The 288,358-nt window shown below is 34.8% G+C and overlaps 1 long non-coding RNA gene, 2 other non-coding genes and 3 pseudogenes across 3 annotated transcripts; 1 reads left to right on the forward strand and 5 right to left on the reverse strand.

Moving 5' to 3' along the window:
• Positions 1 to 331: 331 nt before the first annotated feature.
• Positions 332 to 30,678, reverse strand: LOC149261184 (organic cation/carnitine transporter 4-like; annotated as a pseudogene).
• Positions 30,679 to 42,500: 11,822 nt separating this feature from the next.
• LOC149261185 (organic cation/carnitine transporter 4-like) lies at positions 42,501 to 187,139 on the reverse strand (annotated as a pseudogene).
• On the forward strand, positions 95,957 to 96,882 carry LOC149261186 (uncharacterized). The gene is made up of 3 exons (XR_016248404.1): positions 95,957 to 96,170; positions 96,278 to 96,349; positions 96,445 to 96,882. It is a non-coding gene; the product is annotated as an uncharacterized LOC149261186 (long non-coding RNA).
• TRNAK-UUU (transfer RNA lysine (anticodon UUU)) lies at positions 139,049 to 139,121 on the reverse strand. The gene has a single exon. It is a non-coding gene; the product is annotated as a tRNA-Lys (tRNA).
• A 196-nt stretch (positions 187,140 to 187,335) lies between the features above and the next one.
• LOC149261188 (organic cation/carnitine transporter 4-like) lies at positions 187,336 to 206,416 on the reverse strand (annotated as a pseudogene).
• An 80,037-nt stretch (positions 206,417 to 286,453) lies between these two features.
• Positions 286,454 to 286,526, reverse strand: TRNAK-UUU (transfer RNA lysine (anticodon UUU)). The gene has a single exon. It is a non-coding gene; the product is annotated as a tRNA-Lys (tRNA).
• Between the last annotated feature and the right edge of the window lie 1,832 nt (positions 286,527 to 288,358).

The following is a 288,358-nucleotide window of genomic DNA, read 5'->3' on the forward strand; positions in this document are numbered from 1 at the left end:
ATTACAAACTAATCAAATCCAAATAATACAGAGACAGTGATGCTTGAATTCCTAGGGGAAAAGATACACTGTTCAAGCTAGAGTGCAAGACATGCGTGCAACGGCTAATTGAAGCAATGAAAAAAAATAGGATTTATTGAGGAGGAAGTAGAGCCTTAAATTCAAAATAAAAATGGCTAAAGCGCCTAGTTTAAACTAATAAAAAAGACACAAATACCTGGAATTGGGATTTCATTCGATTTTGTTTCTTTAGCTAGATAGACTAGGCTTGGAACAACAACCACTTCTTTTCTTCTTTCATTTATTTCGCTGCAACACCAGCCCTTCATTTTTACAATGCACCCAACAGAAACACAAGGTTATGAAATGGAATTAGCTCTCGCAAAGGTGAACATAATAGACACTGAAATGAAATTAAATAGAATTGAATTAAACCTAGAGTTGCATTCCAGACTACTGTCGGAAGCAGCTCACATGTGCATATAAATATCAAGTTATACGCCCCCGCCATACCGAATATTCCGACGACTCCACTCGCTAACTGCACGCCAGTGAAGAATCCCATGTGACCAGTGTTGGATCGAGATTCGAACCCTAAACATTGAGTACCGTCGACGTCAAGCTTCCCAACAGACTAGCCAGTCCGCTCAACAGCATGGTGGAGACGAGCATCGCCCTTCTTTCGAATTTGTCGAGCATAGCTGCCGTGAGGGCATAGGTAGGTATTTCTGTGATTGCATTGAGGAAAACACACACATATAAATTAGTACTCAGATTTACCATGTTCAGGCTTAATCCATAATACCCTGCACCACATACGAATCATAATACCCTACACCACATACAAATCAGATGAACCCTATTAAAACCATCCTCATACACGTCACGGGCGACTTGAATACGTCCACCAGGCTTCCCGATGGTTCCTCAGGCTCTGCAGGAGTGTGCTCGTCCCCGTCCAATGCCAACGATACTCCCGCTGGCAGAGATTTCTGTTCTTGGCCGCAATCGATCTCATGACTTTCATGGCATCTTCCAGCCTGCCCTTGACGAGGTACCATCGGGGGGACTCTGATACAAATGGCAGAACGAAAAGGCAATACAAGACCGAAGGAATCGAAGCGACTATGTACAGATATCTCCAGCGACCAGAAAAGTAGCAGAGAGCTGGAAGCAGAGCTATGCCGAGGGAAAAGAAATACAAAGTCAACATGCCAACTCATCCTCTCTTACATGGCCTGACAGGTTCAGTCGCCAAAACGAAGGACGATAGCCGAACGCCGCCAATGCTAATTCTTGTCAATAAACGGAGAATCAAATAAACCCAGAAATTGGGCGAGAAGGCCGTCAAGAAACTGAGGATGGTGTTGCAAATACAGACCAACCTCAGCACTCCCTTCCCTCCCAGCAAAGAATCCGACAATTGCCCAAATATCCCTGCACCCGCATCAGTAAATAAACATCAAGATCCAATAACTGTAAATTCTTAAAGATCTAGCGGCAGCAAAGTGCATATGAAGCTTCAGAGGTAAAATTATCAAAATTACCGATCAAGCACCCGATGAAAAACGCGGACTGCAAAACCCCAACTTTATATTTCTGATCACAAACGAGACCCATTCAGAAACCGTTGAAACTCCGCTCCCTCCGTCCCAGCCCCATGACGCCCGATCCATGGAACACACAGATCCCGTGGAACTGCAGGATTCGAACCCATGCTTCATGGAAAGGAAATCGTCAAAGGGTTTCTCTATGTTGCAGTGCCAGTTGGGCTCATAGTCTGCAAAAATCATGACCATTGTATGAAAGACCTCCAGAGTCCATGCGAGACTGTAGAGCACAAAATGCTTGAGCTGCCATCGTCTGAATTCTCCCGTCCATTTTTGAATTGAGAGTTCATTATTTATTGGTTTTTTAAATTTCAATTCTTACTTTTCTCCTTTTTGGAAAAGGATGGGTTGATGCTTTTGGTTTTTTTAAATTTCTATTCTTGTGCTTTCTATTTTTGAAAAAAGATGTCAAGTATATGTTTTTGCTGTCAGGTTCATGCTTTTTCCATCCACGTTGGGCCAATTCTTTTCTTGTGAGGTTCATTTTGTTGCCATGCTTTTTCCGAAGGGAAATATCAAACACACATCTTGTCAACACGGCTTCAATTTATATTTTTTATTTATTTATTTGCAGTTTATAATTGAGTGTTCATTTAATTTTTATTTTAAAATTTTATTTATTTTTGGGATGTTTGTAGTAGGGTGTTGAAAGGCTTTAGGATTGAAGAGTTTGATGGATATATTATGTTATTTGTTTTTTATTTTATTTAATACTTGTTATATGAAATTTATTGTATATTAATATTATTTTTTATTTAAAATTGCAAAGCAATCTGTATTTAGGGTAAGTGCCTTGACAAATTTGTAAAAACAGATTTTAATAAGTTTTAAAAAGGGCAAGTGGAAAATTGTGTGCGTGCGAATCTTTACAATGAGGAGTGTCCTCCTTGATATATAAGAATATGGGAATTAGTGTAGCCATATAAATGAAATGGCTAGCAAACTCAAATTAACATCAAAACACTCACCTCTCGATATATTTCACAGAGCCAAGCCAAAAAAAAATCATGAACATCTCAAAACTGATAATTAAATTTGTATTTAAAACTCATACTTAATTTGTGTCTTTCATAAAAATTTTCTATTTAATACTCGAGTAGGATTCTTGTCCATTTTACTTTTCTAGGAAATAAACTTACTAAGGGCTTTTAGAAATGTAACTGAATATTGTTTATCAACCCTAATGTAGTTGGATTTGAGATCTAACGTGACATATGAGGGGGTTGGGTGGATGGGAATTTTTTAAACCAATTTGTGTCAACTCAACCCTAATGTAGTTGGATTTGAGATCTAACAGCATATGAGGGGCTTGCGTGGATGGGAATATTTTAAACCAATTTGTGTCAACAACAAGTGAGACATATATTTCTATGAATTATTATTTAGAATTTACATTTCTTCTACTCTTCCATTGTTATAGTTAGCCTAGTGAAAAACATTTTTTTTATTCTTGATTTGCTAACAAGATGTAGCACTGTACAGGACATTTTTTAGCGTGCCAGCTTTCCCTCTTTTGCATGGCTACTATTCTCAACGTCCCATTTTGATATGGCTTCTTGAAACTTATGTTTTTTTTCATACCCACATTTTAATTTGGTCTTAGGTATGTTCTTAATAGTTTTATGAAAGTATGCATTTCACCATGAAAATTACACGTACTTAAATTAAAATCGTATTGAATTAACTTGATTGCATGTTCCTATTTAATATTCATGCAAACTAGTGTGGTACTCAATGGTCGTTGTAGACAATTATGTTCAACCTTTAAACGTGGTATTTGAAATGCACTTTATTTACAGTTCTAGGGATAAAGAAGTAAATGGCATCTCTTACTTTTTTGAATTTCTTCATTGCCACTATTGTTCGACTATTAAATGATTAATGATGTTAATGGATATTTTTAAAAAACATATCAATTTATTAACATCAATAAAAATAAATTATGATAAATTTTTGCCTTAGTCACATTATTATTGTTATGGTATTAATATTTATTAAAAATAGCTACTAATTATGTTTTTTTATCTTAAAATGTTATGTTATCAAAATATTTATGTTTTGTTGCAAATTTTCAAATTAACTTATCAATATATATATATATATATATATATATATATATATATATATATATATATATATATATATATATATATATTAACTGGTTAAGATATAAATATATCTTAATCAGTTAAAAAAGAAAAAAGAAAAAATACAAATCTCATTATAATTAAAACTCAATATAATAAATAAATATTAAAATATTATACAATAAAAAGATAAGACTTAATTAAAGATATATAAAATACACACATTCAAGTTTATAATAAAATTCATGGCTAATACAAATCAGCATAACAAACACAAGCATTCATTGACAAAACACTTTGTAAACATACTTAATCAATTTCAAATAAACAAAGATACAATATACAATTTCAAATGCAATGAAATATAAAATTTAAACACACAACATATAAAACCTACTATGCACTATTTACACTATAAAATTAATTGCAATCACAATTCAATACAACAAACACAGTATTACAATTTCAAGTCACCTACAATACAAATATTCATAAATAAGCGCGCACACACACACACATACACATATATATATCCAATTTCAAATAAAGAAACATACAAAGTACAAGTCAAAATAAACAAACGTACAATATACAAATTCAACTAAGCACACAACATACAATTGTAATAGTGTGTTTGTTTGTTGTATTGAATTGTGATTGTAATTAATTTTCTAGTGTAAATAGTGAGTAGGTTTTTACTTTGTATATTGTGCGTTTGCTTATTTAATATTGCAATGGCATGTTTGAGTGTTTGTATTTGTATCGACTTGAAATTGTATGATATGTGTTTCCTTATTTGGAACTTTATATTATTTGTATTTTTATTTGTATTTGTATTTTGTGTTTGATATTTAAAAATTTAAAATCGTATATTTGCTTATTTAATTTTGTATTGTAGGTGTTGTCTGAAATTGCATATACATGCGAGAATATGTTTTGTCGAATGTTTGTATGTGTAGGTGGCTTTGTGAATGTTTGTAAATGTATGTCTTTAAATTTTATATTCCATTTCATTTGAAATTGTATATTGTATTTTTGTTTATTTGAAATTGATTAAGTATGTTGACTAAGTGTTTTGTCAATGAATGATTGTGTTTGTTATGCTCATTTATATTAGACATGAGTTTTATTGTAAACTTGAACCTGTGTATTTTATATAGATTTAATTAAGTCTTATATTTTTATTGCATAATACTTTAATGTTTATTTATTATATTGAGTTTCAATTATAATGAAATTTGTATTTTTTCTTTTTCTTTTTTAATTGTATTTGGTTAAAATAAATAAAAGCGCGCACACACACAGACATAGATATCAAATTTCAAATAAAGAAACATACAATGTACTAGTCAAAATAAACAAAAATACAATATACAAATTCAAATAAACACACAACATACAACTGTAATATTGTGTTTGTTTGTTGTATTGAATTGTGATTGTAATTAATTTTGTAGCTGTAAATAGTGTGTAGGTTTTTACTTTGTATATTGTGCGTTTGCTTATTTAATGTTGCAATGGCATGTTTGAGTGTTTGTCTTTGTATTGACTTGAAATTGTATGATATGTGTTTCCTTATTTGGAATTGTATATTATGTGTTTTTGTATTTGAAATTGTATTTTGTGTTTGATATTTAAAATTTTAAAATTGTATATTTGCTTATTTAAATTTGTATTCTAGGTGTTTTCTAAAATTGCATAAACATGCGAGAATATGTTTTGTCAAATGTTTGTATGTGTAGGTGGCTTTGTCAATGTTTGTGAATGTATATGTTTAAATTTTATATTCCGTTGCATTTGAAATTGTATATTTTATCTTTGTTTATTTCAAATTGATTAAGTTTGTTTACCAAGTGTTTTGTTAATGAATGCTTTTGTTTGTTATGTTGATTTGTATTAGGCATGAATTTTATTATAAACTTGAACATGTGTATTTTATATAGATTTAATTAAGTCTTATATTTTTAGTGTATAATATTTTAATGTTTATTTATTATAATGAGTTTTAATTATAATTAGATTTGTATTTTTTCTTTTTATTTTTTAATTGTATTTGGTTAAAATAAATAAACACACACACACACATATATCCAATTTCAAATCAAGAAACATACAAAGTACAAGTTAAAATAAATAAACATACAATATACAAGTTCAACTAAACACACAACATACAATTTCATGTCAATAAAAGAAAACACTAAAATATTCTTATGCAACTTTAAATAAAAGTAATTTCGTAATATACAAATTAAAATCTACATTATACATGCACATTCAAATTCATAATTCAATACAACAAACACATGATTACAATTTCAAATTACATACAGATATTTGTAAATAAACATTCATACAACCATTCACGTATATATGCAGTTTCAATAAAATAAACATACAAAATACAAGTTTAAATAAGCAAACACAGAATATACAATTTCGTGTCCAAATACAAAAGAAAATAATCATTGTCAAAACCACTCATATATAAGCAATTTCAAACGAGCAAACACACACTTCAACTAAACACACCGTCAAAACAAGTGACATATACATATAATTCAAGTAAACACAAGCTTACACAATTTGAATTCAAAATATCAAACATAAATACATAAAACATTTGCAAAATCACAAACATATATATACAAATTCAAATAATGTTACATGCAATTCAAGTAAACACAAGCTTAGACAATTTGAATTCAAAATATCAAACATAAATACATAAAACATTTGCAAAATCACAAACATATATATACAAATTCAAATAATGTTATCACTCTCAATATTTAGAGTTATAATATTTCTAGTGAATTAATTAATTCCCTAACACTTTCTAGAAAATGGCTTCACAAATATCTACTCATTAGCAACTAATGATACAAAAAAACCTAACCTCAACAAAATAAATAAAAATTGGTATGATATAGTCAAACAATATTCGCAGTAAAGAAATTTAGAAAGGTAAGAGATACCTTTTTCCTTCTCTATCCCTAGAACTGTAAATAAACTTCATTTCGAATACCAAGTTTGAAGGTTAATAAAAAAAGGGTGTGACAATCTAAAAAAGTTCCAAAATATATTAAGTTCGCGAAGACTAACTCAAATATATTTTACTAAAATCTAGTACTCCTCTGGGTTGTTTGAAACACAATGAAAATTAAAAGTGGTACCATAAGTAACGCATACCTAGATATTTGTTTTTCTTAGTTTTGAATTTTCCATCATGCATAGCCAAAGTGCTAAATATGTAACCATTTCTAGTATTGCTAAATTTTCATGAAAACTAAGTTAAGTATTTTGTGGTGAAAATTTCTACTCTTCAGGCCAATAAAAATTAAAATAAGTACCATAATGTAAGACATGCTAAGGTGGTTTTTTTTATTACTTTTGTGGCAATTTCAAACAACTAAAAATTAAAATAAGTAGCATAATGTAAGACATACTAAGGTGGATCTTATTTGTTAGTTTTCACTTGTTTTGAATTTCCCATTGAGCATAGATGAAGGGCTAAGCACGAAATATAATTTCTTCTATTTCAAAGAACAAAATATTTTGCTCTTGTTTTGAAAAAAGAGCATATCTGCTGAGGAAAACCACACAATAATAAAAAAGAACCTAAAAGAAGAAAAGAAAGAATGCATCTAAAGATGCTAACAACTAATTGTGAAAACACCACAAAAAGATATGCTCTTGTTGAGACAACAAGGAAGAACATTTTATCATAATGCAACACATTACTCATTTTATCATAATGCTTCGATGCAACACATTAACTCATTTAATCATAATGCTTCAATGCAACACATTAACTATTGAAGATGACAACATAACAAAATTCTAGGTTTTGCCATGCAAGGAATATATGTAGTCATGACATGGGAATTTTTATTACGGGTAATCAATGATCAAAGATAAAAGTTGAACTAACTTATAACACTATGCAGAAAATTGTGTGAAATTACCAAACATTGTACTTTATCTACATAGTAAAAGGTTTGAAATTATTTGTAATCTATCATGCCTCAATATTGCATGGTATCAACCTAATAGCATTGTATGAAGGATATTTGTTACCATGGCTTTTTGTAAATTATAAGGGAAATCGTTAATTATTGAAAATGTTGCTTCAAGCTGATAATGTAGCTTAGTTGTTCATTTTAATTCAAACAACTAGAATTGAATAAATGAATCCCCAAAAAATGAGGAAAATACTAACAAACAAGACAACTTCATCAATCACCAAAAACACATCAAGAATATATACCTAAACCAACATTCTTCCTATAACCAACTGAGCTCATTTCCTTAATATCAAGGTCTACAATGAGCATTGACTACCACAATAGTTTTCATGAATATTAAATAGGAAAACACAATCAAGTTAATTCAATTGGCTTTTAATTCTTTTAATTTAAGCATGTGTAATGTTCACCGTGAAATGCATAACCTGAGAAAACTATTAAACACATACCTAAGATGGAACCAAAATGTGGGTAGGAAAAAAAATTCATAAATTTCAAAAAGCCAAGCCATATCAAGTTGGGACATTGAGAATAGTAGCCATGCAAAAGAGGGAAAGCTCACCTGCTAAAAAAATGTTCAAGTCTTCTACAGCACAAAAAAATGTTTTTCACTCGGCTAACTACAAAAATGGAAGAGTAGTGATAGTTGAGAAATGTAAATACTAAATAATAATTCATAGAAATATATATCTGACTTGCAGTTTACACAAATTGGTTTAAAAAAATCCCATTCACCCAACTGCCTCATAGGCAGTTAAATCTCAAAAATCTCAAATCCATCTACGTTAGGGTTGATAAACGATATTCAGTTACATTTCTAAAAGCACTACGTAAGTTTCTTTCTTAAATAAGTAAAATGGACAAGAATCCTATTCCAATAATAAATATAAATTTTTTATGGAAGACAATTTTTTTGAGTTTTAAATACAAATTTAATTAGGAGTTTTAAGATGTTCATGATGTTTTTTTGGCTTGGCTATGTGAAATATATCATGACATGTGTGCTTTTATGTTCATTTGAGTTTGCTAGCCATTTCATTTATATGGCTACACTAATTCCTATATTCCTATCAAGACCAAAGACCCTATCAAGACCAAATTGCATGATTCATTATAAAGATTCGCACACGCGCAAATCCACTTGCCCTTTTTAAAACTTATTAAAAACATTTTTGCATATTTATCAAGATACTTACCCTACATACATATTGCTTTACAATTTTAAATAAAATATTATATTAATATCCATTAAATTTCATATAACAACTATTAAATAAAATAAAAAATAAATAACATAATATATCTCTCCAACTCTCCAATCTTGAAGCCTTTCCCCACCCTATTTCAAACATCCAAAAAATAAATAAAATGTAAAAATGGAAAATAAATAGAAACTGAATTATAAATTCCACATCCATATAATAATGAGTAACCAAAACAAACAAAAACATGAATTGAAGCCCTATTATGCGTTGGATATTTCCCTTCGAAAAAAGCTTTAATTGAAAGAGAAAAAGACAACAAAAGCATTAGCCCAATGTGGACGCAAAAAAAGAACGTGGCAACAAAAGGATCAGCCCAACGTGGATGGAAAAAGCATCAGCGTGAAGGCAAAAAGCATGAACCTGCCAACGAAAGCATCTGCGCAACGTGGATAGAAAAAACATGAACATGGCAACAAAAGCACCAGCGTGGACGGGAAAAACATGAACATGGCAACAAAAGCATGAGCCTGCACGGAAAAATCATGAACCTGGCAACAAAAGTATCTGGGTGGACAAAGAAAGCATGAACCTCACAACAAAAGCATCAACGTGGACGGAAAAAGCATGAACCTGGCAACAAAAGCTTCAGCCCAACCTGGATCGAAGAAGCATGAAGCTGGTAACAAAAGCATCAGCACAACGGAAAAAACATGAACATGGCAACAAAAACATCAGCGTGGATGGAAAAATCATGAACCTGGTAACAACAGCATCAGGGTGGACGGAGAAAGCATAAACGTGGCAACAAAAGCATCAGCGTGGACGGAAAAAGCATGAACCTAGACGGGAAAAGCGTGATCTTGGCGACAAAAGCATTTACGTGGCATTCTTTTCAAAAACAAAAAGCACAATAAAAAGCACAAGAATAGAAATTAAAAAAAAAGCATCAATCCATTCTTTCCAAAATAGGGAAAAGCATGATTCTAGCAACAAAAGCATTTACGTGGCATCTTTTTCAAAAATAGAAAGCACAAGAATAATAAAAAAATGAAAAAGGGCATCAGTCCATTTTTTCCAAAATAGAGAGAAGCGCCAGAATTGAAATTTAAAAAAACAAAAAAAACATGAACCCTCGATTTAGACGCCGTAAAACACTCTTATAGCTGTTGAAGGGAGGGAGTTGGGGAATCCCTATATTAAGTATTTATCGTTTTTTCTCTTATCTCTGGTATGCTTGTGCCAGTATGCTTGTGTCAGTGTCATTTGTGTTTTGGGGGGGGGGAGGAGGAGGAGGCTCTGGTATGCTTGTGTGAGTGTCATTTGTGTTTTGGCTCTATTCTGTATCGATGTTTAGGAGGAGGAGGAGGCTCTGGTATGCTTGTGTGAGTGTCATTTGTGTTTTGGCTCTATTATGTATCGATGTTTAGGAGGAGGAGGAGGCTCTGGTATGCTTGTGTCAGTTTCGTTTGTGTTTTGGTTCTATTCTGTATCGACACAGTCGAGGAGGAGGAGGAGGAGACTCTAGGGCATGGCAGTTGATTTGAGTTAAGTTGTTTAACAGTTTTTGGGAAATGGTATGGATCAAATTCAACTCTATTTGGTTTCATTTTAGTGTTTATTAGGTTCATCTCTACTAATTCCATTTCGTAACATTGTATTTTTGTTAGTTGCATTGTAAATTATTTGGATGAAAGAAAGGTTCACGTTGCAAGGAAATGAATCAAAGAAGAAAATACGAAGTTTCCTAGCCTATCTAGCTAAATAAATGAAATCGAATCCCAATGCCTATCTATCCTTTTGATTAGTTTAAACATAGTACTTTAGCCATTTTTATATTGAATTTAAGCCTCTCCTTCCTCATCAATAATTTCTAGTTTTGCTTCATTCTTTCAATTGGCCTTTGTATGTATGTTTCTAGCTCTAGCTTGACCAATTTATCTTATCCCCTAGGAATTCAAGCATCATTGGCTCTGTATTCTTTTCTTGTATAACCCCTCTTCTTCTTTATTAGATTAACCCATCGTTGTGTCGTGTGTTCTTTGTTCCTTTAACCTGTGGTTTGGTTGTTTGTTTTTCCGTTTTTCTCGGTAACGTGTTTTGTCATGTGCATCACCATGGATTTAAGGCTCTGTTTCCTCAATAATTTTACCTTTGTGCCTAGTACATCAGGCATGGATTTAAGGCTCTATTTCCTCCTCGTGCCACCTGCATCAACCATGGATTTAAGTCTCTGTTTCCTCAATCATTTTACCCTTGTGCTGAGTGCATCAAGCATGGATTTAAGGCTATGTTTCCTTAATAATTTTATTAGTCATGGATTTAAGGTTATGTTTCCTCCTCAGATGTTTCCACTGTACCATTTCTATTAAATTGAATGAAATTTTCATTTAGGGCTCTATTTCCTCCTCAATAATTTTACCCGACATGGATTTAAGGCTCTTTTTACTCCTCAATAATTTTACAAGCCATGGATTTAAGGCTATGTTTCCTCCTCACATGTGTCCACCATAAGAATGAGTTTTCATTTAAAGCAATGTTTCCTCCCCCATAATTTTAACCATACCATTTCTATCCACCTATACCATTTCTATCCACCTGTGTACCAACGCATGTCTTTAGATTCAGATTCAAATTAACTACCTGTGTACGCATGTCTCTTTGTATTGTGTTGTGTGTCAATTAAACCTACTCACCAATGAATTTATTGGCTGCTCAAACTCAATGATGGAACCAACTTCCTGCTTCTATCATCTCAAGCATCTCGAAGTTACCCTTCCTTTCTTTTGACAGGTTTATTAAACCTTCAAATTAATATATATAATATCCATTTTAAAATTAATAATCTACATGCATAGAGCTCAGCTCTGTTCTGTGAGTTACTGGTTTGTGAGTTACTGGTTTATTCAACTTTTATTCAGTTCAGTTCAACTCTTTTGCGTCAATGGAATTCTTAGTTATATATGTATAGTTGTTCGACTTCTTTGGGGATTCTACCATTCCTATCGTTTTTTCGGGGAGATGGTTTAACCCACATAAATTGGAATGGCCTTCTACTTATTTTTCACACAGCTGCCGTAAAAACCTTCCATACATTTTAAAAATTAAATTAATTATATCATTAATTACAATATATAATTGTAATTTATACTATATATATCTTTATTTAAATTATGTTTATTATTTTTTGAGTTATTTCATGAATAACAATATTTGTTTATTTATTTATGATGTGTATATTATTGCAGGTTTGTTTCTAGGAATGACTCATAAATAACTCTTTTACATATATATATTTTTACTTAAATTATGTTTATTACTTTTTGGATTATTTCATGAATAAAAATATTTGTTTATTTATTTATGATGTGTATAATATTGTAGGCATGTTTCTAGGAATAACTGTTTAAATATTCGGTTAGGAAAAGTGGGAAAGAAGGTAAATTTGTTTTCCTTATTTATATATATGATATAAATCATTATTACTTTTATATGAAAAATAAATTGATAATTTTGTTTATATTATTTATAGATGTGATATAAATGATTATTACTTTTATATAAAAAATAAACTGGTACTTTTGTTTTAATTATTATATATGCAATGTAAATTATTATTATTTTTATATAAAAAATAATTTGATAATTTTCCATATATCTTGTTAAAGGAATACATTTTTGTCTAATATTTAAGTGGTATTACATACAGATTTATTTAAACGAAGGACTTCACCTTTAGTTTTTCTATTATTTATGTGATATTGCATGCAAATTTATTTCATTTACTTACATGAAGGACTTCACCTTCTAGTTTTGCTGAAAAGGTTTTTGCCAAAGTAAATATTGATATAGTTATATATTATTCTTTTCTCAAATATTGTAAGAGAATTATGCACACAATTATTAATAAAATTATCTTTTATGGAAGGGATTAAAAGTAGTCCTTCCAAGTGCTCAAGGAGGATGGGGCCCATTCTTCTTTGAGTAGTGTAGTATTTCTTGTTTGTGTTGACTGTATTTCTTTAAACTCATATGCATCACAACACATTTTTTAAAATACATTTACTTTACAACACTTATATTTGAATCATGTCATCTTACAATTAAATGATCATCCATTCATATTATAACACTTATCACAATTGAATTTAAGTCAAAGCTCACTTACATTTAAAATTGTTTAATATTTTTTACACAAATACAAATTATACAATCTTCCACAATGCATTGAAACGCCCAAAGTATCTCTCTAATTAACAAGACCTTCATATTGGATTTTTTTTTTGGCCCTTTTCTATTTCATTGGTTTCTAAAGCTTTTTATATTATATTATTTTAGATATTTATATAATTAGATAAGAGTATACACATATAATTTAGCTTCTTATACATAGTGGGTTAAATTCTGAATACATATTTAGTTATTCGAATTTCTATATATATATATATGTTTGTGATTTTAAAAATGTTTATGTATTTATGTTGATATTTTGAATTCAAATTGTGTACCATATTTGTTTATTTATTTGAAATTGTCAAATCGTGTGTTTAGTTGAATTTGTATATTGTATGTTTATTTATTTCAACTTGTACTTTGTATGTTTATTTATCTGGAATTAGATACGTGTGTGTGTGCGGGCGTGTGCTTATTTATGAATATTTGTATTCTATGTGACTTGAAATTGTAATAGTGTGTTTGTTGTATTGAATTGTGATTGTAATTAATTTTCTAGCATAAATAGTGAGTAGCTTTTTACTTTGTATATTGTGTGTTTGCTTATTTAATGTTGCAATGGCATGCTTGAGTGTTTGTCTTTGTATGACTTGAAATTGTATGATGTGTCTTTCTTATTTGGAATTGTATATTATGTGTTTTTCTATTCGAATTTGTATTTTGTGTTTGATATTTAAAAATCTAAAATTTTATATTTGCTTATTTAAATTTGTATCCTAGGTGTTGTCTGAAATTGCATATACATGTGAGAATATGTTTTTTCAAATGTTTGTATGTGTAGGTGGCTTTGCAAATGTTTGTGAATGTATGTGTTTAAATTTTATATTCCATTGCATTTGAAATTGTATATTGTATCTTTGTTTATTTGAAATTAATTAAGTATGTTTACTATGTGTTTTGTCAATGAACTCTTGTGTTTGTTATGTTGATTTGTATTAGGCATGAATTTTATTATAAACTTGAACGTGTGTATTTTATATAGATTTAATTAAGCATTATCGTTTTATTTTATAATATTTTAATGTTTATTTATTATATCGAGTTTTAATTATAATGAGATTTGTATTTTTTCTTTTTCTTTTTTAACTGTATATAATTAAAATATATTTCTATCATTTTGAAAATGTATAAATTTAATTAAAAGCCAAAATATAAATACTAATCTTATTTAATAATTTTATTTTATTTTTAAATCATATTTTCAACAATATTATTATTATTATTATTATTATTATTATTACTATTATTATTTATTATTTTTTTCCTCGCATTCACCATTTTCCATCTAAATATTAATAAGTTAATTTGAATATTTAAACAAAACATAAATATTTTGATAACATAACATTTTAAGATAAAGAAACATAATTAGTAACTATATTTAATAAATATTACTACCACAACAATAATAATGTGATTAATGAACAATTTTATTATAATTTATTTTCATTAATGTTAATAAATTAATATGTTTTTAAACAGTATCCATTAATATCATTAATCATTTAACATATTAAATCAATATAAGAACTATAATTAATAAATATTACTACCACACCAATAATAATTTGATTGATACAAAATTTTATAAGAATTTATTTTCATTAATGTTAATAAGTTAGTATGTTTTTAAAAAATACCCATTAACATCATTAATCATTTAACATATTAAATCAATATAATTAAATCATCTCCACATGTTGATATGTAGAAGAGCCCATATACAATGAAAAGTTTTTGGGGCATATAAGTTTCCACCTTCACGTGGTTGACCCTGTTATTAGAGATTATTATCTCGATGAAAAGAGGAGCTTCTTTATTTTTTAATGAAAATTAACATAAAACATATTTAAAAATAAACATATTTAGCCATCTTAAAATAGAACATTTCAAACAAATGAACATGAATCAATCACTACATTATTCTATAAGAAAATATTAATTCAATCGAAACTTTTCATGAATAAATTGACCTATTAATATACTAAAGCCTTATAAAGTCTAAACCTTAAACCTGAAAACCTAAACCTTAAACCCTAAACACAAAGCATTTTACGACATTCTAAAAAGAGATTTGTAAGTGTTATTTAAGTGTTTATGAAAATAATTTACTAAAGTGTTATAAACCCTAAACCCTAAACCCTACACCCCAAACCGTAAATCCTAAACCCTAAACCCTAAAACCTAAGAATTTTATAACATTTTAAAAAGCATTTTGTAACTTTTATTTAAGTGTTTTATAAACCCTAAACCCTAAACTATAAACCCTAAACTCGTTGACCTAAACTAAAACCCCAAACCCTAAAACCTAAATCCTAAACCCCAAACTCTAAACCCTAAGCCCTAAATCTACTCTATCTCTACTTCTCTCTCTCCCTCTCTCTCCCTCTCCCACCCCCCTCTCTTGCTCTCTCCCCCTCCCTCTCGCACTCCCCACCCCCCTCTCTTTCCCCACATATCTATCTCTCTGCCCCTCTCCCTTCCCCTCTTTCCCACTCCCTCTCCCTATCCTCCTCTCTCCCCCTCATATCTCTCTATCTCCCTCTCTCTCTCTCTCTCACCCTCCCTTTGTCTCACACCCTCTCTCTCTCTCTCTCACCCTCCCTTTGTCTCACACCCTCTCTCTCTCTCTCTCCCCCTCCACCTCTCTTCTTTCTCCCTCCCTCTCTTTCCCTCTCCCCCTCTACTTCTCTCTTCCCCTAACCCACTCTCTCTCTCTCTCTCTCCCTCCTGTTATCTTCCTCCCACTCCTTCTCCCTCTGCACATTGCCCTCTCCTTCCCTTTCCTCCTCTGCATCCTCCTCCCTCTCCCCTTCGATCTCCTCTCTCTCTACCTATCCTACTCTCTTCCTCTCCCTCTCTCTGACCCTCTACCTCTTGCACTGTCTCTCCTCCTCTCCCTGTCTCTTTCTCTCTCCCTCTACCCCTCCCTCTCTCTCACTCTCTCCCCTTCATTCTCCCGCTCCCCCTCTTTGCACCCACATATCTCTCTTTCTTCCTCTCTTCCTCCCTCTCCCTCTCCTTATCCGCCCTACTGTCTCCCTCTCTCCCCTTCTCTCTCTCACCCCCTCTCTCTCGCTCTCCCTTCTCCTCTCTCTCTAGATCTCCCCCCCTCCCTCTATCTCTCTCTCTAACTCTCTTCCCCTCTCCCTCTCCCCCCCACTCTCTTCCTCTTCCTCTCCCTCCCACTCTCTCTCTCTCTCTCTCTCTCTCTCTCTCTCTCTCTCTCTCTCTCTCTCTCTCTCTCTCTCTCTCTCCGCCTCCTCTCTTACCCCCTCTACCTGTCTTCGCTCACCGCTCTTCCACTCTCTCTCTCTCCCCCGCCCCACACTCTCATTATCTCTCTCACTCTAATTATCACCATCATATCATCAAACAATCTAAAGCATGCCATTTAGCAAACAAAAACATCTTATCAATTAGAAATCAATAATCATCATATTATCTAAGAAAGCCAATCACTATATCATCTAACAAACAATAAAACAAATACATACATAAAAATATACACATTAAATGTGAAAATAAACATATACACATTAACCGTCCAAAAAATGTCAACATAGTATTATCTTTCAATGCAATCCTATTATCTAATTAGCAAAAGCATAACCATCATATCACATAAACAAACAAAAAATACTTTTATTTTAAAAATCACATAAAGTACACCAAGATATGCATATCATTACAAATAAAAAATAATTTCTATACATAAATATCGGTGTGATGTCATCTAACAAATATATCATATTATAAGAAATACAATATATGGGTACATTGAAAAAAAAAATTAAGCCTCTTTTCACATTTAAATATCAAACACATCCATTTCACATATCTTATAAAAATAAAACAATTCTACTCATGAATAAATTATTTTATATCATCCAATTTCCAAATATAAATAGTTACATATATATCCTTTTACATTATAAACAATCAGTCGAAAATTAAAAATTTCAGTTCACAAAAATACTCCTTTCATTATTATATAATTTCAAATCAATAAATAACTATACAAACACAAATATAACTAAACAATTCAAATATTATTTTATTGGGCAAGTAAAAAAAATGTTGGAGCAATAATCTTGCATGGATTTGGTGGCATTGGAAAGACTACCATTGTGGATGCTGGGTTTGCATACCTGTTTGATGCAAACAGAAAAGGATGTAGATTTTCTTTTGTTAAATTGTTTGACAATAGAGCATCAACTCCATATCTATATATATATATATATATATATATATATATATATATATATATATATATATATATATATATATATATATATATATATATTGAAATTGTCAAGGAGAAAGAGAGAAAAATAGCCATTAACATCATTAATCATTTAACATATTAAATCAATATAATTAAATCATCTCCACATGTTGATATGTAAAAGAGCCCATATACAATGAAAAGTTTTTGGGGCATATAAGTTTCCCCCTTCACGTGGTTGACCCTGTTAGTAGAGATTATAATATCGATGAAAAGAGGAGCTTCTTTATTTTTTAATGAAAATTAGCATAACACATATTTAAAAATAAACATATTTAGCCATTTTAAAATAGAACATTTCAAACAAATGAACATGAATCAATCACTACATTACTCTATAAGAAAATATTAATTCAATCGAATCTTTTCATGAATAAATTGACCTATTAATATACTAAAGTCTTATAAAGTCTAAACCTTAAACCTCAAAGCCCAAACCCTAAACACGAAGCATTTTACGACATTCTAAAAAGAGATTTATAAGTGTTATTTAAGTGTTTATTAAAATAATTTATTAAGTGTTATAAACCCTAAACTCTAAACCCTACAACCCAAACCGTAAATCCTAAACCCTAAACCCTAAGCATTTTATAACATTTTAAAAAGAATTTTGTAACTTTTATTTAATTGTTTTATAAACCCTAAACCCTAAACTCTTTGACCTAAACTAAAACCCCAAACCCTAAAACCTAAATTCTAAACCCCAAACCCTAAACCCTAAGCCTAAACCCTAAGCCCTAAATCCACTCTATCTCTACTTCTCTCTCTCCCTCTCTCTCCCTCTCCCACCCCCCTCTATTGCTCTCTCCCCCTCCCTCTCGCACTCCCCTCTCCCTCTCCCCCTCTCTTCCCCCACCTATCTCTCTCTCTGGCCCTCTCCCTTCCCCTCTTTCCCACTCCCTCTCCCTATCCTCCTCTCTCCCCCTGATCTCTCTCTCTCTCTCTCTCTCTCTCTCGCACCCTCCCTTTGTCTCACACCCTCTCTCTCCCTCTCCCCCTCCCCCTCTCTTCTTTCTCCCTCCTCTCTTTCCCTCTCCCCCTCTACTTCTCTCTCCCCCTAACTCTCTCTCTCTCTCTCTCTCTCTCTCTCTCTCTCTCTCTCCTGTTATCTCCCTCCCACTCCTTCTCCCTCTGCCCATTGCCCTCTCCTTCCCTTTCCTCCTCTGCCTCCTCCTCCCTCTCCCCTTCCCTCTCCCTCTCTCTCTCCCTATCCTACTCTCTTCCTCTCCCTCTCTCTGACCCTCTACCTCTTGCACTGTCTCTCCTCCTCTCCCTGTCTCTCTCTCTCAGCCTCTACCCCTCCCCCTCTCTCACTCTCTCCGCTTCATTCTCCCACTCCCCCTCTTTGCACCCACATATCTCTCTTTCTTCCTCTCTTCCTCCTTCTCCCTCTCCTTATCCTCCCTATTGTCTCCCTCTCTCCCCTTCTCTCTCTCACCCCCTCTCTCTCACTCTCCCTTCTCCTCTCTCTCTAAATCTCCCCCCCTCTCCCTCTATCTCTCTCTCTAACTCTCTTCCCCTCTCCCTCTCCCCCCACTCTCTTCCTCTCCCTCTCCCTCCCACTCTCTCCCTCTCCCTCTCTCCCTCTCTCTCTCTCTCTCTCTCTCTCTCTCTCTCTCTCTCTCTCTCTCCGCCTCCTCTCTTACCCCCTCTACCTCTCTTTTCTCACCGCTCTTTCGCTCTCTCTCTCTCTCTCCCGCGCCACACTCTCATTATCTCTCTCACTCTAATTATCACCATCATATCATCAAACAATCTAAAGCATGCCATTTAGCAAACAAAAACATCTTATCAATTAGAAATCAATAATCATCGTATTATCTAAGAAATCCAATCACTATATCATCTAACAAACAATAAAACAAATACATACATAAACATATGCACATTAAATGTGAAAATAAACATATACACATTAACGGTGAAAAAAATGTCAACATAGTATTATCTTTCAATGCAATCCTATTATCTAATTAGCAAAAGCATAACCATCATATCACATAAACAAACAAAAATTACTTTTATTTAAAAAAGCACATAAAGTACACAAAGTTATGCATATCATTACAAATAAAAAACAATGTCTATACATAAATATCAGTTTGATTTCATCTAACAAATATATCATATTATAAAAAATACAATTTATGGGTATATTGAAAGAAACTATTAAGCCTATTTTCACATTTAAATAATCAAACACATCCATTTCACATATCTTATAAAAATAAACCAATTCTACTCATGTATAACTTATTTTATACCATCCAATTTCCAAATATAAATAATTACATATATATCATTTTACATTATAAACAATGAGTCAAAAATTAAAAATTTCAGTTCACGAAAATACTCCTTTCATTATTATATAATTTCAAATCAATAAATAACTATACAAACACAAATATAACTAAACAATTCAAATATAAAAATGTTGGAGCAATAATCTTGCATGGATTTGGTGGCATGGGAAAGACTACCATTATGGATGCTGGGTTTGCATGCCTATTTGATGCAAACAGAAAAGGATGTAGATTTTCTTTTGTTAAATTGTTTGACAATAGAGCATCAACTCCATATATATATATATATATATATATATATATATATATATATATATATATATGAAATTGTCAAGGGGAAAGAGAGAAAAAACAATTAGGAGAGAAGTAGCACAGAACATAATGTTAATGCAGGTTGTTGTTGTCATTCTATTGAACCATTTTTCTTTCATTCTAGTATTGGTGTTTTTTTCTCACTGATAAGAAAGATGAAAATACAACAACAATACATAAATTCCTTATCATCACAACAATCACTATAATTTATAAATTATTTGAATAAATTGCGATACAAGAAAATAAAGAAAAGCATGGCAATCTAAATATTATTTTCATTAAAAAAAGTAGGCAAACACATTTATGATAAAATGGACATTGATTTTATAAGAGATAGATGAATCCACTGGATCAAAGAAATTTCTTCTCCAAAAAAACCCTCCCAATGGTATCCTCGACCATTGTTGGAATCTTCTGTCATGGAGATCAGATGAGATGGTCCAATAGCAAGACTGTTAGTCCCCGTTTCTCTCGAAGGGTCCACTGACGCAGAGGATTTGGGATTTAATTTTAAAAACAAAGAAAATCAGACCAAAAAACCATTGCATTTCAATTTTAAAAGAAGAAAATAAGTGCTAAAAAAGAAGACAGAATGAAGCTATGTCAATGAAATTAAGTGATTATCTGTAACCTATATTCAGAGTGATTGAATACAAAGAGTTGGAAAATAAATTTACCAGATCCAAGCCAAACGATATGATGGAGGATGCATCCCTCCGTTGGCTTTCAAATTCGACAGATTCAGAAAATTCAGATTGAGTGGAGGGAGTCCATCGAAATCCAAATCCAATCTGAAAGTCCTCTCCCATCTTCAATGTGACCCAGTTTACCACTCCCAGTGCCCACTGTGCAGATACCTCTGGCAGATGAGTTTACAACAACATGGACCGCAGGCTCTGAGGAATTGCTTGTCTAGAAAAATGCTTCCAACGGCCACGGTTGGCATCTTCTAAGATGGTCATCTCCCAGATCCAACGGTGAGACTGGCAGGAGGCAGAGGATCTATGACAGGCTAAGGGATTGCAAATGGAAGTTATGACTCTATGGAGACAACTGGGTTTTGTTGATTACTAGCTGCATAGCCATCTGCACATAACATTGTTGTGGAAGAGGCACAGTATTTTTCAATTTCCATCTCTCAGAACATAACTTTGGAGATTTCTTCATCTTTTGAAAGCCATTAGTACGGTTAACACCACCCAACACAATTTTCTTAAATATCCATTCCCAAAACCTTATGGACATTTATGCACCTTTTGAAAAGAATTAAGTAATCAATATGGTGTAACATCCCATACCCAATTTGCATCGCTGTTTTGACTTGATCCAGACTTTTTTTTATACTTCACCTTTTGCTCCAAGCTGCTTTTTAATGGTGAACTGCACCTGTCGAGAAAGAAATCAGGGTGAGAAATGGAACTCAACCCAAAGATTCATATGCATGAGAAGCCTAATCATTAAACACATTTCCCCGGAGTCAGAAGGTGGGACAAATTGCCCACATAGACATCGTTCCATACTCCTCCCAAAATATGCAGGTGGTGCCAATTGTTACTAACCCAGAGGTAAAATCATGTCCATGGAACCTGGATCCATGACAGGCTGAGGATCCTTTCTCTCGATCTCATTTCGATTTCTGTGGAATGACAGATCATCTATGCAGATGATATTATTAAAAAAATCCAAGAAAACAACTAGACACATAGAAAAAACACTTTAATTCACTTGACAGAAATCGAGCTATGTTAATGAAATTTCCAAAATTAAATCAATTTCTCTCTGATTCATTCAGGTCTACCAGAATCATTTACGCGTCATGGAGAGTCGAATGCCTCAGATAAGCTACAAGGGATTAACTCAAAGGTTGATAGTCGAGGGGTTTTGTGAGTGGTGGATTTGAGAAAATTGTTGAGGATCCAGATTCCAGGCCATTCTGTGTGATGGAGAGTAGAATGCCTCAGACAAGCTACAAGGGATTAACTCAAACGTTGACAGTCGAGAGGTATGGTACACAGACATTAATGGCTGCCATTTAGGAGTTTTTGTGAGTGGCGGATTTGAGAAAATTGTTGAGAATCCAGATTCCAAACCATAGTTCTAAGCTTTTTGTTCACATCTTCCTCTTCTATTTATCATCTGTATTCATTCCCATATAAATGCACCCCACAACAACATCATCTATTTCAAAACGACTTGAAAATTCCAAGCAATCACTCGTGTATGTCAAAAAGGTTGTGATCCGTTAAAGGAAGAGCTAATCATAGTTTACCGCAAAAAAGTGTGAGATGCTTTTCTTGAAATTTTCGTACAAATAGTTGGGTTTTCTTTTCTAGAAATGCTTTCCAAGAAATTCTCTACACAACCACGTCATCGGTGTAAATTTGGAATGTTCAGACTTGAATTTTAATTTTTGGTAAATAGTACTTTCTGTAATCTTTGCCCACGCCTTTTCTAGTCCACTGCTTTTGGCGATTAGCCATTCAATTAATATTACATGGTTAACTGGAGAAGCATTGATCATACAGAGACAGCGCGTTATATTTTTCTATATCTCGTTGTTATATTTTTCTATTTCTCTCTTAACGCATTCGATATAATTGACGTTTTTTTGGCTGCAGAATTCAATTAATACTACATGTTAACATCAGAAGCAGTAATTGTAGATAGACAAAGCTCGTTATATTTTTCTATTTCTCTCTTAATTCATTCAATATAATTGATCGTCTTTATTTAGCTTCAATATCATATAATCAAATTACTCTCTTTAAGTTTTATTAATTTTTCAATTGAAAATCGAAAGATTTTTTGATTGGAACTTATATTTTACACAAACAGATACTTTATGTAATATAGCTTAGTGTAAGTTCTTTTTGGTTCTGTTCTTTCTACTATCAACCATTAATATTTCTTCAAAGTTACAAGTGACCGAAAAGAGCTAGTTGTATTTTTCTATTTCTTCCATTTTTATGTATTCAATAATATATATATTGCATATTTTCATTTAGGTTTCAACGTATTTTTTATATGTCTTTATTTAGGTTTCAATAATAATACATTTACTCTTAAGTTTGATATGCATTTTTTAATTTGAAAATCACAAGTTTTTTATATCAAATTATATGTATACTCTTTCAAAAGTGATTGGTAACTCAAAGTTAAGATGAAGTCAAACTTAATTAGATCGATAAACATGTTTCTTCTAAAATAGAATAGGGATTCCAAAAATTTAATTTAATTATTAATTATTACTAGATTTATGGTAGTACCATTAAATATTCGATGACATTTTTAGTGGTATACGCAAATCAAGGACTCAGATTTATGTGCAAGGTAGTTATGCTCTTTTTGTCATTTTAATGAAATTGATTAATTAACAAAATATCATATGAGCAAGTTTCATATTTAATGAGTTATGGTTTTCTTGGCATGTGATATTCAGAAGCCATGACTTTGGCCCATGGTATTTAGCATTCCCTATTTATAGAGTAATAAACTCCATAATAAAGTTTATATAAATATTCATTGATAAAAATCTTCTTCTATGCTTTAAATAAATATATCATTAACCTATAATAATAATAATACTAATAATAATAAAATAGTTAATTTCATAATTTTTTAAATCTTACCAACGTGATATGTATTAACATTCACAAGTCATTTAACTAATATAATTGTGCTATTACCTAAATTTCTATTAAATGTGTTATTTTTTTTTAATATTGATAATTGAAATACATTTTAAATATTTTAAAGCTACATTAATACTAAAGGTTTTAAATATTTGAAAGTACATTTTATAGTGAATTACTACAGTGTTTACCACTTTTTGTTAATGATATGGAGAGAGATAATTTATCTTATTTTGGTTATTCGATTTGTGAAATTAAATTTTTTTTAGTATAGTCTTCTCAAATAACATGCACACTTTTCTTTGTACGGTTTAAAGTGTAGAAAGAATTTTGTGTTTTTTGCTTCTTAATTTGCCTTGCTATTTTTTGTTTGTAGTTTTTAGATATATTTTGTTAGTTTTTTTTAGTTTTTATACAATATTGAAAAACTAAAATTTTATCCTAGAAACGAGAAAGAAAATTCTTAATTTAGAGAATGTATTCCTGAATAATTTCTCTCCCTTGTTGTCTCAACAAGAGCTGCATACCTGGTATATCCTTTGGTTTTTTTTTAATCACTTCACCATCCAATTGCCATTGAGTTGAAGAGAATCTATTCCAATTTGTCACAATTACTTTTACTTACAACGTATGGTAATCATACATATCTTTTTGTGTTGTCATCACACTTAGTTGTTACCATATTTAGATGCATCCTTTCTTTTCTTCTTTTAGGTTCTTTTTTATTATTGACGGGTTTCCCTTAGCATTCTATGCTCCTTTTTCAAAACATGAACAAAATATGCTTTTCTTTGAAAAATAGAAGAAATGATTACATGCTTAGCCCTTCAAATGGGAAATTCAAAACTAATAAAAAAAGTCACCTTAGTATGTCTTACCTTATGGTATTTATTTTAATTTATAATTGTTTGAAATACAAACAAAACTAATCAAAAAACCCACCTTAGTATGCCTTACCATATGGTACTTATTTTGATTTGTAATTGTTTTTAATAGCCCAAAGAGTAGGAATTTACAGTAAAATATCCTTAACTTAGTTTTCGTGAAATTTTTTCAATACTAGAAATGGTTACATATTTAGCTCTTTGGCTATACATGATGGAAAATTCAAAAGTAACAAAAACATATATCTTGGTATGTCTTACTCGATGGTACCCATTTCAATTCTCATTGTGTTTGAAAGAGCCCCGAGGAGTACTAGTTTTTAGTAAAATATCTTTGAGTTAGTTTCTGCGAACTCAATATCTTTTGGAACTTTGTAGATTGTCACACCTTTTTTTTAGATTTACCTTCAAAGCCGGTGTTCGAAATGAAGTTTATATGTAGTTCTAGGGATAGAGAAGGAGAAGATATCTCTCTCTCCCCTCTCCCTCGTGATCCCCATCGCCCTCACTCTAGCTATCTCTCTCTCCCTCCCTCACCCACTCTCTCTCCCTCCCTCTCCACCTCTCCTATCTTTCTCCCCCTCTTCCTCCCCTCTCCCCAAACCTCTCTCCCTCTCACTCCCACTCTCCCTCCCCCTCTCTACTCTCTCATACTCCCTCCCTCCATATTGCCCTCTCTCTCTCTCTCTACCTCTCTCACTCCCTCTCCCTCCATCTCTCTCTCTCTCTCTCTCTCTCTTCTCCTTCTCTCTCTCTCCCCCCCTCTCCCTCTCTCTTTCCCCCTCTCTCCCTCTCCCCCTCTCCCTCTCTCCTCTCTCCCAAGCTCTCCCTTCCTCTCCCTCTCTCTCTACCACTCCCTATCCCCCTCTCATGCCATTTCTCCTTCCCCTTCCCACACCCTCTCCCTCTCTCCATATCCCTCCCCCTTTCCATACCACCACCACACTATCTCTCTCACACACACACACATACTCACACACACATCTCTCTCTCTCTCTCTCTCTCTCTCTCTCTCCCTACCCCTCCCCCTCCTCTTATTCCCTCTCTCTGTCTCTCTCCCTATCACTCTCACACTCCCCCTCTCTTGCTCACTTCCCCTTCCCATATCCCTCTCCAACTATCTCTCCCTTGCTCCCTCTCCATCTCTCTATCTCTCTCCCTCTCTCTCTCCCCCTCCTCTCCCTCCCACTCTCTCCCTCCCCCTCACTTACCCCACCTCTCTCTCTCTCTCTATCCCACTCCCTCCATCTCACCCCTCCCTCTATCTCCCCCTCTACCTCCCTCCCTCTCCCCCTCTCCCTCTAGCTCCTTCCCTCATACTCCCCCTCCCACCCGCTCTCTCTCTCTCTCCCTCTCCTCTTATTATCTCCTTCCCTCTCCCTCTCCCTCTCACTCTCCCCTTGCTATCTCCCTCTCTCACCCTCTCTATCTCTTTCTGCATCTCCTACCTTCTCCTAATCTAATTCCCCCTCTCCCTCCCCCTCCCCCTCCCTCTCTCTCTCTGTCTCCGTCACCCCCCTCTCCCATTCTGCTTCACCACCCCTCCCTCTCTTTGAATCTCTCTCTCTGTCTCCGTCACCCCCCTCTCCCATTCTGCTTCACCACCCCTCCCTCTCTTTGAATCTCTCTCTCGGTCTCTCGCTACCTCCGCCTCCCCACCTTCTCTCTCTCCCTCCCCCTCTCCCCCTCTCTCGCTCTCTCCCCCTCCCGCTCCAGCTCGCGCTCTCCCAATCCTACTTTTCCCTACCCCCTCTCTTCCCCCACCTATATCCCTATCTACTCCTCTCCCTCCCCCTCTCCCTATCATCCTTTCTCTCCCCCGTCTCTCTCTCCTACTCCTCCTCCTCTCTCTCTCTATCTCTCTCTCCCTCTATGCCTCTCTCTCTCTCCCCCTCTCCTCCTCTCTCTCTCTGCCTCTCCCTCTCCCCTTTCCCCTCTCCATCTCTCTTCCCCTCCTTCTCCCACTCCCCCTCTCCATCTCCCACTCGCTCCCCCCTCTTTCTCTCTCTCTCTCCTCCTCCCCCTCCCTCTCCCTCTCTCTCTCTCTCCTCCTCCCCCTCCCTCTCTGTCTCTCTCCCTCATCGCTCTCTCCCTACCCACCTCGCTCTCTCTCCCATCCCCCTCTACATCTAGCTCTCTCTGTCCCTGCCTCCCTCAACCTCTCTCTCTCTCTCTCTCTCTCCCCATCTCCCTCTTTCTCTCTCTCTCCCCCTCTCCAACCCCCTTTCGCTCTCTCTCTCCTCTCCCTCTCTCTCCCCCTCTCCCTCTACCTATCTCTTTCTTTCTCCCTCTCCCTCTCTCTCTCTCTCGATCTCCTCCTTCCCTCCTCTATCCTTATCTCCATCTATCTCCCTCCTCACCCTCCCTCCTCTCTCTCGCTCTCTCTCTTCCTCTCACTTCCTCTTCTTCTCCCTCTACCTCTCCCCCTCTCCCGTCGTCTCACCTTCCCCCACTCCCACCCTCTCCCCCTCTCCATCTCTCTCCACCTAACCCTTCCCGCCCACCCTCTCTCTCCCTCTCTCTCCCTCTCTCACTCTACCTCTCACTCCCTTCCTCACTCTCCCCCTCCTACCCCCACTCCCTTTGTCTCTCTCTCTCCCTCTCCTCCCTCCCTCCACTCTCCCATTATTTCCCCCACTATCCCTCTCCCCCTCCCCCTATCATACTCCCTCCTCCTCTCCCTCCCACTTTCCATCCTCATCCCCCTCTCCTCCCTCTCCCTCTCTCACCATATGCCTCTCCCCTCTCTCGCTCTCTTCACCCCACGCTATCCTCTTCGACTTTGTCTCCCGCTCTCTCTCTCCCCTCTACCTCTCCTTTTCCCTCTCCCTCTCCCTCTCTCTCTCCCTCTCTCCCCCTCCCGCTTGTGCTCCCCTCTCCCTCTCCCCCTCTCTTCTCCCACCTCTCTCTCTCCCTTCCCCTCTCCCTTCCCCTCTTACCCACTCCCTCTCCCTATCCTCCTCTCCCCCCCTCATATCTCTCTCTCTCTCTCTCTCTCTCTCTCTCTCTCGCCCCTGTTATCTGCCTCCCTCTCCCTCTCCCTCTGGCCATCACCCTCTCCTTCCCTTGCCTCCTCCTCCCTCTCCCTCTCTCTCCCTATCCCGCTATCTTCCTCTCTTGCTCCCCCTCTCCCTCTCGCACTCTCTCTCCTCCTCTCACTGTCTCTCTCTCGCTCCCTCTCACCCACCCTCTCCCTCGATCTCTCCCCTTCATGCTCCCACTCCCCCTCTCTGCACCAACATATCTCTCTATGTGCCTCTCCCTCTCCCTCTCCTTATCCTCCCCACTGTCTCCCTCTCCCCCCTTCTCTCTCTCTCCCCCCTCTCTCACTCTCCCTCCTCCTCTCTCTCTAGATCTGCATGCAATACCACATATAGATATTAGAGAAAAAGCGCATATTTTTAATAAAATATAATTTTTTTTATCAATTTCTTTTTTATATAAAAATAATAATCCTTTCTAAATTATATATTTAAAAAATGAAAACAAATTTTGCCTTTCTTCACACGTTTCCTAAAACATATGTAAAACAGTTATATCTGAACCATTTGCAAGAACAAACCTACAATATAACATATAAATATAAGAAAAAAAATGCGAGGCAGTTATTTCTGAGTCATTTGCATAAACAAACTTACAATATAGCATATAAATATAAGAAAAAAAATACACATAATAAAACACGCACGATAGGTTTCTCCACCGAATGTGTGGAAGTAAAAGTAAGAGAGATAAATATCATTTTATCTGGCTTTAACTATCTCCCGGAAAAGCCTCTACGAATGGTAGAGGGCCGCCGTTTCAAATCTACCCGGACTAGCTAACACTGGAGGAGGAAGATAAAGCTGCCGGACTTGATGGGGGCGTTGAATTGAATCCCAAAGAAAGCAAATGTAATGTAACTGATTCGGAGGATTGAAGCGAAAGAGGGCTAGGGCTATACAGAACAGAGAATTTCCAATTTGCGCGAAAGAGCTGAGTTTTAATGTAATGTAACTGATTCTGGAGGATTGAAGCGAAAGAGGGCTATATATAACGGAGAATTCCCAATTGACACGAAATTAATTTTAGAGTATTGAAGTGAAAGATGGCTATATATAACGGAGAATTCCAATTCAAGCGAAAGAGCTGAGTTGGATTTCGATTATTTTTAATTTAAAAGTTGAATAAACCAATGATAGATAAATAAAGAGCAACTCGTACGTATTGAAATTGATTTTAGAGGATTGGAGTGAAAGATGGCTATATATAACGGAGAATTCCAATTGACGCGAAAGAGCTGAGTTGATTTCGATTATTTTTAATTTAAAAGTTGAATAAACCAATGATAGATAAATAAAGAGCAACTCAGATAGTAGTACGTATTATTAATTTGAAAACCTATATTACATATATAACTGAGAATTGCGAGTTGACGCGAAAGAGCTGAGCATGATTGGATTATTATTAATTTAAAAGTTGAAGAAACCAGTGATGATCACTGATAAGAAAGAGTCAGAGCCTCTGCCTTAAATCCACCATGGAAGATGCACACGACCGCACAAGTATAATAGATATTATTAAGAAGGAAACAGAGGCCTAAATCCATGATCCATGGCTGATGCACACGGCACGAGGGAAATAGAAATTACTGAGGAGGAAATAAAAGCTTAAATCCATGGCTGATGCACACAGCAAAAGGGAAACAGAAATTACTAAGGAGGAAATGGAGGCTTAAATCCATGGCTGATGCACAAGGAATTACTAAGGAGGAAATGGAGGCTTAAATCCATGGCTGATGCACAAGGGTAATAGAAATTATTGTGGAGGAAAGAGAGGCTTAAATCCATGGCTGATGTAGAAGAATAAAATTATTGAGGAAGAAACAGAGGCTTAAATCCATGGTCGATGCACTATTGGTTAAACTAATTAGAAAAAAGAGGTTATAGAAGAAAACCACAAACTAAACTAATACACAAAACATTAAACCCAAATACAAAGCTGTGGGAAGTCATTAAAAACCTAGTCCCAATGGTGCTTGAATTCGTAAGGGATAAATTGGTTAAGCTAGAGCCAAAGACGTGTACACAGGGGGATTGGCGCAAGGAAGGAAATATTAAATGTAATAAAAATTATTGAGGAGGAGGAAGCAGAGCCTTAAATTCAATATAAAAATTGCTAAAGCACCATGTTTAAACAGGGCCATCTGTACATACCTGAAATTGGGATTCCATTTCATTTCTTTAGTGACTACGCTTTGCAATGTCAACTACTTCCTTCATTCATTTCCCTGCAACGTCAGCCCTTCCTTTAGCCCTTCCTTCATTCTAATAGCACCAAACAATTTACAAGGCAATGAAATGGAATCAAAGCAACTATCTCCATCCGCCAGAAAAGTAGGAGAGAGCTGGAAGCAGAGCTATCCCGAGGGAAAATAAATACAAAGTCCACATGCCAACTCGTCCTCTCTTAGACGGCCCGACGGGTTCAGTTGCCAAAACGAAGGACGACAGCCCAACGCCGCCAGTGCTAATTCCCGTCAATAAACGGAGAATCAAATAAACCCAGAAATTGAGCGAGAAGGCCGTCAAGAAACCGAGGATGGCGTTGCAAACCAAGCTCAGCACTCCTTCCCTCCCAGCGAAGAATCAGACAATTGCCCAAATATCCCTGCACCGGCATCAGTAAATAAACATCAAGATGCAATAACTGTAACCAACCAAATTCTTAACAATTAGTTGAAATTCTTAATGATCTAGCGGCAGCAAAGTGCATATAAAGCTTCTGAGGTAAAATTATCAAAATTACCGATCAAACAAGCGATGAAAAACACGGACTGCAGAACCCCAACTTTATATTTCTGATCACAAACGAGACCCATTCAGAAACCGTCGAAACTCCGCTCCCTCCGTCAATGGAACACACAGATCCCGTGGAACTGCAGGATTCGAACCCGTGCTTCATGGAAAGGAAATCGTCAAAGGGTTTCTCTATGTTGCGGTGCCAGTTGGGCTCATAGTCTGCAAAGATCATGACCATCGTCTGAAAGGCCTCGAGAGTCCATTGTAGAGCACAAAATGCTTGAGCTGCCATCGTCCGAATTCTCCCGTCCATTTTTGAATTGAGAGTTCATTATTTTTTGGTTCCTTTAAATTCCAATTCTGGCTTTTCTCCTTTTTGAAAAAGGATGGGTTGATGCTTTTTCTTTTTTAAAATTTCTATTCTTGTGCTCTCTATTTTTGAAAAAAGATGCCACGTAAATGTTTTTGTTTCCATTCTTGTGCTTTCTATTTTTGAAAAAAGATGCCACGTAAATGTTTTTGCTGCCAGGTTCATGCTTTTTCCGTTCACGTTGGGCCGATTTTGTTGTTGTGAGGTTCATTTTGTTGCCATGCTTTTTTCCAGGGAAATATCAAAGACACATCTTTTTCGCTTCAATTTATATTTTGTTTTTATTTATTTGAAGTTTATAATTCACTCTTCATTTAAATTTTTTGGGAGGTTTGTAGTAGGGTGTTGAAAGGCTTTAGAATCGAAGAGTTTGAAGGATATATTATGTTATTTGTTTTTTATTTTATTTAATACTTGTTATATGAAATTTATTGGATATTAATATTATTTTTTATTTACAATTGCAAAGCCATATGTATTTAGGGTAAGTGTCTTGACCAATTTCCAAAACCGATTTTAATAAGTTTTAAAAAGGGCAAGTGGAAAATTGTGTGCATGCGAATCTTTACAATGAGGAGTGTCCTCCTTGATATATAAGAATACAGGAAATAGTGTAGCCATATAAATGAAATGGCTAGCAAACTCAAATGAACATCAAAACACTCACCTCTCGATATATTTCACATAGCCAAGCCAAAAAAAAAATCATGAACATCTCAAAGCTCGTAATTAAATTTGTATTTAAAACTCATAATTAATTTGTGTCTTCCATAAAGTTTTTCTATTTATTACTGAAGTAGGATTCTTGTCCATTTTACTTTTCTAGGAAATAAACTTACTAAGATCTTTTAGAAACGTAACTGAATATTGTTTATCAACCCTAATGTAGTTGGATTTTAGATCTAACGACATATGAGGGACATATGAGGGGGTTGGGTGGATGGGAATTTTTTAAACCAATTTGTGTCAACTCAACCCTAATGTAGTTGGATTTGAGATCTAATAGCATATGAGGGGCTTGCGTGGATGGGAATCTTTTAAACCAATTTGTGTCAACAACAAGTCAGATATATATTTCTAGGAATTATTATTTAGTATTTGCATTTCTTCTATTCTTCCATTGTTATAGTTAGCCCAGTGAAAAAAAAAAATTTATGCTTAATTTGCTAACGAGATGTAGCACTGTAGAAGACTTGAGCAATTTTTAGCATGCGAGCTTTCCCTCTTTTGCATGGCTACTATTCTCAACGTCCCATTTTGATATGGCTTCTTGAAACTTATGTTTTTTTCATACCCACATTTTAATTTGATCTTAGGTATGTTCTTAATAATTTTATCAAAGTATGCATTTCACCATGAACATTACACGTGCTTAAATTAAAATCAGATTGAATTAAGTTTATTGCATGTTCCTATTTAATATTCATGCAAACTAGTTTGGTACTCAATGGTCGTTGTAGACATTGATGTTCAACCTTTAAACCCGGTATTCAAAATGCAGTTTATTTATAGTTCTAGGGATAAAGAAGGAAATGGCATCTCTTACTTTTCTCAATTTCTTCATTGCCACTATTGTGACTATATCACACCAATATATATATATATATATATATATATATATATATATATATATATATATATCATACCATTTTTTTTGAGGTTAGTTTTGTTCTGTATCATTAGTTGCTAACAAGTAGATATTTGTGAAGATATTTTCTAGAAATAGTTAGGGAATTAATTAATTCACTGGAAATACTATAACTCTAAATGTAGAGAGTTATAACATTATTGACTATGTGAAAGTTAAGATTCAACAGTAAAATTTGATAGAAAGCAATTGCAGCGTGGATGGGCTTTAATTGATTAAATTTACAAAATCATTTTATGGCTTATTTTCTACCTCATCTTACAGGTGGGATACAAAGATTTACTAAGATTTGGAGTAGCAAAACCATTATTTTGAGTTGGAGAGCTCATACACCATTGATAATGTGAGGGAAAATATTTGACACAATGGTATACATCTTTCTTGGTGATGTTTAATCTTTCTAGCAAGCAAGTAGAGGATGGTTGTTGCTTAGGTTATTATAACATCTAAAATGAATCAACTCTTCACTTGGTTTTGTGTCTGAGAGATAAAAATCCATATCATGGTCAAAACTACAAATAGGAAGAAAATTACTCTTGAGGTTGAGAGGTTAGATACCTTTAACAAAGTTCAAGCCCAAGTTCAATGCAAGGAAACATTTTCTTGAGATCGTAAAAGATTGATATTTGTTAGAAAGAAGTGAGAAGATGATTGTGGCCAATTATAAAATTTATAAGAATCTATACTACTTATTTTCCTTAATCTTCAAGGAGGTAAGAGGGACAACAATATTTAATTTATTGCATTCTCTTGTAAAGACATCAATCCTTTGTAAGCACCAACTTATAGTAATTGTTGGCTCCAACATTAACTCAACCTTCAATAAACCAGGACATGGACTTCAAATCAAGCCCGAGCTAGATATTCAAAGACATAACTCATCCCTAAAACATGGCCTTCAAACATCAGAGCATGTCCTTTGAAACTTGGTCTTCAAACCACATAACTCATCCCCTTAAACTCGGCTTTCGAAATGAAAGTATTCATCCCTGAAAAACATAAATCAAACATACAAAAATTCCTCCCCAAGGAAAAATCCAAAAATCCTTCAAAATATTTGCCAAAGACCTTCCAAGAAAACTACTTCAACACAGATGCACTTCACTTCTTCTTAGTTCATGAGGTATGAACTTCAGACCTTCTCCCTGACTCTACTAAAACTAGAACTAAATTATTGAGTCGAGTGGTTAGAGAAGCTCATTTTCACACCTATTTATTTGTGTTTAGATTTTGGGTTAGGGTTGACTTGTCCACTAGTTGGGATGACTTGTTCAAATGGCATAACATATAGTGAGTATCAAAAAATTCATTTATCCTCAACTTTGAGGAGTTATAAAGAGTGCCATATATAATTGGAAAGGTCTTGGAAACAAATTTCTAACCATATATCTTATGCTCCCATTTGAGCCAGGTATTTGGAGAAAATTAACCTTCGAAGATAGAGTACCTAATCAGTTGGGTCATATTGAAAAATATTTGATATCTCCTCATTCCTATGGAATTAGAGGGAGTTCCATATACCGTTGGAAATCTTTCATAATATCTTATTGGACTATGTAATTTCCTATTTCATTTGGAAAACCTTTCAGATCAACAACAACCATTTTCAACACTCACCAATTCTAAGTTAAACAAATGAACAATATTATATTCTACATGCGTTGTGATGTCCATATGAGTGAGCTAGTAATAGATCTAGTTTTATGGTGATTGGCTTGCAAATACCCATAAGATGAAATTTCAAATGTCAGTGGAACGAGATTATCCTTGTTCATGTTCCAATTTTCTCTCTTCCATTTGGTTACTGCCATTTAATGGGGATTACATTTGTTATAATTCTCGACCCCATTACAAGCAGCTTGTCTGCCATAACACTGATACCAATATTCTTCGTCGTGATTTGGCCTTTCTTTCCTCCATCCCAAGTTACCAAACCCTATATTCACTACGATGTTCATATCATCTAACCTCATATCGAACTCATGGATTCCATGCTGAAGAAAAGAAAAATCCTTTTTCATATATGCATTATAATCTAAAGGTATAATTTAGTGGAGGAAACCAACACATTGATTTGAAGAAAATAAGAAAATAAGCATGAATGGGAGAGATGTTGGCCTCTAAAGGTTGGGAGAAGCAACTATGGTGATGGGAAGCATTTGATCTTAAAATGAAACATGGGCCTAGAATGTAAGGCCTCAAAATAAACAGTCATGTCCAGTGATTCCCAACAGCGTAAGGCCCACCACCCTTGTTGCTATGCTACTTCTTGATGCCATTGATCCTACTCCAAAATTGTACACCCCTTGGGTTTAAGCTCATTTTTGAGAAATTCCTAGTGGTGGTGCTAATCTATTTTTCCTCCTCTTTTTTGCTCCACACATCCTTGGCTACCACCCTTGAATCTTAATCAAGTGCTCAATATTTAGCTAAAAAATAAAAGTTCTCATAATGGCTCAAAACATCAATGACCGTGCCCATCTCGGAAAAAGGATTTGAACGCTACTCGTTTCACTAAAAATTGCGTTCGTATGAGGAAGATATCGCGTTCTGTCCGCTTTGCCAAACAAAAGAAATTAAAAAAAAAATGCATAGTCAACAGTCTGTTGACGTGGCAAGTGATTGTGCAAGGTCAACATTGGTCAACAATCCAATTAGGCTTCGACAAGTGTCATATTTTGGTTGGTTATCAAATGTGGTGATGTGGCATGATTTGTTTGGTTAATGGAGGACCAATGAGGAGGGGACAAGTGGCAAGCCTGAAAGTCGCCACATGTCCCTCCCCAGAGGTCAGCTGAATGCGCAGTGCAAATTTTTTTTTGGCACACCAGGGGGTCAAACACGGGACCTGTACCGAACAACCGCAACACATTTCCATTACACCACTGCATTACAACTTAACCGTTATGTTTACCGCACCTATTTCAAGTTTAATGTAATGAAAGTTGGGGGTTAGGAGGGCCAGTCCGCAGGCTGACCCTCCCATCTAAACGCTCTGTTGGTGGTTACGGTTATATGTATTCAACAGTCACCATAAAATGTGCCACATAAACCATAACCATTAGCATTATGCCATTGCATGTGTCTACCTCCAAGAATGCCACCGAAGTTAACAATTAGTAAAACCGCAGTTTGTGTTAATCACATTTAGTGGTTAATTAAGCACATTTTAAAATTAATTAATTCCGGATTAACTTGGCGAAAATTCTGGTAGACCTCCAAAATTGGTGCCAACTCCAGTTTTAGTAAATTATATAAATGATTTACTAAAGTGTTACAAACCCTAAACCCTAGACCCTAACTAGTTTATAAGATTTTAACAAGCATTTTGTAACTTTACTATAAGTGTTTATGAAAAGAATTTATTAAAGTGTTATAAACCTTTAAAACCTAAAACCTAAATTCTAAACCCTAAACATCAAACCCCCAACCATAAACTCTAAACACTAAGCATTTTATAACCTTTTAAAAAGTGCTTTGTAACTTTTATTTAAGTGTTTATTAAAAGAATTTATTAAAGTGTTATAAACTCTAAACCTTAAAACCTATGTATTTTATAACTTTTTGAAGGGAATTTTCTAACTTTTATTTATGTGTTTATTAAAAAAATTTACTGAAGTGTTATAAACCCTAAACTGTAAACGTTAAACCCTAAGCATTTCATAACATGTTAAAATTTATTTATAATAGTTATAAACCCTAAACCCTAAGCATCTTACAACATTTTAAAAAGAGTTATGTAACTTTTGTTTAAGTTTTTTATTAAATGAATCTACTAAAGTGATATAAACCCTAAACCCGACACCTAAACCCCAAAGCCTAAACCGTACACACTAAACTGTAAACCATATGAATTTTATAACATTTTAAAATTTTTTATGTAAGTTTTATTTATTTTTTTATTAAAATCATTTACTAAAGTCTTATTAACATAAACCCTAAATCCCAAACCCGAAACACCAACCCTAGATCCTAAAGTCTAAAGCCTAAACCCTAACATTTTATAACATTTTAAAAATCATTTTGTAACTTTTATTTAAGTGTTTATTAAAAGAATTTACTAAAGTGTTATACAATCTAAAACCTAAACACTAAACCCCAAAACCCAAACCTCATACCCTAAAACCTAAACCCTAAACCGTAGTCCCTAAATCCCAAACCCTAAACCCTAAGCATTTTATAACATTTAAAAAGAATTTTGAAACTTTTATTTAAGTTTTTACTAAAAGAATTTACTAAAGTCTTATAATCCCTAAACCCTAAATGCTAAACAACAAAAACTAAACCCTAAACCCTAAACCCCAAACCCTAAACCCTAAACCTAAAATCCAAGCATTTTATAACATTTTAAAAAGTGTTTTGTAGTTTTTATTTAACTCTTTATTAACATAATTTACCAACATGTTATTTACTAACATAATTGTGCCTAATGATTAAGAACATGTGTTTCTTCATGTGAGGCCACATGTTCAAATCTAGAGGGGGGGTATGTACACCACAATAGATTTTAGCAATGAAATCGCTACATGAAGACAAACCCTTTGTCACACAAACAAGGTGATCTTGCACATCAATCTGGTGTCCAGGCTTGACCATGACCTTAAAATTAGATTATCGTTATTATTTATCTAGCCCCTCCTAAAAATACATTGTCATATTTCATATTATTATCAATATATATAATGGATATTTACATTAAAGTCTTTAGAAATTTGTTCCAGAAGGTGACGAATTGCCTTCAAATATTGAATTTCGCTACCTAAATTTTATAGTTATGTAATTTCAAGGAAAGATTGAAATCGTTATATATAACCATCACACTTACTATGAAGGATGCCATCCACAAGAATGTGGGGAAGTCTAACACCCTCCTCCCGTATCTACCCAAGTAACCGATCAGTCAGGCTAAATATGCGACGAGAGGCCACTATGATATTATTTGACCTCCTAAGTCATGCTAAGAAAGTGGAACCAATAGAAACACACCGTACATACATCCAACATCAGCATTAGGACCCTTAGGAACCAGCCCAACCTTTTTGCCACCACGGTTCCACTGAAATTTTGGACTACATGACCTCTGGCTCTCATGTTGTGGGCATGGTAGAGTCCAGGGACCTCTGAACACTCTCACAGGGACTATTTTTTTAGTGTTTTGCAAGCATCCCTGATATTTGAGCCACTTTTTCGAGCCCATCGCCCAAGTCACTGCCCAAAATTGAATCACATCTTTAGAACAATAAAATAACAAGGAAATGACAATATAAATGTAATCAATTCAATATGATCTTGACTGGACCCCTACTAACCATAACAAGAATTCCATTAAACATATCATGAATATGTAGTCTACACGTGTAAATAACATATCTTAGCATAAGGGTCTAATAATTAGGTGAGAATCGCTATGAAACATTGATGCCTCAACATGTTAACTTCCATTGTTAACATGTTGAAAAGTGGTTAAGATTCTCCCCTTTTCCCTTCTCTACTAGACTAGAAAAACGCTAACGCACAAGAAGACTTACACCGAGTTGACCAGTTTAGATACTAGCATAGGCACTGATCTAATAGGTTCCCTCAAGTTTCTCTTGTCGGACGAATCATATTTTCCATCTTGCCTTAGCTCAACATATGAAATTTCCCAAGAGAAACAAGGAGACTTAATATTAATAGGTCAATTTATTCATGAAAAGATTTGATTGAATTAATATTTTCTTATATAATAATGTAGTGATTGACTCATGTTCATTTGTTTGAAATGTTATATTTTAAAATAGTTAAATATATTTATTTTTAAATATGTGTTATGATAATTTGCATTGACAATTTAAAAAGCTCCTCCTTGCTTCGAGATCATAATCTCTACTAATAGGGTCAACCACGTGAAGGTGTAAACTTAAATGCCCCAAAAACATTGCATTGTTGATATGGGCTCTTTTACATATCAACATGGAGAGATGATTTAATATATTGATTTAATATGTTAAACCGTTAAAGATGTTAATGGATATTTTTCTTAAACATATTAATTTATCAACATTAATGAAAATAAATTATGATAAAATTTTGCATTAATCACATTATTATTGGTGTGGTAGTAATATTTACTAAAAAATAGTTACTAATTATGTTTTTTTTTTTTTAATCTTAAAATATTATGTGATCAAAAAATTTATGTTTTGTTTCAAATGTTGGAATTAAATTATTAACCTTTAAATGGCAAATGAAAATACAATTAAAAAAGAAAAAAGAAAAAATAAAAATCTCATTATAATTAAAACTCAATATAATAAATAAACATTAAAATATTATACAATAAAAAGATAAGGCTTAATTAAATCTATATAAAATACACACATACAATTTTATAATAAAATTCATGGCTAATACAAATCAACATAAGAAACATAAGCATTCATTGACAAAACATTCTGTAAACATGCTTAATCAATTTCAAATAAGAAAAGATACAATATACAATTTCAAATGCAATGGAATATAAAATTTAAACACATAGATTCACAAGCAATGAGAAAACTACCTACACATACAAACATTTGACAAAAACAGTTTCTCACATGTATATGCAATTTCAAACAACACCTAGAATACAAATTTAAATAAGAAAATATACAATTTTTAACTTTTAAATATCACACACAAAATACAAATTCAAATAGAAAAACACATAATATACAATTCCAAATAAGGAAATACACATTACACAATTTCATGTCAATACAAAAACAAACACTCAAACATGCCATTACAACATTAAATAAGCAAACCCAAAATATAAAACCTACTACACAATATTTACGCTATAAAATTAATTGCAATCACAATTCTATACAACAAACACACTATCACCATTTCAAGTCACCTCTAATACAAATATTCATAAATAAGAATTCACTCACATACACACACACACACATATCTAATTTCAAATAAAGAAACATACAAAGTACATGTTGAGATAAACAAACATGCAATATACAAATTCAACTAAACACACAACATAGAATTTGAAGTCAATAAAAGAAAAGTAAACGCATAATATACAAATTAAAATCTACATTATACATACACATTCAAATTCATAATTCAGTACAACAAACACAGGATTAAAATTTCAAATTACATACAAATATTCATAAATAAACATTCATACAATCATTCATGTATATATGCAATTTCAATAAAATAAACATATAAAATACAAGTTCAAATAAGCAAACACACAATATACATACAGAAGAAAATAATCATTGTCAAAACCTCTCATATATAAGCAATTTCAAACAAGCAAACACACAATTCAAATAAACAAACTATCAAAACCACTCACATATACATGCAATTCAACTAAACACAATTTTACACAATTTCAAATGAACAAAAAAAGATGGTACAAAATTTGAATTCAAAATATCAACACAAATACACATTTTGAAAACCACAACCATATATATACAAATTCAAATATGTAAATATGTATCCTACCATTCAGAATTTAACCAATGTAACAAGCTAATTTATATGTGTATAATCTTATCTAATTATATAAATATATAAACTAATACAATATGAAAAGCTTTAAAAGGCAATGAAAACTGAATAGAAAAGGGCAAAAAAAAAATTCCAATATGAAGGGCTTGTTAATTAGAAAGGCTTGTTAATTAGAAAGATATTTAGTGTTTTTCAATGCACTGTGGAAGATTTTATAATTTGTATTTGTGTAAAAGCTTTTAAACTTTTTTAAATGTAAGTGTGTTTTGGCTTAAATGCAATTGTGATAAGTGTTATAATATGAATGGATGATCATTGAATTGTAACATGACATGCTTCAAATATAAATGCTATAAAATAAATGTATCTTAAAAAAATGTTCTGTGATGCATATGAGTTTAATGAAAATCAATCAACACAAACAAGAAATACTACACTAGTGAAAGAAGAATGGGGCCCCATCCTCCTTGAGCACTTGGAAGGGGTATTTTTAACCTCTTCCATAAAAAGTAACCTTATTAATAATTGTGTGCCTAATTTTCTTACAATATTTGAGAAGAGAATAATATATAACTATATCAATATTTACTTTGGCCAAAACCCTTTCTGCAAAACTAGAAGGTAAAGTCCTTTATGTAAATAAATCTGCATGCAAAACCACATAAATATTAGAAAAACTAGAAGGTGAAGTCCTTAGTGTAAATAAATATGCATGCAATACCACATAAGTATTAGAGAAAAATGTATATTTTTAACCGAGATATATAAAAAATTATCAGTTTATTTTTTCATATAAAAGTAATAATCATTTATATGGCATATATAAATAATGAAAACAAAATTATCAATTTCTTTTTTATATAAAAATAATAATAATAATTTATATCGCATATATAGATAATGAAAACAAAATTATCAATTCTTTTTTATATAAGTAATAATAATTTATATCGCATATACGAAATAAACATACATTAAACTTACATTCCTTCCCACTTTTCGTAAATGTATTTGCTATAACCGTGATTTATGAGTCATTCCTAGAAACAACCATGCAATAATTTTCACGTCATAAATAAATAAACAAATATTGTTATTAATGAAATAATAAACATAATTTGAATAAAATATATATTATGAATTACTATATTATGTAATGATATAATTAATTTGAATTTTAAAATGTATGAGAGGCTTTTCTAGCAGCTGTGTGAAAAATATAAAACAACAAAATTTTAAAATGTATGAGAGGTTTTCGAGCAGCTGTGTGAAAAATATAAAACAACAGATGTGAAAAATATAAAACAACAGATCTAGAGGGCCATTATGTGGCTTAAACTATCCTGGGAAAAAACAGTAGGAATGATAGAGGGCCTAGCTAATACTAGACCAGACTTGGAGGGGTCCATTGAATCCCCAAAGAAGGGAAAGGTTGTAATGTAACTAATTCCAGGGGATTGAAGCTAAAAAGGGCTATACATATATGACAGAGAATTCCAAATTGATGCGAAAGAGCTGAGCTGGATTGGATTATTATTAATGTAAAAGTTGAATAAACCAGTGATGATAAGAAAAAAAGAGTAACTCACAGAACATTGCTATATGTATGTATTATTAAGTTTAATAAACCTGTCAAAAGAAAGGAAGGCTAACCGCAAGATGATAGAAGTGGGAAGTTGGTTCCATTAATGAGTTTGAGTAGTTAAGCTAAATCTGAATCGAGAGACATGCTTACACAGGTGGATAGAAATGATATGGTTAAAATTATGGAGGAGGAAACAAAGCATTAAATGAAAAATTCATTGGTATGGTGGACACATCCATGGCTCGTAAAGGAGGAAAAAGAGCATTAAATTCATACCAGGTAATATAACTAAAGAGGAAACAGAGCCTTAAATGAAAAATTCATTCCATTTAATAGAGGTGGTATGGTGGACACATCTGAGGAGGAAATAGAGGCTTAAATCCATGGCTCATAAAATTATTGAATAGGAAATAGAGCCTTAAATCCATGTCTAATACACTCGGCAAAAGGGTACAATTATTGAGGATACGATCCTTAAATCCATGCCTGTGCACTCGGCACAAGGGTAAAATTATTGAGGAAAATAAAGCCTTAAATCCATGGCTGATGCTTAAAACAATACACAACTAACAAGTTATACCAAAATGGGAAAAAACAACAACCAAACCACAGGTTAAAGGAACAAAGAACACAAGACACAACCATGGGCAAAACTAATAAAGAAAAAGAGGTGTTATACAGGGAAATTACAAACTAATCAAATCCAAATAATACAGAGCCAGTGATGCTTGAATTCCTAGGGGAAAAGATACACTGTTCAAGCTAGAGCGTAAGACATGCGTGCAACGGCTAATTGAAGCAATGAAAAAAAAATAGGATTTATTGAGGAGGAAGTACAGCCTTAAATTCAAAATAAAAATGGCTAAAGCGCCTAGTTTAAACTAATAAAAAAGACACAAATACCTGGAATTGGGATTTCATTCGATTTTGTTTCTTTAGCTAGATAGACTAGGCTTGGAACAACAACCACTTCTTTTCTTCTTTCATTTATTTCCCTGCAACACCAGCCCTTCATTTTTACAATGCACCCAACAGAAACACAAGGTTATGAAATGGAATTAGCTCTCGCAAAGGTGAACATAATAGACACTGAAATGAAATTAAATAGAATTGAATTAAACCTAGAGCTGCATTCCGGACTACTGTCGGAAGCAGCTCGCATGTGTATATAAATATCAAGTTATACGCCCCCGCCATACCGAATATTCTGACGACTCCACTCGCTAACTGCACGCCAGTGAAGAATCCCATGTGACCAGTGTTGGATCGAGATTCGAACCCTAAACATTGAGTACCGTCGACATAAAGCTTCCCAACAGACAAGCCAGTCCGCTCAACAGCATGGTGGAGACGAGCATCGCCCTTCTTCCGAATTTGTCGAGCATAGCTGCCATGAGGGCGTAGGTAGGTATTTCTGTGATTGCATTGAGGAAAACACACACATATAAATTAGTACTCAGATTTACCATGTTCAGGCTTAATCCATAATACCCTGCACCACATACGAATCATAATACCCTACACCACATACAAATCAGATGAACCCTATTAAAACCATCCTCATACACGTCACGGGCGACTTGAATACGTCCACCAGGCTTCCCGATGGTTCCTCAGGCTCTGCAGGAGTGTGCTCGTCCCCGTCCAATGCCAACGATACTCCCGCCGACAGAGATTTCTGTTCTTGGCCGCAATCGATCTCATGACTTTCATGGCATCTTCCAGCCCGCCCTTGACGAGGTACCATCGGGGGGACTCTGATACAAATGGCAGAATGAAAAGGCAATACAAGGCCGAAGGAATCGAAGCGACTATGTACAGATATCTCTAGCTACCAGAAAAGTAGGAGAGAGCTGGAAGCAGAGCTATGCCGAGGGAAAAGAAATACAAAGTCAACATGCGAACTCGTCCTCTCATGTTTTTTTTGTTGCTCCCTCTGTTGATGTCTTTGCTACATGATTGACATATAAAATACATCAGCCTCATATATAAAACATTATTTTTTTATTAAATGAGAAATGTATTTATAATATGGACATATAACATTCAATTAAAAATAATCATCCTTGGTGTGCGAAGAAATAAAAAATTCACTCAAAATGGTGCGCCACAAAACATGAAAGCATTAGCCACAGTGCGTACATCCAGATGACACAGTGCTTTTGGTTCACATACAGAGAAACAAATTGGTTAGTTTTACTTTCAACACAATGCGTCAAGACAACATTGTGCACTGGTTTGTACATATAACCTTTTCACACTAAAATGAAATGTTTTGGCTATCGAATGCAGTAAGCTATATTTTTTTTTATATTATGCATGTGGTGCATTTGGTAAATAAAAACACACTGGGAGTAACTTTTACCGTATGCACTGATGTAAAAATTATATCTTTTCTTGTCCCATTTTCATTTACCAAACGCATCGACATGCATAGTACACCCTATAAATTTAAAAGTCGCATCGCTACCGATGGGAGTCAAACCTGTTGAATGCACCTCGTAGGGGAAAAAAATAGAAAAAAGTGGATTTTTGGACCTAATTTACAATTCTAATCCACTAAAAATTTAAATTAGAGAGAAACATAGACATTACTTGAACATTTACTCATCGAGGAGGCATAGTTGACATGTAAATGAAAAAACCAAATTTCACCATCATTTGAGAAAATTCGAAATCCATGCACTGAGCATGGGGCAGAAGGATGGTGAGAAAGGGAAGCATCAACGATGGGGAACTTGAGTGAGGCAAGAGTAGCACTGATGCTTCAAATCTCTACAACACTGTAAATGGTAAAAATGAAATTTACGACCAATAAGTTTTTTTATTTAAACCTATTTGATGTGTTCTTGTAACAACATCAATGTGTACTATTTCCAAGTGAAACAATTTTTTTTTGTTAAAAACCCTGTAGTGATTCTATTGGTGAGTACGCACCAGGGAATTTGAATACACAAACAACACCGACACTTTGTGTGAATATAAAACTAAAACGAAGAAAAGAATTTTAATATCGACATTTTTTAAATTTAACCTTTTTTTGGTGCTATTAAGTAGTATAAACAGTGGTGCATTGGTAGTTATGTACTGGGGTGTTTGAATACATTAAGAACAATGATACCTCATAGGAATATAACAACGAAATGGTGAAAAGAATTTTACAACCGAGATTTTTTAAATTTTAACCTTTGTCCATTATTATCAACTAGTATAAGGATCGATGTGCCATATATAGGTGGTGCACTATTGTTTTTATTTGCATTAAAAGTAACACTTCAATGGTGCACCACTCTCTACTACGCACTAATTTTAGTTCAATTAACAACACCAATGCATATAATATAATAAGTACATTATTATTTTAAAGTTTAAAACTCCACAATGGTGCACTATATCATGTATGAATTAGGGTATAAATGTACTAGTTTAGCACCGGTTCATCGTTACAGTATAGCACCGTATTGGGAAAAATGAATTTTATGACCAACAATTTTTATAATTGAACCCTTTTCTAGTTCTATCGAGTAGTATATGCACCAGTGCGCATTTTGTACTTAGGGCATTGTTATATCTATATATATCTATATATCTTCCAGGGTGCACCATATGCTATTAAGAACTAGTGTGTTAATGTATTAGGGTCTCATCATTAAAAAAAATCCACTAAAACATCTTCCCATGCAAATCCACTAGTGACCTCCACTAAAAATAGATTTTTAGGCTATTTTAATAGGGGCTTCTGCAAAAACCTCCGCTAGAGGGTATTTTCCTTGTACAGTGGGAAGGGGAGAGAAAGGTAGAGAGAGAGTGAGGGAGAGGAAGAGAAAGAGAGATGGAGGTAAAGAGAGCGAAGGAGAGAGAAATCAAGGCAAGGAGAGGGAAATAGAGAAGGGGGGAGGGAGAGAGCGATGGAGATGGGGAGGGAAAGAGCGAAGAAGAGGGGGGGGGAGGGAGAGGGAGAGGGAGAGAGATGGATGGAGAGGGAGAGAGAGAGAGAGGGATAGAGGGAGGAAGAGGGATAGAGAGGGGGAGAGAGAGAGAGAGAGAGAGAGAGAGAGAGAGAGAGAGAGAGAGAGATAAAAATCAAGAGAAAAATAAGAGAGAAATGGAGAGAGATAGGGGGAAAGTGAGGGGGAGAGGGATATAAATAGTGAGCAAGATGGATATAGAGATACATAGAGGGATATAGTGAGAGAAGGGGGGGAGAGAGAAAGTGATAGAGATTGTGAAAGACAACATGAGAGATAGAGAAGGGGAGAAAGAAAGAGAGAGAAAGATAGAGCAAGAGAGAACGGAAAAGGAGAGAGTAGGAGAGATTGAGAGAGATGGGGAGAGATGGATAGGGGGAGAAATAGATAGAGTAAGTGAGAGAAAGAGAGAGAGAGAGAGCATGGGATAGTGATTGAGAGAGCGCAAGAGTAAGCGAGTAAGAGAGACAGAGAATAGGAGAAATTAGGAGAGAGAGGAAAATATAGGGAGAGCAAGAGAGTAGGACAAGGGGAGAGTAGAAGAGGGGGAGATATAGAGAGGGGGATAGGGAGAGGGAGAGAGAGAAAGAGAGATGAAAAGTAGGAGAAGGAGAGAGGGATAAAGAAAGGGAGTGTGAGAGAGGATGAGAGGGAAAGAGAAAGAGAGAAAGAAATGGGGATAGAGAAAGGGAAATGGATGGAGAGAGAGAGAGAGAGAGAGCGGGAAGAGAGGTAGAAGAGGGAGAGAGTTAGAAAGAGATAGGAAAGAAGGAGAAGGAGAGAGGGAGAGGGAAGGAGGGAGGAAAAGAGAGAGGGAGGGAGGTAGAGGGAAAGATAAAGGGTGAGAGAAAGCTAGAAAGAGGGAGAGGAAGAGAGACAGAGAGAAAGAGAGAAGACAAGAGAGAGAGTGGGTGTGTATGTGTGTGTGTGTGTGTTCGCGTGTGAGAGAGAGATATAGACAAAGGGAGAAAGAGAGAGAGGGAGTGTGTGTGTGTGTGTGAAAGAGAGTGAGAAATATAGAGGGTGAGAGAAAGGGATATCTGGAGAGGAAGAGGTAGAGGAGGATGGATGCGGAGAGAGAGAGTGAGATAGAGTGTGAGCAGGTGAGAGAGTGCAGGAGAGGGAGAGAGAGAGAGAGATAATATGTGTGTGTGTGTGTGAGAGAGAGAGATAGAGAGTGATTGAGAGAGATAGAGAGAGTGAGAATGAGAAGGGAGAGAGAGAGAGAGAGAGAGAGAGAGAGAGAGAGAGAGGTGGAAGGAGAGGGAGAGAGGGAAATAGAGGGGGGGAGAGGGAGGGGAGGTGGTTCCATTCTATTTGAGGAAAAGTGGTTCCTTTCTATTTTAGTGCTTTTTTTTACATAGATGAGTAGAGAATTTGAGATTAGATAGAGAGGTAGAGAGGCAAAAAAGGGTTTTCATTCCATAGTATCCCATGGGCCACAGGTTTCCCTCCTTTATACTTGCATCCATTTCCATTCCGAAAAATAAAATAGAAGTGTAGCCTCTCCTTCCAATCTCATTTTCTCCTATAAGGGTTTCCTATATCACACGGGAGCCTCACTCAATGAACCTATGACATATCACGTGCATTCGTGGCATACTAAACAATACCCCTAATTTGACTACATATTGGAAAATACCTCTAAAAATCGCATTATTTAACTCCCTACCAATACAAACCCAATACACCTTCCCAATTTAAACAACCCCTACTTTCACTACATATTGTAGGTATCCATTTTTTCATTAACATTTTTTATACCCCTTTATAGTTTTTCATTAGCTTTGAGATCCATTTTTTATACCTACCAATATAAAAACCCTTTACCCCCTATATATCCCCCAATATATTATGTCATTTTTTCCTCAATATATATCTCCTAATATGAACCCATGTGCTATGGTATTTCTCCCCTAATGAAGCCCCCATGCCTATATCATATCATATGTTATTATGGTTGTAAGTAATTGTATTTGTGTTTATTCTCTATTTTCCACATTTTATATATTGCATTCTAGAAAATGTAACTTAATAAATCCATAAGTCTAAGGAAAATAACCTTAATATTATAGATTTCATATTTTAAGTATAATTTTATCCGATATATTGTGATGAACTCTCTAGTATAATATACACGATAGTTTATGAGCCATATTGGTATAAAAGCAAGTGGTTATGGATATTTTGTGGGATTTTTTAAGGGGTCTAGATTGGTTTAGGCATAAAGTTGTAAAACCCTAGATATGATCAATAAATCTATTAAAAAACCTCAATATGTGTCAGAGGAGAGGTTCTGAAGGCCAAAGTAATAGGTTGTAGATATCAACCACAACATGAGTCTCCTTATGGCAGCTCTAGAGAACAAGTTGGGAATCAGAGAAGATGTATGTTAAATTAGAGGTCATCTCAAAGGGGAAATTAGATGTAAGGGATAAACCAAACGGGTAAATAAGAAAGAACACAAAAAGGAACAATACAGTTCAAGTGTCATGAACCATTCATTGTCCCTATTGAATATGGAGATAAAGTTTTACATCAAGCCATATAAGGTGATATTGATGCTTTGAGGTTGAATAACTAGTTACAATAGCTAGAGCATTATTTTAGTGTTCCCTACATAGAGGAAGGACATAAAATATGTTTTGCTCATCCAAAATTAGAGGTCCATGCCCTCACTTGGTCAGAAATCCATATGGAAAACTTTAGAGTGGAGGGAGATCCTCTAGTGACTAATTGGGAGGATTTCAAAACTCTAATAAACTCACATTTCTACCCTATTAGGTATGTAGAATACTAGTGGATTCAATGGCATTACTTAAAGCAAAGATAAGAGTTGAGTGTATAGGAGTACTCTGTGAAATTTAGGAAGATGGAAATAGTTTTTGATATCTCCTCAAAGAACCCAAATGTGCTCCTCAAGTATATGAGGGGTTCAAACAACCATCTGTAGAAGTGTTGGGGCCTTCATTTAGAATTTTGTAAGTTTTGAAGATATGAAGAGGGAAAAACATGTGGCAGGAGCAACGGTCAGGTTGTAGGGAAGAAAATGGGGAAAGGAAGCAAGACCATGAAGGCATGGCAAAGTTGCGAAAAGGTGTCACGAACAAGCAAAAACAGTCGAGCGAATAAGGAGGAGGACGAGAAGCAGCTGGGGGGATAAAAAGTCAAATGGAAGTTCGAGCAGTGAAGGAATAGATAAAAGGAGAGAACAACATGAAGAAGAAGGTTGGTATCTGAGGGATTCTGAGGTATAGAAGAACCCGATCAAAAGACTGGAGCAGTGGTGGGAAGACCAAGCTGGGCTTGGTCTCAGATCTGGAACAGTTTGTGGTCACAATATTTTATGTGTTTTTTCATGGATTTATGTCAAATGTATATTGTAATGAATATTTTGTTGATTTAATATGAATGGGTACTTGGACCAGTTGCATAGTATTATTTGCATGTAATGTTGTGATTTATGGGCCTGCTCAAAGGTTTTTAATGTTGAAGGTCTTTCCTCATATCTATATAGTGATATAATGTTATGATGAGTGTACTTATAAAGGAGGGAAGAATGGAAAAAAAACTAAAGGAAGACATCCTTTCTTAGGAGGCAAGGAATCACTTTGAGAAGTGCATAAAGATATGCAAAGGAGAGAAGAAAGCATTAGAATATGAGGAAGAGAAGAAGGATAAGAGGAGGTTTCAAGGCCCATGCATGGTAAGACAAAAGGGGAATTCCTAATTTTTGGCAACAAAAATAGTTATCAAGTTAAGAGGTTATTTGATAGACATATAGTATAGACATACAAAAATAATTTTGTTTTTCATAATTTTTTTTTTTATAAAGAAACACCCTTATCAACAATTCTACACAATAGTGAAAGTGAATGTGGAAGAGGAGTGTAAAAAATTAGCACTGCTTAAGAAAGTGAAGGACATAGATGAGCACATCCAAGTCTTCACTAAATCAATGGTGATAGAAATTTCATAACGAAATATTGCTAAGAAATGTAGCTCATGAAAAAAACTCCCATATTGCAACATGTCATGATATCCTTTTACAATTGTTATTGGTTTGATTTGGATTTTGTTTTTACAAAACATGCCATGTTTTTTAGAAGTTTGATGTATGGCTTGCAAGACTTCTAATGTGACTCCCATGAACTTAGGACATCAATTTTGTCACACTTGTGACAACATGAATTTTTTAAAGATATATAATATGCCCTACTCATTTTAATTGGAACGCAACATTCAATGAACTTGTAACCATAGTTTGATGAACCTGGGACAACTTAGAGAAGGCCAATTATGTCATCACATACTTAGAGAAAGAAAACAAATAATTGAGCGACAAACAAGTCCTCATGGAGCTGGAAGTGCTGAGGGAAAATGACAAAGTGACAAAGAAACACAATTCACTTTGACCCCTATTGAGCAGGAGATAGAAGAGGATAGAGAAACTTGGATTGACAGAGTCAACCTACACCTTGAGAAGCTGCTACAAAAGGGCAACAGAGATAATCAGATGCTCAGACACATGGCCTATCATTACAGGACTCGCAATAGGATTTGCAAATAAAGGATCAAGAAGATGAAAGCTAGGTTAAGACGGGTCATGAAGGGAAAGAAATAGGAGGATAGACTTATAATTTTGGCTAAGACTTCCTTGACTCATAAAATCATATGATGGTTAGGCTTCACACAATTTTTGGGGAAATTTTAACATTTGCAATTTTTGGAAATTTGACACATAGAAAAATCGCCTAGACGTACAACGCCACACCCAATGGAAAAATGGCTTGCATTTTTGGATTTAAGGTAGTGACGACATGCACCCTAGCAAGTTTTAAAGTTTTTGGATCAAAGCTCGGCCACCAAAAGGTAAAAAAACATCTTAAAAATGACCTTTTTGCCACTTTTTGGACACACAGAAGCAGTCTTGGGAGAATCAAGTTATGAGGGTTCAAATGAGCTCCAAATGCAGATATTCCAGGTTTTTGGGAAGTTAGACTTGAATACCTTTCCAATGAGCTATCATGGGATTAATTTGGATGCCTGGAAGGCCTTCAAAAGGGACCTCAAAGTGGCGCTGCGCGTAGAGAAAATTTTGCTCTCGATGCCTATTTTTCCAGTTTTTGACTATGATCATGGATTGTCTCTCATGGTGGATGATTTACTATTGTAAATGATATCATGGCTTGTAAATATGATGGTTAAAAAGTTGTAGAGGGTAGGTTCATTGCTTTAGGAGTTAGCTTGAAGTCAAATGAATCAGTTTTTCACTTTTAGAGGCAAGTTGTTGATGATGCCTATATTCCTGTTCCTTGTTTAGTATCAGTTAAATCAGCTCCTCATCTTAAGGATTCGACCCCTGAAGATGGGAGGAGGTTGAATGCTTGTCTATATCTTCTTCTTCTTTCTCTTTGTGAGGGGTTGGACTTAGTTGGATGCTCAGAGCGTGATTGTACATCATTATAAGCAGTTTTAGCAAGGAGATTAATAAGATTTGCAACTATTTTTATGGTTTAGAGTTTAGGGTTTAGGGTTTGGTGTTTAGAGTTTAGGGTTTAGGTTTTATAATACTTTAGTAAATGATTTTAATAAACACTTAAATAGAAGTTACAATATTTTTTTTAAATGTTATAAAATTATTAGGGTTTAGAGTTTAGGGTTTAGGATTTGGAGTTTAGGTTTTAGCATTTCAGGTTTATAGTTTAGGGTTTACGGCTTATGGTTTACGGTTTACACTTTAGGGTTCAATGTTTATAAATTCTTTTAATAAACACTTAAACAAAAAATACAAAACTCTTTTTGAAATGTTATAAAATTCTTAGGGTTTAGGGTTTAATGTTCATGGTTTGGGGTTTAGGGTTTAGTGTTTATGGTTTGTGATTTAGGGTTTAGGGTTTGGGGTTTAGAGGTTAGGGTTTATGGTTTATAAGACTTTAGTAAATGATTTTAATAAACACTTAAATAAAATTTTCAAAATACTTTTTAAAATGTTATGTTTAGGGCTTAGGGTTTTGGATTTAAGGTTTAGGGTTTAGTATTTATGGTTTAAGGTTTGGGTTTTGGGTTTAGGCTTAAGGTTTAGTGTTTAGGGTCGTCAACATTTTAGTAAATTCTTTTAATAAACACTAAAATAAAAGTTACAAAATAATTTTTAAAATGTTATAAAATGGTTAGGTTCTAGGTTTTTACGGTTTAGGGTTTAGGTTTTGGGGTTGGGTCTAGGGTTTACGTTTTTGGATTTAGGGTTTATGTTTTTATGTTTAGGGTTTAGCATTTAGGGTTTAGGGTTTATAACTCTTTAGTAAATTCTTTTAATAAATACTTAAATAAAAGTTACAAAATTCTTCTTAAACGGTTATAAAATTCTTAAGGTTTACGGTTTAGGGTTTAGGGCTTGTGGTTCAGGTTTTGGGGTTTAGGTTTCAGGGTGTATGGCTTAAGGTTTATAGCAATTTAGTAAATTCTTTTAATAAACACTTAAATAAAAGTTACAAAATGATTTTAAAATTGTTATAAAATGCTTAGGGTATAGGGTTTAGTTTATAGGGTTTAAGATTTATTGTTAAGGGTTTAGGGTTTAGGGTTTGGGGTTTGGGGTAGGGGGTTTAGGGTTTATAAAATTTTATTATGTGTTTTCAATAAACATTTAAAAAAGGTTCTGAACACTTTTTAAAATGCTATTAAATGATTAGTGTTCAGGGTTTAGGTTTTAGGGTTTATGGTTTATGGTTTATGGTTTAGGGTTTAGGTTTTAGGGTTTATGGTTGAGGGTTTATGGTTTGGGGTTTTAGGGTTTATGGTTTCAGGTTTATGGGTTAAGGTTTATAACACTCTATTAAATGTTTTTAATAAACATTTAAATAAAAGTTAGAAAACACTTTTTAAAATGTTGTAAAATTCTTAGGGTTTAGGTTTTAGGGTTTCAGGTGTAGTGCTTGGGTCATAGTGTTTATGTTTTATAACACTTTAGTAAATTATTTTAATAAACACTTAAATAAAAGCTATAAAACAATTCTTAAAATCTAAAAATGAATAAGGTTTAGGGTATAGGGTTTAGGTTTTGGGTTTTATGGTTCAGGGCTTAAGTTTTAGGGTTTATAACAATTTAGTAGATTATTTTAATAAGAAGTTAAATAAAAGTTATGAAACACTTTTCAAAATGTTATAAAACACTTAGGTTTTAGGGTTTAGGTTTTATAGCACTTTAGAAAATGTTTTGCTCTCGATGCCTATTTTTCCAGTTTTTGACTATGATCATGGATTGTCTCTCATGGTGGATGATTTACTATTGTAAATGATATCATGGCTTGTAAATATGATGGTTAAAAAGTTGTAGAGGGTAGGTTCGTTGCTTTAGGAGTTAGCTTGAAGTCAAATGAATCAGTTTTTCACTTTTAGAGGCAAGTTGTTGATGATGCCTATATTCCTGTTCCTTGTTTAGTATCAGTTAAATCAGCTCCTCATCTTAAGGATTCGACCCCTGAAGATGGGAGGAGGTTGAATGCTTGTCTATATCTTCTTCTTCTTTCTCTTTGTGAGGGGTTGGACTTAGTTGGATGCTCAGAGCGTGATTGTACATCATTATAAGCAGTTTTAGCAAGGAGATTAATAAGATTTGCAACTATTTTTATGGTTTAGAGTTTAGGGTTTAGGGTTTGGTGTTTAGAGTTTAGGGTTTAGGTTTTATAATACTTTAGTAAATGATTTTAATAAACACTTAAATAGAAGTTACAATATTTTTTTTAAATGTTATAAAATTATTAGGGTTTAGAGTTTAGGGTTTAGGATTTAGAGTTTAGGTTTTAGCATTTCAGGTTTATAGTTTAGGGTTTACGGCTTATGGTTTACGGTTTACACTTTAGGGTTCAATGTTTATAAATTCTTTTAATAAACACTTAAACAAAAAATACAAAACTCTTTTTGAAATGTTATAAAATTCTTAGGGTTTAGGGTTTAATGTTCATGGTTTGGGGTTTAGGGTTTAGTGTTTATGGTTTGTGATTTAGGGTTTAGGGTTTGGGGTTTATAGGTTAGGGTTTATGGTTTATAAGACTTTAGTAAATGATTTTAATAAACACTTAAATAAAATTTTCAAAATACTTTTTAAAATGTTATGTTTAGGGCTTAGGGTTTTGGATTTAAGGTTTAGGGTTTAGTATTTATGGTTTAAGGTTTGGGTTTTGGGTTTAGGCTTAAGGTTTAGTGTTTAGGGTCGTCAACATTTTAGTAAATTCTTTTAATAAACACTAAAATAAAAGTTACAAAATAATTTTTAAAATGTTATAAAATGGTTAGGTTCTAGGTTTTTACGGTTTAGGGTTTAGGTTTTGGGGTTGGGTCTAGGGTTTACGTTTTTGGATTTAGGGTTTATGTTTTTATGTTTAGGGTTTAGCATTTAGGGTTTAGGGTTTATAACTCTTTAGTAAATTATTTTAATAAATACTTAAATAAAAGTTACAAAATTCTTCTTAAACGGTTATAAAATTCTTAAGGTTTACGGTTTACGGTTTAGGGCTTGTGGTTCAGGTTTTGGGGTTTAGGTTTCAGGGTGTATGGCTTAAGGTTTATAGCAATTTAGTAAATTCTTTTAATAAACACTTAAATAAAAGTTACAAAATGATTTTAAAAATGTTATAAAATGCTTAGGGTATAGGGTTTAGTTTATAGGGTTTAAGATTTATTGTTTAGGGTTTAGGGTTTAGGGTTTGGGGTTTGGGGTTTAGGGTTTAGGGTTTATAAAATTTTATTATGTGTTTTCAATAAACATTTTAAAAAGGTTCTGAACACTTTTTAAAATGCTATTAAATGATTAGTGTTTAGGGTTTAGGTTTTAGGGTTTATGGCTTATGGTTTATGGTTTAGGGTTTAGGTTTTAGGGTTTATGGTTGACGGTTTATGGTTTGGGGGTTTAGGGTTTATGGTTTCAGGTTTATGGGTTAAGGTTTATAACACTCTATTAAATGTTTTTAATAAACATTTAAATAAAAGTTAGAAAACACTTTTTAAAATGTTGTAAAATTCTTAGGGTTTAGGTTTTAGGGTTTCAGGTGTAGTGCTTGGGTCATAGTGTTTATGTTTTATAACACTTTAGTAAATTATTTTAATAAACACTTAAATAAAAGCTATAAAACAATTCTTAAAATCTAAAAATGAATAAGGTTTAGGGTATAGGGTTTAGGTTTTGGGTTTTATGGTTTAGGGCTTAAGTTTTAGGGTTTATAACAATTTAGTAGATTATTTTAATAAGAAGTTAAATAAAAGTTATGAAACACTTTTCAAAATGTTATAAAACACTTAGGTTTTAGGGTTTAGGTTTTATAACACTTTAGAAAATGTTTTTAATAAAAAAATAAATGGAAGTTACAAAATGCTTTTTAAAATGTTATAAAATGATTAGTATTTAGGATTTGGAGTTTGGGGTTTGGGGTTTAGGGTTTAGGGTTCATGTTTTAGGATTTAGGGTTTATAATGATTTAGTAAATTGTTTTAATAAACAATTAAATAAAAGTTAAGAAACTCTTTTTAAAATGTTATAAAATGCTTAGGGTTTAGGGTTTATAAGGGTTCAATAAACGATTTTAATAAATACTTAAATAAAAGCTACAAAACACTTTTTAAAATGTTATAAAATGCTTAGAGTTTAGGATTTAAGGTTTAGCGTTTAGGGTTCCAGGTTTGGGGTTTAGTTTTTAGGGTTTAGTGCTTAGGGTTTATAACACTTTAGTAAATTGTTTTAATAAACACTATAATAAAAGTTACAAAATTATTATGGTTTAGGGATTAGCATTTAGGTTTTTGGGTTTAGGGTTTAGGGTGGTTTAGTGTTTAGGGTTTATGATTTATAAGGCTTTAGTAAATGGTTTTAATCAAGGCTTAAATAAAAGTTACAAAGTTCCTTTTAAAATGATATAAAATGCTTAGGGTTTAGTGTTTACAGTTTGGCATTTGGGATTTAGGGTTTAGGATTTATAAGACCTTGGTAAATGCTTTTAATAAAGACTTAAATAAAAGTTCCAAAACATTTTTTAAACTGATATAAAATGCTTAGGGTTTCAGTATTTGATTTTGGGTTTTAGGTTTAGGGTTTAGGTTCTAGGGTTTATAACACATTAGTAAATGCTTTTAATAAACATTTAGATAAAAGTTACAAAAAGGTTTTTTAAATTTTATAAAATGCCTAGGATTTAGGCTTTAGGCTTTTGGGTTTCAGGTTTAAGTTTAGGATTTAGAGTTTATAACACTTGAGTAAATGCTTTTAATAAACACTTAAATAAAAGTTACGGACTGCGTTTTAAAATGTTATAAAATGCTTAGTATTTATGGTTTGGAGTTAAGGGTTTGAGGTTTATTGTTTGGGGTTTAGGGTTTTGAATTTAGGGTTTATAACAATTTCTTAAAAGCTTTTAATAAACACTAAAATAAAATTTACAAAACAATTTTTAAAATGTTATAAAATGCTTAGCATTTATGGTTTAGGGTTTAGGGTTTGGGTCTTAGGTTTAGGGTTTAGGGTTTTGGGCTTAGGTTTCATGGTTTCGGGTTTATAACACCTTAGTAATTGTTTTAATAAACACTTCAATAAAAGTTACAAAACACTTTTTTAAATGTTATAAAATGCTTAGAGTTTAGTGTCTAGGACTTGGCATTTAGGGTTTATGGTTTAAGGTTTGGGGTTTAGGGTTTAGGATTTAGAGTGTAGTGATTAACCACCACACCTTAAGGGGGCATCCATTGCTACATATCACACATAGTGCATACATCCCGTGGAGCCTCGAGGACTTATGAAGAAAAATAAATGAAAGGAAAAAGGTTTATGAAGAAGGGTGGACAAACAAAGGTCGGGGTATCTCAAGTACCATAAGTTTCTCTGTCCTACATTCACATACCCAGGTGTGGTCTTCCCTTATTATAGATACTCATAAAATTCTTATAGTTTATGGTTTATGGATTAGGGTTTAGGATTTAGTGTTTAGGATATAGGGTTTATAACGCTTTAGTAAATTCTTTTAATAAGAACTTAAATAAAAGTTACAAAACACCCTTTAAATTGTTATAAATTAATTAGAGTTTAGGTTTTTGGGATTAGGGTTTAAAGTTTATAACACTTTAGTAAAAAAAAGTTACAAGACAATTTTTAAAATGTTATGAAATGCATAGGGTTTAGGTTTTAGGGTATAATGTATAGGGTTTGGGGTTTTGGGTTTAGGGTTTAGGGTTTATAACACTTTAGTAAATCATTTTAATAAACACTTAAATAAAAGTTACAAAATGTTTTTTGAAATGTTATAAAAGGCTTAGGGTTTAGCATTTAGGGTTTAGGTTTTTCAGTTTAGGGTTTATAGTTTAGTGTTTAGTTTTTATGGTTTAGGATTTATAACACCTTAGTAAATTATTTTGATAAAAACTTAAGTAAAAGTTACAAAACTATTTTTAGAATGCTATAAAATTCTTAGGGTTTAGGGTGTATAACACTTTAGTAAATCATTTTAATAAACACTTAAATAAAAGTTACAAAATGTTTTTTGAAATGTTATAAAAGGCTTAGGGTTTATCATTTAGGGTTTAGGTTTTTGGGTTTAGGGTTTATAGTTTAGTGTTTAGTTTTTATGGTTTAGGATTTATAACACCTTAGTAAATTATTTTGATAAAAACTTAAGTAAAAGTTACAAAACTATTTTTAGAATGCTATAAAATTCTTAGGGTTTAGGGTTTATAAGTGGTTAGTTAATTATTATAATAAACCACTTAAATAAAAGTTTAAAAACAATTTTTAAAATGTCATAAATTGGTTGGGGTCTAGGGTTTATAAGACTTTAGTAAATCCTCTTAATAAACACTTAATTAAAAGTTAGAATTTTTTTTAAGATGTTATAAAATGCTTAGAGGTCATGGTTTAGGGTTTATGGTTTTGGGTTTGGTGTTTAGAGTTTAGAGTTTAGGGTTTATAACACTTTAGCAAATGATTTTAATAAACACTTAAATAGAAGTTACAATATGTTTTTCAAAATTTTATAAAATTATTAGGGTTTAGTGTTTAGGGTTTAGGGTCTAGGGTTTTTAGTTTAGGGTTTCAAGTTTAGAATTTAGGTTTTAGGGTTCGTGGTTTACAGTTTAGGGTTGATGGTTTATAATGCTTTAGTAAATTCTTTTAATAAACACTTAAATAAAAATTACAAAACACTTTTTAAAATGTTACAAAATTATTAGAGTTTAGGGTTTAATGTTCACGGTTTGGGGATCTAGGGTTAAGGGTTTATGATTTAGGGTTTAGGGTTTGGGGTTTAGAGGTTAGGGTTTAGGTTTTATAAGACTTTAGTAAATTCTTCTAATAAACACTTAAATAAAAGTTTCAAAATACTTTTTAAAATGCTTTAAAATGATTAGGTTTTAGGGTCTAGATTTTGGTATTTAGGGTTTAGGGTTTAGGGTTTAAGGTTTGGAGTTTTGGGTTTATGTTTAGGGTTTAGTGTTTAGGGTCTACAACATTTTGGTAAATTCTTTTAATAAACACTTAAATAAAACATACAATTTTTTTTAAATGTTATAAAATGGTTAGGGTTTATGGTTTACGATTTAGGGTTTAGGGTTTTAGGTTTGGGGTTTAAGGTTTAGGGTTTAGGGTTTATGTTTTCGTGTTTACGGTTTAGGTTTTTGTGTTTATTTTTTAGAGTTTGTAAGGCTTTATTAAATTCTTTTAATAAACACTTAAATAAAAGTTACAAAATTATTCTTAAAATGTTATAAAATTCTTAGGGTTTATGGTTTATGGTTTAGGGTTTAGCTTTTGGGGTTTAGTTTTTAGGGTGCATGGTTTAAGGTTTATAACAATTAGTGAATTATTTTAATAAACACTTAAATAAAAGTTACAAAACGATTTTAAAAATGTTATAAAATTCCTACGGTTTAGGGTTTAGTTTATAGGGTTTAGTATTTTTAGTTTATTTTTTAGGGTTTAGGGTTTAGGGTTTAGATTTTATAAAACCCTAGTAAATTATTTTAATAAACACTTAAATAAAAGTTACAAAATTATTTTTAATAGATCATAAAATGCTTAGGTTTTATGGTTTAGGGTTTATAACACTTTACTAAATTATTTTAATAAACACCTCAATAAGAGTTATAAAGCGCTTGTTAAAATGTTACAAAACAGAGTAGAAATAAGTTTTATATGTTATTGTCTATATTCCTTTCCATTATCCTCTTTATAAATGCCATCATGCGTGCACATCACCATTTTTTGTAGTGACTAACATAGAGAAATGGATTCCATGGAATTCTTTTCCTTTATGATAATGGACCATCAATGGAGAAGGATTTTATTTATGATGTATCCAGGTTGAATAAGAATTATTTCATTTTTTTCACATTTCTAGCTACATATATATAGCATGGATGTAGGTTATGCATTTTGGCAAGAGAGTGGGTGTTTAGGTCAAGAAAAGAGCATGTGATCAAGTAGCTTAACGGCCTATAAGTGGTTGACCAAGCTTCTTGAGCGCTAAGAGAACAGATTTACTAATACATTTGAATTGAAAATTCATGCCTAGCATTTGAGCTCTCAATGCTCGATGCTCAGTTGGGCTTTCGAGGTCTTAAAATACACATTTCTAGTAGCCCTTATGCAAAAAATTTTGCACCAGCTTTCATACTAGAATCATGAAGGCCAAATACTTACATAAACAATTAAATTTCTCACTTCAAATGCTCACCACAAACACCTTCAACAATATCTAATTACTAGTAAATCCACTATCCCCTCCTGTAGCATCAATCCATTCCAACTGACACATCACATAATACACACCAACTTGCTGAACCGATTTTTATTATAAATAAATTTGATTGATAATTTTAGCTTCTTTGACTTCTTCTTAACTTGCACTTTAATCTTTGCATGATTTCTTATTTTCTCTTTTTCTAGCTTTTGTCAAGTCATTTGAATGTGTTATCAAAGTATTCAAACACTTCTCGCCTATTTTTGCAAGAAAAACTAAGCTTAACTGTAAATTTTCGTTATTCTAGAGCTTTATTGGTTTTAGGTATACTTTCTCCATTAGACGCATCATCAAATTTAGCCAAACTTACCAGATCTACCTCTTATATGTCCTTACCACTAATCGCCTACCAACATGTTCATACGTATGATTTCCATTTTCAGTGGTGCTATTTTTGACTGATTCATCTAAATATATCAAATAATGTTAAAATTGTTGAATATATATACCATAAACTCCGTAGGCCCTATTTGCTTCATTCTAGCCTGAAAATGCTTTAAACATAAAATAACCACATGTAAGTCTTTCATTGGCCCTTGGTTCCTTTAACACATGAAAATGCCACAAAACCATTTCCCCGATGCACTTTCCGTTCTATCATAGACCGTTAAATGTCAGAAATATCTTTGTCTCCTTGGCGTGTCATCCCAACCATTTTTACCTATGTGCCTTCATTTTCCCTCTGGGATTTGGCTTACAGGATGATACGTTGTGTATGGTTTCCTTCTAGATTACTACATTGGCTCGTACCTTGTTGTCAATTGCTAACTCATCCCGTTACTCTATCGAGGGAAAATTTTATTGATGGAAATTTATCTTAAAGTTTAGCAACCTTGGCGAATCTTACTAGTCCCTAATATCCTAATTTTAAAATATTTGATGATAATTTTGTAAAAATGTTTATATTTAAAATTATTTTATATTAGACAATATATAATATTGGCATTTTTAAAGGTGAAATTTGTATATTATAAATTTTGGGTGCATTTATTTTTTGAAAAATAGAAATTGACGAATCAGTTTTTTGGAAAAAGCATGGAATATGAGCCCACTTGTGAATATTATCCCCTAAATTTTTCCGTATCATCCATGTGGAACATTTGTTAAACTACTTATGTTACCTTCGAGGTTTGGATTTTAGGATGAATTGTCTGCGACATGTGCTTAGTGCCTCTCCAACTTGTAGATATTCACATGCATGCCTTATAATATCTTCGGGGTTGACCATTCAAGATGATGCCATGCTAACATCATAGACCCTACGTGGTTCCATTTTAGTGGTGACACGTGTCACTAAGATTTGGTCCACTAGGGCACCCAAAAACAACAAATTTTCCTACCATGTGTCCCCCTATACATGTCCATCTACAATCATCACAATGAATTAGATGTTGACACATGTTCTCTTTGAGAGGAGTGAAAAAGGCACCTTGGCTTTTGAATTATGTGTTGAATTCCTTTATAAAATATTAAGGGTCATGGCCATTTTATTTAATGCTATGTTGCACTCCCTGTTAACCCAATTTCAATTTCATTGGCCCTTGATGTTGTACACCTTTCCTATGCTATCTTGGCTTTGAATCATCCTGAGCCTTTTGAGACCTGTGTCACACCTTTAACCATTTGGGAATGACTTTTTGGGTCGATCTCTCGTCATTTCGGGCTTCCACACTAGGCTGCTTGTTGAAACTTTTCAGGGTACCATACGAAATATGCTAGCACTAGAGACTATGGTCATCGAGGCTCTCTACCAATTCTAAATTCTTTAGCTACTTTGTTAGGCCACCTCCACCCAGGCATGATTTAAAAACATCCATGGTTCGTAGACCCTCCTTGAATGATTTGGTGGTGAAACTGGGGGGCTGGGGTTCACTCTTAAGCTCTGCCATCATTCCAATGATCAAAATTATGGAATTACCACTAATATAGGACCCCCCACCTCCTTCTATTAATCCCCGAGTGTTCTTGGCCTTTTGCATTGATGGGTCGGCGGGGACGTGTGGCACTAGATCTGCCACTAAAGTTTCCCAATGTTTAACTCTAATCCTTCACCCAGTCACTCCACCAAGTTTGTCCATATTTGGCCAAATGCCAAAACAAACTCTAACTAAGTCCATCACCATATCTTTTAGTTGCATCCTTTGACTTTAGGGCTTCTCACCTTTGAATGGAAATATGTTCTGATCTAGGAGGGAACCTATAAACTTGTATATACCATTGGAAATATATTTTAGAACTCTATCTATTTGAGTGGGTTCCAAGAGAATTTGAAGTGTTATTAAATATAGGAAATGTATTGAAAATCACTATACCTTATCCATCTATACTTTGGTGATCTTCATTCTTCTTTCCATTTTCCATTATCTTTGTCACATTTTCCTTCAATGGCAACATATTTCTAACTCTAGATCCCCCCATTTGAGGGGACATAGTTGCATTAAGATGAGGAAAAATTTGTGCTCCATTGTTGATGACATTTATTGAGGAAGAGTGCATCACTCAATGTTTGTTGAGATTATAATGAAGCTCTTATAATTTTTGACAAGAATAGAGAGCTCATATTCATTTCTGGACAACAAGATTTAGTGTCTAACCAATAAATCCACAATCATGCTCATACTAGATACCAATTCACTATGTGGAGATAATTTATTCTTCAATATGTGTGCTTTGCACCATTATATAGTTATACTCCTAAATCTATAACCTAATCATGATTCTCCATCTCCACTTGGTGAAACTATATCCTATAATAAGATTGAGTGGGAATAGCAGAGACTATATAGTCCAAATATAATCTCCAACCAATATTAGAATGTGTCCTTATGTATTTTATTTTGTTAGCCACGTGAACCATTTCATGTCAGTGAGTGTTACAGGGTGGCAATCATGACTATCAATCATTACTTGATTGTTATAGTTCCTAGAGCAAGATCGTCCAATGAATGAGTGTGCTAATGCATGAAGATTAAGAATTCCAATCCTACTATATAATGCCTAGAAAAATGAATCATAGGTATGGGGATAAACTATACAATATTGAGAATGGTTTTGTGAATAAAACCTCAAAATTGAATCATATGCTAGTGAAACCAAACTCCAAAACTCATGTATTACATAATGCTCAAAAGAAATAGAAATTACTAGGGCCTTCAAGTTTACAACTACTATTTCCCTTTGATTAAGGGGACTTCTTCCTAGAGGAATGAAACACCTAAAGAGTAAAGAAGGTGTCAAGGGTGATCCTCAAGTTTGTATGAGTATTTTCCTGCATGAACATTGTGTCGAGGATGAGAGGTTATGAGTCTTGAGTAAATCACCACAAAAGCTCCCAACTCCCATGGTCATGGCTTATACTAAGCAAATTTTGCACTAAACACATATCCATATGCATAGAGAAGGATAAAAATTCCAAAATATATGTCTAACATAACACCACATACCCAATAAAAAACAAATTAAGTTTCTTTTTCTTTCCTCAAACCCTATGAGATGTCATCTTTCCCTCATTATATCATATGCCATCTTGATCAAGAATAAAGTCGCATGATGGAAGTGTTAATTCCTTATAATAGAAATAATTAATTTCATAGGATGCCAACCATCGAAGCTTGTCTGTCATTCATAATTGGCACATAATATTACCAAGGAGCCCAACATGTCCTAAATTTATTGCGTATGATTGATATCCGTTCAAGTATGATCTCATAGTTACCATGGAGGAAATAATTGACATGCTCCTCCACTGCAAGTTTATGTTAAGGGAAAATACTTATTCCGCACACTATGGGAGCATGTGGGTGCAACTTTCCATATATACTAATTGTTAGGGAAGGAGCCTCGAAGGCCTTGAAACTCTGAAAATTTTACTAATTGTGGTTGCATGACTACATTTCCTCCAATGTTCCATTTGGCACCAATTTACTAATTCTTCTTTATTGAAGAGGTTAATGTTCACTGGAGGGATGGTTCAAAATTGTTGATTAGCATTAATCCTAATTAATCCTTGTGCTAACTATTCACTTGAGTAAGACAAAAAATAGCTAATATTGTGTTGTCTTAGACTATGACTAACCTTATAAGATTCGAATTTATTTAATGTTCTTACAATAACCCTTTAAAAGTATGTCTTTGGGTGATGTTTTCTTGACCAAGAGTTAAGGTCTTCCTTGAAATATAGACCTACACACTTTGTTCATGAAATGACATTAGGTTTTGAAGAAGAGTGTAAACCTCTTACTAATTATTATAGAGAATTCCTACTCCCAATAAAATGGTTAATTCCACATTTTCATCAAAGTAACTTAAAAAAATGTCAAAACTTGTCATTTTCAATATCTTCAAATAAAATAATTAAAACATATTCATATTTGAATAATTTAGCCTAATTATACCCTATGACACTCATTATCCTTTACTATGATTTTTTGGTAAAAATAAAATATAAAAGTTCTAAAAACATTTTATTTTTCAGATTTTTGAATAATACTATTAAACTGTAATTATGTTCGAGTCCTTTGACATAAACTTCTACCCATCTATTTTGAATGTCAATTAATAATTCTTTGCATATGTTAAATAAAATCAAAATAGTTTGTTATTTTCAAAATTTTTGAAATTAATTTAAAAATTTACAACTTAATTTTAGCATCAAATCCATGAAACATTGATCAAATATTTAAAATTTCAAATCTTTGATTAAGCCCAAAGTTTAAGAAAAAAAATCAATAAACACTATTAAAATACATCTATGTTAATACTCAATAGATTTAAAATCACAATTTAATTTTAGATAATAAATTTTATTTTTCAATTTAATATATAAAAATTATATGGATAAATAAATATATTCGATACTACAACCTAAAATAATAAACATTGAAGAAATATATATTTAAAAAAAATATAAATTAATAATTTTACTAACCTATTTACATAAGAAACTAAACTTTTGCAGTGCATTACTTATAATAAAAATATTGACGCACATTGTACTATCCCGTATGTATATGATAAACAAAATTATATTTGAACTAATAATAAACTTTTTTTTAAAAAATCATTAAAATACAAAATTATATTTCAACTAATAATAAACTTTGTTTAAAAAATCATTAAAATGGTATACTGATATGAGTAATAGACTGCTATCAACATAAATAAAACACAGCAATAATTAGTTGAAACCTTTTCAAATTCTCTTTAAATTCTCTATGCATGTGGGCTGTAATATATTCTTATTTAATTTTTAATGGGTGGTAAGAACGCAATTGTTGAATTTCCCGTAGCAAAAGAAGAAAAGCAATTACCATCTCCGATTTAAATCCTCGGTATCTTGTAAGTTTCCTCTCGTATTCAAACTAAGGATACACCGGGCAGAAGGCATGAAGACTCAAGCACCATCAGAGTTGATTTGAGAGAGAAGCTCTACATACGTGTAAGTCGAAGTTAATGATCCATGTAGAGTTTGAATGTAAATGTGAAACAAAACAAAAATATAATATTTAACAAAATATTTAACAATTACATTCGGTGTAAACTCAAGGTTATATAATGTAGGTAGAGTTTGAATGTAAATATAAAACAAAATAAAAAAATAATATTTAATAAAGTTTAGGTGTAAACTCAATATTAAATAATTGAGGTAAAGTTGAATATAAATATATAACAAAATTAAAATATAATATTTAACAAAAAGATATTTGGCAGTTAATTTAATGAAATGAAGTGCTCATATTAGTTTATAAAAGTTAAACCCAAACTGTTTAAGTTGTTTAATCTCTGCCATCATAAAAAATAAGCCCAGGCCAAAGGCTGTCTACCAATTAGGTGATGGGCAAAATTATTAGTTCCCATTCTCCCCCACATAAATTAGGCTGAAAGACAGAAACTGCTACTTCGCATTCTCCTCCTCACATAAATTAAGCTGAAAGACACTAACATTCCTCCTCACATAAATTAAGCTGAAAGACATTAACATTTAAAATTTCTTAGAGATTCAAGAATTAAGCATCATAACCATGTTGACTCGGCACTGTAAATCCCCATTACAAATATGTTATTATTAATTAATAGATAATTTGTTTAATTTTTAATTTATACTATAAATTTAAAATTTAATAATAAAAAATTTATAATATAGATTTATTCCACGTAATAATAAAATTTCCCAAGTTCAAAATTAAAGTAATAAATTAAGAAAAAACATTAAAAAATGTTTTTTTCTTTTTCATTAAAAAAATGAAATAATATCATTTCACTTTTTTATTATAATAAAATAAAATAATTAGTATAATAAAATAATTAATATTAATATTTATAAATACAGTAATTAGTATTTATTATTATTATTATTGTAACAAAAAAAATTAATAATAATTAATTAAAAATTATATAAACTAATTACAAACTGAACCACAAGGATTTGAAAAACATAAATTTCCATTTTTATAGGGAAATTTTTTTCAAACATATTATTCATTTTCCCCATCGCATAATAATAATAATGAACAATAAACAGTAAATAAAGTGAGGTATACGATGCCCCATTTAAAACTCTTCAAATCTGAAAACGCATAATCAAACTACTTCGTATATCCAAACATATTTGTGCATTTGTGAGGCTAATGCCGAATGCAAAAATGTTCACTACGAATTCAATTCATACCGATTAAGCATATTCAGTTAACCAACTAAGCACTTCGCTCCCATGGATCCTCAAGCCCACTTTCAACATCGAATTTTGCTGCAATAAATCCACGGTACACGAAATGTTTGACGTATCTACACAGAGTTGCAATATGAACGAGGAGATTGCAGAGCTGCTGAGGTTGTGACAGAAGGGAGAATGGTCGCTAGCATGCATTTTGAAGGAGGATTCTGTGCGAGGGAGTCTTCCTGGTACTCTGGAGGGAACAGTCTGTCGTTCATTTGCATGACATAAAATCAGTGTCAAAAGATTCTGCCCTCGCCATAGTTGGAGGATGAGTGGCCAGAAACTTTGCTGTGACAGAAGAAGCGGTTCATAAGATATGTGGATTATCTGAAGAACCCCGAATTTGTTAATTATGACGCCAGTTAGAACGCAAGTTAGAACTGCCCTCAATATGCGAATTATCGTCGGCGATTTATCATGGGATTATCTCTTCATAAGCGCGAGTTATTCCGTGATACGCGAGTTCTCAAAGGCTATGCGCGATATCACCACAGTTATCGTCAGGTACATGGCGGTTATCACCTTATACGCGAGTTCTGAAAGGATATGCAAGTTATCACCACGAATATTCTCTTGATACGCGAGAGTTATCACCAGATACGCTACCCCACAAAGATATGCGACATATAGACCGTTAAAATCGTTCGATACGCTGCTTATGACAGCATGATAAGCCTATCATTACGCGGATATGCGAGGTTTCTTAATTTTATGCGACTGTTTTCAGATGGATATGCGAGTAACCAGCGCAGAATATGCCGCATTCTTCTACATTTTGCGAGAAATCAGAGAGATACGCGACTTATAACCATAGTTAACGCGATATCGCCTCCAATACGCGAATTATCACCTCAAACGCGAGCTATCTAATGATACGCATGTTATCACCACGCGTTATAAGCGTTTGTCAATAAATACGCGTTATCATGAAGGATATGCGGCGCATTATGCTCATTTACCGACATCCATTTAATATAAATATTCCTTTGAATGTCTGTTGTTTCAGTATTGTGTAATAAGTTTCCAGTTAGTGCGTCCCACGTTGGTTACTCTACGAAGCAGCCGAGGAGCTGGAAAATATTTTTAGCAGTGCGAGCGAAGCAACTCGCATAGCGAGGGAGCTAATCAACATAGGCTTTTGCGGCTTCTGCTGTGTGTCTTTTATATATATACAGTAAATAAACAACTGTTTGTTCTTGCAACTTCAAGGGCGCGATCACGAAAACCCCACAACCAACGATCTTAAAATTTTGGACTCCGACCAAAATTTTGGCATGCTATCCGACTCTCGTCAGGCCTTCCACATTGACGCTGGGAAAGTTGCATGTCACGTGTCCCATGTGTAGGATGTCGCCGTTGTCCTCGCCGTCGACCCCTATCTCAGAGCTGGTTTCTGCGCGTCACTCGATGTGTATCCGGAGATGACAGAGACGGAACGAACAGCCGGAGTTAAATTTATTTTGAAGACCATGTTTCCGGAATAGAATTTGTAAGATGCGGTTTTATTTTTTGTTTGTAAGTATTGATGTATACCAATAATAATGGCCGTTAGGTGATTGCGTTGTTCGTTATTCTTAATACTAATTATGGTTTTATATTTATGATTAGCTGGTATTGATAATAATGGGTAGGGTATAGGTTAATTTAATCCGGATGTGATTTTTTTTTATAATAGTGGGCAGGTCATCGTGGCATTATTTGTTAAAATTATAAATTATTGTTTTTTAAAATATAAAGATAGTAAGAATGGATGTGGATCATTTTCATATAGTCATTAAAATATGTATAACCTTTTAAAATATGGTACGAGACGTGTGTTTATATATGGACTTTTTTTAATGTAAAAAATATATATATAATTTTTTTTAAATACTGTAGTGGACATGTGTTAATATGTTTAGCATGCTCTGTTGGTACGATATTATTTTATCGAGGGAAATGGTTGCAAGTTCGAGATGTCAAATGGTAACAAATCTATTCCATGTGATTAGAATGTTGATTCTTGTTTGTGGCTACTTTTAACTCTGATAAAGACTTTATATATTCTACCCAGCATTGCCCCATATATATATATATATATAGCCACTTAAAATGTCAATATTTTTATCCTTCTTGGAGCAGGTTTAATATTTCCAAATTATTTGTTTGTTCCTTTTTTCTTTTTGATATGGACATTGTATTCCTAAGATGTTCTTATTCTTTTAATTCTTAAAGGATTCATCACTCACTTTCAATTCGAAGTTTCGTATATTTCATGTTTGGATTCTAATTTTAATGTACCATTCTAAACACATTTATTTCATTTTACCTTGATGTATTTTTTTCACATTTATTTCATTTTACATTGATGTATTTTTTTCTCTTGGTTCATAAAGTTTTACTTTTTTAAGGATCACCACTTTTCCATGAGAGCCAATGATTCCTTACTAAATGAGATACTTACCATCAACATTTCATGATTTTTGAATATAACTTCACCTCGTAAAGGTTTTTTCTCAAAGGATCTCTACATTTCTTTGAGTTAGTGGTCATATCACAACTTGACAGAGAAATAAAACCACTACCCCATGTGTTACAGAATGACTAATGATTTTTAAATCAAGCCAACAAATTGCATCTCTCTAAAATATGTAAATGTGTTTACTATTGTGCATAACATGCAATATCCAAACATTCAGATTGAGCATGGGTGGAAGTTTTGAATCTTCTCATAATTGAAATGTCGTGAAAATTCATAATCCAAACCAACAACTGGGAAGAGAATCACAATAAAACAATTATATGCAGAGATACATTCATATAATTTAGAAATGTCAAATTCATTTTTCCAACAAAGAACATATCTAAATATCTATCGTCCAAGTATTGCCATCATCTATGCCATATATATATATATATATATATATATATATATATATATATATATATATATATATATACTTTAAATCGATTATATAACTGTTGCTTATGGCTCCAATACTTCGAAGTGAGAAGACATGAAAAACATCGGAAGAACTTGGGAGCACAATAATAGAGCTTAGTGGGAATCTTTTAAGGGGTTGAGTTAATATTTTTATTCCCCGCAGTTGTAGTTAGTAGTTATTGTAGTTAGTAGTTATTGTGGTCATTGTTAGTGTGAGGCTTGGTAGTAAATTTTCCCGGTGGCCTCCCAAGTCTTTGTATTCTCCATCAAACTCTTTGTGAAAACATGTACATACGCTCCTTGTGCCAATGAGTGAGCTTAGTTATGAACAATTTCTTGCTATAATTTTGTGTTCATTTGTTTTTTCACTGCTCTTAGGCTACAAAGGTAGGTACATATTAAGTACTAGTTAGTAATTCAAAAATTGATTCAATGACTCTCGTTCTTATTTATTTTATCGAATATCACTTCATTTTAATTCATTCGATAAAGTGTAAAGGTAGTAAACAATCATTGACTTAATCCATAGTGCTTAATATTTAGCACGAACAAAAGACTACAAACTTGTCATTCAAACTAGACGCTAATAATCTAATAGCTAACATTAGATGTTGTTTGGCCCTCCTCCTCATAGACTTCCCATCAATAGAATTCACAATGGCATTTTTAATGAGCACATGAAAGGAACTCAACATCCCTCCCCCAACTGGGCATCAATTCACCACACCAGTATAACTTTTTATAGTAAACTTCCTATGTTTAAGGAAAAATTCAAGTGAAAATAAAATATTATAACATAATAAGTGTTGGATGGGGAAATATATAATAAATAATGAAATTAATATAAATATAAATTTAATATAATTTTGAATTAGATAATAATCTATATGATTTGGATTAATGGTAAGTAATATTTTGTTCAGATAAACACTCCTTACACTAAATTGACACTTTAAATTCCCTAAAAATTATTTTAACCCAAAAATGCCTTCAAATAAAATAAAATGTTAATTAAAATTTGTAGGCATCTGTCTACAATATAAATTACTAATTAGTATAGATGAATAAGTGTACGACCACTGTCTGACTTTCCATATACATTGCCATTTTTTAACACTCTTTTCACAGCAAATCGCTTTGTGGATTAAGTTCTTTATTTAAAGTATAATCTCCACAAATCAGGATCATCTCGTCTAGTGGTCCATCCATGTGAAAACGAGGATCATCTCGTGTAGTGGTTCATCCATGTGAAAACGAGTAAGGAAAACTAAGATTACCAAAGAAGAGGAAAGGTTGCACAGACCAACATACTCTCTCACAACTAATGGAACACCAATCCTTTATAACTTTGTCATGAAGATATCATACCATATCATGCTATTTTGAGAATACTTGAGAACTAGTGTGCAGTCTTAGCAAGACAATCTATAGAGGACATTGTAGTATAGGTACTTATGGCATCATGCGAAATTTGACATAGAAAAATATCAATTCTTTCTACCAGTCCAATCTCCCGTCACGAATGTTTTGGTTTTTTATTGAAATGAATGCATTGGTTTTAGTGTAATTGTGTTTTGGTTTTTTATTGAAATGAATGCATTGGTTTTAGTGTAATTGTTGGTTTCTAATCTTGTTTTGTTGCTTGGATTAGATGGATTGATTTCATCACAAATTAACATTTCTAATCTTACTTGATATATTGCACTACATGCATTGATTAGAGTGAGATGTTGAGTGTTAATCCTATTTCATTGGTTGCATTAGATGCTTTGATTTTACTGTAGATGTTGATTTCTAAACCTATTTTATTGGTTGCATCAGATGCATTGATTTTGATGTAGATGCTAATTTCTAATCCTATTTGATTTCTTGCATTAGGCTCATTGATGAACATAGATGTTGGTTTCTAATCCTATTGGATTTCTTGCACTAGATGCATTGTTTTCAGTCTGGATGTTGGTTTATTTATGATGTATATTAATTTCAAAGAAATTGTGTTGATTTTAGTGTAGATGTTAGTTTATTTATGATGTATATTAATTTCAAAGAAATTGTATTAATAATACGTGTTTATTTTAGGTTAATCACAAAGAAATTATAGATGATGTGTATTGCATTATGCGTTACAACAACTCAACCATAAATGAAATATTTGAAATTTCATTTTAAGTAAAATGTTTACTTACCTAAAATGTTTGCTTCTTGAGACTATAAACTATTTGTAGTTGACTATATTCTTATTATTCGTGTTTCCATCATTCAGCATTGTTAGCCACTTTGCATTGAAACCAGGTAATGCAAAGCAACTAGAAATGAATTTTACTTGGGGTTTAACATGGTCACAATGAATGACTTTGGAGAAAGCTACCATTAGTTTTGTTACTATATTCTTATTATTCGTGTTTCCATCATTCAGCATTGTTAGCCACTTTGCATTTAAACCAGGTAATCCAAAGCAACTAGAATGAATTTTACTTGGGGTTTAACATAGTCACAATGAATGACTTTGGAGAAAGCTACCATTAGTTTTGTTACTATATTCTTATTATTCGTGTTTCCATCATTCAACATTGTTAGCCACTTTGCATTTAGACCAGGTAATCCAGTGATGATAAGAAAGAGAAACTCATAGAGATATATTTGAAAATTTAATAAACGGGGTAAAAGTAAGGGTTTCAACTGACAAAGTTGAAGTTAGTTCCATTAATGAGGTCGAGCCAATAAATTCATTGGTGGGTTTTAGTTTTAATTAACATTTTAAAATTGTTTTAGGGTGGGTTTTAATTAGTTATTGATAAAAATAGAAGGGTCAAAAACACTAGATTAAAGTAGCACAATACACAGTAGGTTGTATATAAAAGACCACGGATTAATCACTGTACGCAACATGTTATAACCAAAAACCTCAGATTGAACCAATATACAGTGAGTCATACCCAAAAGTGAAAAAACCCACTGGTTAAACCAAGAAAGAACACAATACAAAGTATGTTATGTCCAAAAAATCCCATGGGTTAAACTAATAAAGAAGAGTTTATATGGGAAAACCACACACTAAATTAATACACGACAGGGATTAAAACTAGAAACAAAGCTATGAGAAGTCATTCAAAAATCTAGTGATGATTGAATGAAGCAATGACAGAAAAATTAAATCTAGTAAAAATTATTTATTTGGGAGGCCGATTGGAGCAGTAAAGGAAAAATTAAATATAATAGAAATGATTGAGGAGGTAGCAGAGCCTTAAATTCAATAAAAATGGTTAAGCACCATGTTTAAAGTAATCCAAAGGAGAGATAGATATAGGGCCATCTCTATAAACCTAAAATTGGGATTCGATTTCACGTGTTCAGCCAGGCAATTGGGATCAGCGAGGTAGGCTTTGAACAACAGCAATGTCAACCACCTCTTTCATTCATTTCCCCGCAATGTCAGCACTTCATTCATTCCAATAATTTAAAATACAACAAACAAAAATACAAGGTTATGAAATAGAATTAGTTCTCACACTAGAGCAGAGATGAACATAATAAACACGGAAATGAAATTAAATAGAATTGGATTTTGTCCATACCATTTCATTTCTAAAAGATAATTGATCTCTATGGTTACGCTGGAGTAGGTTAGTAGGCCATGCTAGTGTAGGATATGTTAGCTTATACTAGGTAAGGCTAGGCTAGAGTAGGTTAGGCTATGTCATGCCAGGCTACGTGAGAGTAAGTCGTGCTAGGAGAGTGTACCTAAGGCTAGGCTAGGCTAGACTAGGTCAGAGTAATCTAGGCTAGAGTAGGCTAGGTTAGTCAAGAGTAGGCTAGGCTAGAGTAAGTTAGGCTAGGATAGAGTAAGTTAAGCTAGACTAGACTTCTTTAAGCTAGGCTAGAGTAGGAGTAGGTTAGGCTAGGTTAGGCTAGGTTAAGCTAGATTTGTTTAGTCTATGCTAGAGTAGGTTAGGTTAGGCTAGGCTAGAGTAGGTTATTCTAGAATAGAGTAGGTTAGGCTAGAGTAGGCTAGGTTAGGCTAGGCTACAATAGAGTAGGCTAGGATAGAGTAGGCTAGGGTTTAGGGTTTATAGCACTTTAGTAAATGGTTTTAGTAAACACTTAAATAAAAGTTACAAAACACTTTTTAAAATGTTATAGAATCCTTAGGTTTTAGGGTTTGGGGTTTAGGGCTTAGGGATTAGGTTTTGGAGTTTAGGTTTTAGGGTTTATAAGACCTTAGTAAATGATTTTAGGGTTTATCCTTTAGGCTTTAAGCATTAGGATATAGGGTTTTGGGTTTGGTGTTTAGGGTTTAGGTTTTATAACACTTTAGTAAATTCTTTTAATAAACACTTGAATAAAAGTTACAGAATGCTTTCTAAAATGTTATAAGATTCTTAGTGTTTAGGGTTTACCATTTAGGGTTTACGGTTTGGGATTTAGGGTTTCAGGTTTAGGGTTTAGGTTTTAGAGTTTATGGTTTAGGGTTTATGGTTTATGACTTATAACACTAAAGTTACAAAACTCTTTTTAAAATATTAGAAAAAAAAATAGCATTTAGGGCTTAGGGTTTAGAGTTTATGGTTTAGGGTTTAGGATTTATAACACTTTAGTAAACTCTTTTAATAAACACTTAAATAAAAGTTTAAAATTCTTTTTAAAATGTTTTAAAATGATTAGGGTTTAGGTTTTAGGGTTTGGGGGTTTACGGTTTAGGGTTTCGAGTTTATGGTTTAAGGTTTATAACACTTTAGTAAATGCTTTTAATAAACACTTAAATAAAATTTACAAAACACTTTTTAAAATGTTATAGAATTCTTAGGGTTTAGGTTTTAGGGTGTGTAACACTTGAGTAAATATTTTAATAAACACCTAAATAAAATTTACAAAACAATTTTAAAATATTATAAAATACATAGGGTTTAGGTTTTAGGGTTTTCGGTGTAGGTGTTTGGGGCTTAGGGTTTAGCTTTTATAACACTTTACTACATTATTTTAATAAACACTTCAATAAAAGCTACAAAATGATTTTTAAAATGTTATAAGATGGTTAAGGCCTAGGGTATACGGTATAGGGTTTGGGGTTTATGGTTCAGGGCTTAGGTTTTAGGGTTTACAAAAATTTAGGAAATTATGTTAATAAAAAGTTAAATAAAATTTACAAAACACTGTTCAAAATGCTATAAAATACTTAGGGTTTTGGGTTTTGGGTTCAGGTTCTAGGGTTTATGATTTAGGGTTTATAACACTTTTGAAAATTCTTTTAATAAACACTTAAATGAAAGTTACAAAGTTCTTTTTAAAATGTTATTAAATGATTAGTATTTAGGGTTTGGGGTTTGGGGTTTGTGGTTTAGGGTTTAGGATTCATGTTTTAGGATTTAGGGTTTATAAGGATTTAGTAAATTCTTTTAATAAAAACTTAAATAAAAGTTAAAAAACTATTTTTAAACTTTCTTCAACAACTCTTTCCCCTTCTTATAGCCTACAAAAACTACTCCCCTCCAGTTCTCCAGCTCTAAGAATGAGCACTCCTCTTAGAATATGGACGAGGTGCAACATGGAGCTAAAATTCAAAAATATAAGATCCAATAAAAGCGATAAGTAGAAGGGAGGTTGACTCCTCGACCTCATGCCCATAGTTACCATCAACCTTCACCAAGAAAGCTAATATATAGTCCAGCATCCTACACCTCTATTTAATGCCAACTGGATGGCTACACGTGTCTTCATGTCGAAGACCAACCATAGAGTTTCCATTTAATATTCATCACGTGGGAAGCGTGGCGGGCTCATCCCTCCTCATCACCCTCTTTGATATTGTGCATGAACCCATCACAGAATATCTAAATTTAATTAATACAACTAGTCAATTAAGACTCCTAGATGAATAGTTTACACTATTGCAACCATAATAGTTCTATATTTTGATTTACTAGGTTTGTTTGGTCATTTTTGTAGAGGAGGCACCAAGTGTCAATTTCCCTCCATGTCTGTGATCAGATGCCTATATATATTATCAAACTTTTCTTCCATTAAACTAACAAACCCTTCCATTTCCAAGTGCTTCACTTCTAAGGAACACATATTATTTTTTGTTGCCTTGCTGATTTTTCTCAAATAACAAATTTAGACCACCATCTCTACGTTGTGTCTTGTGGTGTCTTGTCTATTCTTTTTATTCCATTTGTAGGTTCTTCTCCCACATTTAATGCTAGTGAAACCAATGTAAGGTCCCTATTGTCACCTCTCATTAGTTTCTTGCAAGTCTCTTATCATTCTACTGCCTGCATATGCTATATAATCTCTACACAATTGTACATTACACAATGTTGGTTTCCACATCTATCCATGGAAATATCTTGATGCAAGTTCACTTTCACATTCGATCATATTCAAACCTCTCTTTGATGTCTAGGTTCACCCAAACTTGAACCAATGTGAAGGTATACAAACTTGAAAGAGAAAGGAAAGGGACAACAAAGGTGAAAAAATCTCACACTAAATCTAGATTCCTTATATCCAATACCTAAATAACTCATCCATCATGGCCTTGGTGTATGAAAATTAGAATGAATATTGCAAACATTTAAGGGTGTACTCTAATAGATGTTTTGGCCCCTTTATAGGAATATTTCATTGTAACTTTTTCCCTAAATGGAGTAGGTGTTAAATCTATTTTTGCATTCAAAAATGCATTTTAAACAAGAGGAAATCATAATCTCACCTAGAAGTTTATTTTCGAATTTTAGTAAAATAGGCCAAAATTCTTATGCTTTGGTAGATTTAGGTACCTATCTTTCGTGGGATGGGCGTAAATCCACTTGTCAATTATTATAAGGGCACAATAATTACTCATAATTTCAAGGAAGAGACATCATGATAAGTGCCTCTGGTATTTTATATTTATCGAATTTTCCTTCGTGTGTTATCTTAGGTTGTGCAAACAATCTACCAACACCTTATGTGTCCCTAAGACATTAAAAATGGGAGGTGAATTGAAATTGTGCTATCAAATCCATGAATATTTGAATTATTATTTTTGAATTCCACTTTGGGAGTAGAGGGTAAGAAGATATATCAACTAATCATGAACACTCTGCAACAACTAGTATATGATGCCATATTTTAATAGTTATACAAATATGACTCATTTTTGGGTATTCAAAGGAAGTTAAAGGGAAACAATTTTTTTTTCTTGAAATTTTGGAAGAATGATTTGTCATTCATGGAATTTCATATGTCAAATGTTGCAATCAAACAATTTGTTTGTAATAGGGGTATTCTTGGAAGCTAGATTTACTTTTACATTAAAAGCAATACCTTCACCAAGTCAAATTTACATTCTCTCTGGAAATTATTTTACCAATAGGAAACTAAAGATCTTCAGTTCCACAGATGATCAGCTGATCACAATTTTTCTCAAAAGTGAAAGCGTCCAGAAAGTCTTAAATGTAGCATAAAGTTGAAGTGCTTGTTGTTCTCAATCCAATGACATTCGTTTTACCTCGGTCTGACACCATATGCTCAAGTTATTATGTGCTCATTGTTTGGACCAAGAATTAAAAACTCTAGTAGGTTTGTTGACTAGTTAGTTGACTAGGTTGATCATACAGTGAGTCGGCAGAGTGACTATGTAAGGTACGAGCCAATGACAACTTTCTAAGTGTCATCCTCTGGTTCGTCTATTTTTGGCACATTTGATTGGTTCGTGCTAGTTTTATGTGGACCAATAATTGGGTGTCGTGTGGCCCAGTCATGGGTTACCACATGGCACCCTAGGGTCAATTAAAATTTTGGTATGGGTCTCATCAAGGTCTAAGGGATTTGAACCCCTGACCCCCCGCTCCATAATGGAGCACTTTACCAACATTCCACATGGTAGTTCTTACATAGCATAGACCGAACTATTATTTAGAGTTTAAGTTTAGAGCTTTGGGAGGGAGGGGTTGGGCTACCAGCCCCGACCCTTGGTCATGTTCGGTGCCATATGCCTATGAAAAAATGGTGGAGAGGGGCGTGGGTTGTTTAGACTGACCCTGGTCACGACACTAAGCACACGACCTCGACATTCAGCAAAAGGTGCGAAGGTGGAGGAACGCTCGGTAATAGCCTGAGGTCTTGGGTATATTCTCCCCAAAGAGACCATTTTGAATGCACTTGTAGAGGCACTAAGGTAAGGAGGCTAGACCCACATCCTATGCATCATGCACGTGATCTTGGCATCAACATTTAAGGGCCTAGTGCGAAGAGCATGCGGTTAGCCTCACCCTGAGACTTGTGGCGCCCACATGACCACGTGCCCATGTTTTAAGGGCTTGTGTGATGGGGGAAGGCATTAAGATTCAGCCCACAACCCTATTAGGACTATGTGACCACATTTTTCAAACTTAAGGGTTTTTTATTTTTTCCTTTATTTTTTAATTTTAAATATTTTCTTTTAACTTTTATTAATTTTTTTTTCTTGTTTTCTCTAAGTTCTATTTGTATTTATATTTTTAATAATTCCTAATATTTTTTATATTCTTTAATAATAATTCATTATTTCTTGTTTTTCATTGTTATTTTATTTTTTAGAATCAACTTTATTTTGTCTCTCTAACATTCATTTTAAATATAATAATATTTATTTTATTTACTATTGTCATTTAGTCGTTGCATCCCTAGTATATTTATTAGCCTTATTCAAGTTATCCATTTATGTCCTCATGTTCAAAACACATACATACATTTGATATGTGATTTTCTCCTGAAAATATTTGTATAAATCATGAATCACAAAAGGGTACATTCTGATTGTTTGATATGTTTTCATATTTCATTCATAAAATTTATTAATTCCCAATCTAATAAATATATTTAAATATTTGGACAATAAGTATTGATTATAAAAATCTTATTTACAGTAAGAATGTTAAACTCTAATTAAAAAAAATAATTTAAGCACAAGGAAACATCTTTTACTTGTTTGTTAAGTAAAAAAAATTTATACTTTATATTTATCTTTTAACATTAAATATAATTGTATTTTATATAATAATTTCAAATTAATAATTTATTCACATTTATAAAATACTTTTAAAAAATAAATATTAAATATTAATAAAATTAATTTATTTTATATTTTTTTAGTAATTATAAATATTTTTTAATAAGTAAATTAAAATATTTTTCAAATAATTAATTTTTAGACTTAAATTTTAACCATCAAAATATTTATTAAAAATTAGGAGTGAGCCTAAAAGAATATATCAAATAATCATGAAAACTTTGTGACAACTAATATATGATGTAGTAATATAAAATTTCTACAAATATGGCCTTTTTGGGTATTCAAAAAATAGAAGGGGAAACCAATTTTTTCCTTGAAATGTAAGAATAATCATTTGTGATTCATGAATTTGGATGCATCTAGTTTCTCAATAGAGAATTTCCGTTGTAGCACAGATATTATTGGAAGCTATATTTATTTTTACAATAAAAACAATAGCTTCATACAGTCTAATTTACATTTTTGGTAGAAACTATTTGACCAATGGAAAACTAAAAATTCTCAATGCTTTACAATGTTTAACAATGTTTTTATATGATTGACCTTTATTTCTTGTGTGCTCTAAATACAATCATACACCACTAACATTTCACAATTATTATTGGTAATGCTTGCTAACCAAAGTATTATATTTATCAAAGCCTTCTTTTAAATTAAACTCTAACCTCCATTGATTCGCTAAGATTTTTCTTCTTTTTTTGATATTATAAATATTACAATAAATTTAATACTTTGGTTTATATCATATTTAATTATAAGGACATTTAAATAGTATTTAATATGTTTTCATTTTTTTATTCATAAAAATTATTAATTCTCAATCTAAGAAACAACTTTAATTATTTAGCAAATAAGTATTAATTATGAAAATATTTTGTACTGTTAAAATGTTAAATTCTAATTAAAAACATTTTAAACCACAAAGAAGCATCTTTTACTCATGGATGCTCATTAAGTGTTTTTATATCTTGTATTTATCTTTTTTTTTTCTCAATCTATCTACTTCTATTATTATACAAAAAGGAGCAAAAAGTTAGAGCAAGGCCTTGGCCTTGAAAATCTTGCCAAGAAGTTGGCAATTTGCACAAATGTTCATATTCTCAGTTCTTAGTGGACCGCCATCTAAAATTTGGCCTCTTATAAGACCTGAAACATTGTTGAACCTAGACAATATAACACTCGAAACGTTGTTGAACATAGACAAAGTAACACGATGCACAAACGACACAAAGACATGCAGAGACCTGACACTCGCATAATTCAAGACACAAAACAGAGTAGTGTTCCTACTTCTGAAGCTGTCGAGAGCAGAAAACCGGACAAGGTCAATCATCGTCAGTGGTATAGGGTTCCTCAACGACCCTGCAGCCAAACTGTAATGAGTCATCCGAGTCGGAATGAAGAATCATGGAGCCTATTGATTCTCTCTGAGCTGGCTCGCTTGGACCTGCAGAGACAGCTTGATTCGCCATAGAGGAGCTTCCTGTTACTCGACGCTGACTGTCAATTGGAGGCACCCTCCTCTGATCAACCGGAACTTCAGGAAGTGCTTCTCCTTGGCCTCTGAGATCTTCGCATTTTTCAATCGTAACGGAGATGATAAAGGTGGAATTAGCAAGAGTACAGGGGATACGATAGCGAACTATGGGGTGGGCCGCGTGCTCGCAATCATCCCTCCTACCACGCCCGCATCCTCTGCCTCGACCAGATCTGGTAGCAGGGGGACTGTTGCGCCGTGGTTCCAACACTTCCGTGAAAGAGTGTGTCAAAGGGGTTGACCGCTGAGAGATGGCACATCCTCTGGAGCCTCCTCGCCTGCTTAACATCCTGAGCCATTCTTGTGGCATTGCAACCGAACTCCAACTCAGTCGCAGGCCCTTGGAACCCAATTCAGATTGAGACCGAACTCCCTCTAAGTCGCAGGCCCCTGGAACCTGAGCTCGACGTTTGAATAACGTGCTTGAACCTTGAAAGGGGTCGAACTCAGACACGATTGTGGAGTAGCTAAGAATGACACAGACCACAGTGATCCATGAAGCAGCAGAAATGAGTGATGGAGCCGCGGGAATGTGGCATATGTGGTGCACCATTGCACAGTTCACCATGAGGCGGGTGGAGGAGTTAAGAGCCCGCATTAATAACCTTGTGTGAGGCCAGCTCGCTTTTCCTACGCTGAACCCAGTGGCATGCTTGGGCGGACACCTGCCCATGTGACACACCACCTGCCAGCCTTCAATGCCTTCAAACACCCGCATCCGGGATATCTTGTATTTATCTTTAAATGTTAAATATGATTATATTTTATTTAATAATTTGTGGAATAGAAATTATATATATATATATATATATATATATATATATATATATATATATATATATATATATATATATATAAATATATATATATATATATATATATATATAATTAATTTAATATTAATTTATTAAAAAAATGAAATATTAACACATAAATAAATATTTAATATATATATATATATATATATATATATATATATATATATATATAATAATTTTAATAACCAAATTCAAATATTTTTCAAATAACTATGTTTTTGGACCTAAAATTTAACTATAAATTTTTTTATCATATAATTAAAATTGTAAATTCTATATAATTTCCTAAGTTTAAAAGTAAATTATTTGTTTAATATCAATTAATTTAAATTATATTTATCATAATAAAGAAATACTAAATGTTATAATAATGTAAAATTATTTTAGAAATAATTATTCTTAGTTTATTATGAAATTTTGGTAAAATAGACCGAAATGGAAAAATGGGTTTGCTTTGGTAGGTTTAAATACCTATGTTTTCTGGAATGGATGTAAATCTATTTGTTAGTTATTATAAGGGTACATTAATTACTCATTAGTTTGAAGGGATGGGGATCACTATAGGTGTCTCTCCCATTTTATATTTATCGAATTTTAATTCCACATCTTTCCTGGAATGGGTGTAAATCAACTTTTGAGTTATTATAGGGTAAACTAATTACTCATTAATTTGAAGGGATGGGCATCACTATATGTGACTCTGCCATTTTATATTTATTGAATTTTCCTTCATGCGTTCTCCGTAATTGGCCAAACAATCCACCAACACCTTATGTGTCCTTAAAACATGAAATAATAGAGGTATATTCCAATTGTGCTACCAAATCCATGAATATTTGAATTATTATTTATGAATTCAAATTTGGGAGTGATTGTAAGAAGATATATCAAATAACTATGAATGCTCTCCAACAGCGAGTATAAAAGTTCTACAATTATGACATTTTTGGGTATTCAAAATAATGGAAAGGGAAACAAAAAAAATAATTGCTTAAAATGTAGGAAGAAGGATTTGTGATTCATGGAGTTGCATACATCAAATGTTGCAATTGAACAATTTGGTTGTAGTAGGGGTATTCTTGGAGAGTAGATTTTTTTTACAATAAAAAAAACACCTTCACCAAGTCAAATTTACATTATTGGCAAAAATTATTTGACCAATTGAAAACTAAAGACCTTCACTTCCATATAAAGTTTAACCATGTCTTCAAGTGATTGATCTTTATTTTTTGCAAACTTCTAATATCATGATACACCATTAATTACATTTCACATTATTATTGGCATTACTTGCTAACCAATGCATAGTATTTATTAAAGTCTTCTTTGAAATTAAACTAAATCTTCTGTACATTTGCTACCCTTTATCTTTTTTTTTTTTTTAATTATTATTATTATTATAACTATCAAAATAAATTTAATACTTTAGCTTTTAAAATATTCAATTATGAACATATTTGAAATAATCATTAATATGTTTTTATATTTCATTTAGAAAATATATACATTCCCAATGTAACAAACATCTTTAATTATTTAGGCAATAATTATTAATTATAAAAATCTTATTTACTGACACAATGATAAATTATAATTATTTTTTTATTCAATTATGAACATATTTTAAATAATATTTAATACGTTTTCATATTTAATTTATAAAATATATGCATTGCCAATGCAACAAATATCTTTAATTATTTAAACAATAATTATTAATTATAAAAATCTTATTTATAGTCATAATGATAAATTCTAATTATTTTTTTTCCTAAACCACAAAGCAATGTCTATTTATGTTGACCCATTAAATATTTGTATACATTATATTTATCCTGTAACAATAAATGTGATTATATTTTATTTCATAATTTAAGAAATATAAATATGAAATTAATAATTTATTTACATTTATAAAATTATTTTAAAAAATATTGAATATTAAAAAATAAATTTGTTTTCAATTCCTTTTATAATTAGAAATATTTAAATAATTAAATTAAAATAATTTTGAAATAACTAAATTTTTAACTTAATTTCTATGCATCAAAATTTTTATCACGTAATTGAAATAATAATTTCTATTTTAATTCCTTTATTTTAAAAAGTGATTTAAAAATTAAAAATAAAATATCAACTAAGTAAAAACATAATTAAACCAATGATATAATTATTAAATAATATAATAATATAAAATTATTTATTGTTATAACACCATAATTAAATACTATAAAGGATTTGAAAAATAATCATTGTTATTTTATTTTCTTGGAAACTTTTTCCAGAAAAGCATGACCGTTACACCTCTTTTCTAAATAATTATTGTTGTTTTATTTTCTTGGAACTTTCTCCAGAAAAGCATGACCGTTCCACCCTTTTTCTAAATCTGACGGGAGATATGACCGTTCCACTCCTTTCTTTTGCCCAATATTTGATATGGAATTTGGGGATGCTCTGTTGTATGCAATTTGACACTCTGGGATGCTCTGTTGTATGCAATTTGACACCCTGCCATGCTCGGTTGGATTTTCTTCGAACACTCGGAATGCATGCTCAGTACGATTTTCTCAATTTGTCGTTGTTTTTCCCTATAGAAAACTCTTTCCAGTTATATTTGAGGATCGTTTGCTGGATTTTGAAGACGAAATGCATGCTCTGTTGGGTTTTAAGGGTTGCTGTGTTGCATTTTCTTCCATATCAAACTGGTGTTCTTCTGTTGGATTTTCTTCTATATCAAACTAAAGGTATGAAAATTCCTTCCAGTTATCTTATCATCGTTCTTCCTTTGATCATTGTCTGATAACATCTTAAATTCCAATTTAGCTCTCTTTTCCTTGCCTACCATATTTAATTTCTTCGAAGAATAACATGTAATTTCGATATATACTGGACATTGTCGGATAGCATATTAAATTCTAGTTTAGCTCTCTTTTCCTTGCCTACCATATTTAATTTCTTCGAAGAATAACATGTAATTTAGATATATACTGGACATTGAGGTTCAGTTCGAGTGCATGTTTTGGCAAATCATTTAGGGACCACTTGAACAGATAGACATTCATAGCGATGTGTAATCTTTGCGAGATTTTATAATAGGCTGAAGTGCAAATTTAAAGGCAGTGAAAATTTTCAGAGAGATTTGTTGGACTCACCCTATTACCCAAATTTGTAGTTAATAATTAGAACTATCCCCAATACCTTTACTGTTTTAACCACAGCTTCACCAATGTCCAGGTGACTATCAAATGGCTGGTGCTAATCTATATGAATTTTCCCCACAGCTTCACCAACGTCCAGGTGCCTATCAAATGGCTGGTGCTAATATATTTGAAATAGACTGTGAGAGTTTCCGTTGACTTATTCTTTTCGGACATACTTGCAGCCGATGGTATTTTCTGCCAAGAATTTCTCTAGCCTGACTTAATTTAGTACAAAACATTTCATTAGTACGATATTTGGGATTTTAGTATGATATTTGTCTTCCTTATTCTCATTAAACTGAAAGACTGAATCTAAGTATAAATAGATCGTAAACTTTGATAGGAATCACGAGCTGATAATTATAGAAAGATTATAGTCAGTGATGAGTCGAATCTTGGTATGACACGCTCAGAGAAAGGTGACCTACCCAACTATGTTTGGAGATTAGGAATATAGTGAGGCAGTTAGCTACAGAGAAAAGCCACGAGATATGAGTGAACTAGTTTAACAGAGAGAGAGTTGCAGAGAAAAGCCGCCCGATATGTTTATCTTTCTCGTTGAAACAGTCATTACTTATTGCACTGCGTTGCAAGCGTTCAACGATTTGATGTTTCACAATGATCCAACAAGCGATTGGTGTGCCATCTCAATATCTGTTGCTGTTTTCATCGCTGGGCTTCAACTCGACTTAGTTTCCATGAATTGGCCTTTTTTGAAATGATTTTGAATTATGTTTTTTTTATGTTTAGATTAACTCCCTTTCTCAAATTTATTTTGAATTAAGCTTTTGGCTTTTCCATTTTACAGATATATTTTTCATTTAATATATATTCCTTCCCAAGTGAATTTAGATATTAGATATTAGTAATTAATTTCGGCAAAATCAATATTTTGTCGACGCGTTTCGAACCAACCAGTGTGGTTCATCGTCAGGACAAGTTGAAGATCTAACATTAGCTCGATTAAATAGAGTTGCAGAGACTCCAAAGCTATAAGGTAACGGCTAATTTGACTTAATGAACCTGGTCAAACTACTCAAATATTTAATTAATGTTTAAAAAAATAGATAAAATAGGTAAATAAGGAGTTTATTTGTTAATTTAAGGATAATATTAATATTTTAATTATAATGGTCATTATCTAATATATATTCAATGATTTAATATTATTCAATTATTATTTAATTAAATTCGATATATTAATAATTATTTCGAATATTAGAGGATCTATTAATATAATGGTCCTTATAATATGTTTTTAATTGATTTATTATTATTTAATATATTACTAACTAATTATTATTAATAATTTAATAATACTAATAAAATATATATATATATAATTGAATTATTTGTTAGTTTAATATTATTTCAATATCATGGTATTTTATAGTATATATTAAATGATTTACTATTATTATTGCTATCTAATTATTGTGTATTAATTCACTACCATTTTTTATATAATTTAGTTACATTGGATAATTATGTAATAATTTCTTAAGGTCCATTGTAAGTTAGTTATTTATTATTCAAATATAATAGTATTAAACTTATAATATATGCTTATCGAATAATCAATAACTCCTAAATTAACAAATTGTTAAAACTTATTCTTCCTAGAGTTTTGTTATCCTAGGAAATGCCAATTAAGGGTAAGTCCAAGTTATTCATAATAGTATTATTCTTTAATGTCAACTAATCCATATCAGTTCAATAATTCAAAATATTAGGTAACTTAGCCTTAGGTAAATTATTACTATAGGGTTGATGATTATTCTTAAGAATATAACTAAAATCATTGGTCAATCATAACTTATCCTAAAATCTAAGGTAAGGTTCTATTAATAGTCGATATTTATTCAAATATTATTTATCTAAAAGAGATTAAAGTCAATTCGGCTATAGGTCACAATTTATAGGATTGGTCGTATTAGACAATAGTTAAAGGGGCTCAATTAATCAAGAATCAATTATCAAGGTATAATTACTAAATTTAGAAAATGCCTAATATCATAAAAGGTTAAGGTTAATACACTATAAGGAGATTGATTACACTATCAAAACTAGAATAATCAGTCACTCTATTTAATCGAGCTAAGCCTTTAGATCTTACTTGTCCTGACGATGAGGTTGGTTAGAAAGCGTCAAAAGTCTGGTTAGTGATTTTGCCGAAGATTATCTAGTTATGGATCACAGAAGCTAAATTCTTAATAGATATTAGTAATTTTAATTTATTTTAAATAGCTATATTTTCTTTAGGTATTTATGATTTAGTTTATTAATATTATTTAATTAAATTTATCTTATAAAATTTTAAAATTACATAAGTTATTAGTTACACTTTATATTATAGTTTTTAGAGTGTTGATATGTTTAGTTAAAGATTAAGCTAGAGTGTGCTAGATAGAATAAAGTAGACTAAGCTACATAAGAATCAATAGGCTAGGCTAGTTTAGATCAGACTATGGCAAGCTAGAGTGAGTTAGAGTAGGCTAGGCTAGAATAGGCTAAGCTATGCCAAACTAGAGTAGACTAGGCTAGAATAGCTAAGCTATGCTAAACTAGAGTAGACTAGGCTAGGCTAGAGTAGATTAGGCTACTATAGGCTAGGTTAGGCTACAATAATCTAGGGAGGTTATGCTAGAGTAGGTTAGGTTCGAGAAGGTAGGGATAGGCTAAGCTAGGGTAGAGTAGGGAGGGATAAGCTAGGCTAGGCTACGGTAGTTTAGGTTATGTTAGACTAGGTTTAGGCTAAGCTAGGTTACGCTAGGCTAGGTTAGAGTAAGTTAGGTTAGGTAGAGTAGTTAGGTTAGGTTAGGCTAGAGTAGTTAGAGTGGGCTAGGCTAGAGTAGGCTATGTTAGGTTAGGCTAGGGTAGGCTAAGGTAGGAAAGAATAGAGTAGGTTAGGATAAGGTAGGTAGGCTAGTGTAGGGTAAGGTAGGCTAGGTTCTAGGTTAGAGTAGGTTAGGTTAGGCTAGTTTAGGCTAGGTTAGGTTAGAGTAGGTTAGACTAGGCTCGAGTACACTTGACTAGAGTAGGTTAGAGTAGGCTAGGCTGGGGCACGTTAGTTATGTTAGACTATGTTTAGGCTAGGCTAGGTTAGGCTAGGCCAGGTTAGAGTAGTTAGGCTAGGGTAGAGTACGTTATGCTAGGATAAGCTAGACTAGGTTAGAGTAGACTAGGCTAGAGTAGGCTATGTTAGGTTAGACTATGTTAGGCTAGGCTAGAGTAGATTAGGCTATTTCATGCTAGGCTATGTGCGAATAGGTCATGCTAGGAGATAGTAGCTTCAGCTAGGCTACGGAAGAGTAGGTCAGATAGTAGGCTAGCCTATGCAAGAGTAAGCTAGGCTAGAGTAGGCTAGTGTAGGCAATGATCGGGTAAGCTAGGCTAGGTTAGTGTAGAGGAAGTTAGACTAGGTTACACTGGAGTAGGTTAGAGTAGGCCACACTAGTGTAGGACATGTTAGATTAGACTAGGTAAGGCTAGGCTAGAGTAGGTTAAGCTATGTCACGTTAGGCTACATGAGAGTAGGTCATGCTAGGAGAGTGTAGCTAAGGCTAGGCTAGGCCAGTGTAGGATTAGAGTAATCTAGGCTAGAGTAGGCTAGGTTAGTCAAGAGTAGGCTAGGCTAGAGTAAGTTAGCTAGGATAGAGTAGGTTAAGCTAGGCTAGACTTCTTTAGGCTAGGCTAGAGTAGGTTAGGCTAGGCTAGGCTAGGTTAAGCTAGATTAGGTTAGTCTAGGCTAGAGTAGGTTAGGTTAGGCTAGGCAAGAGTAGGCTAGGCTAGAAGTAGGCTAGAGTAGGAAATGATAGGCTAGGCTAGGCTAGGGTAGTGTAGAGGAAGCTAGGCTAGGTTACGTTGGAGTAGGTTGGAGTAGGCCACACTAGTGTAGGACATGTTAGGTTAGACTAGGTAAGGCTAGGCTAGAGTAGGTTAGGCTATGTCACGCTAGGCTACGTGAGAGTAGGTCATGCTAGGAGAGTGTAGCTAAGGCTAGGCTAATCTAGAGTAGGTCAGACTAATCTAGGCTAGAGTAGGCTAGGTTAGTCAAGAGTAGGATGGGCTAGAGTAAGTTAGGCTAGGATAGAGTAGGTTAAGCTAGGCTAGACTTCCTTAGGCTAGGCTAGAGTAGGTTAGGCTAGGCTAGGCTAGGTTAAGCTAGATTAGATTAGTCTAGGCTAGAGTAGGTTAGGTTAGGCTAGGCTAGAGTAGGTTAGGCTAGAATAGAGTAGGTTAGGCTAGAGTAGGCTAGGTTAGGTTAGGCTACAATAGAGTAGGCTAGGATAGAGTAGCATAGGGTAGTATAGGATAGAGTAGGCCAGGCTAGAGTAGCCAGGCTAGAGTAGGTTGGGCTAGAGTAGGCTAGGCTCGCCTAGAGTAGCCTAGAATATGCTAGGCTATAGTAGGTTAGGCTATTGTAGGCTACAATAGTCTAGGCTAGAGTAGGTTAGGCTAGAGTAGGCTAGGCTATAGAGTAGGTTAGGCTAGACTAGAGTAGGTTAGGCTAGAGTAGGCTAGCTTAGGCTAGGCTAGAATAGAGTAGGCTGGGATAGAGTAGGCTAGGGTAGTATATGATAGGGTAGGCCAGTCTAGAGTAGGCTAGGCTAGAGTAGGCTAGGCTAGACTACAGTAGCCTAGAATATGCTAGGCTAGAGTAGGTTAGGTTTTTGTAGGTTACACTAATCTAGGGTAGAGTAGGCTACAATATCCTAGGCTAAAGTAGCCTAGAGTAGGCTATGCTATAATAGGCTAGAGAAGACTAGGCTAGGCTACACTAGTCTAGGTTACACTAGGATAGGCTAGTTTAAGCCAAAGTAGGCTATGGTTGGCTAAGGTAGGCTAGAATACAGTAGTTTTGGCTAGGCTAGGATAAGCCAAGATAGGCTAGGCTAGGCTAGGGTAGAGTATGTCAGGGTAGGCTAGGCTAGAGTAGGTTAGGCTACACCACACTAGGCTAGGGAAGAGTAGGTTAAGTTACGCTAGGCTAGGCTAGGCACGAGTAGGTTAGGATAGGCTAGAGTAGGTTAGGTTAGGATAGGCTAGGGTAGGCGAGATTAGGTCATGCTAGGCGAGAGTAGGTTAGGCTAGGTTAGGCTAGAGTAGGCTAGGTTAGAGTAGGTGATAGTATTCTAGGCTGGAGGGCTCAGCTAGGGAAGAGTAGGCTAGGCTAAGGTAGGATAGGCTAGAGCAAGTTAGGTTAGGCTTTAGTAAGTTAGGCCAAGCCAGGCCAGGCTACTGTAAGTTAGGCTTGGTTAGGCTAGGCTAGATTAGCTTAGTCTAGGCTAGAGTAGGTTAGTGCTAGAGTAGGTAGGGCAAGGCTAGGCTAGAGTAGGTTAGGGAAAAGTAGGTTAGGTTATGTTACATTAGCATAGGATAGAGTAGGTTAGGCTAGAGTCTGCTACGGTAAGCTAGGCTAGGCTATGCTAGAGTAAGTTGGGCTAGGTTAGGCTAGAGTAGGCTAGGCTAGGCTAGGTTAGGCTATGCTAAAGTAGAATGGATTAGTGCAGACTATAGTAGCCAATGATAGGGTAGAGTATGCTAGGTTTGCCAAGGCTAGAAAAGGCTTGGTTATGCTAGAGTAGTTTTGACTAGGTTAGAGTAGGTTAGGCTAAAGTAGACAAAGGCTAGACTAGGCTAAAGTAGGCTAGCGTAGAGTAGGATAGGAAAGGTTAGGATAGAGTAGGCTAGGCTAGGCTAGTCTAGAGTAGGGTAGAGTAGGCTAGAGTAGGGTAGGTTATTGTAGGCTACAGTAGGTTAGTCTACAATAGTATAGGCTAGGCTAGAGTAGAGTAGGCTACGCTTGGGTAGAGTAGGTTAGGCAAGGCTACGCCAGAGTAGGTTATATAAGGCTCCAATAGGATAGGCTATAGTAGGTTAGGCTAGGCTAGTCTCTGCTAGAGTAGCGTAGGCTATGCTAGAGTAATCTAGGCATGGCCACTCTAGGCAATGCTAGTTAAGAGTGGGCTAGGTGAGGCTAGGCTAGGCGAGGCTAGGCTAGGCTATAGTGAGTTAGGCTATGCTATGCTAGGCTAAAGTAGGCTATGCTAGGTTAGGATATGCTACAATAGGCAAGGGTAGGCTAGACTAGGTTAGGTTGGGCTAGAGTAGGATAGGCTATAGTAGGCTAGCGTATAGTAGATTATTTTAGGCTATATTATCTTAGGCAAGGCAAGGTTGGGCTAGAGTAGGTCAGACTTGGCTAGGCTAGGCCATAGTAGGTTAGGATATGCTAGAGTAGGTTAGTCTAGGCTAGGTTAGCCTAGAGTAGGTTAGGCTAGGGTTGGCTAGGCTAGCATAGTATAGGGTAGGGTAGGTCAGACTATGCTGGGCTAGTGTATAGTAGGCTAGGCTAAATAAGTCTTTGATAGGCTATAGCAGGCTAGGCTAAGCTAGAGTAGGCTAGGCTAGGATAGAGTAGCTTAGTTAAGGCTACGCTAGTGTAGGCCAAGCTAGGATAGAGTAGGTTACGTTAGGCCAGTCGAGGCTAGGCTATAGTAGGCAATGTTAGAGTATTATACACCACGATATGCTAGAGTAGTCTAGGCTAGACTAAAGTGGTCTAGGGTAGGCTAGAGTAAGATATGCTAGCTAGGTTAGGCTAGAGTGGACTAGGCTACAATAGTTGAGGCTACGATAGAGCACAATAGATTATGCTAGGCTAGAGTAAGTTATGTTAGGCCACAGTGGGTTAGGTTATGCTCGACTAGTGTAGATTAGGTTAAACTAGGGTGTAGCATTCTAGACTATGCTAGAGTATGTTAGGCTAAACAAGGCTAGACTAGGATATGCTAGGCTAGGTTGCAGTAGCATAGGATAGAGTAATCCAAGGTAGGGTATGGTAGGGTAGAGTAGGCTAGGATATAGGCTATAATAGGTTATGTTGACCCAAATGTGAACCAATGTGAAGGTATACAAACTTGAAAGAGAAAGGAAAGGGACAAAGGAAAAAAAATCTCACACTAAATCTAGATTACTTGTATCCAATACTTAAATAACTCCTCCATCATTATCTTGGTGTATGAAAATTAGAATGAATATTGCAAACATTTGAGGGTGTACTCTAATAGATGTTTTGGCCCCTTTCTAGGAATATTTCATTGTAACTTTTTCCCTAAATGGAGTAGGTGTTAAATCTATTTATGCATTCAAAAATGCATTTTAAATGAGAGGAAATCATAATCTCACCCAAACCTTTATTATCAAATTTTAGTAAAATAGGCCAAAATTCTTATGCTTTGGTAGATTTAAGCACCTATCTTTCATGGGATGGGTGTAAATCCACTTTTCAATTATTATAAGGGCACACTAATTACTCATAATTTGAAGGAAGTGACATCATGATAGGTGCCTCCCCCATTTTATATTTATCGAATTTTCCTTCATGTGTTATCTTAGGTTGTGCAAACAATCTACCAACACCTTACGTGTCCCTAAGACATTATAAAAGGGAGGTGAATTGAAATCATGCTATCAAATCCATGAATATTTGAATTATTATTCTTGAATTCCAATTTGGGAGTAGAGTGTAAGAAGATATATCAAATAATCATGAACACTATCCAACAACTAGTATACGATGGCATATTTTATCAGTTATACAAATATGATTGATTTTGGGTATTCAAAGGAAGTTAAAGGGAAACAATTTTCTTCAATGATTTGTCATTCATGGAATTTCATACTTCAAATGTTGCAATCGACCAATTTGTTTTTAATAGGGGTATTCATTTCACCTCAATCTAACACCATATGCTCATGTTATCATGTGCTCATTGTTTGGCCCAAGAATTAAAAATTCCAGTAGGTTCGTTGACTAGTCAGTCCATTAGGTTGATCATATAGTGAGTTAACATAGTGACTATGTAAGGTACGAGCCAATGATAGCTTGCTAAGTTTCATCCTCTGGTTCATCTATTTTTGGAACATTTGATAGGTTCGTGTTGGTTTTATGTGGACCAATAATTGGGTGTCATGTGGCCTAGTCATGGGCTGCCACATGGCACCCTAGGGATTTGAAACCCGAGCCTCCCACTCCATAATGGAGCATTTCAACAGCATGCCACATGGTAGTTCTTAACATAGCATAGATCAAACTATTATATAAAGTTTAAGTTTAGAGCTTTAGGAGGGAGGGGTTGGGCTACTAGCCCCAACCTCTGGTCATATTTGATGCCATATTCCTATGACAAAATGGTGGAGAGGGACGCAGGACGTTTAGACCAACCCCAGTCACAACACTAATCACATGACCTCAACATTTAGTAGAAGGTGTGAATGTGGAGGAGCACTCAGTAATAGCCCAAGGTCTTGGGTATATGCTCCATCAAGAGACCATTTTGAACACACTTGCGGAGGCACTAAGGCAAGAGGGCCAGACCCATGTCCTATGGATCATGCACATGATCTCGGCATCAACATTTAAGGGCCTAGTGGGATGGGTAGGTGGTTAGCTTCACCTTGAGACTCTTGACGCCGACATGACCACGTACCCATGTTTTAAGGTCTAGTTTGATGGGGGCAGGCATTAAGACTCAGCCCACGACCCTATGAGGACTATGTGACCACATTTTTCAAGCATAAGGGTTATTCATTTTTTCATTTATTTTTTAATTTTAAATATTTTCGTTTAATGTTTATGAAAAAACCTTTTTTTTGTTTCCTCTAAGTTCTATTTGTATTTATATTTTTATTAATTCCTAATAGTTTTTATATTCGTTAATAATAATTCATTTTATTTGGTTTTTTCATTATTATTTTCTTTTTTAAAATAAACTTTATTTTTTCTCTCTAACATTCATTTTAAATATAATAATATTTATTTTACTTACCATTGTGATTTAGTGGTTGCAATTCTACCATATTTATTAGCTTTCTTCAAGCTCTCTAACATTCATTTCAAATATAATAATATTTATTTTATTGACTATTGCCATTTAGTAATTGCATATCTACTATATTTATTATCATTGTTCAAGCCATCCATTCATGTCCTGATTTTCAAAACACATACATACAATCTGATATGTCATTTTCTCTGGAAAATATTTGTATAGATCATACATCACAAAAGCCTACATTCCTAGTATTTAATATGTTTTCATATTTCATTCATAAAATTTATTAATTCCCAGTCTATTAAAGATCTCTAAATATTTGGATAATAAGTATTGATTATAAAAATCTTATTTACAGTAGGAATGTTAAATTCTAATTAAAAAAAAGTAAGAAACAAGGAAACATCTTTTACTTGTTTGTTAAGTCAATTTTTTTTTACTTTATATTTATCTTTTAACATTAAATATAATTGTATTTTATATAATAATTTAGGAAATAGAAATATAATAAATGAATGTATTTGAAATAAACAAGTTATTCACATTTATAATATTTAAAAAAAAAATATTGAATATTAAGAAAAATAATTTATTTTATATTTTTTAATAACTAAATTAAAATATTTTTCAAAATAATTAATTTTTAGACTTAAAATTTAACCATCAAAACATTTATTAAAAATTAGGTGTGACTCTATAAGGATATTCAAATAATCATGAAACTTTGTGAGAAGTAATATATGATGTAGTAATATAAAATTTCTACACATATGGGCTTTTTGGGTATTCAAAATAATAGAAAGGGAAACCAATTTTTTCCAAGAAATGTAAGAATAACCATTTGTGATTCATGAATTTGGATGCATCTAGTTTTTAAATAGAGCATTTTCTTTTTAGCACAGGTATTATTGGAAGCTACATTTATTTTTATAATAAAAACAATAGCTTCATCAAGTCTAATTTAAATTTTTGGTAGAAATTATTTGACCAAGTGAAAGCTAAAAATCTTCAATGTTTAACAATGTTTTTATATGATTTACGTTTATTTCTTTTGTGATTTAAAAACAATCATACACCACTCACATCTCAAAATTATTATTGTTAATGCTTGCTAACCAAAATATTATATTTATTAATCCTTCTTTGAAACTAAACTACAACCTCCATAGATTTGCTAAGATTTTCCTTCTTTTTTCAATATTTTAACTATTACAATAAATTTGGTTTATATCATATTTAATTATAAGGACATTTTAAATAGTATTTAATAAGTTTTCATTTTTTATTCATAAAAATTATTAATTCACGTTCTAAGAAACAACTTTAATTATTTTGCCAATAAGTACTAATTATTAAAGTCTTTTGTGTTAAAATGTTAAATTCTAATTAAAATCAATTTTAAATGACAAAGAAGCATCTTTTACTCATGCATGCTCATTAAATGTTTATATATATATAGATAGTTTAATTTAATTTATAAATTTGTTTAAAAAATGAAATATTAACGAATAAAGAAATATTTAATACTACAAATATTTAATGCTATATATATATATATATATATATATATATTATATATATATATTTCAAATAACTATGTTTTCGGACTTAAACTTAACTATAGATTTTTTTATCACATGATTAAAATTATAAATTCTATATAATTTTCTAAGTTTAAAAGTAAATTAATTGTATAATATCAATTAGTCTAAATTATATTTATAATAATAAAGAATTACAAGATATTAGAATAATGTAAAATTATTTTAGAAATAATTATTGGTAGTTTATTATCAAATTTTGGTAAAACAAACCAAAATGACAAAATGTTTTTTCTTCTGTAGACTTAAGTATCTATGTTTCATGGAATGGATGTAAATCTATTTGTGAGTTATTTTAAGGGTACATTAATTATTCATTAGTTTGAAGGGATGGGGATTACCATAGGTGTCTCTCCCATTTTATATTTATCAAATTTTAATTCCTATCTTTCCTGGAATGGGTGTAAGCATCAGTATATGTGTCTCTGCCATTTTATATTTATTGAATTTTCCTTCATGGGTGCTCCCTAGTTGGCCAAACAATCCACCAACACCTTATGTGTCCTTAAAACATGAAATAACAGAGGTATATTCAAATTGTGCTACCAAATCCATGAATATTTGAATTATTATTTATGAATTCCAATTTAGGAGTGAGTGTAAGAAGATATATCAAATAACTATGGATGCTCTCCAACAACTAGTATAAAAGTTCTACAATTATGACATTTTTCGGTATTCAAAATAATGGAAAGGGACACAAAAAAAAATTGCTTAAAATGTAGGAAGAAGGATTTGTGATTCATGGAGTTGCATACATCAAATGTTGCTTGAAAATTTTGGTTGTAGTAAGGGTATTCTTGTAGAGTAGAATTTTTTTACAATAAAAACAACACCCTCACCAAGTCAAATTTACATTATTGGTAGAAATTATTTGACCAATTGAAAACTAAATACCTTCAATTCCATAAAAAATTTAACCATGTTTTTAGGTGATTGATATTTATTTTTTTCAAGCTTTTAATACCATGATACACCATTAATTGCATTTCAAAATTTTTATTCGTATTTCTTGCTAAGCATTAAAGTCTTCTTTGAAATTAAACTAAATCCTCCCTACATTTGCTACCCTTAATCGTTTTCTTTATTATTATTATTTTAGCTATCAAAATAAATTTAATACTTCAACTTTTAAAATATTCAATTATGAACATATTTGAAATAATATTTAATATGTTTTCATATTTCATTTATAAAATATATACATTCGCATTCTAACAAACATCTTTAATTATTTAGACAATAATTATTAATTATAAAAATCTTATTTATTGTCACAATGATGAATTCTAATTATTTTTTTATTCAATTATGAACATATTTTAAATAATATTTAATATGTTCACATATTTCATCTATAAAATATATGCATTATGAGTGTAACAAATATCTTTAAATATTTAAAAAATAGTTATTAATTATAAAACTTTTATTTATAGTCAGAATGATAAATTATAATTATTTAGTTTTCTAAACCACAAAGCAATGATGTCACGTACACATAAAAAAAAATTTCTTTTTATATTGATTAACTACCATATATATATTTATCAGGATTAACCTCATGGTAATAAGCATGTAAGTCTTTATATGTTACCTTTCACAAGGACTCATCCATATCCATCATACATCAACAGTTATATAATAAAGTAATGAGTTTAAGGGTTGAGTTTCAATATATATATTCGTTGGACATACCATATACAAAGGTTCTCGTAAGGAACCATAAACAAACAATATATAGCATACATGTATGACTTTCCAAAGTCTGCAACGAGTTATATTGCGCATAAATCAAAGGTCTGACAGTCTTTAAAGGCGAGTTATGGCAATTTGTTGACGTGTCTCTGTTCTAATCCCGAGATATCTGTAAAAGGGACGTTGTGTCCGGCCTTGACCTCGGTGGAAAGCAACACCGTCCATCTGGAAAGATCCACGGCCAGCTGCCGTGAGGCCATGTGATCCCAGTGCTCCAAGCACTTACGGATCTGCTACCTTGGACTTAACACTTTCGCGCCCGAATCCATTGAACATGATGTGCCATCGAACGATGGTAAACCTTTCCTGCAGATCAAAGGTTGAGGGTTTAACACGTAGCTGGCAGGTGAGGCGTGGTATATATTATTGAGGTTCTTCATTTTCGGCTTATTATTCCTCCTTTCTCGCTGCGACGGTGTGTCGCAGAGCCATGGCGTTTCACTTACCTCTGCTCCGGCTACTACGTTCAGCTCCAGACCCTTGGTTCATTTCCTCCTTCGCATCAGTTGACACAGGTATAAGATCATACGATTATATTGTTTTCAGTTTATGTCAGTTTCCAGTTTTGCAATGCCATTTCAAAGTTTAACCAGACTCTCGTTGTTTTTCCCTTCTGTCTCAGACGCACAGTGACCGGTGACCACACCTTGTCGGAGATGGGAGCCCTTTCGCTCTTCCTTCTGTTGGGTTACAGGTATGCTCGAATACCATTATGCCGTTATGCCGTTTACTTTTTATTCCCATAGTTTTGTTTTAGGACAACAGCTGAGTGTTAAATTACTCTGACAGGGATACCCGGTGGCATCACCGCGGCATGGAACCCTGTTAACAGTTTTGGGTTTCGACCCGAGTCTTAGATTATAGACTTGTCTAGGAAAAGGTTCAGTCTAAGAGTAATATGCTCAGCCGTGACCATTGATTTGTATAATATTACTTCTGGAAGTCATTCTGCTTTGTATCCGAACAGGTTAAGGGTTTAAGCTTGAATGTTGTTTACGCGGGTTGATACCCTGACTTTGTCAATTAAATAGTTCAAGGGACAGAGCGCGTAAGATTTAATGGTTCCCACCCGTGCATGATGTTATTTCCTTTGTTAAATGCCCTCGTGGCCATAGCTACATATATACGAACTTGTGATACAGGTTTTCACGGTTCTTTTCTAATGAAATGATTTGTATTACTGTTGCTTCAGTATCGAATTTATATATGTGTTTACATTTCAGTTTTATGACCTCTCGTTTGGCTCATTGTAAGCACTCTCTGTTCCTAAAACGGAGTTGAGGCTACATTGCTTATGTGCTCTTGTTTATGACATTCGGTTTCTAACTCTTGCGAGGGTTTTAAGATTTATTGGTTATCTGTTAACTTGCTTTATCCATATACATGCATGCATTTATATTTAACATTCGACATTCTATGCGACTGTAAGGGTTTGCCCAGTCTTTAATACAGTTCTGGTTCACTCATGATTCCGCCGGTGAAGTTGAGGGTTTCCCTCCTTCCACACTCGAGCGAAGTGATAGATTGCATACTCAAGTTTACTCGCATGGGCTCCAACCCGTTTTCATTTTCGTCTGTATTTCTTTATGATTATTAAATCACACACAGCTTGTTCATTTTCTAATACTGGCCGAGAGGCTAACTCGTTTACTGCTGAATACGCACATAGAGTGCCAGGGTTGGCTACTGCTTCACGGCAGGGTGCGCTGTACTTATTCTTTTTGCTTCTTGAGATATCTGAGTATTTATTCCTTTTCGCATGCATATGGTTTACTGTTACATCATTTTCTTGAAATGAGTTATAATGTTGACACTAAATCTGATATAACCCAGTTATCTATTATTTCATATATATCTTTGGTAACCAGACCACTCAAGTTCGGATATTGCTTTTCATACAGTTATCAATGTTTTACCAGTAAATGTATATTCAGGTTACAGGCCATACTCGTATCTGTTCGTTCCTCTATTGCTTACAGTTTATGCTACTGTTTTTCATAACACTGTTTACGAATTTATGCAAATACTCTATTGCTTACAATATATGCTACTTGCTTTCATAACACTGTTTACGAATTTATGCAAATAGCTGTTAGTTCCTTTCACTTTCTCAGCACAGTACAGTGTAATAACATACTAACAGAGGCAACAAGTAGCAACCATACCTGTTATCTGCCAACTTACTGGTAATGCTTGTCAATCCACCCGTCCGTAGGAAGTCCTCGCTGAACTTCCACCCCCAAGCACTTGCAGGTCCTACTCGACCGCAATGGCACTGGTCTTCGCCAGTCAACGCTATCTGGTCCTAACCAGACGTAGCGTGCACAGGAAAATTTCTTTTTCCACTTAAGCTATCTGATCCTAACCAACATAGCATTCCTTCTCCTTTTTTTCTCTGCCATCTGATCCTAACCAGACTTGGCATTTTTCCCCTTTTTCCTCTGGGGACTCAACTACCTCCAGGTAGTTAGGGTAACCGATTCCTCAGTTACTAACCATGATTAATCATAACTCAATTCAAAATGGTACCAACACAACTGTCTTTTTATTAATATAACATTAACAACAGGATTACACGTAATTTAAATAAAGTCTTTATTTCATAATTACTTCACTAGTTACTAGCATTTACTTTTCACAAGGGGTGTTACAAATGATTATTTATGTTGCCCCATTAAATATTTTTATACATTATATTTATCTTGTAACATTAAACGTGATTATATTTTATTTAATAATTTAAGAGATATAAATATGAAATTAATAATTTATTTACATTTATAAATTTATTTTTAAAAATATTAATAAGTATGGAATATTAATAAATAAATTTATTTTTAATTCTTTTATAATTATAAATATTTAAATAATTAAATTAAAATAATTCTGAAACAACTAAACTTTTTGAATTAATCTTTTACCATCAAATTTTTTATCACATGATTAAAATAATAATTTCTATATTAATTTCTTAATTTTAAAAATGAACTTTTTACAAAAATATCAACTAATTAAAACTATATTTAAACCAATGATATAATTATTAAATATTATAGTAATATAAAATTATTAATTCTTATAACACCCTAATTAAATATTATAAAAGATGTCAAGAATAATTATTGTTGTTTTATTTTCAAGCGTGACCGTTCCATCTTTTTTCTAAATCTGACCGTTCCAAAAAAACCATCGCTTTTTCGGAGATATACCGTCCCGCTGCTTTCTTTTGCACAATATTTGATACGGAATTTGGGGATGCTATGTTGCATGCAATTTGAGGACACTCTAGATGTTCTGTTGGATTTTCTTCCCTATCAAATTCGGAATGCATGCTCCCCTGGATTTTCTCAAAATTTGTTGTTGGTTTTTTTATGAAAACTCTTTCCAGTTATATTTGAGGATCTTCTGCTCGATTTTGACGACGCTTTGTTCAAACTGGAAATGCGTGCTTTGTTGGATTTTCTTCTATGTTTGGGATGCTCTGTATTTGAGGATCTTCTGCTGGATTTTGAGGACGGTTTGATCTTTTGAGGACGGTTTGTTCGATCAAACCATTATTTTAGCGGCTGCTCTGCTGCATTTTCTTCCATATCAAACGGGGATCCTCTGTTGGATTGTCCTCTATATCAAACTAAAGGTATGAAACCTCCTTCCAGTTATCTGATCATCGTTCTTTCTTTGATCATTTTCTGATAACATGCTAAATTCGAATTTAGCTCTCTTTTCATTGCGTACCATATCTAATTTCTTCGAGGAATAACATGTAATTTAGATATATACTGGACATTGAGGTTCAGTTCGAATGCATGTTTCCACAAATCATTTGGGGAGCACTGAACAGATAGATATCTATTGGGATGTGTAATCTTTCCGAGATTTTATAATAGGCTGAAGTGCAAATTCAAAGGCAGTGAAAATTTTCAGAGAGATTTGTTGGACTCACCCTATTTCCCAAATTTCTAGTTAATAATTAGAACTATCCCCAATACTTTTACTGTTTTAACCACAGCTTCACCAATGTCCAGGTGCCTATCAAATGGCTAGTGCTAATCTATATGAACTTTCCCCACAGCTTCACCATGTCCAGGTGCCTAAAAAGTGGCTGGTGCTAATATATTTGAAGTAGACTGCGAGAGATTCCGTTGACTTATTCTTTTCAGCATACCTGCAGCCGTTGGTATTTTCTACCAAGAATTTCTTTAGCTTGGCTTAATTTAGTACAAGACATTTCATTAGTATGATATTTGGGTTTTTACTACGATATTTGTCTTCCTTATTCTCATAAAACTGAAAGACTGAATCTAAGTATTAATAGATCGTAAACTTTGATAGGAATCACAAGCTGATAATAATAAAAAGATCACAGCCAGTGATGAGTCGAGTGTTGGTATGATACGCGCAGAGAAAGGTGATCTACCCAACTATGTTTGGAGATTAGCAATATAGTGAGGCAGTTAGCTGCAGAGAAAAACCACGAGATATGAGTGAGCTAGTTCAATAGAGTGAGAGAGTTGCAGAGAAAAGCCACCTGATATGTTTATCCTTCTCATTGAAACAATCATTACTTATTGCACAGCGTTGCAAGCGTTCAACGATTTGATTTTTTAGAATGATCCAACAAGTGATTGGTGTGCAATCTCAATATCTGTTGCTGTTTTCATGGCTGCGCTTTAACTGGATTTAGTTTCCATGAATTGGATTTTTAAAATTGATTTTGAATTATGTTTTTTTTATGTTTAGATCAACTGCTTTTCTCAAATTTATTCTGAATTAAGCTTTTGGATTTTCCATTTTACAGATATATTTCTCATTTAATATATATTCCTTCCTAAATGAATTTAGATATGAGTAAATTTAATTTATTTAAATAAATTTTGTTATATTTTCTTTAGTGATAGTATTTATTTTGATTTATTTTCAAATTATTCGTCTATTAATATTATTTAAGTAAATTTATATTTTAAAATATTTTAAAATTTACATAAATTATATTTTACACTTTATTTTATATGTTTTTTAAGAGTGATTTTGAATAAATTTTTTTATTGAAGGTTAAGCTAGAGTGTGTTAGGATAGAATAAAGTAGACTAAGCTACATAAGAATAGCATAGGCTAGGCTAGTTTAGGATAGAATAAAGTAGACTAAGCTACATAAGAATAGAATAGGCTAGGCTAGTTTAGATTAGACTATGGAAAGCTAAACTAAGTTAGAGTAGGCTAGGTTAGAATAGGCTAAACTATGCCAAACTAGAGTAAACTAGGCTAGAATAGGCTAACCTATACTAATGAAGCCAAAATATAAATAGAAAGACTCAACTTATGAATGTATTATACACACAAAGAAGAAACAATGCACATGAATCAAATGTTTAAAAGTTGAATGGTTAAGCCCTTATATTTTGACATAATAATAATACACTAACGAACCAGGCATGGATTGAGAAGAAGAACAAATCTGAAGGAAAGGAAAGAAGAATACATGTGTTCATTTCAAAATAAAAATCAAGCTATCATAATTTTTTAAACATCCAACAATTATCGATACGACGATACATCTTTCCATAAATTATCATACTTTCGCGAGAGAAGACCAGTTATTTTTGTTTTTTAAAATTACTAATAAACACACAAAAAAATACGACAATGGTTTATGATACAAAAAATGGATTTTGAGTCGATAGAATTTATTGGCACATATCATGCAATGCGGTTTTGTGAGTTTAATTACCACCAAATTACTAAAATAGCCATATAAATTAAACAGTTAGTGAATGTAAGGAATCCTTCAATCCTGAAAACATGCTTATAAACAAAGTTATGTGTTTTATAATCATTATCCCAGTATGAATATGGATATCACCCACTCATCCACACAGAAAACTACCACCAAGAGGTTCTCACTACATCGCTCTGACCACGTCCTATATGCTCCACTACCTTGAGCCTAATTCTTCCCAACATGGAGAAAGGCCCCCCCCAGGTTTCAGTAGTTGAGTTTTAGATGAAAACAATAATTTAACCACCATGGAAAATGTCGTTGATCTCCTTCTCCAAGTTATTCTACTACTCTAGTTACCAATTATAGCCCTATCACAACTCTAGTTTATACCCAGAAAAATTAAAACAATGATCTCTAAAAGAGAACATCGAAATTGAAATGGCCCAATGGAAAATGATTTTGGAGTAGACCAAGCTAATGTATGGGGAGAAGTTACTTCAAAAAATTCACAATAGCTCACTAGAATATCAAGTAAGGAATATTTGAAGAGAGAGTAATATTGTAAAAGGTTCTATTTCCATGACACCTGATCCTTATACCTTGATCAGTCAACCTATTCCATAGATCTTTGTGGATGGAAGCCTCCTATATCTTTGCCCTATGACCAACGAAAACCGTTCCTTCTCATGATTAGAGACTAGCTATATAAACATTATTTCGGCTTGCTGTGAGATCCACATTCAATTTTTTCATCCTTCATAGAGGATAAAGGCCCTTGCAAGTTGGAATTCTCCTCACATAATGATTGTTTCAAGCACCGTAACTCTACCCAACTGAGATCAGTCCCCTTTCATATCTTGCTCCAGGGTACTACATATACGAAAAAAATAGTTATAATTATTCTGCAAATAAATAACACTCTATTATGAAACCAACCCACAAAAAAATAGAAAAGATAGATCAACGCCTTAAAAATTCAACCTCTTTGAGGGGGAAACCTCCTTTACATTACACAAATGAACAATTCTTAGATGTTTCAAATGAAAAAACCTCCTTTCTATATATAGGAGTCCGAGGGGTCACAATATAACCAAGCTGACCAAACAATAATAATATAACGGCACAAAAATAACGATAGTGGGATTCTATGGGGAACAATAATAACAATATGGGGACAATAGGGGCACAAAAATAACAATACGGGATATAATGACAATAGTAATGGGGGAATCACTGGTATTATAAGGACCTAACATGCCCCTCTCCTTCAAAAAAGTGTTTTCGTCAATGTTTGAGTAGTAAAGGATGCTTTTGTATAAATTCTCATCCTCGCATGTGGAACCTTCAATGGGTAAGTTCTTCGACTTGATGAGTACTCTGAAATTGATCGATTCTGTAGCTATCGATTTTGTGTTTCTTTGACTTCTTCTGGCTCCAATATGATTTTTCCTTCCTCATCAAGTTTTGGCAATATTGTTTGAACTGGAAGCTTGTCACATATAACCTTATTTAAGCATGAAATATGGAAAATTTGGTGCACTCGGGAAGCTGCAGGAAGCTCCAATTTGTACGCCATAGTATCTATCTTTTGCAACACCTTGTACAGACCATAATACTTTGGTGATAATTTATTATCCTTCTTAGCTTGCTTGAGGGACATTTTTTTATATGGTTGTAGCCATAGGAATACCCAATCACCTACATCAAAACTTATTTCGATGTGATGTTGATCTTCCTGTTGTTTGATTCTATTCTATGCTAAGGTGATGTTATCCTTTAAGAGTTGGAGAACTTGTTGTTGATGCTCAATGTGATCTTCCACTGCTTGAACCTTAGAATTTTATCTTAAATATGATGTGATGGATGGTGGATGATATCCATAAAGTGCCATAAATGGCGTCATTTTTGTTGCATTATGGAAGGAAGTGTTATGCCACCATTCAACCAAAGGAAACCATTTGACCCATTGTGTTTTTTTATCAGATACGAAGCAACAAAGATATCCTTCCAAACGTTTATTTACCATGTCAATTTTCCCATCAAATTGAGGATGATAAGATGAGATATGAGCTAACTGAGTACCAAGACAATAAAATAATTTTGTCCAAAAATCTCTAGTGAAAATGGGATCTCTGTCGCTTACAAAAATCTTTTGGTTTCCATGTAGCTTTTGAATTGTCTTCATAAATGCAGTAGAAACTGTACTTTCTTTAAATTCATGATATAATGCATGAAAGTGTGCATACTTGGTAAGTCCATCAACTACCACCATGATAACACTCTTTCCTTCAGGCCTGGGTAAACCCGGATAAAATCCATTGAAACCTCCTCCCAAAGCTAGCTTGGAATGGGTAAAGGTTGTAATATTCCTGGGGTCTTAATTGTTTCAACTTTATTTTGTTGGCAAACCAAACATTCTACCACAAACTTTTGAATATCTGATTTAAGCATCGCAAAAAAAAATCTTCTTAACCCTATGGTAGGTTTTCAGAAATCCTTAGTGCCCTCCTAAGGGAGAGGTGTGCAATTCCCTAAGAATCATTTATATGAGTTGAAAATTCTTACATAGGTATAACCGATCCTTGTACCATAACGAATCATTTTTCTAGCTAAATGTATCATAAGTACTGCGATCTTGTTGTATCATTTGAATCAGTGCCCACAACTCCTCGTCATTCTCCTGTTCATCACTAAGTTTGTTTATCAAATCTGGTTGGATAATAGAAATGGCTCAAAGAAATTCTTCCACATCCTCATCCTTTCTTGAGAGTGCATTTGCCACAACATTTTTCTTCCCTTTTTTGTAGATGATTTCAAAGTCATAGCCCAACATCTTTGTGACCCACTTTTTATTCTCTTCTGAAGATAATATTTATTCTAAAATGTATTTAAGGCTATCATGATAATTTTTTACCTTGAAGAGTCTTCCCATTAGGTAGGGTCACCATTTCTTAAGTGCATGTAGTATTGCCAAGATTTTCTTTTTGATAAATAGATTTGTGTAAATACTTTCTTCTTACATTAAAACAACACCAATTCCATTTCCCGAGGCATCACATTCTAGGTTAAAGGTTTTTGTGAAGTCTGGTGTAGCTAAGACAGGTGCTTGGCACCTTACCGCTTTAAGATGTTCAAAGGCCTTCGTTGCTTTTGGAGTTTGTGAGAATGCATCTTTCTTCAATAATATTGTTAGAGGTGCTACTATTCTACCATAAGTCTTAACAAACTTGCAATAATACCCTTTCAACCTGAGAAATCCTCATAGATGCTTTATGGATGTGGGGATTTTCCATTTCTTAATGGTTTTAATTTTTCTAGGGTCTACCTTAACACCTTCATGAGATACAATATGACCCAGATATTCCACCTCTTGTTCTCCGAAGAGACATTTGGAGATTTTTGCATATAATTGTTTCTACTCCAATAGTTTGATAACCATGTCAAGATGTTGTGAATGATACTTCCAAGACTTGTTGTAGATTAGTATATCATCAAAAAATACTGACACAAATTTTCTAAGGAAGGGTTTGAATATGGAATTGATCAAACCTTGAAATGTGGAAGGTGCATTAGTAAGGTCAAAAGGCACGATAAAAAATTCATAATGACCTTCATGATTTCTAAATGTTGTTTTTGGAATGTATTCAATCTTCATTATGATTTGATGATATCCTGAATGTGTTAGGATATTCCGACACATATGATATAGTTAAGTTCAACTTGGTCTAGTTTAGAGTTAGGTATAGAGTTAGGTAAAGTGTGTTTCTTTACCGTTGTACATATTGTAACTTACAATCCGACGGTCACGATATGTAGTGATCCGACAGTTCACTCTCACCTCGGTATTACCGACACTTGATCCGTGGCTTGACACCCGATTGGTCCATGAGTTCTATTTAAAGCGCATGGAGGGTCATTGTTCGGGTAATCCGTGCATGAGAGAAGCTTATGTAAATTTTCATTCTTTGATTAATAAATTGCCTGTAGTACCCACGTTGGGACAGGCCGTGGACTGTTTCCCTCCTTGCACTCTGAGGGTTTTAACCACGTCAAAAATACTGGTGTATTGATTTGAGATCTGGTTGTGAGCGGTGTCCTTTTGGTATTCTTTCTGAGGAACTTACCCTGTAAATTCCTACATGGTATCAGAGCTATTTGAGGGCCGCGTCCGTTGGTGATCCAAATCTGAAGCCGGTAGAACTGCATGCGGCTGTTGTTTCCTAGATCTGTTGTTTCTGACTGCTTTCGGGCCGAGAGGACTGCTCTGTTGCGTTCGGAGCATCTGTTTCAGTGAGGAACCCCTTTCGTTTCACGCGAAAAGGTTTCCGGTAGCCCTAGCTGCGTCATTTTTCAGATCGGGAGGTATACAGTGTTTTTTGCAGTTTACTGTTATTTTCTCTCTGTTTATTTCGGTTTCGGTTTATTTAGCCTTTTTTTTAACCGGATCTATACCTTTCATTTCTGCGTATGCTCTTTGCCCTGCGACTCTGTGCGATCTGGGCAAATCAGAAACAGAAAGGAAGGATTTTTCTCATGCGTATGCTCTTTTCCCTGCACCTTAGTGTGATCTCGGAAAATCAGAAACACTGAGAAAAATATTTAGTTTTTCGGCTAAAGCTAACTTTGAGATTTTTTTTAAAATTTCTAGTTTTTTGGCTAAAGCTAACTTCGAGCCGCAAGGTTCGTTTTTCTTTGCATATTCGTGTTGGGTTTTGTGTTTTGTGATTTGTAGGGAAAAAGAGCTTTCTCAAGGCAAGCACGCAAATCAAGGCCCCCCCCCCTCTCTCTCTCTCTCTCTCTCAAATTTTTTGTATAGATCAATTGGTTCAAAGCTATTTTAAGAGAGTAGAGGTCTTGGGTTCAAGTCTCCATTTTGTGGGGGCGGATTTTTTCATTCCCGCACTTTCGCGCACTTTGCCGGCAACGTTAACAATTTTTTTTCAAAAAGCCATAACTTCTTCATCCGGAAACCTTTTTCAGAGCCGTTTTTTTTAAAACCGCCTATTTTTTCGAGATCTATCCATTGGACCACTTACTTTCAGCATCTTCAGCTTCAGTTCTTTTTCAAAAAATGGAAAGTCCATGCCAAGTCATTCTTGACAGCACTAACTACTTCCAATGGGTAGCCTACATGGGAGATTTACTTAGAAGTAAAGGTCTCTTCAGAATAGCCACAGACCAAGAGAAGAAACCAAAAGATGAAGACAAGGCTGAAAAATGGGAAAATAGAAAAGATCAAGCACGTGGTTTGATAGGAATGTCTATTTCTCCTGATCTTAGATTCCATATTGCAGAACTTGAAACTCCTCATGAAGCATTAGAAAAACTCGCTAAAGTTTTTGGGATTAAAAATGAAATTAGAGCCCATCAACTTGAGAATGAGTTGCTTACTTTGGATCCTAATAATTTTTCTTGCATTGAAGATTTCTTGTCCAAATTCAAGACCCTTAGATATCTCTTGGAAGGTGTTAAAGTTAAGAAAGAAGATGGTAACCTTATTTATTCCATCCTTACTAAGTTGGGACCAGCCTACTCTGTATTTGTTTCCACTTTCCATTCTACAAGGGAAGCTTTCATTTGTCAAGGCAAAGTCTACAAGCCCCCTTCCTTTGACTCCTTTTGTGATTCCTTAATAAGAGAACAAGAAAAACTCTTACATCTTGGTCTTCTTAATCTTGGAAACTCTTCCTCGAAAGCGTTAGCCGCCCAGCAACAACCAAATTCAAAGAATCCTAAGAAGTCATATCCTCAAAAGAATGGTCCTACACGAACTCAGCCTCAAGATGAAAGATCATTTCAGCAAAATGATAAGACCAATAAAAACAAATAGAAGAAGTCTGATAGACATTGTAACTTTTGTAATCGAGATGGCCACTTAGAATCTAAATGCTTTAAGAAGATGGAAGCCTTGGAAGCCGCAATGAAGAAACATAACATCCATGTGGAGCCTACTTCAACTTCAACTTCTGGAATGGCACTTTCTGCATGTCATTATCAATCATCTCAGTCTGGTTATGCATTAAATGTATCTTCTTCTTCTTCTCATTCTCATGAGTGGCTCATTGATTCTGGAGCCTCTTGTCACATGGCCAAAAATCAAGCCATGTTTTCTTCTTTAAATGATTGTAACACCAAAAATATATATATTGGTGATGATAGATCTCTTAATGTTGTAGGGACTGGAACTGTTCATCTAGACAATGGTCAGTTTAATGATGTATTATGTGTTCCAACCTTATCCTGCAACCTTCTATCTGTCTATCAGATAACTCATTCAGGTGAAGGTAAAATTGTTGAATTTTCACCTCATGACGTTGTAATCAAGGATCTAAAAGATCCTAAACAGATTCTAGCTACTGGTCTTGCTGATGATTCCAAAAGGTTGTATAAGTTTCACAACTTTGGGTCATCAAATCTTCCCTCAGTATTTGTTGCTCATAATGATGAAGTGAGCAAACTTTGGCATGAGCGATTTGGTCACTTAAACTATCACTCCCTTCAGCATCTATGTAAAGAAAATATGGTGATAGGTCTTCCTATGGTATCTTGCAGAGATGGTGTTTGTTCCGGATGTGTACTCGGAAAACATCATCGGGACAGTTTTGACAAACGTGCCTCTTGGCACGCCTCAGCCCCTTTACAGCTTGTGCACAGTGATTTATGTGGTCCTCTTCCTGTTGCTTCATTCTCTGGCTGCAAGTACTTCTTAACTTTCATTGATGATTTCTCCAGACGCACTTGGGTATACCTCTTAAAACTCAAGAGCGAAGTATTTAACACTTTTTTGGCCTTCAAAGCCTTTGTTGAAAAACAATCTGGACATCAAATTCTTAAGCTACGAACTGATAATGGTGGAGAATATGTTAAAAACACATTCATCAACTTTTGCACTGAAAATGGAATTCAAATGCAACATACTGTTCCATACACTCCACAACAAAATGGTGTAGCTGAAAGGAAAAATCGCACCTTAAAGGAAATGGCTAATTGTATGCTGCAATCTAAAGGACTCAGTCTTAGTTTTTGGGCCGAAGCAATTAATTGTGCAAATTATATAATCAATCGCACTCCTACTAAGGTTCTAGAGAATATCACTCCAGAAGAAGCTTGGAGTTCCATTAAACCAGATGTAAGTCACTTTCATGTGTTTGGAAGTGAAGCATGGGCCCATATTCCAGATGAAAAGCATAAAGCTTTAGAACCTAAGAGTGAGAAATGCACTTTTGTTGGATATTCTGAAGATGTAAAAGGTTATAGACTTATTCCATTTAAGTCCAAAAATGTTATCATTAGAAGAGATGTAAAATTTGATGAAAATAAATCGGCCTGCGAGCCTAGTCCGGCGGATGTGCCACCGCTTCCTATCTCTTCTACTTTTGAAAACATTTCTTCTTCAGATGATGAAAGTGAGGATGACATTCCTCCCCCACCTTCTCAGGATCCTCAACTTCCAAGATGGGTCCGTGCTACTCGAGATGCAGCAGGTGATCTTGCCGGTGATCCTACAGATCAGCGACGTACACGTTCTCAGTTTGAAAGAGCCTCTTCTTTACTGGCTCAAGCTCCAGTAAATCATGATCCTGACACTTTTGCAGAAGCTTCAGGCCATCCACATTGGGAAGCAGCTATGAATGAAGAATATCATTCATTGATGACAAATGATACATGGGATCTTGTTCCTCTACCAAAGGGACGAAAACTTGTAAGATGTAAATGGGTTTACAGAACCAAGTATGGACCAGATGGCAAAATTGATAAACATAAAGCTCGTCTTGTTGCTAAGGGCTTTTCACAGGTTGAAGGCATTGACTACACTGAAACCTTCGCCCCTGTTGCCAAAATGAACTCTATCCGCCTTGTTCTTTCCCTTGCTGCCTCTTTAAAATGGGAAGTCGATCAGATGGATGTTAAATCTGCCTTCTTGCATGGGGACTTGCAGGAAGAAATCTATATGGAACAACCCATTGGCTTCATACAAACAGACTCCAGCCTTGTGTGTCGACTTAAGAAATCCCTTTATGGTCTCAAGCAAGCTCCTCGGGCTTGGTATGCCAAAATGGATAGCTTTCTCTTAGAATCTGGCTTTTCTAGGTGTCATTCTGACAATACTGTCTACACCAAGAAAGTGGGTGACTCTCTTATCATCCTTGTCCTTTATGTTGATGATCTTATCCTTACTGGTAGTGATCCCAACCTTATAAACCATGTGAAGTCTATCCTTAAAAAGAAATTTGAAATGACAGACTTAGGACACTTACACTATTTTCTCGGTCTTCAAGTCTTGCAATCCAAGGAGGGTATTTCCCTTTCCCAGTCCAAGTATGCTTGTGATATTCTTCGTCATTTTCACATGGAAGACTGTAAGCCAGCCCCTTCTCCCTTTCAATCTGGAGTCAAACTTTCAGTCTCTTGTACTTCTCCTGAAGTTGATGCTACCTTATACCGTCAACTTGTAGGAAAACTCTTGTACTTAACCCATACTCGTCCTGATCTTTCCTTTGCTGTTGGCCTTGTTGCTCGTTTTATGCAAAACCCCCGTGAAAGTCATTGGAAAGCAGCCAAAAAAATACTTCGTTATGTTCGAGGTACAGTACAGTTTGGGATTCATTACAGTGCCAAAGCAGCTCCTCTGTTAGTTGGTTTCACTGATTCTGATTGGGCTGGTGACCCTGATGATCGGAAGTCTACTGCCGGTTATGTCTTCACTCTTGGTTCAGGACCTATTACATGGGCTTGTAAGAAACAGGCTGCCATTTCTCTTTCGTCAGCAGAAGCAGAGTATCGTGGTGCCGTGGAAGCTAGTAAGGAAGCATTGTGGCTTCGTCAGATCCTATCAGAGTTTGGCTTTGAGCAGCAGCATCCAACCACACTTTGGTGTGATAATCAAAGTGCCATTCAGCTATGCAAAGATCCAGTCCAGCATCAGCGCAGCAAACACATCGAACTACACATGCACTTCATCAGAAAGCTCATTCATGACCATGTTCTTGAAGTGCAATATTGTCCAACAGATGATCAGGTTGCAGACATCTTCACAAAGGCTCTCACAGAGGCGAAGTTCACTAAACTTCGATATATGCTTGGAGTTCAGGAAGTTGTCACTAAGGGGGGATAGGCTCTAGTGCCTCCTTCCTTCTCCTATTGTGTCATATTTGTAAATCCTTCAATCCTATCCCAAGTTGTTCTTAAGGGGGGATGTTAGGATATTCCGACACATAGGATATAGTTAAGTTCAACTTGGTCTAGTTTAGAGTTAGGTATAGAGTTAGGTAAAGTGTGTTTCTTTACCGTTGTACATATTGTAACTTACAATCCGACGGTCACGATATGTAGTGATTCGACGGTTCACTCTCACCTCGGTATTACCGACACTTGATCCGTGGCTTGACACCCGATTGGTCCATGAGTTCTATTTAAAGCGCATGGAGGGTCATTGTTCGGGTAATCCGTGCATGAGAGAAGCTTATGTAAATTTTCATTCTTTGATTAATAAATTGCCTGTAGTACCCACGTTGGGACAGGCCGTGGACTGTTTCCCTCCTTGCACTCTGAGGGTTTTAACCACGTCAAAAATACTGGTGTATTGATTTGAGATCTGGTTGTGAGCGGTGTCCTTTTGGTATTCTTTCTGAGGAACTTACCCTGTAAATTCCTACAGAATGAAGATCCAACTTGGTGAAGTAAATTGATCCATGCAATTCATCCAATAATTCATCAATGACAGGAATGGGAAATTTATCTTCAATAGTGAGATTGTTGAGCTCCCTATAATCTGGACACATACGCCATGATCCATCCTTCTTGTGAACCAATACTACTGGAGCAGAGAAAGAACTTTTACTTTCTTGAATTACACCAACCTCTAGCATTTCTGTAACCATACATTCAAGTTCACTCTTTTGGACAAAGGGATATATGTAAGGCCTGATGTTTGGAGGAACACTTTCGAGAATAAAATCAATAACATGATAATGATCACGAATAGGTGGGAGGCCTTTGGGAGTTTCAAATACTTTGGAATGATTGTCCAGGACTTTTTGGAGATCTGGAGAAATGGATGATTTCGATGTGGGAACCTCTAGTGAACATAATTGTGAAATTATGCATTGTTGCTCTTTCTTTAGAAGCTCTTTCATTCCGTTAAAGTTGATTATCATTCCCTGTTTCCCTCTGATTCCCCTTAATTCAACTTCCTTTCCTTCTGAGGAGAATTTCATGAAAAGCTCTTGAAAATTAAAAGCTATTGTACCCAAGGATTGTATCCATTGGACTCCTAGTACAACATGAGCACCACCCATTGGAATGGAAATCATTGGGCTATTCAATACTTATTCTCCCATGGATAGCTTTATATTATGCCACTTTCCTGAGAAATTTATGTTTCCTCCACTCGCAACTATCACTTGACACTCTGGTACTGGATATAGGAAGCATTCAATTCCCTGGCTATCTTACAGTGAGTAAAATTATGGGTACTTCCTGAATCAATAAACACTATTACCTTTTTCTTCTTGATATGCCCTTCGATATTGATAGTTTAAAGAGTGGTAATTCCAGCCAATGCATTACAAGATATGGTCGGATTCATTTCTTCTCTTTCTAGGTTTTTTTCTTGGTGGATATACTCTTCTTTTGATGTTTCTTGTTCCTTTTTTTCCTCCTCATCACAATCTATGTAAAATAATTTCTTCTCAGCACACTTATGAACATTAGTCTATTTGCTATCACAACTATAAAAAGGCCCCTTTGATATTTCTCTTCCAATTGTTGTGGTGCCAACCTTGTAGGTTGTGGATGTCTAGGGGTAGCAATGCTTCCATCTTTATGATTGTGAGTGTAGGCTTCCTTGTTACCATAAGTTTGCTTTCCATTTTCCTTGCCAACCTAAATACCTTCTCCAATGAATCTGGTTCCCAAAGGTGAACCTCATGTTCGATGTTATCTTTTAAAGTCCCTATGAAAAAATCAATCTTATGCTCCTTTGGAATATCTTTTACCCTTATATTCAATTTTTGGAAGTCCTCAATGTGCTCCATCATTGAACCCTTTGTCTAAGATTTATCAATTGACTAAAAAAAGTGTTGCTTTTTGCATCCTCATAATGTGTTATCATTTCATCCGTAAAAATAGCCCCAGTCACAATTGTTTTATGTGAGCAAAGCCATCGATACCATACAAACTGATTTGGTTCCAAATATAAAGATGCAATGCGTACCTTTTGTGTGTTTTGCGCATTATGGAGATCGAAAAATTGCTCCATGTGTATTATCCATGTTTTGGTATCTTTGTCAACAAACTTCCTCATATCGATATTTGGAACATGGTGGTTCTCTGATCCAACGTTAGAGTCTATGAAATCATGATTAAAATTTATTTTGTTCTCATCATGAGTTTCCTTTACTACCCTTTCACCATTAGTAAGCATTTCTTGTAGAAACTTTCTTAAATATGTCTTCAAATATTCCATGCCTTTCTTCAAATAATCCACCTTATCTTCTATACCGTCCATCTTAGCTCCCAGGCCATCCATATTGGCTTCCACAATGTCCATATTAGCTTCCATCTTAGCTTCCAGGCCGTCAATATACCTTTGACATCATCCATCTTAGCTTCTACACCTTTCTTTAAACCATCAATCTTAGCTTCCATGCCTTTGTTTAAACTATCCATCTTAGCTTCCACACCATACATCTTAGTTTATATGTCTTTCTTTAAACCTTCTATCTTAGATTCTGTTATTTTTTTGTGCAAGTGACATTTTTTGCACTTGATCTCGTAATTTTGCTATATCATGTTGCATTTCTTCCTCTTCCTCATGAGTCATGCTAGAGCTTTTAGGTTTCTTACTAGGTGTTTCCATTTTCTTTTTTTGGGGCATCAATTACCAATAATAATGCTTCACTATGCCCTTTTAATTCCTTCAAACTAATTTTCAAACCAAGCTTATGCAAAAATAATAATAATAACCCTTCCTGCTATAGCCCTTTGAGTAATATTTCTAACTCCACAAGTCTAATCAAGAATGGATTCTCCAATGAAGAGTTATGCCAAATCTCCCACGTTGACCTAAGTATAGACTTTTCCAGTAGAGTGAACTTGTACAACGTGACATGGGTCACTGTTTCAACCTTAGGTTCTGAAAATGGTACCCAAAAAACTACAATCCGCCGTGTTTTTGTAACTTCTTACTAAAATTCAAACTGATGCTCAGAAAGAAGGTTATGATGCTTTTCCCATGGTGACCAGTATGGAATGTAACTTGGGGGCCTACAAAAACCCTAATTTCTTCTAATTATATCTTTGGAAATATAGCGAGACAAGATCTAAAATTCAGATCCGAGGTTCAAAAACCGACTTCATCTCAAATGGGTTTTTCTTTTATCTTTTGAAACTTTGTAGCGAAAGATTTATAGTGAAAATTCCATGATGGCCTATTTTAGATGAAATTCTGGAGCTTGCAAAATCCCTAACTTCCTCAGATCGTATCTCAGAAAATATAGTGAGATAAGATATGAAATTTAGACCCAAGGTTTGGCTAGGTTTCATATCAAATGGGTTTTTTTTCACTTCTGAAATGTCACAGAAGAAAACTTATAGCATAATTTCCACGATGACCTGTTTAGAGCAGCGAAACCCTAGAATCCAAAGCTCTGATACCAAATGTTATGAAGCCAACTCACAAAATGATAGAAAAGATAGATCAATGCCTTAGAATTCAGCCTCTTCGATGGGGAAAACTCGTTTACATTATACAAATGAACAATTATTGGATGTTTCAAATGAAAAAACCTCCTTTCTATATATAGGAGTCTAAGGGGTCACAATATAACTAAGCTGACCTAACAATAATAATATAAATGCACCAAAATAACAATAGTGGGATTCTATGGGGCACAATAATAACAATATGGGGACAATAGGGGATCAACAATAACAATAAGGGATACAATGACAATAATAATGGGGGAATAACTATTATTTTAGGGACCTAACACCCTCCATTGTCACAGTCCTAATCATATGAAGTCGACATTCAACACCACTACCAATGAATAATGTCTACCAATAATAATCACTTTCTATGTTGGATTTTATTGCTCAAGAAAAAATTGTTCTATCCCATATCTATCCTACACCACCTTCCATGATTCCACCATGTATGAACTGCCAAACTTATCACCTTTTGATACCATTCCAATATCCTTCCCCTCCTCATCATTAGTGCCAATCCCAGGAAATATTACAAGGTAAATTTATGACATTTAATGGGGAGCACGTTACCACATCCCCTTACTTATTGGCTAAGTGAGGCAATGGAAACTTGTCTCCCCTCCTTTCTCCTTTTGTCTCTAAGATTTAAAATAAAAAGAACTATTATTAGTGTAAAAAGAATTAATATAATGTTAAACATACATACATTATAAAAAAACATGTAACAAGATTCTTAACCATGGAGATTCACCCTAACTTTATCATGCAATATTTTAATGTGTAAATGAGATTTATTACAATGCCATTGCTTATCAATACCCCATGCCCAAAAAACAATAAACCATTTTGTATGAAACTCGTTCATATGACATTTTTCTAATTAATGAATTTATTTAAAAGGTCAAAAAATATATAATTACTTTGGAAATAAATATCAGCCTTTGATTGTTGTATACTACTAAGAATATTCTAAAAGATTCTATAGAGGTTAAACCTATACTTTCCACATAATAATTATTGGTAATTAAATTAAAATTTGGAAAGCTCTATTCCAAAATAGACATGCCTGTGAACATAAAAAGTAATCACATTTATAAGCAATTCTATTTTGCAATAGAGCTTCCTAAAATTCGATTTAATTATCAATAATTATTAGTTGGATTGTAGGAATATAAGTTGCATCGAAATTTATAGAATATTATTAGTAGTGACCATAGATAAGGGTTTGAGATTTATCACAAAAGTAGTTATTCCTTTTCTACTCCATTAATTAAATTGGTTAAGTTAAAAAAAAAATTGTCATATGAACATGAATTATGGTTTTCTTGGCATGTGGTATTAGTAAGGCATGGAATCTTTATGATTTTTTTTAAATTTGACAGTGTGAGATGTATATTGAGAGATAAGTGTTCTAAATTTTATTCAAGTTTACTATCCATTTAATTTACATGGCTACATGAGTTCTTATGAATATCATCGATCCTGCCATTCATTGTAAATATTTGCTAACACTCGCACACACACATAATTTCACTTGCCATTTTTTGAAACATAATAAAATTATTCTGAAAATTTGTTGAGATACTAATTTAAAATAAAAAATGATATTAATATCTAGTAAATTTCATATAGGTTTCTAAAACTAAAAATAGATAGCTCAGTATCTCGTCGGACTCAGGAATCCTCAAGCCTTGGAATTCCATGCTTCAAACATCCGCAAAATAAATAAAAATTTATAATTAAAACTAAATCAACAATGAATTCAATTTCAAATGTATTTAACCTTCCCAAGAAAAAGGAGTAAATAAAAAAGAATTCAACTTCAAAAACATTTAATCTACCCAATAAAAGTGAATAAAATAAAAAACTGATAAAATCATAAATTGAATCCCTATTATTGGCAAAATTTGTGTTTGGAATTTCTCTTAAGAAAATGTGAATTGAAAGAGAAAAAAAAATGTGTATGTAAAACACACCAAAAATGTATTATTGAAACCTGTACCGAAAGAGAAAAAAATGCATGAACTAAAATTTGAAAAAAAATGAACTCTCAACCAAAAAAATCAACCCAAACTTAAAAAAAAAAAAAAAAAACAAATGAATTGGAATATGAAAAATCATGAACTCTCAATTGAAGAGAGAGCAATATTTTTTTTTTCCAATAACTAGTGGATGGTTCCACAGGAAGTGGAGGAGGGGAATCTCTACAATGGTTAAAGGGAGTCAGCGAATCACAATATATATAAATTAAGTCTTATCATTTTCAAGCATTTTCCTCCTCCCTTTATATCCAAATTGGTATGCTTATGTTTAGTTGTCTGAGTTTGTGTTGTTTAAGTTTGGGTCTATCTATGTTTAGGTCAAGTTTGTGTTTGGATCAAGTTTAACTGTTTAGGTCAAGATTGTGTTTGAGTCGAGATTGAGTTAGTCATGTATGTGGGATGGAGGAGGAGGATGGAGTGGAATGGAGACAAGAGAAGGGTCATTATCCCTTATATAGATTGATAATAATATGAAATGTGAAATTGTCTGTTTTGGAGAGGCCATATCAATAATAATAACAATAATCTAATTTGAAGGTCCTCGTCAAGCCTAGACACCAAATTCATGTATGATATCACCTTGTTTGTGTGAAAAAGGAACTATCTTCGTGTAGCAATTTGATTTCTAAAATATATGAAGGCGTACATACACCCTCTCTAGATTTAAACATGTGGTCTCATATGAGGAAGGACATGTTCTTCACCATTAGGGTGCCTCAATCTATAAAACTCCCATTTTGATAGAAATCTTGCAATTATGTAGGTTAGCAATATGACTACACAAATAATATAAAACAACTACAAGGATCACAAGGTTTTAAGTCAAATATGTAACTCTCCGGAGTTGCTTTTAGAAGTGCGACCTTGTATGCAATTTTCATTTTAGATCATTTTCATTTTCATGTTAAGGGTAAGGTGCATGTATTATAGCCGTGCGTATATGTATTTTTGAAATCGTTGTTCAAAATGAAAAATATTTGATAAATGCTACTTTTTTTAGGTTACAAAATTATTGGAAGGACATGAGAAACACCTATATGAAAGTTAAATAATATTATTTAAATTAACTATCTTTTCTTTTGTACTGGTTACGAAGACCCTAGGATGGAGTCAACTCTAAATTTGATTGGAAGAAAAAATTGCCCACTAATGGCATTCTATAGTAGAATTGAATGAGAATGGACTCGCTCGAGCATATATGCACCTCATACCTTAAGTGGAAATATTCCTTTGTTATTTCAAATCGACTTTCGTTTTTATTATATAGTCAATTTAAGGGAAAACTCAATTGATTATGGTGTATGTACCATTTTACAAATTATATTTATCAGAGTGTGATATTTCATATTGGACAAAATGTCAAAATTATTTTTTTTCATTATACATGCGAAGAATAATTTTTCCTTTGATTCTTATTAAACTAACTTAATTTAACATTTTGTATGTACTATTTTACAAATTATGTTGGAGAAAATGCCATTATATATTAAAATGAAATAATTTTTTTAGCAACAAATAGTTAATTTACTATAGCTGATGTACCATTTTATAAATTATATTACTGTTAGGATATTTCGACACATAGGAAATAGTTAAGTTCAACTTGGTCTAGTATAGAGTTAGGTATAGAGTTAGGTAAAGTGTGTTTCTTTACCGTTGTACATTTTGTAACTTACAATCCGACGGTCACGATATGTAGTGATCCGACGGTTCACTCTCTCCTCGGTATTACCGACACTTGATCCGTGGCTTGACACCCGATTGGTCCATGAGTTCTATTTAAAGCGCATGGAGGGTCATTGTTCGGGTAATCCGTCTATGAGAGAAAGCTTATGTAAATTTTCATTCTTTGATTAATAAATTGCCTGAAGTGGCCACGTTGGCTCAGGCCGTGGACTGTTTCCCTCTTTGAGGGTTTTAACCACGTCAAAAATACTGGTGTATTGATTTGAGATCTGGTTGTGAGCGGTGTCCTTTTGGTGTTCTTTCTGAGGAACTTGCCCTGTAAATTCCTACATGGTATCAGAGCTATTTGAGGGCCGCGTCCGTTGGTGATCCAAATCTGAAGCCGGTAGAACTGCATGCGGCTGTCGTTTCCTAGATCTACTATTTCTGACTGCTTTCGGGCCGAGAGGACTGCTCTGTTGTGTTCGGAGCATCTGTTCCAGTGAGGAACCCCTTTCGTTTCACGCGAAAAGGTTTCCGGTAGCCCTATCTGCGTCATTTTTAAGATCTGGAGGTATACAGTGTTTATCTGCAGTTTACTGTTATTTTCTCTCTGGTTATTTCGGTTTCTATTTATTTAGCTTTTTTTATTACCGGATCTATACCTTTCATTTCTGCGTATGCTCTTTGCCCTGCGACTCTGTGCGATCTGGGCAAATCAGAAACAGAAAGGAAGCTCTCTCTCTCTCTCTCTCTCTCTCTCTCTCTCAAATCTCTCTCTCTCTCTCTCTCTCTCTCTCTCTCTCTAATTTTTTGTATAGCTCAATTGGTTCAAAGCTATTTTAAGAGAGTAGAGGTCTTGGGTTCAAATCTCCATTTTGTGGGGGCATTTTTTTTCATTCCCGCACATTCGCGCACTTTGTCGGCAACTTCAACAATTTTTTTTTCAAAAAGCCATAACTTCTTCATCTGGAAGCCTTTTTCAGAGCCGTTTTTTTTAAAACAGCCTAATTTTTCGAGATCTATCCATTGGAACACTTACTTTCAGCATCTTCAGCTTCAGTTTTAAAAAAAAATGGAAAGTCCATGCCAAGTCATTCTTGACAGCACTAACTACTTCCAATGGATAGCCTACATGGAAGATTTACTTAGAAGTAAAGGTATCTATAGAATAGCCACAGGCCAAGAGAAGAAACCAAAAGATGAAGATAAGGCTGCAAAATGGGAAAATAGACAAGATCAAGCACGTGGTTTGATAGGGATGTCTATTTCTCCTGATCTTAGATTCCATATTGCAGAACTTGATACTCCTCATGAAGCATTGTAACAAATCACTAAAGTTTTTGGGATTAAAAATGAAATTAGAGCCCATCAACTTGAAAATGAGTTGCTTACATTGGATCCTAATAATTTTTCTTGCATTGAAGATTTCTTGTCCAAATTCAAGACCCTTAGATATCTCTTGGAAGGTGTTAAGGTTAAGAAAGAAGATAATAACCTTATTTATTCCATCCTTACTAAGTTGGGACCAGCCTACTCTGTATTTGTTTCCACCTTCCATTCTACAAGGGAAGCTTTCATTTGTCAAGGAAAAGACTACAAGGCCCCTTCCTTTGACTCTTTTTGTGATTCTTTAATAAGAGAACAAGAAAAAATCTTACACCTTGGTCTTCTTAATCTTGGAAACTCTTCCAAGAAAGCATTAGCCGCCCAGCAGCAAACAAATTCAAAGAATCCTAAGAAGTCATATCCTAAAAAGAATGGTCCTAAACCAAACAAGGGTCCTAAGCAAACTCAGCCTCAAAATGAAAGATCATTTCAGCAAAATGATAAGACCAATAAAAACAAATGGAAGAAGACTGATAGACATTGTAACTTTTGTAATCGAGATGGCCACTTAGAATCTAAATGCTTTAAGAAGATGGAAGCCTTGGAAGCCGCAATGAAGAAACATAACATCCATGTGGAGCATTCTTCAACTTCAACTTCAGGAATGGCACTTTCTGCATGTCGTTGTCAATCATCTCAGTCTGGTTATGCATTAAATGTATCTTCTTCTTCTCATTCTCATGAGTGGCTCATTGATTCTGGAGCCTCTTATCACATGGCCAAAAACAAAGCCATGTTTTCTTCTTTAAATGATTGTAACACCAAAAATATATATGTTGGTGATGATAGATCTCTTAATGTTGTAGGGACTGGAACTGTTCATCTAGACAATGGTCAGTTTAATGATGTACTATGTGTTCCAACCTTATCCTGCAACCTTCTATCTGTATATCAGATAACTCATTCAGGTGAAGGTAAAATTGTTGAATTTTCACCTCATGATGTTGTAATCAAGGATCTAAGAGATCCTAAACAGATTCTAGCTACTGGTATTGCTGATGATTCCACAAGGTTGTATAAGTTTCACAACTTTGGGTCATCAAATCTTCCCTCAGTATTTGTTGCTCATAATGATGAAGTGAGCAAACTTTGGCATGAGCGATTTGGTCACTTAAACTGTCGCTCCCTTCAGCATCTATGTAAAGAAAATATGGTGACAGGTCTTCCTATGGTATCTTGCAGAGATGGTGTTTGTTCCGGATGTGTACTCGGAAAACATCATCGGGACAGTTTTGAAAAACGTGCCTCTTGGCACGCCTCAACCCCTTTACAACTTGTGCACAGTGATTTATGTGGTCCACTTCCTGTTGCTTCATTCTCTGGCTGCAAGTATTTCTTAACTTTTATTGATGATTTCTCCAGACGCACTTGGGTATACTTCTTAAAACTCAAGAGCGAAGTATTTAACACATTTTTGGCCTTTAAAGCCTTTGTTGAAAAACAATCTGGACATCAAATTCTTAAGCTAAGAACTGATAATGGTGGAGAATATGTTAAAAACACATTCATCAACTTTTGCACCGAAAATGGAATTCAAATGCAACATACTGTTCCATACACTCCACAACAAAATGGTGTAGCTGAAAGGAAAAATCGCACCTTAAAGGAAATGGCTAATTGTATGCTGCAATCTAAAGGACTCAGTCTTACTTTTTGGGCCGAAGAAATTAATTGTGCAAATTATATAATCAATCGCACTCCTACTAAGGTTCTAAAGAATATCACTCCAGAAGAAGCTTGGAGTTCCATTAAACCAGATGTAAGTCACTTTCGTGTTTTTGGAAGTGAAGCATGGGCCCATATTCCAGATGAAAAGCATAAAGCTTTAGAACCTAAGAGTGAGAAATGTACTTTTGTTGGATATTCTGAAGATGTAAAAGGTTATAGACTTATTCCATTTAAGTCCAAAAATGTTATCATTAGAAGAGATGTAAAATTTGATGAAAATAAATCGGCCTGCGAGCCTAGTCCGGCGGATGTGCCACCTCTTCCTATCTCTTCTACTTTTGAAAACATTTCTTCTTCAGATGATGAAAGTGAGGATGACAATCCTCCCCCACCTTCTCAGGATCCTCAACTTCCAAGATGGGTCCGTGCTACTCGGGATGCAGCAAGTGATCTTGCCGGTGATCCTACAGATCAGCGACGTAGACGTTCTCAGTTTGAAAGAGCCTCTTCTTTACTGGCTCAAGCTCTAGTAAATCATGATCCTGACACTTTTGCAGAAGCTTCAGGCCATCCACATTGGGAAGCAGCTATGAATGAAGAATATCATTCATTGTTGGCGAATGATACATGGGATCTTGTTTCTCTACCAAAGGGATGCAAACTTGTTAGATGTAAATGGGTTTACAGAACCAAGTATGGACCAGATGGGAAAGTTGATAAACATAAAGCTCGTCTTGTTGCTAAGGGCTTTTCACAGGTTGAAGGCATTGACTACACTGAAACCTTCTCCCCTGTTGCCAAAATGAACTCTATCCGCCTTGTTCTTTCCCTTGCTGCCTCTTTAAAATGGGAAGTCCATCAGATGGATGTTAAATCTGCCTTCTTACATGGGCACTTGCATGAAGAAATCTATATGGAACAACCCATTGGCTTCATCCAAACAGACTCCAGCCTTGTATGTCGACTTAAGAAATCTCTTTATGGTCTCAAGCAAGCTCCTCGGGCTTGGTATGCCAAAATGGATAGCTTTCTTTTAGAATCTGGCTTTTCTAGGTGTTATTCTGACAATACTGTCTACACCAAGAAAGTGGGCAACTCTCTTATCATCCTTGTTCTTTATGTTGATGATCTTATTCTTACTGGTAGTGATCCCAACCTTATAAACCATGTGAAGTCCAGCCTTAAAAAGAAATTTGAAATGACAGACTTAGGACACTTACACTATTTTCTCGGTCTTCAAGTCTTGCAATCCAAGGAGGGTATTTCCCTTTCCCAGTCCAAGTATGCTTGTGATATTCTTCGTCATTTTCACATGGAAGACTGTAAGCCAGCCCCTTCTCCCTTTCAGTCTGGAGTCAAACTTTCAGTCTCTTGTACTTCTCCTGAAGTTGATGCTACCTTATACCGTCAACTTGTAGGAAAACTCTTGTATTTAACCCATACTTGTCCTGACCTTTCCTTTGTTGTTGGCCTTGTTGCTCGTTTTATGCAAAACCACCTTGAAAGTCATTGGAAAGCAGCTAAAAGAATACTTCGTTATGTTCGAGGTACAGTACAGTTTGGGATTCATTACAGTGCCAAAGCAGCTCCTCTATTAGTCGGTTTCACTGATTCTGATTGGGCTGGTGACCCTGATGATCGGAAGTCTACTGCCGGTTATGTCTTCACTCTTGGTTCAGGACCTATTACATGGGCTTGTAAGAAACAGGCTGCCATTTCTCTTTCGTCAGCAGAAGCAGAGTATCGTGGTGTCGTGGAAGCTAGTAAGGAAGCCTTGTGGCTTCGTCAGATCCTATCAGAGTTTGGCTTTGAGCAGCAGCATCCAACCACACTTTGGTGTGATAATCAAAGTGCCATTCAGCTATGCAAAGATCCAGTCCAGCATCAGCGTAGCAAACACATTGAACTACACATGCACTTCATCAGAAAGCTCATTCATGACCATGTTCTTGAAGTGCAATATTGTTCAACAGATGATCAGGTTGCAGACATCTTCACAAAAGCTCTCACAGAGGCGAAGTTCACTAAACTTCGATATATGCTTGGAGTTCAGGAAGTTGTCACTAAGGGGGGATAGGCTCTAGTGCCTCCTTCCTTCTCCTATTGTGTCATATTTGTAAACCCTTCAATCCTATCCCAAGTTGTTCTTAAGGGGGGATGTTAGGATATTTCGACACATAGGAAATAGTTAAGTTCAACTTGGTCTAGTATAGAGTTAGGTATAGAGTTAGGTAAAGTGTGTTTCTTTACCGTTGTACATTTTGTAACTTACAATCCGACGGTCACCAATTACTTATAAGAGATATGTTTTACATTGGACAAAATGTTCTTATACATTAAGATTTCATAATTCTTGTTTTATATATAAATATATGAAGAATGATGATACATTGTAGATGAGTATTTACATGAAATTGATTATGATACTTTTATGTTTGCATTATGTATGTTGAAACACAAGAAACACATTCTATCAAGTGATTAATATTAAATGTAACAAATAAATGTTTTTCTCTTAAAATGCATTATACTAATTCAATTGGCAAACCATGTAGTGCTAGGGATGAAGATTAAAATAAGGCATTGATCGGTAAGATTTCTGGTAGAGGTACTAGAAAGGGTGGGATCGCCACCCTTTTTCTTAAAAGGAGCTAGTGAATTCACTCATGAAATGGTTTGATTGAATTAATATTTTCTTATAAAATAATGCAGTGATTGATTCATGTTCATTTGTTTGAAATGTTATATTTTAAAATAGTTAAAATTTATACTATAAAAAATTATATTGTTGGGAAATATTTATTATTTAATATGTTTATTTTTAAATATGTATTATGATAATTTGCATTCACAATTAATAAAGCTCCTCTTTGATTCGAAATTATAATCTCTACTAACATGGTCAACAACGTGAAGGTGGAAGCTTATATGCCCCAAAAACTTTGCAATGTTGATATGGGTTTTTAATATATGGTTTTAAAATATGCCAAGATGATTTAATTGTATTGATTTAGAATGTTAAATGATTAAAGATGTTAATGGAATTTTTTTAAAACATGTTAATTTATTAACATTAAGGAAAATAAATTATAATAAATTTTTGCGTTAATCATATTATTATTGTAGTAGCAATAATATTTATTAGAAATAATTACCAATTATGTTTTTCTAATTTTAAAATGTTATGTTATCAAAATGTTTATTATTTTCTGTAAATTTTCAAATTAACTTATTAATGTTTAAATGGAAAATCGGAAGAAAAAAAGATGTTAAAAATATGAAAGAAAGTTGAAAATATGTTAAAAAAATATAAAATAATATTTATATTTATATTTATATTGTGACTTGTAATGAAATTTATACACTATAACAATTATATAAATATATAAATAAAATTCAATATAATAAATAAACATTAAAATATAATAAAATAAAAAGATAAGGCTTAAGAAATTCTATATAAAATAAGCACATTAATGTTTATAAGATCAACATAACAAACAAAAACATTTATTGACACAACAAGCAATTTCAAATGCAATGAAGTATAAAATCTAAACACATACATTAACAAACAAAAATTGAAAAACCACCTACACATACAAACATACATCAACAAACATTGAGAAAACAAATTCTCACATGTATATGCAATTTCAAACAACACACAAAATACAACTTTAGATAAGAAAATATCCAATTTAAAATTTTTATATATTAAACACAAAATACAAATTCAAATAGAAAAGCACATAATATACAATTCCAAATATGGAAAACACACATATTTGAAGTCAATACAAAAACAAACACACAAATATGCAAATGCAACATTAAATAACAAAACACACAATATACTAAGTAAAACATACATTTCATATACAAATTCAAATTTACCCTATGAAATTAATTACAAACACATTTCATTACAACAAACATGTAATTAGAATTTCAAGCCGCATACAATACAAATATTCAAAGATAAATAGTGAATAAAAAAATACACAACATGCAAAGTAAAACATGCATTTCATATACAAATTCAAATTTATGTTATGAAATTAATTACAATCACAATTAATTACAACAAAAATAGAATTACAATTTCAAACCACATATAACACAAATATTCATAAATAAACATTAAATAAGCAAACACACAACATACAAATTAAAACATACATTTCATATACAAATTATGCTAGAGAATTGTGAAAAAATAACAAAAAACATAACACTATTGTTGAATCAAACAAGGTTAATGGAGAAGTAATATTTATACTATGATCTTCTTTTGTTGTGATTTGTTTCCTTTGAATGTCATTGCTAAATAAAGAAATGAGATTGCATACATGTTTTATGTAAGTACTATTTATACTATCAACCCATTTTGTTGTGTTTTGTTTCCTTTGAATGCCATTGCTAAATAAAGTAATGAGATTGCATACGTGTTTTATGTAATCTATTTAGAATATATATCCCTAATAGTTGACATATGGATGAAAGTAGCAGAACAACGAGCCTTCATCTTAGATTTGACTCAAAACTCAACATTTAATTTAATGCTCACTAGGAAAAAAATTAGAAGTAAGAAAAAAAATTAAGATATAAAAAACTTATTTTAACAATATATGTTTAACCCAATAACGTAAAGATGAATAAACAGAAGCCAAATGGAGAATATTTTTTAATGCATAAAAGGATAAAATAGAAAAAAAATAATTATTTATAAAACTAACCGTGAAGAAATAATAACTAAAATGAAATTCACACACTAACATTAAGACCTTAAAAGATCTACAAAATGTACACCATCATTACTAGTCAAGATTATTACCATATGTTGACTCTAATGATATTGACTCATGAAAAGTGCTTTCTAGGTCAATATCAATAATCAAAATATTATCTCCAAAATTCTCAACATGTATCCTTTTTATGGGATTAAATTTGGAATTACACTTCTTTCATTTTTATCTTGACTATGTTAGACCACTTTAAGTGCATAGAAGTTATAGTTTTAATGTTATAGTTAATGTGTTTGATATTAAAATTGATGTGTGTTATAACATTTCAAGAGTTACAATGTCTACTATGGGTCATAATTCTTAGAATTCATTGTGTTAAAGATCATAATGCACTATGGTTATGCGTCACATCAATGATTTGACATTCATAATGGTTTTTGGTTAAGGGAAACATATTGTATTATTATAGTTGTCATAGTGCTCAAATGTTAAGGAAAACAATTTGTGGAGGCTAATATATAGTGCAATTTACAAAAATATCTAATAATAAATACATTATAATTAGTGAATATATAAATACATATATTAATATATACTTTTCCAAATCAAAATATTATTGGGAATCTCAATTAGTGTTTCTTTATAATTTCCCTGATAGTTTCAATCCAATAACTAATTGGTTGTACTTAAAAAAACCGTGAGTGATTTAGTAGCTATGGTTTTTGAGACTAGTGGAGTTTTGCAAAGCTCTTAGAAATATTAAAAAAAATAGATTAACTGAAATTTTAAGATAAATACTTTATTTATATTATTAATCATTTAAAATTTCTTAAAAAAAATTGTAAACTAATTATTTTTTAATTACCTTTATTTATTAATACAAAATTATTTTATTATTAAAAAATGTTATTAAACCATATAAATTTTAATAAAAAAAAATTGTTAAGTTATTAAACAACCTATCGTCAAATTTTATTTTGACACTTTTATTTTTTTTGGAAAAAAAAATTATAATCACTTTTCTTGTTGGTGAGTAATTCTCTGGATTCATTCTTATAATGTTATTTCCACACTATAAAGATAAAGTTTTACTTCTAATTTTATACTTTACCATCAACCGTTAGTATTTGAAATGACCAATATTTTCTTCAAAAACAATGAACCGTTTTTTTAAATTTTACTTTTTACTTTTTTACTTTGGCTCTTATAAATTTAAGGGATAATTTTTTGTTTGCTTTATTATTATTTTAACGGTTATGCTTTCAAGAATGGAATTAATATTCCGCTTTTAAAATTTTGTTAACTTTTTGCTTTTTTAGGGTTTTGTTTTTTTCTAAATTTAGTTAACTTTTTGCTTTTTCCGGCTGTCAGGAATCTTAAATTCAACCATTGCATTTCGTTAAGAGCGGATAGAGGGAAAATTCCCATAGTAGTCTCCTTCATTGTTCAATACCGATTTCGCAATCGCAATCTCTCTTTGGCAATATGTGAAGATTCCGTAAGTACTTCAATGTCATGCCCAATTGTTTCAAGACGATAAACGATAAGTTATTATATCATTAGAGAAACTGAATGGTAACAACCTAACGATGGTGTTTCCATTGGTAACGCCAATGTTTTAGAAGTAAGGAAGATAGCTTTGTTGAGATAACGTCAAGGGAACCCTGAGCGTCCCACTAAATATCTGAAGGTCATGTGTTCGATCCACGCTCAGGTAGAGGATCTTGAAACGATCAGCCATGCACAGTTGCTAGAGGATCTTGAAACAATCAGCCATGCACAGTTGGTAGAGGATCTTCGAAGATTAGAGAAAATGAGTGGTATCGCAAATGTTGTTGACTCTATATCTTGTTAGGAAAGCGTCAGGGAAAGCTGAGTGTCAGACTGAATATCTGAAGGTCACGTGTTCCACGGTCAACAACCTAACGATGGTTTCCTTCAGTCTTCAATGGTGATTTCGCAATCGCAATCTCTCGTTGGCAATATGTGAAGATTTCTTAATGAGGCAAACCATGGTCATGCCCAATTGTTTCAAGACAAAGAAACGATCAGCCATGCACAGTTGGTAGAGGATCTTCGAAGATTAGAGAAAATGAGTGGTAATGACAATGTTATTGCCTCTATATCTTGTTGGGAGAGCGTCGAGGAAAAGCTGGGCGTCAGACTGAATATCTGAAGGTCATGTGTTCGATGCACGCTCCGGTCCACGCTCAACGCACCTAAAACTTCATAATTTTACTTCTAATCACACTAGAGGTAAGGAAGTCACTTCTGCTATAGCCGCAACTTGAGGTAAGGAAGTCACTTCTGGCCGCAACTTGATAATTTTGTTCGAATATTTGAAGCCACTTTTTTGAATAAGATATGGATAGGGTTTATTTTTTCGTGCACCTGAGGATAATTTTGTTTATAATTATCTTGCCACAACTCTAGAAAGCACTTATTGATACTTCTCGTGTCCACGCTCAACGCACCTAAAACTTACATAATTTTATGTTTATAATTCACAACTAGAGTTAAGGAATTTGTTCATTTTGTCCATTCAAACTTATTGATACCATTCTATTAGCCGCAACTTGAGGTATTCCATCATTGATTATCATATTATTATTGTGATTAGAATATGCGTGTATTCCATCTTATGCTTATGAACGTATTTTGAAGTTTCTTGCGTGTGTAGGTTATATTTGGTTTGCAGGATTTATCTATGGTAATTGCCTTTCTTGTTTATTTTATTTTTTAAAGAATTTATATAATTTTATAAGTTTATTTTCAAAAATAGTTAGGGTCATTAACAATAAATATTGAGTATAAAGTTTTATTAATTAATTTTTTTTTTCATAATTAATTATTTATATTGCAATTATTATATATATATATATATATATATATATATATATATATATATATTATTTGTTAGATTATTATGTATATATTGATAGTGAAATTATTATTGTAAAGAAATATGAAAATAAACTGATATTATAAATAAAGCGAATGAAATGATATTTTTTTTTTTAGTTTATTTAGTAGGGGATAGGGAGGAAGAGTGGGAGGTGGGCTTGCAGAGTAGGTGGAGGAGGAGTAGTGGGTGGAGGTGGAGGTGGAGGAGGCAGAGGTGATGAAGGAGGTGGAAGAGGAGGTGGCTGTAGATCAGGAGGTGGTGGTGGTGGCATAGGCAGAGGAGGTGGTCCTCGTGGTGGAGGAGGAGGTGGAGGTGGAGGTGAAAGAGGAGGAAGAGGGGATGGAGGGAGAGGGGGAGGAGCACGACGTGGAGGTGGAGGTGGAGGTGGAGGAGGTGAAGGTGGTGGAGGTGGAGAATGAGGAGGTGGTGTAGGCAGAGGCAGAGGTGGAGCAGTAGGAGGTGGTGGTGTAGGAGGAGGGGGAAGGGGTGTTGACGATGGTGGAGGAGGTGGTGGAGGAAGAGGAGGTGGAAGTGGAGGTGGAGGTGGAGGAGGAGAGTGAAGGGGAGGAAGTGGAGGTGGAGGAGGAGGCAGAGGTGGAAGCGAAGGTGAGTAGGAGGAGGAGGAGGAGGTGGAGGTGGAGGTGGAGGAAAGGTGGGGGAGGTGGAGGTGCAGATGGAAAAGGTGAAGGTGGGTGAGGTGGAGTCAGAGGATGTGGTGGGGGAGGATGAGGTGGAGTACGAAGAGGTGGAGGTGGACGTGGCTGAGGCAGAGGCAAAGGTGAAGGTGGGGGAGGTAGGGGTGGAGGAGCTGGTGGTGTAGGCGGAGTTGGAGGAGGAGGAGTGGGTGGAGGAATAGGAGGAGGGGGAGGAAGAGGTGGAGGTGGAGGTGAAGGAGGAGGAGGAGGTCGTAGTGGTGGAAGAGGAGGTGGTGGAGACGAAGGTGGACAAGGAGGGGGAGGACAAGGAGGAGTCAAAGGTGAGAAGGTGGTGGAGGAGGCAAAGGTCGAGGTAGAGGAGGAGAAGGAGGTGGAGGTGGCAGAGACAAAGGTGGGGGAGGTAGAAGTGAAGGAGGTGGAGGAGGAGTGGGTGGAGGATGAGGGGTGGTGATGGTGGAGGAGGTGGAGGTGGAGATGGTAGAGGCAAGGGTGGGGGAGATGGAATAGGAGGAGTTGGAGGTGGATGTGGTAGACGCGGAGGCAAAGGTGAAGGAGGGGGAGGTGGAGGCAGAGGAGCTAGTGGTGTAGGTTGAGTTGGAGGAGGAGGACGAGGTGCAGGTGGATGAGGAGGAGGAGGAGGAGTGGGTCGAGGAATAGGAGGAGGGGGAGGAAGAGGTGGAGGTGGAGGTGAAGGAGTATGGGGAGCTCATGGTGGTGGAAGAGGAGGTGGTGGAGATGGAGGTGGACAAGGAGGGGGAGGATGAGGAGGACGAGGAGGTGTGAAGGTGGTGGAGGAGGCGAAGGTTGAGGTAGAGGAGGAGGAGGAGGTCGAGCTGGCAAAGAGGGAGGTGGAAGAGAAGGAGGTGGTGTTGGAGGTGGAGGTGGAGGAGGAGGAGGAGGTGGAAGATGAGTGGGTGGAGGATGAGGGGTGGTGATGATGGAGGATGAGATGGTGTAAGACGAGGTGGTGGATGAGGTGGAGGTGGAGAAGGAGGCGGAGGAGAAGGTAGAGGCATAGTTGGTGGTGTGGAGGTGGAGGGGGTGGTGATGGTGGTGGAGGAGGTGGAGGTGGAGGAAGAGGGGTTGGTGGAGATTGAGGAGGAGGAGAAGGAGGTGGTGATGGAGACAGTGGCAAGGAGGTGGAGGCAGAGGCAAAGGAGGTGGAGGGGATGTGGTCATGGAGGAGCTGGAGGCAGAGGCAAAGGTCTTGGAGGAGAGGTGGAGGTGGAGGAGGAGGTTGTGGAGAAGGTGGAGAAGAAGGTGGTTGAGGTGGAGGTGGAGATGAAGGAGGTGATGGAGGTGGAGTCTTTCTCTCACGTTCTCCTTTGTCCATCACTTCCTTTACCACTGCCGTCCCTCTCCCACTCCTAGTCCCATATCTCTCTCCTCTCCCTCTTGACTTCTTCCTACTCCCTTTATTTCTCTTCCTTCCCCACCTTATCTTTCTCCTACGCTTCCTCCCTATGTCTCCCCATCTATCCTCCTCTCCATCTTGCTCCCTCTCCCTCTCCCTCTTGCTCCATCTCCCTCCATCTTCATCTCTCTATCTATATTCCTCCCTCGATTCCTCCCTCCCTCTCCCTCTTCTTCACCCTCTTCCTCACCCTCTCACTCATTCTTTTCCACCCCCTTCTCTCTCTCTCTGCCAACTTCATTTTATCACTACACATATCACTATCTCTAAAACCAATTCCATTTCTTTGTCTCTTCTTCGCTCCTAATGAAACCCTCTACTTGATGCCTTTCCCATCTACCTCTCCCTCTCTCCCTATCTTTAGATCTCTCTATCTCTTAATCTCCCTTCTATCTCCCTCTCTCGCTCTCACTTTACACTCACCAATGTTCTTTATCTCCCCCCTCTTCTTTCTTTCCATGTATCATTTTCTACCTCTTTAAATTTTCCTCTCTCTCTCTCTCTCTCTCAATCTTTTTAACACTTGATCTCTCATGTTATATAATTTCTCCCCTCTTTCTCAGAAAATTTGTCCTTGTTTTCTTTGATGACATCGTCATCCATAGTCGCACCTGGGCCACACATCTTCAACATGTAGATATGCTCTTGCAACTGCTCCGCAAGCATAAATTATTTGTCAAGATGTCAAAGTGATCTTTTGGCATGGAAGAAGTTGAGTATTTGGGCCACATTGTGGGGTGTGAAGGTGTCACGGTGGACCCCAAAAAGATCCAGACAATGTAGGATTGGCCTCAATAAAGACCTTGAAGAGCTTGAGAGGATTTTTGGGTCTCACATGCTACTATCGCAAATTTGTATTTAATTACAGTCGCATTGCTAGGCCCCTCACACTACTCCTCAAGAAAAATTTATTCCTCTGGAATGATAAAGCATAACAGGCCTTTATAGCTCTCAAACATGTTATGTGTTCCACTACAGTCTTAGCATTACACGACTTCACCAAATCTTTTTTGATTGAATGTGATGCTTTTGGTATGGGTATTGGGGTAGTGTTAATGCAGGAAGGTCGACCCTTGGCCTTCACGAGCCAACAACTAAGTGGGAAGAATCTGGGAAAATCTACCTATGAGAAGGAGATGATGGCCATCATACATGAGGTAGATACCTAGCGACCATACTTATTGGGGCATTATTTCCAAATCTACAAAGACCATCAAAGCCTTAAATATGTTTTGGAGCAACGCTTATACTCGCCAACACCTATTCTCACCACAACAAAATAAATGGCTTGCCAAAATGCTGGGATATGATTATGAGATCATTTACAAGAAAGGGCATGAAAATATTGTAGCAGATGCATTATCCCAGCAATTTGAGGAGGAAAGTACCTTACTCGCAATTTCCATTCCCATTCCAGAATGGATTGAAGAGGCTCACAAGGAATGGTTTTCACATCCCTGGCTCTCCCAACTCATTAATCAACTGTAAGCAGATCCAAATTCCACAGCGGGATACTCGTGGAAGGATGAGATTCTTCGCTACAAGGACACCATGAGCTAAGTTAGTGATGGAATTGACAGGAATGGATGTTCATGTTACAAAATCCAAGCAAGCATTCCTTAGTAATGAAAGCGCTAAGGAATGTGTTTGTGTCTCCTTATCTTAGCCTTTATCTCATAGGTAAAGCACAACATTGTTAGCTGATTGAGGTAGACAATCAAACCATCAAAATTACATTGAACTGATTAGGTAGAAGAAATCTCTAATCATGATATTTCACACAGAAATCAATGGGGAACGTCGGGACCTAACTTAGTGCACTGACAAATTAATATAAAGAAAATGTGATGCAGAAAATCAATAGAAGAAGATGAATGTAGAGATTAATCAAGAACCTTGGGTATAAAATTTTGTTTGACAACAATTTCAATTATTTTGCATAGAGCATACAGTATTGTCCTTGTTCTCGGAACTACTAGTATGGATGAAAATTTGGATCAAGCCAAATAACCGTTTCAACTTTGTTTCTATTCAAGACATGCATGAAAACCCTAAGCTTTACAAGGCTTTAGACCACTAATGTTCAATAGTTTGTAGATTCAATGGATAGATGGAAAATACCGACTGTAACAACAGATGCATATATAAACACATATGAATGGCCAGCTACAGGAAGTAAATGAAGCTTGCAAATCTAATTTATCAACACAGAGATAAGATGATAGTTATCTGGCATTAGACAAAGAAGAAACATGAAGAACCTGTTCAAGTGCAAGCTTAGAATAGAAGAGAAAATGGAAATTGAACATATAACAACAAAAGAAGCTTATATTGATAGAATGAAGATGAGAAGCTTGAATATCAAAGTACCCATAGTCTCCAGAAGTTGAGCCCTTGTTACTCTGAATTTTCACATATTTATAGGCCCTTTTACAATGCTCTCGAGCCTTCTGAGGTTTGAGAGGTCTTAATCTATTCCCTCTGTCTTTAATGACTTGACGCCCTAACTAGGCATGCATGGGCTCGGAGGTTTCTTCTCTAAAGCAAAGTAACCTCATTCTAGTACTTTGTTGTGCTGGTAGGGAGCTCGCTCGTGCCAAATCTACCCCTCGATCACTTCTGTTGGTTTTGGCTATATTGCATTGTTGATGCTGCATGATCGCTTTTGTTTCGGGTTGCATCATGTTGTGGCCCTTTTTTTCCCTTTCGAGCCTCTGTCTCCTGGCAACTATTCCCTGGCCTCTGTTCTGTGATGGAATGGGTCTTCACGCCTTTGTAATCCCTTTAAATACTAACAATGATTGTTTTCTGTTTTATACAGAAATGCTACAATGCTATAAAATCCCACCAAGATCTATTTATCTTTTACTTAAAAGGTCCTTGAACTCTGTCCATTCCTCTATCGGGTCCATCCTTATCATTATCAAAAAGCGCAAGTGGCTTGTTCCCTTGCTTCCCCTTTGTATTTTAGAAATACATAAAAGACTGTGAAAATGCATTGAAAATGGCTTTTCTAGGACCTCAAATATTATGAAATAATATTTAGAATACCGTCAAGTCTGTTTCATTGGGTAGCACACATATATGTGTGAAGGCCTCTCTCCATGTTGTTGCTCCGATGCAATATAGTGATGCCATCTGATCACAACCACATATCATTCATGCCTCGAGCTATTGATAGCGCTTTTCATTAATCTCTGATAACAATCGTATGATGCGATGTGGGTCATCGATCTGCGTGCTTGATAGACAGTTCATGTTGCATCAATGATCATTGTTGCAAGTTCCATACAATCTGTGCCGATATCCGCCAATTGCCTTCGTCGATTGCGACCCGCCGATCAAAACTGGACCGTTGATTGGCCAAATCTGACGGTTGCTATGTGTATCAATGTTTATGCCTTTGATACTTGGTTTTTCATTGTTTTCTCTGGTTTTTTGGCTCTCGATAGTGCTTTTTTAAGATTCTAAGGGCTCTTGGCTTGCGATTGTTTTGATCTTTGAGTGATCGTTAAGCGAATTTTGAAGTTTTATTGAGTGTTTTGGATTCATTTTTGGGCCATTTTCCAACAAGGCTAACACTGGCTCCTTCTGGGGATGAAAGCCTCCCTGTGAGGTTTCAAGAACTACGGAGTAATGCCTTTCCTGTGAAACCAAAATCAAATATATCTCCTAGTGTTCCATTCGGCATGGAGTCTATCTTGCATAGAAAAAATAAAAACTGAAAAACATATTTACAATATCAAGGCTTTAAAGCCTTGAATGAAATAAAGTTTCAAGAATCGCCCATTAACCAGGCCGCCAAAGACATCTTCTCCTTCCAGAATTTATAGAATAAAGGTATTATTCTAATGAATCTGGGAGATGACAAACGGACCTATCCATAAGGAGTCAAACTTACCATGATTAACTTTCTTTTCCTTCAGCACATCCCATTTGAGAACCCAGTCATCAACTTGGAAATTATCCATTTTTTTCTTCCTGTAAAAGGTTTCTTTGATTTTCTTCTAATGAACTTTTGACTTTTCAACTAGCTGTTGTCTGATCTGCTGTAATTCAACCAGGTTATTCATTATCCTTACCATGTCATTCATTTCATCCTATTCTTCTTGAAAGAATTTGGCCACAGGGAAAATAATATGGATAGGAAAAACAACATTAGCACCATAAACTAGCTTAAATGGAGAATTACCTATGGACTTCTTGTTGGTAACTTCATAAGCCCATAATGCAAACTTCAACCTAGAACCCCATCTCTTTCTATTGTCCTCCAACTGTTTTTTTATTATCCTTACAAGAATCTTGTTATATGATTCTAAGAGGCCATTACCTTGAGGATAATATGAGGTAGAATGCACCAATTTAATGCCCATGGATTCACTCATGTCCACCAATCCTTATACCTTGAAATTTGCTGCATTATCAGTGACTAGTTTGGTTGTGCACCCAAATCTAGTGAAAATGTTCTCATTCAAGAACTCTATGACAACTTGATGATTAGCATTTTTAGTGGGTATGACCTCAATCCATTTGGTGAAATAATTACTAGCTAGCAAGATCCATTTGTGTTGGCCAATGGAATGTGGATTAATCTCACCTATGAAGTCGAGGCCCCACTACTGGAAGGGACTATTAACGTGTACTGGCTTCAAGGGTAGAGATTTCAGCTGTTGTTTTCCTGCAAACCTCTGATATTTGTCACAAGATTTCACAAAGGAAAACAAATCAGAGAAAAGAGTAGGCCAATATTACCCAGCTCTCAGAATTTTGTGGGTTGTGGTTTTCCAATAATTATGCCCTCCACAGATGCTAGAATGTAACTATTGCATAACTTCCACAGATTTTCCTTTATCTAGATATCTCAAGAGGATTCTTGATCGGTCTTTCCAATAGAGCAGGTTTTCATTAATGCATAATTTCGCTAATCTAAGCTTAATGGCCTAGGCTTGACTTCAGCTAAGCCCTGGAGGGACTTCTAGTTTCTGCAAAAAATGAACTATGCTGGAATACCATTCACAGGTGGCTATATTTTCAGCCAAACACTCATTTTTCTCTTGCTCTTCTGCTGCTTCGTCTGTCTGTTCATCACCTGAATTCAAACCCATGCAATTAATATCTAACAAACTGCAATTTTCCTCAACCATAAGTTTAGCCAAGCCATGGCCTTTGACAAGCTTAGTGGGCTTCACCTCTATGTTAAACTCTATGAATTTTGCAATCCATTTAGCTCTCTTTCCATCAATATCTAGCTAAGTTAAGACATCTTTTACTGAGGCTGAAAGTACATATACAACCACTTTGAAATGCATAATATAAATTCTGAATGCCTTTAAATATTTTATGAGAGCATAAGCTTGTTTTTCAATAAGGTCATACCTTAGTTTAGCATCCCTTAGAGTTTTCCTTAAAAAGGCCATGGGGTGCTCTACACCTTCATCATTTTTCTACAACAGAACTGCTACAAGTGTATCATAAGAGGCAAAAGAGAAGATATAAAACTCCTTGGTGTAATCTAGGCTGATTAGAGTGGGAGCTTCCATGATAGCTTGTTTGATGGATTGAAAAGAGCTTCTTGCAGCATTTGTCCATTTTATTTCTGAATCCCTTCTTCAACATGGAAGTGATGCGCTTCACTAGTTCTGCAAAGTTTGGAATGAACCTCCTTACAAAGTTAATCTTAGCCAGGAAAGGTTGAATGTCCCTTTTTGACCTTGAGATGGACAATATCTGAATTTCTTGAGCTCTTGCTGGATCAATCTTCACACCTTCAGATGAAACAATATGTCCCAGAAGTTTGTCTTCTTCTAGAGAAAAATGTGACTTCTTTGGGTTCATAGAAATTGCAAACTATCTGCACTTTATAAACACCTTTTCAAATGCTACAAATTGTCCTTATGAGTTCTAGAAAAGACTATTATGTCATCAAGGTAAATAAGGGCAAATTTGTCCTTCTCTCCCATAAAGGCTATGTCCATGGCCCTCTGAAAAGTATCCCCAACATTCATGAGTCTAAAAGGCATCTTGGAGTACATGAAAGTGCCCCAAGGAGTAGTGAAGGCAGTGTTTTCCTGATCTTCTGGGTGTATAGCAATCTGATTGTAACCTGAAAATCCATCTAGGAAAGACATGACTCTAGCCCCTGAAACCTTTTGTAGCAAGTGTTCCATTTTAGGCAGCGGGTAGTTGTCTTTTATAGAGCATTTGTTTAGATTCCTGAAGTTAGCACAAAGCGTGATTTCTCCATTCTTCTTTCTTACTACCACAAGGTTAGTTATCCACTTTGAATACCTTAGGGCAACTATGATGCTAGCATCAAACAACTTCTTGATTTCTTTCTCAATCAAAGGCAATAAGAGAGGGTTGACAGGTCTTATTTTCTGCTTAAAAGGGATGGTGTTCTTCTCTAGATGAATCTTATGCTGAATAATGATTGTGTCATAGGTCTTGAGATCACTGTATTTCCAAGTAAAAATATCAGTATATTGCTTCATCAGGGTGCAATACTTGGAATTCTGGGCAGCAGACAAGCGAGTGGATAGATTTATGTATTTTGAATGGGTTGGAGTCCCTATATTATGTTTATGAACAACAAACTCAATTTCTATTTTGGCAGGCTTATAAGGTACATAATTATGATCAAACAGCTTCTCTAGGGGTTGAGGTTTTAGGGTTTAGGTTTTGGGGTTTAGGTTTTAGGGTGTATGGTTTAAGGTTTATAACAATTTAGTAAATTCTTTAAATAAACACTTAAATAAAAGTTACAAAATGCTTTTAAAAATGTTATAAAATGCTTGGGGTTTAGGGTTTAGGGATTAGGGTTTGGGGTTTACGGTTTAGGTTTTATAACACCTTAGTAAATTCTTTTAATAAACACTTAAATAAAAATTACATAACTATTTTTAAAATGCTATAAATTTTTGAGGGTTTAGGGTTTGTGTTTTAGGGTTTAGGGTTTCGGGTTTTAATTCTAGGGTTTAGGGTTTAAAGTTTAGAGTTTAGGGATTATAACACTTCAGTAAATGCTTTTAGTAAACATTAGCATAGGGTTTATGGTTTATAAGACTTTAGTAAATGGTTTTATTCAGGGCTTAAATAAAGGTTACAAAATTCTTTTTAAAATGATATAACATGCTTAGGGTTTAGTGTTTACAATTTGGCCTTTGGGGTTGAGGGTTTAAGGTTTATATGACCTTAGTAAATTATTTTAATAAAGACTTAAATAAACTTTCCAAAATTCTTTTTATACTGTTATAAAATGCTTGGAGTTTAGGTTTTGGGTTTTATGTTTAGGGTTTAGGGTTTAGGTTTTAGGGTTTATAACGCTTTAGTAAATGCTTTCAATAAACATTTAAATAAATGTTACAAAACCATTTTTAAAATGTTATAAAATGCTCAAGGTTTAGGGTTTAGGATTTAGGGTTTAGGGTTTAGTGGTTGTGGCTTTGGGTTTAGAGTTTAGGGTTTATAACACTTAATTAATTGCTTTTAATAAACACTTAAATAAGAGTTACAGACTCCTTTTTAAAATGTTATAAAATGCTTATTGTTTATGGTTTAGAGTTAAGTATTTCAGGTTTATTATTTGGGGTTTAGGGTTCAAGGTTTTGAATTTAGAGTTTATAACACTTTCGTAAAATCTTTCAATAAACACTTAAATAAAATTTACAAAACAATTTTTGAAATGTTTATGTGTTAAATTTGTGTTGGTTTTAGGGTTTAGGGTTTAGGGTTTGGGTTTTTAGGGTTTAGGGGTTTAGGGTTTAGGGTTTAGGGTTTAGGGTTTAAGGTTTAGGTTTTAAGATTTATAACACTTTAGTAAATTCTTTTTATAAACACCTAAATAAATGTTACAAAACACTTTTTAAAATTTTATAAAGCTGAATTTTAAGGTATAATCTATCTAGATAAATTTTAAGGTGATCAAATCCGATTGAATTTGGCCATCCTAGAGCCTTGAACCTTGAACCTTCGGCCAGCCTTGAACCTTGAACCTTGAACCTTCGGCCAGCCTTGATGGTGCCCCATCACCCCACCTTCAAACCCACATCCCAAAGAGCCCTCCAAGGAACCCGCCAACAACCCCTTAACCGCCAACAACCCTGAAGGATTAAATTTTATACCACTACTGCACTGAACTCCGACTTATCACCCCAAATATCTCCGCCAACATCCCGAAGATCCCGCCAACATCCAACTTCATTAGCTCCACCAACATCCTGAAGACCCCGCCAACATCCTTAAGTCCCACCAACATCCCGAAGACCCCGCCAACATCCCACTTCATAGGCTCTGCCAACATCCGAATTAGCTGAGCCAACATCCCGTGATGGATGTTGACCTTTCTTTTGCTCGACCTTTGTGATTATAGATGTTTTCTTTCTTCCTAAAATTTCCTAGGACCAATGACTTTTAATGCAAAGTTGATTCATGTTTACATATTCCACATTTAAGCTGGGTCATCCACAGACGTGGCAGCTAGGCATAGCAGGACTCGAACCTGCGACCATTAGGTTAAACCCCCTAATGCTCTACCACTGAGCTACATGCCCCTATTGATTCTGATAAGACCTGAGCCTGTGGCACCAACACCTGAACCTTCGGCCTGAACACCTGATTCTGAGAACACCTCCGGTGGTGGCTGTCCCATCCTAAATGATGGGAACATTTACCTCCGGGGTTGGGGTTGGTTTCCTGATGCTTGGGAGGGAAGCTTGATTAGGGTATAGGGTTTAGGTTTTAGGGTTTAGGGTTTATAATAATTTTGTAAATTCTTTTAATAAACACTTAAATAAAAATTACAGAACCGTTTTTAAAATGTTATAAAATTTTGAGGGTTTAGGGTTTAGGGTTCAGGGTTTTAAGTCTAGGGTTTAGGGATTAGAGTTTAGAATTTAGGGATTATAACACTTTAGTAAATGCTTTAAATAAACATTTAAATAACACATTTTAAAATGCTATAAAATTCTTAGGGTTTATGGTTTACAGTTTAGGGTTTAGGGTTAGGGGTTTATGGTTTAGAGTTTAGGGTTTAGGGATTATAGCAATTTAGCAAATGTTTTTAATAAACACTTAAATAAAAGTCAGAAAACATTTTTAAAACTATTTTAAAATGCTTAGGGTTTAGGGTTTAGGGTTTGGGGTTTAGGGTCTAGGGTTTAGGGTTAAGTGTTTGCGGTTTAGGCTTTAGGGATTAGGGTTTACGGTTTAAGGTTTATAACACTTTATAAAATGCTGACGGTTTAAGTTTTAATATTTTAAATTTAGGGTTTAGGGTTCTTGTTTTAGTGTTTATAACACCTTAGAAATTGTTTTAATAAACACTTAAATAAAAGTTACAAAACAATTTTTAAAATGTTGTAAAATTCTTAGGGTTTAGTGTTTAGGATTTGTAGTTTAGGGTTTATGACTTAGGGTTTGTGGTTTAGGGTTAAGGGTTTAGGGTTTAGGGTGTAGGGATGAACCACCCCACCTGAAGTGGGTATCCACTGCTACCTATTACATGTAATGCATTCATCCTGTTGAACCTCAAGGAGTTATGAAGAAAAATAAATAAAAGAAAACATGTTTATGGAGAAGGGTGGAAAAACAAAGGTCGGGGTATCTCATGTACCATAGTTTTCTCCCTCCTACACTCACATACCCAAGTGTGGTCTTCCCTTGCTATAGATACTGATAAAATTCTTAGGGTTTATCGCTTAGGGAATAGGATTTGGGGTTTAGGATTTAGGGTTTATAACATTTTATTAAATTCTTTTAATAAGCACTTAAATAAAAGATACAAATAGTTTTTAGAATGTTATAAATTCTTAGGCTTTAGCATTTAGGGTTTAGGGTTTATAACACTTTAGTAAATGTTTTTAACATACACTTAAATAAAAAGTACAAAACACTCTTTAAAATGTTATAAATTATTTGGGGTTTAGGTTTTAGGGATTAGGGTTTAAATTTTATAAAACTTTAGTAAATTCTTTTAATAAAAATATAAAATAAGTCACAAAACACTTTTTAAAATTTTATGAACTTCTTAGGGTTTAGGTTTTAGGGTATAAGGTATAAGGTTTAGGATTTGGGGTTTAGGGTTTATGGTTTATAACACTTTAGTAATTTGTTTTAATAAACACTTAAATAAAAGTTACAAAACACTTTTTGGAATGTTATAAAAGCCTTAGGGTTTATGTTTTTTGGTTTAGGGTTTAGAGTTTAGGGTTTAGATTTTATGGTTTGGGGTTTATAACACCTTAGTAAATTATTTTGATAAAAACTTAAGTAAAAGTTACATAATTCTTTTTAGAATTCTATGAAATTCTTAGGGTTTAGGGTTTATAAGACTTCAATAAATTCTTCTAATAAACACTTAAATAAAAGTTAAATTTCTTAGAGTTTAGGGTTAAGAGTCTAGGGTTTATAAGACTTTAGTAAATCCTCTTAATAAACACTTAAATAAAAATTAGAAATTTTTATAGGGTGTTACAAAATGCTTAGGGTTTAGGGTTTATGGTTTTGGGTTTGGTGTTTAGAGTTTAGGATATAAGGTTTACAACACTTTGGTAAATGATTTTAATAAACACTTAAATACAAGTTACAATATGTTTTCAAAATGTTATAAAATTATTAGGGTTTAGTGTTTAGGGTTTAGGGTTTTGGGATTAGAGTTTAGGGTTTAGGATTTAGGGTTTCAAGTTTAGTGTTTAGGGTTTAGAGTTTGTGGCTTACAGTTTAGGATTAAGGGTTTATAACACTTTAGTAAATTCTTTTAATATACACTAAAATAAAAATTACAAAACGCTTTTTAAAATGTTATAAAATGCTCAGGGTTTAGGGTTAAATGTCCATAGTTTGGGGTTTAGGGTTTAACACTTAGGGTTGATGGTTTATTATTTAGGATTTAGGGTTTATAAGACTTTAGTAAAAAATTTAAGAAACACTTAAATAAAAGTTTCAAAATACTTTTTAAAATATTATAAAAGGATTAGGGCTTAGGGTTTGGGATTTAAGGTTTAGGGTCTAGGGTTTAGGGTTTAAGGTTTGGGGTTTTCGGTTTAGGTTTAAGGTTTAGTGTTTAGGGTCTACAACGTTTTGGTAAATTCTTTTAATAAACACTTCAATAAAGGTTACAAACCAATTTTTAAAATGTTATAAAATGGTTAGGGTTTATGGTTTGTGGTTTAGGGTTTAGGATTCGGGGTTCGGGGTTTAGGATTTAGGTTTTCAGGTTTAGGGTTTATGTTTTTGTTTTTAGGGTTTATGGTTTTGTGTTTATGGTTTAGAGTTTTTAACACTTTAGTAAATTCTTTTAATAAACATTTAAATAAAAGTTACAAAATTCTTCTTAAACTGTTATAAAATTCTTCAGGTTTATGGTTTAGTGTTTAGGGCTTAGGGTTTATGGTTTAGGGTTTAGGATTTTGCGTTTAGGTTTGCGGGTATATGGTTTAAGGTTCAAAACAATTTATTAAATTCTTTTAATAAACACCTAGATAAAAGTTACAAAACGCTTTCAAAAATGTTGTAAAATGCCTACGATTTAGTGTTTAGTTTATAGGTTTTATTGTTTAGAGTTTAGGTTTTGCAGTTTAGGGTTTATAAAACTTTATTAAGAGCATCCCCGTGTCTTCTCCACCAATAACTCACCCTACCTCCCCTTCTCTCTCTACCACCCTCCCTCTCCCTCTCTCTCTATCTCTCCCACTATCTCCCTTTCTCCCCCTCTCCCTCTCCCTCCTTCTCTCTCCCTCTCTCTCTCTCTCTATCTTTCTCTCCCTTCTCCCCTCTCTCTCTCTCTCCCTTTTCCTCTCCCTAACCCTATCCTCCTCTCCGCCCAATCTCTCTCTCCTCCTCTCACTCTCCTCCTCTCTGTCTCTCCCTGTCTTCCTTCCCTCCCACCCCTTCTCTCTCACCCTCCTTCCCCAGTCTCTTTGTCCCTCTCTCTCCCCATACCTCCCCCTTTGTCTCTCCCTCCCCCTACCACCCCCTCTCCCTCCCTCTCCCACTTCCTTTCCCCTCCCCCTCTCCCTCTCCCAGTCTCTTCCCCTCCCCCATCCCTTTTCAACTCTCTCCCTCTCCCCCTCTCGCACTCTCTCTCCCTATCTCTCTATCTCTCCCACTATCTCCCTATCTCCCCCACTCCCCCTCCCTCTCCCTCTCCCTCTCCCTCTCCATCTCCCTCTCCCTCTCGCTCTCTCTCTCTCTCTCTCTCTCTCTCTCTCTCTCTCTCTCTCTCTCTATCTATCTATCTCTCTCTATATCTCTCTCTCTCTCTCTCTCTCTCTCTCTCTCCCTTCCCCCCTCTCTGTCTCTCTCCCTTCCCCCCTCTGTCTCTCTCCCTTCCCTTCTCCCTGACCCTATCCTCCTCACTTCCCCATCTCCCTCTCCTCATCTCTCTCTCCTTGCCTCCCTTCCCTGCCACCCCTTCTCTCTCCCCATCGCTCCCCATATCTCTCTCCATCTCTCTCCACATCCCTCCCCCTTTGTCTCTCCATCCCTTCCTCTCTCCATCTCCCTCTCCCTCTCTCTCCGCCTCCCTTTTGCCTCCGCCTCTTCCTCTCTCTCTACCTCTCCCTCTCCCACTCTCTTCCCCTTCCCCTATACCTCTTCCGCTCTCTCTCCCTCTCCCCATCCCCTCTTTGTTCCTATCCCTATATATCCCGCCACCTATCTCTACTTCCCCCTCTCCTTCATCCTATCCTCCACTCGCCCCCCATCACCCACTCCTTCTCTCCCTACCATCACATCCCCTACGACCCCTTCTCTCTCTACCTCCCTCCCTCTCTCTATCCCTCTCCCCCCCATCTCTCCCCCCACCTATCCCTACCTCCCCCTCTCCCTCCCTTCCTCTCTCCTTCCCCCTATCCCTCCCTCTCCTATTCCCTTGCCCCTCCCACTCTCTCTCTACCTCTCCCTCTCCCATTCTGTTCCCCTCCCACTATCCCTCTTCCGCTTTCTCTCCCTTTCCCCCTCTCACTCTCTCTCTCCCCCTCCACCTCCCCCTCTCTCCCCCCACATATCTCTACCCCCCCTCTCCCTCACCCTATCCTCCTCTCTCCCCAAATCTCCCACCCCTTCTCTCCCCCTCCCATCACTCCTCCTACCACCCCTTCTATCTCCACCTCTCTCTCTCTCTCGCTCTCTCTCTCTCTCTCTCTCTCTCTCTCTCTCTCTCCCTCTCCCTCTCTCTATCTCTCTCACTATCTACCTATCTCCCCCTCTCCATCTCTCCCTCTCTCTCCGTCTCTCCCTTCCCTCCTCCCTCTCTCTCTCCATTCCCCTCTCCCTGAACTTCTCCTCCTCTCTCTCGCATCTCTCTATCCTCCTCTCTCTCTCCCTACCTCCCTTCCATACCACCCCTTCTCTCTCCCTCCCTCCCCATCCCCCCATTTGTCTCTCCCTCCCTTCCTATCTCCCTCTCCCCCTCCCCTCTCTATTCCCCTCCCTATCTCTCCCCCAAACTATCACTACCTCCCCCTCTCCCTCACCCTATCCTCATTTTTCCCCTATCACCCACTCCTTCTCTCCCCCTCCCAACACTCCCCCTACCACCCCTTCTCTCTCCACCTCCCTCCCTCTCTCTCTCCCTCTCCCTCTCCCTCCCTCTAGCTCTCCCACTATCTCCCTATCTCCCCCTCTCCATCTCCCTTCCTATCTCTCTCTCTCCCCCTTCCCCTCTCCCTGATCCTATCCTCCTCTCTCCCCCATCTCTCACTCCTCCTATCCATCTCCTCCTATCTCCCCCATCTCTCTCTCCATCTACCTATCTCCCCCTCTGCTCTGCCCTTGCCCCTCCCCCTCTCCCTCTCCCTCTCTGTCTACCTCTCCCTCTCCCACTCTCTTCCCTTCCCGCTATCCATCTTCCACTCTCTCTCCCTCTCCCCCTCTCACCCTCTCTCTCCCTCTCCTCGTCCCACTCTCTGTTCCCCTCCCCCTCTCTCCCCCCACCTATCTCTACCTCCCCTTATCCCTCACCCCATCCTCCTCTCTCCATCAATCTCCCACCCCTTCTCTCCCCCTCCCATCACTTCCCCTACCACCCCATCTCTCCCCACCTCCCTCCCTCTCTCGCTCTTGCTCTCCCTCTCTCTCTATCCCTCCCACTATCTCCCTATCTCCCCCTCTCCCCCTCTCCCTCTCTCTCTCTCCCTCCCTTCCCCTCTCTCTGTCTCACTCTCTCTCTCCCCATCCCCTCCTCTCTCTCTCTCTCTTTCTTCCCCTACTACCACACCTCCACTCTCTCTCTCTCTCTCTCTCTCTCTCTCTCTCTCTCTCTCCTACCACACCCCCACTCCACCCCCCCTCTCTCTCTCTCCCCCTCCTACGACACCCCCACTCCTCCTCTAACCCCCACTCCCTCTATCGCTCCATCCCCGTCTTTCTCCCACAGCTTACTCTCATTATCTCTCTTGCTCTCATTATCACCATCATATCATCAAACAACCTAATTTAGGATGTCATTTAACAAAAAAAAACATAATCATGGGTATCTTAATCCTATCATTTAACATATATAATCCACATTATGTAGCAAACAAAAAGATCTTATGAATTGGAAATGAATAATCATCATATTATTTAAGAAACACAATCATTATATCATCTAAGAAATAATAAAACAAATACATACATAATTTTATACAAATAAACTTGCAAAAAATATCTAAACATATTATCTAATTAGCAAAAACACAACTATCATATCACATAAACAAACAAAAAATGTTTTCAGTTAAAATAATGTTTTTTCAGCCTCTTTTCACATTTAAATAAACAGACACATACATTTCACATGTGTTATAAAAATAAAACAATTCTACTCATAAATAAATTATTTTAGTGTTTGTAACACTTTAGTAAATTCTTTTAATAAACATTTAAATAAAAGTTACAAAATTCTTCTTAAATTGTTATAAAATTCTTCGGGTTTATGGTTTAGGGTTTAGGATTTTGCGTTTAGGTTTTCGGGTATATGGTTTAACGTTCATAACAATTTATTAAATTCTTTTAATAAACACCTAGATAAAAGTTACAAAATGCTTTCAAAAATGTTGTAAAATGCCTACGATTTAGTGTTTAGTTTATAGGTTTTATTGTTTAGGGTTTAGGTTTTGCAGTTGGTTAGCCTCTCTCATAAAACAATAATAAATCCAAAAATAAATTAATTAATTAAAAATTCCAAGTTAGGAATTTGTGCCTAACTCTTGGGTTGTTCCTCTAAGATAGGAGTTAGTTTAGGTAACTCCTATATTGGTGTGTCTGGTGAGAAATTATCTCAACCAAAGGATAAATTATCTCAACCAAAGGTGTCTAAGATAGCACGCACTATCTTGAGAACACTGTCTCTCATCTATTTATTTGTAACAATGTTTGAATGTGTAATGAGAGAGAAGTAGGAGGCTTCAGCCTTTTTCTGCCAATATTGTGTCTCTGGTTTTTATGTGTGATTTATATATTTTTCTGAGTTAATTGCATTTTTATCATGTGGTATCAGAGCCTGGTTTAGGCTTCATGCTACCGCATTCGTATTCAGCATTGTGGGAGGTTGTATTGAACTCGTCGGTGTAAAGAGCGTTATCATTACAGATTTGGCCGTGTGGCCAAACGAGAGCCCGCTGGCTAGGGCACTGAATACCATAGTCATGAGCGTCATCCCGTAGACTTTCTTGCGGCCAAGTTTGTCGCCGAGCCAGCCGAAGAACAACTGGCCTGCAAAAGTTCCACACAGAGCCACGCTATCTCTTAAATTGCTATTGCCAGAACTCATATCACCCTCGGATTGGAAAGTACCCGCTGAGGTCGAAAATTGAAATCGCTGGGTTTTTCATTTTTTTCAGTGATATGATTTATAATCGACATGAATAAGAGCAAGAAAGTTGTGGCGGCTTTGGGAATTAGTGGTGCAGGAAGATTTGTGATTGATATCTATTGGACCTGTTTGTGAAGCGATCATGGATATACATCTTCCAATGCTTTCATCTCTAGCTCCCAATTTTCAAAAAACTACAGTGGTACTTTCCCGTTCCTATGTTTGGCATTTCGTTCACCATTAATATTCCTATTCTTTCTTTTCCTGTCAAAACCCACCAATTGGACCGTTCAAATCCGAGATGGGCACGTTGGATACTCGAAATTCAGATAATGACCAATGGGAGAAGAAGTCAGCACGGTTTTGAACATCAAATTAGAATACTCGTCGATATCAACAACATTCAAATGAAAAATACAGTAGCTACAATACAAAGTCCAGTGGAAATGGGTTGTTCCTTCTCTTTTTATAATAATTGATGCTCACATGGCCCGCTCCGCTTTCTAAACCCACCATTCTTGGCACTCGACCGACGGCATGGGCTTTCGGTGGTGGTGGCATTGCCATCAGCTATCCTCTGGCGGAGGCGTTGAATAACATGGAGGATGCCTGTTTGTAGCGCTATTCTCAGTTGTTTGGCAGTGATGATAGACTCCATGCCTGTATTTCTGAGCTCGGGATTCCTCTTACTAGAGAAGCTGGATTTCATCAGTGGGATGTTCGAGGCAACGCATTTGGGCTTCTGGCAGCTCACCCAGTTGCTCCTTTTGTCTCTATGCATCATTTGAAAACTTCATCAAATTGAACAACAGTTCTGGAAGCACGCCTAATTCGCTCAAACATACCTGAAGATAGTGAAACATCGACTTATGAAGCTCCATCGGTGCGTGAAGATTCAGGTAATTTTAATGTGGAGAATGATTTTACTTATCAAAAGTTGAAACAATTTTCTTTATAAATATTTATGTGCTTCATGAATGATACATGGTGGCCAAAGATTTTGATTAAAACAAAACAAGATTAAAGGAAAACCTGCATAATATTGAAGCACTTCCTTCAAGGTCTATGCGTAGTTATTCATAAACATTATACATGAAGCGATGCACAAGTTCTAATGGCATAAGAAAATATATTTTATTACTTTTCATTACAGTAATAAAATATTTTATAGTCCTTGGTGATATGTAAAAGAAACGCTTTGGAGGATTTAAATACATAAGTCACGTTGGGTAAGGAAAAGATAAAGTTGTTTATTAAATTGTTTTATAGTCCTCTCTCTCTCTCCCTCCCTTCCCCTCTCTCTGTCTCACTCTCTCTCTCCCCATCCCCTCCTCTCTCTCTCTCTCTTTCTTCCCCTACTACCACACCTCCACTCTCTCTCTCTCTCTCTCTCTCTCTCTCTCTCTCTCTCTCTCTCTCTCTTATGTGGAGGAGGTCACGGTTGAGGAAGGTTTGGTACACGGTTTGATGCAGAATTATATGAGTGTCTTGGTGGCCCGGGTGGGTACCCGCTCATAGGTAAAGGTGCATAATTGTGTATCTAAAAGGTTGTCTTATGCCTTGTTGTAAATATTGTTAAGTGTTGGCCGAGGACTTTGCCCGGCACACTTGTTGATGTAATATTGAAGTTTCATAATATATTGATTATCGGGCGAACTTGTTCGGGAGTTGCCCCTCCCATTCTACACGGTTGTTTGCAATTGTTATTCGGTTTAATTGCATATGGAAATGTTAAGAATGGTTTATGATGAATTATGAAGATTAATGCTTTCATATGGTTATAAGATAACGGTTAAAGCATGTTTATATCGGTTAAGGCGTAGTCCATGTGCACGAGTATTGAAAAAAGAAAGTGTACGGTGGTGCCGCACCCCACCAGACACGGTTGGAAGACTACCGTAGGCTTGGGGGCGTGACAAGGCGGGTTTAAGAGCTCCACAGCATGAACATGCATGAGGACTTCCTAACCGAACTAACAATCTACCTTTCCTCTGCAACATCGCAACTGCAAATCTGACTGTTGGGGATATTTTGGCATGGTCCTATGAATAAAACACGTTCAGCCAAGTGCGTGATTTTGTCAGAGAACTAGGAGCACTGGAATGGGATGTTTTTTGGCCGGGCACAGTGAACAGTATTCGAATCGGCCCACTACAGGATTAGGCAAAGCAAGTGGAGAATTGGAACGAATCACAGTCACAAAGGATTGGGTTTGGAGAGCCCAACTGATCGAACTAGGTGGGTTGACTACACAACACTCTGAACATAAATAAAATGGTGAAAAATGCATACTTGGGCTAACAGTTGGAATTTAGGCGCGATTGTGGAAATTAATAGATCGCGTGCAGATTGATAACGCATCGGAACTGCCCCCATTATAATCAGTCCGACTAGGCTACAATGATGGACAACCACATCCCTCTACCTTCATCCATGGAGGTGGAACCACTGATTGACATCACAGTGCAAGCGGAAGAACAATATTTCCATTCCAAAATGCCCTCCCGAACCATTACTCAACAAATTAAGAGACCTGAACACAACATGTCCCATGGCACTGACAAAAAGAAAAACAGGTCTATCAAAGTGGCCTGACAACTACGTAGACTAGTCCTAGATGCCGATGGACATTAGGAGGAATCAATAAAATTAAAATCTATGACATTGGTTGGCCGATGGGTATAATGCAACTTGAACGAGGCATAGATGGGAAAATGGATGGACACATGGTGGCTTCCCAAAATAAATTACCGGCCTCACATCAACACACTTTAGAATGGCTGGTTTGCATTCAATTTCATATCTCTGAAGGATGCAACCCAAATACCAAAAATTTCGTGGGTAAGTGGGCAGGGATACTTAACATTTCAAAGGTGGACTTTCAGATTTGATCCAGTGATAGAAAAACCAAGAAGGATTTGGATGAAGCTCCCGGGCTTGCCCCTGGAATTATGGACCAATAAGGCAATACCGGATATTACAAATACCATTGGAAATCTCTACTACTTAGATGATAGATGCCTAGGGGATAAGAACAAGCATACAACACGGGTTCTCATTGAAAACGATTTTACAGGGGGGGCTTCCAGAATGCATTGACTTATACTAGGGGCCATGCTCACAAAAGAAAATCATTGATTTCTGGGCAGTGCCCTTCACATGCCTCCGCTGTCATGGGACGAGACACCTAATGTATGACTTTCCAGATCGATATGGCCAAAATTCCTGCTCACAACTGGATATTGTTGATGGAAGGCGAGACAATTTCAAAGCAAACAATACCATAATTCATGAAAACACAGGTTATCTCACACCACCCTCCATCATCCAAATCCCAAGCTCAAACCAACTATCATGACCTGAACTGGACCTCCATGTGGCCTAACATTCTTGTCCACTTGAATCCTCTACCCCAACGTTCCACTCATTGGATGTTATTCATTGCCCCGCACTCCATTAATCTGGTTATCAAATCCTCATCTCACTCCATTACTCGGCCACTGTCATCATTTCTTAACCATAATCCCATATCTGCTGCTCCTTCGATCACTCCCCTATCATCTGTTGAACTGGACTTCTATTCCCTAATCAAATTTGGGGCCCCATCTAAGCGTACATTTACCCCATTCTCCAGAGACATGGAGTTAGAAGTCCTACATCGACAGAAACTATTCACCATGGAGCCTCTTACCATTAAAAGATATTTCTTTAAAAATGATAACACTCCTCCATGCCCAGCTAAGTGGAAAGTGTCACAACCAAGAGAAAATCCAAGAGATATAAAAGGGTCTCCGCCTATTCCCTTGCTCCCACCAACCTTATAAACCACTTCTCAGAATCCTCCATTGTTGAGGCACTCATTGCTCCCGCCACCTTCTGGGTTGGTCATCAGGTTGTAAATCTCCTCAAATCTCAGGTCCTTAAAGTTGAGCCACCAAAATTCAACCTTCAGTAATGACTATCTTATCCCTGAATTTTTTAGGGTTGGGATCGACACCCAAAAGACAATCAATTTAGACACATAATTGACATTAACAAACCAGGGATTGTGCTACTTCAATAGGCTATGACCTACAAATAGAAAACTTGGGGATATCTCTCCAAAATCTGTCCAAATTGGAACATTTGTGCTACTGACGCATCAGGCTTATCTGGGGGTCTCGCGATAATGTGGAATCCTTACATATTCAGCTTCAAAGCATACAACACCTTTGTTGGACTCATTATCACTGGAGTAGACGTGGCACCAAACCACATTTCCGCATCATCAACAATTATGCTCCATTTGAACACAGAAGGGACTTCTCGTACAAGGCCGACCAAAGTAGACTCCTCGACGTTAGTTCTAAAATCTTGGCAAGGGACCTTAATCTCATCACTAGGCCAACCAAACAATGGGGATAAATGAGCAGACTTGATCCATTGGAGGACTACTTTCATGTTTTCTTTAAAGATAAAGGACTCACGGACATCTCTCCCAATCCTATTGGACCGACCTGGCATAATGGACATTCTGGTATTCAAGGCATTGCAAAACGAGTTTATTGTTTTTTATTGCACGAATATACAATCAACAGGCTTATGGGTCTCACATCCACCATTATTCACACTAAGATCTCTGATCATTTCCCCATTTTGCTACATTGGACGGAAATACATCAAAATAGGGCTCCATCATTCAAATTTAATCAATTTTGGCTTAAAGAGGCGAGCTACACAAAATTGGTCAAATTTGTCTGAAAAATGACTATAATGGACCCAAAGGATAGACAAATGGATGGAATTAATCATGAACCTTGTAGGCTAAAAGAAGCCACAAAAACATGGGTAGGAAACAAGAACAAGATGTTGATTAAGGAACTGATAAATATAGATGAAAAATTAAGACCATGGAGGACCCCAATGATCCCAACTTCTCTGCTACTCGTAAATCAAAGATCCTATAGTTGGAAGGACGCAAATCACAAATCCTCCTTAGATAGGCCGAAGCTGTACAACAAAAAAGTATCATTATGTGCATACAAGATGGGCACAAAAACAGTTAATTTTTCCATAAGTAGCTTTTTGGCAGTCGAAAAAAAATTAATATCTGGAGCATTAACTCAACCTCTAAAGACCATCTAAAAGACTAGAAAGATATTGAGGGGGCAGCACACAAATATTTTAGTGAAACCTACCAAGCATGGGATGAGGTTCCCTTCAACAAACTGGAAAAATGTGATTTATATCCCACAACCACTAACATGGAAGCTTTAGAACATATGGAATGCACGGTCACAAAGGACGAAGTCATCTCTGTTCTAAAAAGTTTGGGCAAAGGGAAAAGTCTCAGACTTGATTGAAGGACAATAGAGATATTCCTACACTTTCAAGACATCATGATAGATGGGCTCACTGATATGGTGGAAGATTCCAGAATCCATGGATGGGTTTCTACTGCCACCAATGCCACTTTCATCACACTAATCCCGAAGATAGATAAGCCTATCTCATTTTCTGATTTCCACCCTCTATCATTGTGCAACACCACCTACAAACTTATATCCAAAATTATTGGCAACCGCCTCAAACCCTTCCTGTCTTCATATATCACTACTGAATGATTTGGCTTCCTCAAACATTGTCAAATCCACGATGTGGTTTCTATAGCACAAGAAAGTCTCCATTCCATCAAATCCCACAATTTAGATGTCTGCCTCGTGAAAATCAGTCTGATCAAAGCATTTGACTACATGGATTGGGAACTAATTTGGATGACCCTACGAAAGATTGGCTTTGGCTCCACCATGACTGTCTGGGTCCAATCCTGCATTAAATATGCCTCATTTTCCATATTGATAATTGGCCTTCCCACTAATTTCTTTTCGATCTCTCGTGGCCTTCACAAGGGATGTGCCCTGTCTGCTCACAACAACGGGCTAATCTCTAGGTATTTGATCAATTGCCTCGGTCCACATCACCCATTTACTCTTCATGGATGATCTTCTAACTATCTTGGTACACATCACCCACTTACTCTTCAAGGATGAATTTTTACTATGGGGAAAATAGACGCACTAGAATGGCACCACATTTTCGAGATACTACATGACTTTGGGACCACATCTGGGCTTCTCATGAATAAGTCTAAATCTCTATTCATATCCAGTGACTTGGAGGCAGATTCATCCACGGACATAACAAATCGCTTTGGTGTCACTACTGTACACTTGGACAAGGGATTCACATACCTTAGATTCAAATTGAAGTTGATGGGCTACAAGATCATGGATTGGGACTGGTTATTCAGTGATGAGCCTCATCATTGGGTAATTATATGGGCCTTAATTGGCCTTAATTCACCTCCTAGCTTAGTCAAACTAACTATTCTCACAATTTATTACATACTTTTGATTATATTTTGTTTATGAGATGAGTTAGAGTTGGATATTTTGCTTTGTGGTCTAATGTGCATGTAATGCAGGAATAAAGGATAAAAGCAAGGAACTGTGGCAAAGACCTTGGTCAAAACTTGAATGGGACAAGGCAGAGGAATTATAGGAGGCAAATCCTCCTCATTTACTACCCCTCCATTCGAATATTCCTCCATGAGCTCGGAGTGCAAACAACCAAATCATGAGGACTAAAAGACAGCCGAGCAAATGAAAGTGACAAAAACCAGTTTATCTTAAGTGGGGAGTCAAGCCTCCCTAATGGGAGGGAAGTCGTTGGATACTTCAGATGTATACGTAGAGAGGCTTAGGACCTCAGTAGGATTTGAATTCTTATTGTAAAACTCTACTTTATTTCTGAGCTACAAGACTTGTGACAGTTTGTTATGTAATCCATGATTTTTCTAATAAAAATGAGTTTTGTTTTGAGCTAGCACTGAGTTAACTCAGAGGGCTGAAGTTCTTGGGCTAGGGCCCAACCCAAGCAGCCAAAGTTCCTCTTTATTATACATGTATGCTAGCATATATTTCTGGTTTTGTTCATTTGCTTAAGTAGCTTCCTAGTTTTCTGTTCATTTGCTTAAGTAACTGCATTTCCATTACAACAATATAGCATAGCTTCCTGGTTTTCTGTTCATTTGCTTAAGTAGCATCATTCCCATTACAGTAGTGTAGAGTAGATCGGTTATGCTTTAGTTTACTTCCATTTGTGTTTTTTTTCAATTAGCAAGTTAGCTAGGAGAAGAAAATCACCATAAGGTTGTCTGCAAGTGTTTCGGCCTCACCTCCTCCCTTTGGGACCATGACTTGAGGAAGAGACCCTTCAGCAATCCCAAAAACACAGGTTTCTAGTTCTCGCATGAGCTTTGGAGTTTGTTGTTTGATGCAGTTACTTGTTTCATTTCATTATCATCATTTTCCCTCACTCTTGGTCCACCCTCACCCTCACTGGTTTTCCTGTCGTTTTCATTTGAAACCTCCTTCAGCACATTCTTCATGCATCGTTTCCTCATCGTCTGATCCAAAACAAACCTGACCAATCACCGTCCGATTCATTAGTTTACCCAATGGCCATTGCATGTGAAGTCTTCCACCTACTTTATGTGCTCTAATCTCCACCATTGATCTGTCTCTTGATCCAACAACTATCATGTCACCTCAATACTTTATGCGCCCCAATCTCCACCGTTGATCTGTCTAGCTTGATCCGATGGCTATCACGCAATCTCGCGCGGATTCTTGCATGACCACAAGGATTAGTTGTATGTATAAATGTTGCTTTTTTCTTTGATACCTTAACTTTTTAGAATGTGACTTCATATGACTTCATATTGTCCGAAAACAATCTCTTATGCTTTTTAGAGATGTAATTCTATGTTAATTTTATGTTCCATAATCATAATGGTGGGATGAGGGTTTTTGGAAATTTGACACTCAAGAATAATTGTTGTTTAACTCTATCTAGATTTTACCTTTATGCTTCTTAACTATACTAAATGGATATACAATATTCATTCCAGGAAAAATAAATAAATAAAAATAAAAATAAATCATAATCAACCTCACAAGCTCACTACAGTCAACAACATGTCAATCATACACCAATTAATCTTACCAATTGTACACTGATTTTTAGTGACCAATACCTCATTTGAAGATATTTATTTACTTTTTATTTAAGATATTTATTTACATTTTATTTAAGATATTTTTATCCAACTAAACTTTATGCTAATTACATATTTCTAGGAGAATATGTCATTGCTATAAAATTTATATTTATGTATTTTATAAAATTTATATTTATATATCTTTTAATATTAAATTTGATTGAATTTCAAATCATTTTTTTTAATTTAATTTAGAAATTAATTTAAAATTCATTTTAATCTCTTTTAAAAAAGTTCTTTACAAAAGTAATTTTTGTATGAAAACTTAATTTGTTCTTCTCATCATTCGAAATTCAATCGGAGGAAGAAAAGAAGAGGGGCACTTCTCTCCCATTCGTAGTAGAAACCAAAAGAAAAGGAGCAATGTTCTTTGCAAACATAAAATTTCTCAACAAAATTCATTTTGATGTGAAAAACAACATGTTTCACTTACGCAAACATTTAAGCATAAGCAAAAAAACAAACATTTAAGGCGTAGAGACCAACAACTTTTTTTTTAAATTGCAGAGCAGACCAATGTTTGAAATTGGCGATGAATTTAGTTTCCAACTGCCCCCAAACTAAATACAACACACTGAAGCATCAATTTAAAGTTTGAATGTTTAATTTGAGGGTCTCTAGAATATCAGTTGTGGTTCTTAACATGGCCTTTGTTTCTCTAAAGTATCTGTGCACAGGTTGATGCAGATCCTCCTTCCCTTCATCAGAGATGTCAAGAAACTCCTCCATCTCTCTCGCTGGATCGTTCATGTCCATCCATCCTTCCATGGGTCTTTAGTACCACAAAATATTTGTTTCTTTGAAAGAGTTAAATGCACAATAAATCAAATCTCATGTCTTAAACTGAAGAGGTGAGTAGTAGCATTTAAATAAAGAGGAGGTGTGTTGATGTGTAATCTGTTATGCGAATTGTGTCGATGCATTCATACGTTTCTCATTATCATTTTTATAAAAACTCTTTAATGCCCAATTACGAACTCATTCAGTCAGTTATGTAGTCATATGGGCCTGGTCGACCATGCTAGGGGGAATTTTACCGGGTTTTAATGTTTTTTTAAAGAAAAGCAACCATTTCAAATTTTATGTTCATGGAATCATCACGTCCTTTTGTTGTAGTAGAATTAATGAATATTTTTTAAATATATGAGAAAGAGAGTTAGTTGTGGAAGACTCAGACCTTATAAAAGCTGATCAACAAAATTCGTAGTCGGGATGTTTTTTCTTTGTTCCAATCCAGCCTTGCAACCTCTCTCTCGGTCTTCCATGTTACAACTACATCATTGCATTTGTAAAACGAACACCAATTCAATGCCTCCAAGAAGGTCTTCAAACATGCTTCCAAGCAATTGCTTCTTCAACCAAGAAGCACTCAACTCTAATGGCGGCCCACCAAGAAAGGATGAGTGCTCAAGAAGGTGACAAATATGTGGCTCAACTTACTCAACAGGGCGGATCAACTACCCACTCTGATACCATTGTAAAACAATCAAATTGGAAACCAAACAAATGTATATTATATTGATCTCAAAGAATTATGTACATGATGTACATATAAATATATATAGGAAACAAGGAATTGGGACCATTGATAGATGGGAATGGAGACTGCGATGGCAGAAACCCTGGTTCGAAGCGGCACGAGGAAGGGGTTCACAGGTGCAGGAACTGACAGTGCCTCCTTGACGGACCCCATAGGCACGACCCCAGACAAGTCGATCTTCCAGAGAGCCCCAACAAAGGACCTTGGGAAAACCCTCGGCAGAGTCTGATTGACTGTACGCAACCTATCTAGGGCAAGGTTCTGCCATCTAATGTCTACGATGCCTGATCTGGCCATGGGCAAGGCGAGTTCATTTTTGTTGGGCTTATCCGGATCAGCCCCAAAGCTGCGCACCCCACCGACCTTGGAAAAACCGTCTCTGCCTCCTGTATGCACAAGACTACAAACGTTAAGGAGATCGGCCAGGAGAATAGCCCAGATCGAAGTGTCCAGACCCCTGGGGCAATTAAGGAGATCAATCCATTCTTTTCAAAATAGGGAAAAGCATGATTCTGGCAACAAAAGCATTTACGTGGCATCTTTTTCAAAAATAGAAAGCACAAGAATTAAAAAAAAATGAAAAAGGGCATCACCCCATTTTTTCCAAAATAGAGAGAAGCGCGAGAATTGAAATTTAAAAAAACAAAAAAAAACATGAACCCTCGATTGAGACGCCGTAAAACAATCTTATAGCTGTTGAAGGGAGGGAGTTGGGGAATCCCTATATTAAGTCTTTATCGTTTTTTCTCTTATCTCTGGTATGCTTGTGCCAGTATGCTTGTGTCAGTGTCATTTGTGTTTGGGGGGGGGGGGTGGAGGAGGAGGAGGAGGAGGAGGAGGCTCTGGTATGCTTGTGTTAGTGTCATTTGTGTTTTGGCTCTATTATGTATCGATGGTATGCTTGTGTCAGTGTCGTTTGTGTTTTGGTTCTATTCTGTATCGACACAGTCGAGGAGGAGGAGGAGGAGACTCTAGGGCATGGCAGTTGATTTGAGTTAAGTTGTTTAACAGTTTTTGGGAAATGGTATGGATCAAATTCAACTCTATTTGGTTTCATTTTAGTGTTTATTAGGTTCATCTCTACTAATTCCATTTCGTAACATTGTATTTTTGTTAGTTGCATTGTAAATTATTTGGATGAATGAAAGGTTCACGTTGCAAGGAAATGAATCAAAGAAGAAAATACGAAGTTGCCTAGCCTATCTAGCTAAAGAAATGAAATCGAATCCCAATGCCTATCTATCCTTTTGATTAGTATAAACATAGTACTTTAGCCATTTTTATATTGAATTTAAGCCTCTCCTTCCTCATCAATAATTTCTAGTTTTGCTTCATTCTTTCAATTGGCCTTTGTATGTATGTTTCTAGCTCTAGCTTGACCAATTTATCTTATCTCGTAGGAATTCAAGCATCATTGGCTCTGTATTGTTTTCTTGTATAACCCCTCTTCTTCTTTATTAGATTAACCCATCGTTGTGTCGTGTGTTCTTTGTTCCTTTAACCTGTGGTTTGGTTGTTTGTTTTTCCGTTTTTCTCGGTAACGTGTTTTGTCATGTGCATCACCATGGATTTAAGGCTATGTTTCCTCAATAATTTTACCTTTGTGCCTAGAACATCAGGCATGGATTTAAGGCTCTATTTCCTCCTCGTGCCACATGCATGAACCATGGATTTAAGTCTCTATTTCCTCAATCATTTTACCCTTGTGCCGAGTGCATCAAGCATGGATTTAAGGCTATGTTTCCTTAATAATTTTATGAGTCATGGATTTAAGGTTTTGTTTCCTCCTCAGATGTCACCACTGTACCATTTCTATGAAATTGAATGAAATTTTCATTTAGGGCTCTATTTCCTCCTCAATAATTTTACCCGACATGGATTTAAGGCTCTTTTTCCTCCTCAATAATTTTACAAGCCATGGATTTAAGGCTATGTTTCCTCCTCACATGTGTCCACCATAAGAATGAGTTTTCATTTAAAGCAATGTTTCCTCCCCCATAATTTTAACCATACCATTTCTATCCACCTATACCATTTCTATCCACCTGTGTACCAACGCATGTCTTTAGATTCAGATTCAAATTAACTACCTGTGTACGCATGTCTCTTTGTATTGTGTTGTGTGTCAATTAAACCTACTCACCAATGAATTTATTGGCTGCTCAAACTCAATGATGGAACCAACTTCCTGCTTCTATCATCTCAAGCATCTCGAAGTTACCCTTCCTTTCTTTTGACAGGTTTATTAAACCTTCAAATTAATATATATAATATCCATTTTAAAATTAATAATCTACATGCATAGAGCTCAGCTCTGTTCTGTGAGTTACTGGTTTATTCAACTTTTATTCAGTTCAGTTCAACTCTTTTGCGTCAATGGAATTCTTAGTTATATATGTATAGCCGTTCGACTTCTTTGGGGATTCTACCATTCCTATCGTTTTTTGGGGGAGATGGTTTAACCCACATAAATTGGAATGGCCTTCTACATCTGTCGTTATTTTTCACACAGCTGCCGTAAAAACCTTCCATACATTTTAAAAATTAAATTAATTATATCATTAATTACAATATATAATTGTAATTTATACTATATATATTTTTATTTAAATTATGTTTATTATTTTTTGAGTTATTTCATGAATAACAATATTTGTTTATTTATTTATGATGTGTATATTATTGCAGGTTTGTTTCTAGGAATGACTCATAAATAACTCTTTTACATATATATATTTTTACTTAAATTATGTTTATTACTTTTTGGATTATTTCATGAATAAAAATATTTGTTTATTTATTTATGATGTGTATAATATTGTAGGCATGTTTCTAGGAATAACTGTTTACATATTCGGTTAGGAAAAGTGGGAAAGAAGGTCAATTTGTTTTCCTTATTTATATATATGATATAAATCATTATTACTTTTATATGAAAAATAAATTGATAATTTTGTTTATATTATTTATAGATGTGATATAAATGATTATTACTTTTATATAAAAAATAAACTGATACTTTTGTTTTAATTATTATATATGCAATGTAAATTATTATTATTTTTATATAAAAAATAATTTGATAATTTTCCATATATCTTGTTAAAAGTATACATTTTTGTCTAATATTTATGTGGTATTACATACATATTTATTTAAACGAAGGGCTGCACCTTTAGTTTTTCTATTATTTATGTGGTACTGCATGCAAATTTATTTCATTTACTTACATGAAGGACTTCACCTTCTAGTTTTGTTGAAAAGGTTTTTCCCAAAGTAAATATTGATATAGTTATATATTATTATTTTCTCAAATATTGTAAGAGAATTATGCACACAATTATTAATAAAATTATTTTTTATGGAAGGGATTAAAAATAGTCCTTCCAAGTGCTCAAGGAGGATGGGGCCCATTCTTCTTTGAGTAGTGTAGTATTTCTTGTTTGTGTTGACTATATTTCTTTAAACTCATATGCATCACAACACATTTTTTAAAATACATTTACTTTACAACACTTATATTTGAATCAAGTCATCTTACAATTAAATGATCATCCATTCATATTATAACACTTATCACAATTGAATTTAAGTCAAAGCTCACTTACATTTAAAAATGTTTAATATTTTTTACACAAATACAAATTATACAATCTTCCACAATGCATTGAAACGCCCAAAGTATCTCTCTAATTAACAAGACCTTCATATTGGATTTTTTTTTGGCCCTTTTCTATTTCATTGGTTTCTAAAGCTTTTTATATTATATTATTTTAGATATTTATATAATTAGATAAGAGTATACACATATAATTTAGCTTCTTATACATAGTGGGTTAAATTCTGAATACATATTTAGTTATTTGAATTTCTATATATATGTTTGTGATTTTAAAAATGTTTATGTATTTATGTTGATATTTTGAATTCAAATTGTGTACCATATTTGTTTATTTATTTGAAATTGTCAAATGGCGTGTTTAGTTGAAATTGTATATTGTATGTATATTTATTTCAACTTGTACTTTGTATGTTTATTTATCTGAAATTAGATATGTGTGTGTGTGCGGGCGCGTGCTTATTTATGAATATTTGTATTCTATGTGACTTGAAATTGTAATAGTGTGTTTGTTGTATTGAATTGTGATTGTAATTAATTTTCTAGCATAAATAGTGAGTAGCTTTTTACTTTGTATATTGTGCGTTTGCTTATTTAATGTTGCAATGGCATGCTTGAGTGTTTGTCTTTGTATGACTTGAAATTGTATGATGTGTCTTTCTTATTTGGAATTGTATATTATGTGTTTTTCTATTCGAATTTGTATTTTGTGTTTGATATTTAAAAATCTAAAATTTTATATTTGCTTATTTAAATTTGTATCCTAGGTGTTGTCTGAAATTGCATATACATGTGAGAATATGTTTTTTCAAATGTTTGTATGTGTAGGTGGCTTTGCAAATGTTTGTGAATGTATGTGTTTAAATTTTATATTCCATTGCATTTGAAATTGTATATTGTATCTTTGTTTATTTGAAATTAATTAAGTATGTTTACTATGTGTTTTGTCAATGAACTCTTGTGTTTGTTATGTTGATTTGTATTAGGCATGAATTTTATTATAAACTTGAACGTGTGTATTTTATATAGATTTAATTAAGCATTATCGTTTTATTTTATAATATTTTAATGTTTATTTATTATATCGAGTTTTAATTATAATGAGATTCATATTTTTTCTTTTTCTTTTTTAATTGTATATAATTAAAATATATTTCTATCATTTTGAAAATGTATAAATTTAATTAAAAGCCAAAATATAAATACTAATCTTATTTAATAATTTTATTTTATTTTTAAATCATATTTTCAACAATATTATTACTATTATTATTTATTATTTTTTTCCTCACATTCACCATTTTCCATCTAAATATTAATAAGTTAATTTGAATATTTAAACAAAACATAAATATTTTGATAACATAACATTTTAAGATAAAGAAACATAATTAGTAACTATATTTAATAAATATTACTACCACAACAATAATAATGTGATTAATGAACAATTTTATTATAATTTATTTTCATTAATGTTAATAAATTAATATGTTTTTAAACAGTATCCATTAATATCATTAATCATTTAACATATTAAATCAATATAAGAACTATAATTAATAAATATTACTACCACACCAATAATAATTTGATTGATACAAAATTTTATAAGAATTTATTTTCATTAATGTTAATAAGTTAGTATGTTTTTAAAAAATACCCATTAACATCATTAATCATTTAACATATTAAATCAATATAATTAAATCATCTCCACATGTTGATATGTAGAAGAGCCCATATACAATGAAAAGTTTTTGGGGCATATAAGTTTCCACCTTCACGTGGTTGACCCTGTTATTAGAGATTATAATCTCGATGAAAAGAGGAGCTTCTTTATTTTTTAATGAAAATTAACATAACACATATTTAAAAATAAACATATTTAGCCATCTTAAAATAGAACATTTCAAACAAATGAACATGAATCAATCACTACATTATTCTATAAGAAAATATTAATTCAATCGAAACTTTTCATGAATAAATTGACCTATTAATATACTAAAGTCTTATAAAGTCTAAACCTTAAACCTAAAAACCTAAACCTTAAACCCTAAACACGAAGCATTTTAAGACATTCTAAAAAGAGATTTGTAAGTGTTATTTAAGTGTTTATTAAAATAATTTACTAAAGTGTTATAAACCCTAAACCCTAAACCCTACACCCCAAACCGTAAATCCTAAACCCTAAACCCTAAAACCTAAGAATTTTATAACATTTTAAAAAGCATTTTGTAACTTTTATTTAAGTGTTTTATAAACCCTAAACCCTAAACTATAAACCCTAAACTCGTTGACCTAAACTAAAACCCCAAACCCTAAAACCTAAATCCTAAACCCCAAACTCTAAACCTTAAGCCCTAAACCCTAAGCCCTAAATCTACTCTATCTCTACTTCTCTCTCTCCCTCTCTCTCCCTCTCCCACCCCCCTCTCTTGCTCTCTCTCCCTCTCTCTCCCTCTCCCACCCCCCTCTCTTGCTCTCTCTCCCTCTCTCTCCCTCTCCCCACCCCCCTCTCTTTCCCCACATATCTATCTCTCTGCCCCTCTCCCTTCCCCTCTTTCCCACTCCCTCTGCCTATCCTCCTCTCTCCCCCTCATATCTCTCTATCTCTCTTTGCCTCTCTCTCTCTCTCTCTCACCCTCCCTTTGTCTCATACCCTCTCTCTCTCCCTCTCCCCCTCCCCCTCTCTTCTTTCTCCTCCCTCTCTTTCCCTCTCCCCCTCCACTTCTATCTCCCCCTAACCCACTCTCTCTCTCTCTCTCCCTCCTGTTATCTTCCTCCCACTCCTCCCTCTGCACATTGCCATCTCCTTCCCTTTCCTCCTCTGCCTCCTCCTCCCTCTCCCCTTCCCTCTCCTCTCTCTCTACCTATCCTACTCTCTTCCTCTCCCTCTCTCTGACCCTCTACCTCTTGCACTGTCTCTCCTCCTCTCCCCGTCTCTTTCTCTCTCCCTCTACTCCTCCCTCTCTCTCACTCTCTCCCCTTCATTCTCCCGCTCCCAATCTTTGCACCCACATATCTCTCTTTCTTCCTCTCTTCCTCCCTCTCCCTCTCCTTATCCGCCCTACTGTCTCTCTCTCTCCCCTTCTCTCTCTCACCCCCTCTCTCTCACTCTCCCTTCTCCTCTCTCTCTAGATCTCCCCCCCCCTCTATCTCTCTCTCTAACTCTCTTCCCCTCTCCCTCTCCCCCCACTCTCTTCCTCTTCCTCTCCCTCCCACTCTCTCTCTCTCTCTCTCTCTCTCTCTCTCTCTCTCTCTCTCTCTCTCGCCTCCTCTCTTACCTCCTCTCTAAGCCTCTTTTCACATTTAAATGATCAAACACATCCATTTCACATATCTTATAAAAATAAAACAATTCTACTCATGAATAAATTATTTTATATCATCCAATTTCCAAATATAAATAATTACATATATATCCTTTTACATTATAAACAATCAGTCAAAAATTAAAAATTTCAGTTCACATGAATACTCCTTTCATTATTATATAATTTCAAATCAATAAATAACTATACAAACACAAATATAACTAAACAATTCAAATATTATTTTATTGGGCAAGTAAAAAAAATGTTGGAGCAATAATCTTGCATGGATTTGGTGGCATTGGAAAGACTACCATTGTGGATGCTGGGTTTGCATACCTGTTTGATGCAAACAGAAAAGGATGTAGATTTTCTTTTGTTAAATTGTTTGACAATAGAGCATCAACTCCATATATATATATATATATAGATATATATATTATATATATATATATATATATATATATATATATATATATATATCTATATCTATATATATATATATATATATATATATATATATATATATATATATATTGAAATTGTCAAGGAGAAAGAGAGAAAAATACCCATTAACATCATTAATCATTTAACATATTAAATCAATATAATTAAATCATCTCCACATGTTGATATGTAAAACAGCCCATATACAATGAAAAGTTTTTGGGGCATATAAGTTTCCACCTTCACGTGGTTGACCCTGTTAGTAGAGATTATAATCTCGATGAAAAGAGGAGCTTCTTTATTTTTTAATGAAAATTAGCATAACACATATTTAAAAATAAACATATTTAGCCATTTTAAAATAGAACATTTCAAACAAATGAACATGAATCAATCACTACATTACTCTATAAGAAAATATTAATTCAATCGAATCTTTTCATGAATAAATTGACCTATTAATATACTAAAGTCTTATAAAGTCTAAACCTTAAACCTGAAAGCCTAAACCCTAAACACGAAGCATTTTACGACATTCTAAAAAGAGATTTATAAGTGTTATTTAAGTGTTTATTAAAATAATTTATTAAGTGTTATAAACCCTAAACTCTAAACCCTACAACCCAAACCGTAAATCCTAAACCCTAAACCCTAAGCATTTTATAACATTTTAAAAAGCATTTTGTAAATTTTATTTAATTGTTTTATAAACCCTAAACCCTAAACTATAAACCCTAAACTCTTTGACCTAAACTAAAACCCCAAACCCTAAAACCTAAATCCTAAACCCCAAACCCTAAACCCTAAGCCTAAACCCTAAGCCCTAAATCCACTCTATCTCTACTTCTCTCTCTCCCTCTCTCTCCCTCTCCCCACCCCCCTCTATTGCTCTCTCCCCCTCCCTCTCGCACTCCCCTCTCCCTCTCCCCCTCTCTTCCCCCACCTATCTCTCTCTCTGGCCCTCTCCCTTCCCCTCTTTCCCACTCCCTCTCCCTATCCTCCTCTCTCCCCCTCATATCTCTCTATCTCTCTTTCTCCCTCCCTCTCTCTCTCTCCCTCTCTCTCGCACCCTCCCTTTGTCTCACACCCTCTCTCTCTCCCTCTCCCCCTCCCCCTCTCTTCTTTCTCCCTCCCTCTCTTTCCCTCTCCCCCTCTACTTCTCTCTCCCCCTAACCCACTCTCTCTCTCTCTCTCTCTCTCTCTCCTATTATCTCCCTCCCACTCCTCCCTCTACCCATTGCCCTCTCCTTCCCTTTCCTCCTCTGCCTCCTCCTCCCTCTCCCCTTCCCTCTCCCTCTCTCTCTCCCTATCCTACTCTCTTCCTCTCCCTCTCTCTGACCCTCTACCTCTTGCACTGTCTCTCCTCCTCTCCCTGTCTCTATCTCTCACCCTCTACCCCTCCCCCTCTCTCACTCTCTCCGCTTCATTCTCCCACTCCCCCTCTTTGCACCCACATATCTCTCTTTCTTCCTCTCTTCCTCCTTCTCCCTCTCCTTATCCTCCCTATTGTCTCCCTCTCTCCCCTTCTCTCTCTCACCCCCTCTCTCTCACTCTCCCTTCTCCTCTCTCTCTAAATCTCCCCCCCTCTCCCTCTATCTCTCTCTCTAACTCTCTTCCCCTCTCCCTCTCCCCCCCACTCTCTTCCTCTCCCTCTCCCTCCCACTCTCTCCCTCCCTCCCTCTCCCTCTCTCCTCTCTCCCTCTCTCTCTCTCTCTCTCTCTCTCTCTCTCTCTCTCTCTCTCTCTCTCCGCCTCCTCTCTTACCCACTCTACCTCTCTTTGCTCACCGCTCTTTTGCTCTCTCTCTCTCTCCCGCCCCACACTCTCATTATCTCTCTCACTCTAATTATCACCATCATATCATCAAACAATCTAAAGCATGCCATTTAGCAAACAAAAACATCTTATCAATTAGAAATCAATAATCATCGTATTATCTAAGAAATCCAATCACTATATCATCTAACAAACAATAAAACAAATACATACACAAACATATACACATTAAATGTGAAAATAAACATATACACATTAACGGTGAAAAAAATGTCAACATAGTATTATCTTTCAATGCAATCCTATTATCTAATTAGCAAAAGCATAACCATCATATCACATAAACAAACAAAAATTACTTTTATTTAAAAAAGCACATAAAGTACACCAAGTTATGCATATCATTACAAATAAAAAACAATGTCTATACATAAATATCAGTGTGATTTCGTCTAACAAATATATCATATTATAAAAAATACAATTTATGGGTACATTGAAAGAAACTATTAAGCCTATTTTCACATTTAAATAATCAAACACATCCATTTCACATCTCTTATAAAAATAAAACAATTCTACTCATGAATAACTTATTTTATACCATCCAATTTCCAAATATAAATAATTACATATATATCCTTTTACATTATAAACAATCAGTCAAAAATTAAAAATTTCAGTTCACAAAAATACTCCTTTCATTATTATATAATTTCAAATCAATAAATAACTATACAAACACAAATATAACTAAACAATTCAAATATTATTTTATTGGGCAAGTAAAAAAAATGTTGGAGCAATAATCTTAAATGGATTTGGTGGCATGGGAAAGACTACCATTGTGGATGCTGGGTTTGCATGCCTATTTGATGCAAACAGAAAAGGATGTAGATTTTCTTTTGTTAGATTGTTTGACAATAGAGCATCAACTCCATATATATATATATATATATATATATATATATATATATATATATATATATATATATATATATATATATATATATATATATATATATATAGATAGATAGATATATTGAAATTGTCAAGGGGAAAGAGAGAAAAAACAATTAGGAGAGAAGCAGCAAAGAACATAATGTTAATGCAGGTTGTTGTTGTCATTCTATTGAACCATTTTTCTTTCATTCTAGTATTGGTGTTTTTTTCTCACTGATAAGAAAGATGAAAATACAACAACAATACATAAATTCCTTATCATCAACAATCACTATAATTTATAAATTATTTGAATAAATTGCGATACAAGAAAATAAAGAAAAGCATGGCAATCTGAATATTATTTTCATTAAAAAAAGTAGGCAAACACATTTATGATAAAATGGACATTGATTTTATAAGAGATAGATGAATCCACTGGATCAAAGAAATTTCTTCTCCAAAAAAACCCTCCCAATGGTATCCTCGACCATTGTTGGAATCTTCTGTCATGGAGATCAGATGAGATGGTCCAATAGCAAGACTGTTAGTCCCCGTTTCTCTCGAAGGGTCCACTGACGCAGAGGATTTGGGATTTAATTTTAAAAACAAAGAAAATCAGACCAAAAAACCATTGCATTACATTTTAAAAGAAGAAAATAAGTTCTAAAAAAGAAGACAGAATGAAGCTATGTCGATGAAATTAAGTGATTATCTGTAACCTATATTCAGAGTGATTGAATACAAAGAGTTGGAAAATAAATTTACCAGATCCAAGCCAAACGATATGATGGAGGATGCATCCCTCCGTTGGCTTTCAAATTCGACATATTCAGAAAATTCAGATTGAGTGGAGGGAGTCCATTGAAATCCAAATCCAATCTGAAAGTCCTCTCCCATCTTCAATGTGACCCAGTTTACCACTCCCAGTGCCCACCGTGCAGATACCTCTGGCAGATGAGTTTACAACAACATGGACCGCAGGCTCTGAGGAATTGATTGTCTAGAAAAATGCTTCCAACGGCCACGGTTGGCATCTTCTAAGATGGTCATCTCCCAGATCCAACGGTGAGACTGGCATGAGGTAGAGGATCTATGACAGGCTAAGGGATTGCAAATGGAAGTTATGACTATGTGGAGACAACTGGGTTTTGTTTATTACTAGCTGCATAGCCATCTGCACATAATATTGTTGTGGAAGAGGCGCAGTATTTTTCAATTTCCGTCTCTCAGAACATAACTTTGGAGATTTCTTCATCTTTTGAAAGCCATTAGTACGGTCAACACCACCCAACACAATTTTCTTAAATATCCATTCCCAAAACCTTATGGACATTTATGCACCTTTTGAAAAGAATTAAGTAATCAATATGGTGTAACATCCCATACCCAATTTGCATCGCTGTTTTGACTTGATCCAGACTTCTTTTTATACTTCACCTTTTGCTCCAAGCTGCTTTTTAATGGTGAATTGCACCTGTCGAGAAAGAAATCAGGGTCAGAAATGGAACTCAACCCAAAGATTCATATGCATGAGAAGCCTAATCATTAAACACATTGCCCCGGAGTCAGAAGGTGGGACAAATTGCCCACATAGACATCGTTCCATACTCCTCCCAAAATATGCAGGTGGTGCCAATTGTTACTAACCCAGAGGTAAAATCATGTCCATGGAACCTGGATCCATGACAGGCTGAGGATCCTTTCTCTCGATCTAATTTCGATTTTAGTGGAATGACGGATCATCTATGCAGATGATCTTATTAAAAAAATCCAAGAAAACAACTAGACACATAGAAAAAACACTTTAATTCACTTTACAGAAATCGAGCTATGTTAATGAAATTTCCAAAATTAAATCAATTTCTCTCACATTCATTCAGGTCTACCAGAATCATTTATGCGTCATGGAGAGTCGAATGCCTCAAATAAGCTACAAGGGATTAACTCAAAGGTTGATAGTCGAGAGGTATGGAAAACAAACATAAATGGTTGTCATATAGGGGTTTTGTGAGTGGTGGATTTGAGAAAATTGTTGAGGATCCAGATTCCAGGCCATTCTGTGTGATGGAGAGTAGAATGCCTGAGACAAGCTACAAGGGATTAACTCAAACGTTGACAGTCGAGAGGTATGGTACACAGAAATTAATGGCTACCATATAGGAGTTTTTGTGAGTGGCGGATTTGAGAAAATTGTTGAGAATCCAGATTCCAAACCATAGTTCTAAGCTTTTTGCTCACATCTTCCTCTTCTATTTATCATCTGTATTCATTCCCATATAAATACACCACTTGAAAATTCCAAGCAATCACTCGTGTATGTCAAAAAGGCTGTGATCCGTTAAAGGAAGAGCTAATCATAGTTTACGGCAAAAAAGTGTGAGATGCTTTTCTTGAAATTTTCGTACAAATAGTTGGGTTTTCTTTTACAGAAATGCTTTCCAAGAAATTCTCTACACAACCACGTCATCGGTGTAAATTTGGAATGTTCAGACTTGAATTTTAATTTTTGGTAAATAGTACTCTCTATAATCTTTGCCCACGCCTTTTCTAGTCCACTGCTTCTGGCGATTAGCCATTCAATTAATATTACATGGTTAACTGGAGAAGCATTGATCATACAGAGACAACTCATTATATTTTTCTATATCTCGTTGTTATATTTCTCTCTTAACGCATTCGATAATTCAATTAATACTACATGTTAACATCAGAAGCAGTAATTGTAGATAGACAAAGCTCGTTATATTTTTCTATTTCTCTCTTAATTCATTCAATATAATTGATCGTCTTTATTTAGCTTCAATATCATATAATCAAATTACTCTCTTTAAGTTTTATTAATTTTTCAATTGAAAATCGAAAGATTTTTTTATTGGAACTTATATTTTACACAAACAGATACTTTATGTAATATAGCTTAGTGTAAGTTCTTTTTGGTTCTGTTCTTTCTACTATCAACTATTAATATTTCTTCAAAGTTACAAGTGACCGAAAAGAGCTAGTTGTATTTCTCTATTTCTTCCATTTTTATGTATTCAATAATATATATATTGCATATTTTCATTTAGGTTTCAACGTATTTTTTATATGTCTTTATTTAGGTTTCAATAGTAATACATTTACTCTTAAGTTTGATATGGATTTTTTAATTTGAAAATCACAAGTTTTTTATATCAAATTATATGTATACTCTTTCAAAAGTGATTGGTAACTCAAAGTTAAGATGAAGTCAAACTTAATTAGATCGATAAACATGTTTCTTCTAAAATAGAATAGGGATTCCAAAAATTTAATTTAATTATTAATTATTACTAGATTTATGGTAGTACCATTAAATATTCGATGACAATTTTAGTGGTATACGCAAATCAAGGACTCAGATTTATGTGCAAGGTAGTTATGCTCGTTTTTTCATTTTAATGAAATTGATTAATTAACAAAATATCATATGAGCAAGTTTCATATTTAATGAGTTATGGTTTTTTCGGCATGTGATATTCAGAAGCCATGACTTTGGCCCATGGTATTTAGCATTCCCTATTTATAGAGTAATAAACTCCATAATAAATTTTATATAAATATTCATTGATAAAAATCTTCTTTTATGCTTTAAATAAATATATCATTAACCTATAATAATAATAATACTAATACTAATAATAATTAAATAGTTAATTTCATAATTTTTTAAATCTTACCAACGTGATATGTATTAACATTCACAAGTCATTTAACTAATATAATTGTGCTATTACCTAAATTTCTATTAAATGTGTTATTTTTTTTTAATATTGATAATTGAAATACATTTTAAATATTTTAAAGCTACATTAATACTAAAGGTTTTAAATATTTGAAAGTACATTTTATAGTGAATTACTACAGTGTTTACCACTTTTTGTTAATGATATGGAGAGAGATAATTTATCTTATTTTGGTTATTCGATTTGTGAAATTAATTTTTTTTTAGTATAGTCTTCTCAAATAACATGCACACTTTTCTTTGTATGGTTTAAAGTGTAGAAAGAATTTTGTGTTTTTTGCTTCTTACTTTGCCTTGCTATTTTTTGTTTGTAGTTTTTAGATATATTTTGTTAGTTTTTTTTAGTTTTTATACAATATTGAAAAACTAAAATTTTATCCTAGAAACGAGAAAGAAAATTCTTAATTTAGAGAATGTATTCCTTAATAATTGCTCTCCCTTGTTGTCTCAACAAGAGCTGCATACTTGGTATATCCTTTGGTTTTTTTTTAATCACTTCACCATCCAATTGCCATTGAGTTGAAGAGAATCTATTCCAATTTGTCACAATTACTTTTACTTACAAGGTATGGTAATCATACATATCTTTTTGTGTTGTCATCACACTTAGTTGTTACCATATTTAGATGCATCCTTTCTTTTCTTCTTTTAGGTTCTTTTTTATTATTGACGGGTTTCCCTTAGCATTCTATGCAACTTTTTCAAAACATGAACAAAATATGTTTTCTTTGAAAAATAGAAGAAATGATTACATGCTTAGCCCTTCAAATGGGAAATTCAAAACTAATAAAAAAAGTCACCTTAGTATGTCTTACCTTATGGTATTTATTTTAATTTATAATTGTTTGAAATACAAACAAAACTAATCAAAAAACCCACCTTAGTATGTCTTACCATATGGTACTTATTTTGATTTGTAATTGTTTTTAATAGCCCAAAGAGTAGGAATTTACAGTAAAATATCCTTAACTTAGTTTTCGTGAAATTTTTTCAATACTAGAAATGGTTACATATTTAGCTCTTTGGCTATACATGATGGAAAATTCAAAAGTAAGAAAAACATATATCTTGGTATGTCTTACTAGATGGTACCCATTTCAATTCTCATTGCGTTTGAAAGAGCCCTGAGGAGTACTAGTTTTTAGTAAAATATCTTTGAGTTAGTTTCTGCGAACTCAATATCTTTTGGAAGTTTGTAGATTGTCACACCTTTTTTTTAGATTTACCTTCAAAGCCGGTGTTCGAAATGAAGTTTATCTGTAGTTCTAGGGATAGAGAAGGAGAAGATATCTCTCTCTCCCCTCTCCCTCGTGATCCCCATCGCCCTCACTCTAGCTATCTCTCTCTCCCTCCCTCTCCACCTCTCCTATCTTTCTCCCCCTCTTCCTCCCCTCTCCCCAAACCTCTCTCCCTCTCACTCCCACTCTCCCTCCCCCTCTCTACTCTCTCATACTCCCTCCCTCCATATTGCCCTCTCTCTCTCTCTCTACCTCTCTCACTCCCTCTCCCTCCATCTCTCTCTCTCTCTCTCTCTCTCTCTCTCTCTCTTGCTCCTTCTCTCTCTCTCCCCCCCTCTCCCTCTCTCTTTCCCCCTCTCTCCCTCTCCCCTTCTCCCTCTCTCCTCTCTCCCGAGCTCTCCCTTCCTCTCCTCTCTCTCTACCACTCCCTATCCCCCTCTCATGCCATTTCTCCTTCTCCTTCCCCTTCCCCCTCCCCCTTTCCATACCACCACCACACTATCTCTCTCTCACACACACACATTTCTCTCTCTCTCTCTCTCTCTCTCTCTCTCTCCCTCTCTCTCTTTCTCTCTCTCTCTCTCCCTACCCCTCCCCCTTCTCTTATTCCCTATCTCTGTCTCTCTCCCTATCACTCTCACACTCCCCCTCTCTTGCTCACTTCCCCTTCCCATATCCCTCTCCAACTATCTCTCCCTTGCTCCCTCTCCATCTCTCTATCTCTCTCCCTCTCTCTCTCCCCCTATCTCCCTCCCACTCTCTCCCTCCCCCTCACTTACCCCACCTCTCTCTCTCTCTCTCTATCCGACTCCCTCCATCTCACCCCTCCCTCTATCTCCCCCTCTACCTCCCTCCCTCTCCCCCTCTCCCTCTAGCTCCTTCCCTCCTACTCCCCCTCCCACCCGCTCTCTCTCTCTCTCCCTCTCCTCTTATTATCTCCTTCCTCTCCCTCTCCCTCTCACTCTCCCCTTGCTATCTCCCTCTCTCACCCTCTCTATCTCTGTCTGCATCTCCTACCTTCTCCTAATCTAATTCCCCCTCTCCCTCCCCCTCCCCCTCCCTCTCTCTCTCTGTCTCCGTCACCCCCCTCTCCCATTCTGCTTCACCACCCCTCCCTCTCTTTGAATCTCTCTCTCGGTCTCTCGCTACCTCCGCCTCCCCACCTTCTCTCTCTCCCTCCCCCTCTCCCCCTCTCTCGCTCTCTCCCCCTCCCGCTCCAGCTCGCGCTCTCCCAATCCTACTTTTCCCCACCCCCTCTCTTCCCCCACCTATATCCCTATCTACTCCTCTCCCTCCCCCTCTCCCTATCATCCTTTCTCTCCCCCGTCTCTCTCTCCTACTCCTCCTCCTCTCTCTCTCTATCTCTCTCTCCCTCTATGCCTCTCTCTCTCTCTCCCCCTCTCCTCCTCTCTCTCTCTGCCTCTCCCTCTCCCCTTTCCCCTCTTCATCTCTCTTCCCCTCCTTCTCCCACTCCCCCTCTCCATCTCCCACTCGCTCCCCCCTCTTTCTCTTTCTCTCTCTCCTTCCCCCTCCCTCTCCCTCTATCTCTCTCTCCTCCTCCCTCCCTCTACCTCTCTCTCCCTCATCGCTCTCTCCCTACCCACCTCGCTCTCTCTCCCATCCCCCTCTACATCTAGCTCTCTCTGTCCCTGCCTCCCTCAACCTCTCTCTCTCTATCTCTCTCCCCATCTCCCTCTTTCTCTCTCTCTCCCCTCTCCAACCCCCTTTCGCTCTCTCTCTCTCCCCCTCTCCCTCTACCTATCTCTTTCTTTCTCCCTCTCCTTCTCTCTCTCTCTCGATCTCCTCCTTCCCTCCTCTATCCTTATCTCCATCTATCTCCCTCCTCACCCTCCCTCCTCTCTCTCGCTCTCTCTCTTCCTCTCACTTCCTCTTCTTCTCCCTCTACCTCTCCCCCTCTCCCGTTGTCTCGCCTTCCCCCACTCCCACCCTCTCCCCCTCTCCATCTAACCCTTCCCGCCCACCCTCTCTCTCCCTCTCTCCCTCTCTCACTCTACCTCTCACTCCCTTCCTCACTCTCCCCCTCCTACCCCCACTCCCTTTGTCTCTCTCTCTCCCTCTCCTCCCTCCCTCCGCTCTCCCATTATTTCCCCCACTATCGCTCCCCCCTCCCCCTATCATACTCCCTCCTCCTCTCCCTCCCACTTTCCATCCTCATCCCCCTCTCCTCCCTCTACCTCTCTCGCCATATCCCTCTCCCCCTCTCACGCTCTCTTCACCCCACGCTATCCTCTTCGACTTTGTCTCCCGCTCTCTCTCTCCCCTCTACCTCTCCTTCTCCCTCTCCCTCTCCCTCTCTCTCTCCCTCTCTCCCCCTCCCGCTTGTGCTCCCCTCTCCCTCTCCCCCTCTCTTCTCCCACCTCTCTCTCTCCCTTCCCCTCTCCCTTCCCCTCTTACCCACTCCCTCTCCCTATCCTCCTCTCCCCCCCTCATATCTCTCTCTCTCTCTCTCTCTCTCTCGCCCTGTTATCTGCCTCCCTCTCCCTCTCCCTCTGGCCATCACCCTCTCCTTCCCTTGCCTCCTCCTCCCTCTCCCCTTCCCTCTCCCTCTCTCTCCCTATCCCGCTATCTTCCTCTCTTGCTCCCCCTCTCCCTCTCACACTCTCTCTCCTCCTCTCACTGTCTCTCTCTTGCTCCCTCTCACCCACCCTCTCCCTCGATCTCTCCCCTTCATGCTCCCACTCCCCCTCTCTGCACCAATATATCTCTCTATGTGCTCTCTCCCCTCCCCCCCTCTCCCCACTCTCCCTCTCCCTCTCTCTTCTCCTCTCCACTCTCTCTCTCTCCCCTTATAGATATTAGAGAAAAAGCACATATTTTTAATAAAATATAAATTTTTTTATCAATTTCTTTTTTATATAAAAATAATAATCCTTTCTAAATTATATATTTAAAAAATGAAAACAAATTTTGCCTTTCTTCACACGTTTCCTAAAACATATGTAAAACAGTTATATTATAACTGAACCATTTGCAAGAACAAACCTACAATATAACATATAAATATAAAAAAAAAAATTGCGAGGCAGTTATTTCTGAGTCATTTGCATAAACAAACTTACAATATAGCATATAAATATATAACATATAAATATAAGAAAAAGAATACACATAATAAAACGCACGATAGGTTTCTCCACCGAATGTGTGGAAGTAAAAGTAAGAGAGATAAATATCATTTTATCTGGCTTTAATTATCTCCCGGAAATCTACGCCGCCGTTTCAAATCTACGCGGACTAGCTAACACTGGAGGAGGAAGATAAAGCTGCCGGACTTGATGGGGGCGTTGAATTGAATCCCAAAGAAGGCAAATGTAATGTAACTGATTCGGAGGATTGAAGCGAAAGAGGGCTAGGGCTATACAGAACAGAGAATTTCCAATTTGCGCGAAAGAGCTGAGTTTTAATGTAATGTAACTGATTCGGGAGAATTCCCAATTGACACGAAATTAATTTTAGAGGATTGAAGTGAAAGATGGCTATATATAACGGAGAATTCCAATTCACGCGAAAGAGCTGAGTTGATTTCCATTATTTTTAATTTAAAAGTTGAATAAACCAATGATAGATAAATAAAGAGCAACTCACATAGTAGTACGTATTGAAATTGATTTTAGAGGATTGGAGTGAAAGATGGCTATATATAACGGAGAATTCCAATTGACGCGAAAGAGCTTGAGTTGATTTGGATTATTTTTAATTTAATAGTTGAATAAACCAATGATAGATAAATAAAGAGCAACTCACATAGTAGTACGTATTATTAATTTGAAAACCTATATTACATATATAACTGAGAATTGCGAGTTACGGGAAAGAGTCAGAGCCTCTGCCTTAAATCCATGGAAGATGCACACGACGGTCCAAGGATAATAGATATTATTAAGAAGGAAAGAGGCCTAAATCCATGATCCATGGCTCATGCACACGGCACGAGGGAAATAGAAATTACTGAGGAGGAAATAAAAGCTTAAATCCATGGCTGATGCACACAGCAAAAGGGAAACAGAAATTACTAAGGAGGAAATGGAGGCTTAAATCCAAGGGTAATAGAAATTATTGTGGAGGAAAGAGAGGGTTAAATCCATGGCTGATGTAGAAGAATAAAATTATTGAGGAAGAAACAGATGCTTAAATCCATGGTCGATGCACCATTGGTTAAACTAATTAGAAAAAAGAGGTTATAGAAGAAAACCACAAACTAAACTAATACACAAAACATTAAACCCAAATACAAAGCTGTGGGAAGTCATTAAAAACCTAGTCCCAATGGTGCTTGAATTCGTAAGGGATAAATTGGTTAAGCTAGAGCCAAAGACGTGTACACAGGGGGATTGGCGCAAGGAAGGAAATATTAAATGTAATAAAAATTATTGAGGAGGAGGAAGCAGAGCCTTAAATTCAATATAAAAATTGCTAAAGCACCATGTTTAAACAGGGCCATCTCTACATACCTGAAATTGGGATTCCATTTCATTTCTTTAGTGACTACGCTTTGAACAGTAGCAATGTCAACTACTTCTTTCATTCATTTCCCTGCAACAGCCCTTCCTTCATTCTAATAGCACCAAACAATTTACAAGGCAATGAAATGGAATTAGTTCAGCAGACTAGAGTAGAGATGAACATAAATACTAAAATTAAATAAAATTTGATTCATACCATTTCTGAGAGAATACAAGGCCGAAGGAATCAAAGCGACTATCTCCAGCCGCCAGAAAAGTAGGAGAGAGCTGGAAGCAGAGCTATGCCGAGGGAAAAGAAATACAAAGTCCACATGCCAACTCGTCCTCTCTTAGACGGCCCGACGGGTTCAGTTGCCAAAACGAAGGACGACAGCCCAACGCCGCCAGTGCTAATTCCCGTCAATAAACGGAGAATCAAATAAACCCAGAAATTGAGCGAGAAGGCCGTCAAGAAACCGAGGATGGCGTTGCAAACCAACCTCAGCACTCCTTCCCTCCCAGCGAAGAATCAGACAATTGCCCAAATATCCCTGCACCGGCATCAGTAAATAAACATCAAGATCCAATAACTGTAACCAAGCAAATTCTTAACAATTAGAAATTCTTAATGATTAGCGGCAGCAAAGTGCATATAAAGCTTCGGAGGTAAAATTATCAAAATTACCGATCAAACAAGCGATGAAAAACACGGACTGCAGAACCCCAACTTTATATTTATGATCACAAACGAGACCCATTCAGAAACCGTCGAAACTCCGCTCTCTCCGTCCATGGAACACACAGAACCCGTGCTTCATGGAAAGGAAATCGTCAAAGGGTTTCTCTATGTTGCGGTGCCAGTTGGGCTCATAGTCTGCAAAGATCATGACCATCGTCTGAAAGGCCTCGAGAGTCCATTGTAGAGCACAAAATGCTTGAGCTGCCATCGTCCGAACTCTCCCGTCCATTTTTGAATTGAGAGTTCATTATTTTTTGTTCTTTTAAATTTCAATTCTGGCTTTTCTCCTTTTTGGAAAAGGATGGGTTGATGCTTTTTCTTTTTTAAAATTTCTATTCTTGTGCTTTCTATTTTTGAAAAAAGATGTCACGTAAATTTTTTTGTTTCCAATCTTGTGCTTTCTATTTTTGTAAAAAGATGCCACGTAAATGTTTTTTCTGCCAGGTTCATGCTTTTTCCGGTCCACGTTGGGCCGATCCTTTTGTTGTGAGGTTCATTTTGTTGCCATGCTTTTTCTCCACAGAAATATCAAGGCACATCTTTTCCGCTTCAATTTATATTTTGTTTTTATTTATTTGAAGTTTATAATTCAGTGTTCATTTAATTTTTTTGGGAGGTTTGTAGTAGGGTGTTGAAAGGCTTTAGGATCGAAGAGTTTGATGGATATATTATGTTATTTGTTTTTTATTTTATTTCATACTGGTTATATGAATATTATTTTTTATTTAAAATTGCAAAGCCATATGTATTTAGGGTAAGTGTCTTGACCAATTTGCAAAACCTATTTTAATAAGTTTTAAAAAGGGCAAGTGGAAAATTGTGTGCGTGCGAATCTTTACAGTGAGGAGTGTCCTCCTTGATATATAAGAATATAGGAATTAGTGTAGCCATATAAATGAAATGGCTAGCAAACTCAAATGAACATCAAAATGCTCACCTCTCGATATATTTCACATAGCCAAGCCAAAAAAAAAATTATGAACATCTCAAAGCTCGTAATTAAATTTGTATTTAAAACTCATAATTAATTTGTGTCTTCCATTGTGTTATAGTTAGCCCAGTGAAAAAACATTTTTTTATGCTTAATTTGCTAACGAGATGTAGCACTGTAGAAGACTTGAGCAAGTTTTAGCATGCGAGCTTTCCCTCTTTTGCATGGCTACTATTCTCAACGTCCCATTTTGATATGGCTTCTTGAAACTTATGTTTTTTTTCATACCCACATTTTAATTTGATCTTAGGTATGTTCTTAATAATTTTATCAAAGTATGCATTTCACCATGAACATTACACGTGCTTAAATTAAAATCAGATTGAATTAAGTTTATTGCATGTTCCTATTTAATATTCATGCAAACTAGTTTGATGTTCAACCTTTAAACCCGATATTCAAAATGCAGTTTATTTATAGTTCTAGGGATAAAGAAGGAAATGGCATCTCTTACTTTTCTCAATTTCTTCATTGCCACTATTGTGACTATATCACACTATTATATATATATATCTATATATATATATATATATATATATATATATATATATATATATTGACTATATCATACCATTTTTTTTTAGGTTAGTTCTGTCCTGTATCATTAGTTGCTAACAAGTAGATATTTGTGAAGACATTTTCTAAAAATAGTTAGGGAATTAATTAATTCACTGGAAATACTATAACTCTAAATGTAGAGAGTTATAACATTATTGACTATGTGAAAGTTAAGATTCAACAGTAAAATTTGATAGAAAGCAATTGCAGCGTGGATGGGCTTTAATTGATTAAATTTACAAAATCATTTTATGGCTTATTTTCTACCTCATCTTACAGGTGGGATACAAAGATTTACTGAGATTTGGAGTACCAAAACCATTATTTTGAGTTGGAGAGCTCATACACCATTGATAATGTGAGGGAAAATATTTGACACAATGGTATACATCTTTCTTGGTGATGTTTAATCTTTCTAGCAAGCAAGTAGAGGATGGTTGTTGCTTAGGTTATTATAACATCTAAAATGAATCAACTCTTCACTTGGTTTTGTGTCTGAGAGATAAAAATCCATATCATGGTCAAAACTACAAATAGGAAGACAATTACTCTTGAGGTTGAGAGGTTAGATACCTTTAACAAAGTTCAAGCCCAAGTTCAATACAAGGAAACATTTTCTTGAGATTGTAAAAGATTGATATTTGTTAGAAAGAAGTGAGAAGATGATTGTGCCAATTATAAAATTTATAAGAATCTATACTACTTATTTTCCTTAATCTTCAAGGAGGTAAGAGGGACAACAATATTTAATTTATTGCATTCTCTTGTGAAGACATCAATCCTTTCTAAGCACCAACTTATAGTAATTGTTGGCTCCAACATTAACTCAACCTTCAATAAACCAGGACATGGACTTCAAATCAAGCCTGAGCTAGATATTCAAAGAAATAACTCATCCCTAAAACATGGCCTTCAAACATGAGAGCATGTCCTTTGAAACTTGGCCTTCAAACCACATAACTCATCCCCTTAAACTCGGCTTTCGAAATGAAAGTATTCATCCCTGAAAAACATAAATCAAACATACAAAAATTCCTCCCCAAGGAAAAATCCAAAAATCCTTCAAAATATTTGCCAAAGACCTTCCATAGAAAACTACTTCAACACAGATGCACTTCACTTCTTCTTAGTTCATGAGGTATGAACTTCAGACCTTCTCCCTGACTCTACTAAAACTAGAACTAAATTATTGATTCGAGTGGTTAGAGAAGCTCATTTTCACACCTATTTATTTGTGTTTAGATTTTGGGTTAGGGTTGACTTGTCCACTAGTTGGGATGACTTGTTCAACTGGCATAACATATAGTGAGTATCAAAAAATTCATTTATCCTCAACTTTGAGTTATAAAGAGTGCCATATATAATTGGAAAGGTCTTGGAAATAAATTTCTAACCATATATCTTATGCTCCCATTTGAGCCAGGTATTTGGAGAAAATTAACCTTCGAAGATAGAGTACCTAATCAGTTGGGTCATATTGAAAAATATTTGATATCTCCTCATTCCTATGGAATTAGAAGGAGTTCCATATACCGTTGGAAATCTTTCATAATATCTTATTGGACTATGTAATTTCCTATTTCATTTGGAAAACCTTTCAGATCAAAAACAACTATTTTCAACACTCACCAATTCTAAGTTAAACAAATGAACAATATTATATTCTACATGCGTTGTGATGTCCATATGAGTGAGCTAGTAATAGATCTAGTTTTATGGTGATTGGCTTGCAAATACCCATAAGATGAAATTTCAAATGTCAGTGGAACGAGATTATCCTTGTTCATGTTCCAATTTTCTCTCTTCCATTTGGTTACTGCCATTTAATGGGGATTACATTTGTTATAATTCTCGACCCCATTACAAGCAGCTTGTCTGCCATAACACTGATACCAATATTCTTCGTCATGATTTGGCCTTTCTTTCCTCCATCCCAAGTTACCAAACCCTATATTCACTACGATGTTCATATCATCTAACCTCATATCGAACTCATGGATTCCATGCTGAAGAAAAGCAAAATCCTTTTTCATATATGCATTATAATCTAAAGGTATAATTTAGTGGAGGAAACCAACACATTGATTTGAAGAAAATAAGAAAATAAGCATGAATGGGAGAGATGTTGGCCTCTAAAGGTTGAGAGAAGCAACTATGGTGATGGGAAGCATTTGATCTTAAAATGAAACATGGGCCTAGAATGTAAGGCCTCAAAATAAACAGTCATGTCCAGTGATTCCCAACAGCGTAAGGCCCACCACCCTTGTTGCTATGCTACTTCTTGATGCCATTGATCCTACTCCAAAATTGTACACCCCTTGGGTTTAAGCTCATTTTTGAGAAATTCCTAGTGGTGGTGCTAATCTATCTTTCCTCCTCTTTTTTGCTCCACACATCCTTGGCTACCACCCTTGAATCTTAATCAAGTGCTCAATATTTAGCTAAAAAATAAAAGTTGTCATAATGGCTCAAAACCTCAATGACCGTGCCCATCTCAGAAAAAGGATCTGAACGCAACTCGTTTCACTGAAAATTGAGTTTGTATGAGGAAGATATCGCGTTCTGTCCGCTTTGCCAAACAAAAGAAATAAAAAAAAATGCATAGTCAACAGTCTGTTGACGTGGCAAGTGATTGTGCAAGGTCAACATTGGTCAACAATCCAATTAGGCTTCGACAAGTGTCATATTTTGGTTGGTTATCAAATGTGGTGATGTGGCATGATTTGTTTGGTTAATGGAGGACCAATGAGGAGGGGACAAGTGGCAAGCCTGGAAGTCGCCACATGTCCCTCCCCAGAGGGCAGCTGAATGCGCAGTGCAAATTTTTTTCTGGCACACCAGGGGGTCAAACACGGGACCTGTACCGAACAACCGCAACACATTTCCATTACACCACTGCATTACAACTTAACCGTTATGTTTACTGCACCTATTTCAAGTTTAATGTAATGAAAGTTGGGGGTTAGGAGGGCCAGTCCGCAGGCTGACCCTCCCATCTAAACGCTCTGTTGGTGGTTACGGTTATATGTATTCAACAGTCACCATAAAATGTGCCACATAAACCATAACCATTAGCATTATGCCATTGCATGTGTCTACCTCCAAGAACGCCACTGAAGTTAACAGTTAGTAAAACTGCAGTTTGTGTTAATCACGTTTAGTGGTTAATTAAGCACATTTTAAAATTAATTAATTCCAGATTAACTTGGCGAAAATTCTGGTAGACCTTTAAAATTGGTGCCAACTCCAGTTTTAGTAAATTATATAAATGATTTACTAAAGTGTTACAAACCCTAAACCCTAGACCCTAACTATTTTATAAGATTTTAACAAGCATTTTGTAAGTTTAATTTAGGTGTTTATGAAAAGAATTTATTAAAGTGTTATAAACCTCTAAAACCTAAAACCTAAATGCTAAACCCTAAACATCAAACCCCCAACCATAAACTCTAAACACTAAGCATTTTATAACCTTTTAAAAAGTGCTTTGTAACTTTTATTTAAGTGTTTATTAAAAGAATTTATTAAAGTGTTATAAACTCTAAACCCTAAAACCTATGTATTTTATAACATTTTAAAGGGAATTTTCTAACTTTTATTTATGTGTTTATTAAAAAAATTTACTGAAGTGTTATAAACCCTAAACTGTAAACCTTAAACCCTAAGCATTTCATAACATGTTAAAATTTATTTGTAATAGTTATAAACCCTAAACCCTAAGCATCTTACAACATTTTAAAAAGAGTTATGTAACTTTTGTTTAAGTTTTTATTAAACGAATCTACTAAAGTGATATAAACCCTAAACCCGACACCCTAAACCCCAAAGCCTAAACCGTACACACTAAACTGTAAACCATATGAATTTTATAACATTTTAAAAATTGTTATGTAAGTTTTATTTATTTTTTTATTAAAATCATTTACTAAAGTGTTATTAACATAAACCCTAAATCCCAAACCCGAAACACCAACCCTAGATCCTAAAGTCTAAAGCCTAAACCCTAACATTTTATAACATTTTAAAAATCATTTTGTAACTTTTATTTAAGTGTTTATTAAAAGAATTTACTAAAGTGTTATACAATCTAAAACCTAAACACTAAACCCAAAACCCAAACCTCATACCCTAAAACCTAAACCCTAAACCGTAGTCCCTAAATCCCAAACCCTAAACCCTAAACCCTAAGCATTTTATAACATTTTAAAAAAAATTGAAACTTTTATTTAAGTTTTTACTAAAAGAATTTACTAAAGTCTTATAATCCCTAAACCCTAAACCCTAAACCTTAAACCCTAAACCCTAAACCTTAAACCCTAAACCCCAAACCCTAAACCCTAAAACCTAAAATCCAAGCATTTTATAACATTTTAAAAAGTGTTTTGTAGTTTTCATTTAACTGTTTATTAACATAATTTACCAACATGTTATAAACCCTAAACCCTAACCCCTAAAATCTAAACCCCAAACCCTAAACCCTAAATTGTAAACCAGAAGCCCTAAACCATAAATGTAATCTCTAAACCCTAAACCGTAAACCCTAATCCCTAAACCTTAAACCCTAAGAGTTTTATAACATTTTAAAAATATTTTGTTACATTCTTAAACCTTGCAATCCTTGTAGTTCTTCTATAGTATTTTTGTAGTCATATTTCTAACCCACCCAATTGCAAGATTTCTAGCAAAAGGTGGGGGGTTGTGTGTAGATTGATTGTGCCTAATGATTAAGAACATGTGTTTCTTCATGTGAGGCCACATGTTCAAATCTAGAGGGGGGGTATGTACACCACAATAGATTTTAGCAATGAAATCGCTACATGAAGACAAACCCTTTGTCACACAAACAAGGTGATCTTGCACATCAATCTGGTGTCCAGGCTTGACCATGACCTTAAAATTAGATTATCGTTATTATTTATCTAGCCCCTCCTAAAAATACATTGTCATATTTCATATTATTATCAATATATATAATGGATATTTACATTAAAGTCTTTAGAAATTTGTTCCAGAAGGTGACGAATTGCCTTCAAATATTGAATTTTGCTACCTAAATTTTATAGTTATGTAATTTAGTCAAGGAAAGATTGAAATCGTTATATATAACCATCACACTTACTATGAAGGATGCCATCCACAAGAATGTGGGAAAGTCTAACACCCTCCTCCCGTATCTACCCAAGTAACCGATCAGTCAGGCTAAATATGCGACGAGAGGCCACTATGATATTATTTGACCTCCTAAGTCATGCTAAGAAAGTGGAACCAATAGAAACACACCATACATACATCCAACATCAGCATTAGGACCCTTAGGAACCAACCCAACCTTTTTGCCAACTAGCACCACGGTTCCACTGAAATTTTGGACTACATGACCTCTCGCTCTCATGTTGTGGGCATGGTAGAGTCCAGGGACCTCTGAACACTCTCACAGGGACTATTTTTTTAGTGTTTTGCAAGCATCCCTGATATTTGAGCCACTTTTTCGAGCCCATCGCCCAAGTCACTGCCCAAAATTGAATCACATCTTTAGAACAATAAAATAACAAGGAAATGACAATATAAATGTAATCAATTCAATATGATCTTGACTGCACCCCTACTAACCATAACAAGAATTCCATTAAACATATCATGAATATGTAGTCTACACGTGTAAATAACATATCTTAGCATAAGGGTCTAATAATTAGGTGAGAATCGCTATGAAACATTGATGCCTCAACATGTTAACTTCCATTGTTAACATGTTGAAAAGTGGTTAAGATTCTCCCCTTTTCCCTTGTCTACTAGACTAGAAAAACGCTAACGCACAAGAAGACTTACACCGAGTTGACCAGTTTAGATACTAGCATAGGCACTGATCTAATAGGTTCCCTCAAGTTTCTCTTGTCGGACGAATCATATTTTCCATCTTGCCTTAGCTCAACATATGAAATTCCCAAGAGAAACAAGGAGACTTAATATTAATAGGTCAATTTATTCATGAAAAGATTTGATTGAATTAATATTTTCTTATATAATAATGTAGTGATTGACTCGTGTTCATTTGTTTGAAATGTTATATTTTAAAATAGTTAAATATATTTATTTTTAAATATGTGTTATGATAATTTGCATTGACAATTTAAAAAGCTCCTCCTTGCTTCGAGATCATAATCTCTACTAATAGGGCCAACCACGTGAAGGTGTAAACTTAAATGCCCCAAAAACTTTGCATTGTTGATATGGGCTCTTTTACATATCAACATGGAGAGATGATTTAATATATTGATTTAATATGTTAAACCGTTAAAGATGTTAATGGATATTTTTTTTAAACATATTAATTTATCAACATTAATGAAAATAAATTATGATAAAATTTTTTGCATTAATCACATTATTATTGGTGTGGTAGTAATATTTACTAAAAAATAGTTACTAATTATGTTTTTTTTTTTTAATCTTAAAATATTATGTGATCAAAAAATTTATGTTTTGTTTCAAATGTTGGAATTAACTTATTAACCTTTAAATGACAAATGAAAATACAATTAAAAAATAAAAAATAAAAAATACAAATCTCATTATAATTAAAACTCAATATAATAAATAAACATTAAAATATTATACAATAAAAAGATAAGGCTTAATTAAATCTATATAAAATACACATACAATTTTATAATAAAATTCATGGCTAATACAAATCAACATAAGAAACATAAGCATTCATTGACAAAACATTCTGTAAACATGCTTAATCAATTTCAAATAAGAAAAGATACAATATACAATTTCAAATGCAATGGAATATAAAATTTAAACACATAGATTCACAAAAAATGAGAAAACTACCTACACATACAAACATTTGACAAAAACAGTTTCTCACATGTATATGCAATTTCAAACAACACCTCGAATACAAATTTAAATAAGAAAATATACAATTTTTAACTTTTAAATATCAAACACAAAATACAAATTCAAATAGAAAAACACATAATATACAATTCCAAATAAGGAAATACACATTACACAATTTCATGTCAATACAAAAACAAACACTCAAACATGCCATTACAACATTAAATAAGCAAACCCAAAATATAAAACCTACTACACAATATTTATGTTATAAAATTAATTGCAATCACAATTCTATACAACAAACACACTATCACCATTTCAAGTCACCTCTAATACAAATATTCATAAATAAGAATTCACTCACATACACACACACACATATATCTAATTTCAAATAAAGAAACATACAAAGTACATGTTGAGATAAACAAACATGCAATATACAAATTCAACTAAACACACAACATAGAATTTGAAGTCAATAAAAGAAAACACTAAAATATGCTTATGCAACTTTAAAGAAACATAATTTAAATAAAATATATATTATGAATTATGATTATATGTAATGATATAATTAATTTGAATTTTAAAATGTATGAGAGGCTTTTCTAGCAGCTGTGTGAAAAATATAAAAAAAAAAAATTTTAAAATGTATGAGAGGTTTCCGAGCAGCTGTGTGAAAAATATAAAACAACAGATCTAGAGGGCCATTATGTGGCTTAAACTATCCTGGGAAAAAATAGTAGGAATGATAGAGGGACTAGCTAATACTAGACCAGACTTGGAGGGGGGCATTGAATACCCAAAGAAGGGGAAGGTTGTAATGTAACTGATTCCAGGGGATTGAAGCTAAAAAGGGCTATACATATATAACAAAGAATTCCCAATTGATGCTAAAGAGCTGAGCTGGATTGGATTATTATTAATGTAAAAGTTGAATAAACTAGTGATGGTAAGAAAAAAAGAGCAACTCACATAACATAGCTATATGTATGTATTATTAAGTTTAATAATCCTGTTAAAAGAAAGGAAGGCTAACTGCAAGATGATATAAGTGGGAAGTTGGTTCCATTAATGAGTTTGAGTAGTTAAGCTGAATCTGAATTGAGAGACATGCTTACACAGGTGGATAGAAATAATATGGTTAAAATTATGGAGGAAACAAAGCATTAAATGAAAAATTCATTGGTATGGTGGACACATCCATGGCTCGTAAAGGAGGAAAAAGAGCATTAAATTCATACCGGGTAATATAAATAAAGACGAAACAGAGCCTTAAATGAAAAATTCATTCCATTTAATAGAGGTGGTATGGTGGACACATCTGAGGAGGAAACAGAGGCTTAAATCCATGGCTCATAAAATTATTGAATATGAAATAGAGCCTTAAATCCATGTCTAATACACTGGGAAAAAGGGTACAATTATTGAGGATACAATCCTTAAATCCATGCCTGTGCACTCGGCACAAGGGTAAAATTATTGAGGAAAATAAAGCCTTAAATCCATGGCTGATGCTTAAAACAATACACAACTAACAAGTTATACCAAAATGGGAAAAAACAACAACCAAACCACAGGTTATAGGAACAAAGAACACAAGAGACAACCATGGGCCAAACTAATAAAGAAAAAGAGGTTTTATACAGGGAAATTACAAACTAATAAAATCCAAATAATACAGAGACAGTGATGCTTGAATTCCTAGGGGAAAAGATACACTGTTCAAGCTAGAGTGCAAGACATAGCAATGAAAAAAAATAGGATTTATTGAGGAGGAAGTAGAGCCTTAAATTCAAAATAAAAATGGCTAAAGCGCCTAGTTTAAACTAATAAAAAAGACACAAATACCTGGAATTGGGATTTCATTCGATTTTGTTTCTTTAGCTAGATAGACTAGGCTTAGAACAACAACCACTTCTTTTCTTCTTTCATTTATTTCGCTGCAACACCAGCCCTTCATTTTTACAATGCACCCAACAGAAACACAAGGTTATGAAATGGAATTAGCTCTCGCAAAGGTGAACATAATAGACACTGAAATGAAATTAAATAGAATTGAATTAAACCTAGAGCTGCATTCCAGACTACTGTCGGAAGCAGCTCACATGTGTATATAAATATCAAGTTATACACCCCCGCCATACCGAATATTCCGACGACTCCACTCGCTAACTGCACGCCAGTGAAGAATCCCATGTGACCAGTGTTGGATCGAGATTCGAACCCTAAACATTGAGTACCATCGACGTCAAGCTTCCCAACAGACTAGCCAGTCCGCTCAACAGCATGGTGGAGACGAGCATCGCCCTTCTTTCGAATTTGTCGAGCATAGCTGCCGTGAGGGCATAGGTAGGTATTTCTGTGATTGCATTGAGGAAAACACACACATATAAATTAGTACTCAGATTTACCATGTTCAGGCTTAATCCATAATACCCTGCACCACATACGAATCATAATACCCTACACCACATACAAATCAGATGAACCCTATTAAAACCATCCTCATACACGTCACGGGCGACTTGAATACGTCCACCAGGCTTCCCGATGGTTCCTCAGGCTCTGCAGGAGTGTGCTCGTCCCCGTCCAATGCCAACGATACTCCCGTTAGCAGAGATTTCTGTTCTTGGCCGCAATCGATCTCATGAATTTCATGGCATCTTCCAGCCTGCCCTTGACGAGGTACCATCGGGGGGACTCTGATACAAATGGCAGAACGAAAAGGCAATACAAGACCGAAGGAATCGAAACGACTATGTACAGATATCTCCAGCGACCAGAAAAGTAGCAGAGAGCTGGAAGCAGAGCTATGCCGAGGGAAAAGAATATACAAAGTCAACATGCCAACTCGTCCTCTCTTACATGGCCTGACAGGTTCAGTCGCCAAAACGAAGGACGATAGCCGAATGCCGCCAATGCTAATTCTTGTCAATAAACGGAGAATCAAATAAACCCAGAAATTGGGTGAGAAGGCCATCAAGAAACTGAGGATGGTGTTGCAAATACAGACCAACCTCAGCACTCCCTTCCCTCCTAGCAAAGAATCCGACAATTTCCCAAATATCCCTGCACCCGCATCAGTAAATAAACATCAAGATCCAATAACTGTAAATTCTTAAAGATCTAGCGGCAGCAAAGTGCATATGAAGATTCGGAGGTAAAATTATCAAAATTACCGATCAAGCACCTGATGAAAAACGCGGACTGCAAAACCTCAACTTTATATTTCTGATCACAAACGAGACCCATTCAGAAACCGGTGAAACTCCGCTCCCTCCGTCCCAGCCCCATGACACCCGATCCATGGAACACACAGATCCCGTGGAACTGCAGGATTCGAACCCATGCTTCATGGAAAGGAAATCGTCAAAGGGTTTCTCTATGTTGCAGTGCCAGTTGGGCTCATAGTGTGCAAAAATCATGACCATCGTATGAAAGGCTTCCAGAGTCCATGCGAGACTGTAGAGCACAAAATGCTTGAGCTGCCATCGTCCGAATTCTCCCGTCCATTTTTGAATCGAGAGTTCATTATTTATTGGTTTTTTAAATTTCAATTCTTGCTTTTCTCCTTTTTGGAAAAGGATGGGTTGATGCTTTTGGTTTTATTAAATTTCTATTCTTGTGCATTCTATTTTTGAAAAAAGATGTCATGTATATGTTTTTGCTGTCAGGTTCATGCTTTTTCCATCCACGTTGGGCCAATTCTTTTGTTGTGAGGTTCATTTTGTTGCCATGCTTTTTCCGAAGGGAAATATCAAAGACACCTCTTGTCAACACGGCTTCAATTTATATTTTTTATTTATTTATTTGCAGTTTATAATTGAGTGTTCATTTAATTTTTATTTTAAAATTTATTTTTGGGATGTTTGTAGTAGGGTGTTGAAAGGCTTTAGGATTGAAGAGTTTGATGGATATATTATGTTATTTGTTTTTTATTTTATTTAATACTTGTTATATGAAATTTATTGTATATTAATATTATTTTTTATTTAAAATTGCAAAGCAATTTGTATTTAGGGTAAGTGCCTTGACAAATTTGTAAAAACAGATTTTAATAAGTTTTAAAAAGGGCAAGTGGAAAATTGTGTGCATGCGAATCTTTACAATGAGGAGTGTCCTCCTTGATATATAAGAATATGGGAATTAGTGTAGCCATATAAATGAAATGGCTAGCAAACTCAAATTAACATCAAAACACTCACCTCTCGATATATTTCACAGAGCCAAGCCAAAAAAAAATCATGAACATCTCAAAACTGATAATTAAATTTGTATTTAAAACTCATACTTAATTTGTGTCTTTCATAAAAATTTTCTATTTAATACTCGAGTAGGATTCTTGTCCATTTTACTTTTCTAGGAAATAAACTTACTAAGGGCTTTTAGAAATGTAACTGAATATTGTTTATCAACCCTAATGTAGTTGGATTTCAGATCTAACGTGACATATGAGGGGGTTGGGTGGATGGGAATTTTTTAAACCAATTTGTGTCAACTCAACCCTAATGTAGTTGGATTTGAGATCTAACAGCATATGAGGGGCTTGCGTGGATGGGAATATTTTAACCTTTATTATGCTAGAGTAGGTTAGGTTCGAGAAGGGTAGGGATAGGCTAAGCTAGGGTAGAGTAGGGGAGGGATAAGCTAGGCTAGGCTACGGTAGTTTAGGTTATGTTAGACTAGGTTTAGGCTAAGCTAGGTTACGCTAGGCTAGGTTAGAGTAAGTTAGGTTAGGGTAGAGTAAGTTAGGTTAGGTTAGGCTAGAGTAGGTTAGAGTGGGCTAGGCTAGAGTAGGCTATGTTAGGTTAGGCTAGGGTAGGCTAAGGTAGGAAAGAATAGAGTAGGTTAGGATAAGGTAGGTTAGGCTAGTGTAGGGTAAGGTAGGCTAGGTTCTAGGTTAGAGTAGGTTAGGTTAGGCTAGTTTAGGCTAGGTTAGGTTAGAGTAGGTTAGACTAGGCTCGAGTACACTTGACTAGAGTAGGTTAGAGTAGGCTAGGCTGGGGCACGTTAGGTTATGTTAGACTATGTTTAGGCTAGGCTAGGTTAGGCTAGGCCAGGTTAGAGTAGGTTAGGCTAGGGTAGAGTACGTTATGCTAGGTTAAGCTAGACTAGGTTAGAGTAGACTAGGCTAGAGTAGGCTATGTTAGGTTAGACTATGTTAGGCTAGGCTAGAGTAGATTAGGCTATTTCATGCTAGGCTATGTGCGAATAGGTCATGCTAGGAGATAGTAGCTTCAGCTAGGCTACGGAAGAGTAGGTCAGATAGTAGGCTAGCCTATGCAAGAGTAAGCTAGGCTAGAGTAGGCTAGTGTAGGCAATGATCGGGTAGGCTAGGCTAGGTTAGTGTAGAGGAAGTTAGACTAGGTTACACTGGAGTAGGTTAGAGTAGGCCACACTAGTGTAGGACATGTTAGATTAGACTAGGTAAGGCTAGGCTAGAGTAGGTTAAGCTATGTCACGTTAGGCTACATGAGAGTAGGTCATGCTAGGAGAGTGTAGCTAAGGCTAGGCTAGGCCAGTGTAGGTTAGAGTAATCTAGGCTAGAGTAGGCTAGGTTAGTCAAGAGTAGGCTAGGCTAGAGTAAGTTAGCTAGGATAGAGTAGGTTAAGCTAGGCTAGATTTCTTTAGGCTAGGCTAGAGTAGGTTAGGCTAGGCTAGGCTAGGTTAAGCTAGATTAGGTTAGTCTAGGCTAGAGTAGGTTAGGTTAGGCTAGGCAAGAGTAGGCTAGGCTAGAAGTAGGCTAGAGTAGGAAATGATAGGCTAGGCTAGGCTAGGGTAGTGTAGAGGAAGCTAGGCTAGGTTACGCTGGAGTAGGTTGGAGTAGGCCACACTAGTGTAGGACATGTTAGGTTAGACTAGGTAAGGCTAGGCTAGAGTAGGTTAGGCTATGTCACGCTAGGCTACGTGAGAGTAGGTCATGCTAGGAGAGTGTAGCTAAGGCTAGGCTAATCTAGAGTAGGTCAGACTAATTTAGGCTAGAGTAGGCTAGGTTAGTCAAGAGTAGGATGGGCTAGAGTAAGTTAGGCTAGGATAGAGTAGGTTAAGCTAGGCTAGACTTCCTTAGGCTAGGCTAGAGTAGGTTAGGCTAGGCTAGGCTAGGTTAAGCTAGATTAGATTAGTTTAGGCTAGAGTAGGTTAGGTTAGGCTAGGCTAGAGTAGGTTAGGCTAGAATAGAGTAGGTTAGGCTAGAGTAGGCTAGGTTAGGTTAGGCTACAATAGAGTAGGCTAGGATAGAGTAGCATAGGGTAGTATAGGATAGAGTAGGCCAGGCTAGAGTAGGCCAGGCTAGAGTAGGCTGGGCTAGAGTAGGCTAGGCTCGCCTAGAGTAGCCTAGAATATGCTAGGCTATAGTAGGTTAGGCTATTGTAGGCTACAGTAGTCTAGGCTAGAGTAGGTTCGGCTAGAGTAGGCTAGGCTATAGAGTAGGTTAGGCTAGACTAGAGTAGGTTAGGCTAGAGTAGGCTAGCTTAGGCTAGGCTAGAATAGAGTAGGCTGGGATAGAGTAGGCTAGGGTAGTATATGATAGGGTAGGCCAGTCTAGAGTAGGCTAGGCTAGAGTAGGCTAGGCTAGACTACAGTAGCCTAGAATATGCTAGGCTAGAGTAGGTTAGGTTGTTGTAGGTTACACTAATCTAGGGTAGAGTAGGCTACAATATCCTAGGCTAAAGTAGCCTAGAGTAGCCTAGAGTAGGCTATGCTATAATAGGCTAGAGAAGACTAGGCTAGGCTACACTAGTCTAGGTTACACTAGGATAAGCTAGTTTAAGCCAAAGTAGGCTATGGTTGGCTAAGGTAGGCTAGAATACAGTAGTTTTGGCTAGGCTAGGATAAGCCAAGATAGGCTAGGCTAGGCTAGGGTAGAGTATGTCAGGGTAGGCTAGGCTAGAGTAGGTTAGGCTACACCACACTAGGCTAGGGAAGAGTAGGTTAAGTTACGCTAGGCTAGGCTAGGCACGAGTAGGTTAGGATAGGCTAGAGTAGGTTAGGTTAGGATAGGCTAGGGTAGGCGAGATTAGGTCATGCTAGGCGAGAGTAGGTTAGGCTAGGTTAGGCTAGAGTAGGCTAGGTTAGAGTAGGTGATAGTATTCTAGGCTGGAGGGCTCAGCTAGGGAAGAGTAGGCTAGGCTAAGGTAGGATAGGCTAGAGCAAGTTAGGTTAGGCTTTAGTAAGTTAGGCCAAGCCAGGCCAGGCTACTGTAAGTTAGGCTTGGTTAGGCTAGGCTAGATTAGCTTAGTCTAGGCTAGAGTAGGTTAGTGCTAGAGTAGGTTAGTGCTAGAGTAGGTAGGGCAAGGCTAGGCTAGATTAGGTTAGGGAAAAGTAGGTTAGGTTATGTTACATTAGCATAGGATAGAGTAGGTTAGGCTAGAGTCTGCTACGGTAAGCTAGGCTAGGCTATGCTAGAGTAAGTTGGGCTAGGTTAGGCTAGAGTAGGCTAGGCTAGGCTAGGTTAGGCTATGCTAAAGTAGAATGGATTAGTGCAGACTATAGTAGCCAATGATAGGGTAGAGTATGCTAGGTTTGCCAAGGCTAGAAAAGGCTTGGTTATGCTAGAGTAGTTTTGACTAGGTTAGAGTAGGTTAGGCTAAAGTAGACAAAGGCTAGACTAGGCTAAAGTAGGCTAGCGTAGAGTAGGATAGGAAAGGTTAGGATAGAGTAGGCTAGGCTAGGCTAGTCTAGAGTAGGGTAGAGTAGGCTAGAGTAGGGTAGGTTATTGTAGGCTACAGTTGGTTAGTCTACAATAGTATAGGCTAGGCTAGAGTAGAGTAGGCAACGCTTGGGTAGAGTAGGTTAGGCAAGGCTACGCCAGAGTAGGTTATATAAGGCTCCAATAGGATAGGCTATAGTAGGTTAAGCTAGGCTAGGCTAGGCTAGTCTCTGCTAGAGTAGCGTAGGCTATGCTAGAGTAATCTAGGCATGGCCACTCTAGGAAATGCTAGTTAAGAGTGGGCTAGGTGAGGCTAGGCTAGGCGAGGCTAGGCTAGGCTATAGTGAGTTAGGCTATGCTATGCTAGGCTAAAGTAGGCTATGCTAGGTTAAGATATGCTACAATAGGCAAGGGTAGGCTAGACTAGGTTAGGTTGGGCTAGAGTAGGATAGGCTATAGTAGGCTAGCGTATAGTAGATTATTTTAGGCTATATTATCTTAGGCAAGGCAAGGTTGGGCTAGAGTAGGTCAGACTTGGCTAGGCTAGGCCATAGTAGGTTAGGATATGCTAGAGTAGGTTAGTCTAGGCTAGGTTAGCCTAGAGTAGGTTAGGCTAGGGCTGGCTAGGCTAGCATAGTATAGGGTAGGGTAGGTCAGACTATGCTGGGCTAGTGTATAGTAGGCTAGGCTAAATAAGTCTTTGATAGGTTATAGCAGGCTAGGCTAAGCTAGAGTAGGCTAGGCTAGGATAGAGTAGCTTAGTTAAGGCTACGCTAGTGTAGGCCAAGCTAGGATAGAGTAGGTTACGTTAGGCCAGTCGAGGCTAGGCTATAGTAGGCAATGTTAGAGTATTATACACCACGATATGCTAGAGTAGTCTAGGCTAGACTAAAGTGGTCTAGGGTAGGCTAGAGTAAGATATGCTAGCTAGGTTAGGCTAGAGTGGACTAGGCTACAATAGTTGAGGCTACGATAGAGCACAATAGATTATGCTAGGCTAGAGTAAGTTATGTTAGGCCAGAGTGGGTTAGGTTATGCTCGACTAGTGTAGATTAGGTTAAACTAGGGTGTAGCATTCTAGACTATGCTAGAGTATGTTAGGCTAAACAAGGCTAGACTAGGATATTCTAGGCTAGGTTGCAGTAGCATAGGATAGAGTAATCCAAGGTAGGGTATGGTAGGGTAGAGTAGGCTAGGATATAGGCTATAATAGGTTATGTTGACCCAACCTACCTTATCCTAACCTACTCTATTCTTTCCTACCTTAGCCTACCCTAGCCTAACCTAACATAGCCTACTCTAGCCTAGCCCACTCTAACCTACTCTAGCCTAACCTAACCTAACTTACTCTACCCTAACCTAACTTACTCTAACCTAGCCTAGCGTAACCTAGCTTAGCCTAAACCTAGTCTAACATAACCTAAACTACCGTAGCCTAGCCTAGCTTATCCCTCCCCTACTCTACCCTAGCTTAGCCTATCCCTACCCTTCTCGAACCTAACGTAAATGTTTTTGTTTCCATTCTTGTGCTTTCTATTTTTGAAAAAAGATGCCACGTAAATGTTTTTGCTACCAGGTTCATGCTTTTTCCGTTCACGTTGGGCCGATTTTGTTGTTGTGAGGTTCATTTTGTTGCCATGCTTTTTTCCAGGGAAATATCAAAGACACATCTTTTTCGCTTCAATTTATATTTTGTTTTTATTTATTTGAAGTTTATAATTCACTCTTCATTTAAATTTTTTGGGAGGTTTGTAGTAGGGTGTTGAAAGGCTTTAGAATCGAAGAGTTTGAAGGATATATTATGTTATTTGTTTTTTATTTTATTTAATACTTGTTATATGAAATTTATTGTATATTAATATTATTTTTTATTTACAATTGCAAAGCCATATGTATTTAGGGTAAGTGTCTTGACCAATTTCCAAAACCGATTTTAATAAGTTTTAAAAAGGGCAAGTGGAAAATTGTGTGCATGCGAATCTTTACAATGAGGAATGTCCTCCTTGATATATAAGAATACAGGAAATAGTGTAGCCATATAAATGAAATGGCTAGCAAACTCAAATGAACATCAAAACACTCACCTCTCGATATATTTCACATAGCCAAGCCAAAAAAAAAAATCATGAACATCTCAAAGCTCGTAATTAAATTTGTATTTAAAACTCATAATTAATTTGTGTCTTCCATAAAGTTTTTCTATTTATTACTGAAGTAGGATTCTTGTCCATTTTACTTTTCTAGGAAATAAACTTACTAAGATCTTTTAGAAACGTAACTGAATATTGTTTATCAACCCTAATGTAGTTGGATTTTAGATCTAACGACATATGAGGGACATATGAGGGGGTTGGGTGGATGGGAATTTTTTAAACCAATTTGTGTCAACTCAACCCTAATGTAGTTGGATTTGAGATCTAATAGCATATGAGGGGCTTGCGTGGATGGGAATCTTTTAAACCAATTTGTGCCAACAACAAGTCAGATATATATTTCTAGGAATTATTATTTAGTATTTGCATTTCTTCTATTCTTCCATTGTTATAGTTAGCCCAGTGAAAAAAAAAATTTATGCTTAATTTGCTAACGAGATGTAGCACTGTAGAAGACTTGAGCAATTTTTAGCATGCGAGCTTTCCCTCTTTTGCATGGCTACTATTCTCAACGTCCCATTTTGATATGGCTTCTTGAAACTTATGTTTTTTTCATACCCACATTTTAATTTGATCTTAGGTATGTTCTTAATAATTTTATCAAAGTATGCATTTCACCATGAACATTACACGTGCTTAAATTAAAATCAGATTGAATTAAGTTTATTGCATGTTCCTATTTAATATTCATGCAAACTAGTTTGGTACTCAATGGTCGTTGTAGACATTGATGTTCATTAAACCCGGTATTCAAAATGCAGTTTATTTATAGTTCTAGGGATAAAGAAGGAAATGGCATCTCTTAGTTTTCTCAATTTCTTCATTGCCACTATTGTGACTATATCACACCAATATATATATATATATATATCATACCATTTTTTTTGAGGTTAGTTTTGTTCTGTATCATTAGTTGCTAACAAGTAGATATTTGTGAAGATATTTTCTAAAAATAGTTAGGGAATTAATTAATTCACTGGAAATACTATAACTCTAAATGTAGAGAGTTATAACATTATTGATTATGTGAAAGTTAAGATTCAACAGTAAAATTTGATAGAAAGCAATTGCAGCATGGATGGGCTTTAATTGATTAAATTTACAAAATCATTTTATGGCTTATTTTCTACCTCATCCTACAAGTGGGATAAAAAGATTTACTAAGATTTGGAGTAGCAAAACCATTATTTTGAGTTGGAGAGCTCATACACCATTGATAATGTGAGGGAAAATATTTGACGCAATGGTATACATCTTTCTTGGTGATGTTTAATCTTTCTAGCAAGCAAGTAGAGGATGGTTGTTTCTTAGGTTATTATAACATCTAAAATGAATCAACTCTTCACTTGGTTTTGTGTCTGAGAGATAAAAATCCATATCATGGTCAAAACTACAAATAGGAAGAAAATTACTCTTGAGGTTGAGAGGTTAGATACCTTTAACAAAGTTCAAGCCCAAGTTCAATGCAAGGAAACATTTTCTTGAGATCGTAAAAAGATTGATATTTGTTAGAAAGAAGTGAGAAGATGATTGTGGCCAATTATAAAATTTATAAGAATCTATACTACTTATTTTCCTTAATCTTCAAGGAGGTAAGAGGGACAACAATATTTAATTTATTGCATTCTCTTGTAAAGACATCAATCCTTTGTAAGCACCAACTTATAGTAATTGTTGGCTCCAACATTAACTCAACCTTCAATAAACCAGACATGGACTTCAAATCAAGCCCGAGCTAGATATTCAAAGACATAACTCATCCCTAAAACATGGCCTTCAAACATCAGAGCATGTCCTTTGAAACTTGGTCTTCAAACCACATAACTCATCCCCTTAAACTCGGCTTTCGAAATGAAAGTATTCATCCCTGAAAAACATAAATCAAACATACAAAAATTCCTCCCCAAGGAAAAATCCAAAAATCCTTCAAAATATTTGCCAAAGACCTTCCAAGAAAACTACTTCAACACAGATGCACTTCACTTCTTCTTAGTTCATGAGGTATGAACTTCAGACCTTCTCCCTGACTCTACTAAAACTAGAACTAAATTATTGAGTCGAGTGGTTAGAGAAGCTCATTTTCACACCTATTTATTTGTGTTTAGATTTTGGGTTAGGGTTGACTTGTCCACTAGTTGGGATGACTTGTTCAAATGGCATAACATATAGTGAGTATCAAAAAATTCATTTATCCTCAACTTTGAGGAGTTATAAAGAGTGCCATATATAATTGGAAAGGTCTTGGAAACAAATTTCTAACCATATATCTTATGCTCCCATTTGAGCCAGGTATTTGGAGAAAATTAACCTTCGAAGATAGAGTACCTAATCAGTTGGTTCATATTGAAAAATATTTGATATCTCCTCATTCCTATGGAATTAGAGGGAGTTCCATATACCGTTGGAAATCTTTCATAATATCTTATTGGACTATGTAATTTCCTATTTCATTTGGAAAACCTTTCAGATAAACAACAACCATTTTCAACACTCACCAATTCTAAGTTAAACAAATGAACAATATTATATTCTACATGCGTTGTGATGTCCATATGAGTGAGCTAGTAATAGATCTAGTTTTATGGTGATTGGCTTGCAAATACCCATAAGATGAAATTTCAAATGTTAGTGGAACGAGATTATCCTTGTTCATGTTCCAATTTTCTCTCTTCCATTTGGTTACTGCCATTTAATGGGGATTACATTTGTTATAATTCTCGACCCCATTACAAGCAGCTTGTCTGCCATAACACTGATACCAATATTCTTCGTCATGATTTGGCCTTTCTTTCCTCCATCCCAAGTTACCAAACCCTATATTCACTACGATGTTCATATCATCTAACCTCATATCGAACTCATGGATTCCATGCTGAAGAAAAGCAAAATCCTTTTTCATATATGCATTATAATCTAAAGGTATAATTTAGTGGAGGAAACCAACACATTGATTTGAAGAAAATAAGAAAATAAGCATGAATGGGAGAGATGTTGGCCTCTAAAGGTTGGGAGAAGCAACTATGGTGATGGGAAGAATTTGATCTTAAAATGAAACATGGGCCTAGAATGTAAGGCCTCAAAATAAACAGTCATGTCCAGTGATTCCCAACAGCGTAAGGCCCACCACCCTTGTTGCTATGCTACTTCTTGATGCCATTGATCCTACTCCAAAATTGTACACCCCTTGGGTTTAAGCTCATTTTTGAGAAATTCCTAGTGGTGGTGCTAATCTATTTTTCCTCCTCTTTTTTGCTCCACACATCCTTGGCTACCACCCTTGAATCTTAATCAAGTGCTCAATATTTAGCTAAAAAATAAAAGTTCTCATAATGGCTCAAAACATCAATGACCGTGCCCATCTCGGAAAAAGGATCTGAATGCTACTCGTTTCACTGAAAATTGCGTTCGTATGAGGAAGATATCGCGTTCTGTCCGCTTTGCCAAACAAAAGAAATTAAAAAAAATGCATAGTCAACAGTCTGTTGACGTGGCAAGTGATTGTGCAAGGTCAACATTGGTCAACAATCCAATTAGGCTTCGACAAGTGTCATATTTTGGTTGGTTATCAAATGTGGTGATGTGGCATGATTTGTTTGGTTAATGGAGGACCAATGAGGAGGGGACAAGTGGCAAGCTTGGAAGTCGCCACATGTCCCTCCCGAGAGGTCAGCTGAATGCGCAGTGCAAATTTTTTTTTGGCACACCAGGGGGTCAAACACGGGACCTGTACCGAACAACCACAACACATTTCCATTACACCACCGCATTACAACTTAACCGTTATGTTTACCGCACCTATTTCAAGTTTAATGTAATGAAAGTTGGGGGTTAGGAGGGCCAGTCCGCAGGCTGACCCTCCCATCTAAATGCTCTGTTGGTGGTTACGGTTATATGTATTCAACAGTCACCATAAAATGTGCCACATAAACCATAACCATTAGCATTATGCCATTGCATGTGTCTACCTCCAAGAACGCCACCGAAGTTAACAGTTAGTAAAACCGCAGTTTGTGTTAATCACGTTTAGTGGTTAATTAAGCACATTTTAAAATTAATTAATTCCAGATTAACTTGGCGAAAATTCTGGTAGACCTCCAAAATTGGTGCCAACTCCAGTTTTAGTAAATTATATAAATGATTTACTAAAGTGTTACAAACCCTAAACCCTAGACCCTAACTATTTTATAAGATTTTAACAAGCATTTTGTAACTTTAATTAAGTGTTTATGAAAAGAATTTATTAAAGTGTTATAAACCTTTAAAACCTAAAACCTAAATTCTAAACCCTAAACATCAAACCCCCAAACATAAACTCTAAACACTAAGCATTTTATAACCTTTTAAAAAGTGCTTTGTAACTTTTATTTAAGTGTTTATTAAAAGAATTTATTAAAGTGTTATAAACTCTAAACCCTAAAACCTATGTATTTTATAACTTTTTGAAGGGAATTTTCTAACTTTTATTTATGTGTTTATTAAAAAAATTTACTGGAGTGTTATAAACCCTAAACTGTAAACGTTAAACCCTAAGCATTTCATAACATGTTAAAATTTATTTGTAATAGTTATAAACCCTAAACCCTAAGCATCTTACAACATTTTAAAAAGAGTTATGTAACTTTTGTTTAAGTTTTTATTAAATGAATCTACTAAAGTGATATAAACCCTAAACCCGACACCTAAACCCCAAAGCCTAAACCGTACACACTAAACTGTAAACCATATGAATTTTATAACATTTTAAAATTTTTTATGTAAGTTTTATTTATTTTTTTTATTAAAATCATTTACTAAAGTCTTATTAACATAAACCCTAAATCCCAAACCCGAAACACCAACCCTAGATCCTAAAGTCTAAAGCCTAAACCCTAACATTTTATAACATTTTAAAAATCATTTTGTAACTTTTATTTAAGTGTTTATTAAAAGAATTTACTAAAGTGTTATACAATCTAAAACCTAAACACTAAACCCCAAAACCCAAACCTCATACCCTAAAACCTAAACCCTAAACCGTAGTCCCTAAATCCCAAACCCTAAACCCTAAGCATTTTATAACATTTTAAAAAGAATTTTGAAACTTTTATTTAAGTTTTTACTAAAAGAATTTACTAAAGTCTTATAATCCCTAAACCCTAAATGCTAAACACCAAAAACTAAACCCTAAACCCTAAACCCCAAACCCTAAAACCTAAAACCTAAAATCCAAGCATTTTATAACATTTTAAAAAGTGTTTTGTAGTTTTCATTTAACTGTTTATTAACATAATTTACCAACATGTTATTTACTAACATAATTGTGCCTAATGATTAAGAACATGTGTTTCTTCATGTGAGGCCACATGTTCAAATCTAGAGGGGGGGTATGTACACCACAATAGATTTTAGCAATGAAATCGCTACATGAAGACAAACCCTTTGTCACACAAACAAGGTGATCTTGCACATCAATCTGGTGTCCAGGCTTGACCATGACCTTAAAATTAGATTATCGTTATTATTTATCTAGCCCCTCCTAAAAATACATTGTCATATTTCATATTATTATCAATATATATAATGGATATTTACATTAAAGTCTTTAGAAATTTGTTCCAGAAGGTGACGAATTGCCTTCAAATATTGAATTTCACTACCTAAATTTTATAGTTATGTAATTTAGTCAAGGAAAGATTGAAATCGTTATATATAACCATCACACTTACTATGAAGGATGCCATCCACAAGAATGTGGGGAAGTCTAACACCCTCCTCCCGTATCTACCCAAGTAACCGATCAGTCAGGCTAAATATGCGACGAGAGGCCACTATGATATTATTTGACCTCCTAAGTCATGCTAAGAAAGTGGAACCAATAGAAACACACCGTACATACATCCAACATCAGCATTAGGACCCTTAGGAACCAGCCCAACCTTTTTGCCAACTAGCACCACGGTTCCACTGAAATTTTGGACTACATGACCTCTGGCTCTCATGTTGTGGGCATGGTAGAGTCCAGGGACCTCTGAACACTCTCACAGGGACTATTTTTTTAGTGTTTTGCAAGCATCCCTGATATTTGAGCCACTTTTTCGAGCCCATCGCCCAAGTCACTGCCCAAAATTGAATCACATCTTTAGAACAATAAAATAACAAGGAAATGACAATATAAATGTAATCAATTCAATATGATCTTGACTGGACCCCTACTAACCATAACAAGAATTCCATTAAACATATCATGAATATGTAGTCTACACGTGTAAATAACATATCTTAGCATAAGGGTCTAATAATTAGGTGAGAATCGCTATGAAACATTGATGCCTCAACATGTTAACTTCCATTGTTAACATGTTGAAAAGTGGTTAAGATTCTCCCCTTTTCCCTTCTCTACTAGACTAGAAAAACGCTAACGCACAAGAAGACTTACACCGAGTTGACCAGTTTAGATACTAGCATAGGCACTGATCTAATAGGTTCCCTCAAGTTTCTCTTGTCGGACGAATCATATTTTCCATCTTGCCTTAGCTCAACATATGAAATTTCCCAAGAGAAACAAGGAGACTTAATATTAATAGGTCAATTTATTCATGAAAAGATTTGATTGAATTAATATTTTCTTATATAATAATGTAGTGATTGACTCATGTTCATTTGTTTGAAATGTTATATTTTAAAATAGTTAAATATATTTATTTTTAAATATGTGTTATGATAATTTGCATTGACAATTTAAAAAGCTCCTCCTTGCTTCGAGATCATAATCTCTACTAATAGGGTCAACCACGTGAAGGTGTAAACTTAAATGCCCCAAAAACATTGCATTGTTGATATGGGCTCTTTTACATATCAACATGGAGAGATGATTTAATATATTGATTTAATATGTTAAACCGTTAAAGATGTTAATGGATATTTTTCTTAAACATATTAATTTATCAACATTAATGAAAATAAATTATGATAAAATTTTGCATTAATCACATTATTATTGGTGTGGTAGTAATATTTACTAAAAAATAGTTACTAATTATGTTTTTTTTTTTTTTAATCTTAAAATATTATGTGATCAAAAAATTTATGTTTTGTTTCAAATGTTGGAATTAACTTATTAACCTTTAAATGGCAAATGAAAATACAATTAAAAAAGAAAAAAGAAAAAATACAAATCTCATTATAATTAAAACTCAATATAATAAATAAACATTAAAATATTATACAATAAAAAGATAAGGCTTAATTAAATCTATATAAAATACACACATACAATTTTATAATAAAATTCATGGCTAATACAAATCAACATAAGAAACATAAGCATTCATTGACAAAACATTCTGTAAACATGCTTAATCAATTTCAAATAAGAAAAGATACAATATACAATTTCAAATGCAATGGAATATAAAATTTAAACACATAGATTCACAAGCAATGAGAAAACTACCTACACATACAAACATTTGACAAAAACAGTTTCTCACATGTATATGCAATTTCAAACAACACCTAGAATACAAATTTAAATAAGAAAATATACAATTTTTAACTTTTAAATATCAAACACAAAATACAAATTCAAATAGAAAAACACATAATATACAATTCCAAATAAGGAAATACACATTACACAATTTCATGTCAATACAAAAACAAACACTCAAACATGCCATTACAACATTAAATAAGCAAACCCAAAATATAAAACCTACTACACAATATTTACGCTATAAAATTAATTGCAATCACAATTCTATACAACAAACACACTATCACCATTTCAAGTCACCTCTAATACAAATATTCATAAATAAGAATTCACTCACATACACACACACACACATATCTAATTTCAAATAAAGAAACATACAAAGTACATGTTGAGATAAACAAACATGCAATATAAAAATTCAACTAAACACACAACATAGAATTTGAAGTCAATAAAAGAAAAGTAAACGCATAATATACAAATTAAAATCTACATTATACATAAACATTCAAATTCATAATTCAGTACAACAAACACATGATTAAAATTTCAAATTACATACAAATATTCATAAATAAACATTCATACAATCATTCATGTATATATGCAATTTCAATAAAATAAACATATAAAATACAAGTTCAAATAAGCAAACACACAATATACATACAGAAGAAAATAATCATTGTCAAAACCGCTCATATATAAGCAATTTCAAACAAGCAAACACACAATTCAAATAAACAAACTGTCAAAACCACTCACATATACATGCAATTCAACTAAACACAATTTTACACAATTTCAAATGAACAAAAAAAGATGGTACAAAATTTGAATTCAAAATATCAACACAAATACACATTTTGAAAACCACAACCATATATATACAAATTCAAATATGTAAATATGTATCCTACCATTCAGAATTTAACCAATGTAACAAGCTAATTTATATGTGTATAATCTTATCTAATTATATAAATATATAAACTAATACAATATGAAAAGCTTTAAAAGGCAATGAAAACTGAATAGAAAAGGGCAAAAAAAAAATTCCAATATGAAGGGCTTGTTAATTAGAAAGATATTTAGTGTTTTTCAATGCACTGTGGAAGATTTTATAATTTGTATTTGTGTAAAAGCTTTTAAACTTTTTTAAATGTAAGTGTGTTTTGGCTTAAATGCAATTGTGATAAGTGTTATAATATGAATGGATGATCATTGAATTGTAACATGACATGCTTCAAATATAAATGCTATACAATAAATGTATCTTAAAAAAATGTTCTGTGATGCATATGAGTTTAATGAAAATCAATCAACACAAACAAGAAATACTACACTAGTGAAAGAAGAATGGGGCCCCATCCTCCTTGAGCACTTGGAAGGGGTATTTTTAACCTCTTCCATAAAAAGTAACCTTATTAATAATTGTGTGCCTAATTTTCTTACAATATTTGAGAAGAGAATAATATATAACTATATCAATATTTACTTTGGCCAAAACCCTTTCTGCAAAACTAGAAGGTAAAGTCCTTTATGTAAATAAATCTGCATGCAAAACCACATAAATATTATAAAAACTAGAAGGTGAAGTCCTTAGTGTAAATAAATCTGCATGCAATACCACATAAGTATTAGAGAAAAATGTATATTTTTAACGAGATATATAAAAAATTATCAGTTTATTTTTTCATATAAAAGTAATAATCATTTATATGGCATATATAAATAATGAAAACAAAATTATCAATTTCTTTTTTATATAAAAATAATAATAATAATTTATATCGCATATATAGATAATGAAAACAAAATTATCAATTCTTTTTTATATAAAAGTAATAATAATTTATATCGCATATACGAAATAAACATACATTAAACTTACATTCCTTCCCACTTTTCGTAAATGTATTTGCTATAACTGTGATTTATGAGTCATTCCTAGAAACAACCATGCAATAATTTTCACGTCATAAATAAATAAACAAATATTGTTATTAATGAAATAATAAACATAATTTGAATAAAATATATATTATAAATTACTATATTATGTAATGATATAATTAATTTGAATTTTAAAATGTATGAGAGGCTTTTCTAGCAGCTGTGTGAAAAATATAAAACAACAAAATTTTAAAATGTATGAGAGGTTTTCGAGCAGCTGTGTGAAAAATATAAAACAACAGATGTGAAAAATATAAAACAACAGATCTAGAGGGCCATTATGTGGCTTAAACTATCCTGGGAAAAAACAGTAGGAATGATAGAGGGCCTAGCTAATACTAGACCAGACTTGGAGGGGTCCATTGAATCCCCAAAGAAGGGGAAGGTTGTAATGTAACTGATTCCAGGGGATTGAAGCTAAAAAGGGCTATACATATATGACAGAGAATTCCAAATTGATGCGAAAGAGCTGAGCTGGATTGGATTATTATTAATGTAAAAGTTGAATAAACCAGTGATGATAAGAAAAAAAGAGTAACTCACAGAACATTGCTATATGTATGTATTATTAAGTTTAATAAACCTGTCAAAAGAAAGGAAGGCTAACCGCAAGATGATAGAAGTGGGAAGTTGGTTCCATTAATGAGTTTGAGTAGTTAAGCTAAATCTGAATCGAGAGACATGCTTACACAGGTGGATAGAAATGATATGGTTAAAATTATGGAGGAGGAAACAAAGCATTAAATGAAAAATTCATTGGTATGGTGGACACATCCATGGCTCGTAAAGGAGGAAAAAGAGCATTAAATTCATACCAGGTAATATAACTAAAGAGGAAACAGAGCCTTAAATGAAAAATTCATTCCATTTAATAGAGGTGGTATGGTGGACACATCTGAGGAGGAAATAGAGGCTTAAATCCATGGATCATAAAATTATTGAATAGGAAATAGAGCCTTAAATCCATGTCTAATACACTCGGCAAAAGGGTACAATTATTGAGGATACGATCCTTAAATCCATGCCTGTGCACTCGGCACAAGGGTAAAATTATTGAGGAAAATAAAGCCTTAAATCCATGGCTGATACTTAAAACAATACACAACTAACAAGTTATACCAAAATGGGAAAAAACAACAACCAAACCACAGGTTAAAGGAACAAAGAACACAAGACACAACCATGGGCAAAACTAATAAAGAAAAAGAGGTGTTATACAGGGAAATTACAAACTAATCAAATCCAAATAATACAGAGACAGTGATGCTTGAATTCCTAGGGGAAAAGATACACTGTTCAAGCTAGAGCGTAAGACATGCGTGCAACGGCTAATTGAAGCAATGAAAAAAAAATAGGATTTATTGAGGAGGAAGTACAACCTTAAATTCAAAATAAAAATGGCTAAAGCGCCTAGTTTAAACTAATAAAAAAGACACAAATACCTGGAATTGGGATTTCATTCGATTTTGTTTCTTTAGCTAGATAGACTAGGCTTGGAACAACAACCACTTCTTTTCTTCTTTCATTTATTTCCCTGCAACACCAGCCCTTCATTTTTACAATGCACCCAACAGAAACACAAGGTTATGAAATGGAATTAGCTCTCGCAAAGGTGAACATAATAGACACTGAAATGAAATTAAATAGAATTGAATTAAACCTAGAGCTGCATTCCGGACTACTGTCGGAAGGAGCTCGCATGTGTATATAAATATCAAGTTATACGCCCCCACCATACCCAATATTCTGACGACTCCACTCGCTAACTGCACGCCAGTGAAGAATCCCATGTGACCAGTGTTGGATCGAGATTCGAACCCTAAACATTGAGTACCGTCGACGTAAAGCTTCCCAACAGACAAGCCAGTCCGCTCAACAGCATGGTGGAGACGAGCATCGCCCTTCTTCTGAATTTGTCGAGCATAGCTGCCGTGAGGGCGTAGGTAGGTATTTCTGTGATTGCATTGAGGAAAACACACACATATAAATTAGTACTCAGATTTACCATGTTCAGGCTTAATCCATAATACCCTGCACCACATACGAATCATAATACCCTACACCACATACAAATCAGATGAACCCTATTAAAACCATCCTCATACACGTCACGGGCGACTTGAATACGTCCACCAGGCTTCCCGATGGTTCCTCAGGCTCTGCAGGAGTGTGCTCGTCCCCGTCCAATGCCAACGATACTCCCGCCGGCAGAGATTTCTGTTCTTGGCCGCAATCGATCTCATGACTTTCATGGAATCTTCCAGCCTGCCCTTGATGAGGTACCATCGGGGGGGACTCTGATACAAATGGCAGAATGAAAAGGCAACACAAGGCCGAAGGAATCGAAGCGACTATGTACAGATATCTCCAGCTACCAGAAAAGTAGGAGAGAGCTGGAAGCAGAGCTATGCCGAGGGAAAAGAAATACAAAGTCAACATGCCAACTCGTCCTCTCATGTTTTTTTTGTTGCTCCCTCTGTTGATGTCTTTGCTACATGATTGACATATAAAATACATCAGCCTCATATATAAAACATTATTTTTTTATTAAATGAGAAATGTATTTATAATATGGACATATAACATTCAATTAAAAATAATCATCCTTGGTGTGCGAAGAAATAAAAAATTCACTCAAAATGGTGCGCCACAAAACATGAAAGCATTAGCCACAGTGCGTACATCCAGATGACACAGTGCTTTTGGTTCACATACAGAGAAACAAATTGGTTAGTTTTACTTTCAACACAATGCGTCAAGACAACATTGTGCACTGGTTTGTACATATAACCTTTTCACACTAAAATGAAATGTTTTGGCTATCGAATGCAGTAAGCTATATTTTTTTTTTTATATTATGCATGTGGTGCATTTGGTAAATAAAAACACACTGGGAGTAACTTTTACCGTATGCACTGATGTAAAAATTATATCTTTTCTTGTCCCATTTTCATTTACCAAACGCATCGACATGCATAGTACACCCTATAAATTTAAAAGTCGCATCGCTACCGATGGGAGTCAAACCTGTTGAATGCACCTCGTAGGGGAAAAAAATAGAAAAAAGTGGATTTTTGGACCTAATTTACAATTCTAATCCACTAAAAATTTAAATTAGAGAGAAACATAGACATTACTTGAACATTTACTCATCGAGGAGGCATAGTTGACATGTAAATGAAAAAACCAAATTTCACCATCATTTGAGAAAATTCGAAATCCATGCATTGAGCATGGGGCAGAAGGATGGTGAGAAAGGGAAGCATCAACGATGGGGAACTTGAGTGAGGCAAGAGTAGCACTGATGCTTCAAATCTCTACAACACTGTAAATGGTAAAAATGAAATTTACGACCAATAAGTTTTTTTATTTAAACCTATTTGATGTGTTCTTGTAACAACATCAATGTGTACTATTTCCAAGTGAAACAATTTTTTTTTGTTAAAAACCCTGTAGTGATTCTATTGGTGAGTACGCACCAGGGAATTTGAATACACAAAAAACACCGACACTTTGTGTGAATATAAAACTAAAACGAAGAAAAGAATTTTAATATCGACATTTTTTAAATTTAACCTTTTTTTGGTGCTATTAAGTAGTATAAACAGTGGTGCATTGGTAGTTATGTACTGGGGTGTTTGAATACATTAAGAACAATGATACCTCATAGGAATATAACAACGAAATGGTGAAAAGAATTTTACAACCGAGATTTTTTAAATTTTAACCTTTGTCCATTATTATCAACTAGTATAAGGATCGATGTGCCATATATAGGTGGTGCACTATTGTTTTTATTTGCATTAAAAGTAACACTTCAATGGTGCACCACTCTCTACTACGCACTAATTTTAGTTCAATTAACAACACCAATGCATATAATATAATAAGTACATTATTATTTTAAAGTTTAAAACTCCACAATGGTGCACTATATCATGTATGAATTAGGGTATAAATGTACTAGTTTAGCACCGGTTCATCGTTACAGTATAGCACCGTATTGGGAAAAATGAATTTTATGACCAACAATTTTTATAATTGAACCCTTTTCTAGTTCTATCGAGTAGTATATGCACCAGTGCGCATTTTGTACTTAGGGCATTGTTATATCTATATATATCTATATATCTTCCAGGGTGCACCATATGCTATTAAGAACTAGTGTGTTAATGTATTAGGGTCTCATCATTAAAAAAAATCCACTAAAACATCTTCCTATGCAAATCCACTAGTGACCTCCACTAAAAATAGATTTTTAGGCTATTTTAATAGGGGCTTCTGCAAAAACCTCCGCTAGAGGGTATTTTCCTTGTACAGTGGGAAGGGGAGAGAAAGGTAGAGAGAGAGTGAGGGAGAGGAAGAGAAAGAGAGATGGAGGTAAAGAGAGCGAAGGAGAGAGAAATCAAGGCAAGGAGAGGGAAATAGAGAAGGGGGGAGGGAGAGAGCGATGGAGACGGGGAGGGAAAGAGCGAAGAAGAGGGGGGGGAGGGAGAGGGAGAGGGAGAGAGATGGATGGAGAGGGAGAGAGAGAGAGAGGGATAGAGGGAGGAAGAGGGATAGAGAGAGAGAGAGAGAGAGAGAGAGAGAGAGAGAGAGAGAGAGAGAGAGAGAGAGATAAAAATCAAGAGAAAAATAAGAGAGAAATGGAGAGAGATAGGGGGAGAGTGAGGGGGAGAGGGATATAAATAGTGAGCAAGATGGATATAGAGATACATAGAGGGATATAGTGAGAGAAGGGGGGGAGAGAGAAAGTGATAGAGATTGTGAAAGACAACATGAGAGATAGAGAAGGGGAGAAAGAAAGAGAGAGAAAGATAGAGCAAGAGAGAACGGAAAAGGAGAGAGTAGGAGAGAGTGAGAGAGATGGGGAGAGATGGATAGGGGGAGAAATAGATAGAGTAAGTGAGAGAATGAGAGAGAGAGAGAGCATGGGATAGTGATTGAGAGAGCGCAAGAGTAAGCGAGTAAGAGAGACAGAGAATAGGAGAAATTAGGAGAGAGAGGAAAATATAGGGAGAGCAAGAGAGTAGGACAAGGGGAGAGTAGAAGAGGGGGAGATATAGAGAGGGGGATAGGGAGAGGGAGAGAGAGAAAGAGAGATGAAAAGTAGGAGAAGGAGAGAGGGATAAAGAAAGGGAGTGTGAGAGAGGATGAGAGGGAAAGAGAAAGAGAGAAAGAAATGGGGATAGAGAAAGGGAAATGGATGAGAGAGAGAGAGAGAGAGAGAGAGAGGAGCGGGAAGAGAGGTAGAAGAGGGAGAGAGTTAGAAAGAGATAGGAAAGAAGGAGAAGGAGAGAGGGAGAGGGAAGGAGGGAGGAAAAGAGAGAGGGAGGGAGGTAGAGGGAAAGATAAAGGGTGAGAGAAAGCTAGAAAGAGGGAGAGGAAGAGAGACAGAGAGAAAGAGAGAAGACAAGAGAGAGAGTGGGTGTGTATGTGTGTGTGTGTGTGTTCGCGTGTGAGAGAGAGATATAGACAAAGGGAGAAAGAGAGAGAGGGAGTGTGTGTGTGTGTGTGAAAGAGAGTGAGAAATATAGAGGGTGAGAGAAAGGGATATCTGGAGAGGAAGAGGTAGAGGAGGATGGATGCGGAGAGAGAGAGTGAGATAGAGTGTGAGCAGGTGAGAGAGTGCAGGAGAGGGAGAGAGAGAGAGAGATAATATGTGTGTGTGTGTGAGAGAGAGAGATAGAGAGTGATTGAGAGAGATAGAGAGAGTGAGAATGAGAAGGGGAGAGAGAGAGAGAGAGAGAGAGAGAGAGAGAGAGGTGGAAGGAGAGGGAGAGAGGGAAATAGAGGGGGGGAGAGGGAGGGGAGGTGGTTCCATTCTATTTGAGGAAAAGTGGTTCCTTTCTATTTTAGTGCTTTTTTTTACATAGATGAGTAGAGAATTTGAGATTAGATAGAGAGGTAGAGAGGCAAAAAAGGGTTTTCATTCCATAGTATCCCATGGGCCACAGGTTTCCCTCCTTTATACTTGCATCCATTTCCATTCCGAAAAATAAAATAGAAGTGTAGCCTCTCCTTCCAATCTCATTTTCTCCTATAAGGGTTTCCTATATCACACGGGAGCCTCACTCAATGAACCTATGACATATCACGTGCATTCGTGGCATACTAAACAATACCCCTAATTTTACTACATATTGGAAAATACCTCTAAAAATCGCATTATTTAACTCCCTACCAATACAAACCCAATACACCTTCCCAATTTAAACAACCCCTACTTTCACTACATATTGTAGGTATCCATTTTTTCATTAACATTTTTTATACCCCTTTATAGTTTTTCATTAGCTTTGAGATCCATTTTTTATACCTACCAATATAAAAACCCTTTACCCCCTATATATCCCCCAATATATTATGTCATTTTTTCCTCAATATATATCTCCTAATATGAACCCATGTGCTATGGTATTTCTCCCCTAATGAAGCCCCCATGCCTATATCATATCATATGTTATTATGGTTGTAAGTAATTGTATTTGTGTTTATTCTCTATTTTCCACATTTTATATATTGCATTCTAGAAAATGTAACTTAATAAATCCATAAGTCTAAGGAAAATAACCTTAATATTATAGATTTCATATTTTAAGTATAATTTTATCCGATATATTGTGATGAACTCTCTAGTATAATATACACGATAGTTTATGAGCCATATTGGTATAAAAGCAAGTGGTTATGGATATTTTGTGGGATTTTTTAAGGGGTCTAGATTGGTTTAGGCATAAAGTTGTAAAACCCTAGATATGATCAATAAATCTATTAAAAAACCTCAATATGTGTCAGAGGAGAGGTTCTGAAGGCCAAAGTAATAGGTTGTAGATATCAACCACAACATGAGTCTCCTTATGGCAGCTCTAGAGAACAAGTTGGGAATCAGAGAAGATGTATGTTAACTTAGAGGTCATCTCAAAGGGGAAATTAGATGTAAGGGATAAACCAAACGGGTAAATAAGAAAGAACACAAAAAGGAACAATACAGTTCAAGTGTCATGAACCATTCATTGTCCCTATTGAATATGGAGATAAAGTTTTACATCAAGCCATATAAGGTGATATTGATGCTTTGAGGTTGAATAACTAGTTACAATAGCTAGAGCATTATTTTAGTGTTCCCTACATAGAGGAAGGACATAAAATATGTTTTGCTCATCCAAAATTAGATGTCCATGCCCTCACTTGGTCAGAAATCCATATGGAAAACTTTAGAGTGGAGGGAGATCCTCTAGTGACTAATTGGGAGGATTTCAAAACTCTAATAAACTCACATTTCTACCCTATTAGGTATGTAGAATACTAGTGGATTCAATGGCATTACTTAAAGCAAAGATAAGAGTTGAGTGTATAGGAGTACTCTGTGAAATTTAGGAAGATGGAAATAGTTTTTGATATCTCCTCAAAGAACCCAAATGTGCTCCTCAAGTATATGAGGGGTTCAAACAACCATCTGTAGAAGTGTTGGGGCCTTCATTTAGAATTTTGTAAGTTTTGAAGATATGAAGAGGGAAAAACATGTGGCAGGAGCAACGGTCAGGTTGTAGGGAAGAAAATGGGGAAAGGAAGCAAGACCATGAAGTCATGGCGAAGTTGCGAAAAGGTGTCACGAACAAGAAAAAACAGTCGAGCGAATAAGGAGGAGGACGAGAAGCAGCTGGGGGGATAAAAAGTCAAATGGAAGTTCGAGCAGTGAAGGAATAGATAAAAGGAGAGAACAACATGAAGAAGAAGGTTGGTATCTGAGGGATTCTGAGGTATAGAAGAACCCGATCAAAAGACTGGAGCAGTGGTGGGAAGACCAAGCTGGGCTTGGTCTCAGATCTGGAACAGTTTGTGGTCACAATATTTTATGTGTTTTTTCATGGATTTATGTCAAATGTATATTGTAATGAATATTTTGTTGATTTAATATGAATGGGTACTTGGACCAGTTGCATAGTATTATTTGCATGTAATGTTGTGATTTATGGGCCTGCTCAAAGGTTTTTAATGTTGAAGGTCTTTCCTCATATCTATATAGTGATATAATGTTATGATGAGTGTACTTATAAAGGAGGGAAGAATGGAAAAAAAAACTAAAGGAAGACATCCTTTCTTAGGAGGCAAGGAATCACTTTGAGAAGTGCATAAAGATATGCAAAGGAGAGAAGAAAGCATTAGAATATGAGGAAGAGAAGAAGGATAAGAGGAGGTTTCAAGGCCCATGCATGGTAAGACAAAAGGGGAATTCCTAATTTTTGGCAACGAAAATAGTTATCAGGTTAAGAGGTTATTTGATAGACATATAGTATAGACATACAAAAATAATTTTGTTTTTCATAATATTTTTTTTATTTATAAAGAAACACCCTTATCAACAATTCTACACAATAGTGAAAGTGAATGTGGAAGAGGAGTGTAAAAAATTAGCACTGCTTAAGAAAGTGAAGGACATAGATGAGCACATCCAAGTCTTCACTAAATCAATGGTGATAGAAATTTCATAACGAAATATTGCTAAGAAATGTAGCTCATGAAAAAAATTCCCATATTGCAACATGTCATGATATCCTTTTACAATTGTTATTGGTTTGATTTGGATTTTGTTTTTACAAAACATGCCATGTTTTTTAGAAGTTTGATGTATGGCTTGCAAGACTTCTAATGTGACTCCCATGAACTTAGGACATCAATTTTGTCACACTTGTGACAACATGAATTTTTTAAAGATATATAATATGCCCTACTCATTTTAATTGGAACGCAACATTCAATGAACTTGTAACCATAGTTTGATGAACCTGGGACAACTTAGAGAAGGCCAATTATGTCATCACATACTTAGAGAAAGAAAACAAATAATTGAGCGACAAACAAGTCCTCATGGAGCTGGAAGTGCTGAGGGAAAATGACAAAGTGACAAAGAAACACAATTCACTTTGACCCCTATTGAGCAGGAGATAGAAGAGGATAGAGAAACTTGGATTGACAGAGTCAACCTACACCTTGAGAAGCTGCTACAAAAGGGCAACAGAGATAATCAGATGCTCAGACACATGGCCTATCATTACAGGACTCGCAATAGGATTTGCAAATAAAGGATCAAGAAGATGAAAGCTAGGTTAAGACGGGTCATGAAGGGAAAGAAATAGGAGGATAGACTTATAATTTTGGCTAAGACTTCCTTGACTCATAAAATCATATGATGGTTAGGCTTCACACAATTTTTGGGGAAATTTTAACATTTGCAATTTTTGGAAATTTGACACATAGAAAAATCGCCTAGACGTACAACGCCACACCCAATGGAAAAATGGCTTGCATTTTTGGATTTAAGGTAGTGACGACATGCACCCTAGCAAGTTTTAAAGTTTTTGGATCAAAGCTCGGCCACCAAAAGGTAAAAAAACATCTTAAAAATGACCTTTTTGCCACTTTTTGGACACACAGAAGCAGTCTTGGGAGAATCAAGTTATGAGGGTTCAAATGAGCTCCAAATGCAGATATTCCAGGTTTTTGGGAAGTTAGACTTGAATACCTTTCCAATGAGCTATCATGGGATTAATTTGGATGCCTGGAAGGCCTTCAAAAGGGACCTCAAAGTGGCGCTGCGCGTAGAGAAAATTTTGCTCTCGATGCCTATTTTTCCAGTTTTTGACTATGATCATGGATTGTCTCTCATGGTGGATAATTTACTATTGTAAATGATATCATGGCTTGTAAATATGATGGTTAAAAAGTTGTAGAGGGTAGGTTCATTGCTTTAGGAGTTAGCTTGAAGTCAAATGAATCAGTTTTTCACTTTTAGAGGCAAGTTGTTGATGATGCCTATATTCCTGTTCCTTGTTTAGTATCAGTTAAATCAACTCCTCATCTTAAGGATTCGACCCCTGAAGATGGGAGGAGGTTGAATGCCTGTCTATATCTTCTTCTTCTTTCTCTTTGTGAGGGGTTGGACTTAGTTGGATGCTCAGAGCGTGATTGTACATCATTATAAGCAGTTTTAGCAAGGAGATTAATAAGATTTGCAACTATTTTTATGGTTTAGAGTTTAGGGTTTAGGGTTTGGTGTTTAGAGTTTAGGGTTTAGGTTTTATAATACTTTAGTAAATGATTTTAATAAACACTTAAATAGAAGTTACAATATTTTTTTTAAATGTTATAAAATTATTAGGGTTTAGGATTTAGAGTTTAGGTTTTAGCATTTCAGGTTTATAGTTTAGGGTTTACGGCTTATGGTTTACGGTTTACACTTTAGGGTTCAATGTTTATAAATTCTTTTAATAAACACTTAAACAAAAAATACAAAACTCTTTTTGAAATGTTATAAAATTCTTAGGGTTTAGGGTTTAATGTTCATGGTTTGGGGTTTAGGGTTTAGTGTTTATGGTTTGTGATTTAGGGTTTAGGGTTTGGGGTTTAGAGGTTAGGGTTTATGGTTTATAAGACTTTAGTAAATGATTTTAATAAACACTTAAATAAAATTTTCAAAATACTTTTTAAAATGTTATGTTTAGGGCTTAGGGTTTTGGATTTAAGGTTTAGGGTTTAGTATTTATGGTTTAAGGTTTGGGTTTTGGGTTTAGGCTTAAGGTTTAGTGTTTAGGGTCGTCAACATTTTAGTAAATTCTTTTAATAAACACTAAAATAAAAGTTACAAAATAATTTTTAAAATGTTATAAAATGGTTAGGTTCTAGGTTTTTACGGTTTAGGGTTTAGGTTTTGGGGTTGGGTCTAGGGTTTACGTTTTTGGATTTAGGGTTTATGTTTTTATGTTTAGGGTTTAGCATTTAGGGTTTATAACTCTTTAGTAAATTCTTTTAATAAATACTTAAATAAAAGTTACAAAATTCTTCTTAAACGGTTATAAAATTCTTAAGGTTTACGGTTTAGGGTTTAGGGCTTGTGGTTCAGGTTTTGGGGTTTAGGTTTGAGGGTGTATGGCTTAAGGTTTATAGCAATTTAGTAAATTCTTTTAATAAACACTTAAATAAAAGTTACAAAATGATTTTAAAATTGTTATAAAATGCTTAGGGTATAGGGTTTAGTTTATAGGGTTTAAGATTTATTGTTAAGGGTTTAGGGTTTAGGGTTTGGGGTTTGGGGTAGGGGGTTTAGGGTTTATAAAATTTTATTATGTGTTTTCAATAAACATTTAAAAAAGGTTCTGAACACTTTTTAAAATGCTATTAAATGATTAGTGTTCAGGGTTTAGGTTTTAGGGTTTATGGTTTATGGTTTATGGTTTATGGTTTAGGTTTTAGGGTTTATGGTTGAGGGTTTATGGTTTGGGGTTTTAGGGTTTATGGTTTCAGGTTTATGGGTTAAGGTTTATAACACTCTAGTAAATGCTTTTAATAAACACTTAAATAAAAGTTAGAAAACACTTTTTAAAATGTTGTAAAATTATTAGGGTTTAGGTTTTAGGGTTTCAGGTGTAGTGCTTGGGTCATAGTGTTTATGTTTTATAACACTTTAGTAAATTATTTTAATAAACACTTAAATAAAAGCTATAAAACAATTCTTAAAATCTAAAAATGATTAAGGTTTAGGGTATAGGGTTTAGGTTTTGGGTTTTATGGTTTAGGGCTTAAGTTTTAGGGTTTATAACAATTTAGTAGATTATTTTAATAAGAAGTTAAATAAAAGTTATGAAACACTTTTCAAAATGTTATAAAACACTTAGGTTTTAGGGTTTAGGTTTTATAGCACTTTAGAAAATGTTTTTAATAAAAAAATAAATGGAAGTTACAAAATGCTTTTTAAAATGTTATAAAATGATTAGTATTTAGGATTTGGAGTTTGGGGTTTGGGGTTTGGGGTTTAGGGTTTAGGGTTCATGTTTTAGGATTTAGGGTTTATAATGATTTAGTAAATTGTTTTAATAAACAATTAAATAAAAGTTAAGAAACTCTTTTTAAAATGTTATAAAATGCTTAGGGTTTAGGGTTTATAAGGGTTCAATAAACGATTTTAATAAATACTTAAATAAAAGCTACAAAACACTTTTTAAAATGTTATAAAATGCTTAGAGTTTAGGATTTAAGGTTTAGCGTTTAGGGTTCCAGGTTTGGGGTATAGTTTTTAGGGTTTAGTGCTTAGGGTTTATAACACTTTAGTAAATTGTTTTAATAAACACTATAATAAAAGTTACAAAATTATTATGGTTTAGGGATTAGCATTTAGGTTTTTGGGTTTAGGGTTTAGGGTGGTTTAGTGTTTAGGGTTTATGATTTATAAGACTTTAGTAAATGGTTTTAATCAAGGCTTAAATAAAAGTTACAAAGTTCCTTTTAAAATGATATAAAATGCTTAGGGTTTAGTGTTTACAGTTTGGCATTTGGGATTTAGGGTTTAGGATTTATAAGACCTTGGTAAATGCTTTTAATAAAGACTTAAATAAAAGTTCCAAAACATTTTTTAAACTGATATAAAATGCTTAGGGTTTCAGTATTTGATTTTGGGTTTTAGGTTTAGGGTTTAGGTTCTAGGGTTTATAACACATTAGTAAATGCTTTTAATAAACATTTAGATAAAAGTTACAAAAAGGTTTTTTAAATTTTATAAAATGCCTAGGATTTAGGCTTTAGGCTTTTGGGTTTCAGGTTTAAAGTTTAGGATTTAGAGTTTATAACACTTGAGTAAATGCTTTTAATAAACACTTAAATAAAAGTTACGGACTGCGTTTTAAAATGTTATAAAATGCTTAGTATTTATGGTTTGGAGTTAAGGGTTTGAGGTTTATTGTTTGGGGTTTAGGGTTTTGAATTTAGGGTTTATAACAATTTCTTAAAAGCTTTTAATAAACACTAAAATAAAATTTACAAAACAATTTTTAAAATGTTATAAAATGCTTAGCATTTATGGTTTAGGGTTTAGGGTTTGGGTCTTAGGTTTAGGGTTTAGGGTTTTGGGCTTAGGTTTCATGGTTTCGGGTTTATAACACCTTAGTAATTGTTTTAATAAACACTTCAATAAAAGTTACAAAACACTTTTTTAAATGTTATAAAATGCTTAGGGTTTAGTGTCTAGGACTTGGCATTTAGGGTTTATGGTTTAAGGTTTGGGGTTTAGGGTTTAGGATTTAGAGTGTAGTGATTAACCACCACACCTTAAGGGGGCATCCATTGCTACATATCACACATAGTGCATACATCCCGTGGAGCCTCGAGGACTTATGAAGAAAAATAAATAAAAGGAAAAAGGTTTATGAAGAAGGGTGGACAAACAAAGGTCGGGGTATCTCAAGTACCATAAGTTTCTCTGTCCTACATTCACATACCCAGGTGTGGTCTTCCCTTATTATAGATACTCATAAAATTCTTATAGTTTATGGTTTATGGATTAGGGTTTAGGATTTAGTGTTTAGGATATAGGGTTTATAACGCTTTAGTAAATTCTTTTAATAAGAACTTAAATAAAAGTTACAAAACACCCTTTAAATTGTTATAAATTAATTAGAGTTTAGGTTTTTGGGATTAGGGTTTAAAGTTTATAACACTTTAGTAAAAAAAAGTTACAAGACAATTTTTAAAATGTTATGAAATGCATAGGGTTTAGGTTTTAGGGTATAATGTATAGGGTTTGGGGTTTTGGGTTTAGGGTTTAGGGTTTATAACACTTTAGTAAATCATTTTAATAAACACTTAAATAAAAGTTACAAAATGTTTTTTGAAATGTTATAAAAGGCTTAGGGTTTAGCATTTAGGGTTTAGGTTTTTCAGTTTAGGGTTTATAGTTTAGTGTTTAGTTTTTATGGTTTAGGATTTATAACACCTTAGTAAATTATTTTGATAAAAACTTAAGTAAAAGTTACAAAACTATTTTTAGAATGCTATAAAATTCTTAGGGTTTAGGGTGTATAACACTTTAGTAAATCATTTTAATAAACACTTAAATAAAAGTTACAAAATGTTTTTTGAAATGTTATAAAAGGCTTAGGGTTTATCATTTAGGGTTTAGGTTTTTGGGTTTAGGGTTTATAGTTTAGTGTTTAGTTTTTATGGTTTAGGATTTATAACACCTTAGTAAATTATTTTGATAAAAACTTAAGTAAAAGTTACAAAACTATTTTTAGAATGCTATAAAATTCTTAGGGTTTAGGGTTTATAAGTGGTTAGTTAATTATTATAATAAACCACTTAAATAAAAGTTTAGAAACAATTTTTAAAATGTCATAAATTGGTTGGGGTCTAGGGTTTATAATACTTTAGTAAATCCTCTTAATAAACACTTAATTAAAAGTTAGAAATTTTTTTAAGATGTTATAAAATGCTTAGAGGTCATGGTTTAGGGTTTATGGTTTTGGGTTTGGTGTTTAGAGTTTAGAGTTTAGGGTTTATAACACTTTAGCAAATGATTTTAATAAACACTTAAATAGAAGTTACAATATGTTTTTCAATATTTTATAAAATTATTAGGGTTTAGTGTTTAGGGTTTAGGGTCTAGGGTTTGTAGTTTAGGGTTTCAAGTTTAGAATTTAGGTTTTAGGGTTCGTGGTTTACAGTTTAGGGTTGATGGTTTATAATGCTTTAGTAAATTCTTTTAATAAACACTTAAATAAACATTACAAAACACTTTTTAAAATGTTATAAAATTATTAGAGTTTAGGGTTTAATGTTCACGGTTTGGGGATCTAGGGTTAAGGGTTTATGATTTAGGGTTTAGGGTTTGGGGTTTAGAGGTTAGGGTTTAGGTTTTATAAGACTTTAGTAAATTCTTCTAATAAACACTTAAATAAAAGTTTCAAAATACTTTAAAATGATTAGGTTTTAGGGTCTAGATTTTCGTATTTAGGGTTTAGGGTTTAGGGTTTAGGGTTTAGGGTTTATGTTTAGGATTTTTGGGTTTAGTGTTTAGGGTCTACAACATTTTGGTAAATTCTTTTAATAAACACTTAAGTAAAACATACAAATTTTTTTAAATGTTATAAAATGGTTAGGGTTTATGGTTTACGATTTAGGGTTTAGGGTTTTAGGTTTGGGGTTTAAGGTTTAGGGTTTAGGGTTTATGTTTTCGTGTTTACGGTTTAGGTTTTTGTGTTTATTTTTTAGAGTTTGTAAGGCTTTATTAAATTCTTTTAATAAACACTTAAATAAAAGTTACAAAATTACTCTTAAAATGTTATAAAATTCTTAGGGTTTATGGTTTAGGGTTTAGGGTTTAGCTTTTGGGGTTTAGTTTTTAGGGTGCATGGTTTAAGGTTTATAACAATTAGTGAATTATTTTAATAAACACTTAAATAAAAGTTACAAAACACTTTTAAAAATGTTTTAAAATTCCTACGGTTTAGGGTTTAGTTTATAGGGTTTAGTATTTTTAGTTTATTTTTTAGGGTTTAGGGTTTAGAGTTTAGATTTTATAAAACCCTAGTAAATTATTTTAATAAACACTTAAATAAAAGTTACAAAATTATTTTTAATAGATCATAAAATGCTTAGGTTTTATGGTTTAGGGTTTATAACACTTTACTAAATTATTTTAATAAACACTTCAATAAGAGTTATAAAGCGCTTGTTAAAATGTTACAAAACAGAGTAGCAATAAGTTTTATATGTTATTGTCTATATTCCTTTCCATTATCCTCTTTATAAATGCCATCATGCGTGCACATCACCATTTTTTGTAGTGACTAACATAGAGAAATGGATTCCATGGAATTCTTTTCCTTTATGATAATGGACCATCAATGGAGAAGGATTTTATTTATGATGTATCCAGGTTGAATAAGAATTCTTTCATTTTTTTCATATTTCTAGCTACATATATATAGCATGGATGTAGGTTATGCATTTTGGCAAGAGAGTGGGTGTTTAGGTCAAGAAAAGAGCATGTGATCAAGTAGCTTAACGGCCTATAAGTGGTCGACCAAGCTTCTTGAGCGCTAAGAGAAAAGATTTACTAATACATTTGAATTGAAAATTCATGCCTAGCATTTGAGCTCTCAATGCTCGATGCTCAGTTGGGCTTTCGAGGTCTTAAAATACACATTTCTAGTAGCCCTTATGCAAAAAATTTTGCACCAGCTTTCATACTAGAATCATGAAGGCCAAATACTTACATAAACAATTAAATTTCTCACTTCAAATGCTCACCACAAACACCTTCCGCAATATATAATTACTAGTAAATCCACTATCCACTCCTGTAGCATCAATCCATTCCAACTGACACATCACATAATACACACCAACTTGCTGAACCGATCTTTATTATAAATAAATTTGACTAATAATTTTAGCTTCTTTGACTTCTTCTTAACTTGCACTTTAATCTTTGCATGATTTCCTATTTTCTCTTTTTCTAGCTTTTGTCAATTCATTTGAATGTGTTATCAAAGTCTTCAAACACTTCTCGCCTATTTTTGCAAGAAAAACTAAGCTTAACTGTAAATTTTCGTTATTCTAGAGCTTTATTGGTTTTAGCTATACTTTCTCCATTAGACGCATCATCAAATTTAGCCAAACTTACCAGATCTACCTCTTATATGTCCTTACCACTAATCGCCTACCAACATGTTCATACGTATGATTTCCATTTTCAGTGGTGCTATTTTTGACTGATTCATCTAAATATATCAAATAATGTTAAAATTGTTGAATATATATACCATAAACTCCGTAGGCCCTATTTGCTTCATTCTAGCCTGAAAATTCTTTAAACATAAAGTAACCACATATAAGTCTTTCATTGGCCCTTGGTTCCTTTAACACATGAAAATGCCACAAAACCATTTCCGCGATGCACTTTCCGTTCTATCATAGACCGTTAAATGTCAGAAATATCTTTGTCTCCTTGGCGTGTCATCCCAACCATTTTTACCTATGTGCCTTCATTTTCCCTCCGGGATTTGGCTTATCGGATGATACATTGTGTATGGTTTCCTTCTAGATTACTACATTGGCTCGTACCTTGTTGTCAATTGCTAACTCATCCCGTTACTCTATCGAGGGAAAATTTTATTGATGGAAATTTATCTTAAAGTTTAGCAACCTTGGCGAATCTTACTAGTCCCTAATATCCTAATTTTAAAATATTTGATGATAATTTTGTAAAAATGTTTATATTTAAAATTATTTTATATTAGACAATATATAATATTGGCATTTTTAAAGGTGAAATTTGTATATTATAAATTTTGGGTGCATTTATTTTTTGAAAAATAGAAATTGACGAATCAGTTTTTTGGAAAAAGCATGGAATATGAGCCCACTTGTGAATATTATCCCCTAAATTTTTCCGTATCATCCATGTGGAACATTTGTTAAACTACTTATGTTACCTTCGAGGTTTGGATTTTAGGATGAATTGTCTGCGACATGTGCTTAGTGCCTCTCCAACTTGTAGATATTCACATGCATGCCTTATAATATCTTCGGGGTTGACCATTCAAGATGATGCCATGCTAACATCATAGACCCTACGTGGTTCCATTTTAGTGGTGACACGTGTCACTAAGATTTGGTCCACTAGGGCACCCAAAAACAACAAATTTTCCTACCATGTGTCCCCCTATACATGTCCATCTACAATCATCACAATGAATTAGATGTTGACACATGTTCTCTTTGAGAGGAGTGAAAAAGGCACCTTGGCTTTTGAATTATGTGTTGAATTCCTTTATAAAATATTAAGGGTCATGGCCATTTTATTTAATGCTATGTTGCACTCCCTGTTAACCCAATTTCAATTTCATTGGCCCTTGATGTTGTACACCTTTCCTATGCTATCTTGGCTTTGAATCATCCTGAGCCTTTTGAGACCTGTGTCACACCTTTAACCATTTGGGAATGACTTTTTGGGTCGATCTCTCGTCATTTCGGGCTTCCACACTAGGCTGCTTGTTGAAACTTTTCAGGGTACCATACGAAATATGCTAGCACTAGAGACTATGGTCATCGAGGCTCTCTACCAATTCTAAATTCTTTAGCTACTTTGTTAGGCCACCTCCACCCAGGCATGATTTAAAAACATCCATGGTTCGTAGACCCTCCTTGAATGATTTGGTGGTGAAACTGGGGGGCTGGGGTTCACTCTTAAGCTCTGCCATCATTCCAACGATCAAAATTATGGAATTACCACTAATATAGGACCCCCCACCTCCTTCTATTAATCCCCGAGTGTTCTTGGCCTTTTGCATTGATGGGTCAGCGGGGACGTGTGGCACTAGATCTGCCACTAAAGTTTCCCAATGTTTAACTCTAATCCTTCATCCAGTCACTCCACCAAGTTTGTCCATATTTGGCCAAATGCCAAAACGAACTCTAACTAAGTCCATCACCATATCTTTTAGTTGCATCCTTTGACTTTAGGGCTTCTCACCTTTGAATGGAAATATGTTCTGATCTAGGAGGGAACCTATAAACTTGTATATACCATTGGAAATATATTTTAGAACTCTATCTATTTGAGTGGGTTCCAAGAGAATTTGAAGTGTTATTAAATATAGGAAATGTATTGAAAATCACTATACCTTATCCATCTATACTTTGGTGATCTTCATTCTTCTTTCCATTTTCCATTATCTTTGTCACATTTTCCTTCAATGGCAACATATTGCTAACTCTAGATTCCCCCATTTGAGGGGACATAGTTGCATTAATATGAGGAAAAATTTGTGTTCCATTGTTGATGACATTTATTGAGGAAGAGTGCATCACTCAATGTTTGTTGAGATTATAATGAAGCTCTTATAATTTTTGACAAGAATAGAGAGCTCATATTCATTTCTAGACAACAAGATTTAGTGTCTAACCAATAAATCCACAATCATGCTCATACTAGATATCAATTCACTATGTGGAGATAATTTATTCTTCAATATGTGTGCTTTGCACCATTATATACTTATACTCCTAAATCTATAACCTAATCATGATTCTCCATCTCCACTTGGTGAAACTATATCCTATAATAAGATTGAGTGGGAATAGCAGAGACTATATAGTCCAAATATAATCTCCAACCAATATTAGAATGTGTCCTTATGTATTTTATTTTGTTAGCCACGTGAACCATTTCATGTCAGTGAGTGTTACAGGGTGGCAATCATGACTATCAATCATTACTTGATTGTTATAGTTCCTAGAGCAAGATCGTCCAATGAATGAGTGTGCTAATGCATGAAGATTAAGAATTCCAATCCTACTATATAATGCCTAGAAAAATGAATCATAGGTATGGGGATAAACTATACAATATTGAGAATGGGTTTGTGAATAAAACCTCAAAATTGAATCATATGCTAGTGAAACCAAACTCCAAAACTCATGTATTACATAATGCTCAAAAGAAATAGAAATTACTAGGGCCTTCAAGTTTACAACTACTATTTCCCTTTGATTAAGGGGACTTCTTCCTAGAGGAATGAAACACCTAAAGCGTAAAGAAGGTGTCAAGGGTGATCCTCAAGTTTGTATGAGTATTTTCCTGCATGAACATTGTGTCGAGGATGAGAGGTTATGAGTCTTGAGTAAATCACCACAAAAGCTCCCAACTCCCATGGTCATGGCTTATACTAAGAAAATTTTGCACTAAACACATATCCATATGCATAGAGAAGGATAAAAATTCCAAAATATATGTCTAACATAACACCACATACCCAATAAAAAACAAATTAAGTTTCTTTTTCTTTCCTCAAACCCTATGAGATGTCATCTTTCCCTCATTATATCATATGCCATCTTGATCAAGAATAAAGTTGCATGATGGAAGTGTTAATTCCTTATAATAGAAATAATTAATTTCATAGGATGCCAACCATCGAAGCTTGTCTGTCATTCATAATTGGCACATAATATTACCAAGGAGCCCAACATGTCCTAAATTTATTGTGTATGATTGATATCCGTTCAAGTATGATCTCATAGTTACCATGGAGGAAATAATTGACATGCTCCTCCACTGCAAGTTTATGTTAAGGGAAAATACTTATTCCGCACACTATGGGAGCATGTGGGTGCAACTTTCCATATATACTAATTGTTAGGGAAGGAGCCTCGAAGGCCTTGAAACTCTGAAAATTTTACTAATTGTGGTTGCATGACTACATTTCCTCCAATGTTCCATTTGGCACCAATTTACTAATTCTTCTTTATTGAAGAGGTTAATGTTCACTGGAGGGATGGTTCAAAATTGTTGATTAGAATTAATCCTAATTAATCCTTGTGCTAACTATTCACTTGAGTAAGACAAAAAATAGCTAATATTGTGTTGTCTTAGACTATGACTAACCTTATAAGATTCGAATTTATTTAATGTTCTTACAATAACCCTTTAAAAGTATGTCTTTGGGTGATGTTTTCTTGACCAAGAGTTAAGGTCTTCCTTGAAATATAGACCTACACACTTTGTTCATGAAATTCCATTAGGTTTTGAAGAAGAGTGTAAACCTCTTACTAATTATTATAGAGAATTCCTACTCCCAATAAAATGGTCAATTCCACATTTTCATCAAAGTAACTTAAAAAAATGTCAAAACTTGTCATTTTCAATATCTTCAAATAAAATAATTAAAACATATTCATATTTGAATAATTTAGCCTAATTATACCCTATGACACTCATTATCCTTTACTATGATTTTTTGGTAAAAATAAAATATAAAAGTTCTAAAAACATTTTATTTTTCAGATTTTTGAATAATACTATTAAACTGTAATTATGTTCGAGTCCTTTGACATAAACTTCTACCCATCTATTTTGAATGTCAATTAATAATTCTTTGCATATGTTAAATAAAATCAAAATAGTTTGTTATTTTCAAAATTTTTGAAATTGATTTAAAAATTTACAACTTAATTTTAGCATCAAATCCATGAAACATTGATCAAATATTTAAAATTTCAAATCTTTGATTAATGTCATATCCCTCGTGTAACTTGTCATAACTAACAGTTTTGAATGGTTAGTCAGTTACGGAACTGATCCTTAAACTGTGGAACGGTTTTCTGGATGAGATCGAATATGGAAGGCTCCATTACGAAACTCCGGAATTGATTCTTGAGGATTTTGTTTTAACCGCATTGGGAATGAAGTAAGGGGGGAACGATGCCATGCGGGAATAACACGAGGCTGCGCCGGTGGCTTCACGCTGCATGGCTTCCTTCCACAGCAAATACAGCCAAGCGGGGATTTTAGTGGCAATTTTAGCTTAAGATGGCTTTCTTCCAAATGGCAATGATATATTACTCTGCGGCAATGGTTATTTGCTTGGCAAGTATGGCGGTGCTGTGTCAGGGGCAATACCAGTATAGCAGTGATCAGGTGCAGAATTACAGAATGCTACCGACTTCGAGAGTGACGGGACGGGAAAGAGCGATATGCGAAGGCGCATACAGTCGATGCTATGGGATTGTCCTCTCATGCCCTGCTCAATGCCCCGTCCGCAAACCCATAAAAGCCAAGAAGGTTAAAGGATGCATGATCGATTGCAGTAAATGCGAGACTTCATGTAAATTGGCGCCTCTCCCCACAAAGGGTTGAATTGAAACCTTAGTTGAAGTTTGGAATGGTGTTGAATATGTACCCAGCCAACGGGGTTCGAGCTCCAGGAGCATTGCCTAGCTGTAGCGGCGGTGACGGCTAGTCTTTTCTGGAACCTTCAACGTCAAGGCTGGATGAACCTGCCATGAATAAGATAAGTATCGTACTCGCTTCCTTGAAAGGAAAATATAAGCATGTTTTATTGGGTATGGTTGAAAGATTACCATGCGCTCAATGCCAGTAACTTGTTGTTTTTCGTAAAAACAGATATAAGCTTAAAAGCTAGTGTGTTAGCTGATTTTAAAGTTCTGGAAAATATAGATATGCATGCATGCATAATAGAAGAATTGCTAATAAGCTTAAATTCTTTGTGTTGTTAGCTGACGTTGAAGTTCTTGAGATAGATATGCATTGCATGCATGGTAGAAAATTTCTAATGATGTGCTTCCAGATGCATAAGTAATCTTACTAACTTTCTTGAAGAAAGTGTGTTTTATAATAAATATGGTAAATATGGTTTCTTTCTAGAAAAGATAACTTTCTTGAAGAAAGTGTGTTTTATAATAAATATGGTAAATATGGTTTCTTTCTAGAAAAGAACGCATACGTCAAGTATGATGATGAAGGATTCCAAGAGGGGTTTTCTTGGAAACAAATTAGAGATTCTTTCTTTTAGAAGAATAAATAAATAGTGCTTTTACTATAGTGAGAACCCATACTTGTATCATTAAAAGATTATGTGTACTGTATATACTAAAGAAGGGATATTAGGATAAGCTAATGGCTCAAAGAACAGTCATCGTGTTATGGAGATGTGTTCTTTGTATGTTAGCAAAACTATGATAAATCTTGACCATTGTGTTGTATGTTTAGAGAAAGAAACATGGACTTGTAAACTATTGGTTAGATCTCTTAGAGAGAGATATGCCCAGTGTGAATAAGCTTTGTGTAAAGTAGAACAAGAATTTACTTGAATAGACGTACTAGTGAGTTAGTATGTTATGCGTGCTCATACAGATGAGTAGATGAAAAAGATCCTTTTTAAAGGTTGTTTAATGAATTTTTGATAATGTATCTAATATTGTTGCCAAGCTTGTTGTCAACAACATTGACAGGAAACGATGGCGGTTGGTGCCAGAGGAAAGTGACGTTTACCATTGGCAGGATAAGGATTATTTGTCCATGCAGCTGAGTCCAAATTGCAATATTTATGCCACAAGGATTATTTCATGTGGCGGTATGTAAATAAAATATTACATGTAAATTGTATTAGCTTGTAGCTAGTTATGTGATAACTAAATGATAACTTATTGTAATGATTTTATAACAATGGTTAAGGGATGGAATCCCTTATAAGCCATTGAGTGAGGGGTGAAATCCCTCACGAGCGTTTAATAAGAAGATTAAACGTTTGCTGGTTTTCACCCTACGGGGTTTCCAGGGTATATCGGTGTTCAATGGTGTGATTGATGTGATTACCTTTTGTGTCAGATGGATGATGTTGAATCCTTGATGTTGATGGTTCTTTATTGGATTTCATGATTATCTAATATGGTTAAGAATATCAAGAAATGTATGCATGGTTTCATGAGACAGTTTATATTATTACAGTGATGATTAAAGATTACGCAATGCTTATGAAACTTACTGTCTTTGATGGCAATTTACTTGCACCAATGAATATTATATTTAATGGTTAATAATGAATTGAGGAGTTGTGAATTGGTTAATTACTTGTGGTAATTTGTACGAAAGCTTCTAACTCCCTACTTTTACCTGCGAGGTTATCGGGGTACGTGACAATTAAGCCCAAAGTTTAAGAAAAAAAATCAATAAACACTATTAAAATACATCTATGTTAATACTCAATAGATTTAAAATCACAATTTAATTTTAGATAATAAATTTTATTTTTTAATTTAATATATAAAAATTATATGGATAAATAAATATATTCGATACTACAACCTAAAATAATAAACATTGAAGAAATATATATTTAAAAAAAATATAGATTAATAATTTTACTAACCTATTTACATAAGAAACTAAACTTTTGCAGTGCATTACTTATAATAAAAATATTGACGCACATTGTACTATCCCGTATGTATATGATAAACAAAATTATATTTGAACTAATAATAAACTTTGTTTTAAAAAATCATTAAAATACAAAATTATATTTCAACTAATAATAAACTTTGTTTAAAAAATCATTAAAATGGTATACTGATATGAGTAATAGACTGCTATCAACATAAATAAAACACAGCAATAATTAGTTGAAACCTTTTAAAATTCTCTTTAAATTCTCTATGCATGTGGGTTGTAATACATTCTTATTTAATTTTTAATGGGTGGTAAGAACGCAATTGTTGAATTTCCCGTAGCAAAAGAAGAAAAGCAATTACCATCTCCGATTTAAATCCTCGGTATCTTGTAAGTTTCCTCTCGTATTCAAACTAAGGATACACCGAGCAGAAGGCATGAAGACTCAAGCACCATCAGAGTTGATTTGAGAGAGAAACTCTACATACGTGTAAGTCGAAGTTAATAATCCATGTAGAGTTTGAATGTAAATGTGAAACAAAACAAAAATATAATATTTAACAAAATATTTAACAATTACATTCGGTGTAAACTCAAGGTTAAATAATGTAGGTAGAGTTTGAATGTAAATGTAAAACAAAATAAAAAAATAATATTTAATAAGGTTTAGGTGTAAATTCAATATTAAATAATTGAGGTAAAGTTGAATATAAATATATAACAAAATTAAAATATAATATTTAACAAAAAGATATTTCGCAGTTAATTTAATGAAATGAAGTGCTCATATTAGTTTATAAAAGTTAAACCCAAACTGTTTAAATTGTTTAATCTCTGCCATCATAAAAAATAAGCCCAGGCCAAAGGCTGTCTACCAATTAGGTGATGGGCAAAATTATTAGTTCCCATTCTCCCCCACACAAATTAGGCTGAAAGACAGAAACTGCTACTTCGCATTCTCCTTCTCACATAAATTAAGCTGAAAGACACTAACATTCCTCCTCACATAAATTAAGCTGAAAGACATTAACATTTAAAATTTCTTAGAGATTCAAGAATTAAGCATCATAACCATGTTGACGCGGCACCGTAAATCCCCATTACAAATATGTTATTATTAATTAATAGATAATTTGTTTAATTTTTAATTTATACTATAAATTTAAAATTTCATAATAAAAAAATTATAATATAGATTTATTCCATGTAATAATAAAATTTCCCAGGTTCAAAATTAAAGTAATAAATTAAGAAAAAACATTAAAAAATGTTTTTTTCTTTTTCATTAAAAAAAAATGAAATAATATCATTTCACTTTTTTATTATAATAAAATAAAATAATTAGTATAATAAAATAATTAATATTAATATTTATAAGTTTCCAGTTAGTGCGTCCCACGTTGGTTACTCTACGAAGCAGCCGAGGAGCTGGAAAATCTTTTTAGCAGTGCGAGCGCAGCAACTCGCATAGCGAGGGAGCTAATCAACATAGGCTTTTGCGAAGAGACTTCGGGTGGAGACGGCAGAAGCACGAGGCGGCTTCTGCTGTGTGTCTTTTATATATATACAGTAAATAAACAACTGTTTGTTCTTGCAACTTGAAGGGCGCGATCACGAAAACCCCACAACCAACGATGTTAAAATTTTGGAATTTTCGTGGGCGATTACAAGGACTCCGACCTCCTTCGCATGCTGTCCGACTCTCGTCAGGCCTTCCACATTGACGCTGGGAAAGTTGCATGTCACGTGTCCCATGTGTAGGATGTCGCCGTTGTCCTCGCCGTCGACCCCTATCTCAGAGCTGGTTTCTGCGCGTCACTCGATGTGTATCCAGAGATGACAGAGACGGAAAGAAACAGCCGGAGTTAATATTTATTTGAAGACCATGTTTCCAGCGTGGATACAAGTATATTTATGAATAAATAATATGGGTAATAGTTAATTTAATTGTGTAAGGATGGCGGTTTTTAAATGTAAAAAATATATATATAATTTTTTTTAAAAATGGTACGTGTGTGGACATGTGTTAATTGTTTAGTGGACATGCTTTAGTATGCTCTGTTGGTACGATATTATTTTATCGAGGGAAATGGTTGCAAGTTCGAGATGTCAAATGGTAACAAATCTATTCCATGTGATTAGAATGTTGATTCTTGTTTGTGGCTACTTTTAACTCTCATAAAGACTTTATATATTCTACCCAGCATTGCCCCATATATATATATATATATATAACCACTTAAAATGTCAATATTTTTATCCTTCTTGGAGAAGGTTTAATATTTCCAAATTATTTGTTTGTTCCTTTTTTCTTTTTGATATGGACATTGTATTCCTAAGATGTTCTTATTCTTTTAATTCTTAAAGGATTCATCACTCACTTTCAATTCGAAGTTTCGTATATTTCATGTTTGGATTCTAATTTTAATGTACCATTCTAAACACATTTATTTCATTTTACCTTGATGTATTTTTTTCACATTTATTTCATTTTACATTGATGTATTTTTTTCTCTTGGTTCATAAAGTTTTACTTTTTTAAGGATCACCACTTTTCCATGAGAGCCAATGATTCCTTACTAAATGAGATACTTACCATCAACATTTCATGATTTTTGAATATAACTTCACCTCGTAAAGGTTTTTTCTCAAAGGATCTCTACATTTCTTTGAGTTAGTGGTCATATCACAACTTGACAGAGAAATAAAACCACTACCCCATGTGTTACAGAATGACTAATGATTTTTAAATCAAGCCAACAAATTGCATCTCTCTAAAATATGTAAATGTGTTTACTATTGTGCATAACATGCAATATCCAAACATTCAGATTGAGCATGGGTGGAAGTTTTGAATCTTCTCATAATTGAAATGTCGTGAAAATTCATAATCCAAACCAACAACTGGGAAGAGAATCACAATAAAACAATTATATGCAGAGATACATTCATATAATTTAGAAATGTCAAATTCATTTTTCCAACAAAGAACATATCTAAATATCTATCGTCCAAGTATTGCCATCATCTATGGCATATATATATATATATATATATATATATATATATATATATATATATATATATATATATATATACTTTAAATCGATTATATAACTGTTGCTTATGGCTCCAATACTTCGAAGTGAGAAGACACGAAAAACATCGGAAGAACTTGGGAGCACAATAATAGAGCTTAGTGGGAATCTTTTAAGGGGTTGAGCTAATATTTTTATTCCCCGCAGTTGTAGTTAGTAGTTATTGTAGTTAGTAGTTATTGTGGTCATTGTTAGTGTGAGGCTTGGTAGTAAATTTTCTCGGTGGCCTCCCATGTCTTTGTATTCTCCATCAAACTCTTTGTGAAAACATGTACATACGCTCCTTGTGCCAATGAGTGAGCTTAGTTATGAACAATTTCTTGCTATAATTTTGTGTTCATTTGTTTTTTCACTGCTCTTAGGCTACAAAGGTAGGTACATATTAAGTACTAGTTAGTAATTCAAAAATTGATTCAATGACTCTCGTTCTTATTTATTTTATCGAATATCACTTCATTTTAATTCATTCGATAAAGTGTAAAGGTAGTAAACAATCATTGACTTAATCCATAGTGCTTAATATTTAGCACGAAAAAAAGACTACAAACTTGTCTTTCAAACTAGACGCTAATAATCTAATAGCTAACATTAGATGTTGTTTGGCCCTCCTCCTCATAGACTTCCCATCAATAGAATTCACAATGGAATTTTTAATGAGCACATGAAAGGAACTTAACATCCCTCCCCCAACTGGGCATCAATTCACCACACCAGTATAACTTTTTATAGTAAACTTCCTATGTTTAAGGAAAAATTCAAGTGAAAATAAAATATTATAACATAATAAGTGTTGGATGGGGAAATATATAATAAATAATGAAATTAATATAAATATAAATTTAATATAATTTTGAATTAGATAATAATCTATATGATTTGGATTAATGGTAAGTAATATTTTGTTCAGATAAACACTCCTTACACTAAATTGACACTTTAAATTCCCTAAAAATTATTTTAACCCAAAAATGCCTTCAAATAAAATAAAATGTTAATTAAAATTTGTAGGCATCTGTCTACAATATAAATTACTAATTAGTATAGATGAATAAGTGTACGACCACTGTCTGACTTTCCATATACATTGCCATTTTTTAACACTCTTTTCACAGCAAATCGCTTTGTGGATTAAGTTCTTTATTTAAAGTATAATCTCCACAAATCAGGATCATATCGTCTAGTGGTCCATCCATGTGAAAACGAGGATCATCTTGTGTAGTGGTTCATCCATGTGAAAACAAGTAAGGAAAACTAAGATTACCAAAGAAGAGGAAAGGTTGCACAGACCAACATACTCTCTCACAACTAATGGAACACCAATCCTTTATAACTTTGTCATGAAGATATCATACCATATCATGCTATTTTGAGAATACTTGAAAACTAGTGTGCAGTCTTAGCAAGACAATCTATAGAGGACATTGTAGTATAGGTACTTATGGCATCATGCGAAATTTGACATAGAAAAATATCAATTCTTTCTACCAGTCCAATCTCCCGTCACGAATGTTTTGGTTTTTTATTGAAATGAATGCATTGGTTTTAGTGTAATTGTGTTTTGGTTTTTTATTGAAATGAATGCATTGGTTTTAGTGTAATTGTTGGTTTCTAATCTTGTTTTGTTGCTTGGATTAGATGGATTGATTTCATCACAAATTAACATTTCTAATCTTACTTGATATATTGCACTACATGCATTGATTAGAGTGAGATGTTGAGTGTTAATCCTATTTCATTGGTTGCATTAGATGCTTTGATTTTACTGTAGATGTTGATTTCTAAACCTATTTTATTGGTTGCATCAGATGCATTGATTTTGATGTAGATGCTAATTTCTAATCCTATTTGATTTCTTGCATTAGGCTCATTGATGAACATAGATGTTGGTTTCTAATCCTATTGGATTTCTTGCACTAGATGCATTGTTTTCAGTCTGGATGTTGGTTTATTTATGATGTATATTAATTTCAAAGAAATTGTGTTGATTTTAGTGTAGATGTTAGTTTATTTATGATGTATATTAATTTCAAAGAAATTGTATTAATAATACGTGTTTATTTTAGGTTAATCACAAAGAAATTATAGATGATGTGTATTGCATTATGCGTTACAACAACTCAACCATAAATGAAATATTTGAAATTTCATTTTAAGTAAAATGTTTACTTACCTAAAATGTTTGCTTCTTGAGACTATAAACTATTTGTAGTTGACTATAATCTTAATATTCGTGTTTCCATCATTCAGCATTGTTAGCCACTTTGCATTTGAAATTTCATTTTAAGTAAAATGTTTACTTACCTAAAATGTTTGCTTCTTGAGACTATAAACTATTTGTAGTTGACTATAATCTTAATATTCGTGTTTCCATCATTCAGCATTGTTAGCCACTTTGCATTGAAACCAGGTAATGCAAAGCTACTAGAAATGAATTTTACTTGGGGTTTAACATGGTCACAATGAATGACTTTGGAGAAAGCTACCATTAGTTTTGTTACTATATTCTTATTATTCGTGTTTCCATCATTCAACATTGTTAGCCACTTTGCATTTAAACCAGGTAATCCAAAGCAACTAGAATGAATTTTACTTGGGGTTTAACATAGTCACAATGAATGACTTTGGAGAAAGCTACCATTAGTTTTGTTACTATATTCTTATTATTCGTGTTTCCATCATTCAACATTGTTAGCCACTTTTCATTTAGACCAGGTAATCCAGTGATGATAAGAAAGAGAAACTCATAGAGATATATTTGAAAATTTAATAAACGGGGTAAAAGTAAGGGTTTCAACTGACAAAGTTGAAGTTAGTTCCATTAATGAGGTCGAGCCAATAAATTCATTGGTGGGTTTTAGTTTTAATTAACATTTTAAAATTGTTTTAGGGTGGGTTTTAATTAGTTATTGATAAAAATAGAAGGGTCAAAAACACTAGATTAAAGTAGCACAATACACAGTAGGTTGTATATAAAAGACCACGGATTAATCACTGTACGCAACATGTTATAACCAAAAACCTCAGATTGAACCAATATACAGTGAGTCATACCCAAAAGTGAAAAAACCCACTGGTTAAACCAAGAAAGAACACAATACAAAGTATGTTATGTCCAAAAAATCCCATGGGTTAAACTAATAAAGAAGAGTTTATATGGGAAAACCACACACTAAATTAATACACGACAGGGATTAAAACTAGAAACAAAGCTATGAGAAGTCATTCAAAAATCTAGTGATGATTGAATGAAGCAATGACAGAAAAATTAAATCTAGTAAAAATTATTTATTTGGGAGGCCGATTGGAGCAGTAAAGGAAAAATTAAATATAATAGAAATGATTGAGGAGGTAGCAGAGCCTTGACTTCAATAAAAATGGTTAAGAACCATGTTTAAAGTAATCCAAAGGAGAGATAGATATAGGGCCATCTCTATAAACCTAAAATTGGGATTCGATTTCACGTGTTCAGCCAGGCAATTGGGATCAGCGAGGTAGGCTTTGAACAACATCAATGTCAACCACCTCTTTCATTCATTTCCCCGCAATGTCAGCACTTCATTCATTCCAATAATTTAAAATACAACAAACAAAAATACAAGGTTATGAAATAGAATTAGTTCTCACACTAGAGCAGAGATGAACATAATAAACACGGAAATGAAATTAAATAGAATTGGATTTTGTCCATACCATTTCATTTCTAAAAGATAATTGATCTCTATGGTTATGCTGGAGTAGGTTAGTAGGCCATGCTAGTGTAGGATATGTTAGCTTATACTAGGTAAGGCTAGGCTAGAGTAGGTTAGGCTATGTCATGCCAGGCTACGTGAGAGTAAGTCGTGCTAGGAGAGTGTACCTAAGGCTAGGCTAGGCTAGACTAGGTCAGAGTAATCTAGGCTAGAGTAGGCTAGGTTAGTCAAGAGTAGGCTAGGCTAGAGTAAGTTAGGCTAGGATAGAGTAAGTTAAGCTAGACTAGACTTCTTTAAGCTAGGCTAGAGTAGGTTAGGCTAGGTTAGGCTAGGTTAAGCTAGATTTGTTTAGTCTAGGCTAGAGTAGGTTAGGTTAGGCTAGGCTAGAGTAGGTTATTCTAGAATAGAGTAGGTTAGGCTAGAGTAGGCTAGGTTAGGCTAGGCTACAATAGAGTAGGCTAGGATAGAGTAGGCTAGGGTTTAGGGTTTATAGCACTTTAGTAAATGGTTTTAGTAAACACTTAAATAAAAGTTACAAAACACTTTTTAAAATGTTATAGAATCCTTAGGTTTTAGGGTTTGGGGTTTAGGGCTTAGGGATTAGGTTTTGGAGTTTAGGTTTTAGGGTTTATAAGACCTTAGTAAATGATTTTAGGGTTTATCCTTTAGGCTTTAAGCATTAGGATATAGGGTTTTGGGTTTGGTGTTTAGGGTTTAGGTTTTATAACACTTTAGTAAATTCTTTTAATAAACACTTGAATAAAAGTTACAGAATGCTTTCTAAAATTTTATAAGATTCTTAGTGTTTAGGGTTTACCATTTGGGGTTTACGGTTTGGGATTTAGGGTTTCAGGTTTAGGGTTTAGGTTTTAGAGTTTATGGTTTAGGGTTTATGGTTTATGACCTATAACACTAAAGTTACAAAACTCTTTTTAAAATATTAGAAAAAAAAATAGCATTTAGGGCTTAGGGTTTAGAGTTTATGGTTTAGGGTTTAGGGTTTAGGATTTATAACACTTTAGTAAACTCTTTTAATAAAAACTTAAATAAAAGTTTAAAATTCTTTTTAAAATGTTTTAAAATGATTAGGGTTTAGGTTTTAGGGTTTTGGGGTTTACGGTTTAGGGTTTCGAGTTTATGGTTTAAGGTTTATAACACTTTAGTAAATGCTTTTAATAAACACTTAAATAAAATTTACAAAACACTTTTTAAAATGTTATAGAATTCTTAGGGTTTAGGTTTTAGGGTTTGTAACACTTGAGTAAATATTTTAATAAACACCTAAATAAAATTTACAAAACAATTTTAAAATATTATAAAATACATAGGGTTTAGGTTTTAGGGTTTTCGGTGTAGGTGTTTGGGGCTTAGGGTTTAGCTTTTATAACACTTTACTACATTATTTTAATAAACACTTCAATAAAAGCTACAAAATGATTTTTAAAATGTTATAAGATGGTTAAGGCCTAGGGTATACGTTATAGGGTTTGGGGTTTATGGTTCAGGGCTTAGGTTTTAGGGTTTACAAAAATTTAGGAAATTATGTTAATAAAAAGTTAAATAAAATTTACAAAACACTGTTCAAAATGCTATAAAATACTTAGGGTTTTGGGTTTTGGGTTCAGGTTCTAGGGTTTATGATTTAGGGTTTATAACACTTTTGAAAATTATTTTAATAAACACTTAAATGAACGTTACAAAGTTCTTTTTAAAATGTTATTAAATGATTAGTATTTAGGGTTTGGGGTTTGGGGTTTGGGGTTTGTGGTTTAGGGTTTAGGATTCATGTTTTAGGATTTAGGGTTTATAAGGATTTAGTAAATTCTTTTAATAAAAACTTAAATAAAAGTTAAAAAACTATTTTTAAACTTTCTTCAACAACTCTTTCCCCTTCTTATAGCCTACAAAAACTACTCCCCTCCAGTTCTCCAGCTCTAAGAATGAGCACTCCTCTTAGAATATGGACGAGGTGCAACATGGAGCTAAAATTCAAAAATATAAGATCCAATAAAAGCGATAAGTAGAAGGGAGGTTGACTCCTCAACCTCATGCCCATAGTTACCATCAACCTTCACCAAGAAAGCTAATATATAGTCCAGCATCCTACACCTCTATTTAATGCCAACTGGATGGCTACACGTGTCTTCATGTCGAAGACCAACCATAGAGTTTCCATTTAATATTCATCACGTGGGAAGCGTGGCGGGCTCATCCCTCCTCATCACCCTCTTTGATATTGTGCATGAACCCATCACAGAATATCCAAATTTAATTAATACAACTAGTCAATTAAGACTCCTAGATGAATAGTTTACACTATTGCAACCATAATAGTTCTATATTTTGATTTACTAGGTTTGTTTGGTCATTTTTGTAGAGGAGGCACCAAGTGTCAATTTCCCTCCATGTCTGTGATCAGATGCCTATATATATTATCAAACTTTTCTTCCATTAAACTAACAAACCCTTCCATTTCCAAGTGCTTCACTTCTAAGGAACACATATTATTTTTTGTTGCCTTGCTGATTTTTCTCAAATAACAAATTTAGACCACCATCTCTACGTTGTGTCTTGTGGTGCCTTGTCTATTCTTTTTATTCCATTTGTAGGTTCTTCTCCCACATTTAATGCTAGTGAAACCAATGTAAGGTCCCTATTGTCACCTCTCATTAGTTTCTTGCAAGTCTCTTATCATTCTACTGCCTGCATATGCTATATAATCTCTACACAATTGTACATTACACAATGTTGGTTTCCACATCTATCCATGGAAATATCTTGATGAAAGTTCACTTTCACATTCGATCATATTCAAACCTCTCTTTGATGTCTAGGTTCACCCAAACTTGAACCAATGTGAAGGTATACAAACTTGAAAGAGAAAGGAAAGGGACAACAAAGGTGAAAAAATCTCACACTAAATCTAGATTCCTTATATCCAATACCTAAATAACTCATCCATCATGGCCTTGGTGTATGAAAATTAGAATGAATATTGCAAACATTTAAGGGTGTACTCTAATAGATGTTTTGGCCCCTTTATAGGAATATTTCATTGTAACTTTTTCCCTAAATGGAGTAGGTGTTAAATCTATTTTTGCATTCAAAAATGCATTTTAAACAAGAGGTAATCATAATCTGACCTAGAAGTTTATTTTCGAATTTTAGTAAAATAGGCCAAAATTCTTATGCTTTGGTAGATTTAGGTACCTATCTTTCGTGGGATGGGCGTAAATCCACTTGTCAATTATTATAAGGGCACAATAATTACTCATAATTTCAAGGAAGAGACATCATGATAAGTGCCTCTGGTATTTTATATTTATCGAATTTTCCTTCGTGTGTTATCTTAGGTTGTGCAAACAATCTACCAACACCTTATGTGTCCCTAAGACATTAAAAATGGGAGGTGAATTGAAATTGTGCTATCAAATCCATGAATATTTGAATTATTATTTTTGAATTCCACTTTGGGAGTAGAGGGTAAGAAGATATATCAACTAATCATGAACACTCTGCAACAACTAGTATATGATGCCATATTTTAATAGTTATACAAATATGACTCATTTTTGGGTATTCAAAGGAAGTTAAAGGGAAACAATTTTTTTTTCTTGAAATTTTGGAAGAATGATTTGTCATTCATGGAATTTCATATGTCAAATGTTGCAATCAAACAATTTTTTTGTAATAGGGGTATTCTTGGAAGCTAGATTTACTTTTACATTAAAAGCAATACCTTCACCAAGTCAAATTTACATTCTCTCTGGAAATTATTTTACCAATAGGAAACTAAAGATCTTCAGTTCCACAGATGATCAGCTGATCACAATTTTTCTCAAAAGTGAAAGCGTCCAGAAAGTCTTAAATGTAGCATAAAGTTGAAGTGCTTGTTGTTCTCAATCCAATGACATTCGTTTTACCTCGGTCTGACACCATATGCTCAAGTTATTATGTGCTCATTGTTTGGACCAAGAATTAAAAACTCTAGTAGGTTTGTTGACTAGTTAGTTGACTAGGTTGATCATACAGTGAGTCGGCAGAGTGACTATGTAAGGTACGAGCCAATGACAACTTTCTAAGTGTCATCCTATGGTTCGTCTATTTTTGGCACATTTGATTGGTTCGTGCTAGTTTTATGTGGACCAATAATTGGGTGTCGTGTGGCCCAGTCATGGGTTACCACATGGCACCCTAGGGTCAATTAAAATTTTGGTATGGGTCTCATCAAGGTCTAAGGGATTTGAACCCCTGACCCCCCGCTCCATAATGGAGCACTTTACCAACATTCCACATGGTAGTTCTTACATAGCATAGACCGAACTATTATTTAGAGTTTAAGTTTAGAGCTTTGGGAGGGAGGGGTTGGGATACCAGCCCCGACCCTTGGTCATGTTCGGTGCCATATGCCTATGAAAAAATGGTGGAGAGGGGTGTGGGTTGTTTAGACTGACCCTGGTCACGACACTAAGCACGCGACCTCGACATTCAGCAAAAGGTGCGAAGGTGGAGGAACGCTCGGTAATAGCCTGAGGTCTTGGGTATATTCTCCCCAAAGAGACCATTTTGAATGCACTTGTAGAGGCACTAAGGTAAGGAGGCTAGACCCACATCCTATGCATCATGCACGTGATCTTGGCATCAACATTTAAGGGCCTAGTGCGAAGAGCATGCGGTTAGCCTCACCCTGAGACTTGTGGCGCCCACATGACCACGTGCCCATGTTTTAAGGGCTTCTGTGATGGGGGAAGGCATTAAGATTCAGCCCACAACCCTATTAGGACTATGTGACCACATTTTTCAAACTTAAGGGTTTTTTATTTTTTCCTTTATTTTTTAATTTTAAATATTTTCTTTTAACTTTTATTAATTTTTTTTTCTTGTTTTCTCTAAGTTCTATTTGTATTTATATTTTTAATAATTCCTAATATTTTTTATATTCTTTAATAATATTTCATTATTTCTTGTTTTTCATTGTTATTTTATTTTTTAGAATCAACTTTATTTTGTCTCTCTAACATTCATTTTAAATATAATAATATTTATTTTATTTACTATTGTCATTTAGTCGTTGCATCCCTAGTATATTTATTAGCCTTATTCAAGTTATCCATTTATGTCCTCATGTTCAAAACACATACATACATTTGATATGTGATTTTCTACCGAAAATATTTGTATAAATCATGAATCACAAAAGGGTACATTCTGATTGTTTGATATGTTTTCATATTTCATTCATAAAATTTATTAATTCCCAATCTAATAAATATATTTAAATATTTGGACAATAAGTATTGATTATAAAAATCTTATTTACAGTAAGAATGTTAAACTCTAATTAAAAATAATAATTTAAGCACAAGGAAACATCTTTTACTTGTTTGTTAAGTAAAAAAAATTTATACTTTATATTTATCTTTTAACATTAAATATAATTGTATTTTATATAATAATTTCAAATTAATAATTTATTCACATTTATAAAATACTTTTAAAAAATAAATATTAAATTTTAATAAAATTAATTTATTTTATATTTTTTTAGTAATTATAAATATTTTTTAATAAGTAAATTAAAATATTTTTCAAATAATTAATTTTTAGACTTAAATTTTAACCATCAAAATATTTATTAAAAATTAGGAGTGAGCCTAAAAGAATATATCAAATAATCATGAAAACTTTGTGACAACTAATATATGATGTAGTAATATAAAATTTCTACAAATATGGCCTTTTTGGTTATTCAAAAAATAGAAGGGGAAACCAATTTTTTCCTTGAAATGTAAGAATAATCATTTGTGATTCATGAATTTGGATGCATCTAGTTTCTCAATAGAGAATTTCCGTTGTAGCACAAATATTATTGGAAGCTATATTTATTTTTACAATAAAAACAATAGCTTCATACAGTCTAATTTACATTTTTGGTAGAAACTATTTGACCAATGGAAAACTAAAAATCCTCAATGCTTTACAATGTTTAACGATGTTTTTATATGATTGACCTTTATTTCTTGTGTGCTCTAAATACAATCATACACCACTAACATTTATTATTGGTAATGCTTGCTAACCAAAGTATTATATTTATCAAAGCCTTCTTTTAAATTAAACTCTAACCTCCATTGATTCGCTAAGATTTTTCTTCTTTTTTTGATATTATAAATATTACAATAAATTTAATACTTTGGATTATATCATATTTAATTATAAGGACATTTTAAATAGTATTTAATATGTTTTCATTTTTTTATTCATAAAAATTATTAATTCTCAATCTAAGAAACAACTTTAATTATTTAGCAAATAAGTATTAATTATGAAAATATTTTGTACTGTTAAAATGTTAGATTCTAATTAAAAACATTTTAAACCACAAAGAAGCATCTTTTACTCATGGATGCTCATTAAGTGTTTTTATATCTTGTATTTATCTTTTTTTTCTCTCAATCTATCTACTTCTATTATTATACAAAAAGGAGCAAAAAGTTAGAGCAAGGCCTTGGCCTTGAAAATCTTGCCAAGAAGTTGGCAATTTGCACAAATGTTCATATTCTCAGTTCTTAGTGGACCGCCATCTAAAATTTGGCCTCTTATAAGACCTGAAACATTGTTGAACCTAGACAATATAGCACTCGAAACGTTGTTGAACATAGACAAAGTAACACGATGCACAAACGACACAAAGACATGCAGAGACCTGACACTCGCATAATTCAAGACACAAAACAGAGTAGTGTTCCTACTTATGAAGCTGTCGAGAGAAGAAAACCGGACAAGGTCAATCATCGTCAGTGGTATAGGGTTCCTCAACGACCCTGCAGCCAAACTGTAATGAGTCATCCGAGTCGGAATGAAGAATCATGGAGCCTATTGATTCTCTCTGAGCTGGCTCGCTTGGACCTGCAGAGACAGCTTGATTTGCCATAGAGGAGCTTCCTGTTACTCGACGCTGACTGTCAATTGGAGGCACCCTCCTCTGATCAACCGGAACTTCAGGAAGTGCTTCTCCTTGGCCTCTGAGATCTTCGCATTTTTCAATCGTAACGGAGATGATAAAGGTGGGATTAGCAAGAGTACAGGGGATACGATAGCGAACTATGGGGTGGGTCGCGTGCTCGCAATCATCCCTCCTACCACGCCCGCATCCTCTGCCTCGACCAGATCTGGTAGCAGGGGGACTGTTGCGCCGTGGTTCCAACACTTCCGTGAAAGAGTGTGTCAAAGGGGTTGACCGCTGAGAGATGGCACATCCTCTGGAACCTCCTCGCCTGCTTAACATCCTGAGCCATTCTTGTGGCATTGCAACCGAACTCCAACTCAGTCGCAGGCCCTTGGAACCCAATTCAGATTGAGACCGAACTCCCTCTAATTCGCAGGCCCCTGGAACCTGAGCTCGACGTTTGAATAACGTGCTTGAACCTTGAAAGGGGTCGAACTCAGACACGATTGTGGAGTAGCTAAGAATGACACAGACCACAGTGATCCATGAAGCAGCAGAAATGAGTGATGGAGCCGCGGGAATGTGGCATATGTGGTGCACCATTGCACAGTTCACCATGAGGCGGGTGGAGGAGTTAAGAGCCCACATTAATAACCTTGTGTGAGGCCAGCTCGCTTTTCCTACGCTGAACCCAGTGGCATGCTTGGGCGGACACCTGCCCATGTGACACACCACCTGCCAGCCTTCAATGCCTTCAAACACCCGCATTCGTGATATCTTGTATTTATCTTTAGGCTAGGTTCTAGGTTAGAGTAGGTTAGGTTAGGCTAGTTTAGGCTAGGTTAGGTTAGAGTAGGTTAGACTAGGCTCGAGTACACTTGACTAGAGTAGGTTAGAGTAGGCTAGGCTGGGGCACGTTAGGTTATGTTAGACTATGTTTAGGCTAGGCTAGGTTAGAGTAGGTTAGGCTAGGGTAGAGTACGTTATGCTAGGTTAAGCTAGACTAGGTTAGAGTAGACTAGGCTAGAGTAGGCTATGTTAGGTTAGACTATGTTAGGCTAGGCTAGAGTAGATTAGGCTATTTCATCCTAGGCTATGTGTGAATAGGTCATGCTAGGAGATAGTAGCTTCAGCTAGGCTACGGAAGAGTAGGTCAGATAGTAGGCTAGCCTATGCAAGAGTAAGCTAGGCTAGAGTAGGCTAGTGTAGGCAATGATCGGGTAGGCTAGGCTAGGTTAGTGTAGAGGAAGTTAGACTAGGTTACACTGGAGTAGGTTAGAGTAGGCCACACTAGTGTAGGACATGTTAGATTAGACTAGGTAAGGCTAGGCTAGAGTAGGTTAAGCTATGTCACGTTAGGCTACATGAGAGTAGGTCATGCTAGGAGAGTGTAGCTAAGGCTAGGCTAGGCCAGTGTAGGTTAGAGTAATCTAGGCTAGAGTAGGCTAGGTTAGTCAAGAGTAGGCTAGGCTAGAGTAAGTTAGCTAGGATAGAGTAGGTTAAGCTAGGCTAGACTTCTTTAGGCTAGGCTAGAGTAGGTTAGGCTAGGCTAGGCTAGGTTAAGCTAGATTAGGTTAGTCTAGGCTAGAGTAGGTTAGGTTAGGCTAGGCAAGAGTAGGCTAGGCTAGAAGTAGGCTAGAGTAGGAAATGATAGGCTAGGCTAGGCTAGGGTAGTGTAGAGGAAGCCAGGCTAGGTTACGCTGGAGTAGGTTGGAGTAGGCCACACTAGTGTAGGACATGTTAGGTTAGACTAGGTAAGGCTAGGCTAGAGTAGGTTAGGCTATGTCACGCTAGGCTACGTGAGAGTAGGTCATGCTAGGAGAGTGTAGCTAAGGCTAGGCTAATCTAGAGTAGGTCAGACTAATCTAGGCTAGAGTAGGCTAGGTTAGTCAAGAGTAGGATGGGCTAGAGTAAGTTAGGCTAGGATAGAGTAGGTTAAGCTAGGCTAGACTTCCTTAGGCTAGGCTAGAGTAGGTTAGGCTAGGCTAGGCTAGGTTAAGCTAGATTAGATTAGTCTAGGCTAGAGTAGGTTAGGTTAGGCTAGGCTAGAGTAGGTTAGGCTAGAATAGAGTAGGTTAGGCTAGAGTAGGCTAGGTTAGGTTAGGCTACAATAGAGTAGGCTAGGATAGAGTAGCATAGGGTAGTATAGGATAGAGTAGGCCAGGCTAGAGTAGGCTGGGCTAGAGTAGGCTAGGCTTGCCTAGAGTAGCCTAGAATATGCTAGGCTATAGTAGGTTAGGCTATTGTAGGCTACAGTAGTCTAGGCTAGAGTAGGTTAGGCTAGAGTAGGCTAGGCTATAGAGTAGGTTAGGCTAGACTAGAGTAGGTTAGGCTAGAGTAGGCTAGCTTAGGCTAGGCTAGAATAGAGTAGGCTGGGATAGAGTAGGCTAGGGTAGTATATGATAGGGTAGGCCAGTCTAGAGTAGGTTAGGCTAGAGTAGGCTAGGCTAGACTACAGTAGCCTAGAATATGCTAGGCTAGAGTAGGTTAGGTTGTTGTAGGTTACACTAATCTAGGGTAGAGTAGGCTACAATATCCTAGGCTAAAGTAGCCTAGAGTAGCCTAGAGTAGGCTATGCTATAATAGGCTAGAGAAGACTAGGCTAGGCTACACTAGTCTAGGTTACACTAGGATAGGCTAGTTTAAGCCAAAGTAGGCTATGGTTGGCTAAGGTAGGCTAGAATATAGTAGTTTTGGCTAGGCTAGGATAAGCCAAGATAGGCTAGGCTAGGCTAGGGTAGAGTATGTCAGGGTAGGCTAGGCTAGAGTAGGTTAGGCTACACCACACTAGGCTAGGGAAGAGTAGGTTAAGTTACGCTAGGCTAGGCTAGGCACGAGTAGGTTAGGATAGGCTAGAGTAGGTTAGGTTAGGATAGGCTAGGGTAGGCGAGATTAGGTCATGCTAGGCGAGAGTAGGTTAGGCTAGGTTAGGCTAGAGTAGGCTAGGTTAGAGTAGGTGATAGTATTCTAGGCTGGAGTAGGCTCAGCTAGGGAAGAGTAGGCTAGGCTAAGGTAGGATAGGCTAGAGCAAGTTAGGTTAGGCTATAGTAAGTTAGGCCAGGCCAGGCCAGGCTACTGTAAGTTAGGCTTGGTTAGGCTAGGCTAGATTAGCTTAGTCTAGGTTAGAGTAGGTTAGTGCTAGAGTAGGTAGGGCAAGGCTAGGCTAGAGTAGGTTAGGGAAAAGTAGGTTAGGTTATGTTACATTAGCATAGGATAGAGTAGGTTAGGCTAGAGTCTGCTACGGTAAGCTAGGCTAGGCTATGCTAGAGTAAGTTGGGCTAGGTTAGGCTAGAGTAGGCTAGGCTAGGCTAGGTTAGGCTATGCTAAAGTAGAATGGATTAGTGCAAACTATAGTAGCCAATGATAGGGTAGAGTATGCTAGGTTTGCCAAGGCTAGAAAAGGCTTGGTTATGCTAGAGTAGTTTTGACTAGGTTAGAGTAGGTTAGGCTAAAGTAGACAAAGGCTAGACTAGGCTAAAGTAGGCTAGCGTAGAGTAGGATAGGAAAGGTTAGGATAGAGTAGGCTAGGCTAGGCTAGTCTAGAGTAGGGTAGAGTAGGCTAGAGTAGGGTAGGTTATTGTAGGCTACAGTAGGTTAGTCTACAATAGTATAGGCTAGGCTAGATTAGAGTAGGCTACGCTTGGGTAGAGTAGGTTATGCAAGGCTATGCCAGAGTAGGTTATATAAGGCTCCAATAGGATAGGCTATAGTAGGTTAGGTTAGGCTAGGCTAGGCTAGTCTCTGCTAGAGTAGCGTAGGCTATGCTAGAGTAATCTAGGCATGGCCACTCTAGGCAATGCTAGTTAAGAGTGGGCTAGGTGAGGCTAGGCTAGGCTATAGTGAGTTAGGCTATGCTATGCTAGGCTAAAGTAGGCTATGCTAGGTTAGGATATGCTACAATAGGCAAGGGTAGGCTAGACTAGGTTAGGTTGGGCTAGAGTAGGATAGGCTATAGTAGGCTAGCGTATAGTAGATTATTTTAGGCTATATTATCTTAGGCAAGGCAAGGTTGGGCTAGAGTAGGTCAGACTTGGCTAGGCTAGGCCATAGTAGGTTAGGATATGCTAGAGTAGGTTAGTCTAGGCTAGGTTAGCCTAGAGTAGGTTAGGCTAGGGTTGGCTAGGCTAGCATAGTATAGGGTAGGGTAGGTCAGACTATGCTGGGCTAGTGTATAGTAGGCTAGGCTAAATAAGTCTTTGATAGGCTATAGCAGGCTAGGCTAAGCTAGAGTAGGCTAGGCTAGGATAGAGTAGCTTAGTTAAGGCTACGCTAGTGTAGGCCAAGCTAGGATAGAGTAGGTTACGTTAGGCCAGTCGAGGCTAGGCTGTAGTAGGCAATGTTAGAGTATTATACACCACGATATGCTAGAGTAGTCTAGGCTAGACTAAAGTGGTCTAGGGTAGGCTAGAGTAAGATATGCTAGCTAGGTTAGGCTAGAGTGGACTAGGCTACAATAGTTGAGGCTACGATAGAGCACAATAGATTATGCTAGGCTAGAGTAAGTTATGTTAGGCCACAGTGGGTTAGGTTATGCTCGACTAGTGTAGATTAGGTTAAACTAGGGTGTAGCATTCTAGACTATGCTAGAGTATGTTAGGCTAAACAAGGCTAGACTAGGATATGCTAGGCTAGGTTGCAGTAGCATAGGATAGAGTAATCCAAGGTAGGGTAGGGTAGGGTAGAGTAGGCTAGGATATAGGCTATAATAGGTTATGTTTGACCCAAATGTGAACCAATGTGAAGGTATACAAACTTGAAAGAGAAAGGAAAGGGACAAAGGAAAAAAAATCTCACACTAAATCTAGATTACTTGTATCCAATACTTAAATAACTCCTCCATCATTATCTTGGTGTATGAAAATTAGAATGAATATTGCAAACATTTGAGGGTGTACTCTAATAGATGTTTTGGCCCCTTTCTAGGAATATTTCATTGTAACTTTTTCCCTAAATGGAGTAGGTGTTAAATCTATTTATGCATTCAAAAATGCATTTTAAATGAGAGGAAATCATAATCTCACCCAAACCTTTATTATCAAATTTTAGTAAAATAGGCCAAAATTCTTATGCTTTGGTAGATTTAAGCACCTATCTTTCATGGGATGGGTGTAAATCCACTTTTCAATTATTATAAGGGCACACTAATTACTCATAATTTGAAGGAAGTGACATCATGATAGGTGCCTCCCCCATTTTATATTTATCGAATTTTCCTTCATGTGTTATCTTAGGTTGTGCAAACAATCTACCAAAACCTTACGTGTCCCTAAGACATTATAAAAGGGAGGTGAATTGAAATCATGCTATCAAATCCATGAATATTTGAATTATTATTCTTGAATTCCAATTTGGGAGTAGAGTGGAAGAAGATATATCAAATAATCATAAACACTATCCAACAACTAGTATACGATGGCATATTTTATCAGTTATACAAATATGATTGATTTTGGGTATTCAAAGGAAGTTAAAGGGAAACAATTTTCTTCAATGATTTGTCATTCATGGAATTTCATACTTCAAATGTTGCAATCGACCAATTTGTTTTTAATAGGGGTATTCATTTCACCTCAATCTAACACCATATGCTCATGTTATCATGTGCTCATTGTTTGGCCCAAGAATTAAAAATTCCAGTAGGTTCGTTGACTAGTCAGTCCATTAGGTTGATCATATAGTGAGTTAACATAGTGACTATGTAAGGTACGAGCCAATGATAGCTTGCTAAGTTTCATCCTCTGGTTCATCTATTTTTGGAACATTTGATAGGTTCGTGTTGGTTTTATGTGGACCAATAATTGGGTGTCATGTGGCCTAGTCATGGGCTGCCACATGGCACCCTAGGGATTTGAAACCCGAGCCTCCCACTCCATAATGGAGCATTTCAACAGCATGCCACATGGTAGTTCTTAACATAGCATAGATACTATTATATAAAGTTTAAGTTTAGAGCTTTAGGAGGGAGGGGTTGGGCTACTAGCCCCAACCTCTGGTCATATTTGATGCCATATTCCTATGACAAAATGGTGGAGAGGGACGCAGGACGTTTAGACCAACCCCAGTCACAACACTAATCACATGACCTCAACATTTAGTAGAAGGTGTGAATGTGGAGGAGCACTCAGTAATAGCCCAAGGTCTTGGGTATATGCTCCATCAAGAGACCATTTTGAACACACTTGTGGAGGCACTAAGGCAAGAGGGCCAGACCCATGTCCTATGAATCATGCACATGATCTCGGCATCAACATTTAAGGGCCTAGTGGGATGGGTAGGTGGTTAGCTTCACCTTGAGACTCTTACGCCGACATGACCACGTACCCATGTTTTAAGGTCTAGTTTGATGGGGGCAGGCATTAAGACTCAGCCCACGACCCTATGAGGACTATGTGACCACATTTTTCAAGCATAAGGGTTATTCATTTTTTCCTTTATTTTTTAATTTTAAATATTTTCGTTTAATGTTTATGAAAAAACCTTTTTTTTGTTTCCTCTAAGTTCTATTTGTATTTATATTTTTATTAATTCCTAATAGTTTTTATATTCGTTAATAATAATTCATTTTATTTGGTTTTTTCATTATTATTTTCTTTTTTAAAATAAACTTTATTTTTTCTCTCTAACATTCATTTTAAATATAATAATATTTATTTTACTTACCATTGTGATTTAGTGGTTGCAATTCTACCATATTCATTAGCTTTCTTCAAGCTCTCTAACATTCATTTCAAATATAATAATATTTATTTTATTGACTATTGCCATTTAGTAATTGCATATCTACTATACTTATTATCATTGTTCAAGCCATCCATTCATGTCCTGATTTTCAAAACACATACATACAATCTGATATGTCATTTTCTCTGGAAAATATTTGTATAGATCATGCATCACAAAAGCCTACATTCCTAGTATTTAATATGTTTTCATATTTCATTCATAAAATTTATTAATTCCCAGTCTATTAAAGATCTCTAAATATTTGGATAATAAGTATTGATTATAAAAATCTTATTTACAGTAGGAATGTTAAATTCTAATTAAAAAAAAGTAAGACACAAGGAAACATCTTTTACTTGTTTGTTAAGTCAATTTTTTTATACTTTATATTTATCTTTTAACATTAAATATAATTGTATTTTATATAATAATTTAGGAAATAGAAATATAATAAATGAATGTGTTTGAAATAAACAAGTTATTCACATTTATAATATTTAAAAAAAAATATTGAATATTAAGAAAAATAATTTATTTTATATTTTTTAATAACTAAATTAAAATATTTTTCAAAATAATTAATTTTTAGACTTAAAATTTAACCATCAAAACATTTATTAAAAATTAGGTGTGACTCTATAAGGATATTCAAATAATCATGAAACTTTGTGAGAAGTAATATATGATGTAGTAATATAAAATTTCTACACATATGGACTTTTTGGGTATTCAAAATAATAGAAAGGGAAACCAATTTTTTCCAATAAATGTAAGAATAACCATTTGTGATTCATGAATTTGGATGCATCTAGTTTTTAAATAGAGCATTTTCTTTTTAGCACAGGTATTATTGGAAGCTACATTTATTTTTATAATAAAAACAATAGCTTCATCAAGTCTAATTTAAATTTTTGGTAGAAATTATTTGACCAAGTGAAAGCTAAAAATCTTCAATGTTTAAGAATGTTTTTATATGATTTACGTTTATTTCTTTTGTGATTTAAAAACAATCATACACCACTCACATCTCAAAATTATTATTGTTAATGCTTGCTAACCAAAATATTATATTTATCAATCCTTCTTTGAAACTAAACTACAACCTCCGTAGATTTGCTAAGATTTTCCTTCTTTTTTCAATATTTTAACTATTACAATAAATTTGGTTTATATCATATTTAATTATAAGGACATTTTAAATAGTATTTAATAAGTTTTCATTTTTTATTCATAAAAATTATTAATTCTCGTTCTAAGAAACAACTTTAATTATTTTGCCAATAAGTACTAATTATTAAAGTCTTTTGTGTTAAAATGTTAAATTCTAATTAAAATCAATTTTAAATGACAAAGAAGCATATTTTACTCATGCATGCTCATTAAGTGTTTATATATATATATATATATAGTTAGTTTAATTTAATTTATAAATTTATTTAAAAAAATGAAATATTAACGAATAAAGAAATATTTAATACTACAAAATGATATATATATATATATATATATATATATATATATATATATATATATATATATATATATATATATATATATTTTAATAACTAAATTCAAATATTTTTCAAATAACTATGTTTTTGGACTTAAACTTAACTATAGATTTTTTTATCACATGATTAAAATTATAAATTCTATATAATTTTCTAAGTTTAAAAGTAAATTAATTGTATAATATCAATTAGTCTAAATTATATTTATAATAATAAAGAATTACAAGATATTAGAATAATGTAAAATTATTTTAGAAATAATTATTGGTAGTTTATTATCAAATTTTGGTAAAATAAACCAAAATGACAAAATGTTTTTTCTTCTTAGATTTAAGTATCTATGTTTCATGGAATGGATGTAAATCTATTTGTGAGTTATTTTAAGGGTACATTAATTATTCATTAGTTTGAAGGGATGGGGATTACCATAGGTGTCTCTCCCATTTTATATTTATCAAATTTTAATTCCTATCTTTCCTGGAATGGGTGTAAGCATCAGTATATGTGTCTCTGCCATTTTATATTTATTGAATTTTCCTTCATGGGTGCTCCCTAGTTGGCCAAACAATCCACCAACACCTTATGTGTCCTTAAAACATGAAATAACAGAGGTATATTCAAATTGAACTACCAAATCCATGAATATTTGAATTATTATTTATGAATTCCAATTTAGGAGTGAGTGTAAGAAGATATATCAAATAACTATGGATGCTCTCCAACAACTAGTATAAAAGTTCTACAATTATGACATTTTTCGGTATTCAAAATAATGGAAAGGGACACAAAAAAAAATTGCTTAAAATGTAGGAAGAAGGATTTGTGATTCATGGAGTTGCATACATCAAATGTTGCTTGAAAATTTTGGTTGTAGTAGGGGTATTCTTGTAGAGTAGAATTTTTTTACAATAAAAACAACACCCTCACCAAGTCAAATTTACATTATTGGTAGAAATTATTTGACCAATTGAAAACTAAATACCTTCAATTCCATAAAAAATTTAACCATGTTTTTAGGTGATTGATATTTATTTTTTTCAAGCTTTTAATACCATGATACACCATTAATTGCATTTCAAAATTATTATTCGTATTTCTTGCTAAGCATTAAAGTCTTCTTTGAAATTAAACTAAATCCTCCCTACATTTGCTACCCTTAATCGTTTTCTTTATTATTATTATTTTAGCTACCAAAATAAATTTAATACTTCAACTTTTAAAATATTCAATTATGAACATATTTGAAATAATATTTAATATGTTTTCATATTTCATTTATAAAATATATACATTCGCATTCTAACAAACATCTTTAATTATTTAGACAATAATTATTAATTATAAAAATCTTATTTATTGTCATTTTTTTATTCAATTATGAACATATTTTAAATAATATTTAATATGTTCACATATTTCATCTATAAAATATATGCATTCTGAGTGTAACAAATATCTTTAAATATTTAAAAAATAGTTATTAATTATAATACTTTTATTTATAGTCAGAATGATAAATTATAATTATTTAGTTTTCTAAACCACAAAGCAATGATTATTTATGTTGCCCCATTAAATATTTTTATACATTATATTTATCTTGTAACATTAAACGTGATTATATTTTATTTAATAATTTAAGAGATATAAATATGAAATTAATAATTTATTTACATTTATAAATTTATTTTTAAAAATATTAATAAGTATTGAATATTAATAAATAAATTTATTTTTAATTCTTTTATAATTATAAATATTTAAATAATTAAATTAAAATAATTCTGAAACAACTAAACTTTTTGAATTAATCTTTTACCATCAAAAATTTTATCACATGATTAAAATAATAATTTCTATATTAATTTCTTAATTTTAAAAATGAATTTTTTACAAAAATATCAACTAATTAAAACTATATTTAAACCAATAATATAATTATTAAATATTATAGTAATATAAAATTATTAATTCTTATAACACCCTAATTAAATATTATAAAAGATGTCAAGAATAATTATTGTTGTTTTATTTTCAACCGTGACCGTTCCATCTTTTTTCTAAATCTGACCGTTCCAAAAAAACCATCGCTTTTTCGGAGATATGACCGTCCCGCTGGTTTCTTTTGCACAATATTTGATACGGAATTTGGGGATGCTATGTTGCATGCAATTTGAGGACACTCTAGATGTTCTGTTGGATTTTCTTCCCTATCAAATTCGGAATGCATGCTCCGCTGGATTTTCTCAAAATTTGTTGTTGGTTTTTTTATGAAAACTCTCTCCAGTTATATTTGAGGATCTTCTGCTCGATTTTGACGACGCTTTGTTCAAACTGGAAATGCATGCTTTGTTGGATTTTCTTCTATGTTTGGGATGCTCTGTATTTGAGGATCTTCTGCTGGATTTTGAGGACGGTTTGATCTTTTGAGGACGGTTTGTTCGATCAAACCATTATTTTAGGGGCTGCTCTGCTGCATTTTCTTCCATATCAAACGGGGATCCTCTGTTGGATTGTCCTCTATATCAAACTAAAGGTATGAAACCTCCTTCCAGTTATCTGATCATCGTTCTTTCTTTGATCATTTTCTGATAACATGCTAAATTCGAATTTAGCTCTCTTTTCATTGCGTACCATATCTAATTTCTTCGAGGAATAACATGTAATTTAGATATATACTGGACATTGAGGTTCAGTTCGAATGCATGTTTCCACAAATCATTTGGGGAGCACTGAACAGATAGATATCTATTGGGATGTGTAATCTTTCCGAGATTTTATAATAGGCTGAAGTGCAAATTCAAAGGCTCTGAAAATTTTCAGAGAGATTTGTTGGACTCACCCTATTTCCCAAATTTCTAGTTAATAATTAGAACTATCCCCAATACTTTTACTGTTTTAACCACAGCTTCACCAATGTCCAGGTGCCTATCAAATGGCTAGTGCTAATCTATATGAACTTTCCCCACAGCTTCACCATGTCCAGGTGCCTAAAAAATGGCTGGTGCTAATATATTTGAAGTAGACTGCGAGAGATTCCGTTGACTTATTCTTTTCAGGCATACCTGCAGCCGTTGGTATTTTCTACCAAGAATTTCTTTAGCTTGGCTTAATTTAGTACAAGACATTTCATTAGTATGATATTTGGGTTTTTACTACGATATTTGTCTTCCTTATTCTCATAAAACTGAAAGACTGAATCTAAGTATTAATAGATCGTAAACTTTGATAGGAATCACAAGCTGATAATAATAAAAAGATCACAGCCAGTGATGAGTCGAGTGTTGGTATGATACGCGCAGAGAAAGGTGATCTAACCAACTATGTTTGGAGATTAGCAATATAGTGAGGCAGTTAGCTGCAGAGAAAAACCACGAGATATGAGTGAGCTAGTTCAATAGAGTGAGAGAGTTGCAGAGAAAAGCCACCTGATATGTTTATCCTTCTCATTGAAACAATCATTACTTATTGCACAGCGTTGCAAGCGTTCAACGATCTGATTTTTCAGAATGATCCAACAAGTGATTGGTGTGCATTCTCAATATCTGTTGCTGTTTTCATGGCTGCGCTTTAACTGGATTTAGTTTCCATGAATTGGATTTTTAAAATTGATTTTGAATTATGTTTTTTTTATGTTTAGATCAACTGCTTTTCTCAAATTTATTCTGAATTAAGCTTTTGGATTTTCCATTTTACAGATATATTTCTCATTTAATATATATTCCTTCCTAAATGAATTTAGATATTAGTAAATTTAATTTATTTTAAATAAATTTTGTTATATTTTCTTTATTGATAGTATTTATTTTGATTTATTTTCAAATTATTCGTCTATTAATATTATTTAACTAAATTTATATTTTAAAATATTTTCAAATTTACATAAATTATATTTTACACTTTATTTTATATGTTTTTTAAGAGTGATTTTGAATAATTTTTTTTATTGAAGGTTAAGCTAGAGTGTGTTAGGATAGAATAAAGTAGACTAAGCTACATAAGAATAGAATAGGCTAGGCTAGTTTAGATTAGACTATGGAAAGCTAAACTGAGTTAGAGTAGGCTAGGTTAGAATAGGCTAAACTATGCCAAACTAGAGTAGACTAGGCTAGAATAGGCTAACCTATACTAATGAAGCCAAAATATAAATAGAAAGACTCAACTTATGAATGTATTATACACACAAAGAAGAAACAATGCACATGAATCAAATGTTTAAAAGTTGAATGGTTAAGCCCTTATATTTTGACATAATAATAATACACTAACGAACCAGGCATGGATTGAGAAGAAGAACAAATCTGAAGGAAAGAAGAATACATGTGTTCATTTCAAAATAAAAATCAAGCTATCATAATTTTTTAAACATCCAACAATTATCGATACGACGATACATCTTTCCATAAATTATCATACTTTCGCGAGAGAAGACCAGTTATTTTTGTTTTTTAAAATTACTAATAAACACACAAAAAAATACGACAATGGTTTATGATACAAAAAATGGATTTTGAGTCGATAGAATTTATTGGCACATATCATGCAATGCGGTTTTGTGAGTTTAATTACCACCAAATTACTAAAATAGCCATATAAATTAAACAGTTAGTGAATGTAAGGAATCCTTCAATCCTGAAAACATGCTTATAAACAAAGTTATGTGTTTTATAATCATTATCCCAGTATGAATATGGATATCACCCACTCATCCACACAGAAAACTACCACCAAGAGGTTCTCACTACATCGCTCTGACCACGTCCTATATGCTCCACCACCTTGAGCCTAATTCTTCCCAACATGGAGAAAGGCTCCCCCCCAGGTTTCAGTAGTTGAGTTTTAGATGAAAACAATAATTTAACCACCATGGAAAATGTCGTTGATCTCCTTCTCCAAGTTATTCTACTACTCTAGTTACCAATTATAGCCCTATCACAACTCTAGTTTATACCCAGAAAAATTAAAACAATGATCTCTAAAAGAGAACATCGAAATTGAAATGGCCCAATGGAAAATGATTTTGGAGTAGACCAAGCTAATGTATGGGGAGAAGTTACTTCAAAAAATTCACAATAGCTCACTAGAATATCAAGTAAGGAATATTTGAAGAGAGAGTAATATTGTTAAAGGTTCTATTTCCATGACACCTGATCCTTATACCTTGATCAGTCAACCTATTCCATAGATCTTTGTGGATGGAAGCCTCCTATATCTTTGCCCTATGACCAACGAAAACCGTTCCTTCTCATGATTAGAGACTAGCTATATAAACATTATTTCGGCTTGCTGTGAGATCCACATTCAATTTTTTCAGCCTTCATAGAGGATAAAGGCCCTTGCAAGTTGGAATTCTCCTCACATAATGATTGTTTCAAGCACCGTAACTCTACCCAACTGAGATCAGTCCCCTTTCATATCTTGCTCCAGGCTACTACATATACGAAACAAATAGTTATAATTATTCTGCAAATAAATAACACTCTATTATGAAACCAACCCACAAAAATATAGAAAAGATAGATCAACGCCTTAGAATTCAACCTCTTTGAGGGGGAAACCTCCTTTACATTACACAAATGAACAATTCTTAGATGTTTCAAATGAAAAAACCTCCTTTCTATATATAGGAGTCCGAGGGGTCACAATATAACCAAGCTGACCAAACAATAATAATATAACGGCACAAAAATAACAATAGTGGGATTCTATGGGGAACAATAATAACAATATGGGGACAATAGGGGCACAAAAATAACAATACGGGATACAATGACAATAGTAATGGGGGAATCACTGGTATTATAAGGACCTAACATGCCCCTCTCCTTCAAAAAAGTGTTTTCGTCAACGTTTGAGTAGTAAAGGATGCTTTTGTATAAATTCTCATCCTCGCATGTGGAACCTTCAATGGGTAAGTTCTTCGACTTGATGAGTACTCTGAAATTGATCGATTCTGTAGCTATCGATTTTGTGTTTCTTTGACTTCTTCTGGCTCCAATATGATTTTTCCTTCCTCATCAAGTTTTGGCAATATTGTTTGAACTGGAAGCTTGTCACATATAACCTTATTTAAGCATGAAATATGGAAAATTTGGTGCACTCGGGAAGCTGCAGGAAGCTCCAATTTGTACGCCATAGTATCTATCTTTTGCAACACCTTGTACGGACCATAATACTTTGGTGATAATTTATTATCCTTCTTAGCTTGCTTGAGGGACATTTTTTTATATGGTTGTAGCCATAGGAATACCCAATCACCTACATCAAAACTTATTTCGATGTGATGTTGATCTTCCTGTTGTTTGATTCTATTCTGTGCTAAGGTGATGTTATCCTTTAAGAGTTGGAGAACTTGTTGTTGATGCTCAATGTGATCTTCCACTGCTTGAACCTTAGAATTTTATCTTAAATATGATGTGATGGATGGTGGATGATATCCATAAAGTGCCATAAATGGCGTCATTTTTGTTGCAGTATGGAAGGAAGTGTTATGCCACCATTCAACCAAAGGAAACCATTTGACCCATTGTGTTTGTTTATCAGATACGAAGCAACAAAGATATCCTTCCAAACGTTTATTTACCATGTCAATTTTCCCATCAAATTGAGGATTATAAGATGAGATATGAGCTAACTGAGTACCAAGACAATAAAATAATTTTGTCCAAAAATCTCTAGTGAAAATGGGATCTCTGTCGCTTACAAAAATCTTTTGGTTTCCATGTAGCTTTTGAATTGTCTTCATAAATGCAGTAGAAACTGTACTTTCTTTAAATTCATGATATAATGCATGAAAGTGTGCATACTTGGTAAGTCTATCAACTACCACCATGATAACACTCTTTCCTTCAGGCCTGGGTAAACCCGGGATAAAATCCATTGAAACCTCCTCCCAAAGTTAGCTTGGAATGGGTAAAGGTTGTAATATTCCTGGGGTCTTAATTGTTTCAACTTTATTTTGTTGGCAAACCAAACATTCTACCACAAACTTTTGAATATCTGATTTAAGCATCGCAAAAAAAAATCTTCTTAACCCTATGGTAGGTTTTCAGAAATCCTTAGTGCCCTCCTAAGGGAGAGGTGTGCAATTCCCTAAGAATCATTTATATGAGTTGAAAATTCTTACATAGGTATAACCGATCCTTGTACCATAACGAATCATTTTTCTAGCTAAATGTATCATAAGTACTGCGATCTTGTTGTATCATTTGAATCAGTGCCCACAACTCCTCGTCATTCTCCCGTTCATCACTTAGTTTGTTTATCAAATCTGGTTGGATAATAGAAATGGCTCAAAGAAATTCTTCCACATCCTCATCCTTTCTTGAGAGTGCATTTGCCACAACATTTTTCTTCCCTTTTTTGTAGATGATTTCAAAGTCATAGCCCAACATCTTTGTGACCCACTTTTTATTCTCTTCTGAAGATAATATTTATTCTAAAAAGTATTTAAGGCTATCATGATAATTTTTTACCTTGAAGAGTCTTCCCATTAGGTAGGGTCACCATTTCTTAAGTGCATGTAGTATTGCCAAGATTTTCTTTTTGATAAATAGATTTGTGTAAATACTTTCTTCTTACATTAAAACAACACCAATTCCATTTCCCGAGGCATCACATTCTAGGTTAAAGGTTTTTGTGAAGTCTGGTGTAGCTAAGACAGGTGCTTGGCACCTTACCGCTTTAAGATGTTCAAAGGCCTTCGTTGCTTTTGGAGTTTGTGAGAATGCATCTTTCTTCAATAATATTGTTAGAGGTGCTACTATTCTACCATAAGTCTTAACAAACTTGCAATAATACCCTTTCAACCTGAGAAATCCTCATAGATGCTTTATGGATGTGGGGATTTTCCATTTCTTAATGGTTTTAATTTTTCTAGGGTCTACCTTAACACCTTCATGAGATACAATATGACCCAGATATTCCACCTCTTGTTCTCCGAAGAGACATTTGGAGATTTTTGCATATAATTGTTTCTCCTCCAATAGTTTGATAACCATGTCAAGATGTTGTGAATGATACTTCCAAGACTTGTTGTAGATTAGTATATCATCAAAAAATACTGACACAAATTTTCTAAGGAAGGGTTTGAATATGGAATTGATCAAACCTTGAAATGTAGAAGGTGCATTAGTAAGGTCAAAAGGCATGATAAAAAATTCATAATGACCTTCATGATTTCTAAATGTTGTTTTTGGAATGTATTCAATCTTCATTATGATTTGATGATATCCTGAATGAAGATCCAACTTGGTGAAGTAAATTGATCCATGCAATTCATCCAATAATTCATCAATGACAGGAATGGGAAATTTATCTTCAATAGTGAGATTGTTGAGCTCCCTATAATCTGGACACATACGCCATGATCCATCCTTCTTGTGAACCAATACTACTGGAGCAGAGAAAGAACTTTTACTTGCTTGAATTACACCAACCTCTAGCATTTCTGTAACCATACATTCAAGTTCACTCTTTTGGACAAAGGGATATATGTAAGGCCTGATGTTTGGAGGAACACTTTCGAGAATAAAATCAATAACATGATAATGATCACGAATAGGTGGGAGGCCTTTGGGAGTTTCAAATACTTTGGAATGATTGTCCAGGACTTTTTGGAGATCTGGAGAAATGGATGATTTCGATGTGGGAACCTCTAGTGAACATAATTGTGAAATTATGCGTTGTTGCTCTTTCTTTAGAAGCTTTTTCATTCCGTTAAAGTTGATTATCATTCCCTGTTTCCCTCTGATGCCCCTTAATTCAACTTCCTTTCCTTCTGAGGAGAATTTCATGAAAAGCTCTTGAAAATTAAAAGCTATTGTACCCAAGGATTGTATCCATTGGACTCCTAGTACAACATGAGCACCACCCATTGGAATGGAAATCATTGGGCTATTCAATACTTATTCTCCCATGGATAGCTTTATATTATGCCACTTTCCTGAGAAATTTATGTTTCCTCCACTTGCAACTATCACTTGACACTCTGGTACTGGATATAGGAAGCATTCAATTCCCTGGCTATCTTACAGTGAGTAAAATTATGGGTACTTCCTGAATCAATAAACACTATTACCTTTTTCTTCTTGATATGCCCTTCGATATTGATAGTTTGAAGAGTGGTCATTCGAGCCAATGCATTACAAGATATGGTCGGATTCATTTCTTCTCTTTCTAGGTTTTTTTCTTGGTGGATATACTCTTCTTTTGATGTTTCTTGTTCCTTTTTTTCCTCCTCATCACAATCTATGTAAAATAATTTCTTCTCAGCACACTTATGAACTTTAGTCTATTTGCTATCACAACTATAAAAAGGCCCCTTTGATATTTCTCTTCCAATTGTTGTGGTGCCAACCTTGTAGGTTGTGGATGGCTAGGGGTAGCAATGCTTCCATCTTTATGATTGTGAGTGTAGGCTTCCTTGTTACCATAAGTTTGCTTTCCATTTTTCTTGCCAACCTAAATACCTTCTCCAATGAATCTGGTTCCCAAAGGTGAACCTCATGTTCGATGTTATCTTTTAAAGTCCCTATGAAAAAATCAATCTTATGCTCCTTTGGAATATCTTTTACCCTTATATTCAATTTTTGGAAGTCCTCAATGTGCTCCATCATTGAACCCTTTGTCTAAGATTTATCAATTGACTAAAAAAAGTGTTGCTTTTTGTATCCTCATAATGTGTTATCATTTCATCCGTAAAAATAGCCCCAGTCACAATTTTTTTATGAGAGCAAAGCCATCGATACCATACAAACTGATTTGGTTCCAAATATAAAGATGCAATGCGTACCTTTTGTGTGTTTTGCGCATTATGGAGATCGAAAAATTGCTCCATGTGTATTATCCATGTTTTGGGATCTTTGTCAACAAACTTCCTCATATCGATATTTGGAACATGGTGGTTCTCTGATCCAACGTTAGAGTCTATGAAATCATGATTAAAATTTATTTTGTTCTCATCATGAGTTTCCTTTACTACCCTTTCACCATTAGTAAGCATTTCTTGTAGAAACTTTCTTAAATATGTCTTCAAATATTCCATGCCTTTCTTCAAATAATCCACCTTATCTTCTATACCGTCCATCTTAGCTTCCACGCCGACCATATTAGCTTCCATCTTAGCTCCCAGGCCATCCATATTGGCTTCCACAATGTCCATATTAGCTTCCATCTTAGCTTTCAGGCCGTCAATATACCTTTGACATCATCCATCTTAGCTTCTACACCTTTCTTTAAACCATCAATCTTAGCTTCCATGCCTTTGTTTAAACTATCCATCTTAGCTTCCACACCATACATCTTAGTTTATATGTCTTTATTTAAACCTTCTATCTTAGATTCTGTTATTTTTTTGTGCAAGTGACATTTTTTGCACTTGATCTCTAAATTTTGCTATATCATGTTGCATTTCTTCCTCTTCCTCATGAGTCATGCTAGAGCTTTTAGGTTTCTTACTAGGTGTTTCCATTTTCTTTTTTCGGGGCATCAATTACCAATAATAATGCTTCACTATGCCCTTTTAATTCCTTCAAACTAATTTTCAAACCAAGCTTATGCAAAAATAATAATAATAACCCTTCCTGCTATAACCCTTTGAGTAATATTTCTAACTCCACAAGTCTAATCAAGAATGGATTCTCCAATTAAGAGTTATGCCAAATCTCCCACGTTGACCTAAGTATAGACTTTTCCAGTAGAGTGAACTTGTACAACGTGACATGGGTCACTGTTTCAACCTTAGGTTCTGAAAATGGTACCCAAAAAACTACAATCCGCCGTGTTTTTGTAACTTCTTACTAAAATTCAAACTGATGCTCAGAAAGAAGGTTATGATGCTTTTCCCATGGTGACCGGTATGGAATGTAACTTGGGGGCCTACAAAAACCCTAATTTCTTCTAATTATATCTTTGGAAATATAGCGAGACAAGATCTAAAATTCAGATCCGAGGTTCAAAAACCGACTTCATCTCAAATGGGTTTTTCTTTTATCTTTTGAAACTTTGTAGCGAAAGATTTATAGTGAAAATTCCATGATGGCCTATTTTAGATGAAATTCTGGAGCTTGCAAAATCCCTAACTTCCTCAGATCGTATCTCAGAAAATATAGTGAGATAAGATATGAAATTTAGACCCAAGGTTTGGCTAGGTTTCATATCAAATGGGTTTTTTTTCACTTCTGAAATGTCACAGAAGAAAACTTATAGCATAATTTCCACGATGACCTGTTTAGAGCAGCGAAACCCTAGAATCCAAAGCTCTGATACCAAATGTTATGAAGCCAACTCACAAAATGATAGAAAAGATAGATCAATGCCTTAGAATTCAGCCTCTTCGAGGGGGAAAACTCGTTTACATTATACAAATGAACAATTATTGGATGTTTCAAATGAAAAAACCTCCTTTCTATATATAGGAGTCTAAGGGGTCACAATATAACTAAGCTGACCTAACAATAATAATATAAATGCACCAAAATAACAATAGTGGGATTCTATGGGGCACAATAATAACAATATGGGGACAATAGGGGATCAACAATAACAATAAGGGATACAATGACAATAATAATGGGGGAATAACTATTATTTTAGGGACCTAACACCCTCCATTGTCACAGTCCTAATCATATGAAGTCGACATTCAACACCACTACCAATGAAGAATGTCTACCAATAATAATCACTTTCTATGTTGGATTTTATTGCTCAAGACAAAATTGTTCTTTCCCATATCTATCCTACACCACCTTGCATGATTCCACCATGTATGAACTGCCAAACTTATCACCTTTTGATACCATTCCAATATCCTTCCCCTCCTCATCATTAGTGCCAATCCCAGGAAATATTACAAGGTAAATTTATGACATTTAATGGGGAGCACGTTACCACATCCCCTTACTTATTGGCTAAGTGAGGCAATGGAAACTTGTCTCCCCTCCTTTCTCCTTTTGTCTCTAAGATTTAAAATAAAAAGAACTATTATTAGTGTAAAAAGAATTAATATAATGTTAAACATACATACATTATAAAAAAACATGTAACAAGATTCTTAACCATGGAGATTCACCCTAACTTTATCATGCAATATTTTAATGTGTAAATGAGATTTATTACAATGCCATTGCTTATCAATACCCCATGCCCAAAAAACAATAAACCATTTTGTATGAAACTCGTTCATATGACATTTTTCTAATTAATGAATTTATTTAAAAGGTCAAAAAATATATAATTACTTTGGAAATAAATATCAGCCTTTGATTGTTGTATACTACTAAGAATATTCTAAAATATTCTATAGAGGTTAAACCTATACTTTCCACATAATAATTATTGGTAATTAAATTAAAATTTGGAAAGCTCTATTCCAAAATAGACATGCCTGTGAACATAAAAAGTAATCACATTTATAAGCAATTCTATTTTGCAATAGAGCTTCCTAAAATTCGATTTAATTATCAATAATTATTAGTTGGATTGTAGGAATATAAGTTGCATCGAAATTTATAGAATATTATTAGTAGTGACCATAGATAAGGGTTTGAGATTTATCACAAAAGTAGTTATTCCTTTTCTACTCCATTAATTAAATTGGTTAAGTTAAAAAAAAAATTGTCATATGAACATGAATTATGGTTTTCTTGGCATGTGGTATTAGTAAGGCATGGAATCTTTATGATTTTTTTAAAATTTGACAGTGTGAGATGTATATTGAGAGATAAGTGTTCTAAATTTTATTCAAGTTTACTATCCATTTAATTTACATGGCTACATGAGTTCTTATGAATATCATCGATCCTGCCATTCATTGTAAATATTTGCTAACACTCGCACACACACATAATTTCACTTGCCATTTTTTGAAACATAATAAAATTATTCTGAAAATTTGTTGAGATACTAATTTAAAATAAAAAATGATATTAATATCTAGTAAATTTCATATAGGTTTCTAAAACTAAAAATAGATAGCTCAGTATCTCGTCGGACTCAGGAATCCTCAAGCCTTGGAATTCCATGCTTCAAACATCCGCAAAATAAATAAAAATTTATAATTAAAACTAAATCAACAATGAATTCAATTTCAAATGTATTTAACCTTCCCAAGAAAAAGGAGTAAATAAAAAAGAATTCAACTTCAAAAACATTTAATCTACCCAATAAAAGTGAATAAATAAAAAACTGATAAAATCATAAATTGAATCCCTATTATTGGCAAAATTTGTGTTTGGAATTTCTCTTAAGAAAATGTGAATTGAAAGAGAAAAAAAAATGTGTATGTAAAACACACCAAAAATGTATTATTGAAACCTGTACCGAAAGAGAAAAAAATGCATGAACTAAAATTTGAAAAAAAATGAACTCTCAACCAAAAAAATCAACCCAAACTAAAAAAAAAAAAAAAAACAAATGAATTGGAATATGAAAAATCATGAACTCTCAATTGAAGAGAGAGCAATATTTTTTTTTACCAATAACTAGTGGATGGTTCCACAGGAAGTGGAGGAGGGGAATCTCTACAATGGTTAAAGGGAGTCAGCGAATCACAATATATATAAATTAAGTCTTATCATTTTCAAGCATTTTCCTCCTCCCTTTATATCCAAATTGGTATGCTTATGTTTAGTTGTCTGAGTTTGTGTTGTTTAAGTTTGGGTCTATCTATGTTTAGGTCAAGTTTGTGTTTGGATCAAGTTTAACTGTTTAGGTCAAGATTGTGTTTGAGTCGAGATTGAGTTAGTCATGTATGTGGGATGGAGGAGGAGGATGGAGTGGAATGGAGACAAGAGAAGGGTCATTATCCCTTATATAGATTGATAATAATATGAAATGTGAAATTGTCTGTTTTGGAGAGGCCATATCAATAATAATAACAATAATCTAATTTGAAGGTCCTCGTCAAGCCTAGACACCAAATTCATGTATGATATCACCTTGTTTGTGTGAAAAAGGAACTATCTTCGTGTAGCAATTTGATTTCTAAAATATATGAAGGCGTACATACACCCTCTCTAGATTTAAACATGTGGTCTCATATGAGGAAGGACATGTTCTTCACCATTAGGGTGCCTCAATCTATAAAACTCCCATTTTGATAGAAATCTTGCAATTATGTAGGTTAGCAATATGACTACACAAATAATATAAAACAACTACAAGGATCACAAGGTTTTAAGTCAAATATGTAACTCTCCGGAGTTGCTTTTAGAAGTGCGACCTTGTATGCAATTTTCATTTTAGATCATTTTCATTTTCATGTTAAGGGTAAGGTGCATGTATTATAGCCGTGCGTATATGTATTTTTGAAATCGTTGTTCAAAATGAAAAATATTTGATAAATGCTACTTTTTTTAGGTTACAAAATTATTGGAAGGACATGAGAAACACCTATATGAAAGTTAAATAATATTATTTAAATTAACTATCTTTTCTTTTGTACTGGTTACGAAGACCCTAGGATGGAGTCAACTCTAAATTTGATTGGAAGAAAAAATTGCCCACTAATGGCATTCTATAGTAGAATTGAATGAGAATGGACTCGCTCGAGCATATATGCACCTCATACCTTAAGTGGAAATATTCCTTTGTTATTTCAAATCGACTTTCGTTTTTATTATATAGTCAATTTAAGGGAAAACTCAATTGATTATGGTGTATGTACCATTTTACAAATTATATTTATCAGAGTGTGATATTTCATATTGGACAAAATGTCAAAATTATTTTTTTTCATTATACATGCGAAGAATAATTTTTCCTTTGATTCTTATTAAACTAACTTAATTTAACATTTTGTATGTACTATTTTACAAATTATGTTGGAGAAAATGCCATTATATATTAAAATGAAATAATTTTTTTAGCAACAAATAGTTAATTTACTATAGCTGATGTACCATTTTATAAATTATATTACTGTTAGGATATTTCGACACATAGGAAATAGTTAAGTTCAACTTGGTCTAGTATAGAGTTAGGTATAGAGTTAGGTAAAGTGTGTTTCTTTACCGTTGTACATTTTGTAACTTACAATCCGACGGTCACGATATGTAGTGATCCGACGGTTCACTCTCTCCTCGGTATTACCGACACTTGATCCGTGGCTTGACACCCGATTGGTCCATGAGTTCTATTTAAAGCGCATGGAGGGTCATTGTTCGGGTAATCCGTCTATGAGAGAAAGCTTATGTAAATTTTCATTCTTTGATTAATAAATTGCCTGAAGTGGCCACGTTGGCTCAGGCCGTGGACTGTTTCCCTCTTTGAGGGTTTTAACCACGTCAAAAATACTGGTGTATTGATTTGAGATCTGGTTGTGAGCGGTGTCCTTTTGGTGTTCTTTCTGAGGAACTTACCCTGTAAATTCCTACATGGTATCAGAGCTATTTGAGGGCCGCGTCCGTTGGTGATCCAAATCTGAAGCCGGTAGAACTGCATGCGGCTGTCGTTTCCTAGATCTACTATTTCTGACTGCTTTCGGGCCGAGAGGACTGCTCTGTTGTGTTCGGAGCATCTGTTCCAGTGAGGAACCCCTTTCGTTTCACGCGAAAAGGTTTCCGGTAGCCCTATCTGCGTCATTTTTAAGATCTGGAGGTATACAGTGTTTATCTGCAGTTTACTGTTATTTTCTCTCTGGTTATTTCGGTTTCTGTTTATTTAGCTTTTTTTATTACCGGATCTATACCTTTCATTTCTGCGTATGCTCTTTGCCCTGCGACTCTGTGCGATCTGGGCAAATCAGAAACAGAAAGGAAGCTCTCTCTCTCTCTCTCTCAAATTTTCTCTCTCTCTCTCTCTCTCTCTCTCAAATTTTTTGTATAGCTCAATTGGTTCAAAGCTATTTTAAGAGAGTAGAGGTCTTGGGTTCAAATCTCCATTTTGTTGGGGCATTTTTTTTCATTCCCGCACATTCGCGCACTTTGCCGGCAACTTCAACAATTTTTTTTTCAAAAAGCCATAACTTCTTCATCTGGAAGCCTTTTTCAGAGCCGTTTTTTTTAAAACAGCCTAATTTTTCGAGATCTATCCATTGGAACACTTACTTTCAGCATTTTCAGCTTCAGTTTTTAAAAAAAAATGGAAAGTCCATGCCAAGTCATTCTTGACAGCACTAACTACTTCCAATGGATAGCCTACATGGAAGATTTACTTAGAAGTAAAGGTATCTACAGAATAGCCACAGGCCAAGAGAAGAAACCAAAAGATGAAGATAAGGCTGCAAAATGGGAAAATAGACAAGATCAAGCACGTGGTTTGATAGGGATGTCTATTTCTCCTGATCTTAGATTCCATATTGCAGAACTTGATACTCCTCATGAAGCATTGTAATAAATCACTAAAGTTTTTGGGATTAAAAATGAAATTAGAGCCCATCAACTTGAAAATGAGTTGCTTACATTGGATCCTAATAATTTTTCTTGCATTGAAGATTTCTTGTCCAAATTCAAGACCCTTAGATATCTCTTGGAAGGTGTTAAGGTTAAGAAAGAAGATAATAACCTTATTTATTCCATCCTTACTAAGTTGGGACCAGCCTACTCTGTATTTGTTTCCACCTTCCATTCTACAAGGGAAGCTTTCATTTGTCAAGGAAAAGACTACAAGGCCCCTTCCTTTGACTCTTTTTGTGATTCTTTAATAAGAGAACAAGAAAAAATCTTACACCTTGGTCTTCTTAATCTTGGAAACTCTTCCAAGAAAGCATTAGCCGCCCAGCAGCAAACAAATTCAAAGAATCCTAAGAAGTCATATCCTAAAAAGAATGGTCCTAAACCAAACAAGGGTCCTAAGCAAACTCAGCCTCAAAATGAAAGATCATTTCAGCAAAATGATAAGACCAATAAAAACAAATGGAAGAAGACTGATAGACATTGTAACTTTTGTAATCGAGATGGCCACTTAGAATCTAAATGCTTTAAGAAGATGGAAGCCTTGGAAGCCGCAATGAAGAAACATAACATCCATGTGGAGCATTCTTCAACTTCAACTTCAGGAATGGCACTTTCTGCATGTCGTTGTCAATCATCTCAGTCTGGTTATGCATTAAATGTATCTTCTTCTTCTCATTCTCATGAGTGGCTCATTGATTCTGGAGCCTCTTATCACATGGCCAAAAACAAAGCCATGTTTTCTTCTTTAAATGATTGTAACACCAAAAATATATATGTTGGTGATGATAGATCTCTTAATGTTGTAGGGACTGGAACTGTTCATCTAGACAATGGTCAGTTTAATGATGTACTATGTGTTCCAACCTTATCCTGCAACCTTCTATCTGTATATCAGATAACTCATTCAGGTGAAGGTAAAATTGTTGAATTTTCACCTCATGATGTTGTAATCAAGGATCTAAGAGATCCTAAACAGATTCTAGCTACTGGTATTGCTGATGATTCCACAAGGTTGTATAAGTTTCACAACTTTGGGTCATCAAATCTTCCCTCAGTATTTGTTGCTCATAATGATGAAGTGAGCAAACTTTGGCATGAGCGATTTGGTCACTTAAACTATCGCTCCCTTCAGCATCTATGTAAAGAAAATATGGTGACAGGTCTTCCTATGGTATCTTGCAGAGATGGTGTTTGTTCCGGATGTGTACTCGGAAAACATCATCGGGACAGTTTTGAAAAACGTGCCTCTTGGCACGCCTCAACCCCTTTACAACTTGTGCACAGTGATTTATGTGGTCCACTTCCTGTTGCTTCATTCTCTGGCTGCAAGTATTTCTTAACTTTTATTGATGATTTCTCCAGACGCACTTGGGTATACTTCTTAAAACTCAAGAGCGAAGTATTTAACACATTTTTGGCCTTTAAAGCCTTTGTTGAAAAACAATCTGGACATCAAATTCTTAAGCTAAGAACTGATAATGGTGGAGAATATGTTAAAAACACATTCATCAACTTTTGCACCGAAAATGGAATTCAAATGCAACATACTGTTCCATACACTCCACAACAAAATGGTGTAGCTGAAAGGAAAAATCGCACCTTAAAGGAAATGGCTAATTGTATGCTGCAATCTAAAGGACTCAGTCTTAGTTTTTGGGCCGAAGAAATTAATTGTGCAAATTATATAATCAATCGCACTCCTACTAAGGTTCTAAAGAATATCACTCCAGAAGAAGCTTGGAGTTCCATTAAACCAGATGTAAGTCACTTTCGTGTTTTTGGAAGTGAAGCATGGGCCCATATTCCAGATGAAAAGCATAAAGCTTTAGAACCTAAGAGTGAGAAATGTACTTTTGTTGGATATTCTGAAGATGTAAAAGGTTATAGACTTATTCCATTTAAGTCCAAAAATGTTATCATTAGAAGAGATGTAAAATTTGATGAAAATAAATCGGCCTGCGAGCCTAGTCCGGCGGATGTGCCACCTCTTCCTATCTCTTCTACTTTTGAAAACATTTCTTCTTCAGATGATGAAAGTGAGGATGACAATCCTCCCCCACCTTCTCAGGATCCTCAACTTCCAAGATGGGTCCGTGCTACTCGGGATGCAGCAAGTGATCTTGCCGGTGATCCTACAGATCAGCGACGTAGACGTTCTCAGTTTGAAAGAGCCTCTTCTTTACTGGCTCAAGCTCTAGTAAATCATGATCCTGACACTTTTGCAGAAGCTTCAGGCCATCCACATTGGGAAGCAGCTATGAATGAAGAATATCATTCATTGTTGGCGAATGATACATGGGATCTTGTTTCTCTACCAAAGGGATGCAAACTTGTTAGATGTAAATGGGTTTACAGAACCAAGTATGGACCAGATGGGAAAGTTGATAAACATAAAGCTCGTCTTGTTGCTAAGGGCTTTTCACAGGTTGAAGGCATTGACTACACTGAAACCTTCTCCCCTGTTGCCAAAATGAACTCTATCCGCCTTGTTCTTTCCCTTGCTGCCTCTTTAAAATGGGAAGTCCATCAGATGGATGTTAAATCTGCCTTCTTACATGGGCACTTGCATGAAGAAATCTATATGGAACAACCCATTGGCTTCATCCAAACAGACTCCAGCCTTGTATGTCGACTTAAGAAATCTCTTTATGGTCTCAAGCAAGCTCCTCGGGCTTGGTATGCCAAAATGGATAGCTTTCTTTTAGAATCTGGCTTTTCTAGGTGTTATTCTGACAATACTGTCTACACCAAGAAAGTGGGCAACTCTCTTATCATCCTTGTTCTTTATGTTGATGATCTTATTCTTACTGGTAGTGATCCCAACCTTATAAACCATGTGAAGTCCAGCCTTAAAAAGAAATTTGAAATGACAGACTTAGGACACTTACACTATTTTCTCGGTCTTCAAGTCTTGCAATCCAAGGAGGGTATTTCCCTTTCCCAGTCCAAGTATGCTTGTGATATTCTTCGTCATTTTCACATGGAAGACTGTAAGCCAGCCCCTTCTCCCTTTCAGTCTGGAGTCAAACTTTCAGTCTCTTGTACTTCTCCTGAAGTTGATGCTACCTTATACCGTCAACTTGTAGGAAAACTCTTGTATTTAACCCATACTTGTCCTGACCTTTCCTTTGTTGTTGGCCTTGTTGCTCGTTTTATGCAAAACCACCTTGAAAGTCATTGGAAAGCAGCTAAAAGAATACTTCGTTATGTTCGAGGTACAGTACAGTTTGGGATTCATTACAGTGCCAAAGCAGCTCCTCTATTAGTCGGTTTCACTGATTCTGATTGGGCTGGTGACCCTGATGATCGGAAGTCTACTGCCGGTTATGTCTTCACTCTTGGTTCAGGACCTATTACATGGGCTTGTAAGAAACAGGCTGCCATTTCTCTTTCGTCAGCAGAAGCAGAGTATCGTGGTGTCGTGGAAGCTAGTAAGGAAGCCTTGTGGCTTCGTCAGATCCTATCAGAGTTTGGCTTTGAGCAGCAGCATCCAACCACACTTTGGTGTGATAATCAAAGTGCCATTCAGCTATGCAAAGATCCAGTCCAGCATCAGCGTAGCAAACACATTGAACTACACATGCACTTCATCAGAAAGCTCATTCATGACCATGTTCTTGAAGTGCAATATTGTTCAACAGATGATCAGGTTGCAGACATCTTCACAAAAGCTCTCACAGAGGCGAAGTTCACTAAACTTCGATATATGCTTGGAGTTCAGGAAGTTGTCACTAAGGGGGGATAGGCTCTAGTGCCTCCTTCCTTCTCCTATTGTGTCATATTTGTAAACCCTTCAATCCTATCCCAAGTTGTTCTTAAGGGGGGATGTTAGGATATTTCGACACATAGGAAATAGTTAAGTTCAACTTGGTCTAGTATAGAGTTAGGTATAGAGTTAGGTAAAGTGTGTTTCTTTACCGTTGTACATTTTGTAACTTACAATCCGACGGTCACCAATTACTTATAAGAGATATGTTTTACATTGGACAAAATGTTCTTATACATTAAGATTTCATAATTCTTGTTTTATATATAAATATATGAAGAATGATGATACATTGTAGATGAGTATTTACATGAAATTGATTATGATACTTTTATGTTTGCATTATGTATGTTGAAACACAAGAAACACATTCTATCAAGTGATTAATATTAAATGTAACAAATAAATGTTTTTCTCTTAAAATGCATTATACTAATTCAATTGGCAAACCATGTAGTGCTAGGGATGAAGATTAAAATAAGGCATTGATCGGTAAGATTTCTGGTAGAGGTACTAGAAAGGGTGGGATCGCCACCCTTTTTCTTAAAAGGAGCTAGTGAATTCACTCATGAAATGGTTTGATTGAATTAATATTTTCTTATAAAATAATGCAGTGATTGATTCATGTTCATTTGTTTGAAATGTTATATTTTAAAATAGTTAAAATTTATACTATAAAAAATTATATTGTTGGGAAATATTTATTATTTAATATGTTTATTTTTAAATATGTATTATGATAATTTGCATTCACAATTAATAAAGCTCCTCTTTGATTCGAAATTATAATCTCTACTAACATGGTCAACAACGTGAAGGTGGAAGCTTATATGCCCCAAAAACTTTGCAATGTTGATATGGGTTTTTAATATATGGTTTTAAAATATGCCAAGATGATTTAATTGTATTGATTTAGAATGTTAAATGATTAACGATGTTAATGGAATTTTTTTAAAACATGTTAATTTATTAACATTAAGGAAAATAAATTATAATAAATTTTTGCGTTAATCATATTATTATTGTAGTAGCAATAATATTTATTAGAAATAATTACCAATTATGTTTTTCTAATTTTAAAATGTTATGTTATCAAAATGTTTATTATTTTCTGTAAATTTTCAAATTAACTTATTAATGTTTAAATGGAAAATCGGAAGAAAAAAAGATGTTAAAAATATGAAAGAAAGTTGAAAATATGTTAAAAAAATATAAAATAATATTTATATTTATATTTATATTGTGACTTGTAATGAAATTTATACACTATAACAATTATATAAATATATAAATAAAATTCAATATAATAAATAAACATTAAAATATAATAAAATAAAAAGATAAGGCTTAAGAAATTCTATATAAAATAAGCACATTAATGTTTATAAGATCAACATAACAAACAAAAACATTTATTGACACAACAAGCAATTTCAAATGCAATGAAGTATAAAATCTAAACACATACATTAACAAACAAAAATTGAAAAACCACCTACACATACAAACATACATCAACAAACATTGAGAAAACAAATTCTCACATGTATATGCAATTTCAAACAACACACAAAATACAACTTTAGATAAGAAAATATCCAATTTAAAATTTTTATATATTAAACACAAAATACAAATTCAAATAGAAAAGCACATAATATACAATTCCAAATATGGAAAACACACATATTTGAAGTCAATACAAAAACAAACACACAAATATGCAAATGCAACATTAAATAACAAAACACACAATATACTAAGTAAAACATACATTTCATATACAAATTCAAATTTACCCTATGAAATTAATTACAAACACATTTCATTACAACAAACATGTAATTAGAATTTCAAGCCGCATACAATACAAATATTCAAAGATAAATAGTGAATAAAAAAATACACAACATGCAAAGTAAAACATGCATTTCATATACAAATTCAAATTTATGTTATGAAATTAATTACAATCACAATTAATTACAACAAAAATAGAATTACAATTTCAAACCACATATAACACAAATATTCATAAATAAACATTAAATAAGCAAACACACAACATACAAATTAAAACATACATTTCATATACAAATTATGCTAGAGAATTGTGAAAAAATAACAAAAAACATAACACTATTGTTGAATCAAACAAGGTTAATGGAGAAGTAATATTTATACTATGATCTTCTTTTGTTGTGATTTGTTTCCTTTGAATGTCATTGCTAAATAAAGAAATGAGATTGCATACATGTTTTATGTAAGTACTATTTATACTATCAACCCATTTTGTTGTGTTTTGTTTCCTTTGAATGCCATTGCTAAATAAAGTAATGAGATTGCATACGTGTTTTATGTAATCTATTTAGAATATATATCCCTAATAGTTGACATATGGATGAAAGTAGCAGAACAACGAGCCTTCATCTTAGATTTGACTCAAAACTCAACATTTAATTTAATGCTCACTAGGAAAAAAATTAGAAGTAAGAAAAAAAATTAAGATATAAAAAACTTATTTTAACAATATATGTTTAACCCAATAACGTAAAGATGAATAAACAGAAGCCAAATGGAGAATATTTTTTAATGCATAAAAGGATAAAATAGAAAAAAAATAATTATTTATAAAACTAACCGTGAAGAAATAATAACTAAAATGAAATTCACACACTAACATTAAGACCTTAAAAGATCTACAAAATGTACACCATCATTACTAGTCAAGATTATTACCATATGTTGACTCTAATGATATTGACTCATGAAAAGTGCTTTCTAGGTCAATATCAATAATCAAAATATTATCTCCAAAATTCTCAACATGTATCCTTTTTATGGGATTAAATTTGGAATTACACTTCTTTCATTTTTATCTTGACTATGTTAGACCACTTTAAGTGCATAGAAGTTATAGTTTTAATGTTATAGTTAATGTGTTTGATATTAAAATTGATGTGTGTTATAACATTTCAAGAGTTACAATGTCTACTATGGGTCATAATTCTTAGAATTCATTGTGTTAAAGATCATAATGCACTATGGTTATGCGTCACATCAATGATTTGACATTCATAATGGTTTTTGGTTAAGGGAAACATATTGTATTATTATAGTTGTCATAGTGCTCAAATGTTAAGGAAAACAATTTGTGGAGGCTAATATATAGTGCAATTTACAAAAATATCTAATAATAAATACATTATAATTAGTGAATATATAAATACATATATTAATATATACTTTTCCAAATCAAAATATTATTGGGAATCTCAATTAGTGTTTCTTTATAATTTCCCTGATAGTTTCAATCCAATAACTAATTGGTTGTACTTAAAAAAACCGTGAGTGATTTAGTAGCTATGGTTTTTGAGACTAGTGGAGTTTTGCAAAGCTCTTAGAAATATTTAGATTAACTGAAATTTTAAGATAAATACTTTATTTATATTATTAATCATTTAAAATTTCTTAAAAAAAATTGTAAACTAATTATTTTTTAATTACCTTTATTTATTAATACAAAATTATTTTATTATTAAAAAATGTTATTAAACCATATAAATTTTAATAAAAAAAAATTGTTAAGTTAAACAACCTTTATTTTATTTTGACACTTTTATTTTTTTTGGAAAAAAAAATTATAATCACTTTTCTTGTTGGTGAGTAATTCTCTGGCTTATAATGTTATTTCCACACTATAAAGATAAAGTTTTACTTCTAATTTTATACTTTACCATCAACCGTTAGTATTTGAAATGACCAATATTTTTTTGAACCGATTTTACTTTACTTTATTTAAGGGATAATTTTTTGTTTGCTTTTTTTATTATTATTTTAACGGTTATGCTTTCAAGAATGGAATTAATATTCCGCTTTTAAAATTTTGTTAACTTTTTGCTTTTTTAGGGTTTTGTTTTTTTCTAAATTTAGTTAACTTTTTGCTTTTTCCGGCTGTCAGGAATCTTAAATTCAACCATTGCATTTCGTTAAGAGCGGATAGAGGGAAAATTCCCATAGTAGTCTCCTTCATTGTTCAATACCGATTTCGCAATCGCAATCTCTCTTTGGCAATATGTGAAGATTCCGTAAGTACTTCAATGTCATGCCCAATTGTTTCAAGACGATAAACGATAAGTTATTATATCATTAGAGAAACTGAATGGTAACAACCTAACGATGGTGTTTCCATTGGTAACGCCAATGTTTTAGAAGTAAGGAAGATAGCTTTGTTGAGATAACGTCAAGGGAACCCTGAGCGTCCCACTAAATATCTGAAGGTCATGTGTTCGATCCACGCTCAGGTAGAGGATCTTGAAACGATCAGCCATGCACAGTTGCTAGAGGATCTTGAAACAATCAGCCATGCACAGTTGGTAGAGGATCTTCGAAGATTAGAGAAAATGAGTGGTATCGCAAATGTTGTTGACTCTATATCTTGTTAGGAAAGCGTCAGGGAAAGCTGAGTGTCAGACTGAATATCTGAAGGTCACGTGTTCCACGGTCAACAACCTAACGATGGTTTCCTTCAGTCTTCAATGGTGATTTCGCAATCGCAATCTCTCGTTGGCAATATGTGAAGATTTCTTAATGAGGCAAACCATGGTCATGCCCAATTGTTTCAAGACAAAGAAACGATCAGCCATGCACAGTTGGTAGAGGATCTTCGAAGATTAGAGAAAATGAGTGGTAATGACAATGTTATTGCCTCTATATCTTGTTGGGAGAGCGTCGAGGAAAAGCTGGGCGTCAGACTGAATATCTGAAGGTCATGTGTTCGATGCACGCTCCGGTCCACGCTCAACGCACCTAAAACTTCATAATTTTACTTCTAATCACACTAGAGGTAAGGAAGTCACTTCTGTCCATTCAAACTATCTTAACCTTCTATAGCCGCAACTTGAGGTAAGGAAGTCACTTCTGTCCATTCAAACTATCTTAACCTTCTATAGCCGCAACTTGATAATTTTGTTCGAATATTTGAAGCCATGCCTTTTTTCCGAACCTTGTTTTAAGATATGGATAGGGTTTATTTTTTCGTGCACCTGAGGATAATTTTGTTTATAATTATCTTGCCACAACTCTAGAAAGCACTTATTGATACTTCTCGTGTTCCATTATCTTTTTCACGTTCATTGTCTGATTCAGTAACTATGGATAATTTTGTTTACATGTTTATGAATCCGATTCTACAACTATGGATAGGGTTTATGTTTATAGATAATTTTGTTGGCACATTTGAAATGTTAAGCACTTGTTAAACATTTGAATTGGAAAACATTTATTGATATTTTTCGTTTTCCATTACAATTAGTCATCAATTAGTACATATTGATACCTTTCTTCGTATTCCATTATTCAATCTCTCCTCACACTCAATTACAACAATTGAGGACCACACTTAATTACAACAATTAGTTCTCAAAATTCGTCTGTCCTTACACTCAATTACAATTACTCCTCACCCGAGCCACACTCAATTACAATTACTCCTCACCCGAGCCAAGCCAATTAAATTTGCTTCTAAAATATAAACACAAATAACAGCAAAACCTGAATGGCTACAGAGCGCTACGGGTAAGTTGTCTTAAGAGGAGCGACGGTATTGAAGGCATATTGCTGTTTTGGTAATCTTGTGTTTCGGCCAAGGACGAAGAAGATATTTGTAGGTCCATTTGAGATCACATCAAGCCATAGAATATGTGTGGTGGTATTCCATCGTGATTATCATATTATTATTGTTATAGAATATGCGTGTATTCCATCTTATGCTTATAAACGTATTCTGAAGTTTCGTTGCGTTTGTAGATTATATTTGGGTTTGCAGGATTTATCTATGGTAATTGCCTTGGACGAAGAAGATATTTGTAGTTCCATTTGAGATCACATCAAGCTATAGAATATGTGTGGTGGTATTCCATCATGATTATCATATTATTATTGTGATAGAATATGCGTGTATTCCATCTTATGCTTATGAACGTATTTTGAAGTTTCTTGCGTGTGTAGGTTATATTTGGGTTTGCAGGATTTATCTATGGTAATTGCCTTTCTTGTTTATTTTATTTTTTAAAGAATTTATATAATTTTATAAGTTTATTTTCAAAAATAGTTAGGGTCATTAACAATAAATATTGAGTATAAAGTTTTATTAATTAATTTTTTTTTTCATAATTAATTATTTATATTGCATATATATATATATATATATATATATATATATATATATATATTATTTGTTAGATTATTATGTATATATTGATAGTGAAATTATTATTGTAAAGAAATATGAAAATAAACTGATATTATAAATAAAGCGAATGAAATGATATTTTTTTTTTAGTTTATTTAGTAGGGGATAGGGAGGAAGAGTGGGAGGTGGGCTTGCAGAGTAGGTGGAGGAGGAGTAGTGGGTGGAGGTGGAGGTGGAGGAGGCAGAGGTGATGAAGGAGGTGGAAGAGGAGGTGGCTGTAGATCAGGAGGTGGTGGTGGTGGCATAGGCAGAGGAGGTGGTCCTCGTGGTGGAGGAGGTGGAGGTGGAGGTGAAAGAGGAGGAAGAGGGGATGGAGGGAGAGGGGGAGGAGCACGACGTGGAGGTGGAGGTGGAGGTGGAGGAGGTGAAGGTGGTGGAGGTGGAGAATGAGGAGGTGGTGTAGGCAGAGGCAGAGGTGGAGCAGTAGGAGGTGGTGGTGTAGGAGGAGGGGGAAGGGGTGTTGACGATGGTGGAGGAGGTGGTGGAGGAAGAGGAGGTGGAAGTGGAGGTGGAGGTGGAGGAGGAGAGTGAAGGGGAGGAAGTGGAGGTGGAGGAGGAGGCAGAGGTGGAAGCGAAGGTGAGTAGGAGGAGGAGGAGGAGGTGGAGGTGGAGGTGGGTGGAGGTGGAGGAAGGTGGGGGAGGTGGAGGTGCAGATGGAAAGGTGAGGTGGAGGTGGGTGAGTGTGGAGTGGAGGAGGAGGATGTGGTGGGGGAGGATGAGGTGGAGTAGAGGTGGAGGTGGAGGTGGACTGAGGCAGAGGCAAAGGTGAAGGTGGGGGAGGTAGGGGAGGAGGAGGTGGTGGTGGAGGCGGAGGAGGAGGAGGAGGAGGAGGTGAATGGAGGAGGAGGAGGAGGAGGGGGAGGAAGAGGAGTGGAGGTGGAGGTGAGGAGGAGGGAGGAGGAGGTCGTAGTGGTGGAAGAGGAGGTGGTGGAGGAGGAAGGTGGACAAGGAGGGGGAGGAAGAGGTGGAGGTGTGAGGAGAGGGAAGTGGTGAGAAGGTGACAAGGAGGGGGAGGACAAGGAGGAGTCAAAGGTGAGAAGGTGGTGGAGGAGGCAAAGGTCGAGGTAGAGGAGGAGAAGGAGGTGGAGGTGGCAGAGACAAAGGTGGGGGAGGTAGAAGTGAAGGAGGTGGAGGAGGAGTGGGTGGAGGATGAGGGGTGGTGATGGTGGAGGAGGTGGAGGTGGAGATGGTAGAGGCAAGGGTGGGGGAGATGGAATAGGAGGAGTTGGAGGTGGATGTGGTAGACGCGGAGGCAAAGGTGAAGGAGGGGGAGGTGGAGGCAGAGGAGCTAGTGGTGTAGGTTGAGTTGGAGGAGGAGGACGAGGTGCAGGTGGATGAGGAGGAGGAGGAGGAGTGGGTCGAGGAATAGGAGGAGGGGGAGGAAGAGGTGGAGGTGGAGGTGAAGGAGTATGGGGAGCTCATGGTGGTGGAAGAGGAGGTGGTGGAGATGGAGGTGGACAAGGAGGGGGAGGATGAGGAGGACGAGGAGGTGTGAAGGTGGTGGAGGAGGCGAAGGTTGAGGTAGAGGAGGAGGAGGAGGTCGAGCTGGCAAAGAGGGAGGTGGAAGAGAAGGAGGTGGTGTTGGAGGTGGAGGTGGAGGAGGAGGAGGAGGTGGAAGATGAGTGGGTGGAGGATGAGGGGTGGTGATGATGGAGGATGAGATGGTGTAAGACGAGGTGGTGGATGAGGTGGAGGTGGAGAAGGAGGCGGAGGAGAAGGTAGAGGCATAGTTGGTGGTGTGGAGGTGGAGGGGGTGGTGATGGTGGTGGAGGAGGTGGAGGTGGAGGAAGAGGGGTTGGTGGAGATTGAGGAGGAGGAGAAGGAGGTGGTGATGGAGACAGTGGCAAGGAGGTGGAGGCAGAGGCAAAGGAGGTGGAGGGGATGTGGTCATGGAGGAGCTGGAGGCAGAGGCAAAGGTCTTGGAGGAGAGGTGGAGGTGGAGGAGGAGGTTGTGGAGAAGGTGGAGAAGAAGGTGGTTGAGGTGGAGGTGGAGATGAAGGAGGTGATGGAGGTGGAGTCTTTCTCTCACGTTCTCCTTTGTCCATCACTTCCTTTACCACTGCCGTCCCTCTCCCACTCCTAGTCCCATATCTCTCTCCTCTCCCTCTTGACTTCTTCCTACTCCCTTTATTTCTCTTCCTTCCCCACCTTATCTTTCTCCTACGCTTCCTCCCTATGTCTCCCCATCTATCCTCCTCTCCATCTTGCTCCCTCTCCCTCTCCCTCTTGCTCCATCTCCCTCCATCTTCATCTCTCTATCTATATTCCTCCCTCGATTCCTCCCTCCCTCTCCCTCTTCTTCACCCTCTTCCTCACCCTCTCACTCATTCTTTTCCACCCCCTTCTCTCTCTCTCTGCCAACTTCATTTTATCACTACACATATCACTATCTCTAAAACCAATTCCATTTCTTTGTCTCTTCTTCGCTCCTAATGAAACCCTCTACTTGATGCCTTTCCCATCTACCTCTCCCTCTCTCCCTATCTTTAGATCTCTCTATCTCTTAATCTCCCTTCTATCTCCCTCTCTCGCTCTCACTTTACACTCACCAATGTTCTTTATCTCCCCCCTCTTCTTTCTTTCCATGTATCATTTTCTACCTCTTTAAATTTTCCTCTCTCTCTCTCTCTCTCAATCTTTTTAACACTTGATCTCTCATGTTATATAATTTCTCCCCTCTTTCTCAGAAAATTTGTCCTTGTTTTCTTTGATGACATCGTCATCCATAGTCGCACCTGGGCCACACATCTTCAACATGTAGATATGCTCTTGCAACTGCTCCGCAAGCATAAATTATTTGTCAAGATGTCAAAGTGATCTTTTGGCATGGAAGAAGTTGAGTATTTGGGCCACATTGTGGGGTGTGAAGGTGTCACGGTGGACCCCAAAAAGATCCAGACAATGTAGGATTGGCCTCAATAAAGACCTTGAAGAGCTTGAGAGGATTTTTGGGTCTCACATGCTACTATCGCAAATTTGTATTTAATTACAGTCGCATTGCTAGGCCCCTCACACTACTCCTCAAGAAAAATTTATTCCTCTGGAATGATAAAGCATAACAGGCCTTTATAGCTCTCAAACATGTTATGTGTTCCACTACAGTCTTAGCATTACACGACTTCACCAAATCTTTTTTGATTGAATGTGATGCTTTTGGTATGGGTATTGGGGTAGTGTTAATGCAGGAAGGTCGACCCTTGGCCTTCACGAGCCAACAACTAAGTGGGAAGAATCTGGGAAAATCTACCTATGAGAAGGAGATGATGGCCATCATACATGAGGTAGATACCTAGCGACCATACTTATTGGGGCATTATTTCCAAATCTACAAAGACCATCAAAGCCTTAAATATGTTTTGGAGCAACGCTTATACTCGCCAACACCTATTCTCACCACAACAAAATAAATGGCTTGCCAAAATGCTGGGATATGATTATGAGATCATTTACAAGAAAGGGCATGAAAATATTGTAGCAGATGCATTATCCCAGCAATTTGAGGAGGAAAGTACCTTACTCGCAATTTCCATTCCCATTCCAGAATGGATTGAAGAGGCTCACAAGGAATGGTTTTCACATCCCTGGCTCTCCCAACTCATTAATCAACTGTAAGCAGATCCAAATTCCACAGCGGGATACTCGTGGAAGGATGAGATTCTTCGCTACAAGGACACCATGAGCTAAGTTAGTGATGGAATTGACAGGAATGGATGTTCATGTTACAAAATCCAAGCAAGCATTCCTTAGTAATGAAAGCGCTAAGGAATGTGTTTGTGTCTCCTTATCTTAGCCTTTATCTCATAGGTAAAGCACAACATTGTTAGCTGATTGAGGTAGACAATCAAACCATCAAAATTACATTGAACTGATTAGGTAGAAGAAATCTCTAATCATGATATTTCACACAGAAATCAATGGGGAACGTCGGGACCTAACTTAGTGCACTGACAAATTAATATAAAGAAAATGTGATGCAGAAAATCAATAGAAGAAGATGAATGTAGAGATTAATCAAGAACCTTGGGTATAAAATTTTGTTTGACAACAATTTCAATTATTTTGCATAGAGCATACAGTATTGTCCTTGTTCTCGGAACTACTAGTATGGATGAAAATTTGGATCAAGCCAAATAACCGTTTCAACTTTGTTTCTATTCAAGACATGCATGAAAACCCTAAGCTTTACAAGGCTTTAGACCACTAATGTTCAATAGTTTGTAGATTCAATGGATAGATGGAAAATACCGACTGTAACAACAGATGCATATATAAACACATATGAATGGCCAGCTACAGGAAGTAAATGAAGCTTGCAAATCTAATTTATCAACACAGAGATAAGATGATAGTTATCTGGCATTAGACAAAGAAGAAACATGAAGAACCTGTTCAAGTGCAAGCTTAGAATAGAAGAGAAAATGGAAATTGAACATATAACAACAAAAGAAGCTTATATTGATAGAATGAAGATGAGAAGCTTGAATATCAAAGTACCCATAGTCTCCAGAAGTTGAGCCCTTGTTACTCTGAATTTTCACATATTTATAGGCCCTTTTACAATGCTCTCGAGCCTTCTGAGGTTTGAGAGGTCTTAATCTATTCCCTCTGTCTTTAATGACTTGACGCCCTAACTAGGCATGCATGGGCTCGGAGGTTTCTTCTCTAAAGCAAAGTAACCTCATTCTAGTACTTTGTTGTGCTGGTAGGGAGCTCGCTCGTGCCAAATCTACCCCTCGATCACTTCTGTTGGTTTTGGCTATATTGCATTGTTGATGCTGCATGATCGCTTTTGTTTCGGGTTGCATCATGTTGTGGCCCTTTTTTTCCCTTTCGAGCCTCTGTCTCCTGGCAACTATTCCCTGGCCTCTGTTCTGTGATGGAATGGGTCTTCACGCCTTTGTAATCCCTTTAAATACTAACAATGATTGTTTTCTGTTTTATACAGAAATGCTACAATGCTATAAAATCCCACCAAGATCTATTTATCTTTTACTTAAAAGGTCCTTGAACTCTGTCCATTCCTCTATCGGGTCCATCCTTATCATTATCAAAAAGCGCAAGTGGCTTGTTCCCTTGCTTCCCCTTTGTATTTTAGAAATACATAAAAGACTGTGAAAATGCATTGAAAATGGCTTTTCTAGGACCTCAAATATTATGAAATAATATTTAGAATACCGTCAAGTCTGTTTCATTGGGTAGCACACATATATGTGTGAAGGCCTCTCTCCATGTTGTTGCTCCGATGCAATATAGTGATGCCATCTGATCACAACCACATATCATTCATGCCTCGAGCTATTGATAGCGCTTTTCATTAATCTCTGATAACAATCGTATGATGCGATGTGGGTCATCGATCTGCGTGCTTGATAGACAGTTCATGTTGCATCAATGATCATTGTTGCAAGTTCCATACAATCTGTGCCGATATCCGCCAATTGCCTTCGTCGATTGCGACCCGCCGATCAAAACTGGACCGTTGATTGGCCAAATCTGACGGTTGCTATGTGTATCAATGTTTATGCCTTTGATACTTGGTTTTTCATTGTTTTCTCTGGTTTTTTGGCTCTCGATAGTGCTTTTTTAAGATTCTAAGGGCTCTTGGCTTGCGATTGTTTTGATCTTTGAGTGATCGTTAAGCGAATTTTGAAGTTTTATTGAGTGTTTTGGATTCATTTTTGGGCCATTTTCCAACAAGGCTAACACTGGCTCCTTCTGGGGATGAAAGCCTCCCTGTGAGGTTTCAAGAACTACGGAGTAATGCCTTTCCTGTGAAACCAAAATCAAATATATCTCCTAGTGTTCCATTCGGCATGGAGTCTATCTTGCATAGAAAAAATAAAAACTGAAAAACATATTTACAATATCAAGGCTTTAAAGCCTTGAATGAAATAAAGTTTCAAGAATCGCCCATTAACCAGGCCGCCAAAGACATCTTCTCCTTCCAGAATTTATAGAATAAAGGTATTATTCTAATGAATCTGGGAGATGACAAACGGACCTATCCATAAGGAGTCAAACTTACCATGATTAACTTTCTTTTCCTTCAGCACATCCCATTTGAGAACCCAGTCATCAACTTGGAAATTATCCATTTTTGTCTTCCTGTAAAAGGTTTCTTTGATTTTCTTCTAATGAACTTTTGACTTTTCAACTAGCTGTTGTCTGATCTGCTGTAATTCAACCAGGTTATTCATTATCCTTACCATGTCATTCATTTCATCCTATTCTTCTTGAAAGAATTTGGCCACAGGGAAAATAATATGGATAGGAAAAACAACATTAGCACCATAAACTAGCTTAAATGGAGAATTACCTATGGACTTCTTGTTGGTAACTTCATAAGCCCATAATGCAAACTTCAACCTAGAACCCCATCTCTTTCTATTGTCCTCCAACTGTTTTTTTATTATCCTTACAAGAATCTTGTTATATGATTCTAAGAGGCCATTACCTTGAGGATAATATGAGGTAGAATGCACCAATTTAATGCCCATGGATTCACTCATGTCCACCAATCCTTATACCTTGAAATTTGCTGCATTATCAGTGACTAGTTTGGTTGTGCACCCAAATCTAGTGAAAATGTTCTCATTCAAGAACTCTATGACAACTTGATGATTAGCATTTTTAGTGGGTATGACCTCAATCCATTTGGTGAAATAATTACTAGCTAGCAAGATCCATTTGTGTTGGCCAATGGAATGTGGATTAATCTCACCTATGAAGTCGAGGCCCCACTACTGGAAGGGACTATTAACGTGTACTGGCTTCAAGGGTAGAGATTTCAGCTGTTGTTTTCCTGCAAACCTCTGATATTTGTCACAAGATTTCACAAAGGAAAACAAATCAGAGAAAAGAGTAGGCCAATATTACCCAGCTCTCAGAATTTTGTGGGTTGTGGTTTTCCAATAATTATGCCCTCCACAGATGCTAGAATGTAACTATTGCATAACTTCCACAGATTTTCCTTTATCTAGATATCTCAAGAGGATTCTTGATCGGTCTTTCCAATAGAGCAGGTTTTCATTAATGCATAATTTGGCTAATCTAAGCTTAATGGCCTAGGCTTGACTTCAGCTAAGCCCTGGAGGGACTTCTAGCTTCTGCAAAAAATGAACTATGCTGGAATACCATTCACAGGTGGCTATATTTTCAGCCAAACACTCATTTTTCTCTTGCTCTTCTGCTGCTTCCTCTGTCTGTTCATCACCTGAATTCGAACCCATGCAATTAATATCTAACAAACTGCAATTTTCCTCAACCATAAGTTTAGCCAAGCCATGGCCTTTGACAAGCTTAGTGGGCTTCACCTCTATGTTAAACTCTATGAATTTTGCAATCCATTTAGCTCTCTTTCCATCAATATCTAGCTAAGTTAAGACATCTTTTACTGAGGCTGAAAGTACATATACAACCACTTTGAAATGCATAATATAAATTCTGAATGCCTTTAAATATTTTATGAGAGCATAAGCTTGTTTTTCAATAAGGTCATACCTTAGTTTAGCATCCCTTAGAGTTTTCCTTAAAAAGGCCATGGGGTGCTCTACACCTTCATCATTTTTCTACAACAGAACTGCTACAAGTGTATCATAAGAGGCAAAAGAGAAGATATAAAACTCCTTGGTGTAATCTAGGCTGATTAGAGTGGGAGCTTCCATGATAGCTTGTTTGATGGATTGAAAAGAGCTTCTTGCAGCATTTGTCCATTTTATTTCTGAATCCCTTCTTCAACATGGAAGTGATGCGCTTCACTAGTTCTGCAAAGTTTGGAATGAACCTCCTTACAAAGTTAATCTTAGCCAGGAAAGGTTGAATGTCCCTTTTTGACCTTGAGATGGACAATATCTGAATTTCTTGAGCTCTTGCTGGATCAATCTTCACACCTTCAGATGAAACAATATGTCCCAGAAGTTTGTCTTCTTCTAGAGAAAAATGTGACTTCTTTGGGTTCATAGAAATTGCAAACTATCTGCACTTTATAAACACCTTTTCAAATGCTACAAATTGTCCTTATGAGTTCTAGAAAAGACTATTATGTCATCAAGGTAAATAAGGGCAAATTTGTCCTTCTCTCCCATAAAGGCTATGTCCATGGCCCTCTGAAAAGTATCCCCAACATTCATGAGTCTAAAAGGCATCTTGGAGTACATGAAAGTGCCCCAAGGAGTAGTGAAGGCAGTGTTTTCCTGATCTTCTGGGTGTATAGCAATCTGATTGTAACCTGAAAATCCATCTAGGAAAGACATGACTCTAGCCCCTGAAACCTTTTGTAGCAAGTGTTCCATTTTAGGCAGCGGGTAGTTGTCTTTTATAGAGCATTTGTTTAGATTCCTGAAGTTAGCACAAAGCGTGATTTCTCCATTCTTCTTTCTTACTACCACAAGGTTAGTTATCCACTTTGAATACCTTAGGGCAACTATGATGCTAGCATCAAACAACTTCTTGATTTCTTTCTCAATCAAAGGCAATAAGAGAGGGTTGACAGGTCTTATTTTCTGCTTAAAAGGGATGGTGTTCTTCTCTAGATGAATCTTATGCTGAATAATGATTGTGTCATAGGTCTTGAGATCACTGTATTTCCAAGTAAAAATATCAGTATATTGCTTCATCAGGGTGCAATACTTGGAATTCTGGGCAGCAGACAAGCGAGTGGATAGATTTATGTATTTTGAATGGGTTGGAGTCCCTATATTATGTTTATGAACAACAAACTCAATTTCTATTTTGGCAGGCTTATAAGGTACATAATTATGATCAAACAGCTTCTCTAGGGGTTGAGGTTTTAGGGTTTAGGTTTTGGGGTTTAGGTTTTAGGGTGTATGGTTTAAGGTTTATAACAATTTAGTAAATTCTTTAAATAAACACTTAAATAAAAGTTACAAAATGCTTTTAAAAATGTTATAAAATGCTTGGGGTTTAGGGTTTAGGGATTAGGGTTTGGGGTTTACGGTTTAGGTTTTATAACACCTTAGTAAATTCTTTTAATAAACACTTAAATAAAAATTACATAACTATTTTTAAAATGCTATAAATTTTTGAGGGTTTAGGGTTTAAAGTTTAGAGTTTAGGGATTATAACACTTCAGTAAATGCTTTTAGTAAACATTAGCATAGGGTTTATGGTTTATAAGACTTTAGTAAATGGTTTTATTCAGGGCTTAAATAAAGGTTACAAAATTCTTTTTAAAATGATATAACATGCTTAGGGTTTAGTGTTTACAATTTGGCCTTTGGGGTTGAGGGTTTAAGGTTTATATGACCTTAGTAAATTATTTTAATAAAGACTTAAATAAACTTTCCAAAATTCTTTTTATACTGTTATAAAATGCTTGGAGTTTAGGTTTTGGGTTTTATGTTTAGGGTTTAGGGTTTAGGTTTTAGGGTTTATAACGCTTTAGTAAATGCTTTCAATAAACATTTAAATAAATGTTACAAAACCATTTTTAAAATGTTATAAAATGCTCAAGGTTTAGGGTTTAGGATTTAGGGTTTAGTGGTTGTGGCTTTGGGTTTAGAGTTTAGGGTTTATAACACTTAATTAATTGCTTTTAATAAACACTTAAATAAGAGTTACAGACTCCTTTTTAAAATGTTATAAAATGCTTATTGTTTATGGTTTAGAGTTAAGTATTTCAGGTTTATTATTTGGGGTTTAGGGTTCAAGGTTTTGAATTTAGAGTTTATAACACTTTCGTAAAATCTTTCAATAAACACTTAAATAAAATTTACAAAACAATTTTTGAAATGTTATAAAATGTGTTGCATTTATGATTTAGGGTTTAGGGTTTGGGTTTTAGGGTTTAGGGTTTAGGGTTTGGGGCTTAAGGCTTAGGGTAGAGTGTTTAAGGTTCATAAAATGCTTAGGGTTTAGGGTTTAGGGTTTAAGGTTTAGGTTTTAAGATTTATAACACTTTAGTAAATTCTTTTTATAAACACCTAAATAAATGTTACAAAACACTTTTTAAAATTTTATAAAGCTGAATTTTAAGGTATAATCTATCTAGATAAATTTTAAGGTGATCAAATCCGATTGAATTTGGCCATCCTAGAGCCTTGAACCTTGAACCTTCGGCCAGCCTTGAACCTTGAACCTTGAACCTTCGGCCAGCCTTGATGGTGCCCCATCACCCCACCTTCAAACCCACATCCCAAAGAGCCCTCCAAGGAACCCGCCAACAACCCCTTAACCGCCAACAACCCTGAAGGATTAAATTTTATACCACTACTGCACTGAACTCCGACTTATCACCCCAAATATCTCCGCCAACATCCCGAAGATCCCGCCAACATCCAACTTCATTAGCTCCACCAACATCCTGAAGACCCCGCCAACATCCTTAAGTCCCACCAACATCCCGAAGACCCCGCCAACATCCCACTTCATAGGCTCTGCCAACATCCGAATTAGCTGAGCCAACATCCCGTGATGGATGTTGACCTTTCTTTTGCTCGACCTTTGTGATTATAGATGTTTTCTTTCTTCCTAAAATTTCCTAGGACCAATGACTTTTAATGCAAAGTTGATTCATGTTTACATATTCCACATTTAAGCTGGGTCATCCACAGACGTGGCAGCTAGGCATAGCAGGACTCGAACCTGCGACCATTAGGTTAAACCCCCTAATGCTCTACCACTGAGCTACATGCCCCTATTGATTCTGATAAGACCTGAGCCTGTGGCACCAACACCTGAACCTTCGGCCTGAACACCTGATTCTGAGAACACCTCCGGTGGTGGCTGTCCCATCCTAAATGATGGGAACATTTACCTCCGGGGTTGGGGTTGGTTTCCTGATGCTTGGGAGGGAAGCTTGATTAGGGTATAGGGTTTAGGATATAGGGTTTAGGTTTTAGGGTTTAGGGTTTATAATAATTTTGTAAATTCTTTTAATAAACACTTAAATAAAAATTACAGAACCGTTTTTAAAATGTTATAAAATTTTGAGGGTTTAGGGTTTGTGTTTTAGGGTTTAGGGTTCAGGGTTTTAAGTCTAGGGTTTAGGGATTAGAGTTTAGAATTTAGGGATTATAACACTTTAGTAAATGCTTTAAATAAACATTTAAATAACACATTTTAAAATGCTATAAAATTCTTAGGGTTTATGGTTTACAGTTTAGGGTTTAGGGTTAGGGGTTTATGGTTTAGAGTTTAGGGTTTAGGGATTATAGCAATTTAGCAAATGTTTTTAATAAACACTTAAATAAAAGTCAGAAAACATTTTTAAAACTATTTTAAAATGCTTAGGGTTTAGGGTTTAGGGTTTGGGGTTTAGGGTCTAGGGTTTAGGGTTAAGTGTTTGCGGTTTAGGCTTTAGGGATTAGGGTTTACGGTTTAAGGTTTATAACACTTTATAAAATGCTGACGGTTTAAGTTTTAATATTTTAAATTTAGGGTTTAGGGTTCTTGTTTTAGTGTTTATAACACCTTAGAAATTGTTTTAATAAACACTTAAATAAAAGTTACAAAACAATTTTTAAAATGTTGTAAAATTCTTAGGGTTTAGTGTTTAGGATTTGTAGTTTAGGGTTTATGACTTAGGGTTTGTGGTTTAGGGTTAAGGGTTTAGGGTTTAGGGTGTAGGGATGAACCACCCCACCTGAAGTGGGTATCCACTGCTACCTATTACATGTAATGCATTCATCCTGTTGAACCTCAAGGAGTTATGAAGAAAAATAAATAAAAGAAAACATGTTTATGGAGAAGGGTGGAAAAACAAAGGTCGGGGTATCTCATGTACCATAGTTTTCTCCCTCCTACACTCACATACCCAAGTGTGGTCTTCCCTTGCTATAGATACTGATAAAATTCTTAGGGTTTATCGCTTAGGGAATAGGATTTGGGGTTTAGGATTTAGGGTTTATAACATTTTATTAAATTCTTTTAATAAGCACTTAAATAAAAGATACAAATAGTTTTTAGAATGTTATAAATTCTTAGGCTTTAGCATTTAGGGTTTAGGGTTTATAACACTTTAGTAAATGTTTTTAACATACACTTAAATAAAAAGTACAAAACACTCTTTAAAATGTTATAAATTATTTGGGGTTTAGGTTTTAGGGATTAGGGTTTAAATTTTATAAAACTTTAGTAAATTCTTTTAATAAAAATATAAAATAAGTCACAAAACACTTTTTAAAATTTTATGAACTTCTTAGGGTTTAGGTTTTAGGGTATAAGGTATAAGGTTTAGGATTTGGGGTTTAGGGTTTATGGTTTATAACACTTTAGTAATTTGTTTTAATAAACACTTAAATAAAAGTTACAAAACACTTTTTGGAATGTTATAAAAGCCTTAGGGTTTATGTTTTTTGGTTTAGGGTTTAGAGTTTAGGGTTTAGATTTTATGGTTTGGGGTTTATAACACCTTAGTAAATTATTTTGATAAAAACTTAAGTAAAAGTTACATAATTCTTTTTAGAATTCTATGAAATTCTTAGGGTTTAGGGTTTATAAGACTTCAATAAATTCTTCTAATAAACA

The sequence above is a fragment of the Pinus tabuliformis genome, chromosome 6 (assembly GCF_031772625.1).
Source record: "Pinus tabuliformis cultivar Carrire ecotype Pingquan chromosome 6, CPIR1, whole genome shotgun sequence".
Taxonomy (NCBI): Eukaryota; Viridiplantae; Streptophyta; class Pinopsida; order Pinales; family Pinaceae; genus Pinus; species Pinus tabuliformis.